We start from the raw sequence: 260826 nt of genomic DNA, 5'->3' as shown, positions 1-260826 counted from the left end.
TCAAAACAAAATGCATGATTCAGGTCGATGGGTGATACTGGTTATAGAAAAGAATTCTGAATTTTTTATTTTGGGGAATATTTACGCAAGTAATTTTACCACACAAAACAAAACTTTATTTTTGGATTTTGAAGACCAAATTGAAAAAACAGTGGAACAATATAGCAATGCGAAATTAGTACTTGGAGGGGATTTCAATACAATATGGGATTCTGAAAAGGATTGTTTTCCACCTCGTCTGAGTAACAGGTCTGTTCTTCCGGAATTGAATAGTATATGTTCTACTCTGGACTTGATTGATATATGGAGACATACGTATCCAGACAAAATTCAATTTACATGGTGTAAAGGAAACCTTTCTCAACAGTCACGCATAGACTATTGGTTAATTTCAAGGAATCTATTGGATTATGTTAATGAGGTCTCTATAGAGCCTTCTGTTCTTACAGATCACAAAGCTATTTTTCTCTCATTAAATACAACTAAATCCAAAGATACTAAAAATTTTACATACTGGAAAATGAACCAGAATATATTGACAGATGTGCAGTTTAGAGATAAAGCAAAAGAGATTATAATAGATTTTTGGAAGGAGGCAAATGTAACGAATTTATTTGGGGTAAATTGGGAATTAATGAAGTATAAGATTAGAACTTTAGCCATAAGGAGAGGAAAAGAAATAGCCAAATATAGAAGAGAAAACGAAGAAAAAATTATACAGGAAATTATAAGACTTTCTGGAAAGTGTAATATAGATCAAGAAAATAAAAATAAATTACTACAACTACAATTAGATTTAGATAAAATATATGAATATAAAGCAAAGGGTGCCTTCATAAGATCAAGGAAGAAATGGTTAGAGGAAGGAGAAAAAAATACAAAATACTTTTTTAATATGGAAAAAAGGAAGGTAGAACTTGCATCTATGGTCAAATTGAATATTAATGGACAGTTAACAGAAAATTTTAAAGAAATATCAAGATATGTGGCTGAATTTTATGAGAAATTGTATTCTTATGATAACAAACTGAGTAATGCACAGTCATTCTTAGATTCTATTAAAGATGACATTCAAAAGATAAGTGAGTCTTCTATTGAAATGTGCGACCAAGAGATTTCTTTAAATGAAATATCTCACTGTATTAATAAACTCAAAGACAATAAGTCACCCGGAAATGATGGTTTAATTAGTGAATTTTATAAATATTTTCAAAATGAATTATCCCCGTTTTTGTTAGCTGTATTTAGAGAAGCGATACAACAAGGTTATTTACCCAATTCACTGAGACAAGGTTTGATAACTTTATTACCAAAGCCCAATAAGGACATTTTATTTGTAGAGAATTGGCGTCCCATTACGCTAATCAATAATGATGCAAAAATTTTTGCACAAATATTTGCAGAAAGATTGAAGAACTGTCTTGATCCCATAATTGATGAATGTCAATCAGGGTTTATGAAAGGTCGTCACATTTGTAATAATATTAGGCTCATTTTGGATTTAATCGACTACAATGAATTTATTACAGATAATAGTTTTGTTTTATTTGTTGATTTCTTTAAAGCGTTTGATACTATCGATCATAACTTTATGTTGGAGACCTTAAATTATTTTGGTTTTGGAGTATACTTTAAAAAAGCTATTAAAACACTGTACAATGACTGTAACAGCTCAGTTAAGTTATCATATGGAACGTCATCAAGGTTTAAAATTAATAGAGGTATACGACAAGGCTGTCCCATTTCACCGTTTCTTTTCTTACTGGTAACACAAACCATGGCCATACATATTAAAAGAGATACATTTTGTGGTATTAGATTTTTGGAGAAAGAGTTAAAATGCTCTCAATTAGCGGACGACACTGCTATTTTTTTAAAAAGTGAAACTGAAGTTAAAAAAGCTATTGAGTGCCTTAATGTTTTCTCTTCTGTATCTGGTTTATGTTTAAACATTAAAAAATGTGTGTTATTCCCCTTGAAAACATGTAATCATAATAACATTTTTGGTATTCCAGTAAAGGAGTTAGTAGATTATTTAGGTATTAAGATCTGTAAAGACCAAAAAGAGAGAAATAATTTAAATTTTACACCAATTATAAGGAAAATTAAACAAAAATTTAATTCATGGTTAATGAGAGATCTCTCATTAAAAGGAAGAATATTATTATCCAAAACTGAAGGATTGTCATGCTTGGTATATACAGCTCTTGCATTAGATGTTCCACAATCAATTATAAAAGAGGTGGATACTGTTTTGTTCAATTTCATTTGGAAGAACAGACCTCATTATTTAAAAAAAACTGTTTTATGCAATCCAATTGAGGATGGTGGTCTAAATGTACTTGACTTTAATACTGCTAATTGCGTATTTAAAAATAAGTGGATAAAGAACTACTTTAACTCTAAAGGCAAAATTTGGAATATCATCCCTGAGTTCATTTTTGATAAGCTGGGGGGCTTAGAATTTTTTTTGAGGTGTAATTTTGACGTAAATAAGATTCCGATAAAGCTTTCTTCTTTTCATAAACAGGTTTTTCTATTATGGATGCTCATTTTTAAGCATAATTTTTCTCCACACAAATCTGTGATTTGGAACAACAAATATATTACATTTAAAAATAAATCTTTATTTTACAGAAATTGGTACAATAACGATATAATTTTGGTCAGACAGTTATTTAAGAATAATGGACATCTTTTTAATTACTGTGAATTCCTTGACTATTATAAGATCCCTGTAGCGGCTAAGGAGTTTGCAGTGGTTTTTGATGCCATTCCTAGTGGCCTTATTCAACTTTTATCAGGCAATATATCTTCCGAAGCTATCCCCATATATACTACTAATCAGTTAAGTATTGATGGCGTGAAAATTATAGATAAAAAGTTTAATAACTTTTATATTAGAGAATTATGTAGGATTACGTTATTGCCTAAATGCAAACCTTTTTGGAACTCAATGTATTATCAGATTGATTGGAAAGAGGTCTGGAACTTACCCAGTAAATACTGTCTGACCAATAAAGTTAAAGAAATTACATATAAGATTATTCACTTGATTTATCCAGTGAGACAAGTAGTCTCAAGATTTTTTAGAGACATGGAAACTACATGTAACTTTTGTAATACAGAAGAAGAATCAATAAAACACTTATTCTTTGAATGTGTATTTACCCAACTGTTTTGGATTGATGTTGAATATCTGATATTTAAATTCACAAAATTAAAAATTCAACTATCTGGTAAAGATATATTTTTGTTGTACAAAAATAAGAGTGTGGAACAAAATTTTGTTGTTAACTTAATAATTATGTATGGAAAATACCATATACATAAGCAGAAATGGACAAATAATAAACCTAACATTATATTATTTAAAATTGAGCTTAAACATTATATTGAAGCCCTAAAAGATGTTAGAAATAAAAAAGCGAAACAGATGTATACAATTTTTGAATCCTTTTCTTTGTAATTTTTTTATTTTTTCCCGTGTTATTTTTTTATTTTATTTTAATTTTATTGTTTCTTTGATGCTATTATGATTGTAATAGATAATAATACATTATGTTTCCTCTGTATATGTATATTGTTATGCAATAAAAAAAAAAAAAAAAAAAAAAATTGTTTCATCAGGTGTGGTCCGCCGAATCAGCGTTTGATTGGAACGGTCGGGAACAGACCACACAATCGCACATCTGTATAAAAGTGAAATAAACGCATTTTGACCTCGTGGGTTTTTGTGAGAGTAGTTTGACTTTGAGATAGCGGATTTTTGGTGATATAGTGACATAGTGCGATTTGATTAGTTATAGGCAATTTAGACTTACATTTAAATTTACACAACACATTGACTGAGAGGCTAGAGACAGACAGAGTATACATATAGTGACACATTAATAGATACATAGATATAAATATATATAGACAGCTAGATTAATAGATAGATACATATATAGATAGATTACAGATACATATATAAATACATATATTATAGATAGATTATAGATACATATATAAATACATATATTATAGATAGATACATATATAGATACATAGATTATAGATACATATCTAGATACATAGATCGATTCATATATAGATAGATAGATTTGGATAGATAGATAAAATGGAAGCTCCCCAGAAGAGATGCCGTACATCTGTGGTGTGGGAGCATTTCCATTTAGAAACCCCAAATAAAGTGAGATGTGTGTATTGTGATCGGCAGCTAGCCTACTGCAACAATACATCATCCATGATGCGCCATTTGAGGAGCACTCATCCTGCCATTTTGCAGGGTGCAGAGGATGGCATTCCCCCTGTACCTAGGCCTGCTACTGACACTGCTGGGCCATCTAAGCAAGGTATGCAATGTTTGGGATATAATTATAATTGAAATATAATTACAACCTTTTGGGACACTGTTTATAAAGTTTATAAGTTATATAAAGCACTGATTATAAACACTGGAAGGTTTCCAAATAATGAACCAGTAGGCTATACTTTTAATAGATGTGCACTAATTGAAGATGTATTTTTCCAATGTATTTGTCTGAAAGTATGTTTTGTCTTCTCTTTTAAAAGTCAGACAGAGGGAATTGGATGAGGCTCTTATAAACATGGTGGTGAAGGATCTGCAACCCTTCACCATCGTGGACGATGAGGGATTCAGGGCATTTGTGAACAAGCTTGATCCAAGCTATGTCCTCCCATCCCGGAAGGTGCTTAAAATAATGGTCAGCGAAAAGTACAACAAAGCCAAGGAGAAGACAATGGAGGACCTACAAAAGGCCGAATTTGTTAGCCTTACAGCTGACATGTGGTCCTCCATTAATATGGATGGATATCTTGGTGTGACTTGCCATTACATAACACCAGAGGCAAAAATGGCAACTGTTGTACTGGGTGTAAGGAGGTTTTACCAAACCCACACAGCCCAGCATCTCATGGAGGCTAAAGCCTTGCTAATGGCTGAGTGGGGAATAACCTCCAAAGTTCAGTGCATGGTGACTGACAATGCATCTAACATGATCCTAAGTGCCCAGCTACTCCACCTTCGCCATGTCCCATGTTTTGCTCATACTTTAAATTTGATTGTGAAAAAGGCACTAGATCAAACCCCAGTCATCAATGAAATACGCCAGAAGGCCAGAAAGATAGTGGGGTTGTTCAGATCCAGCTGCAAAGCAAATGACAAGCTTGTGGAGATGCAGAGCTTGATGGGAAGACCAACTCTGAAACTGATACAGGAGGTTGACACGAGATGAAACAGCACATTTGACATGCTACAGCGCTTGTATGACCAACGTGAACCAGTGGCTGCTGCACTTTCCAACTTAAACAATGATACTGCTCCCCTGACAAGTATTGATTATGACATTATTGAACAATCATTGTCAATACTGCAACCATTCAAACTCGCAACAACAGAGATGTCAGAGGAAAAGAGAGTGTCTGCTTCAAAGCTTATACCACTGTACAGGATGTTGCAGCACAAGCTTGCACAGAAAAAAGAAAATGCAACGCAGGAATCAACTGTTCAATTAGGTAGGCCACAATGACCATACTACCCATGTGATTGGCCATAACTGTCATATTATTGTCATTATTATAAATATGTGTTTCTCCTGTTTTGGCTCATAGGCTCACATCTGCAAGAAGGTCTGCACTCCAGATGTGGAGGTTATGAGAGTTTTAGAGCCTTGGCACTGGCTACACTGCTGGACCCAAGGTTAAAAAATGTGGCATTTGGAAATGCTGCCAAAGCCCAGGAAGCTGAAAAGCATATCACACTGGAGTGTGCTTCACTGATGCGTTTAAACACAAATCCTGGTGAGCAGTTTCAGTCTGTGTTATGTTATGTAATCTGAATCATGTAATATAATATATCCTTCATATATGCCATCAGTTTAGGATTTGTTACTAATTGCTGTTTTCCTTTTTATTCAGACCCAGAAATGTCAACATCACACCCATCATCATCATCATCACCATCACCATCACCATCAACATCAACACCAGTAGAAACACAGGACAGTTTATGGGAACTTTTTGATACTCGCATCCATCAAACCAAGATGATACACAATGCTACAGCTGATGCCACAGTGGAAGTGAAAAAATACATCAACGATGCGTATTTGCCCAGAACTCATGATCCACTAACTTACTGGAAAGAGAGAGCAGTAATCTTTCCTCATTTGTATGTCCTTGCAAAAAAATATCTTTGTATGCCAGCAACAAGTGTCCCTTGTGAGAGGATTTTTTCAAAGGCTGGAGAAATTATCTGTAAAAAAAGAAGTAGGCTAAGTCCTTCCACAGCAGATAAATTAATATTTTTGAATAAAAATCTCTAAAAAAGTGAGACATTGTGGCTTGATTTCTTTTATTAATATTCATTTTTCATGACCAAAATAACATTATGCACAGTGAGGAGCCTATAGGTTACAAGCTTCACATATTAGAACATTATAATCAGAGGTGGAAAGTAACGAATTACATTTACTCGCGTTACTGTAATTGAGTAGCTTTTTTGTGTACTAATACTTTTTAAAGTAATTTTTTTAATCTGTAATTTTACTTTTACTTAAGTATATTTTGTTTGAAGTATTGTACTTCGCTACATTTTAAAACACATTAATTACTGAGTAAAAAAATAAATAAATCGCTCCCTGGAAACTACGTCAGTAAATAATGGGCAGGAGGGCAAACTGGCGCTAAAATCAAGGGAAAGATGCAGACGGACAAAACAGGCGTTAGTGGTGCAGACACCGCTGAAAACGAAACCCCGTCATATTCTGAAGTTGAACTCGAAGGAAATGAAGTGAACCCATGGCCATATGTATGCTCTATTATGCAGTGTAAGCTGTACTTGCCTAGGAAGACCAAACTAGCAGCTTATAAAATCTCGACAAGATATCAACCCTTCGCAAGAAGAGGTAAGCTAAATAATTGCATCGTTGCATTGGTGGTTAAAATGAAGCTTTGACATTTTAACAAGAGGTTTTGCACAAATTAGCTAAAAAGACCGTGGTGAGGAGTGTGCTATTTTTGTTTTAATGATGTGCGCGCGCATTTATAGTGCGTTCTTTCACTGTGTGATTCAGTCTCCTAAAATGCATTTAGAATGATCACAGAATTGAAGATATAGGGGCAGAAAATTCACATATTTATATAATTTCATATATTAAATCAAAATCACACAAAGAATGCCATCTTTTCCTCCAAAAATCATCATGAATATATACATACATATATATAACAGTTCAGTAAACAAGTTAATTAAGAGACTTGCGTTTTAGACACCATATTGCCTTTTTAGCTCTATTTCTACAACAGAAAATAATTCCAAACACAGCCACCAAAGCACAGTTTTGCGTCTCTGAGCAACGTGACAGTGTTTCGTTCCTGAATGAATCAACCGTTTAAATGATTCGGTTCAATCGCAATGACTCACTTATTAACAGTGACTTGCTGACACATACTGGCCATTTTAATTTCACATTTAAAGATTTTTTTTTTATAATTAATTTCTTATCATTTCAAATGAGTATTCAACATTTCATGTCTTGTATATCAAAACATTATTCATGCATTTGTAACTGCAGGTTAAATGCATTCTTGTCCTGCACTAAACAGTGTAATACATCTAAATTCCACTTCCAATGAATCTTCTGCATTTCCTCTGCATTAAAAGATGAGTTTGTTGATAATGATTTGCCTGGTAACAGCCCAAATGTTTTATTATTCTAAATAACTGATTCCTTTAATTAAAAACAACTAGTTTGAGATTAATAGACCTATCCCAGGGGTGTCAAACTCAGTTCCTGGAGGGCCATAGCCCTGCAGAGTTTAGTTCTAACCCTGCTCCAGCACACATATCATGTAGTTTTCAAATAAACCTATATGATTAGATTAGCTGGATCAGGTGTGTTTAATTAAGGTTATATCTAAACTGTGCAGGACTGTGGCCCTCCAGGAACTGAGTTTGACACCCTTGGCCTGTCCCATTTTGACTCCCTCCCACTGTTAAAATGTAACTAAGTAATTTTTACTCTGAGTAAATTTTAAATGAGCTACTTTTTACTTTTACTTGAGTAGATTTTTAGACTGGTACTTTTACTTGTACTTAAGTAAAATTTCATTAATGTAATGGTACTTTTACTTGAGTAGAATATTTTTGTACTCTTTCCACCTCTGATTATAATAATAAAAAAACAACACATTTTTTTAATGGCTCGTCAAGGTTGTTTCAGATCAACACCTGCAAGTGACCACTAGGTTTCCCCGTGGATACGGGTGTCGGATTGATTCGAAGCCTCGAAACAATATGGCACATTTGGTTCAACTGTTTCATTGGTTCACGAGGCCTCGATTTTGCCATCACTAGCAGGAGGGGACTATCAGTAGCCTACATGTGAAGGTGAATGGCGAGTTTCTTTGTTGAATTCCTCGGATCTTATCTCAGCCATCGCTTTTACCAACCAAACGTTACTCTCTAAATACGACTTCATATAGTCTACTACACTAGATATATTTAGACGATTGCATATATGTATTTATGATGGCACGAAGCTTATTTATTATAGACTTATTTCATGTGCGCTTCGTAAATGTAGTGTGGTGTAATTCAGCACTTACATTCAGTGAAAAATGATGGCATAAACATCTCTGCTGTGAATACCATTCATAGTAGACTATTTTAATGTTTTTATGTAAATATTTTAAAGCCATTTTCTGTATGAACTAGCTATTATATTAAGTTATTATTTTGCCCTAATTCCCTAATAATTGCCCTAATATTTTTAGAGGCATTTTCATAAAATGAAAAGTGCGTGTCATGTCATCCAATGACGTCAAATAAATAACTCAAATACTAATACACAAATAATTCTCGATCTGTACAGTCATGGCTGTTAAAAAAAATGTTGTAGCTTTTGTATTGTACCACCACAATGAAAATTTTTTTTGTTTTGTTTTTTGATGTAGCTGTATGTAGGCTACATACATACATAGGCAGCCATACATTTTTAAAAGATCTTCAAAGTGCTCATTTTTACTCTATTTATAAAGGACACCAATAATAAAAACCCATATGGGGCCCTCATATGTTTCAATGCTAATACTCCATTAACTTATTACTCTGCATTAGGCCTACCTGACGCTCCCTATGAGGACTGGACACAGACATTCGGTGGTGTTGTGTCAATGGAAACTGCTGACACGGATTGTAATTTATGAGACAGTCTGACTCTACAGATCATAGACTACACACATGACATCTCTTATCAGCCAACAGCTTTCGATTATACTGATAAAGAAAAAAGTAGGCTAGCACAGATTGAAGACACCATTCTGAGGGACAGAAACTTTATTTTTTTGTTATGCATGTAACCTAAATATGCGTTAAATCTATACATAGTAGCCGAGATATATGTCAAAACCCAATCTGTTTTATTAAAAAATATAATAGGCTATTCATCAGACAACGCCCACTTCTTGCACACAATCTTAATGTTAGGAATGAGGAAGCAGTTTGTTGCAGGTCTCAGAAAAGTGTCCCCAGGGTTTAGCTTACTTAATTAATTTATTTGGACTATAGAGAGAACTGCCATAATCCAGCATCAATTGACCTTAAAAAAACAGCTAAATGAATTTTCTGCTGCTCCAATGTGATCTGATAAGTAGGGGTTATATTATGTTTGAGGTATTTAGCCTACTTAATAGTTTGTGGCATATTAAGACATATCCCAATCAAAAAAAAAAAAATAAATAATAATAATAAAAACTATTTTACTTTGTGTCACTATGTGGTTTAGAGTTTAATTCCTGCTCGCGTGTACTTTTGACAACCCTTTAAATAAACCTATTGTTGGCACCTGCTCTATATAAGTGCTTCCAGTCAGTTGTGAACGCGCAACACTGACCTCTGGTGGTCATATTGAAAGGGGTCATTTTTAAGCAAATGTGAAAACGTTCTTGGCAGATTTCTTGTTAAAACTATAATAATCAGTAGGATCATATAATTATGGAACGCATGCATTTATATCTTATGGCAGCCCTAGTAAAGAAAATAAAAAAGCTCGTAAAATCTTGTTTTTGTCTCATGTCAGTTTTGTTGTGAGTTGTTTGCCAACAAATGAAGTGCGGATAGAAATGGACACGTATTGTTGTTGCAGTCACTATTAAAAGTGAGTAAAATCAATGAACAAACAGCAAATGATTATTAATTAACGCATCGAACCATATGTGATTATAGAAGAACGGAAAATTAAAAAAATTAGTTATATTATATAATGGTTTCAAATAAGGAATTTTTGCTACAGCTGTTTAAGATTCTGGTTGAAGGAAAAGCTGTTCCAGAAGAGATGATGGTCAAGTTAATTGTTGACAGGTTCAAGTCACCTGACGTAGAATATTATGGTAAGAATATGACACTAACTAAAATTACATAAAATGAGTTAACCAAATAAACAAACATGTAAACCATGTTTGTTTGCAAACCAAAAAAAAGTATCTCTGACTGACTCAAAATTGTCTAACTCTGTGTAGTTCACTGGAGTTGTTATTATATATATATAAGAGTCATATTGTACTTTCTAAAAAAAATAATAATAATAATAATTACTATGCATTAAAGTGAGCATGAATAGATCCATGCAACTTTTAATTAAAATATCATATTAACTTGATCCTCCGATGGAATGACAGATTTCTCTCTGGTGATCAAATTTAGTCAGTTTAAAACCCACTTCTTTTGTTTTATTTTATTATTATTATTTTTTTTTTTTTTTTTTTTTACAATGGACTGTATACAGACATCCCTCCCACCTAATCAACAACCAATACATTGAACATTTTTTTATTTTAACTTCCATAATCTGTTTCATTACATTGCTTTAGGTGCTACACACAGCCATGAACAGCACAAGCTTTGATAAAAAAAAAAAAAATAAAGAGATTAATTTGACATGGCTCTTGAAGTCACAATGAAGAGGAAGTAGAACAAGGAAAGAATGTAGGCTGGGAACTTGGTTCTGCCCATGGGTTGTTGATTGAAAGGTTGAGCTCAAAATGCAAAACATGCACGGATGAATTGTTGGCAATAACGTAACATTTAGAAAATATGGTGAACTTTTCTTTTAATGTTGACTTTACAGATAAGCTAAAGTTTTTTTTTCTTTTTTGTCTAAAACTGCTGATATTTGCAGTCATGTCTTATCTTTCTTTGCTGTTCCTTGTTTTGTTGCAAGGTGGTGTATCCAAGCCTGTGTGATAACAACATACCAGAAGACTTTAGTTAACAAGGTCCTGTATGAGGCACGACACCTGAGACAGGAACGTGTGTGCTCCAGTGTCAGAGTCAGAGCGATGTGTGGGAACATGCAGCGTCTCAGGGAGGAACTGCAGGAGGATTCTGATGGAACGGTGTTAAACCTGCCTACCGATGAAGAGGTGGAAGAAAAAGATCATGTGAAAACCATATCAGGTGTAGCAAACAACATGGAGGAGGACTGGGAGGTTAAGGAAATGTATAACAGATCCAGAAAGCTCTGAAACCAGAATAAAAGAAAACGTCTCAGGTTACGACTGTAACCTATGTTCCCTGAGAACAGGGAACGAGACACTACGTCAGAATGACGCTTTGGGGAACGCCTCAGGCGTGACAGGTGTCTGAAATCACTATCAAATCACGGCAATCATAATGACCGGCGACAGCCCGTGAATCATTAACGTGAATGATTAACGTGCGACCTGCAAGTATAAAAGGGAGCCTTGCAAACATGACAAACATCCTATCGTCTGAAGGGACTGTTGCAGGCAGGCCCCGAGGCATGGCAGGAAGACGTAGTGTCTCGTTCCCTGTTCTCAGGGAACATAGGTTACAGTCGTAACCTGAGACGTTCCCTTTCGAAAGGGAACTCTACACTACGTCAGAATGACGCTTTGGGGAACGATATACCAACGCCACCATGCTAAGGGGAGTGCCTGCCAAGCGGCAGTGACAACTGACAGAACTAGCAAATTCAAATGAAACGCTAGAACCACTCACCCTCAGGTCACACTGGGCTGTCAGTGACAGCACTCCCTACGGTCATAGCCCAAGCTATATGATACCACAGAAAAACCTCCATAAACATAGTTTTAGTGAAAGGTCTACCTGGGCCTGCTCAAGGGCCTAGGACCACAACTTCAACTTCTTAGAAGGGGTCCCTTCTAGGGAATGTGGCTAGGGAACCTGAGGGAACCCCAGCCAGTCACTATTCAGGGGAACGTGCCACCTGAAATGCCACCAGGCAGGCCTGACCTGGTGTCACCATACAAGACACTATAGTCTGGCCACTTCCTGTCTGTCCAAAGACAGAGCCTCTGGACACTTGCCTTTAGGAAGGCATCCAACCCGAGGGACTGCGAAGCAGGCAGTGAACCACTCGGACCGGATCTCAGAGACGGTATATCCTGGAGAGTATGACTCAGCATAGTGCATTACAACCCTTGCCAGCGAGGGGAGTTTCTCTACTCGATCCACGGATCAACCCAGTGTTTGTGTTTCAAAACACTAAGGAGGCCTGTGAGGGCCTAAGGACTGATCTAACTGGGAGGCCTCATGAGAGGCCTACGACCGACTGATCAGACTCAGGAGACCACATACTCATACTGACCCTCAGTGAGGGGAGCATTAGATCTACCTGGTAGGCAACCAGGCTGTAGCAAGATAAAGAGGTTCCAGGAGGGAACCGTAGCAGAGAATAAAAACTTGAGTCGAGCCAGGGCGCAAGCTCACCTTTGGTAGCTGCCTGATAAGGTCTGCTAAACTGAAAGTAAGCGGCCACTAGCTTACAAAACCCAGCACCACTGTGAAACTACTCAGGGAGACCTGGAGAGGCCTACTACCTGACAACCACAGTATGTGGGAGCTCACCATCAGAGAGGCCTGGTGCAGCCTACTATCTGATAACCATAAAACGTGAGAGCTCACTTTCAGAGAGGCCTGGAGAGGCCTACTACCTGAAAAACCATGCTCAGTGGAACACACAGTAAGTGGGAGCTAACCTTCCAAGGAGGCCTGGAGAGGCCTACTACATGATAACCACAGTATGTGGGAGCTCAACTTCAGGGAGGCCTAGTGAGGCCTACTACCTGATAACCACAGCGCATGGGAGTTCACTTACAGAGAGGCCTGGAGAGGCCTACTACATGACAACCACAGTATGCGGGGGCTCAACTTCAGGGAGGCCTAGTGAGGCCTACTACCTGATAACCACAGCGCATGGGAGTTCACTTACAGAGAGGCCTGGAGAGGCCTGCTACATGACAACCACAAAACCTGGGAGCTCAACTTAAGGGGGGCCTAGTGAAGCCTACCACAGTACATAGGAGTTCGCTTACAGAGAGGCCTAGAGAGGCCTACTACCCATCACCAGAAAAACCACATTAAGTGGAAACTCAAAGTATGTTGGAACTCAACTCCAGGGAGGCCTGGAGAGGCCTACTACCTGAAAACCACAGCTGACAGTGGGCCAGACTGGCAGTCCAGTTGACTGTCTATGGGGCTTTGCCTTCAGGGAGGCCTTATGAGGCCTACTACCTGATAGTTCAACCTCAGGGCCACTTAGTACCACAGTATGAGGGATTCAGCCCTCAGGGAGGCCTAGTAAAGCCTACTACCTGATCTCCACAAAAAATGTGGGAGCCCATCTACTTCCTGAAACGGTCTAATCAGCTGGATGTGTACTGCTGCTGGGGACTCGCCTAACAGGGAGGCCCGGTCGAGCCTACTAGCTGATAGCGAGTCTTTCTGCTACTTTAATGAACACTGCTGGAACCATACTAATAAAAAACTTTCCTAAAGTTTTGACCTAGTGTATGCTCCACAATGTTGTGACCCACCTCCGAGGAGGCCTGTTAAGACCTACTACTCGGTAGTGAGTCTTCTGCCCAAACTACCAGGGCCAACCACCAAAGGTGAGCTGGCCTAGGAGCCCTATCTTAGGGGTTACCCAGTCAAGGAGGCCTGCTGGGGCCTACTACCTAACTGTGCAGCCTTCAAGGCAGAAAAACTGTTACTACAGCGCTTACAGCATCCTGGTACCTAATCACATTGCCAAAGGCAGTGTACTCAGCAAAAAGCAATACCCTCATAGCAGGGGAGTACAACATACGCCACTCTGCCTAGTGGAGGCCCCATTTTAAGGGCCTACCTACTAAATGCAAGGGCATCAGCTCATGGCAATGCTCTGGCTTCAAGGGAGCGGAGTTCAAATACCGGAATGAAATGTAGTTAGAACTCCCTGCTCAACCGGAGCCATCATGGTGTGAGGTAGATAATACAGAGCTGAGAATGGATTACTCAAAACTACCCTGCGTTAGCGGGGGAGTAACACCATATGCCCCTGAAATGTTAGACAGGGAGCGGGCCTGCAAGTGGCTCCAAAGGGTGACAGGGATTTGTCCTGTGCCCAGCCTGGGGGAGCGGAGCTTGCTTGCAAGCCAACCAACTTTCACCCATCGTCCGAGCGGTTCAGCTCAACGGGCTGAGTGGAGCCAGCTCTAGAGGCCTAAAAACAAGTAGCTCTGTTCGGCAGGGTCTGGCAAACTATCACATCGCAGAGCGAAAGACAGCCTGACCCGCCTGAAGGATCATACCTCAACTACCACCCTGCATTACTCTATCACCCCTGAATGCAGTGAAAGGGGCGGGCTTTGGCCAACAACTCCCATTTAAGGGAGGAGGCTGAAATCTCGGGGAGGAAGCCTACACATAATAAAATGCGGCAGCTATACTTAGCAAAACGCCTCCAACATCCCAAACATAGCCTAGGCCAGCTACAGAGGCGGCCCGGGTTAGGGCCGACCTACAAGCACAGATCTACCTGAGGGCTCGGAGGAGCCACAGCCTACTTGATTGAGAGGCTGTGAAACACTCAACCTACTGCCAGGGGAGCGAAGTACTCAGGATACCAATGTCACAAACCGAAAGGTAGGACATAAGATCTATCTGAAGCGCCAGCGTCAGTCTAAACCTAAAGTAAAAAAGTTTTTTTTTTTTTTTTTTTAGGAAGACCAACTACTCTACCCCTAGGCGGCTTAAAGCCCTGAGGCTAACATAGAAATGAGTGGTGGCCCACCACGCATAAAAATGTCATGACAGGAAGGCCATCACCTACTCACACGGGAGCCAAATCTTTTTTTTTGAGCTTCTCCCTAAATCGTTCTAGCCACAAGCTGGGGGGGGGGGCTTCAGGGCCCTGAAGTTCCAATACCTCACCTCATTGCTCCTCTAAGAATGACTCCCTAGGTCTATACAGGGAACAAGGTCTGTAGAGAAATACAAATCAGTGTTAGTATACACACAGAAATTATATTAAAAACCAACCAGTTCACCTGCGGCGTGCAGAGTGAAGACTCGCCAGAGAGTTCTCTATGAACCTGGGGGCCATCACTTTACATGCCTGAAAGAGGCGCTCTCACCAACCAAGCCGAGGCGGGCCATCAGAACCTCATAGACCCAGCCCCAGGCCTGGTGTAAGAAACGCCTGGGGAGTCGGGAAAAAGAGGAGAGGGCTAGGATAGTAACAGCCCTCCAGGAGATGATCCATCACTAACGCTGTGATCGTTTGTACTGGATCACCTCCCTCAGATCCTTCTTTTTCCTGCGGGAGTCACGCCTCCTCTGTGACCTGCTCCTACATGGAGGGGGTGCACGAGAGGCGACACTAGCTCTCTGGCCCTGTCTACGGCCCTCAGGTCGTGAAGGGCCAGGCTCTCCCGCCTGTCTGGGCTCGGATCCGGATCTCAGCGGTATACAGGTCTTAAACGCCGCTGAGCGCGCCTTCGCCTCCCTGAACTTTCCAACCACCGCCTCCACGGAGGTGCCAAAAAGTTCAGAGGGCGAAACCGGTGCATCAAGGAGAAAGGCCTTCTCTTTCTCCCCGATGCCAGCCAGGTTCAACCACAGATGCCTCTCCGTGGCCACCATTGCCGCCATCGATCGACCGATCGAAGCGGCAGTCTGTTTAGTGGCCCGGAGAGCAAGATCTGTGGTGCGGCGCAGCTCAGCCACCGCCTCAGGGGACAGCCCTGCCCCCTGGTCGAGATCCCCCAGCAGGTCGGCCTGGTACACCTGCAATACCGCCATAGTGTGCAGGGCAGCACCAGCCTGACCCGCTGCCGTGTATGCTCTGCCATTCAAACGCGCTGTGGTCTTGAGCGGTTTGGATGGCAGGGCTGGAGCACTCAGTGTCGACGCCCGCCCAGACACGAGATGGTTCGCAAACGTCTCGTCGATGGGCGGCATCGACACATACCCATACTCGCCGATCCCCTCAACATCAGCGAAACTAGCCCGCTGATGTCGGTGGATCCGAGCAGAGTATGGGTTCTTCCATGCCCTCTCAATCTCAGTATGGAGATCAGGAAGAAATGGAAGGCTCGCCTGAGCTGGTGGTCTATGGCCGGGGAGAAATCGATCGTCCAGCCTGCCACGAACAACTTCTCCCCTAATGCGCCGCCATGGCAGTTGCAACCTGTCAGTGGCGCGTTCCATTACATCCAGCAGCTCAGCATACACGGGGCAGGGTGGCTGAGAGGGTTCAGGGTCCACCTGAATGACCTCCTCATCATCCATCACCTGCCCGTCCTGAAGAGCATCTGTTGCAGGAACAGTAGGAGAAAAATCCTCTTCGTCATCCACCTGCAACTCACCCTCGTCATCCGCCGAATCATCTGAGAGGTTAACACCCCTCTCAAGACGATCGGCGAGATCCCTCTGGGAACCCCATGACGCGAGTCGCCGCTCTGCCTCAGCGCGAGCGGGACCTGAGCCACGAGGTACAGATGGTGAGCCCTCCTCACTCGAGAAGAAGGCTAGACGAGAGCGGAGCGTTTTCAAAGCAAAAACGCTCACAGTTTGCACAGACAGCTCCCTCAAGAGCCGCCTGTGCATGCTCTTTGCCCAGACAGAGAACGCACAGTTCGTGTGAATCACCCGGCGTCAAATACCTTGGGCACGGATCCGCACACTTCCTGAAGCTTTCAGCCTTCTCCGTGCGTTTCATTTCCTTTGCCGACTTTTCTAGCGATATCAAACAGACAGTCCCTGAAGACGAAAAGATGTTTGTCATGTTTGCAAGGCTCCCTTTTATACTTGCAGGTCGCACGTTAATCATTCACGTTAATGATTCACGGGCTGTCGCCGGTCATTATGATTGCCGTGATTTGATAGTGATTTCAGACACCTGTCACGCCTGAGGCGTTCCCCAAAGCGTCATTCTGACGTAGTGTAGAGTTCCCTTTCGAAAGGGAACAAGCTGCACTTAAGATGACTGTTACTGTAGTTTTTGACTTTATGTGTAGGATCATCAGAAAGACATATTTCAATTATATGGCCAAACCTGTGTGATCGATGGAGAAGACAACCATTAAACATGTCATTAAAAATGCAAATATGTGACACCACCTTTTGAAATGTGGTTTTATTTAACAGTGCATGGTACATACCTTACCAGCATCATAACAGAACACATGGCATGGAAGCCAAAAGTTAGAACACAACATTGCGATGTCACCTTTAAACATCAGACACAGTACAATTACTAAGACCAAAAACTTCACAGAAGAGATAAAGCCACCATGTTTTTACAACATGTAAAGTACCAGGACCTACTAGGACCAGGGGAGAATAAGTGAATCTTGACAATTTCAGTAACACTAAAGCTCAAATACATAAAAATAGACTTTCATTTTGGCAGTAGATCAATTAAAAAACTAAAAATCAAGTTTAAACTTGATGAAAAGTAATGAAGCTGAACTATTGCAGATAATATTATAATATAATAAATATACTGGTATTTGCAAACATTTGCAACGGAGCACTTAAAGGGACATAAGTGATGTAGAACAATATGAGATGGGAGAATAAAGTATATATAAATTATGCATTTTCTTACAAAGGTTCCCTCTGAGAAACAGTGCAATTGCTCACATAATGCTTGCATTTCCCACAATACATTTTTCTCCAAAAAAAATTGCATTCTCACAAGAAAATGTTGCGTTTTCTTGCAAAAATTGTTCCTTCCCACAAGAAACTTGTTTGCATGCAAAATCTTTTCATTCCCATGACAATCTTTCCACTCACTCTTTTCAAGTGAACAGAACATTTCTCTAAGCAATCCAAAACATTTGTGAGAGAACGCAAAAGCACTGATATTTAACTTTTCCTCCAATCTCTTATTTAGACATATCATCATGTCTCTTTAGGGGCTCTGTACATTCGCAGTGTTGAGCTTTGATATTTGTGCAGTAATTGCGAAAGATAAAATAAACCTGAGCTGTATGGGCTAGTTTTTTTGTGTGTTTTTTTAGTGTTTGGATTTCAACAGATCTGGATAAATCTGATGGAGATAGTAAAGACTACACAAAATGCTTTGGACACATCGAGTAGGTGTGACACCCATGCATTTCTACACTATAACTCTAGACAGTTATAATATAATCAAGTGGTACAAATAAATTGTACACACTCGAATCCTCACACATTTCAAATGAAAAACAAGTGAGTTTATATTAATAAAATAGCGAATGGATTCTGAGAAGATATGGGCATACGGTCACATAAAACTAGAGAAGCACTAATGTATGATTCTGAAATGCCCTATAGCTGATCTTACAGACAGATACTATGAAAATAGTCAATACTTTCATTTAAGTGATACATCAAGTAACTACAAAAACATGGATAAAAAGTTTTTGTAGTGTTATAGAGAGGATAAAAAGAGCTACATGTCTCTCAAGAGCCTTGTGCTAAATGTTTCAAGCGTTGCTGAAATCATTAAATGCTTTGTTCTGTGCTGCAATTTTACTAATTGTAGCTTGAGAACAGCTTGGCTCATTTTGTTTTTGCATGAAAGCCAATATATTTACGCGATATCATTAATGATGCCAGAGACATACTTATCAGATATTCACCTGCTTGGAATTTGGTAGCTAATATGTATATATATTGAACTGCAAAATTTCATATGTAGTCCCATTCAACATATAATGCAGCTGTAGGAGTTTCATCTACCTTTACGTTCTCAAGCTGAAAGTCATTTAGGACAATGAAAAAAGAAGAAATACACATTTTCCGTGAATGGGTTAACTTGATCAGCAGCTCAGCCTCAAAACTCCCTACAGTGTTGGAGATACACAGAAAGTCCTTCAATTCAAAGTGCTATTCAAATGGACATTTTTTTCAAGTCTGAAAACGGCTCCATCTGTCCAATGCATCATGACTTCTCACAAGCACAAAGTGAGAAGCTGTTGGTAAGTGAGGACGGTTTGATTTCCATACTGACAGTAATGAAATGACAAAAAAAAAATTAGCAAAGGGGTCATCTGCAGAGAGAGTATTCACCTCATGTGTACTGTAAAAGATGTATACAATCCATCAAATGTCACTGACACGGCTCACAAACATGTTAACATGGGTTAAAACAAACTAAAACAATAATATGACTTTTTTTTTTTTAAATCTGCAAGGAAAATAGAGAAAAACTTTGATTTTCAAAGCAGAAGTATAAGGAGACAAACTTGACTTCACAGTAAAACACAGACACCTATAATAGCAGCCTCTTACAGAGGAGCTTCATGTAGCCAGTAGAGGACACCATTCCATCAAAAGGATGAAACAGGTTCGTGATAAACACTCCTAATTTGAGAGGAGACCAACATGTCTGAATCTCTTCGTCCCTTTCTCCTCCCACGAAACAGACTTTGGTTTTTGACACTTCTCCTTCTGTCATCTCTCAACTCTAGCGTTTGATCACCACCTGTTCGTAGGCACCAGCTCCAACTCTGAAAAGAGAAGCAATCAGCATTTACATACAACCCGGTAAATGAGATGATTTACATTTTGTTTAGAGCGAGGAATACCACTGCTTACTGGCTGATTCTACTCTGTTATTTAAAGAGACAGTAACCCGAGCGTTAAAATAGTTATTTACTCACCCTTGTGTCATTCCAAACCTGTTTGTCTGTCTTACTTCGAAGAGATGCTCTATATTTCATGTTTTCATCATACAGACTATTGTATTGCTCTGAAACACTTTGAATATAGAATAAAACCATACATTTATGGTCCCTTCTGATAATGTTTTAAAGCTTAACAGACTCAATACCCCATTTAAAGAGCAACTTGGGTGTTCTACTAATTATCTAATTTTGTGTTACAAGAAAGAAAGACATATAGCTTTGGAATGACATTTTAGTGAGTAAATGATGACAGCATTTTCATTTTTTGCTGAAATATTCCTTCAAACTCACCTGGCAGGAAGGTGATGGCTACCAAGTGCTGTGCTCCCACCAGGACCCACAAACAAGCGCAGACCTTCCTCTGAAACACACACAAACTCACACTTGAAATAGATATCGCCTCCATTCTGCACGCACACGCACACAAGTCACATATCTTCTCTGGGGATACAAAAACCAAACTGGTCCATTTCTAATGAGAACCTGTCGCCAGGTCATCTAAAAATAATACAAAAACTAATAGGACACACACATCGAGGCATGCTTGATGTGAAAGAGACACATAACAGTAAATTAAGATGTTTGAGATTGTAAAAAGACTAATTTGATTACATGATTTGCAGTTCTTCATGACAGCTCAATGCTAAGCTCTTTTGGTGTGGATCTCATTTCTATAGTAAGAGCGACTTCTCTGATTGGTGGTTTCAAAGTGTTGCCTGCTTCATTAACTGTTCTTTACTGGGAATTTGGGCATTATACACGATTTATAAAAAATCTATTTAAAATGACAGTGTCGTCTATAAAAGCCTACATCAACACTTCCTCAGAAGTGCTTAACATTCATAAATTGTTGATCGTCAAACTAAATATAATATGACCTGTTTTATTTTTTATTTTATATAGGTATTTTACATCCCTTACACTACATTTGAAAAGTTTGTGGTCATTAGGATTTTTTTGTAAATGTTTTTGAAATAAGTTTTTGAGTGGCTCAATAGCACAATATGTGGTATTATCACTACATATATATATTAGTGGTGGGCATAGATTAATTTTTTTTTATCTAGATTAATCTCACTGTGATCTTGAAATGAATCTAGATTAATCTAGATTAAAATGGCTCAGTCGAATTCTGCTGAAGGCATTCAGAATATGTGTGTTACCCAAATAAAATTGACAAACAGTAAGTCTTTGAGAAGGGGTTTATCAAGCTAGGTGGTGCATTAGAAAAGAGGCTCATCTCCTGTTTCCAAAATGCATCACAAAGTGCTTGAAAAAGCTGTAAACTAATTCCACATTGCACAAGGTGCAAACAACTTTACGCCTGTTTCACACATACTCCGTCTGCAGTGCGTTGCATATTTTTTTACGCACCCATGTTAACGGATTCCAGTTGCGTTCCAGGAACGTTGCGTCTGCAGAAGTGCAGCGATCGTTTACGTACCGAGTAGCGGACTGCAAACGCGTCCTGTGTGAAAGCACATCGAGTCCGTGCTGCACCACATATGTAACGCATACGCACTGCAGACGGAGTATGTGTGAAACAGGGGTGAGCAGGGCCGTAGCTGGGGTCAGCAGGGACCCGGTGGAGCTTGTACCAGTGGGCCCTGTTTGAAATTGTTTAATTTGTATGTTCGTTTATTTTTATTTATGTGTGCTATTTACACAATGTTTAAGTTTTTTTTCAAGTTTGTAGGTGTCAAGGTACAGAAACCAAATAATTAAATGTAAAATAGCACTGGATAGTCTTCAATGTAAAAATGAAATTTACAATCAAACTTACATTTATTCAGAAACCTTCAACATTTCTCACATTATTACAGTTTTGCTATATATATCAAAAATTATATCTGGTGCCTGAATAATTTTTGGTTTGACTGTTAAAACTACAAAGTAATTCAGTCAAGAGCAGTGAGTGATTTTCATTTTCTTGGATTAACATTACAGCAGCCAGTAGCTAAATTAGGCGCGGTCACTTTAAGAGACGACGAACACATCCAATATAATACACATCCCATTTTTGACATATTTTGTATGTATTTGTCGGCACAAGAGCAAAAATAAGCAAATTCGATGTTCAAGTGTTTTGAGACGCCTTTCTCTGCATGAGCCCTGAACACCAGAACACCGCGAGTACTGAATTGGGCTCTTTCACATCTTTTTGTTTGTACAAACTGCGATTTGTATTTGTTCGTTCAGGTGCAGAAGGGACTTCGAGGAGAACTTCGCAGAAGAGAGCTCGGTTCAGTGTCGCTGTCCGTGATATACGGCTCTCTCTCTCGTGCGCACCGAACACAGCGCGCGAGTAACCAGCTACTCTGTTCAGCTTTTCTGCGTCTTGTTTTTGGATGCTTTAATGTTTAAATCGACAAGCGGTAAGCCTTAAAAACACGTGAAAAAGATAAGCTTTCGTGATGAAGCGCAGCAGTGGCCCGTCAACTGTCCTGATCATATTTTTAGGCTTTCCTCAGTCAGTCGGTCATATAAAATATCAAGGTGAAAGTCATCATAGCTTGCTTAGTATAGACCCAGCTCCCAACACAACTTTGAGAATAGATTAACGGCGATATTTTTTTTATTGCCCGATAAGAGTCTCACGTTAACGCAGCACGTTAACGCCGATAACGGCCCACCACTAATATATATATATATATATATATATATATATATATATATATATGAGTGTGTGTGTGTTACATGTAACAAGGTTATATTTAGAGACCAATTAAACCAAATTTAAATAGAGCGTTGAAAGAAAACAGAGAATGTCAAAATAAGGGCCCACGTAATCGAATATAAACAAAATATTCATTGTTAGCCTATATGTTTAACAGTTAGTTCTGATCCTCGAATCTAACTGGACAAGAGACTTTCTGCTGATATTTCACCTGTGCATTCTAGACGGGCTGTCAGTCAGTGCAGTTAACATTGTTGCATTGGACTGTCTTTAAGCGAGTCTTTAAACCATTCATTCATCTACATGTTCAAAAAAATGCTGGTTCATTCAAAGAGAGATGTAATGAAAAACACTGTTGAAATCATTTACATCTTGTTTAGGCTTGTTAAGTGAAAATCAGTGCGGTGTTGTGATATTCCGGTTATAGCACCAGCCTTAACTTCAAGCTATGTCTGTTAATAAACATAAAGAAGCCAATGTTACCTTCAGTGCTGGAGTCCAGCAGACTGTGGGTGAAATCCTGGCTTTGCAGAATCTTCTCAACTATGTCATCGGCATCCATCCGTGTGGCATCCACCCTTTTCAGCTGAGACTCCATTGAATCCTGTTTCACTGGATACCTTGTATATATGAGAAAATAAACCTGATAAATCTACATTTATTTCATCTCCTGGATCAAAAGCTTGATGAATATAGAGCAGGCAGCAGTAGCAGTGTCTGTCTGACCTGCTGGCAGCTCTGTCAGGGGTCGATGGGTGTTCAGGCACAGCAGCGCGGACCCCCGGTGTTGTAGGGGCCACTGTAGTTTGTATCTCACTCTCCTCACTGGGCTCAGGGATGCTGGCAATGCCGGTGGAAGCGCTGCCGATTGAAGTGTTCCTCCTGTGGGAGAACTCCGACAGACTGGAGGAACGTGAGTGACTTGTACTATAGCCTGAGAAATAACACATTACAATTTTTATTATTTATTTTTTAATTAAAGAAAAAAAAGTGATAAATGATGCTAGTATGGGCAGCTGCTGGAGGGGATATCCTCCTACAAATGTATACACACACAGCAACTCCAGTTTCCAGTCGGAGCCAGGTATGTGATGAACACTTCTGTTTGCAATGGGGGACTTTAAAACTAACTTTACACTTCGAGATAATCTAATGGAAAAGGTCAAAGTGAGCAATGAGTAACCCAATCTTAATGAAATAAGGACTGAGTGCTGTCTCCTCTCTGAAGTACTAGAGGAAGTAGTGTTATAAAATTAGATCTGGGACATTTAATCCAGCTACTGTGTGATGGCACTGAATCCTTCTAAATGCCTCATTTCTAATTATTTAATAAAGCAAGCATCACTTTCCATAAAAGGTAAACAGAATAGGGACTGGAGATCTTAAAAATGTAATATTTTACAATGTTCATGAAAATGGTCAAAGTAGGTGCTTAAATTGTTGATCATCAAACGAAGACGTCTTTAAATATTATATAAACTGTTTTGTATTATTTTATATGAGGTATTTTACATCACTACCATTCAAAAATTTGAGGTCAGTAAGATTTTTGTTTCATTGCTTAATGCTTTTATTCAACAAAGAAACATTAAATTTATCAGAAGTAAAGACATTTGTTACAAAAGATTTCTATTCAAATAAATATTGCTGTTTTGAACTTCTTATTCATCAGATAACCCGGATGTATGTATTACAGTTTCCACAAAAATTTTAAGCAGAACAACTGTTTTCTACATTGATAATAAATGAGAAATGTTTCTTGAGCAGAGCACCAAATCAGCATATTAGAATAAATAAATACTGAAGAAATGGCTGCTTAAAATGCAGCTTTGTCATCACACAAATAAATTACATTTTCAAATGTACCGAAATAGAAAACATTTCAAACTGTAATAATATTTCACAATATTACTGTTTTACTGTATTTTTGATCAATCAAATGCAGCCTTGGTGAGCTTAAGAAACTTCTTTCAAACACATAAAAAACCCTTACTGGCCCCAAACCTTTGAATGATAGAGTACATCAAAATTTAAATCGATAAAAATGACAATATTTCTAGGTCAATCAAAATAAATATAAACAAAATATAATGTGAGCTAATGGATTTGCGCACACATTCTTTCTCACTCTCTCATATGTGCACACTCATCTTCACTCCATGGCACAAAACAGAGACACATGACATGCAGCCTACGTGCAAAATCAGTTATTCATCATGCAATAACACTGCATCATATTGACTGACAATGACAATGTTACAGAAAATACTAATCAGGCATGCATTCAAATCCAGCAAGACAACAGAATCACACAGAGTTATGATTGAGCGATCAGTGAGAAAATAGTGGAAAGGGAAAGCCTACCTGATACTTTGGACTGCTGACTAGCGTAACTGGACGTTCGAGAGTGTCCGAACAGCCCGAGCTCATCAGGCAGAGAGCCACACTTCCCTGATGTCTCTGTGGACATAAGGGATGCTGTTCAGTCTTAATTAAGTCTGCTTAATCACTTTATGGGATTCAATGCCAATCAAACCTGTTCTTCTCCTAATTCAACCCTTAAAATACATTATACTGTGCATCTAATGTAGTCATGTAGTATACAGGCATTTAATGATTTAACTATTTAAATTAGGACTGTCAATATAGTGTTCAATATTGACTAGCTGGCGGAAGTCTAGTATAATTAAAGTGGATTAGATGTCCATTGTCCACTGGAAGCTGATCAGACATATAAGGGACATATAATTGGCAAGTGTAGTTCAATAGCTCATTTTAATAAATAATTTTATTAAATACTTTTATTTATTCGATATACACCATTGTTGTAACTTGAACCTTTAGTCCTTACAAAAAAATAAAATAAAAAACATTTTATTGATATTAATAGGATTTTTAAATTAGCCTTCAATTTACAACACATCATGATTTTGAATCATGATTTGCTAATTGCTAATTCTAGTTGACAGCAGGTGGTGCATTAGAAGGAGGGACTTTCACATTCTAATAAGAATTTTATTGGCTAGAGATTTGCACATACCACGATTAAAGGGGTCATATGATGCGAATTCAAGTTTCCCTTTCTCTTTGGAGTGTTACAAGCTGATTGTGCATAGATAAGATCCCTGAATTTGCAAAGACTAAAATCTCAAATCCAAAGAGATATTCTTCTTAAAAGTTAAGATTCTGCCTCGCCCCTCTAAAACGGCTCATTAAAACATGCCCCCAGATGTCAACGTCACTATGTGGGAATATTTGCATAATGCCCCCCAAATGTTCACGCAAAGAAAGAAAGCGTGGTTTCAGTAACCGCAGTTAGTGTTGAAGCAGCCATGTCAGGGAGATGCTGTGTGTATCTAGGAGAAAGCAAAAGCACTTTATTTGGCCTTCAGAAAGTAGATGCATTTAGGAATCGTTAAGATTACTTAGAACAGCAACGTACTTTATGGACGATCGTTCCGTAATCCTAGGAGAAGAGGTCAATCTGACTGCTATGACAATCTGGCGCTTCTGAATCAGCTACTGGAAGTATGTTTTGTTATTAGTTTAAGAATTTCCTACTGACTGTTCAAATGCAGAGTTTTGTGCGTTGTGTGTGTGTGCGTCTGCACACATGTGTGTGTGAGAAAGAGACAGGGTCACACAGTGGAGTCAGCTGTCTTAACCAACCGTGGCTTGTGTTCTGCAAACACATAGGAGCTTCATCACTGTGTCTGTCACACCACTCTGTTCCTCTTTTGGCTTGAACTGATGGTAAAACTAAGGACATTGTTAACTGACTTTATATTTATTTTGAAAGATGAAGACCGTGATTATGGAAAGGGGAATTAAAAGCATAATATGACCCCTTTAATAATTTTGTCATTCATTTTTTTTTCATTATTAATTTTGTTCCCATGAATTTTTTAAGTATGCCAACATAAGTGTTATTATTTTTAATTAAAACAATCTATTAGAAATTGTTCTCAAAAACTGCAAAAAAGCTCAAATAACAATAAACAAAAATGTAGAAATGCTGCCTTGGCAATTAACTGAAATTAAATAAGTTCAAGTTGAAGTACTAGAATTACTAAAATTATAAAAAATGTCAAAATCACATAAAAGCTTATACTAAAATGAAAATTTAAAATATAAAACTTATTCAAAATAATTAATAATAGTATATAAATAATAGTAAAATAACACTGGCTAGCACATGCATGGCCTTTAAACAAACAAATTAAAACCCTCAATACTCTAATATTAAAGCTGAAAAACAAATGATATTATCTACATTAAATAACTCTCACTAACAGACTTGCCAGATGCTGAAAGAGTAGCTGATCATCCTGAGCAATCTCTAAATTAATCTGCTTCATCAAAAGAGTAGCATTTCTCTGCCAAAATCTCATGCTAACTCATATTTAACTCATATAATTTGTTTTATTTAATTAATATTTCAGATTAAATGGCCTAATATGAATATTAAGGTGGCTTTATTATTGAAAATAAAAATCACAGTGGAAGCGGCACTGGGACTTAATCATATTTTATGAATTGTATGCCTGCCTTCATCATAAGCAGTCAGTCATACTGAATCACTCTGAAAACAGAGTCAAGAGCTGCACACGGCTAAATTATACATTAAAGACTGATGCTTTTGCCAGCCTCTGGACAGAAAAGGCACACAGCATGTATGAGTGCAAAGAAACGATAAAAGAGAGAGTGGAAGAGAGAGTGCTCTTTCAAGCTCCCGTTAGTTCAGCTGAATCAAATCAAACACACAGTCCTGTTCTTTCCTACAAGACTGGAAGCAGAATTAATAAGAAGCTTCTCAAAGGGAGTTTGATTTGGACAGTTAATTAGAGCACCCAACATAAAAATACAAGAAATGCAACCACTTTTAAGCACACATAAAAGACAAATGTTTTTAGTATTTCTCAAATTTTTATTCACTGCAAACTCTGCCTGGCTTGAGCAGTGCGTTTTGTGTGAGGTTTACCTGAGAGACTAAGAAAAGGTTTCTGTGTGTCTCCTCCTTTCCTGTCTTCCAGCAGGCTCTCTGCATCACCCTGAATGCCTATTACCGTTGCGGTGGATGGAGGCCTAATACATGGAGAACACGCAATCAAGAATATGGTTTACTGTAAATGGATTTGAATAAACAGACTGAAAAAAGAAAAGCTGAATTAAAGAACTAAAACATCTGAATCCACCCACTGACGGTGGTCTAAAAACAGCCCCTTGAATCCCCCAACTCCATACTTTCCCCACGCTCCAACCCACACAAATTCACGAACAAACAGTGTGTGTGTACATGTGTGGGTGGACAGTGCTGGTTCCCAGTATGCAAATCGGTGTTCAAAGCTCTGATTTCCACAGGACGCTCATTCACACTCCTTCCCGACATACACAAGCTATTTCAGAGGAAATACTATAATAGCAACTTCAAATGTTTAACAGGAAAAGGTCTCTGTGGTTCTTCAGCTAAACTAAATTTAAAAAAATGCATGGTGTAGAGGTAAAAATAGGGTCTTCTTACAACCAAACTTCAATTATTTCTCACATCAGTAGCATCTCCTACCAAATTCCAACACATTCAGAAGCATTTAAAAATAACACTCACGTTTTGAAACAGGGGTCCCCAGACATCAGCTGTGTGCTGATAATAACCTGCAGGCAAAGACAAATGACAAAAAGTAAGAAACTGGATGTGTATGACAGTTTATTTTTAGATTTTTTATTTTTCCTTTTCTTCTGAGAATGTGTCTGGCTCTTGATGATGCAAAATTCACATGCATGTTTTGGATGGTTAAATAAGAATTGTCCACTTTGATTTCATGGGGATTTTAACCATGAGTAAGATTAATAGTGACCAAAAGGACCACTAATAATAACTCAAATTACACAAAATTACATAAATCAAAGAATGCAATAAAGAAATAGCTGAGAAGACCCTGAAAGGAAGTCTGAGTGATTCTGTACCTTAAGGATGGAGTTGTCCTGTCTAGTGTTTTTGGTGTCATAACCCTCCAGTAGACACCTGCGTGTGGTGCTACCCGATCCAGCAAACTCCGCCAGGTTAAGATCAGCAAAACCCAGCTGTACAGAAAGCCAAAGCAGTACAAATTCAGGAAAGAAATGTATTTTTGCCCGAAAAAACCTAAATAATAAGGTTAATTCTTTTATGAACGGAAGTGCACTAGTATTCACACAAACACAGTGTTCCAGAGTGATCTATTTTCAGCTGTTCCTTTGCTATCAATATTTTATAATCCTCTACAGAACTGTCTACTTGATGAAATACCAATGCACTGTTTTAGCCTCATAAAGATTTTAGCCTGAAACACACGTGGATGGGAGTTAGTTTTGGGAGTTAGTTTTTTATATAGTTGATTTAAATAGTCCTGCAGAGTGACTAGTATTTAAATATTTATAAATATTCCACAGTCTCTCAGTTAACATCAGGTTGTATAAAAATAAAACACGTGCAAAATAATTGCTAAAGAATTAGTATACGCTTTTTAAAATAGTATTAGGTGACTCTGAGAATGTCACACATTGTTTTTTGTCAACTACACAAAAGCAAATTGAATAGTGTTGGTATGTTTAATTAAGAAAAGAAGTAGACATTACCTTTGCATAAGTCTTTCCACCTTTCAGTTCCTGTTACATAAAAAACAATAAAAAAAAACTATCAAATCATTCTCAGTATTTAAACTCCAAACGGTTTATTGTAAACCAAAAAAGGGTGCATGTGTGTTTCTACCTTTCTGACTGAAACTCGACACACACAGGGGTCAAGGACTCCGGTTCCAGCATTAGCGCTCATTTTACAGGGGAAGGAGAATCTCTTTTTCCAGTGTACACAGTTTGCCTGGACCGTCTCGCTGTGAAATGCAAACACACACCAGGTTGTTATAACAAAGTCACTGTAAAAGAAGAAACTTGGCTCAAGAGTTTACCACTCATCCACATCTGCATTTGCTAAATCCAACAGGGGAGGACAGTTCCTGCAGCATTGCTCCTCAGGGAGATTTTGAACTGATTGCACAACAGAATGAGTCACTCACAAGCCTCAAAGAGTTTTAATATTCACTACAAGTGGATTGCATTAAAAGAGTCTGACTCACATTCTGTGATTAATTAAAGCCTGGAGTCAGAAGGCCATACTGACAAAAAGAGGTTTCATTAATTTCCCATTTGTAAATGGACCTCCCTGTGCAGGTGCTCTACTTCTCAATTAGACAGATGTTTGTAGGCAGGGCAGATGACAAGCGAGGCCCAGAGGGCTATGAAATGAGCTTCAGGGAAATCGTGATGCTATGATACACATCTAAGAGAGTGAACACAACACTGCAAGCATAAAAATGTCAGGATGAAGTGTTTTGTCCCTGTTGGAAGTCAAAGGACAGTGCAAAGATGCATGTTGGAAATGCAAGGTAATGTCCTTAACTTTATTTTGCTTTGACCAAGCAGCATACTCCTAAGATTTTCATATTATCTAAATAGAATATCAGTGGTAAGGAGGAGAGGGTGTACCATATTAATAAATAAATCTTTCATTAAAAGCATAAGTTTACTGATGTTCAAAGGTTTGGGATTTTATAATTTAAAAAAAAGGTTTCTTATGCTCATCCAAAATAACAGTAAAACCAATACTGTAAAATATTTAACATTTTAACCATATTTTATATAAATGTAACTAATTGCTGTGATGATAGAACTGAATGTTTAGCAGGTATCACTCCAGTCTCTTCAGAAAGCATTTTAATACACAGATTAGGTCAAGAAACATTTCGTATTATTAAAAATGTTAAATATAGTTACGATGCTTAATATTTTTATGTATTTCAATATTCTTTGCTGAATTCCTGAATAAGAGTAATTTCTTTAAAAAGTAAAGAAAAAATGAATTTGCATTTGATGTATCATTAATATAATGTTAGGGAACAAACATCCAGAGCTCGTACACTTGCCCTTACATAAACAGAGTTCCTCCACTTTTTCTGTTACCTCCTAATGATCCACAATGACGTCTTTGGGAAACACAGCCAAAATAACACATAATTGGGCACCTCCCATCCAGCTGGGGAGAATCTCTACCATAAGGCTTGTGCTTCGTGCTGAGGGAGTCACTGGGTGAAAAAAACAGCCTCTAAAGCATGAACCAGAGTAAACCACAGCTGGAGGAAACCCTCGACACCTTGGATTCTGTCACCATAGCAGCAGAGGCCAATGACTTCACTAAACAAAGCAAGCATATCTCTCCTACCAACGAAAAACTGTTTTCCTAACACTGAACGTGGGTGGTTTCTGAGGAAATAAACAGTTTGATAGAGTTTCTTTCAAGCTAACAACACAATGACACATGCAAAAGCTTGTTCAGCTGAATCTACTCTACAATTGTTGTAGCGCTCAAAATACTGTATCACACTTTTTTTACTTACAAAAGCTGGGCAGAGGTAATAGAGACTTGCTGTGTTGACAGAGATCTTAGAGGACTTGAAGTGTTTTAGACTGAAAACCCTCAGACTTTGCTCACTCACTGTAAACAACCTATCTTTCACTTAAATTAGGCTCCTGACATGCATATAATAATAATAATAATAATAAAAAACACTGTCGACATTAAGAGATTAAAATCAATGTGAAACGCATTTCGAAATCCATTTTACTTCCGTAATGAGACATGTTTCAGAGTAAACAGGATAACTGTAGGCCGGAACTTGACATTAATATCTTGAATCGCCGTGATATCTTAATCACATGTAAATTAAATTACATTTTAACTAATGATAATTACACATTTTTATATTTTAATTTTAGAACTTGCAACAGTAGCCTATAAATAATGTCTAAACTGCTATTTGGTGGCTTGTTAACACTGTAACCAATGGCTCACACAGTGATGTCTGCCAAAAAGGCAAACCAAGATCAAATCATATTACACTATGATTTCATGTTGATTTTAACTGTTATTTCTCCTTAGTGCTCCATTATCAGTCCAAAGTTGCTGCCTCTTCTCACCAACACAAAGGTGGCACTGTAAATGATGATAAAAGGAGGACATGATAATGCCAGGTAATATGACTCCTTTCCTGACCGATATGATTATAGGCAAATTACTGGCAGTGAGACTATAAACGAAAAGCTGCAGACTCATAATTCAGACATACAACCCGAGCAAGGCCAGAGCTCCAATCGATACAGGACGCCTCCATCTTCATGATAACTGCACCACCGCAGGTCAAATTCAGACTTTTGCTTTCTAGCTATCACATAATGAATAATGTTTAGCCTCTGACTCTCTGATCTAATAAACTCCATTGGATGTGCACAGAGCTTACTGGAGCAATTTAGCATCACAATGACTCATTAATACCTTCCCTACAAACCACTAATGATGCCAAAATACAGAGGACATAATGAACTCAGTAGCATTAGGTACTAATGGTATGCATTACTACCAAAAATGAAAACAATCTACCATATTTGCACTCATTTTCTTCCTGGAAAAATGGCATAGTACTATTTGTTCATTGGTCCATCAGACACAATTAGTGCAGCATGCATGTGCTAGAGACATTAGCATCACTGCTCTCACTGGAAAAACGAGCTGTTAAACCAATGCTTATGCTAAGATGTGCAACAGGATTAATATTGTAATAAAGAACCATGACAAGCCATTGGTCTGATTTCTGTATTTGGAATATATGCTGTTGCTATGGCAAAGTCAGCTGAGCGAATGAGAGCAAGAGTGCTCAGGTTCAGTGTGCTCTTTCCTTAGGTTCTCCCACAGGATGTCTGCAATGAAACAGGACTTCTTCAAGAGGATCACCATAGGCGGATGAAGGCAAACTCAAGTCTGGAGGGAGAATAAACTCATGAACCTTAGATACTCCCTGCAAACTGCATAACTGAAAAGAGAAGCACTGATGTAACCCAAGCTTGATCTTCTAGCTGCTGTGGTTTTGGTCTACAGCTCTCTTTCTGTTTGGATGATTAAGCATTTTCGGGGAGTTGTTTGAAGGGAATTTGTCATGAAGTTTGACAGCCCACTTCCACTGCCTGACATATTAATTTTTAACTGTGGGAAGCCTTTGTATTGCGGAGAATGACAAACGTTACAGCAAGACACAGACAAAGGGTTTGTGATATCTCTACTGAGAGGGAAGAGTAGAGACATCCTTTGTTTAAAGTTTTTTAGGGCTTGGTTAATCTGTCAATCATTTAAAATTGGATATTCAACATTTTGATCACTGCACATTAAGTCTATATAATATATGCATTATATTGAAAGTGACGTAACATACAGCCAAGTATGGTGAACAATACTCAGAATTCGTGCTTTGCATTTAACCCATCCACAAGTGCACACACACAGCAGTGAAAACACACACACACACACCATGAACACACACCCGGAGCAGTGGGCAGCCATTTATGCTGCGGCGCCCAGGGAGCAGTTAGTCAGTAGGGGTAAAATCTTTGCGTGGCAGGGGCAGCTGCCACTGAGACCTGTCACTCGACCCGTCACCGCTAGTGGCAGCTGCCACTCGACCCGTCACGGCTATACGCGCCTGTCACTCGACCCGTCACGGCTATACGCGCCTGTCACTCGACCCGTCACTGCTATACGCGCCTGTCACTCGACCCGTCACTGCTATACGCGCCTGTCACTCGACCCGTCACTGCTATACGCGTCTGTCACTCGACCCGTCACTGCTATACGCGCCTGTCACTCGACCCGTCACTGCTATACGCGCCTGTCACTCGACCCGTCACTGCTATACGCGCCTGTCACTCGACCGGTCACTGTCACTCGATCCGTCACTGCTATACGCGCCTGTCACTCGACCGGTCACTGTCACTCGATCCGTCACTGCTATACGCGCCTGTCACTCGACCGGTCACTGTCACTCGATCCGTCACTGCTATACGCGCCTGTCACTCGACCGGTCACTGTCACTCGATCCGTCACTGCTATACGCGCCTGTCACTCGACCGGTCACGGCTATACGCGCCTGTCACTCGACCGGTCACTGTCACTCGATCCGTCACTGCTATACGCGCCTGTCACTCGACCGGTCACTGTCACTCGATCCGTCACTGCTATACGCGCCTGTCACTCGACCGGTCACTGTCACTCGATCCGTCACTGCTATACGCGCCTGTCACTCGACCGGTCACTGTCACTCGATCCGTCACTGCTATACGCGCCTGTCACTCGACCGGTCACTGTCACTCGATCCGTCACTGCTATACGCGCCTGTCACTCGACCGGTCACGGCTATACGCGCCTGTCACTCGATCCGTCACTGCTATACGCGCCTGTCACTCGACCGGTCACGGCTATACGCGCCTGTCACTCGACCCGTCACTGCTATACGCAACTGCCCCGCGACCTGCAACAGATAAACGCACCTGGCACTGGAACTGTCACTGCTGAATTCATCTGCCTTGCGCCTCTCTTACCACCGTATACCTGTCACGTAACCCGTTATAGTTATATTTTCTTAAGTAACTGCTTCGTAATAAAAGATGACTAGGAAAACTAATTCTTATTTTAAAGGCCTGTTTTGTTATTAAAGTCTAACAATGTTTGGGCAAGATTTGACAATATTGACAGTGTAAATTATGACACTCCAGGAGTCCAGGTTCATTAATCTGAAATACACACTGATGTAGCTTTAAAACCAGGTTATACAACAGTAACCTAAAATAAAATAATTATAATAAAATCACACAAAAATGCAATACATGTATATAAAAAGAATGTTTATTAAAGTTGAAGTATTTCACCAACAATTTGTTGTGCTAAAACTTCCAAAATGTGCACTATTGCAATTTGCAAGCATTTTAAGAAATAATTGTTATTTACATACATTTTATTAAAAAAAAAATATATATATATATATATATATATAATGTGCGTGTGTGTGTATAAATATTTACAGTACTGGTCAAAAGTTTACACGCATTGCTATTTGTAATGTTTTTAAAATAAGTATTTTATGCCCATTAAGCATGCATTTTTTTTTTATAAAAAATTCAAAGAAAAAAAAAACAGTACTATTGTCAAATATTATTACAATTTAAAATAATGGTTAGTGTAATAATGGGTTTATAGGTTTATATATATATATATATATACATACACACACACACACACACATAATACACTTTAAAGTGTAATTTATTACTGTGAACCAAGTCGAATTTTCAGCATCATTACTCCAGTCTTCAGTGTCACATGATCCTTCAGGAATCAATAAGCTGATTTATTATTAATGTTGAAAAATGTTGTGCTGCTTAACATAAATCAATTTGTCAGGATTCTTTTAATAAATAAAAAGTAAAAAATTACAGCATTTATTTAAAACGGAACTATTTTGTAACAATATACACTACTGTTCAAAAGTTGGGGTCAGTCATTTTTCCTTTATTTTTTTGAAAGAAAGTAATACCTTTATGCAGCAAAGATGTTTTAAATTGAGGAAAAAGTGACAGTTAACACTTACATTGTTAGAAAAGATTTATATTTTGTATAAACGCTCTTCTTTTTAACTTTCTATTAATAATTAAATCCTGAAAAAGTACTACTACTATACTATAGGCTAGCCAACTACTTCGATTTGCTATTTTGTATACATACTTAAGGAATTTGCTACAATAAAAAAAGCAGTAAGGCCTTCTGGCAATATCCAATTAGCATACATATTCAAAGCTGAAGGCAAGCCAAACACATTTATTGGTGACTTTGACAGAAGGTTTGATGGAACACGGGCCAAGTGACAGGTGGGTTACCCAGGTGAAAAAAAGTCAATTTATATTTTTAATTTTTAGTAGTCACGCTTTTTTCGGTATTCTAAAGGCTGTAGAATGTTTGTACATACAAGGCTGACTTTCTACAGGTTACATTTTGCTATATCTTCCTTACTGTATGTATAGTACACAAATTTATGAAATAAATTACTTTAATTCAACAAATGTTTTTTAGTACATTTGTACATTGTAGTACATTTCAGACTTATTACAGGTAAAATTTTGCCAACATCTCCTTTACTGTACATACAGTACATAATTATTCTAAGAAAACAATTACTGTAATTCAACAAATGGGTTTTTTATGTTCCAAATGTTATAGTACATTCCTAGTGTCCAGACGGAGTTAATACAGCTGAAATTTTGCAAATATAAACCTTACAGTACATACAGTACATAATTATTCTTAAAAAAAATTGCTGTAATTCACCACAAAGTTTTTTTTATGTTCTAAAAGGTTGTAATATGTTTCTAGTGGTGAGACTAACTCACTACAGTTTAAATTTAGCAAATATCAACCTTACTGTACATGCAGTACATAATTCATCTTTACAAAAACTGTAATTGACCTAAAGGATTTTCACATGTTCCAAAGGCTGTAATACATTTGTAGTTATGATGCTGACTTACTACAGGTGCGATTTTGCCAATATCTTCCTTACTGCACGTACAGTAGGCCTACATAATAATTCTTAGAAAAAAATACTGTGGTTCACCAAAAAGTTTTTTTTTTCAGTACATAAGGCTGTCATATGTTTGTAGTTAAGACTGATTTACTACAGGTGAAATTTTGCCAATATCTCCCTTACTGTACATGCAGTATGTCATTCATATTCAAAAACAACTACTGTAATTCAACAAATGGGTTTTTTGTTTTCCAAAGGTTTCAGTATGTTCGTAGTGAACAGACTGACTTTCTACAGGTGACATTTTTACAATAACACCCTTAATGTTTGTACAGCACACAACTATTTTATTTTATTAAAAACTAATTCACCTACAACCTTTTTTTCATGTTCTAAAAGTTGTAGTACTCTCCTAATGGCCTTGGATTTAATAGCAAATTATTAATATTCATTTATGTATGGATGTATGTGGGCGTGTGTGCACTTGTGTTTGTATGTATTGTGCATGCCTAATTATTAGACAAGTTGATATTCTGATCATAGTTTTTATTTTAACAAGCACATTTAACAAATTCCACAACACATTAATATTAATAACTACAATTAATTTTATATTTAATAATTTATTAGTGATATATAATTGTCCATGAAGCCTGGAAGTGAAAACATTCATATATCAAGGTGTGCATAATTATTAGGTAGATTTTCTTTTAACAATAAAATGAGGAAAAAAAGTTATTAAGATTGATGTGGTTTGGAATTTGTAAAATGTGCTTGGTTTAAAATTATGATCTGAATACCAACTTGCCTAAAATGTATGAATGCACTGTACACAGACACACACACACACACACACACTCTTGCATTTGTGGTTTGCGGGGACTCTCAATAGGTGTAATAGTTTTTATACTATATAAACTGTATTTTCTATCACCCTACACCTAAACCTACCCTTCACAGAAAACTAATGGCAACATTTGAATTTCAGAAAAAACTGTTTTGTTTGTTTTTTAAAAGGCTTAAAAAACAAACAAGTTTTTTTCTGAAATTCAAATGTTGCCATTAGATTTACTGGGGCACAGGAAGTGTCCTCATAAACCATGATTATGTTGTAGTACCCATGACATTATACACATTTGTGTCCTCATAAACCATATATAACACAAAAATAAAAAAATAAAAAAATTAACGAATATGAATATAAATAATCTGCTGTAGAACCAAAAGCCACTATGAGCGTACTACAACCTTAAGGACATGAAAAATGTGAATTAGGTGAATTTTGGTGAATTAGTTTTTAATGAAAATATGTGAGTGCCATACAAGCAGTAAGGCTGTTATTGTGAAAATGTAACCTGTAGTAAGACAGTCTGGTCACTAGGAATGTACAACAACCTTTGGGAAAAAAAAACACTTTTGGTGAATTTCAGTATTTTTTTCTAAGAATAATTAACCTTTGGAACATAAAAAACCCTTTTGGTCAAATACAGTATATGTATTCGATAATTAATTATGTACTATACAGTAAGGGTGATATTGGCAAACGTTCACCTGTAGTAACTCAGTCTCGCCACTAGGAATGTACTACAATCTTTAGAACATAAAAACCTTTTTTGATGAATTACAGTAATTGTTTTCTAACAATAATTATGTACTGTATGTACAGTAATGGAGATATTGGCAAAACTTCACCTGTAGGAAGTCTTGTAACTAAAAATGTCCTAAACTAGGGCCGGGACTTGAACGCGTTAGTTGAGATTAATTAATTACACAAAAAAGAATGCCTTAATTAAGATTAATTAATTACACAAAAAAAATTCCGAATTTTTAATAACTTATTCACTGGATGAGTTTCGGCGGACCGATTATACTGGAGCACCAACTAGCGTTCATGACTTCAGACAACAACAAACCACAACAGTGAACATGAATGAAGAAGCAGACAAGACCACTTTGGTTGGCCCCTTGGAGGGGATATTTTGTTATAAAAAACGAACGGACGGAAGCTAAAGAGCATGGTTGTGTGCAAGCTATGCAACAAGGAATTTGCATATCACCGCAGCACATGGAGCCTCTAAATTGTTTCTAAATATGCTATTGCTACACTTAATGGCAAAAATTGCACTGGTCTGCTAAACTTGGTTAGACAAAAATAAACAATATTTTGTTGCTTAAGCTTATTCAGTCATTATTCAATGGTATACTATAAATCCATGTTAAAAGAAAAATTACTTCTCACTGTTCTCAGGTCAAATATTTATATGCGATTAAAATGCGATTTAATTTTGATTAATTAATTACAAAGCCTCTAATTAATTAGATTAATTTTTTTAATCGAGTCCTGGCACAACCTTTGGAACATAAAAAAAAAAATACTTTGTATGTACTGTACATACAAAAAGGGAGATATTGTCTGTAGCGACATATTGGTTAAATATTTTCTGTAAGTTTGTCCACAAGAAATTTACTATTGCATTGTAAATATCATTTGTATTAATTATTGGACTTCGTTTAGTACTGAGAGGTAAATTTGCAGACGGTCCCTAAAGCAGCCTAGGCGAATATCCAGCGAATATCAAACCTAAAACTAACTTTACCACGCTTATGTAAAGAACGAAATTAGCGCGCGAAAACAGAGCAATTTAAATACATTATAGAAGTGTACTTTTTTCCCCCTGGGTATCCGTGACAGGCGCGTATAGCAGTGACAGGTGCGCGAATAGCAGTGACAGGTCGAGTGACAGGCGCGTATAGCAGTGACGGATCGAGTGACAGGCGTGTATAGCAGTTACGGATCGAGTGACCGGCGTGTATAGCCGTGACGGGTCGAGTGACAGGCGTGTATAGCCGTGACGGGTCGAGTGACAGGCGCGTATAGCAGTGACGGATCGAGTGACAGGCGCGTATAGCAGTGACGGATCGAGTGACCGGCGTGTATAGCCGTGACGGGTCGAGTGACAGGCGCGTATAGCAGTGACGGATCGAGTGACCGGCGTGTATAGCCGTGACGGGTCGAGTGACCGGCGCGTATAGCAGTGACGGATCGAGTGACAGGCGCGTATAGCAGTGACGGATCGAGTGACAGGCGCGTATAGCAGTGACGGGTCGAGTGACAGGCGCGTACAGTAGTGACGGGTCGAGTGACAGGCGCGTATAGCAGTGACGGGTCGAGTGACAGGCGCGTACAGCAGTGACGGGTCGAGTGACAGGCGCGTACAGCAGTGACGGGTCGAGTGACAGGCGCGTATAGCAGTGACGGGTCGAGTGACAGGCGCGTATAGCAGTGACGGATCGAGTGACAGGCGCGTATAGCAGTGACGGGTCGAGTGACAGGCGCGTATAGCAGTGACGGGTCGAGTGACAGGCGCGTATAGCAGTGACGGGTCGAGTGACAGGCGCGTACAGCAGTGACGGGTCGAGTGACAGGCGCGTATAGTGGTGACGGGTTGAGTGACAGGCGCACATAGCGGTGACAGGTCGAGTGGCAGCTGCCACTAGCGGTGACGGGTCGAGTGACAGGTCTCAGTGGCAGCTGCCCCTGCCACGCAAAGATTTTACCCCCTCTCCAGTTAGTTTGTTTCTCCACCTGAACATTTTTGTCTTTCTAGAAGAAAACTATCTAATTTGAGCGGTTAGGGGTTCAGAGCCTTGCTCAAGGGCACCTCAGTTGTGGTATTGCCGGCCCAAGACTCAAACCTACAACCCTAGGGTTAGGAGTCAAACTCTCTAACCATTAGGACTTCCCCAAACGTGTGCAAAAACTTTCTAAAACAATTACCAACCCACAAACCTGACTTAACAACAATGAAATTAGCAGTCAGTACTTTTCACTATTGATTTTTATCATTAATTAGTAGTTCCAGTAATTTTTTCCTCTCTGCTGGCTGGGTAATGTTCACCCATTATGTTCAATAAAAAACATATGGCCTTTTAAAAATTCAGTCCGCTTTTAGACTGAGATGCTAAAACAGGGATAGAAACAGGAGTGAGATAATACTCTTGAAGCTCAAACAGCATGATGCAAGGAATGCCAAGATCAAATGTTTAATTCTCAGGGAATGCATGAACTGATAAATTCCTTGAACATAGCGCTATGCAAGTCGCTTTGGATAAAAGCATCTGCCAAATGCATAAATAAATATAGAGTAATTTTGGAAGGTGCAGCAATTCACTGTCACATTTGCACCTCTGATGGCATCATACAAGACATTCACCATGCAGTAATAATCTGTAACACTGCACAGTTCTCTTCACTGCTCTACATTTAAATCCGCCCCCTCAGACTTGATGCATCAACATCCTGCATGCAGGTCAACCCGTGTGCAGGTCTGAGAACAACGCAGCTCATTTACACATCAAACACACACACACATACAGTTATAGCGTGTGACTCAGCACAAGAACTACTATAAAATAAAGTCAAACAGCACACAGGATATGCTTAATATATTGCAATTATTAATAAAAGATAAAAACAGCAAGGAAACTTAGACCAAATGTTAGACCACTTCTGTTTATTCTGGCTAAAAATGTATCTTAATCTATATGCTGTACACACTGACAAAATTAAAGACCAGTCCACTTACTTATGCTATGCATGCTACCCATGCTTGTTTTTAACCATGCCCTCTGACATATAATAAGTAACTACTCTTTTACACAAATGGCATGTTGGTTTTCTAGAGCACCAAGCCATTTCCTCTTAAGTAAAAATGTAGTATTGTAGGTCATATATGGTGAACTACTCATATGCTATGAAGTTCTAAACTGTCTTTATAAATGAAAATAATATACATGATGATATTCAAGTAGTTTGGGCAAAGTATTTGAACTCTGAAGTTCTGTTGAGGTTTTATTTTGCCAAGATATTTTTATGATACCCTAAAATACGAACATATGTATAATAACTCGATATGACGTCACATAGTGTGCAAGGTCTCCATTGAATTTGATCAATACTACAAAAACGCAAAAGTGCTGACTTCATCCTTGACTGAAATAATGTGCAATTTATACACCTTATTGACCATAAAAGACCAACTTTATCATCTATAAGAAACACCAGTTTAAGACCAGTTCATCTCACAGCTCTGTGTGCGCACCACAGCATGTGTCGTTTTGGTTATGCTTTATTAAAAATCAATAAAGAGTGAGCCCCCCAATATCACCCATAACCATAACAATAAAACATATCCATCCCTCCTTACCGCGATGACTCCTCCGAGAATCCGCCGTCAAGCAGGCGGACTTTACAGAACAGAACCCCGTTGACGAACGGAACCGACGACAGCTCGTCCAGCTCAAAATCAACTCTGAACTTAAACTTCTTTTTCTTCATCATCTTGACGTCGATTCCCACCAGTCCTGTTACCGCTCGATAATGCTTTTGGTCATTCGCTGTGGAGGAGCATTACTTTTATTTGCTCATCTTTGGTGAACCTGTTGTTAGAGCTGAGAGCCGTTAGCCAAGATTGGAATCCCCTTTGCTTAAAATAGAAAGCTAAGCTAACAATGATAATACAGTCCTAACGAAATTTTATGTCATTAACTACATCGTCACAAACAAAAATGGTGCTGAAAGTGGATATGCTCGTCAGTGGATATGCAGTCAGTGGGTAACTGACTGTTCCGCTCCGCGGAGGGAGGCTTGTGTTATGTAGTGCTGTTGCTGTATAATGTGTTGTCATGTAGTAGTGGAAACAGACGACGCTTCTTAAAGGGCCAGTCAACTCATAAAGCTGAAGTGAATTGGGGACAAAGGACAGTTCATAGTACATAGCCTAATACATGTAACAAGGGTTGTATATAATCTTGGGTAACACTTTATTCAAGGTGTCCTTGATACACATGTTACATGTACTTACTATTATAATAACAATTATGCATAATTAAATGGAAGTAACCCTTAGCCAAACCCTAACCTTATAAGTAGCCCACATGTAGTTAATTAATATTACTCAATACTTAAATTCATAGTTACACTGTAACAACGACACCTTAAAATAAAGTGTAACACAATATTGATAGTACACAAAAAGAGAAACCACATAATGTTCCCATTGAGAATCAGAGAAGCATGAGAATCAGCTGGAGTACTTTGAGAAATTGTTTTAATACTTAAATATTTTTAAATAATTTCCAATTTATAGTCATCTAAATTCATTATGTTGTATTATTATGCTAAATATTATTATTAATATGATTATAATATGCTATAGTATGTTTAGCTGTGCATTTATTGAATGAGCACTGTGCAATGTCCAAACTGATTGCACTATATTTTATGTATAATCAATTTTAAACCTTTTAAATAATTGTAAATCATTTTCAAAGTTTTTAAATTCCTTGTTTTATCGTTCTGATTTTTTCTTCTTCTGTTTTATGTAAAGCACTTTGAATTACCATTGTGTATGAAATGTGCTATAAATAAACTTGCCTTGCCTTGCCTATAAATAATATAGGCCTATATTTATAGGAAGTGGATGGGGAAATATGATGTTCACAGATACAAATGAGCACTTTTGTGAGACAAAAAATGCAATAATATTAATAATAACTTAAATAAATAAATATAAATTATTGTAACATTTAAGAATTAAATGTTTTGTTGTTGTTAAAATGAATTATTATGATTCATAATACAAATTTTATTTCTTTATTTTATTTTTCATAACATTGTAGACCTTCTTGTTTCTAAGAGTTAATTTGGTCAGTATGAACATAGTTTTTTCAAGATTCAAGATTGTATTTATCTCGTACAAGTAACAAGTTATATGGCATACAACAAGCAGTGAAATGTAGGAGATGGCGAGATTGAACCCAGGGTCTCATACAATTTATTAAAATTTGTTGAGACAAATATAACAAACTATTATAACATATTATTCTAATTTGTTGAGATAGTGAATTGGTGGTTCTTGTTAAATGTGAGCCAAAATCATCACAATTAAAAGAACCAAAGACTTAAACTACTTCAGTCTGTGTGCATTTTTAATTTATTTAATACATGAGTTTCACAATTTGAGTTGAATTACTGAAATAAATTAACTTTTTCACGACATTCTAATTTATTGAGATGCACCTGTACTATATAGTCTACTGCCACCGGTTCTGTGAATATAAAAGGGTAAACTTGACCACTAGGGGTCCGAGAGAGTGGGTAGATTCTATTTCACGCAGTAATAACAGTAATATGGAGTGGAGCAGCACTGACAGCTAGTGGTTAATAACAGTAGTGATACACTTGGGACTTGCATAAGAAAAGATGGAACTTGTCTTTACACACACTAGGTTGCGCTGTAACACTTTGATTGTCCTGCGTGATGTTTCTGATCTAGATATTCTTAAGAAAAAAAAGTTAACCCTCTGCACACATTATGAAATCAATGCTAAAACCCTCATTCACACTTTTTGCATTAAATGGACCCATCTACTTAAACGAATTTCGAAAAATAATATTTGAGCTATTGGGTAATTTTTAGGTCCATAAATTTTTATTAGGTAACAAACACATTTAAGAAATTCGACATAATTCCTAGAATTAGAAGTCAAAAGGAAGTGCCCATGAACATTGTCGGCTATGGATCCGTGCGCGCAACATTCAGCGCGCTCCATGCGTCTCTCCATCCAGCCCCCTCATTTCAGCTCAAATATCACATCACTCCTGCATCTTCTCAAACCAGTTTCATGCTGGGGACCAAGCACCTTGCCTCATCTGGACTTTACCTCTTCTGGACTTTTGCAAAACCTCATCCCGTTTCAGTTATTTCACCTGGAGGACAGTGCAAATGGAGATCTGTTTGACGTTTTATCGTTTTTGAAGAGGAAAACAGCCCGATTTGAACGCACAATCTAAAGTAGCATATGTTTGGAAGGATTATATCGCACACCTTGCACGATGACTGCGATGGGAATCTGGTGCGTTTTATGGCTCCTGACATTCGCTCTAACTTCAGCCGCTCCGAAATCACCCCAGCGCCTTCTGGAGAAGACGACTGAACAGAACGACACTTTGCAAGTTGAAAGAGACAACCAAGAAAAAATATTAAGTCATGTAAGAATATCTTCACCAGCGCATGATATGATAATTCCACTTAATATTATAGGTCTATCTGTGCAGCTTCTTTATAACCTTCAGTAGCCTATTGTGATAACTTTCATTAATAACTTAATAATGCATAACATATAAGTTTCTGATATATTTTACAGGCTATAAAATATGATAACATATAACGTTAGGCATATAGAAGAATTTTTATGACAGTTCTAAATTCTAACTATTTGAATGCAGGGTGCGAACTGGGGGGGGGGGGGGGTTCAAAAGTATGCTTGTAAATAACACATATTTACTTGTAAATAACACATAGATAAAACAGCGTCTAAACAGCATTTTCAAAGAAAATAAGTAGCTACTGACATTATTTATCGATTCACTGCTATTTTCATATCACATATCGTTAAGTTTTGTTTAAAATTGTGTTTTGTTTAAAAATATTTAAGATGGTTTTGCTAATGTGCCGGGAGCGACAAGTAGTTTCGCGAAACGAACGGAGAAAAAAAAAACTTTTCAAAAGTCTTTAAAAATATGAGCAATTCGCATTCTGTTTGAATGTAAGTTTGTTAATGTTATTAATGAAAGTTACTATAAAATTAACAGACTTTACAGCGCTGGTGGTAACATAAAAACAAAAATGCACATTAAAGGGTTAGTTCACCCAATAATCAAAATTGTGTCATTAATAACTTACCCTCATGTCGTTCCAAACCCGTGAGACCTCCGTTCATCTTCGGAACACAGTTTAAGATATTTTAGATTTAGTCCGAGAGCTCTCAGTCCCTCCATTGAAGCTGTGTGTACGGTATACTGTCCATGTCCAGAAAGGTAAGAAAAACATCAAAGTAGTCCATGTGACATCAGAGGGTCAGTTAGAATTTTTTGAAGCATAGAAAATACATTTTGGTCCAAAAATAGCAAAAACTACAACTTTATTCAGGATTGTCTTCTCTTCCGTGTCTGTTGTGAGCGGGTTCATTGCAGTGTATGATATCCGGTTCGCGAATGAATCATTCGATGTAACCAGATCTTCTTGAACCAATTCACCAAATCGAACTGAATCATTTAAAACGTTCATGTCTCCAATAAGCATTAATCCACAAATGACTTAAGCTGTTAACTTTTTTAATGTGGCTGACACTCCCTGTGAGTTAAAACAAACCAATATTAATTTACTCAAGCAGTACACTGACTGAACTGCTGTGAAGAGAGAACTGAAGATGAACACCGAGCCGAGCCAGATAACGAACAAAAGATTGACCCCTTTTCGAGTCAAGAACCGTTTCTGTCAGACGTGTCCGATTCGAGAACCGAGAAGCTGATGATACTGCACATGTGTGATTCAGCGTGAAGCAGAATGACACACAGAGAGTCTGAACCGAATTGATTCTTTCGATGATTGATTCTGAACTGATTCTGTGCTAATGTTATGAGCCCAGGTAAACCGAAGGATTGAATCAAGGGCAATCATCAGTGACGTCATTACGTCGAGCGCAAAAGAACCGCTGAACCATTTTCTTCAACCGGTTTATTGAATCTAATGGTCCGAAAGAACTACTGGTGATCCGAAAACCGATGCAAACCGAGAACGAGTAAATCTCAGTAAGGCTCATTGTTCATCTTCAGTTCTCTCTTCACAGCAGTTCAGTCAGTGTACTGTTTGAGTAAATGAATTACTCCGGGATATTGGTTTATTTTAACTCAGAGGGAGTGTCAGCCACATTAAAAAAGTTAGCAGCTTAAGTCATTTGTGGATAAATGCTTATTGGAGACACAAATCTTTTCAAAAGATTCAGTTCGATTTGGTGAACTGGTTCAAGAAGATCCGTTTACATCGATTTGTTCGCGAACTGGATATCACTAAACTGCAGTGTTTTGAAATCTCACAACAGACACGGAAGAGAAAACAATAAAATTCTAACTGACCCTCTGATGTTCTTACCTTTCTGGACATGGAAAGTATACTGTACACACAATTTCAATGGAGGGACTGAGAGCTCAAGGACTAAATCTAAAATATCTTAAACTGTGTTCTGAAGATAAACGGAGGTCTTACGGGTTTGGAACGACATGAGGGTGAGTTATTAATGACATAATTTTGATTACTGGGTGAACTAACCCTTTAAAATGCACATCCATATTAAAAAATCAACAGTCCACATGTATTACAATGCAACAAAGTACAGTGATTTTGCTGGCTGGAAAATGCATCCATCCTCTTTTCTTTATAGCTGCTGGGTGATTATGACAAAGTGAAAGCGCTTGCGGAAGGCTCTGACTGTGGCTGTAAATGTGTTGTCAGACCTCTGAGCGCGAGCGCCTGCCAGCGGATCCAGGATGGTCACGCGACGCCTCAAGATTTCTATACAGTGGAGACCATCACATCAGGACCTCACTGCAAATGCGCGTGCGTTGCACCTCCATCGGCTTTAAACCCCTGTGAGGGTGACTTCCGGTTGAAGAAGCTGCAGCAGGCTGGGAAAGATAATATTAAGGTGACCAGAACCTCTGCAGTTGGATCTCATAGACCAGAATAAGTTCAAAATATGGCAGGATATGAATGCATAACAAATAAAAACCAGCTCTTGCCATGACGGAATTTACTTCATCGTTACAGCTGTCAGCTATACTGGAATTGCTGGAGGGCTCCTTCTATGGCATGAATCTATTGAAATTGCATTCTGTCACTACAAAGCTTCTTGATCGCATGGACACTGCGGAAAAAGTATGTGGTGGTTCCTTTTCTTATACACACGTTGTCTTTTCTTATACATATTAAACACATTATTAATGTGTTTTATTATTGACAGATGGTCTTAAACAAACAGAACGAGGAGAAGTCGAACACAAGGAGCACCTCTCCAAATCCACAGCTCCCCACGTCTTCACCTGCAACTCTGCTTCCACAACTGCAGGAGAAGAACACGAGTCTGAAGGAGCAGAATGATGAGGCAGCTGCTTTTCAGCACATAGAGGTGAGAGGTGCTTTTTAAAACAAATGTTGCATTACATAAGTATTGCAATGGAACAGTCCAAACATTGTTAAGCCATGACGTAAAATGGCCCATCTGCTGTGAGCGTTTATTTATTTACTTAGGATCAGAGTCAAAAAGTGACCTCATGTTGTGACTTGAAACTCTCACTAATTTATTCCACTGTCAACTCTAACATAAGATGGCTTAAAAAGAGCCAAATGACTTGGACTACCAAAGATCCAAAGCCCGATCTACATAATAATCTGTAATCTAGTTCACCAAAAAAAGAAAATTCTGTCAGCATTTATTCATCTTCATAACACAAGTTGAGATATTTTTTATGAAATCTCAGAAATGTATGTCCTCCTATTGAAAGTCCAGGTACTCAAAACTTATTTACATAAGACACATACAGTATATATGAAAACACATACATGTATATGTGAAAAAAAGATCTAAATTAAATGTATTCATCTTATTAATCAATCTTATCTCTTCAAAAGACTTGAATTAAACCAGTTCATATGGATTCATTTTGTAGTGTCTTTATGATCTTTTTGGAAACTTTTGTTTACCTGGACTTTCAATGAAAGGACAAAAACCTCAGGTTTCATAAAAAAATATTTTTAGGTCTTATTAGTTTGGAATGATTTGAGGGTGAATATACGATTACAGAATAAACTTTTCTGGGTGAACTATCAATTTTTTGCATAATATCTTGAAGGCTACAGTATCACAGTGTCCTATGATGCACTTAACAGAGTAAATATGAGGAAAAGTTTGTGGGAGATCTTCTGAAGAGAAGCGGATCAGACCTAAACAAGGCCGTCGTAGCTTTGCAAGAACAAGAGCGCCAAGGAATTGAGAAGCAACCAAAAATAATTGTTAGGGGGATCACATACTATAAATCTGACCAAGTGGATGAGCCAGACACAGAGGAGAACTGTAAGTATAACTGTGATTTCGACATCTACTTTTACATTCAAAGTTCTAAGAAGAAAAAATGTGCCTATATAATCTTAATTTTTTTTAGTTCCTTATCAGTTACTGTAATTCCATGGATGAGCTTTAACAAATTGTACAAGTTTCTTTATATTGAAATAGTAATATAATAGTAAAATAGTATAATAGAAATAGTTCTTGGAATATTAAAATATTCTTTACACTATGAAAAAAAAGGTTTACTGAAAGATTCTTTGGGGAACCTAAAATGGTTCTTCTATGGCATTGCTGTGAAAGCTGATTTTTATTATTATTATTGTAGTCGCCTAGAATAATAGGCGATAAAAATATACAATTATATTTTGTTCTTCCTTCCAGTTGATGATCATCACAGTGGTGACAGCCCAATTGATCTCTTTGCCGATGAGCAGTTCCTTCATCACAAAGCTCGTCACTTCAGGCCGATCATGAAAGCATGGTCTGTCCGACCAAAACCGAAGAGTGAAGTTTCAAAAGGGGGAGATGCACGAAATGGTCTTCAAACTCAGATTACTGGACTGTTGGACTCTGCCTTGCCGATTAAAACACCTATTGAACCAGTATCCATTCAAACTCAAACCAGTCATTCCACCACAGACAGCTCTACAGGAGATGAAAGAACCACAGCGACACCTTCTGTGATGAATAATTTGAAGGTCACCATTCCCAAGGAACATACTAACCATCAAACCATCGTCAAAAAAATAGAGGCAAGCAACATGGATCCCTCAACTCCATCTGTAAAACAAGCTCAAAACATGTTGGTCAGGTCATCCAATCTGGGCCACATAAAAACAAATGAGTCAGCCACAGCAGCTGCTGCTAAAGTCGTGGCTGCACAGCAAACTCTAACAGAGATTACCACCAATGGGACTGTTGAAAAACAAACATCTGTATCTTCTCTGACTGAAAGTGGAATTGTTAACAAGGGAAATCTGAAAGAAAATGCTTCTTCACACAAACCATTACCAACTCTTTATTCGGACACTTTAACAGTCACAGAAAGCTCACTGGGATCAACTGCTCACACAGGAGTTGCTGCCAGTATTGGGACAACACCTCATGTCACTGAAAGCAAGGTGGACTCAATTACTTTACCCAAGATGACTCCTAAACAGACATTAACCTCAGTGTCATCTTTGATGACCACTAAAAAAACAACTACAACAACAACAACCACAAGCAAACCTGGCAAACGCAAATATAGCATAAGCTGGGATGAAGAGGAGGAGGAAGAGGTAGTGGTAGAGGAGGAAATGGAAGGAGTGAAAGCTGTAAAAACTATGGTGGAAGAGAGTGTGGAAGAGAAACCTCAAAGGAAGCCAGGTGTAGATTTATGATAATTTTGTTGTTTATTTTCCTTTTTTTTGGAAGTGCTGATTTCAAATTTATTCTATACAGTTTTAAAAAAATATACAGTACAGACCAAAAGTTTGGACACACCTTCTCATTCAAAGAGTTTTCTTTATTTTCATGACTATGAAAATTGTAGATTCACACTGAAGGCATCAAAACTATGAATTAACACATGTGGAATTATATATGGAATTATATACATGACACAAAAGTGTGAAACAACTGAAAATATGTTATATTTTAGGTTCTTCAAAGTAGCCACCTTTTGCTTTGATTACTGCTTTGCACACACTTGGCATTCTCTTGATGAGCTTCAAGAGGTAGTCACCTGAAATGGTCTTCCAACAGCCTTGAAGGAGTTCCCCGAGAGATGCTTAGCACTTGTTGGCCCTTTTGCCTTCAGTCTGCGGTCCAGCTCACCCCTAAACCATCTCGATTGGGTTCAGGTCCGGTGACTGTGGAGGCCAGGTCATCTGGCGCAGCACCCCATCACTCTCTTCCTTGGTCAAATAGCCCCTTGATGCCTTCAGTGTGACTCTACAATTTTCATAGTCATGAAAATAAAGAAAACTCTTTGAATGAGAAGGTGTGTCCAAACTTTTGGCCTGTACTGTATATTTAAAAATACAGTTACACACACACACATGTATAAAATTTTGAGTATTAATATTCTGAAATATTTTTTAAATGATTGTACCAATACATTTCTGAAAGTAAAAGTAATAATTACAATGATTAATTACATGTATATTCAGAATGGGATCTCTGCATTGAAGAATACTCTGCATTGTTTAGCACAAAACTGATTAAAAACACCAAGATAACCGTGGTTTTAATTCTGGTTTTGTTTGCAGGAATGTGTAAAGACACCTTGGCCACTATCTCAGAGCCTGTCACACACAATACATATGGTCGAAACGAGGGCGCTTGGATGAAGGATCCACTGGCTCGAGATGACAAGATCTATGTCACAAACTATTATTACGGAAACAACCTACTGGAATTCCGCAACATGGATGTCTTCAAACAAGGTATCGCTTAAAACCCCTTAACTTTCAACCCCATTTTTAAAAACAGGCATTAAAGTGCACTGTCCAAACTTATATAGACCTAAGGTTGGTATATTTTTAAAGAAGAAAATCAGTAGATTATTGCAAAAGTATCAAAAATGTATAGAAGTTCAAATTTACTCTAAATAAAATGTGCTATATTAATGGAATTTTATTTTATTTATTATAAATATTTTACATAACAGGTTTTACTCTAAAATTGTTATACAATTAAAGCCTTATGTCTAAATAAGTTATGTTCCAAATCTGAAGTTGATATGAAAAAAATGGAGGTTCCTGTGAGATTTTATTTATGGCATATGTGTAGAAATGTTTGTTGCCAAGATTATAAAACGTTTTGATTCTAAAAGACGTAATGCATTTTGTAATATGACACTTGACACTGCCCACTAAGGGGGAGGAGACCGCCATAAGTTTTTAAAGTAACATTTTTCTGTGGTAACGCAATGTCTGATTTTAAAATGGATTTGAAGAAGAACCTCGGGCTTCTAAGCTTTTAAATGATATATAATTTATGATGATTACCAAAAGATTTGATAGAAAAAAGGACAACAACAAAAAAAGAGCGGCAAGTGTCCCACAGGTGGGTTGTGACAGTTATGGTTAATTCAAATTAACAAACTCGGAACATTAAAGCAATTTTTCCAATTAATTTTACTTGTTTTGTTTTCTTTCTTTCATTCAAGGCCGCTTCACTAATTCCTACAAGCTGCCTTATAACTGGATCGGCACTGGCCACGTGGTCTACAATGGCGCTTTCTACTACAACCGCGCATTCTCTCGAGACATTATTAAGTATGACCTGCGGTTGCGTTACGTGGCTGCCTGGACCATGCTCCATGATGCGGTGTTTGATAATGATGATGTGTCTACGTGGAGATGGAGAGGAAACTCAGAAATGGATCTGGCCGTCGACGAAAGTGGGCTTTGGGTTATCTACCCAGCGCTGGACGACGAGGGCTTCTTGCAGGAAATGATCGTCTTGAGTCGCCTGAACCCTAATGATTTAAGCATGAAGCGTGAAACCACATGGAGGACCGGACTCCGACGCAATCGTTACGGTAATTGCTTCATCGTATGTGGCGTTCTTTACGCGACAGATAGCTACAATCAGCACGACACCAATTTGTCTTATGCCTTTGACACCCACACCAACACTCAGGTGATCCCTCACCTGCCTTTCAGCAACAACTACACTTACATCACACAGATTGATTACAACCCCAAAGAGAGGGTGTTGTACGCCTGGGATTATGGACATCAGGTCACTTATAATATTCAGTTTGCATATGTAGACCCACTGTAGACCCTAACAGCAGAGCAATTACATCCTTTGCACAAAATAGGAAAAACCGTAAATGTGTTCAAGTGGATTGGGGATCAGTTCACTCAGCTTGCCTTAACTTCATGTAGTTAAATGTAACATTCTTATTAATATGCTGTTATGTTTTCATAGTGTAAAAATGAACTTATATTGTTACATTTATGGCGGAAACAAAGCGAAGCAACTTTCTAAACTGAATATCTTAACACCCCATCACTGCAGCTATATGAGCTTTGCGGTTTGCATTGAAGGCCATTTCTTTAGGTATTGTCGCTTGCTTTTGCACTATGGATACAAACCTCTTTATGTGTATAGCTATACCTCTCGTACCATTAGCAGAATTATGAAAAAGTTTTGAGGTGTTGTATTCTTAAATCCATTAGAATACATTGTATATATTGTAATATAAAAGCTAAAACATGGGATTGATGAATGTAAAAAATACAATTTGTATTTTCATAAACATATCTCTTTTTTTTTTAACAAACGATCACTTGCTTATATTTTTAAAAAAGTTTGTATCATTTCAGTAAAACACGAGTAGACAGTGTTTTGGGCACATTTTCGTTGTGTTGTTTTTCCATATTTTATTTTCTACGAAATTGCAGTATTGTTTGTAATCTTTTTGTGCATACTTTTTTTGCAGTTTCATTTGAAACTCTTTTAGCACTTATGAAATTCAAATCTCTGTCAGACTGAAAATGGCTGCAATAAAATGAGTTGAAATAAAGCATATGGCACTGGTTTTTTCTTTCGTAGTGGATGTCAAGTGAGAGTGTGTAGATGAGAGCAAAATGTGACACTGTAAACCCCTTGATCCACTGAGCTAAATCTGGACAAACAAAACACATCTACCATAGTTTAACCCGAAAACATTGTTTACCCCAGCCTTTGAAATTACCTATAATCACCACTTTCTAGCACCTCAGACCCCACATTTACACAAACCTTCAATTTCAGAGAGAAAATTCAGACTGACATGAGACTCGGTCTGCGTCCTAAAAACAAAAGATGCACACAAATCACCCACAACCTTGTGTCCAGTGTTTATTTCTTCGCATTGTTACAAAACATCACCGTCACTGTGAGAAGAAACAATTTTTTTTTTTCAAAAAAATGCAGAAATTAAATATAATCAAAAAAAAATGTTGCTCAGAGGCAAAAATTGAATTTGATGAAAAAGAACTTTTATTTATAAACATTGAGAGACATTTTGATTTTAATGCTAAGGACGAAATGTGATATACTACTCTAATATATCATCCTCATTTTGAAAAGACCACCTGAGTTGTTTATAATCTGTGAAATTCAAATTGCATTTTCAAATTCAGTGCGTGAAGGGGAGTGACGACAGGTTGCAAAGAACAAGCTAATGATAACATTGCTTTCGAGTGAGAACTAAACGGGACAAGAAACAAGCAGAATGCAGAAAATAGGCCAGAATAATAGAGACAAACACACAATGAACAAGGACAGATGAGGTACAAATGAACATTAATATTTTGTGTCTCTTCCATGCATTCAAATTAACAACCAACCAGTATTATGTTTACAGCTGTAATTGTCAAGCACACCTCATTTAAAGCTCAATTAAGCCACTAAGAAAAACTTTAGGGCATGAAACATTAGAAAAAACTGACAGATGTTGCATAAAATGTCTATATCCCAAACTGCTATTCCAATTAGATTTAGTCTAAAATGATTAACCTTCAAAGAACAAGTATAAAGTATCATCTAGATATTTTAAAATATCTTCTTTTCGGATATATATTTACAGCACTGTTCTGAATCGTGCAAGTCAATTATACAAAATGTCTCCACTGAATAATACATTTTTCTACTTTTGTATTCAATAACAATGTCAAACAAAAAGCAAGGAAAAGAAAAAGAACGAAAGAAGAAAAAACACTTAAGCAAAAGTCACTGGCAATGCAGGTTGTTTGAGGATAGTGTTATTGAAGAATATATCGCTGAATAGAACAATTAAATATGTACCAAACAAGCTTGGTTCAAATAATAAATCTTCATTAATATACATTTTAATTTCAAATACAGAAAAAGCACAGTGCAAGCAAAATCAAAGACAGTTTCCTGACAGCTACCACATAAAACAGCAAACTGTTCAATATTCAAACTAGAACACACTTTGGTTTGGGAGATTGGACAATAAATGCTTCTGAAGTTCAGCTGGCAGAACACAAGCAAACTGAAAAGACGTGTATCCTGAATGTGCTTGAAGTCACTTTGTATAAAGTGTACATATGTATAAATGCCTCTGATGATGTATAAAAGTAATTTCTGAAAGCAATAGCCTGGAATAAAGACTATAATCTGTATTGAATGGCTTATCAGTATTAAATGGCTCTCGATGCATTTTAAAGAGGTGTCTTCATGAGAATTGTTTGACTATTGTTGATTATTTTGTGGATTTGGTAGTTGATTACCAAGATCCTGGTTTGCCACTCAAATAAGAAGAGTCACAAAAATGAAACAAAATGCTTATGTAACAAAAGATATTAGCAACTTTTGTGGTTAGAGGATAGCTGAGACTAAGAAGAACCCACGAGGACTCCAACGGGGGCCACAGGCTGGTTGTTGCTGGGGGCCGCGTGATAGAAAGAGTCTGTGTCCGTCTGATTGGCCCGCAAGATGGGTGGAATAGTAGAGGACTTGATGTGAAGGATCCTGGTATCCATGACCTCACAGTCGATCTGCATCATCACCTCAAACTCTTTGTCTTTCAGGATGTTCTCTGTAGTAAGACAGAAAAGTAATTGTATTAGCAAAGAAAATACAAATAATCGTATAAAATAGCACTCGGTGCTCAGCTCTGTGTGGGAGTATTGTTAAATATATTCAGGTGATGTGCCGGGTGGCCTGAGGAGGTTAAGAGGCATTTTAGGGGCTCCTTTTATACAAAGGGTTCATTGATGTCATGCTGACCTTTTTCACCTATTAGTAAACAACAGATGATGACTCCTACATGGGGTTAAGGAAAGGTACTCTACCGTTCAAAAGTGATCAGTAAAAACATTTATGATGTTCCAAAAGAATGATAATTGGTGTTCTTTGAACTTTCTATACATCAAAGAATCAGACTAAAGTATCACCGTTTCCATAAAAATATTAAGCAGCAGCCGTTTTCAACATTGATAATAATGAGAAATATTACTTAAGGCAACAATTCAGCATATTAGAATGATTTCTGAAGAATCATGTGACACTGAAGACTGGAGTAATTCTGAGAATTCATAGGAGTAAATTTCATTTTTAAATATATGAAAATAGAAGAAAGTTATTTTAAATTGTATTAATAGTTCACATTATGACTATTGTACTGCATTTGATTAAATAAATATAGTTTTGGTGAACTTTAGAAAAATCTTACCATCCCCATTTTAATTTCTGTGATTTTTCTAGGCCGTATCATATAAGAGTTAACAGGCAATAGCACATTTCCTCATCAAGTATTCAAGTACCAGATTGCTATCCGTTTCAATCAAACGAGGCTGTGTTCTAAAATACGCAAGCGATACAGATCAAGCTTTGGTTTTACTGACAGGGTGGGACGCCCCATCATTCTTAATCTCTTGAAGTGAAGGTCAGGCCGTGACTTTTTCTAATTGTTTTGACAAAATCATAAAAGTGCTCTTCAAACACAAGCAATTCAAATTTTGTAAGGAAGCATTAAAAGCCTGATGGTTTGCAGTCACTACAGATGTTCTATGGTCGATCTTCTATAAGGACAGCTCTTTATTCCAGAGAAGATGAGAGAGCGCTTTACATAAATGCACAGCATATGGGCAGCAGGAAAGTAACTTTTACAGCAGACAGATAAAAAGCTTTATAGGCTAAAGAGCATCACGGTAGGTCAATCTAAAGCACTTTTCCAGCCCCTACTGGTGAATACATTTACGCATTCTACACTCAATCGTTCTTGACGAGCACTTCAGCTGCATACCCATAATAATGATCTCAAAATGGGTGATTTACACTAAACCTAACTGTTCCTGAAACCAAAATCATTCCATCTATCTCTGATACCACCAGTGAACAGTCAATGTTATGGGATAAAGCCTCAATATCTCACAAAATGTATATTTTCACAGGTGCTTAAAACAAACTTAGCAGTGCTGCAGAAATCATCATAGATGATGGGCTACAGCAATCATCTCTATTATCTCAATCATTTCTCACTGCAAGCACTAAAATGACACTGAACTGCTGAGCTGTACACGTCATCGCATACTAAAATACAATCTTTTCCATCCTCCCTCTCTCTCTCTCTCTCTCTCTCTCTCTCTCTCTATATATACATACATACATACATACACACACAAAGTTTCCAATATGTCAGAAATGTCATTTTCCATTCTCACAGAAAGCTTTTCATTAGGTGAATTCCCTTTGGTACTATGCCTGACTTTCCAAACACCATTTAAAATACTGATTAAGGCAACATGTGGACTCAAGGGTAACATCCTGATGAGGTTGTGCTTGTGAACAGTTGAGATTCCAGCCGAACTCACTTTCCCCTATAACTGATAGTTTAAGATGAACCCCAAAAGCAAGACTAAACTCATCCAAAAAATGGATGAAATATAAATCGAGAACAGCTGAACTCTCTCTCGTTCTCGTTCTGTCCAATTCATGAACCAGATGAACCAATTCATTACTAAAAAGAACCGTCTTAAAACAATAAACTGTTCACTGATTTGTTTCTTAAATTTAACCTACTCAATGATCAGTGGTTCTTGAGTAAATGGCTCACTGGAGAAAAAATATTAGGAGTAAATTTCTATATTTTCAGACATTTCAGCAAAAAAAAAAAAAGCTGTACTACGACTTTAAAAGGCTTGGAATATTATACACAAGTACTATGTTGTTGTATGTCACTATGAACTGGACAATAAGTCTCTTTTTGTGTCCATTTGGGGCCAGTAAATGACAAAATTAAAATTTTGGCTGAACTTTCCTGAATTAGGCTTTTTTATTAGGACTGTGACTGCAGAGTAAAAATGTTCATGACTTCGAAATGTGTGAAGGGCACAAACAAACAAACAAAAAGAACAAACGATTATGATGCTGACTCAGAACTCCCACAGGGAAGATAGTGAGGAAGGACCAGATAATATATGTACTGACACTGCCAGGCACTGCAACAATAGTTTCCAAACCAAAAATGAAATTGATGGAGAAAAAAAAAACTTTTGTTTTGTTATTAGTGTTGTTTTCAAGACAGAAATTTACCAACTTGAAAACACTGATGAATAACAGAAAGGTTTCTCCTTCATCCCTGCATCCCATGGTGAAAAACACCCCGATCCAAACACACATGCTTGAGCGTGTAGAACAGAACAGAATCAGCTTGGGGCAATTTCACAAACTAGAAATCTGTTCAGAGTTGTCCAAAAGTTGTTCTCTATAAAACCATGTGAAACCCAACTTTGAACATGCATTTCTAAATCAACACAGGATGGAGGCAGAAAAAAAACTGATTTAGAGTACACCATGCTTGGCCATCCTCTCAACAGATTTGGTTTACATAAACAATTTAAGTCTATGATGATTAAAATACTGTATGGCAGGTTTCTTGTTTTCTTTGGAGCTGGTGTGCAAACTGCACAACTAATCACAGACTATGTGCGTCTATCTGAAGATCAAACTCTTCCCAGACATCACATTCTCTCACAAACTCATGCACATAGTAACTGGAATGTTTATTCTTGTCATTAAAAAAATATGAAACACATGCCCTCATTTTTTGAAGAGATTTTTTTTTAGCCCTGCTTCCCAAAACTTTTCTTTCGCACAATTTCATCGGCTGTGGCTCTCTAGCTCACAGTTCACACACCTGATGGCTGGTTGGAAAGATTAGTGATTAATTCTGTGATTAGTCTCATGATTGCTTACACTAAAAGAGACACTCCAATAAGTAACTGAGATAACTACTAAAAGTTTGTCCTGATATATGCACAAAGCTTTTCTCAAGCACACATGATGCACTAAAAACAAAACAAATCATAGTAGGAATGATACTGACTATACTTCTATCTCTTTCAAAATGGCTTAACAAAAAATCCTTCACAAAAGCCTGGCCACGCTTCAAGGTCAGTATATATCAGCTTTTTGGTCCGAAGCTGCCAACGCGAGGCAACAACGCCATCGGCTTTCGTCACCGCTAGTTCTTTGAAGTCGGCTTGGTGTGTCCCGGCCTTTAGAAGACCATTCATTAGAAAATAAGATTATTCACAATTCTTTTCTCTTACCATTGTAATTCATAGCTGGCAGGACCACGGACATCTTGGGGCGACTGCCTTTACTGTGGTTGTTGGCAGGAAGGAGGAGGTGATCCTGTAAGCAAAATAAGAACAGCCGTCAGCCAGCCACAAAAACACATGCATGAGGAAAGTCTGTTACATTGCTGAGGACATTGCTAAATTGCTCTGGTCACTGTTTAAAGAAGTCTGAAGCATCAATTTGGTTGCTGAAAAAAAGACTGATAGTGTTGGACAGTTGAATTTTCAGCAGCCATTACTCCAGTCTTGAGTGTCGCATGATTTTTCAAAATATGCTGATTTGGTGTTCAAGAAACATTTATTCTTAATATTGATAGTGAAAGCAGTTGTGCTGCTTAATATTTGTGCTTGAAAACCGTCATACATTTTTCATGTTCACGTTCTGATTCATATACACTTAACACTTGCTGAAGAACGCAGCCAGTTTCTTTCAGTGCGAGACAAATAACATTCAAAGACCTAGAGAGTGTCATGTAACACTTCTTTAATGAGTTCAGAAATGTGTCTATGTTAGTCTAACTCAGAACTAATTGGACACGTTCTCATGTCAGAACACACACCAGTTGAAGACAGAAACCATACGTTAAGGAAAGCCCACGAGCTGGAGACTGTAGTAACACTCATGTCTGTGTGATGGATGGGAAATGGGTCATGGATTTTTGAGGTTTGTGATTAATAGCATCTGTTGTCACTGAACTAAAGATGTGCAGGAAATTGAATTCACAATGGGACTCAAATAGTTTGCCTCAAAATAAAAATTCTGTTATTGATTATTCATCTTCATGTAAATCCAAATCCTTATTTTCCATTCTTTAATTGATTCCAATTCTTTTAGTTAAGTTCCCCATTCATTAAAATTGTCTTGTTAACTGTTTCGGAACAACATGATAATATGGAATTTTTAAGACCCTTTTGAGACCAAGAATAAACAACAACTAAAGGAGCAAATTGAAGGCAAAACAATACATTAACAAATTATTTAAATGTAGATGTCGAGAGCATACACAATGAGTTGTATTTGCAAAACTATGTTTGTCCATTACTTTTTAACTTAAGGTTTAATACTTGCTCCCAACCAGTAAAATAAATAATAAATACTTTTTACTGTACCTTCTGATAACGCTGCAAGAAAGTAATGTTTTTTCTTTAGTATTTTTGTCTTTTTTTACAGTATAAATGTATAAAGATTGTTAAATTGAAAATTTAGATTTGAGTTGTTTCCAGATATTTGTACTGGAACAACATCAAGAACGGAGGAAGAACGGAATGAACCCCAATTCATGATCTGATCGTTCATGATATTGAGCAGCAGAATTACACAAGAAGTCTTATTATCTGAGAATTTGATCAAAATTAAGTAAGTTTGATTAAAACAAGAACAGATAGGACTAAGAATGGGCTAAAAACCTAATTCAGTTTCAGAAATATTATTTTTTTTTAAAAATTTTGCAGTGTTTAATGCAGCATTTATTGGCATTCCTATGAATACAAGTTTTTTTTTTTTTTTTTTTAGCTCTGATTCAAGACAATTTTAAGGCCTTCATTTGTGGAAGGTTGAATAAGGATTTCTTGAGACTGCTTTTCACTTTTGGGTGTTGATTTCTGTTCCGGATCAAAAATATGTGCTTGTAATATCAAATACGTCATTAAATTTCACAAAGATAGTTACATTTGTGTTACACCTTCTTCTGGCTTAATTCTTCCTCTTCCCCAACCCTCTGTGGTTCTCTAGACTAGATTATGACAATGAGGTCTTTTAGGAAGAGCAGTGGAACAAGTTCTTTCTTTGTGTCCAGCAGGTGACCTGGAACATATCTAAAACCTCCATATCTAGTGCCATCGAGAGGAAAACTGGACGAGAGACAAAGCGTGAAAGGGCAAGTGACTGTGGAGAAAGGTATGAGTTATACCAATCTCATCAGACAGATATGAAATTCCAGCCAACTCTGAAGTGTGATAGGCTCAAAGGGAGCTACAATCAGAGGATATTACGATAGGCTTACATGAGGATGACAATGGAAATGGAGCTTGATTCAACGGTTGAGCGATCCATTTTTTCTATACATAGTTTTGTTTTGCGGTTTTAAAATATAATACCAATACTATAATATAAATAAATATATTGTACTCCTGCGGTTTTGTCCAATCATTTCTTTCTTCTTCAATAGAATACTTCATTGTGGACCCCAGGTCCACATTAGGGGAAAAGCAAAAACAAAACCCTTTTTGGGCCATTGCGGCCCACCAGCCATTCCCTTTGTGTCAAAAGAGATTAAGATTATTTTTCAAATATGTTGGCCAACATTATACGCATCATCCAAGTGAATAATTAAAAGCAGGTACTGAGGGTATGGGAAAAAATATCTTTAAACATAAAAAGAATAAGGAAGGAGCCGATGAACAATGATGTGCAATTAGACTGAAACAGAAATAAATGAACAGATTACTACAAATACAGTCTTGACTCCAAATTAATGACACTCAGCTTGAGATCATGTACATGTGAACAAATATTAGGCCTGAATAACTCTTCGCTGATTAAGTCTTTTATTTCAAAGATGAAAACTAGCTGAAAAAAAAGTTTTTTTCAGAGAACTAAAACAGCCACATCACAGCTCACTTTTTGTACGTGATATTAACGTTTTGAGTGAAACTGACATTGAAAACACTAATATAATAAATATTGTGCAACAAAGTGGTTACAGGATGTGTCCACAAAATGTTGCAAAGAACAAACAAAAAGTCTTGTTTAGTTGATCCATACAGCCTCAAACAAATCTTGAATAGATTTTGATAATTCTATCTATGCCATGAATCGATGGATCCAGTAGTGCCAATGAATCTTAAATGCCCCGGGAATACCAGACTGAGAGGGATGCTAGTTTAAATTTATTCGAAAATGTAATAGGGAAGGCACAATTGTAGCACATTTCACAGTCAAATTAATAACATGGCTGCAATACGTAAACAATTAAAATATATTGAAAATGATATTTCTTTTTTTTGTGTGTGTCGGCACAGGCTGATAAGAGTTATTTTAAACCAAAACTAAAAATAAGTCATTTCAAAATAAAGCATTAAGGCTTGTTCACACCGGGACGAATATCGTGCGCGATTATCGCTGAACGTTTAACGCCTCGTGATTAAACAAAGGGCAGCAATGCGAGTGTGCACACCGACACGCAAAAGGCAAGGCGTAAAAGCATCATTTTTTTTAAAATGCCTTGGACTTGTTTTTTGGATTGACGCGCCATTAAAAACTGTCCGACCAATGAGATTGGCACTTTTGTTCATGTACCTGGAGCGGTTACAGTAAAACACGACTTGGTGGCGTTCAAGCACAAAACGGTCTTGCGGAGCACACTTGATACCCAACAACGAAGAGGAATTAAGTAGACCAAGAAGATGCATCGAGGCAAGATGAATGTAGAGCTGCTGATCTCATTGGTGTCTGAACACAAAGGGCTTTATGACAAACGCAACAGCGACTACAAAAATATGTTGTTGTGGAGAAGAACTGCTGATCAAATAGGATTCGATGTGTACCGTTTTATTTCTGTTTTTCATTAAGTGCCATCTAATGTCAGGGAGTGAATTTGCAAGTGGGAGTGAATCTAACTATTTTATTGTATAATACTGTTGTAATATACTGCCATAATTTGTTACATCTAAATAAACAATTATTTTTATTTTTTTTATTTTACATGTCTGTTTCTTTGGACCAATTTCATGGATCCTTGCTGAATAAATTATTAATTTGTTATTGCCCCCACACCTTTGAATGCTAGTGTACAGCAAAATCATATTATAATATATTTTAGAATATAATTTAATTTGTATTAAAATGTATACATAAAAAAAAAAAAAAAAAAAACAGAACAGCTTACTAAATTGTATACATTCATTCCAATATCATGGACACATGGCAAATACTAGTGAGGTGGCATTACAAGAACCACAGTGTGCTTCATTTCAAACAAGAATGATTTTTTAAAAACTCCGAAAAGAAAAAAAAACAGTAGGTTCATAGATCTTGAAGACCTCCCACGATCTAGGGACACATGCTGGAAGATTCTCTGACATGCCATTAAGGTGGGAGAGTCTCAAGTGTCCCTTCACAATTAACCACATCCATGTGTGGCCACAGACCGACAGAAAGAAGACAGGCGGATGAACAGACGGACAAGCAAACAGATGGGGAGGTCAACTTACCCGGCGGAAAGAGATCACATAGAAAGTGTCCCCTCTTCTGTTGAGTTCATCAAAGAAGTCACTGTAGGTGCGGTGAGGGGCGTAATACACCTGCAGCTCACTGCTGGGAATCCTGCATACAGGATATAAAAACACTTTAAACTCTGATTTACATTTTGAGATAACAACTGCCTGTGGTTGTTTTAATGTTATTACTGCTGGTAAAACTTGAACTGAATAGGAAATGTTATACACTCCACTTAATTTCATTTCAAAGAACTTAATTTAGTTTACCTATTGTAATAAAATACCATGCTACTCAGAGCAAGCGAAAAGTCTAATTACGGTTCTCATGAATCTCTTGATAAGACACTTTCTTTCCTTTGTGAATGTGGCCTTCCCCCTGTTGTCAGTGTGAAGCAATGGAATGACAGCCATTTTGATTTTTGGTAGATTTATATGTATACATGTGTTTATATGTATATATAAACACATGTAGGAGGATATGTCTGTATGTTTTTTTCCATTAAGCCAGGATAGATTTTAAGTCAACAGAAATGGTATTCATAACTCATTGTATTATTATGTGCCATTTCCAAGTGACTTGATTTTATACATCTGGAACTGATAGCCCTGTGAAAAGTGCTCATTTCAATAGGCAGTTTGAAGTCCTTTGTGGAGGTCTCCTCTCTTAAAACACACCAGCATTCACTTGCAGGAAGGCTATTTAACTGGGATATGACTGGAATCAATTTCCCCCTCGAGAACATCTCGTAATTATTGAATTAACTACTGGCAAAATGTTATATTATAGAATACATGACCTGCAACAACAGCCTAAAACGATGCCTAAATAGCAATTTGGCTATGGGAACTTCCCCCCAAGCATTTCTACTGGGCTTGAATGGCAGAAATCTACCACCTACTTTGAAATGAACTTGGCTTCAAACTTCACTGTGTTGTCTTATAACACATAAATTCAAACTGTCCTCAGAACATCTCAAAATGCACATTAGTAAACATTACAGCATTTACACAAAGTTTTTGAGCAAATACCCTGTAAAAAAAAGCTATATAGCACTGAAACAACACTATACACTGAAGAACTGACAAATGACTCATGTAATACCACAATGACAGACACTAAATAGTTCAGTTTAGCCTGAATGATGTTGCAGGAAATTCTTCACACAACTTACTTTTCAGAGGAATCCGTGTACTGGATCTGTGTCATGATCTGTGGTACCTCAGCCCGTTTATATGCTGCTTTCTGTTAGACAAAAAAAATAAACACTTCACTTCCTTTTACCAAATTATAAAAGCAAATAGGAGCTCATGCAAATTTTCCTGTGTCTCACTGTGCGTGCTTTAATATCTCTGCCCCTGAGCTTCTGTTTTCGTGTGATATACTGATAAAGAGCGCCTCTATCAGACTGGGTTTAGTTCTGTGCTCTGTGCTGACAGTGTACAGAATCTGGGAAACTGCCATCTGTCAACACACCCATCCATCTTCAGTCACCCAACATCTCAGCATCCTGGATGATGACCGTATTTACAGAGTGGCTCAATCCTGGTGATGGAAAGCAAACACTGTGACGGTACCAGAGTACACATCTTTGCTGGTTATATTGGAAGAAATCTAGTTTTGTTTTCTTTGAGAAATTGTTGTTGTTTATGATGAGGCCATTATTTCTCTGTTGAGTCAGAAGTTCCTGTTTAAATACTTCCTGCACTGGAGATTTTTCCAGATCAGAAGGCCTTTAATGTGGTGGAAATGCATGGAAGGGTTCCAGATTGGGTTTCAAATTGCTATCAGATTGGGTTCCAAATTGCTATCAGTGGATATGTGTGCCCTTGTGTCTGTCAGGGCAGTTTCCCAACATAAGGCAGACCCTTCAAACACAAGAGTAGCCTTTCAAACAAATCAACTTGCTATACATTATGCTTCTCTAAATCATAAGCTGTCCATCCAACTGCTTTCACTATTAGTTATCTGATAAAAAATAAATGATCAGGAAGTAATACAAACTAGTACAGTCTGATTAATTCTGCCTGTATAAATTGTACAGCTTCACATTAAGCCAGAATGGGGCTAAAAGAAAGGTTTATGGAACTAGGTTGTTAATTTTTTATATAAAATTATTAATAAAGGTTTGAGGGGACAATCTGCAAACCCAAGCTGGCGAAATTTCTTAAACTTTTATGTGACGTTATGCCACAAAACGCAGTGATGATAATTTAACAGAAAAGACTCTCTAGAGTAACAGTGTGGTTTAGAGTCCTGCTCAAGTGCACAATGGTTATAGATTACGAATCACCACTTTTAGGATTTGAACCTCAGTTTCCAGCGCGAGATCTTAAACCACTAGGCTACTCCACCCTCATCCATGCAGCTAATCTCTGCTCTTATATGATCTCACTGATTTGTGGCTGTTGGTATAACTTGTAACCATTCCAGGAGTCAATATGTTGTATGGTTAGGAAATAAAATAAATATTACATTTTTGTATACATTTCAAGACAATTCTTCATTATTTTTACAACACCTTGTCTCCTTTCACTCCTTTCATGTGAGTTTAAGCTATTGCTTTGACTAACCCTTGACAAACATAAGTAGATAATTTCATTGTGCCGTTGTCATGGCATTAAGCACATTCTGTCCTCTGCGCACGAGACACACAGCAAAAGCACGAGACACACCATTCATCTTTTCCCACCATTGTGATTCCACTGTTAATACATATACACTACTGATCAAAAGTCTGAGGTCAGTAAAATTAACTAAAATTAAAACTTATATTCAGCATGGACACATTATATTGATTAAAAGTGACAGTAAATACATATATAATGTCACAGATGTTAAAGATTTCAAAGAAATGAACATTCTATTAATCCAAAAATCCAAATCATTGATAATAATAATGTGAAATGTTTCTTGAGCATCAAATCAGCATATCACAATGATTTCTGAAACATCATGTGACACTGAAGACTCGAGAAAGAGCTGCAAAATATTTTTGCTAAAATATATAACAAAATAAGCAGTTTTAAAAATTTTATAATTTTTCAGCGTATTATTATTGTTTTTACCTTATTTCTGATCAAACAAATACAGACTTGGTAAGCATAAGAGACTTAAAAAAAATGTTTTTTAATGTTTTACCAACCTCAGATTTTTTTTATGGTATTGTAATATTAACATTAATATATAATATGAATTGTGGAAACTGTTGACTTGAAGCTTAGAACCATGAGGGTTTATACACACATTCAAATCAAGTAAAGTTACTGACAGTGGGGTTGAAGACAATCAGACTCAGTTTAGCAATGACTGTATAAAAAAAAAAAAAAGTAGGAGTAGGAGGCTGTTTACTTTCCCAAGATTACTGGATTATACTAAGAGTAGGTTAAAAGGAGTGAAAGTGTTGACCAGAGTGAGAGGAGAGGGTGCAGAGAGAGGGGTCTCATCCCTAATGTAAACATTTAGAAGATCCATGTAAAGAAAATAAACGGCGTGATATCCTGGTGATTCTCAGCTGCCTGTATCTGGGTCGGAGGTATTCAACCCAGTGTCTGCACTTGAGCCACACCGAAACAGATGTCATGTTTAGATTGAAAGAGAAAGAAACAAGGCTCTTAAGTCAGTGAACTGGACAATGTCTGACAAATCTGATTTGGTTTTCAGATTCAGCTTTTAGGATGGATTATCTACAACATTAGAAAAAAGCAAAAAAAAAAAAAAAAAAAAAGGAATGATAAATTCAGAAAACTATTCAGCTTTAAAGGAGGAGAAACTAGAAGTTATTTAGTCGTACCGGGATGGTTCTGCCTCTGTGGTGAGTTTTGCTTATGCGGCGGGTTTTGGTCCTCTCAACCTCATGACGATGTACCCAGCCCCTCAGCTCATGCGCTATCCTATAGTTATGCAGAGCAGAAACATCACTTTAAATTTAATAAGATGTCAGGTGGTAATATGAAGAATTATATCATCCAAAACTGTGTAGTTTAGTATAAAAAAGGTATGGTCAACAAGAATGTATCATTGTGGTCTTATTCATTTCTTTATGGATGGCTGGACAATGGATTTGAAATTGCAACCAAACTACATAATAAATAAAAAGAACACAGGGAATAATAATAAATAAATAAATACAGTTTGGTGCTTATTAAAGCAAAAAGTTCAAAGAAGCTGTGGATACAGTCTCTTAGCTGTACTATGGTTACTACACACAGCAAAAAAAAAAGCATACATTTTTTAAAAGCAAAACAATATTTCAAATCATTTGCATGGTACTGTTTAATGAGGTCACAGGTGTGTGTTTATAGAGTTTTTATAACCGCTTCAGACATGGTTTAGCCAATCATAATCAAGGAGCAGAACTGTTTTATAAAAAGTCGGCCTAATGGATGTTGGCTGATCGAAAGACTGCTACAATTATCTTTTACTGTCATTACAACAGAGCTCAGATGTTTATGTACCAGAACTATTGTTTAGGGCTATTATAATAAAAATTCCTTTTCGGTTTGGGTGAGATTAGATCAGACTGGGCAAATCTGGGGCACTCAGGACCAGATGTTCTGTAATCTAAATCTGAGGAGAACTGGCTTGTCACAGAACTGCCAGATAGTACTAACACTATTAAATATACAATATGTGACCCTGGTCCACAAACCAGTCTGAAGTCGCTGGGGGTATATTTGAAGTAATAGCCAAAAATACATTGTATGGGTCAAAATTAAAAAGATAATAAAAAATAAATAAAATAAAGATAAATAAAAAATAAAATAAAAAATCATTAGGATAATACTTAAAGATCATGTTCCATGAAGATATTTTGTACATTTCCTAAGGTAAATTTATTAACACTTTTTTGATTAGTAATATGCATTGCTAAGAGCTTCATTTGGACAACTTTAAAGGCGATTTTTTTTGCACCCTCAGATTCCAGATATACAAATAGTTGTATCTCAGCCAAATATTGTCCCATCCAAACAAAGCTTATTTATTCAGCTTTCAGATGACGTACAAATCTCAATTTTGAAAAATTGTTTTGTGGTCCAGGGTCACATATATTAAACGGCACTGAATATCAAAGGGAGTGGGGTAATATCAACTGCTGTAAAGCATCCTCAGTACTGACTTCATGCACTTGGTCCTGTTGACAGGTGGCTGGCAGGGGGGTGGAGTTCTGAAATACAGAGGATCCTTCACCACCATCAGAGCCTTCTGCTCTGATATCACATCCTCTAACCTATGAGAAAGGGATAATATAAACAACATTAAAAACAGGAAAGTGTAACAAAGAAAAGAATGGAAAAAGGGGGTTCAGAATCTTTATAAGGATGTTTTAATTCCATGAAAACGTAAGGAATTTTACAAGGCTCTTGTTTTAATCATCTCTTGGTACACTGCTGGCTTAACATCTGAAAGAATACAATGTAGAAGTGTGCAAGTCAAGATAATGCTTTCTTATCTCGTCTATGGGAAAAGACAGACTCTGTAAAATCTATAAATGAACACTGCCAACAACTTGTGACAAGTTCACACTTGGCGCTGGTACAGTGAACCTGTAGTTAAAATAAAGCCAAGACATCATGAACAACAAAACACTAAATCTCCCTGATCATTTACAGTTCAATGTAATAGCCAAGGAAATATGTGGCCTCTGAAATGAAATCTCAAGAACTTCTGGCTAGGGATGAGTGACACTGAAACTCTGGGAAGCTGGATCTATGTCTCACAATCTTTGCTGACACAGAGAAGCTCATCCCATAGAAGAAATAGTGAGTGGGAAGTCTGGATTACTTTCTATGGGCTTAAGAAGGAAATATATTAAGAGACCAGACTAAACTGTTCTTAATATGTTTAATGCTCAACAATAAAATACTTTACATAGGACAAACCCTGGGCTATTAGAAACACTGTCTCTGAACAGATCCAAACTCAGACTGGGATGCAGGCGAATTGAGGATAAAACCTTTTAGGAATGTGATAAACATTATCCCGATGAATAATACAGGAGTAAGAGATTTCACAAGAGATTTTAAAACTCTTGCAGGTGTTTATGAACTGTGTTTATAAAAACCAACATCTGGATCATTTATGTCATTAATAATCTATATGCTTTCATTCATACTCCAGTTCTGAATTTCAGCTTTATTCTCCAGATAGCTAAAAAAAATAATGATCTCAAACAATCCAACCCTAGGATGTCTTTCAAAGAACCAATTACACAGTTTAAGCTAGAACATAAAACTTTAGTCCAGCGGAGGAACAGTTGTTAGTGGGAAAAAAACACAGCAGAAAAGGAAGCACCAGAGAGTGACTGACAAGACGAGGAAACAAAAATGAACCTAAAATTAAGCCTTGTGGAACACCACCTTTTTTAGCCCCAAACAATTCTCACAATCTTAGCAACGCTAGTGATCTTGCCTAACCCAGACCCATGGGAGTGAAGTAACTAAAATTTGACTAGACCCTGCTTGATGAATGTCTTTGAGATAACAGTCTTTTCATGTGGGTTTTTTGAACTCCAATAAGTTTCATGTTGTTGAAGCAATTTATTTGGACAAGAGAAACCAGTATTGCCTTTCAAAACACTGCTCTGGGTAGATAAAACAACAAATGTAGCTAACTGTCAAGTCTTAGTATGTAAAATTGTGTGTGGCGCAGAACAAGAGCCTTGTTCACTTACGCAGGCATTTGGAAAGAGTCACTCGGCACCTGTGCTTACGTGATTTCCAAAAAATAAATGGACTTTGCAAGATTCGATAAGGAAGGTTCTCAGGTGTTTCCAGCCAAAACACAGAATTTGAGCATGACTAGGCAAAACAGAATATTGTTACCCATTCATGGGGTTAGAGGGATCAGTCTGAGGCCTGTCTGACACAAGGTTTCTCCCAGACTCTGAGGAAAAGCCCAGCAGGTGTCTGCCACTGAATGCAGGGGCAGCAGGAAATGTAGACCCTCTGTTTCCTCCAAGCAGACTGGGTGGGACAGAAAAGGAAACAAAACAAGACAAGACAGGACATTAAATAAACCTTTTTATAACATTCCTTCTGGTTCATTCAAATTAGATGCATATGAGTTGTAGTTAGGAATCTTCAAATGGGACCACCAAGATTATACGCATTTAATTTGTTAAATGTGACTATTCATTTACCAATCTAAAAGTGCAGTCATTTTGCAATACATGATAAATTAAAATAGATGGATAAATTATTCACCTCATTGGACCCAAGTTGAAGACCAAGAAGACCAGGACTGCCATTACACACACAGCTCTCCGTTTTGGTGTGGTTGCTTTCATCACAGAGTTCTTAAAAGAAAAGGAATGACAGAGAATGTTAACGTCATCTTACCAGAAGAGTGATGAATTGTTCACAACAAGATCTATAACATGAATTTTTTTTTATATATTTATGGTGACTTTAAGAAGATCAGCTAATAATCTGAAATCTTTCTTGAAATTATAGCCTGCAAAGAGATCAAGGTAGATATTATAGATGCCAACCTCATTCATCAGGCCTTCCATTTGTCTTTTCAATGTGCCGTTTTCATTCTTCAGCTTCTCGTTCTCTGACAGTGCCACCTTCAGACGGGCCTCCAGCGTCAGCAAATACTCCTTTTTCTTCTTCCGGGAGAGAGAGGCAGACTCCCTGTTCTTTATCATGCGCTGCTGTCTCCGAGACGCACTTGACTGGAAGAAAAAAAAAATCAGGTCAAAACTAGTGAATACACTAGTCTATGCTCATAAGCTCTGACACACAGGCAAAGGCAGTTTGTTACTGAACATCCCCTCCACCACACAAATGAGATCTTTGTATCAAGCATTTGTACCAGACACATCCCAACAGTTCCAGCGATGACCGTTTTTCAAAATAGTGGAGTCATACTAAAGATTGTTTATAGTGCAAACATTAGAAAAGTGACTGCAGCTAGGATCTCCCAGGGAACTACACTAACTTTTTCCACTGGTGGCACTTGCACTTGCACAAAACATGATTTGGTCGCACAAATTTTTTATAGTAAGCCGCTCTGGATAATAATGAAACTGTATTGCATACAGATGTGCTTTTTATTTTACTTGCCATCTTTTAAACCACATGTCTTCTTGTTTTATTTCTTACAGTACACACAGTGCATTGCTCCGTCTTGGTACCTTAACCCAGGGCCGCAGCTGGGGTTAGTGGAGCCCTGGTGCAGGCTGTACAGTGGGCCCTGTCTGAAATTGTTTAATATTTACTGTATGTTTGTTCCATTTATTTTTTTGTGCTATTTACATAATTTTTACTTTTTTTTTTTTACGTTTGTAGGTGTCCAGAAACTAATTTAACATAGCACTACATAGTGTTCACTGTAAAATAAAATATACAGTCAAACCAAAATTTATTTAGACACCTTCAACATTTCTCACATTATCACAGTTTATTTGTTATAGTTTAGAAATTGGTAATAAAATATGACAAGAACTCAGAGTTAAACTGTATCAGAACAAATTCCTCTTGAGAATGTCAGATAACTTTGATAGAAAGATATGTAATGGAATCAACCAAAACTTCAGACAACTGTTAGTATGATAATATTTATACAACTATCAATACTTTGTAGAACAATTACCAAGCAAGCAATGCTTAATTTTGTTCAGTCTGTGGTGTGAAAAGGTTGCATTAGCAATTAAAGAAAAAAAGAAACACTTAAGCAAAACATGGTCAGGTCCCTATGTTTTTTTTTTTATTTATTTATTTTTTATTTCAATGGTAGTCTACAGTATGAAGAATTTTTGGGTATAATATTTCACAGTTCGCTGTATTTTGCTATACTCACTTACATAAATGAACTAGTGTCCTGCACCCACCAGTAAAACAATTTAATCATTTATATCTGATTTTTAGCTTGACTGTGGATAAATTCTTGTTAAAAGTACAAAGTAATTCAATCAAGAGCAGTGAGGGATTTACTTTCACTTTCTTGGATTAACATTAAAGACACTGACAGCAGAGCTAGTAAATTAGGCGCGGTCACTTTAAGAGACAGTGCATCCATTATAATGATACACATCCGATTTCTTTCCAACTCTTTACTTTCACTTAAGACATAACCACAGATTTTTCGAACACACTTTCCAAAACAGGTATTTTTACATATTTAATATGTAGGCCTATTTGTCGGTAAAAAAGCAAGTAGACTTTGAGACGCGGCTCTGCGTGCGCCCTGAACACCAGAACACCGCGGTGCTGAATTAAGCTCTTTTGCATCCTTTTCTGTTGGTTCAAACTGTGATATGTATTTGTTCGTTCAGGTGCAGGAAGACCTCTGAAGGAGAGCTCGGTTCAGTGTTGGTGTTCGTGAGACGCGGCTCTCTCAGGCGCACCGAACACAGCGCGAGTCACCAGCTGCTCAGTTCAGCTTTCCCGCATCGCGGGGCTGAAGCCAACTTGATGTGTTGAATACTTAGAGCACGTTATTGAACGTATTTTTAAAATACACATTTCTGTTTTAATAAATGCTCATAGTAAATCATTGCATATTGCCTAAAACATAAGGTAGGTACAAAAATAATCAGTGATACATTTGCGACCTCATAAAAATTAGGGTCGCAATGTCATTTCAAAAGGTTGCAGTGTAGTTCCCTGTCTCCAATTTGTGCACTAGTTGTACATTTTGTCAAGACAAACTGAGCGTGGCTGGCCATCCATATATACCCATGGCCCCTATCCACACACACTCCACCTAAAGATAATAGCAGACAAGACCATCTGGCATACTGTCCAGTATAGCGGAATGTGAAGACAGAGAAAGACCTAATTTCTATTTTCCATTCAAAGTCATAAGAATGTTTCTGTTGCTCATTACAGACTGGAATTATAAGTGGAAAAGAATTAGCAAAAATAATGATGTAAATAATGATAAAATCTGTGATAAGTTTTCATTTTATTTATTTTTGTTTAAAAAAAAATATATATACTATGACAAAATAAATTGATCAAAACATTTGAAATGTTACTAAATATTTCTATTTCAAATAAATTATGTTCTTTTAAACTTTAATTTTATTAAAATTACAACGTTAATAATAATAATAATAATCTTTTTCAAGAAATGCTGCTTAAGCACCAAATAAGAATATTAGAATGATTTCTGAAGGATCATGTGACACTGAAGACTGGAGAAGTTATAAGTGAATACATTTTAAAATATATTAAAATATATATATTTAAAATTTTTAAAAATATTTTACTATAATCACTGTTTTACTATGTTTTGATCAAATAAATACAGTTTAGACAAGCATAAGAGACTTATTTTTAAAACATTTTAAAATATTAATCCAAACTTTTGAACAGTAGTGTATATATTTTATTGGTGACGGGAAGTGTTACTTAAATAAGCTTTGGTTCTAGGAGATTTTAGATTTCTTCATTCAAGTATAAAAAAAAAAAAAAAAAAAAAGATAAATAAATAAATAAATAAAAAATAAAATAGATAAATAAATAAATAGATAAATATATATATATATATATATATATATATATATATATATATATATATATATATATATATATATATATATATATATATATATATATATATATAAATAAAAACTATTCTAGGCACAGACATAACAATGAGCCCATATTCTTACACACACACACACACACACACACACAAAAGCTTAAACTAAGTGATGAATTTATGTGTGCTCCATATTAAAAATGTTCTGGAGCAGGATTAAAACTCTTTCCCAATTAAACACAGTTAATTAAGCTTACATAAGCAAGGTCAATTAAACCTCCACCCACTCCTGACAAAACTCAGGGGTCAGATGCTTGCAACAGACAAGTTTGAGAACAGACCACACCCTAAAGAAAGAAGAAAGACGAAGTTTTACAAAAGAACTTTACTGCAAATGACTAAAGGGAAACCAAAACCACTAGTTGGGGGGGGGCAGTTCTCGCAGCCAGACTATTTTAAGACTGGGGCCTAATAATCCTGGTGATTAAACAGTTTGGATCTCTACGTGCCTGTTTATGCTCCCATCTCATGAGAAAGCGCTCCTAAAACCGGGAACCGGGCCACGGCCAGGGCCTGGGAATGAATAACATGTTTGGTTACAGTGTGTGGGGTGCCATCACCATAGCGATCAAATCGGGTGGGAAGAGAAGGATTGTTGGATGCTGGCACAGTTCACCAAAAAGAATCATTACTGAGGAATTGTGCAGAAACAATGCTGATGATGTTTCAGTCCCTTATAGGACTTAGGAAATATCCTTTAACCAAAACCTCAGTATATTCAAACCAAATGTCTATCACCCAGCATTCAGACTAATGCCATTTACAAATATGAGTGTACTGTACAACTCAAGGGAAACTTAATAGTGGAGCCAAGTAGGATCAAAACATGTCAAACCATCTTTTAACCAACCAAGTCTCTGATGCATTCTTGGTGAATTTATTTGTTAGCTCATGGTTATTACCCAAATCCACAAAGCTGATACAGCAGTATTCTACCAAAATGACAGCTGAAGCTGAGCTTGAAAGCTGCTTTGTTTGGCATCACCTTCAGAGATCCATCACAGTTTATTTTACCCTAAGGAATCTGCTTTAGAAAAGATGTGCTAAAGTGAGTTGCTCATAATGCTGAGGGTCGTGAGAATATGCTGAGTGTCGTGCAATACATTATCTTGTTGTGTCCCACTCACGAGAATTATCGAACTTCCCCTAGATCAAATAACCTCTAAATCTGCATTCTGGTGCAATGTCCTAGTTTCTGGATGGCATATGCGACCAAACTATAATTAAATTAACAATTTACCCAGGAATGAAATCATTGTCATTTTTAACTCACCCTCATGTGTTCCAAACCCATACATTTTATTTTTCAATGGAATACAAATGCAGAATTTTTACAGAATCTTCTCGGATTTCCTTTCCATACAATGATATACAATGCACCATAAAAGCAATCCATCTTTTTTTATGTTTTAGCTGGTATGCAACTATATATTTGTGGTAAGTAGGTGATATATAATTTTTATTGGGTTAACACTCTGACGATGGGGGTAATGATCTGATGATGAGGTAACCCAGAATTACAGAGTTGCTTAGATCATCCTCTTCCCCATTACTACGTACCTACTAGTTTACTCAAGACAGACTGTGATTAGGGTTGGGTACCGAAACCCGGTGCCAATATGAACAGGTATGCACCGAACCGAATAAGAATGCAGATTTCAGTGCCTCTTAAATGCCTGAGTGATCGATCAGAATCAGAATCAGAATGAGCTTTATTGCCAGGTATGTTCATACGAGGAATTTGTTTTCGTGACAGAGCTCCGCAGTGCAACATAACAGCGACAGAACAAAAAACACAATAAGGAATAAAAAATACAAAAAAATACAAATAGGTGGGTAAGGATTGACAATATACAAATTGACAATGTATGGCAGGTATATTAAAAAGAGCATTTATGTATGTACATGTATATTATGTGGAAAAATTGTAACTGTACGCTAAGTATGTGTGTTGGATAAATAAGTGTATGTGTATATAAATATAAATATAAGTAGTATAGTGTGTTCCATGTATGTACATGTATATTATGTGCAAAAGATTTACGTGTACGCTAAGTATGTGTGTTGGATAAAAAGTGTAGTGTATATAAATATAAATAGTGTAGTGTGTCCCACAGTTATTATCAGCTGTTCATAAGATGGATTGCCTGAGGGAAGAAACTGTTCCTGTGTCTGGTCGTTCTGGTGCTCAGTGCTCTGTAGCGTCGACCAGATGGCAACAGTTCAAAGAGGGAGTGTGCTGGATGTGAGGGGTCCAGAGTGATTTTAACAGCCCTTTTGCTCACTCTGGATAAGTACAGTTCTTGAATAGATGGGAGGGTTGTACCGATAATTCGCTCAGCAGTCCGGACTACCCTCTGTAGTCTTCTGAGGTCCGATTTAGAAGCTGAGCTGAACCAGACAGTTACTGAAGTGCAGAGGATGGATTCGATGATGGTGGAGTAGAACTGTTTCAGCAGATCCTGTGGCAGGTTAAACTTCCTCAGCTGGCGAAGGAAGTACAACCTCTGCTGGGCCTTTTTCACAATGGAGTCAATGTGAATGTCCCACTTCAGGTCCTGAGAGATAGTGGTGCCCAGGAACCTGAATGACTCCACTGCAGTCACAGTGCTGTTCATGATGGTGAGTGGGGGGAGTGCAGGGGGGTTTCTCCTGAAGTCCACGATCATCTCCACTGTTTTGAGCGTGTTAAGCTCCAGGTTGTTGAGACTGCACCAGACAGCCAGCTCTTTAACCTCCTGTCTGTAAGCAGACTCGTCACCGTCCTGAATGAGGCCGATGAGTGTGGTGTCATCTGCAAACTTCAGGAGCTTGACAGAGGGGTCCTTAGATGTGCAGTCATTAGTGTACAGGGAGAAAAGCAGTGGGGAGAGAACACAGCCCTGGGGAGCTCCGGTGCTGATTGTACGGGTGCTGGATGTGTATTTTCCCAGCCTCACTAGCTGCTGCCTGTCTGTCAGGAAGCTGTTGATCCACTGACAGACGGAGGTGGGCACGGAGAGCTGAGTTAGTTTGGGCAGGAGGAGGTTTGGGATGATCGTGTTGAAGGCAGAGCTGAAGTCCACAAACAGGATCCTCACATAAGTCCCCGGTCTGTCTAGGTGTTGCAGAACATAATGCAGTCCGATGTTTACTGCATCGTCCACAGACCTGTTTGCTCTGTAGGCAAACTGAAGAGGATCCAGCAAGGGTCCAGTGATGTCCTTCAGGTGGGCCAGCACCAGTTTTTCAAATGACTTCATGACTACAGACGTTAGAGCCACAGGCCTGTAGTCATTTAGTCCTGTAATTTTGGATTTCTTTGGGATGGGGATGATGGTGGAGCGTTTGAAGCATGAAGGGACTTCGCACAGCTCCAGCGATCTGTTGAAGATCTTTGTGAAGATGGGGGCCAGCTGGTCAGCACAGGATTTCAGACAGGCTGGTGTAACACAATCTGGGCCTGGTGCTTTTTTCCTTTTCTGCTTCCTGAAGACCTGGCGCACCGCATCCTCGCTGATCTGAATTGCAGGTGTGGGGGAGAGGGGGGATGCAGGAGGTGTGAATGGTGAGAGCGCTTGATTGGAGAGGTGATCAGGATGGGTTGCAGGAGCTGTTAATGGTGTGAACGGTTGTGTGGAGAGGCATTCAGGGTTGGTTGCAGGAGCTGTGAATGGTGTGAACGTTTGTTTGGAGAGGCATTCAGGGTTGGTTGCAGGAGTTGTTATTGGTGTGAACGGTTGTGTGGAGAGGTGTTCAGGGCAGGTGATGGGTGTTCTTTCAAACCTGCAGTAAAACTCGTTCAGATCGTCTGCCAGTCGTTGATTTTCCACAGTGCTGGGGGGTGGTGTCTTGTAATTGGTGATCTTCTTTAGGCTTTTCCACACTGATGCGGAGTCGTTCGAAGTGAACTGAGTCCTTATTTTTTCAGAATAATTCCTCTTTGCCACTTTGATCTCCTTTTCCAGTGTGTATTTAGCCTGTTTATACAAGACATTGTCCCCCTTCACGTAAGCATCTTCTTTGGCCTGACGGAGCTGTCTGAGTTTTGCAGTGAACCACGGTTTGTCATTGTTGTAATTTAGTTGAGTCTTGGTAGGAATACACATATCCTCACAGAAACTGATATATGATGTTACGGTCTCTGTGAGTTCGTCCAGATCGGTGGCAGCAGCTTCAAAAACACTCCAATCAGTGAGGTCAAAACAAGATTGTAAATCCTGCTCTGCTTCATTAGTCCATCTTTTTACAGTCCTTAATACAGGTTTAGCTGATTTTAGTTTCTGCCTGTAGGTCGGTATAAGATGAACCAGAAGGTGATCAGAATGTCCCAAAGCTGCTCGTGGAACAGAGTGAAATGCATCCTTTATTGTTGTGTAACAGTGATCCAATATATTACGGTCTCTTGTGGGACAAGTAACATGCTGTCTGTATTTTGGCAGTTCACGGGAGAGATTGGCTTTATTAAAGTCCCCAAGAATGATTAAAACAGAGTCTGGGTGTTGTTGTTCTGTCTCTGTGATCTGCTCAGCGAGTTTCTGTAAAGCTGAGCTCACGTGCGCTTGAGGAGGGATGTAAACACTAACCAGAATGAACGAATGAAACTCCCGCGGCGAATAGAACGGCTTGCAGTTAATGAAGAGCGTTTCGAGATTTGAGCAGCACGTCTTCTTTAACACAGTTACATCTGTACACCACCGTTCATTGATGTAAAAGCATGTCCCGCCGCCGCGCGATTTCCCCGTTGATTCTGCGTCGCGATCCGCTCTAAACAGCTGAAAGTCCGGCAGATGGAGCGCGCTGTCCGGTATGGTGTCATTCAGCCAAGTTTCCGTGAAACACAGAGCAGCAGAGTGGGAGAAATCTTTATTTGTCCGAGAGAGCAGAAGCAGTTCGTCCGTTTTGTTGGGTAGAGAGCGGAGATTTGCCAGATGGATGCTAGGCAACGGCGTTCGAAATCCGCGTTTTCTGAGTCTGACGAGCGCTCCCGCTCGCTTTCCCCGTCTGCGCGTCCTCTTGAAGCGTGTGATCAGGGCAGCCGCTCCGCCGACAAGAATGTCCAGCAAAACATCAGAATAGTCGAAAACCGGTGAAATATCGGGAGATGTGTGTTGCCGAATATCCAGCAATTCGTCCCTGGTGAAACTGATTGCAGGAATATAACTAAAGACAGGACAAACGTAACAAAAACACAAAAACAACTGCAGAGCACGTCACGGAGGCAGCCATCCTGTATCGGCGCCACTAAGGTCATCCTAGGTAATGTCCCTATTGAAATATTTGTCCTGGTTCTCCGAAATGTACACAAGAAGCATCGGAGTCGCTAGGCTTTTTAAGCGGGGCTATAGCATTTAGCTGCATAAACAGTGAACAAATTTGCAATCGCCTCAGAGTCAGTCCACTTAAATTTTACATGAAACTGGCGACAGACCGGCGTCAGACCGGTCTCCTCCCCGTCTTTCAGCACACTCTTCAATCCACAGACCGCGGCGGAGCAGCGCGAGCAGACTCAAACACAGGACACACACTGTGTGTTTATCGATAGATTGTTAGAATATCTGTATCTGTGCAGTTCTTTGTCATAAATACAGTTTACAAAAGATCATGAGAAAGCAATCGGTTTCTCGTGAACTGTAAAGTTTCCGCTCCGTTCACCGCTCATCACACCACAGCAGTTTCCTCCAGCGACAATCTAGCCCTTATCACATATGAAGACATACTTTAATTACACTTATTTAAATATACTTAATCTAATTATACGTACTTTATACAATAAACTGCTGTGCAAAAGTCTTAATCATAGGCAGTCTGTTGTCAGACTGCTTGTGCATTCAACAATCTCACTAGATTATTATTAAAATGAATGTTTGGAAATGTAAACTGATATTTCCTACTGACATACTACAGCAAAACATATATAAATAACTGTCTTAAAACCCTTTTTTGGGGTGAAAATACTAATGTGTCTAAGATTGTACTTTACAAACAACATTGTTGCTACTTTATGAAGATTGAGCATACAGTAATTCACAGGACTGAATAAATACAGTGACAGACAGCCCTCGTTTTTACTAAATATTAGAGTGATTGACAGAGATACAGTAGAAACATTATGTGTGGTTTTGTATTAAATAATGACCCAGATCGTGAAATACATTTATTAGCCTTAAAGTAAGGGAAGCTTGGGAAATGAGAGCATCCAAGGAGCGTGTGAATGCTATGATTTATTTTAAATCTTTTTAATGTTCTTTAATGATATCCTTTTTATAGAAGTATTGGTTCAGGTACCGTTTAGGCTCTGGTACCGTTTTAAAAGTATCTAAATGGCACCGGTATCGTACAAAACCCAATCGATACCCAACCCTAACTGTGATTATCGAATATCTATAAAGAAGAGTGTTCAATGTTAATAACATAATTTACTACATTTGTTACATTATAACTTTCTACATTTTCTTAAGACAAATGGCCATGGGAATTTTAAAAAAATTAATAGTTTCAGTCAGCAATAGTGCGTTAAACAGACTGAAACTGACATTAAAGACATGCATAATGTTATAAAATATTACCATTTTAAATAAATACTGATCTTTTGAACATTCTAGTCATCAAATAATCTTGAAAAGTGTACCACGGTTTCCTCAAAAACATTAGCCAGCACACCAAATAAGCAACTCCAACTTTGCCATCACATGAATAAATTACATTTTAAAATATATTAAAATAGAAATGTCATTTCAAATAGTAATTCTTTACATTATTACTGTTTTACTGTGTTTTTCTTTTCAATCAAATTTGTGCAGGCTAGTGAGCAATTACCAAATAGCGGTCAATTAATCAGCCAGGTAATATATTGATTTACTTATAGTGTGTAGCGCATGACTTTTTGCATAAGAAAAAGCCTAAAGAATCTCAGCCTAGTCCTCCAGGGCAGGGAACTGAAATCTGCTCGACGATGCACAAGCTGTCTTGCCAAAGATCATTAATCTTAAACTGCTTAAAAAACAAAGCATTACATACAACCTGCTACACCGTCATCAGCATTCAGCGGTTTCAAACATCCCACGCCGCAATAACTCACAAGCAGCCATACATAAACACACACTCTCAAAGACACCTGCCCCACCTGCTAGTTTTACTGTTGCACTGCAATTCCTTCTAAACCCCCTCAAACCCCAAATCTCCCCTGAGGCCAAACCACAAGCAGCCCTAGTTAAACCACAGCTGTGCTAACCCTCAACAAACACACATACTCAACAACTCTCTATGAGCTTTGACAGATTCAATGGCCTTCAGATTTTACCACTGCACAATCATGACATTAGCGCAGGGGGGAAAAAAAGACAGGAAAGACAAACATAGACTCTGACATATTTTTAATATACTCGAGTCTAAACTAATTTATTGCATCAAGTGATTGTGTTTGGGTTTGTTTTTTTGTTTTTTTTGAAAATACAATTTTCTCCCATAAAACCTGTTGGCTATTAATTGAGGGATACAATTCACTGAATAAATATTTCTACAGAACAGTTCAACAACAATCCTTACATCACTGTCTGTGACACGGGTGGGTTGGAATTATTATTTTAACTATCATAACAGTGCGCAAAAACAAACCCACAGAAATATGCAGAACCGTTTAGATTGTACAAATTTTTGCAAAGAAAAGTATAATAATAAAGAATTACATATATATATATATATATATATATATATATATATATACACACACACACACATAAAAAACATACACATGTATTAGTGTATGTGTTTCATAATGATACTAATGAGATTTTATATATATAAAGAATTTAAAAACTTTGAAAATGTTTGAAAAACTGATGTAATAGGTTTAAAAAAATAAAATAATTATATATATGTGTGTGTGTGTGTATTCACTCACATATCTGTATACACATATGAACTACACACACACACGTGTGTATATATATATATATATATATATATATATATATATATATATATATATATACATATACACATAACCATGCATATAAATTAATGTATTAATATATGTATATGTATGTATACATGATCCTACAAGCAGGGGGAAAAAATCCTCATCCTTGACCCCGATTACATAAGATGTATGAAATGTATAAAGGCATCTCTCCATTTTTCCCCTCTCTCATTGCTGCAGAGAGTAGCCTGCTTGAGTGTAAGGGTTCATGCATGAGCATATGTGTGTGTGTGTGTGTGTGTGTGTGTTTGCCACGTAGGAGTACAATACCCCAACCAAGTGTCTGGAGCTCAGAATGAAGGACAAAAACAGAAGCAGGAGAGAGAGTGAACATGTGGCTGTGCTCTGCTAAAAAGTTTTTTTTTTCTGAAAGCCAACAGACATTGAGGCTACAGAGGCGAGTCTTTTATATTCCCCTTAATGTCAGATCATTCTAGAGTCGTGGCTTACATACTAAACACATTAGATATTCTTTACACTTTAAAGTCAATTCACAACTCCAAAAACAGCATTTATGTCTACATTTGAAACTTATTTTGGAGAATTTGATATTTCTAAAATTACATCAGGCAACTGAGAATTACAGACTACAATAAAATCTGAAACCTGCGGAATTGCAACATGTAAAGAAGATGTGGATTTACAAGGAAACCACTGGTGTATATGGAAACAATAACTGTTGCTATAAATGTGTGAACTTTTTTTTGCTTCTCTTTCTGCCCAGACATTCACAACCGAGTCTAAATGACAGCTTGTGTGGACTGAATACATTCTGTACAAAAAAATCATACAAGCCATGAACTACCACATAAACATGCAGATGGGAATGAAATGCACATGCATGTGCTCTGCATTTTATCCATCCAAGTGCAAACACACAGCAGTCAGTAGTAAACACACACCCGTAGCAGTTGGTAGCCATTTTTGGAGAGCATTTGGGGGTTCGGTGCCTTGCTCAAGGGTCTCATCTCAGTCATGGTATTGAGGGTGGAAGAGAACACTGGTTATTCACTCCCAAAACCCAAACCTGTGACCTTTGGGTTACAAGTCAGACGCTCTAACTCTCTATATATTAGACCATGACTGCGCCCTATAATCTCACACTATAGTCAAAGTCATTACTGTTGCAAAGGCTCTTAGACAATGTATCGCCCACATAGGTGGGACAAAGAATTTCCATGTATCAGGGCTCTGAACTGGTTCAAGGAATGGTTCGGAAATTAACTAAATTTTGACAGGAACAGAACCAGAAACAAAATCAAATCTTATAGTTCCGAACAGAATCGAAAATTTGCAATGGCCATTAACCGGTTAATAACGTTATTTTATCGTTCCATTGAATATTTGAAATTTGTTGTCAATCAATCACAAATTCCAGTAGTACGTCCTATGCAAATGTGACGCTGAAGCCAACGACTGAAATGTCCGCTCAGCTGTGGAGTCCTAGTCAAGTCGCAATGCACCGCCCTTAAGAGTTTATCTGAGGATAATGTGAGAAGAATTCAACAGATCATACGCACCTGCAGCGCTTCGGTGAATGTCGAAAACAGGAAAATTATAGGATTACATAAGGAATATAGGTATATAGACTAAATATATTTCACTTATATCGACAGATTAACGAAACGAAAGAAAAAATTTGCTAAATTACAGTTCATTGTGACACGTTCCAAAGTTTTCGGAAAGGAAAATGAAAAAGCAGAGAGTAGTTTTCTTTATTTTGCAAAAGCTTGACAGCTTTGAATAATGTCTTGCTTCTGTATAACCAACCAGCATTGGTATGACCATCGCGCACACAACATCATTTTGCTAAAACAAAATAGAGTTAAAGAAACAAATAAAAAGTTACACTGCTCCGTTGTACAGAATGTGTTGCGTTCAGCGTGACCGCTCACTGTGCAGATAAAGCCGATTTGAAGGATGATGTTTTATGTCGATGAAAGTACAAACACTATATAATAAATCATATTTTAGCATCCAGATACATCGGGAACATGGAAACATTTGGATTTCTGCCGAATGAGAGAGGAAGACATCAGCTTCACCGTAATTTTTTTGGATTGACATTTTTATAGCCTAAAACTTCATATGATTTGTTTTAGAGAGAAACTAATAGCTGTTTTTATGTTTGCAAACATTTTGCTTTAGACTACAGGCATTTTAGCCTTCATTATTTCGGAAAGTAACAGAGTAAAGTAAAACTAATTAAATGCGACGTGAGCCTTGACCTAAAGTTTTTTTTTTTTTTTTCTCCACTCTCAAAGTACAATCTTATACAAGTGTTTTTTTTACAATGCAGCAAACTTTTTTATATATATTTTTTTTTTTAGTAGCCTACATTTGGCTAAAATCTAGAAAAGATTATGTTTTGGCTGTGACTATACCGCAGCGGGTTATTGACTAACGTTAGATCTCTATTTTTTCCTTTTCTTTTTGAGTAAAGAAAACGCTGTATTTTATTATCATTATATTACTATTATTGTAGGGAGTGAAATTTAAGGTTAAAATTAATGTTCTATAACTTTAAATAAGCTCTAAAGGAAATATCGCGAGAACAGAGACCCACGATTAGAATCGCGGGAGAGAATAGTCTGCGCGCAGTTGTGCCGAGCTTCCTGTCGGTGTCCTCCTTCCATCAAACCCAAGATCCCACGAGCTAGCGCGCAGTAAGAACTGTAAAGCCTGCATATACAAACGACGCGCATTATAGGCAAATTATAAAGAAGTTTTTTACAAATTACGTTATTAACCGGTATTTCTTCCACCTAAACTGGTTTCGGAACGGTAATAATATCAGAGGAAAGCAGGAACAGAAACGTTAAAATATCGATTCTGCTCGGAGTGAACCGATTGAATTTTTTTTCCGTTTTCAAGCCCTGCCATGTATTGACCCGTCAATGATAATGAAGATGAATTATGATTATAATTAAAATGCACCATTATAATACTTAAATTATTTAAATTAAAACATTCTTTTGTCAAAAATCAATGATGAGGAAAAAATAAAACTACAGGGACACAACACAAAAAATATCTGAATACTAATGTTGCCAATGTACAAATACCATTACAACACTATATATACAATCTACATTTTCATGTGCTAAATAGTCTTAAAAAACTTGTAAAATCTATATGCTAAAAGCTAAAATGCAAAGAAAGACAAATTCACAAAAGTCTTAAAAGTAAATACTTCAGTATACTCATTTTAGGATATCAGTTTTCATGCTGTATAAAATGATTACAATCAAATGTTAATACATTGACTAAATCTTTTTAAAAATTTTGTATTTTAGTCACTAAAAGAAGCATTATATTCGTTGACTAAATTTAGTATATGACATTTGTCAAATAATATTGCATGATGACTGACTAAATTTAAGGCACATTCATCAACAGAAAAAAATTAGTAAAACTGTAAAAAACTATGCTGTTGTTATAAACATAAATCACAAACTGTGATTTCTCACACAGCTAAAGTTAAAAAGTCTGATGTGAAGCAGTAATTTCTGACATTACCCAGCTTTGTTTACAACGCAGCCTGTGTTTATCAGTACTTCTATGGAGGTCCGCTCCTTCACCATTCTCTCCCAATCAATGCCAGCCAACCTACAAATGAACCAAACTTATGTACACAGGTGCGTTTTTTTTTTTTTTTCAATTCAGAGAACTTGGTAATTGAAAGGGACTGGTAATGAAAGCAGTAATAACCCCAAAAGTGGAAAGGACAGCATGAAATGGACAAGAATTTGAGACTAATCCTGTACTCTATTTAATTAAATCTAAGCTCAGTTGAATTTACAGTATTTTCGGAACAAATACTTCAATGGAAAATGATGAGAGCATGAGTTCACTGTTGGTCTGTTGCTAAGGACACTGGGATTATACAAAGAGTAAAAACAATAATATTGTGAAATATTACTACAATTTAAAATAACTGCTTTCTGTTTTCATATATTTTAAAACATAATATATTCCTGTGATGGCGAAGCTGCAGGTCACATGATTCTTCAGAAATCTACAATTACTATCATTGCCAAATCCTAAAGAAAATGGGTTTTCAACAAGAGCTTCATGACCCCTAGGGAGTCCACAGCAGTACTGCAGGGGTTTACCAATTACTGTTTAATCTCAAATTATTTTTTGTAAAAAATAAATAAAATAAAAAAACATTAAAAAACGTGACAATACAATAAACACCTTCATATGGTATATTAAGACAATTTAAGATGCTTTGCCTCTTTATCCAGCGTTATCCTTGCCCTATGTCCTGTTCTCACCTAGAGGTCCTAATGTGTCTCTCTCCTATTTCTACCAGAACACCCCCTCCTCTTATCTCAACTATAAATAATCTTATTTTTCACATCTGCGTAGGGCTTTTTGCTGATGTCAGGACAGCACATCTGGATGAACATAAGCTTTTGATTAAGAAACCATTTGATGAGTAGATACTATCAAAGTAAGACCAGATCCATGGTAATTCAGGATCCCTTTCCAGCTTTCCTTTTCTCAATATTTATTTAAAGTCACCGTGTGTAATTCACACAACTAGTAGCACTATTAAATAATAAATATTATTATCAAACAGGTTTCCAAATCACCCCATTCTACTGTACAGAAAAACAAGAAGTCCAACAGCAAAATCATGCTATTGGTTGAGCCAATGTTCCCATAGAGACCCAAAACAAACAAAGCAATGTGGAAAGTACTGCACAGTCACACTTTTTGGGAATCTCAATCAATTTAAACTTTGGGGAGAGGAAATAACACATCAGCTATAAGTCCCTGAGCAAATACAATAGAATTAGAAACTGATGCTACAGGAAGTATTTTTGTTGTTGTTTTTACTCCATACTGAAATTACACACATCTGCACATAAAATGGCTAAACCTAAAATACACTAGTGTTCAAACTTTCAGGGTCAGTAACTTTTGAATTTTTTTGTATGTGGGCCCAAAGTGAATTATCATGCCAAAAATGTTCTGTAACAAGGTACTCCAGATAAGAGCACGTTTTTGTAGCAACAACTTCACTGATAGCTGATATTTAAAATTCCTCTTGAAGATTATTAAAGATAATTCACAATGAGGCCAAGCTAAATTATTGCTATAAAATTTAAATATTTGCAAAAACTTCAGTGAATGTTTGTGCAGAGATTATTATGACTGCAAACCCATCAAATCTACAAGGCAAATCATGTTGGCTTGTACATCAGTCCATTGCCAACAAAATTGTTGCTCTTCTGGTATCTGTATTTCACAGGTTATTCAACACCAAAGACTAATTGTGGAATACTGGAATTCTGAATGTGTGAAATACCACCAAGTCTTTTACTTTCACCTCAAACATCTGGCTTTCTGAAAAACTAGCAGCTCTTGTTTTGGTGCAGATATGGAAGTTGGAGAAGTGCATACTAAACAGGGATGTGCAAAACTACCAGTACACTACCATAAAAAATTTTTTGACTGCTTAAAGGTGCACTAAGCGATTTTTGCCAAATGATGTTGATATTTGAAAGCATCAAAACAAACATGCCCATACCACAACAGGAAATCGCCCCTATTTTGCTAACTACCGCCCACACATCTGTACACAACCTTGGCGGAATCTGCCATCTATGCCTGCAGCATATTCAAGAAAAAGCCAACACAGCCCCTAACTGCTGATTGGCTGAAAGTTTGTTCTGGGACTCAATCCGACACAGTGGTCAAAAGTGTTTTTCAAAAATCACTCAGTGCAACTTTAACAAAAATACAACATTTATTCAACAACATTTCCTGTATTTTTGAACAAACCGAAGCAGACTTGGTGAGCATTTCAAGAGATTTCTCTAAATTTAAACAATCGCACCAAATGCAAATTTTTGAACTGTAGTGTACATTCTTTTTTTAAAAAACAACTAGTTGGGTGAGTTGACATAAATGACTTGGCTTAGCAATCTTACACAAATCTCAGAGATGGTGCAGTCCAAATTGAAGAAATGCAAGATGTCAGCACATTAGCACTGCTGCCAAAATATCAAAACTAAGCCGGTTGAACTCTGTTGGAATTAGCTGAATGACAGCTGACTGGAACCATATGCAGTGATGATTTAGAAATCACAAACTACATCAAAAGCTCCCTTAACCAATTTAATACCAAATGAAAGGTTCATCTTGACAAAGGGTGGATCTCAATCAGCACCCAAGCTCATGAATCAGTATATCGTGTGCATGAATCTGGTCACTGGTAAGTATTCACTGCACATTGGGACAGTGATTACTCAATTTCCAGCAACATCTCTACATTAGACAGAATTGTACAGTAGAATGTCACTGTTGGAATTACTCAACAGCTGGAAGGACCAATCTCTTTTTGATATTATTTTATATTCTCTTTAACACTTTGTTCTGTTACATGTTACAATTTATATTAATAAAATATTTCAGCCCGAATATTAATTATAAATGTTTAAGGGAGCATAGTGAGCATCAATGTGTCCTAGTTTTGCAGTGGATTGAGCGATTTTTCAGGGAGGGAACGTTCCAGTGCGCTAGAAGGATTTCACGAATGAGTCCCTGATCAGTGACTGAGACAAAGTGTTTTTGCATTTGTGTAGAAACTTACATCATCCTCAGGGGTGGAATTCTGCATTGTCATGGCGACCACAGGAGATGCTGTTACCGAGCCAACAACAGAGATGGATCTGTCCTGAGTCAGTGTGGGCATGGTGACTACATGCGTGGGCACCACCTGAGGTGTCTGAAGTTGGACAACCTGAGTAGGCTGAGATAGCAACATTCGCTGACCTGCAAGAGAAAACAGAGTTTAAACACTTCACCATTCAAATTAAGTAAAAAATGTGTTGAGTCCAACTTGTTGCTATATTTCATCACTTTTTCAGACTTAACATATCATTAATTCCAAGACTCTGCAAGTAAAGTTTTCACAGCACAAACTGGTTTAATAACAATAAGGAGAGAAAAACAGTTTGAATCACAAAGGAAACTGTTAGCAGCATCCTTCACCCAGAGCCAAACACGTCACCTCCACATAACACAGACAAACAAAATTTGTCAGGCATGATGGGTTGCTGTTGGTGTTGAGTTAAATGAGAGGAATTTGTGGTGACTCCCCGGCAGGGGTCATCAACCTCACATCAAAACTCTGCGGTTAGCCAGAAAATAATTACTGTAGCAGAACGCAATCAGTTTAAAGTGCACTTCCACAATGTTTCACACAGTTGGATTCAGTACATATAAGCAGCTTGTGGCACTTCTCTCTTTTCACAAAAGGCTCCTAAGAAAACAAAAAATATAGTGTAGTGCTTTGTGTGACGTAACATTTACAAACCAAACTGTACTGACCCTTATTCTGAGAAACGGGTCACACAGTTGTCAAAATATTAAGTGGGAAGTGATGGTTTGGACACACAGTAAAATCATGTCTCTCATGTTTCAGATAAGTGTACAGGATAAGATTTGAATTCAGGCTGCTTTTGCCTTCTGCTCCATTTGTGTTTTCAGGTGAATGAGGTAAGTGTTTATATTACACACTAGGAAACGGATACTGAAGCTTGCTGATTCCTGTTCAGAACATTAAACACTCAACATTAAACAGACTCACCCATTTCATCAGAAAGCTTTTTCCTACTGTGTTCAATCACAAATCAAGACTGACTACAGCAAGAATGAATGCACTAATTTAAATACAAATAGAGTGTTATTTTATATTTTTACATACATACATTTATACATATACACACACACACACATAAATATATATATATATATATATATATATATATATATATATACATACACATTTTTTTATTAAACTATTTTTATAAATCTTATTAGCATTTTGTTATTAAGGTACTATGTCTATGCACATAATATTAAAGACAATATTTCTCATTTATTAAAGCAAACACAAATGTGTTGCTAGTGCCATCTGCTGTTTTTTTGTAACAATGAAGAGAGAGCTGCAATACAACCTAAAACACACCACTCATTTCACCGTGCAACTGAATAAAATGTGATTCATAAAAATATCAAATATACCAATACTTTTTTTTACATACCAGAATTTATCAGACTAAAGTGTGGCAGAATGGGGTTCTTCATTACCTGTATAGGGTGCTGGTTGAATGGTGACTTGTGGAGGTTTCACTACAGGCAGAACGGTAGTCTGGAGAGGCTGGATGATGATGGTCTTAGTCTGAAGGGGGGATGCAGCATGGGAGATGGGCCCAGAGGTAAAAAGTGGTTTAGGCTGAATGGAAACCTTGGGGCTAAACTGAATGAGTTTCTTCACTGGCTGGAGAGGCTTTGCTATGTGAACAAATATATCATCTTATTACACAGAAGAAGACTAGAAAAATTATTCAAATGAGGAAATTAATGTACTACACCTACCTTTTGACTGACTGGTCCTCTTGGAAGGCTTCCTCTCAGCAGGTGCCTCAGCAAAGCTGCTGGAGTAAGAGCAGACAGACAGCGGAGAGGGCTGAGAATTCCAGGATACTGGAGACAGTGCCTCATCCTTAAAAAGAACATAGCAAATATGAAAAAAGCATAAATGGGGAAAATCATGAAAAGCCTTCAGAGCCCTTACATAGAAAAATAAACTGAAAGAGCACTCAAGCATGGGAATACTGGGGTGGGAATCCAGATGGTCTTCTCTAGAAGTCTACATACAGTATCATTATTTAACTGTTTGAACATATAAAATGACAGAACACAGCTACAGAACACCTATGATACCACCCAGTACTGCCTTTTGTTTTAATGCATATTCATTAAATCATTGGTTATAATCGGTCACGTTTCTTTAAACATGTTAAAAATAGTTCATCTTTTAAAATGCATCTAGTCCCTTGCATTTAGTTTCATTCGCCCATCCCTCTACTTTCAGAAAGCATGAATGTGCTTCCTGTACATCCCTTCCTGTATGCATGTATGACATCCCTTTACAGGTTGTTGCATCATTGAGAACAACATACGTTAAAATTCAATATGTGTTATGCAAACTATAACAATATTTGGCATGTTAAACAACACACTGACTTCAGTGCCACTGAGATTCAAGTGTTTAAGTTTTTGCTAAAAGTTTGACTCACATGTGTGGAGCACGGTGAGTTGGGCTCCACTGACGCTGGGGAGGACACTGAACTGAGCGTGTGGTTTGGTGATAGTGAGTCCATGGTTACATCACCATCTGTGAGAGCAGAAAAGGATAGAAATGCTTTCATACATTTAATTTTGGTAATACTTGAAATGTGTCTCATGAATAGCAAATTACTCTGAATTCATTCCTGCTATAGAAATTCAGTGTCCAGTCCACTGAAAACTTAAAATTAGTACCTGAGCGTGGGCTACCGTTTTCCCTCCAGCCATCTGAGTTCCACGCTGGGATATCAATGTCAAAGTTCAGGTCAGGGACAGAGGTGCCCTAATAGAGGGTAGATCCAAAATGCTTTTGATATATGCTTAAATTGCTACAAATATCTGGTTAAAGCTATAATCAAACCAAAAAAAAAAGCATTCAACAAACTTGTCAATCTTTGAAAGATGCAATTCGATTTTCAAAATGCAATTTGAAAAATAAAAAATGTAACCTATATGTGATAAGTAACAGATTTTGCCAGCTTGTCTTTGCAGGGGTTTGACTCACATAGCCTACACTCTCCACCAGAGCCTCCAGAAGCTCGTCAGCATTCCCAAGATCCTCCAGCTCATCAAACAAACTGATATCTACACAAGTAAAAGACATTGTTGTGAACTACAGCCGAAGGCAGTGATGCACAACGAAGTAAAACCAACAAACAAAGTCCTGAAAGCATGAGAGCAGTACAGGGAGTCAAAAAAGTATCAATTTCATAATCTTCTTTTGAGTTGTGGGGTCCTAACCAGGTCAAACTACCTGCAACCATTCACCCTTAGATGTGATGTAACAAATAATTTGGTTTCAATTCTGGTTGCTTTTATATGTTAACCAAAACCTAACTGACACACTGTAATTTAATAGTTTAACTAGACCTGCGTTATTCACAACAATGAATGTTTAATGACAACGTTAAATAAGCGAAGTTGTATTTGTTATATTCTATTAATGTTTCACATTTAAAAAAAATTTCTAATTTTGTTTAAACTGCATTTTAAAATTGAAGCCACAAAAACACGGATGAGAGACAGGTTCACCAGTCAGTTAGTCCGCTTCATAAATAACCTCATACTAGCCTATAAAGACACATTACTGAAAGTAAATATAGAAGTTGGTGTTTATCGCGAGCAGCACGCGCTGTCATGGATATTTCAAGAAAATGTATCTTACCCCACTCTCCATCCTGATCGATGGAAATATCCTCCGCTTCCTTATTCATCATCGATGAATTCACGAAATCTAACACCAAATCTGAAGACATTATGATACGAACACATTAGAACGGATTAAAAAGGAGTCGGATGAGGATTATCGATGAGTTTTGTGTAGAGTTGTAAACACACGCATTTCCCGATTCTGATGAAACTACACAACAACAATGTAGCAAGTACACGTCTAGTTTGACGGTAACTCTACGGGTGCCGCAGTGGGTCATACACAGGCCTTCTTGTTTGTGTTTCATCTTTACGCCACATGGTGGTAGCAAAGCCTTCCAAGCAATTTCGCGCTCAAGAAGTTAGTCGCTCTTTGGAAATCAGTTATTTTGAAGGTTTCATTTTATAGAGCCGGTTGAAAAACTCTTAAGTGCCATTCGTGGTCCATGTCTAGCAGCATGTTTATATTTCCTGAAACGTCTCGGTAAAGCCATGCTATATGTCGGCACAAATTGCAGTTTTCAACGTTTTTTAAGTTCAGTTTTATTATATTGTAATATTGTATAATTCATGTGTCCCAGGTACGTTTGAGACAGGCCTGATATAAAAATACAGCATTTCCAGTGCGTTTTATTTGTAACTTTTGCTCACTTGTCGTCTCATCAGCCAAATCGTCGGTTCACTCCAAACATAGCTCACTCATCAGTTCTTATGTCAATTAATACGAATTGGTTACCGTATATTCGATTCAATGACTCGGACCAATTCTGTCCGACTCGTCATTCAATCGTTCAGGGGTGCGTTTCCCAAAAGCATCGTTAGCCAACTATGGTCGCAAGTTCCGTCGTTACCTACGTAGTTCAACGATTCGGTGTTTCCCGAAACCATAGTTCAAACGAACATTCGCAAACTGCATCGCAAACTTGTGTCGTTAGAACGACAGCTCTCCACCTGTGGTTAGAGGCATAGTTCGTCGTTAGTTTGTCGACGTCATTGATTGCGCCGCACCTGGGCTGTGTTCAATTCAGTTATCGACCCTATGCCCTATTCCTTTAGAAGATTTCACCATCCACTTTGAGTGATTTAAAAGAGTTAAAGTTGTGGTTTAATTATGTAATAAGTTTATTACATAATTCGACTTTTTATTATTATTACAAATTCAGTTTGAAACTATATAGCAGCGTGGCCCTCGCGATTATTTCTCCCTTCGAAGTGCCCTCTGAAAGCATTAATCTTGCCGATTAGAACGCAGTCATTGTTTCGTTTGTGGAAGAAACGATGAGTTTGGCAAGTGTTATCTTTGTAAAAACATTCCAAAATACATATGTCTCATATAACAATATTGGTAAAACAGTGTGTTAGAGGTTTTCCCTTATATAAAATGTTAACACTCAAATTACATTTTAAATGAATGTACCTAAATAAAGTATAAAAAAATGTATTAATAAGTGAGTGATTTTGTTGTTTTTACAGAATTAGAATATAGAATACTCTCTACAAATGTGTTTGTGTGTGATTACATATATACAGAGAGAGAGAGAGAGAGACGGTATACACTGTTTGCAAAAGTTTTTTTAAGTGTTCATTTAATGCATATCGGCAAAGAAACCAAATATTTAACAGAAATTATGTCAGATTAAACAAATGGTTTAAACTGCAGTGGTGGCTGGATGCTGCACAGGTGACAGGACGTATGGGCGAAGAGGATATGTCTCCAGCAGCCAGCTATCACCAAAGCCATGCACCCTCTTCAGCCACCTGCAAACTGCAGAAGTGGCCCACACAAAAGAGTCATGTGTGCTTCCATCACTCACCCATTATGCCATCACCCACCACCTCCATCAATTTCCAACAGCATAATAATGCAGTGTAGCTAACAACTGAATTTAAAGCATTGTTTCTTCTTATTGCCCTCTGAAGATGTGAAACCTGATGTTGAAGGGCCAGACTGGACAGGGCCTGATATTGGAGGCCTGGACTTTGAAGGCAAAGGACTGGTTGATGCACATGTATCTATATCTCCAAGGATCCTTCCATTGCAACAGGCCCCAGGATGGCCAAAACTGTCTCTTCCTCTGTAGGGACAGGAGGAACTGAACTGATACCCCATCAGTCTTGTTTGCTTCCCTCTTACGTGTCACAGCCCTCTGTTTTGTCACACTTGCTAAGTCCCTCCACTTATTCCTGACTTCGTCTGGGCTTTGTCCATATCCATAGCTAGCATTGTTTATTTTTTGAGTGATTTCTGCCCAGATTATTTTTGTCAGCATTTGTAATGCTATTTTTCAGCTTTGAAATAGCTGGACTTTACTATTTTCCACCTCCTCGAAAAGAACTGCAATTTCAAGCATTGAAAATTGGGGATTTTCGTGTCATTTTCATTAACACGTCAGAATGGCAAGAAGACATAAATAGGAAAGATTGAGCAAAATAAGCAATCCACAACAGTACATCACATTTTTTCAAAACCCATCTTTTTTCAATTGTGGTTATGTAGCCTATCAATATTACATAAGAAATAGTATTTATCTGAAATTGTGAAATTATTGACATTGGGATCAGAAAAGAGCACATTTTTAACTCCGTGTGTGTATAATGTATTGCAGAACAAACGAATGATTGGTTATTACTCGACTCCTACGTAACGTCATTTCAAAAGCGTAATTCGAGTCGAAGAAAAGAGAAAGTAAAACCAAATTACTGTAGGTGGCGGTATGTTCTCATGTCTCCAGTCAGCCATTAGATCGAAGAAGAAGAACGACGGCTCAAACCAACGTAGTTTGAACTGAGTTTGAACCATGGATCTGCGACACAGGTACCATGGTTTCGGGAAACAGTCGTGACTAGCTAGTTCGTTTTCATAACGATGCATCGTACTATGGTGGTTAATCTGCGAGCTACGTCGTTGTACGGGAAACGCACCCCAGACCGGTTTGTGGAACGTTATAAGTCCCTTTTTTTATAGCTGATCAGTTGCAAAGATCTGCCTTAGAAGAACGATTGATTAGCCAATCATACACTCTTCGTTTACATTTGACAGCTAAGATATGATGAAATATTGACATTGCGTTGAAGATTCATATTTTTTCATGCTCGATTAATTTTTTTATATCATATCCCTTTCAGTTAAATGACTCGTTTGAATAGGAAAAACAGTGAGCATGGGAATTTTATCACCGTAGCCTATTAAAGATAGTGTGGGCCATTTGCAAATATAGACATGTTGTTACTACTTGAAAGCTGACACTTTCATTTTGGCATGTGTTAGGCTACTAAGTCAAACTTGGCCACTGGGTATCCTATTTAAAGCATCAATGGTAGATTTTTCATCAATGTTTTGACCCTATTCTCACAGTAAGAATAATTGTAATTCTTTATTAGAGTGACAGCAGAATCTAATAAAACAATTAGCTGGCACAGGAGCTACTAATTATGTTTTGTAAAAACCAACCATCTCATCTGTCAGGTAGAACAGGCTGGTTATTCATAGGCTCTTCATATTCCTTTTTAAGTTAGTAAATGTCAGAGCAGCGGGTCACACTGGCTGGTTTGAAGATCTGTAACAGGTGTTCTATAATCTTGTTGGTCTTCTCAGGACATTGTCAGCTTAACCTGAGGTGGTCTACAACAATCTCAGCTGGATCTGACCCTCTTACATGCTTTACACATGGCTCATTCTTGTGTTTCCAAAAACCTAAACCTACATTTTTTTTTAATTTACCCATCTCTTACTGAAAATGAAACATAACGTTCATAGATTGAGAATGTATGGTTCAACAAGTCGGATTAAAACAATATTAGCTTTTCCCTTTACTCACCGGTTTATGTTAACATAAGTTTTATTTTATTTTAAGCAGAAAACAGCCATGTTAAGCACTATAAAAGGCATTCATTCTGAGCTTTTTTAGATAAAAGCATCCAATGACAAACTTATTTGAGTGAGATGTTTTTGAGTTTTTTTCTGTTTCAGCCAATCATGAAACACTGTGGTTGGTTTATTCAAGTTCATTGTGTATAAACCCACCAGCCCCCTCCTACAAACAGTCTGAGGATTAACAGGTTATTAAAGTAACACACGTCAAGAACATCCATTTGGAATGGATTACAACTTTGACCACCATGTCTTTACGTTGCCACAGGAACTTGTCGATTCAAAATCCTGCTTACTGTGCCAAACTTAGTTTTTGTTCAAAGGTAAATTGACAAGCAGGCAAAAAAAGGATAATGCAACTAAAACTTACTTTGAGAGATCTTATATTTGAAAAAAGCAACAAGTAATGCAATCACAATTCCATAAAATCACTCCCACTCCTTGGTTTCTGCTCCAATTGCACTTGCATCTCTGTGGATGTTTTCACTCAAGAGAAAGCAGAGGTTTAAATGAAAATGGAGGTAAAAGAACAGAAGAAAGTAAGCAAACAGACATTTCACAAACATAGCCCTCTGCTCACTTCATCTTTTGTTTGTGTGATTGATGTCCTCTGAGATTGATGATGTTGAACACAGTTGTTGAGCATTGTCTCCTCCAAGTGACAACAGAAGAGGATCACTTATCATCTCAGCCTGTGTGAGGGGGATTTGTGGAGGATTTGGAGAATACACGAGTGGAGTGTAGAGAAGAAAAATACTGGAGGGAGAGTATTTGCACACAGGTTACCAGTTTCCTAATAGATATAAAATTCATAACATGCACAAGTGTCAGAGAGAGATGTTACAGTAAATCACACACTGACACAAACTAGCTGGTCTTCATCCTTTGGTTTGTGTTTGCATGAATGGTGAAGAGTTTGCAGGTGGCCTAGGTCTGGTGTGCTGGGGGTGGGACATCGCTGGGACACATTGTTTGTCTGGATGGGTTTGGGAATACAAAGGGATTACTGCATATGGTTTGGCTCACTGACAGCTCTGATTGTGTGAGTGTGTTTGTTAGTGTGTTAGAAAGAGTGTGGCTGATTATCTTTGAGATAAGGTGGCAAAAGAAACATCATGAAGGTTAAAACAGGCAGACAAAAAAAACAATTTAAATTAGAGTGATTGTCCATCCAAAAATGAAAATTCTATCATTTACTCACTTTTATGTCATTCCCTATATGACTTGCTTTCTTCTGTGGAACATAAAATAATATATTTTGAAGATGGTTGGTGACCGAAGAGTTTCGGTTCCAATTTGACTTCCATTACATGGACAAAATATTCAGAATATTAGAATATTCAAACAGGAACTGAAACTCTTTGGTTACTAATTTTTTTTTTTAAATATATTTTTTTGTTTTTCAATAGAAAAAAGAAAGTCATACAGGTTTGGAATGACATGAGGATAAGTAAATGACAGATTTTACATTTTAGGGTGTACTATCCCGTTAATAACACCGAACAGATTGAGCAAAGCTTGCTTTGAAATTGACAGAAAATCCAGAGCTGTTTCTACATCACCTGGTAGCTTAAATATGTAATTGATTAATTGACAAATGTTTAACATGATATTTTTCTTCACATATAGCATTTTTTAAATGTATCATCAGCAGACAGTTATGCCACAAGAAACTGGGTGTAACTTGATTTCTTTTGAGTTTATCCCAAAAATCGCTTAAAAAGAAAAGAACAATAAGAGCAAAAAGGAGAGGATAACAAATTACAGGCCTTACACCATGTGCCACCATTAAGCCCACACAAAGACAGCAATGATAAATGACCTTTTTAATTCTTTGGTTCGACTTTAATAAATTAACATGATCTAACAGACTTAAGAAAGGGGGTTCAAACAGAAAGCCTTGATTAGTGTGAGATGTGTTGAAAAAAAGCCATTCATCTTGTTTACCATGGTGTTGTGTTCTTTAATAGGTCATTTGCAATGAGGGGACAGAGTATGTGGGGGTTGTTGGATGGGATGGGCTTATCCTCAAACCTAGAGGGAGGGCCCTTGTGAAGTAACTGGTCATCTTGAGCACTAACCCCACACTAGTTCAAGACTGGTGAATGCTGGTGACTCCTGAATAACCTTCGGAGGTAGTGAGGGCTCACCCTTGTATGACCCCACACTCTGAGAAACAGTCTGGGGGGAATCACAAGGAGTCTTTGAGAGTCTTTGAAAATAAATGCTTGTAAACAGGCAAACAGACATATCTCAATCACAAAAGTTTGTTAGTTCTTAATCTTGACATAATACAGGTTTGCATTAACAGTTAGACAGTCAATTATCCTTTTTTTATTATCTGCTTTTCACTACAAATAACATTGCACAAATTCATATGAATTTTCCACCTTGTATAATAGTTGTTTTCTTAGATCGGGTTGGTAAATTGCCTACCCTTTGCCTGACTGAAACAATGATATTTGTTTTGGCTCACACTGTAAAAAAATTAACTGTTCAGTTGTTACCTTGAGAAGGAATTTGTACTTGATTTGGGCTGCATTTCCCACAATCAGCGCATCAAGCCTAGTAAAAACTAATAGCACATATGGTTAAGTATAGCCATTTGAAACTAAGGCTTACAATGCTTTAAGAAAAAACAGCCCTGATTCTTTGAACTTTGATGTAACTACTTAGTCAAGTCTGACATTTTAAAGTTTTTTGAGTCCATCTTGATACTGTTAATTTTCATGGTTGAATGGTTTAATAGCCACTGAAACCAAGATTTTTGGTTCAGTTACAAGGAAATAATAAAAAAAATGCAATGTAAGATGCTTTCTATAAAAGCATATACAAAAGTGTTGCACACATGTGCTGAAGTCATCTGCCTGTGTCTTCTTATCTGATTGTTGTCGTTGGTGAAACCCCTCCTCCCGCCTCCCCCTGAGCGGGGCCCCGAGCCAGCCAGCAGCGCCAGACTGTAGTTCACTCGGCCTGGGGAGAGGAATCGAGAGTAGTGGCGTGCTTCTCCAGGACAAGACCATACAGTAAACCGATTCGGAATGGATACTCACGACACATATTTACATCTTCGTAAGTCGCCGTCTTTCTTCATTTCCTGTTGCTGCTCTTCTGTGTCATATTTTCACAATTGGCCGTTCTGTTTGACTAAAACGCGCATGCCGCGAAAGCGTTTAAACAACTTCGCTTATGCACTTCAGACAGATAATAGTCCCATCAGCCTGCGTGCGTTGACATCGGTCAGGTGATCGCGCCGCGATTTACAATGGTTGTTACTTTAATTGCGTTTATCTAATCGATCGCCTTTAAAGCACGCCTGTTGTGTCGGGATTATTATTTATTGAGTTTGAGATGGTTTCCAGTCTTGTATAGAATGTACACTTCTCATAGGAATGAGTGTGTGTATAGGCTTGTATTTCAGCGCAAACTTTGTATTTCCACGCTCGCGGCTTGTTTCAGGAGTGAGTGCGAATGACATGTTATTTTAGGCAAAGTCAAGGACAACTCCAACAAGTTGTGGTGTGACAGTGTTGAGTGTAAGTCATAAGACTCATTCATATAAAGAGTTGCCAATTTGTCACACCTAATCAAAGTGCTTGATGCTGTTAATCCAACTGACTTGACATTTTGAAGTCAAGATGTAATGAATTTAGTTATAATTATTATTTATATTAAAAACTTAACTGCAATACAATAGATTAGCACGTGTTATTGAATTATACACTGTTGGAAAATACAATTTAAGATATTTTCTTACAAGCTGGTTGACCAGCTTTCAAAGACCCCAAAAACCGTCTTAAGCTTGCATAACCACCTCGTAGCTGGTTCAAGATGGTTTACCAGCTTACACCATCTAACTGTGCGTTCACACCGCCGGCGTCGAGAGCGTCAAAAATCGCTCTTGCCGCTCTGCTCATGACGCTGCAGAAAGATTCGTGAGTGCACAGACGTTTTGACGTAGCTTATTTTGTATTTAAAGCGGCCGCAAGGCAAACAAGCTTGTGTTGGACTAACCACAAGGAGGGTAACGTTCTAAGTTAACCTCATTAAATATTGTTGTGGACGAAATATTAAGGTCCTTTACTTAAAATGAATAATCTCAGAGACCTTGGTCCACGTATCACTTTTAATTTATTTTTTATGTCCCTGTACGCAAACAGGGACACATCATAGATTATTGCAAACCCGAAACAGCAATAAACAACCTGTCCTCCATTGTGCTTGTGAACTAATGTGGTCGGAGCTGCGTTCTCTGGAACTTCTACGTTCCGATTGGTTGCTGCCCAACCGCGTCATAGCTCATTACCATAAAGTTGTCTTGATTTCAACTCTCCTCAACGCTCTCAACGGCCAAGTTGCGCCGCGCCGCTCCTCGCCGCTGTTCCCCAAGTATAGGTCTCTGCAGGAAAGTAATGGGAGTTACCAGATCAGGGTGTTTTTACACCATGATACCTGATTGGTTGACGTCATAGTGACGTTAGGTTTAGGGGTGGGTTTGGGATAGGGGGATCATTCAGATTGCATGATCTAGAAACACCCAGCAGTTTGAAAACACCCACAAGGTGATAAACGCCCACTTTTGCTCTGCAGAGACCCAAGTCTCGCTGGTCGACACCGGTTTACATTGAAAATGAATGACTTCCGGCCACTTTGACGCTCTCGACGCCGGCGGTGTGAACGCACAGTAATGAACAGCCGGAAACGGAATATTTGCATAATGCCGCCCAAATGTTCACGCAAAGAAAGAAGGCGTAACTTTTACACTCACTGTAGTATTGTTGGTGCTGCCCCTGCCATGTCGTGGAGATGCTGTGTTTCGTTGTGAAAGTGAAACTAATTTGTTTGGCTTTCCAAAAGAGGACACAACCAGAAATCAGTGGTTAAGTTGTATTTACAACACTGTTCCAGAACAGTTCAACCCAAATATTCAGATGTGTGCAGCGCATTTTACGGAGAACTGCTTCTTGAACCTGGGAGAGTAGCCTACAGTGCTGGGTGTGCACAAAGGTTGTTTCTATAACAAGTAAGTTTTTGTATTTAATAATTTGCCACTGACAATTTAAACATGAGTTTTGAGCAGTGTTGTTTGTTGTTTGTCGTTTCTCGTTTCTCCAATCACAAATGCAGATGTTTACGACGCACGATACACAACACAATGTGTGAAAAGACAGTTTGAGGCATTATAATCCATAATTATGTCCCCACTGGATGTAACAAATGGCTCGTTTATAATGGGCTTTATTGGTTTTGTCTCGTTGTGCTGGGAGATGGCATCACAGTATGATAAAGAGCATAATATTTCAGTCACATGCTTGAGCTAATCAGCCAATCACAACGCACTGGATAGCTGGCCAATCAGCGTACACCCTGCTTTTCAGAACGATGAGCTTTGTAAAAATTTACAGAAAGACGGGGCATAGAGGAGCAACAATAATGTACAGTATGTGGAAAATAATGTTTTTTTTTAAACCTTAAACCACATTTCATTACACCAAATAAACAAAATAATGTTCTTTTTAGCAATGTCATATGACCACTGTAAGCTGGATTTTCCTGCTGAGCAAGAATTCAGCCTACTGTATATATGCTTTAAAGGTAATATCAGATGTATTACACATTGTTGATGTATTTTTACTCCGGGCCAGGGTTTTGTAGTGCAAACACAAAAATAGTATATTATATTAAAAAATAGTGTAAAAGCTGTATTCAAGCATGATGAAATAAAAATGGGAAATAAGTGAATAAATATAGAGTTATACTGTAAACATATGATTTAGTCATGCGCCACCATAATTTTTTAATGTAAATGAAGGAATCATTGAGCCTTCACTCTCAGCTCTTTCTTGTTGTCATAGGTCTTCTGAGAAGTGCCTATAGCTGACAACATTCCACCGCCTTTAACAATGCAAACCCACTCTGCAAGTCCAAAGACACAGAAACAACATATACTGCAGTTGTTAGGCAGGAGTGGCTCGGAGGCTTTTGTTATTGTCAGCTGTACACATGCTTTCAAACTGCTCACAGTGGTTTTTGTAGATTTCCTATATGTGCTTTAAGCTTTCAACATACAGGTGGATCTTTATAAATTAGAATGTTGTAGAAAAGTTAATTTATTTCAGTAATTCAATTCAACTCTTGTATTAAATAAATTCAGTCCACACAGACTGAAGTAGAAAGTCTTTGTTTCTTTTAATTGTGATGATTTTGGCTTACATTTAACAAAAACCCACCAATTCTCAACGAATTAGAATGTGGTGACATGCCAATCAGCTAATCAACTCAAAACACCTGCAAAGGTTTCCTGAGCCTTCCGAATGGTCTCTCAGGCCCTGTCCACACGGACACGGGTATTTTTATACCCGTGACTTTTTTTACGCGGTCCGGCCTTTCGTCCACATGAAAACGCAGTTTCAGGGCACCGAAACCGAACATTTTTGACAACTACGGCCAGGGTGAGCATTTGTGTTGTCGTGTGGACAGTATAACCGGGGTTTTTGCCTTGCGACGTCAGAATGTGCGCCGTTATCCGCTGTGTTTGACGTCAGATTGTGTGCTGCTGACTGCTTTGGGTTATATCACCGCCTGCTGGTGTGGCATGCTCTTGACAGCGCTTGATAGCATGTTTTTGCGTTTTTATGTGGACGGGATTTTTTTTTTTTTAACGCAGGAGGAAAAACTACGGTTATAAAAATACCCGTGTCCGTGTGGACTAGGCCTCAGTTTGGATAACTAGGCTACACAATCATGGGGAAGACTGATAATCTGAAGACAATCATTGACACCCTTCACAAGGAGGGTAAGCCACAATCATTTATTACAAAAGAAGCTGGCTGTTCACAGAGTGCTGTATACAACTAGTGTTGCCAAAAGACCCAGTACTTCGGTACCAAGTCGGTACTAAAAAAATGAAAATGTCACGGTACCAGGATTCTTTAAGTACCGGTGGTACCGAGTACCTGGTCAACCCGGTTCTTGACGCATACAGTGCTATGATTTCAGAAAACGTGGTCGGAATCTCAAAATCCAGTCATGAAAATTAAACTTACATTTTAAAATGGACACTGCTACTGTGATACTGCTACTACTGTTGAAAAAATTAATAAAACTTTTTAAAGAAATAAATCGCACAATATTTCTTCCATGTTTTAATTTTAATAGCAAATCCCCTTTATTTACCAAAAAATAAAATGTGTTTAAATATCATTAATTAAAAGGCAAATTAAATTTGGGGGAAACTTGTTTATTGTTTTTCGTAATTATATTACTTGTATAAACACAATTGTAAATAAGTATAAAGAATGGCATTGGTTTAAGTTTTAGTGATAAAAAGTGTGGGGTTTTTTTTATTAGCATATTTTTGTGTTTTGCTTTGGGACTGAAATTTGTACCGAGAACCGTGGATTTTCACTGGTATCGGTACCGAATACTGAAATTTTGGTACCGTGACAACACTATATCCAACCATGTTAACATAAAGTTGAGTGGAAGGAAAAAGTGTGGAAGAAAAAGATGCACAACCAACTGAGAGAACCACAGCCTTATGAGGACTGTCAAGCAAAATCAATTAAAGAATTTGAGTGAAATTCACAAGGAATGGACCGAGGCTGGGGTCAAGGCATCAAGAGCCACCACACACAGATGTGTCGAGAAATTTGCTGAACGACAGACAGACAACGTCAGAGGCATCTTACCTGGGCTAAGGAGAAGAAGAACTGGACTGTTGCCCAGTGGTCCAAAGTCCTCTTTTCAGATGAGAGCAAGTTTTGTATTTCATTTGGTAACCAAGGTCCTAGAGTTTGGAGGAAGGGTGGAGAAGCTGATAGCCCAAGTTGCTTGAAGTCCAGTGTTAAGTTTCCACAGTCTGTGATGATCTGGGGTGCAATGTCATCTGCTGGTGTTGGTCCATTGTGTTTTTTGAAAACCAAAGTCACTGCTCCTGTTAACCAAGAAATTTTGGAGCACTTCATGCTTCCTCCTGCTGACCAGGTTTTTGAAGATGCTGATTTCATTTTGCAGCAGGATTTGGCACCTGCCCACACTGCCAAAAAGCACCAAAAGTTGGTTAAATGACCATGGTGTTGATGTGCTTGACTGGCCAGCAAACTCACCAGACCTGAACCCCATAGAGAATCTATGGGCTATTGTCAAGAGGAAAATGAGTAACAAGAGACCAAAAAATGTCATAGAAACCTGGGCTTCCATACCACCTCAGCAGTGCCACAAACTGATCACCTTCATGCCATGCCAAATTGAGGCAGTAATTAAAGGAGCCCCTAGTACCAAGTATTGAGTACAGTAAATGAACATACTTTCCAGAAGGCCAACAATTCACTAAAAATGTTTTTTTAATTGGTCTTATGAAGTATTCTAATTTGTTGAGATAGTGAATTGGTGGGTTTTTGTTAAATGTGAGCCAAAATCATAACAATTAAAAGAACCAAATACTTCAGTGTACATTGATTTTGTTTTAATACCCAAGTTTCACAATTTGAATTACTGAAATTAATTAACTTTTCCACAACATTCTAATTTATTGTGATGCACCTGTATGACTTACTGAGCACAATTGCCCTTTACATTCTTGGCTTGGAGAGTCAAAGAAGCCTAGCCAGGGGAAACAGAAGATATGTAGTCGATTGGTAAAAGAACATATTGGAAGGGTGAGTGTATGTATTCTTTTTGAAAATGTTTGCAAAAAGTGTCCTCATCATAACACTATTGGGGTGTAGGCCTATGTATTCTATCAATTAAAATTAAATGATTATTGACATTAGTCCCTTTTCACAGCAGTTTAACAATTCTTATGCACCGTCATAACCCTTGTGGTGCAGCTACTATAGCTGCTGTAGATAAAGTAACAGAGATGCTATTTTGTCCCTTAGCTCCTTGTTCTGGATTTATAGACATTCTAGGTTAAAGTAGACTAGGGCAAGGGTGGAAATCTATTTTGACCTACGGACGTGTTCATGTCCTGATTGCTTCTCAGAGGACATGGTGCTTTGAAATGTTAGATGTGGACCCACATCGTAGTAGCGGGTGAACTGTGTTCATGTGCTTGTCAACACGGGCGGAGAGTTGCGTCTTTGACCCTCAAAGTCAGCTGTTACACTAACATTCAGAAGAATCTTTACTGTCACTTCTGATCAGTTAATTGCATGTTTGCTGAAAAATATAAATTTCTTTAAAATAAATAAAATCTTACTGCCTTACTGAATCCTGAAAAAGGCACAAGTCAGTGTTTTCCAAATATTTTTCAATACAGAGAGCATTTCAAGATATAAACACACCTTAAAAACACCTTAAAATGTGGCATATTGGAGATTACACTTGTGGATATGGTATTTACCTACGAGAATTAATACATTTATAATACAAAATTCTTTATCAATATTTTTATCTGTATCAACAAACCTAAACCACACATCTTTTCAAAACAAAGAAAACTGAAAGAGAACTCTCCAAAGTTTCGAAAAGTTTTTTTTAGAATATGGCCCTGTATGTTGTCATAAAGGGAGGGATTCATTGTATGAACACTTCTCCAGGAAGATTCCGCACACATCAGCAAGCGTGAGAGCAATAGCTCGGCCATCAATGTGCTTCATTCGGGTTACGGAAGTCTTCTGGATCGAATTTATATTGCTGGATCTAATTTTTAGCCATATCTAATTTAAGTCAATAAAGTTTTTTTCTTGGTTTATTTATGTCAGTGTCACAGCTTGCAGGCGAGCGCAACACAAGAGCTTTGCATGTTCGTGACTCTTGCTCAGCCCATGGCTCAGCTACAACCGTATCGGTCTTTTATAAATCTGATCAAACTAAAGACACATCAGAAATGTGAAGGATGCAGTACTACTATATAGGTACTCAAGATTAACATGAGATGAAACTGTGTGTGTTATGTCCGCTTTAATGTGTAAGTTTATCAGAAGGATAAGTTACTTTAAAATATATTTCAGTGGCTGATCGTTTTTTTAGCAAAAGAAATGCACGAAGATAGAAAATCTAATACAGTTGTTTTGGTGATGAGGCTCCTAATATCTCTTTAGGCAGCTCCAATTGTGTCAATCTTCTGTGTGATCGTAATGCTCATCTCATTCAGAGACATCCATGTGGGGCATTGCTTTTATAGGATGACATATTAAAGAGGCTTTTTTAGATTCACCCTGAAGGCATTCTGTCATGAAGGCAGTCCTCTCCACTGTCTTTCAGTGAAACTGTAATGGCATCAGCATTGATGTATTGTAGGCTTTAGTAGAAAGTCTTCATCAATGCATCACTGTATTGAAATCTCTCAAAGCTTCTTTTTAATCTTTTTCTGCACAATTAATTTGGCTCAAAATTCCATTGACACTGACATGACCCACGCTGATATCTCAGTCAGTAAATAAAAAGTTGTAGTTATTTATCTTCATTATTTATTTGTTTTTCACTGCTGTTCAAAAGTTTGAGGTTTGTTGATTTTTTTTTTATCTCACCAAGGCTGCATTTATTTGATCAAAAATAGAGTAAAAACTGTAATATGTTGAAATATTAATTAAACTTTTAAATAACTGTTGATGGCAAAGCTGAATTTTCAACAGCCATTATGCCAGTGTTCAATGTCATATGATTCTTCAGAAATCATTCTAAAATGCTGATTTGCTGCTCAAGAAACATTTCTCATTATTACCAATGTTGAAAACTGCTTAATATTTTGGTGGAAACTGTGTGATACATTTTTTCAGATTTTTTTATGAATAAAAAGTTAAAAAGAACAGCATTTATTTGTCTCTTTTGATCAATTAAATGCATTCCTTTCAGAATAAATTGTATTAATTAAAAAACTCTAAATTTCTGAACATTATCTAAATATATATATTTTTTTCAGCATTTTTCTTTTTAGGTAAATTGTCTTTAAACTGTTCTTTGCTAATGTAGTACATTATGCAGCATGGCACAAACACAGGCAGTGTCTAAAGTTACAAGTGCATTAGATAATGAACACACAAGCAGGTGTGTGAGAGTGAGAGGAGGCTGCCAGGCTTGGCTGTGAACTGTGCGTGCATGTGTGAGAGAGCACGGCCATTGCCACTTCACTGCTGTAATAGTCTTATTGTGATATTATGGTAAATTATAGAATGTTATTGAAAATCAGATATACTGTAAATTTACAATTATATTAAAATCTAAAACACACACACTCAAGCTCACTTCATCTCTGGCCGTGCAACAGGTGGCCGGTTGGGCTGATAGATATGACTTTCTGAGCCTCTTTCCAGGCAGACTGCAGTCTGTGCAGAAGGAGTTTTGTCAAAGCTTGGAGAGAGGCTGATCTTTGTGGCAGTAAATGGTTCCTGCTGGATTCAATCGTTGATAATCCAAGTAATCCCTTTAACTAGCAGACTCCTCCCTGTGGATCCTCCTACTACAGCCGTCCTGTTTCACTCATATCCCATCTGTTCCATCAGCAGAGTGAGTCTTTGTTCGGACAGGTGCTCTACTGTGCCTGGTGAGATTTGGTCAAGTGGTGCTCGCAGTCATGTGGCATCCGGCAGCGTTGCCTCTTCACGGTCAGAGTCACAGCAGAGAGGGCGATCACTACAACAATCGTGAGTATCTGATAATAAGATACTCCTGTAATACTTAAGTTCCCAGGAATAACGTGGCTGATGCGTCCTAGGGGAAGATGAGAGAATCATGCTGTTGGAAACAACTGGAAGCAAGGTGTTGTTATTTTTAAGCAAGGGAATACACAGCTTACATTCATAACTGAAATTGGTTTGTTTTAACATTGCCAAATGAAAAAAAAAAATATTATTATTTTCAAACAGGTTTCCGGTTCTCTTTGTCTGCCATTTGTTGGAAAAATGGATAGTCCCACCCCAAAGTTGGAGACATGAGTATATTTTAACGTTGAAAAAATTATAATAGTCAGGTTGATTATGTCATATTTAATAATATATTTTGCTTAAATCTAGTTATGAATTTTATATATTTTTATATATGTGCTTTTTTTTTTACATTGCACATGGTGAAAGTTTGCTTAGGTTTAGATTTTTATTTTGTTTTATTGTATTAAACACTACAGTGTTTTTTGAAGTCTTATAATCACCAAGACTGCATTTAAAATTTATTTGATCAAAAGTACAGCAAACAATAATATTGTAAAATATTATTGTAATTTAAACTTGCCGCTTTTTTAAATATTTAAAAACCTAATTTATTCTTGTGATGTTAAAGCTGAATTGTAAACAGCAATTACTCCAATCTTCATTGTCACATGATCCTTCAGAATTTAATATCCTGTATGGTGCTTAATAAACATTTTTATTATTATTTATTATTACTGACAGCTTAATATTTCTTTGATGAATAGAAAGCTTAAAACTACTATATATTATGTGTGTATGTATATATATATATATATATATATATATATATATATATATATATATATATATATGTATATATATATGTGTGTGTGTGTGTGTGTGTGTGTGTGTGTGTGTGTGTGTGTGTGTTGAATTTACACTATTGATTAGACAGTTGCTTGGCATGTCATCATGGCTTGTGTGTAATTAATCTGTTACCTCTGCTCTCAGCCATTGGCAGTGAGAGTACTTGGCAAAGCTATGTTCTCTAATGCTGTTCAGCTGTTATAGATCAGGGTAAGGTAGCACTGGAGTATTGTGGATATTTTAGGAAGGTCTGGTTGGATCAGTCTATTTCAGTATATCCCTATATATCTCACACACTCACTGTACTTCACCCCCTAGCTGCTTTGCTTTTCTTCTGTTTCTCTCTAACAATAGTTCTGTTGAGCAGGGAACTACACTGCGACCAAAATGGTCGCATATGCGAACTTTTAAAATGCCATTGCGACCCTAATTTTTATGGGGTCGCTAATGTATCACTGATTATTTTTGTACCTTGTGTGTTATGCTCTGATTTAATATGAGCATTTATTTAAACAGAAATGTGTATTTTTAAGAATACGTTTTATAACGTGCTCAGAGCATTCAACACATCGAGTTGGCTTGCCAATTTAAACATTCAAAAGAGTTTAAAGCATTCAAACACAAGATGCGGGAAAGCTGAACTGAGTATCTGGTTACTCGCGCACTGTGCTCAGTGCGCACGAGAGAGCCACATCTCACGGACAGCAACACTGAACCGAGCTCTCGTTCAGGACGTTCACGTCCTCCTGCACCTGAATGAACAAATACAAATCGCAGTTTAAACAAACAGAAAAAAAAATTGCGAAAGAGCTCAATTCAGCACCGCGGTTTTCTGGTGTTCAGGGCGCATGCAGAGACACAGCTCAAAGTCTTCTTGCTTTTGTACCGACAACATATACATACAAAGTATGTCAAAATACCCGTCTTTGAAAGTGTGTTCGAAAAAGTCTGTGGTATGTCTTAAGTTAAAGTAAAGAGTTGAGAAAGAAATCGGATGTGTATCATTGGATGCGTTCTTTGTCTCCTAAAGTGACCGCGCCTAATTTACTAGCTCTGCTGTCAGTGTCTTTAATGTATGAAAATGAAAGTAAATCACTCACTGCTCTTGACTGAATTACTGTGAAGACTGATCTGTGAAATATTGTACACAAAAATTCTTCATACTGTAGACTACCAGTGAAATTGATTTTCATTTTGGTTTGACTGTGTATTTTATTTTACAGTGAAGACTATGCAGTGCTATTTTAAATTAGTTTTTGGACACCTACAAACTTAAAAAACGTAAACATTGTTTAAATAACACAAATAAATAAATAGAATGAACATACAGTACAAATTAAACAATTTCAAACAGGGCCCACTGTACAACCTGCACCAGGGCCCCTCTAACCCCAGCTGCGGCCCTGGGTTAAGGTACCAAGACGGAGCAATGCACTGTGTGTACTGTAAGAAATAAAACAAGAAGACATGTGGTTTAAAAGATGTCAAGTAAAATAAAAAGCACATCTGTATGCAATAGTTTCATTATTGTTCATTATTATCCAGAGTGGCTTCCTATAAATAATTTGTGCGACCAAATCATGTTTTGCGCCAGTAACTGAAAAAGTTAGTAGCGCAAGTGCCACCAGTGGAAAAGGTTAATGTAGTTCCCTGACTGTTGAGGGTCATTTTTTTGTGGTTGGGTATGTGTAAATACTTGGACTGACAAGGACAAACTCCTATTTGATCACACAATAGTAATCGCTGACAGAAGTTGTTGTCACCGATTTACGGTCGCTCCTGTTGTTCTTTCTGTTTCCATCTTTCTTTTGAGAGGCGTCAGTGTTGACAAAACAAATAAAACGTGCACAATACAGACATTTGGAAGTGAGCCTGCATGAAATTTTGCATGTATGTCTCTTTCTTCAAATTAATATTACGTAAAAGATTACATTTACACTGGAGTACATCTAGGGGTCTTTAATATAACATATATATGATGTTTTGGAAAGTACAGCTGAAACATACATTACAAGTATGTGGACATGCCTTAACAGATATGCCTAGGCATCTTAATTCTAGTGATGACAAATCTTAAAGGGATAGTTCACCTAAAAATGTAATTTCTGTCATCATTTTCTCAACCTAATGTCTGTCTAAAGTTGTATAGCTTTCTTTTTTCTTTGGAACACAGAAGAAACTGTATTTGACCATACTCTATTTATTGCACCAAAATTCGTTAATACTTTACCATATTTAAGGATGGATTAATTTGATCAGTTTATTATTCATGCAACAATACATAACTAAAATAACTTTGTCTAGTGCTCTTATGAAAGTTTATAGCATGATTTGTGAAAATGTAACTATACTGAAAGACATAGCAAAGACTTCTTCATGGCTAGTTTTTTCGTATTTCCTTCCATTCTGTAAACTGCTTTTTTTGATTGCTGTCTTTTGTGCTGGCAAAGCAGTGTTGCCAGATATTGCTACTGAATCAAACAGCGATAGTTTTTATACCAGGGACACTTGCAAACTTAATTATACGTGTCATGCAGGCATTCTTATGAGAAGTTTAACAGCAAATTAGTCATTCAGAGAACAAAATTTATTCCAGACCTTGGTGGTCTGCTTGCAGGCACGAGCATGTTGTTAGGCAATATGGCGGATGTAAACAGTGGCGATGGTATTGGAGCAAACTGCATTATTGTGTGTGCTTGTGTAATATTTTGTTCCAGAAAATTGCATTTAGAAAGTTGTTATTGTTGTACTGCCTATATAGTTTTAATTGCACCTGGAAACTATGTGTTTTGAAGTTATGCAAAAATGTAACTGAAAACATCTTTTGAAGGTCTTTGTTCATTGATGAGATTATTTTTAGACAGTTTTTCAAAATTGTACAATATGTTTGATATAAACACTACAGACAGAGCCTCCCCCCTCTTTATTCATTTATTTATAAAAAAAAAAAATCTCCCTCTTTTGTTGAGGTTACTCATGGTTATGTGGTTATGTGGGTTCTCACATGCAGCTGCTGTTAGATCCCATTTGTAACCTAAAATCTAATCTCATTTGGTAACACTTTTTTGTGTGCAGTTGTTGCCTTAAGGAACTTAAGTAAAAGTGCTTTCTTGTATCACATTCAACTAGTTTAAAACGCTGAGTTAAGATGAAAGGATCAATTTTCTTTTTATGTTTTGATTAAGACAGCTGATTTCAAATATTCCAAAATTATGTGAAAGTGGTGTATTCTGAAAGTGGCGTTTACATGTATTGGGGTGGATTTTTGTGACTTTTTCTGTTTCTAATTCTCTCTTGCCTCTCTTGGAAGAAACTTTACATTGATCCTCCGTTAAACCTTCAAGCTCAGTTTCAGGAGTTTTGGAACATAACTTGTTGTCTCTTTTAATTTGCAGGATTGTTAAGCTAGCTAGTAGTGTGACCCTTAATCAGAATTTTTTTTACAGAATCTTGTTTTCTTTTCTTTCTTTTTTTGCAACAGGAGAGAATATTATTCTATGCACCACTGTTCAAAAGTTTGGGTTTAGTAAGATAGTTTTTTATGAAATTGTTCATTTTATTTAGCAAAGATATATTAGGTTGATCAAAAGTTACACTTTTACATTTCCAGACCTGCTAACCTGTTCACATTTTTCGTAGCGGGTACATATTTTGACTTAAAAAGTACGCTGGTACGATTTGTCACTCTAAACTATGCAAAAACCTGGTTACGCCTTGTACACGCACAGTACTTAAATCATCTGCTGTGGTTTATTTGTTTTCATATAGTCCTAATATTAGGGCTTTTAGTCAAAAAGTGTGTGCACTTGGATATTGTTTAGTAAATATATTTAAATTATATATAAAAATTGATATATTTGCACTAGAGCTGCATGATAAATCGTTAGAAGATCGCAACCTCGATTCAAGAATCATTAAAAAAAAACGATGATTCATTTAGTAATGAAACAAGTGAAGTATTCATGAATGGCATTAAATCATTAATTCAAACCACTTTTTTGTAATTTTAATATTAACAATTGGTGTACTATATATATTTTAAATGCATATAAATTATGTATTTGATATTATGCAGCACCTGAAAATAGTCTTATTGGAAGTTACCTAGCTGGGACTATTTTCAGGCGCTGCGTAATATCACTGCATCTGCTGCACCCATGGTACGGCAGCAAAGTTCCTTGATTATTACGCTGGAATGAGAGTATAGTTCCTAGCCATATCAGCCTAGAAAATCACAATTTAGTACATGATGTAACTACAGAAGAGTCAAGTTATAAACAGGACAAAATATACAAAGACTTTGGTCATTTTTGAGTGAGATGCTAACGGTCTAATCAGATTCAATGATCTATGCTAAGCTAAGCTAAAAGTGCTCCCACCAGATCTGGAGATCGTCTGAATGGATTCAAAAACAGTAAAACAGTAGGGGAGTTGAAAAATGAGCCTATTTTTAAAACAAAGTAGTGTTCCTTTAAAGTGTTTTAGAATCTGTAACCGTTCAGTTCATTTTAATAAACGAGGTCTGGTGGAACACAGTTACTTCAAAACTCTTGTGCAATGTTCATTGGAACAGTCCCTGCTGATCGTTACATTGTGACATTAACAGGGGTCATCAAATGTAAGATGTCACAAACATTACTCAGGTTTTTTTTAAACCAGTTCACTTCAGTGCCACAGAATATCAGCTGTCATATGATCACGATATGATAGGATGTTTTGCAGCTTAACATTTCCTGTCAAGTTTGTTTCCAAATTTCAACATATCGACCCAGTCAGCATTTTTCTGATGTCCAGTTTCAGACAGTAATATTTAGTGTACAGTATTAGATGTCTATATGTTTATCTGTCTGTCTGTCCTTATTTTACTTCACTTTTTTGTGTGAATATAAAGCAGTTGTCAGCATAAGTTATTTTATGTGTGTGTGATGCACGTGACAAAATGTGCTTGTTTTGAACAGAGTGAAACAGAGGTTACTACAGGACACACTCAGAGTGCATGCCTGGTTCACTGAATGATGTCTCTTCACTTGATAGTCCTCTATTATTCTTTAGTATTCATTCTCTCTTACCTTTTCAAACACTGACTTTGTCATCCACTTAAAGCAGTTATAGGCCTTAGATTTTTTTTTTTGCACCAGAACACACACTCAAACACATGAGTCCTTCAAAAACAGAAAAACCCCTTTCAATAGTTACAGTGTAAGACAGATGTCAATACTGCCATACAAAAGTAAACATATCCCAGACCTCCTGCGGCCTGCATGAGTCCAGCTCATTTTTACCTTTGTCAGCGATTCTGGGGACATGCATTATTTCAGCAGTTCTGATAAGAAAAACATGAGCTTGTGTGTCTTTTTACATTTGTGTGTGTGTGTAGCATGTAATTAATGTTTATTCATTTAACGAATGGTGAATGAGATGTTTAGGTGGTAAAGATAAGATTATTACCAGCTATAAAGTTTACTTTGCTTGTGTAGGTTAATTATTCACATAGAAACACAGCATGTGCTGATAAAGTAGTTTATGATATGGCTGATTAAGTGGTGTTTGTAAGGATTATGGGCATATGGCATTAATAAGGGTTGATTTAATGTCAGGGTGCTCTCTGTGGCAGACTGGGATAGAGTGGGACAGTGTTCATCACTTCTACCCCCTTCCAATCTTTTTGTGTCTGTTGCCCTTCCCACAACCCCTGTCTTTTTGACAGGTTGGTTGAAAATATTTGTCAGTGATGAGAAGAGGGTTTAGTGATAAATTATCAGATTTCAACTTCGTTTAGGATGGAAATAAGTGATTCAAGAGATTATGATTTTCACGCATTGTGTGTTTGTCTGCGTGTGTATGTGTGTTTGTCTGTGTTGTTCCAGCCAATAATATGCTCCTAAATCTGAAAAGCTAAATCTCAAAACTTACTTTTGGGGGTGTTGTGTTATTTAGTATTATACAATAAACAATAAAATCTAGTTTATTGCAAGTTTATGTATTTTGACTTTTGGAGTCACATTCAATATTGTTAAATGCAAATTTTTTCTTAGCAATTAGAGTTAAAATGAATGAATTCTAAAAAAATATATATTATAATAAAATAATAATTGTGTCCTTTTCTTTTGTAAATTTTAAATGGCACACACTCTTTATGTTCTTCATGTCACTTTCCAATCTGTTATTATTCAAGCTTTGTATTACTAATTGCAGAATAATTTCCATCTTCTGTTCATTGAAACTGAACACATCTATAACAGTTTATGTCTGTGATTGTGTCCGCACTGACCTGTGGGATTTCATGTGGTCTCTGCTGAATTTGATAGCAGTCTACCAAAGGCTGCACTTTGCTCCCAGACAGCTGTACAAAGGTCATGTTCACTGCCGAGAGTCATTGTGAAATCCTGATGAATGTCTGGCACAAGGACCATCTCTGAAGAATAAGATCTGAATTATCCACTAAATGTTGATGCATCTAAACAACTTTTATTTTAGACCTAATGAAATGCAAATCTTTTTGTTTTGTTTAAAATTTTAAAGTCAAAATAAAACTGAAACTTTGGAGTAAAAGGTTAGAGGCATATATTCTGGGGGAGCCTTAATGTCCTTCTGTATGTTGGTATTGATTTGATCGTGAACATTATTTTTTCGATATTAGGAATAATTTTTTTCACTGTCAAATTAAGCTCTGTATAAAGATGCAGTACCAAATCCATAAAGATTCTGTGTAACGGCCTTGTTTCAGCCTTAGGCAGTCTGTCTTAAGCATTGAACTTGTGTGGTCTGTTTTAAATGCAATGGATCAGGTGGGCCATTTGAGGATAGGCAGACACGTGGACCACTGTATGACCATATTTCTGCCCCACCAAAGGCATCTTGGCCATCTGCCACAAAAATCCCCTTTCTGCCCAGAGTCTGGGACACACACACATGTACCAGCTTGGAAGAATACAGCCATTGCCAACTGTTTGTTTATAACATACTACAGTGTTTAAGTGCTGAAATTCATGTATAGGCCCGTTAATAAACAGTAAATCCTGGATTTGTTTAATTTTAAGTAAAAGAAACGGCAGGATAGGGAATTATATTACAAAAGAAGCTAGTTTCAGACACTTATAGGGTGTGTCTCCCTACACACAGAAAAAAAACTGGGGCAGTACCCATTAAAAAGGTACTAATATGTACACTTTAGGTTCTTATATGTACTTTTAAAGTACTAAAATTTAACTTTAAGGTAATATGTACTATTTTGGAGTAAATAGGTGCTAAGATGTACCTTTAGGGTACTGGCCCATTGACAGCCCTGTACCTTTTTTCCTCAGTGTATACAAACTTCTCATTTGGCAGGTTTATGTGGTTCATGCTACATTTCCCATCATTCTCAGCACGAGAATGATAAAAAATGTAGATGACTTAAGAGATAAATTTAAAAATCCTTATTTTTGCATATTATGTATTTTAGTGTTTAGCTTTATAGTCATTTAGTAATATATGAGAGTTTAAAAAATATATATGAATGCACTATTTTGACTGCTAAACTGAAATTGATGATTGTCCATTGTCTTGTAGCACTCTGCGGTCTCTTTCTTTTCATTTGCTAAAATAATTTCAGCTCAATGTAACATTATGTCCTTTTATTTATTTGGTAAGCAGCCATATATTTACGTTGGACTCAAATCCCCTCCTCTTTATGTTGAGTTCTTGATCACCCTGTCTGGGTTTATTTTGCAATAATACATTAGCAGTATATTGAAATAACCTGCAAGAGATTAACAGTTACAGTCACCAGAATATCTGATCAAATCACTGCTTTTTGTGTTGCACATTTTAATAAAGCAACCTCTTGAAGCTTTATTCATGTTAATTTAATCATTTAATTTGATCTTCATTTTGATGAATGATGAAATGAGATAAAGGATTGCAACACTATCAATATTGGCAAAAAAGTGCAACCTTTGCTCTGTGTGTGTCCTTGTACTACGTTAGATAGATTATATGTGTTTGTGCTGGTACAAACTACCATTACCAGGTACTTGTATGTAGCACTCCATCAGCTGCTGACTGAATGGTAAAAGCAGCAGGGCTTAATGCATTCTCTAAGTGAAGTGCCCTCTTACATTTACTCAAAAAACATATTTTTCATTACACATTTTAGGCCTTAATAAAGGAGGTAATTGATGTTCTGCAAAGGCACACGTTTCCACAGTTACAAGATGTTCCTGTGCGCACATACCTACCCTGTTCTCTGACGTCTGTACATGCTAAATAAAAACACAGGTTGTCATGACAAATTCATATAGACCTGTCACACTGACCTTTCTGATTGATTTTATACATTACAGGTCATAGGTTTGGAATAATTTCGAATAATTCAGTAAATTTTGTGAAGCATCCATGTGTCAATGATCCCTGATGTCACCAGCAGTCATTTTAGTATTACATTTTAATTGGTATTATCTTGTCTCATATTTATCTTTCTTTTTGTCTATTCACAGACACTAGTGTTCTTAATTCGCCTCCCTCTCAGCCGCCACCCCTAAGCTCCATGGTGGGTCATCCGTCCGTCATCAGTTCGTCCCGCCCACTACAGCCTCCCATGAGCACCCTGGGCTCATCCATGAATGGCCTGGCCTCACCCTACTCAGTCATTGCCCCGTCTCTGGGCTCACCATCCATGTCCTTGCCCTCTACACCAAGTATGGGCTTTAACACTCTCAGTAGCCCGCAGGTAAGAAGTTTCCCATAATTCAGTGCTCTCTTGGACTGACACCAACTGAAAGCAAAGTCTGTCCTGCAAACTGAAATGTTGAGCTTTCTCATAAATAAAAATTTTCCTATTGACAATACCCTTTAAAAGGTTACTAATATGTGACCCTAGAGCACAAAACCAGTCTTAAGTCGCTGGGGTATGTTTGTAGCAATACCCAAATATACATTGAATGGGTCAAAATTATAGATTTTAGATGGCCAAAAACCATTAGGATATTAAGTAAAGATCATGTTCCTTGGAGATATTTTGTAAATTTCTTACTGTAAATATATTAAAACTTAATTTTTGATTAGTAAAATGCATTGCTAAGAACTTCATCTGAACAACTTTAAAGGTCATTTTCTCACAATTTAGATTTTTTTGCACCCTCAGATTCCAGATATTCAAATAGTTGTATCTCAGCCAAAACTTGTCCTATCCTAACCATACATCAACGGAAAGCCTATTTATTAAGCATTCAGATAATTTACAAATCTCAATTTCAAAAATGTTTACACTTTTGACTGGTTTAGTGGTCCTGGGTCACATATGTACCTTTTAAGTACTAATATGTACCATTTTTACAGGGAAGTGAGGTACAAAGATGTACTTTTTAGCTTTTGTACTTTAGGGAACCGACCCAGTGACAGCTTTGTTTTCCTTTATTTTTTAAGGGTGTAAGGGTTGCCCTGGTGTTAAAAGAGGTCATCTTATGTGTGTCTGTATGTGTGTCTCATTTCTCCCTGGAGGCCAGAGAAAGCCATTGACTCAGACAAATGTTTCAGGCTTTTATTCCAATGAAAGGACATCAATAACTATGAGCTTACAGTATATGGGCATATGGGGCAAGTAAGTGTGTGTGTGTGTGTGTGTGTGTGTGTGTTCTGACATACAGGGTCTACTTGAAATTATATTGAAATGAAAGGAAAATGTGTTAAATCTTGTAATGCTGGTAGCATGCACCTTTAGCCGTGCCTGGTGTTTCTTTTTCTGAAATCCTTTACATGGGTGTTTCTTTTTTTGATCCCGAGTTGATGTAATGTTCCCAAAATAAAGGAAAAAAGACTCAAATTAAAATAAAATAACATGTATTAAAATATATTAGACTTTTTAAAACACACTATTGTGTGAAAATGGGTTTTTACTTGTTACAGTAACAGAATTTAAAGAAAATTCAAGGTAAATATCAGAAAGTTTTGTTTTGTTATGTTTTTATGTTTTTATTTCTATAAAACTTTGGTTTTTCATCATTTTAATATTAAACGTGTGTGAGTTAGTTGCCAAAGCAAATTTTCTTATTTTCATTTAGGTTTCTAATTTTAATTTTTGGTTTTTCCTCTTAAATTTGTACTAGCAGGATTATTATTCAGCTTTATTTCATTGTAGAAGTATAGTTTTAATTAACAATAAAACTCTATCAAACATTTGAGATATGATGGAATTTATGTTGTGAAAGGTGAGTGGAGTTTATTTTTTTAAACTCCACAAAAGAAGCAGCCAAATACAAACCCAAATCAACAGACAAACATATATGCCAGTAATTCACTCAAAATAAGGCTCACTGAAACACATTCCGGATTTGACATGCTTGCTTTATGCCTGAGGTATGACCATGTACTGCCCCCTTCAGGCTTAATGGAGTAGTGCAGAAAACAGTATGTGATGGAAAATTGTGAATTGTTCTGAGAGGGAAAGAGACACAAATATCCCCTCCCATTTGTCTACAAAAGTCTACTCCTGGTTGCACTGTTTGATAAGCTGTTTCCGTCTCTCCTCACATCATCTTCACATCTCCTCACATCTCTCAATTGCTCTGCATCTGACCGCAAAGAACTCCAGAGGGTGGTGAAAACTGCTCAATGGATCACCGGCACCCAGTTAACTTCCATTGAGAACATTTATCATGAGCGCTGTCTGGGCAGGGCAAGAAACATCATCAAGGATTCCTCTCACCCTAACCATGGATGGACTTTTCCCCCTCCTTCCTTCCGGCAGACATTAAAGGAGCCTACGCTCTCGCACTAGTGGGCTCAGAAAGAGCTTCTTTCCCGAGGCTGTGACACTTCTGAACGCCACACCACCAATCTAACCTGCACCTGCTCTTTTACTGCACTGGTCACAGTACTTTACATACATGTATTTGCACTACTCATATTTTGCACAGACTGCACACTATCCTAGCTATTACTGGAAACTGTCTAAAGTTGTTACTGTACAAAGCACAGTAAACCATTTCTATAAAAATATCATTGAACTACTGTTATTTTGCATATAATACATTGTTAAACAATACTTTTGCACACTCCTCCAACTGTATTTATTACCAGTGTTCTCACGTTGCTGCTGTTCATAATGTGTATATAATCCTACTTTGCTCTGTTCATAATGTACATACAATCCCTACATTGCATTCCTATTAATATTCTGTTTATACTCTGCTCAATACTGTATATAGCAACTCCACTGTACATTCTGTATATCATAGCTTCACTTACTCTGCACTTTTATGTATACAAAACACTATATCCTTGCACTTCTGGTTAGATGCTAAGTGCATTTCATTAGCTCTGTACTTGTACTCTGCATAATGACAATAAAGTTGAATCTAATCTCTTCCTTTCGTACAGATGAACTCTTTAAATGTGAATAACTCAGAAGACATCAAGCCTCCACCAGGATTGGCTCCGCTGAGCAACATGAGCAGCTATCAGTGCACCAGCCCTGGATCCCTCTCCAAACACCTCTGTGCCATCTGTGGCGACCGATCTTCAGGTACAACAACACAGGGATGGTGTTATGTTAGGTGTTGCATTCGGTTTTAGTTTGGAAGTTAATGCAAGATACATCTCCATCTCGTCTGAGGTTCAGTATGGTTGTGTTTGCAGGGAAGCACTATGGTGTCTACAGTTGTGAAGGTTGCAAAGGCTTCTTTAAGAGGACCATCCGAAAAGACTTGACCTACACATGTCGAGACTGTAAAGAGTGTTTGATCGACAAACGCCAGCGCAACCGTTGCCAGTATTGTCGCTACCAGAAGTGCCTAGCAATGGGCATGAAACGGGAAGGTTTGTATTTGCATGTTCTGTATCCATAATTCAATGATTTTTTAATTGCCTTTGATCTGCTGATGGGTTTTGTTTTTTGCTGCCTTTGTGGTCAGAAGATATTTTAAGCGTTCTAACATTATGCTTTAATATTACTCTAAATAAAATTATATATAATATACATTATATGATATAGTATTTCTATATAACCTTATATAACTGCTTTATAATAGAATACATTATATTGTACAAGTGTTTTCTTACAGTATCTAAAATATACTTTTAAATAAAGTAAAATAGATTTTAATATAACAGATAAAGGTAATATAAAAAATATGAGATTTCTTAAATATTGTTTAAATGTGCCATAAGTCATTACAATGATTTATAATGTACTCATTTACTCTGCTCTGCTGGACCCCATAGCGGTGCAGGAAGAGAGGCAGCGTGGGAGGGAAAAAGGTGATAATGATGTGGAATCGACGAGCAGTTTTAATGAAGACATGCCTGTGGATAAGATTCTGGATGCAGAACTTGCAGTCGAACCTAAGACTGAGACATACACAGAGAACAGTCCTGGCAACTCAGTAAGACAAAGATATTAAGATTATTCAAATACAATTTACACAGTACATACATGCTGAATCTTTGAGAAAGTAACAACTTAAATAATCTCTCTCGTTCTTTCACTTTCCTCTTTTTCATTGGGTCTCCTTCTCCAGACAAATGACCCAGTCACTAATATCTGCCACGCAGCTGACAAGCAGCTGTTTACTCTTGTGGAGTGGGCCAAGAGAATACCTAATTTCTCAGATCTGCCTCTGGATGATCAGGTCATTTTGCTTCGAGCAGGTATAAGACACTCATAAGTCTATACACATGTGTAAACATATATAGATATAGACCGGGGTGGCCGACGTCCTGGAGAGCCACAGTCCTGCAGACTTCAGCTCCAACCCTCATCAAACACACCTGAACAAGCTAATAAAGGTCTAAGGATTACTAGAAAGCAGCAGACAGGTGAGATTTTATTAAGGTTGGAGCACAACTCTTCAGGACTGTGGCTCTCCAGAACCACTGATATAGACAAATAATAATAATAATAATAATTTTTGAAGACTGATTTTATCTGTTGAAATGGCTGACTTTGTCTTACAAAGCACAGCTATACTAAAATTATAAAACCTATGATTAAACAGGAACCAGTTTCATCAGCATAATCGTCCATGCTAGGCCTCTGTGAAGTGATATGATATAATAATGCGATACTGATAAAATACATATTTTGCCTTTATTTTGAAATCATAACTAAAGTAGTAACATAAAAATAAATAAATATATATATATATATATATATATATATATATATATATAGAGAGAGAGAGAGAGAGAGAGAGAGAGAGAGAGAGAGAGAGAGAGAGAGAGAGATTTATATATAACTTTTAGTTTTAGTGATTAAAATACATAAACATCTTCATTTCAGTTAGCTGCCAAGGCAACAATTATTTTTAAAGTATTAAAGTATTTTAACGTTAGAGTTTTCATCTATCATTGGCATTTTTTTTTATTTGATTTCAGGTTTATTTGATTTCAATTTCTAAAATCTTTTTAATAGTTTTAGTTTTGGCCAGTCACTCCATGTTAAAGGGTCAGGCAGAACTGTGTTGATAATGTAAGTGGGAATGCTGACCTCTGCTGGTCAAACTTTTCACATGCACTCTGCAGAACATCATAAAGACTTGCTAATAAAGATTACTGTGTTGAATTAAGACACGGGGAGAGATAGTCATGTAATTTATGTAATTAATGTCATTTTTCTTCTAACAGGATGGAACGAGCTCCTCATTGCTTCCTTCTCTCATCGCTCAATCACAGTTAAAGATGGCATCTTGCTGGGCACAGGCCTCCATGTCCACAGGAGCAGTGCTCACAGTGCAGGTGTGGGCTCCATCTTTAACAGGTGAGTCTTTCTACCTGCAACACCTGTGAATTAATAAACAGCTCGTGTGTTTAGAGAAAGATCAGAAAATATGTGTCATCTTTATTTTTATTACAACTATTGTGTTCAAGGGAAAGCTTTGTTGTGTGTGTTTGTGTGGCAGGGTTTTGACTGAGCTGGTGTCTAAAATGAAGGATATGCAGATGGATAAGACCGAACTAGGCTGCCTTAGAGCCATCGTCCTCTTCAATCCTGGTGTGTTGAGCACTTACATTTTTATATGCTTGTCTGCAGCATAGATAAACTAAGTTATTTTGTTTCATTTAAAGTTTTGTAATATAATATAATTAAAGGAATCGTTCCACCATTATTTACAAACCAATTTTTATTTTTATTTTTTCCTGGCATGCTCCTGGCGTGATGATAAATTGTGAAGACCTTTATTGGTTTTATCTTATAAAGCACATCTAATATTATATAATTAAAAACCCAAGTTAAAGAGAAAACCTGTATTTTGTAATATAATATAATATATGTAGTAGTTAAAGAATGCCTTTAAATGCCTTTATGAACCGCAAAATGGAAGGTTAATAGATTAGAAGTAAAGATATGTTAGATGTTTTGATATGCTGAGTACGGTATATTTATAATCATGCAGATTGTCTCTTCTCGTAGATTCTAAAGGCTTGTCCAACCCAGCGGATGTAGAGGCACTGAGGGAGAAAGTTTACGCCTCACTGGAGACCTATACTAAACACAAGTACCCTGACCAGCCTGGCAGGTACAGTCATGTACATGTTTATTCGTTAAATACTGATCAAATCTGTGGCACATACTCAAGTTCACCTGCTATCCTGCTCCCTGCCTGCTTTACAGGTTTGCTAAACTTCTGTTGCGTCTTCCTGCCCTACGATCCATTGGACTTAAGTGTTTGGAGCACCTGTTTTTCTTCAAGCTGATTGGAGACACACCCATAGACACTTTCTTGATGGAGATGCTCGAAGCACCCCATCAGATCACGTGACATGACTTCCAACGGACCATTTTTTGTACATATTCTCATGTAACTAATATAATAACGAACTTGATGGAAGGTATTGCAGTTTTCTGCATATTTTAAACCATGCACAAATTATAATTCTTTAAGAAAGAAAAAAGTCTGGAAGGGAAAAAAGAGGAGCAAGTCTGAACATATGCAGATTAAATTTGTATTGGTATGGTTTTGAAAAATGTTGTGAATGTAAATAGCTAATATTAGGTATCTACTGTTTTAAAGAAAAAAAATATTTTATCCAAGGAATGTTTATCAAATCCAAACAATAATTTCTAAAATGAAGTTTAGAATTCTGTTCAAATAAATATTTAAATATTTAAATACTATGTTTTGTTTGTTTGTTTTTTTGAATAAAAAAATGGAGCAAGTTGTCATTTTCTGTCTTTATTTCAATGAGCCCCCAACCAAAATCTGTCATGCTCACCCTTAAAAGGAAAACCAGCACAACAGTGTTTAAGAGACTGTTGTTTAATGCCAGAAATACAATAGTTCATGATTTTTAATATCACACATTCTCCAGCTCACACTGTTGTTGTGGTTTTGTTTGTTTGTTTGTTTGTTTGTACAGCAACAATGAACAACACAGTCCATAGAACAAAACATGACAGATTATTGACTTTCATTTATTGACTATTTCATATTTGCACAAACAAAGCTAGTTTCTAAAAAGAAAAAGTTTGAGTCAGACTCAGTTTAGAGAGGGCCCTCTAGTGGTGTGAGTTCTGCTTCAAATGCTGGATTCACTGTTTCTGGTCGAGTTCTGCAAGAAAACATGGAGGAATAAGATTTCTGTGACCTGTCCATCTACAATACAATAAATGAAACTGGCTAGAAAACTTAATTTAACAATTAAATTTTTTTACCTCACTGCCTTTTTACCTACAAAAAATAAACAAGATATATATATATATATAGAGAGAGAGAGACCTATATCTTTGCAATTAATTGTTTGATATTTGATACACTCTTCAAAGATCCACAGTATACTCACTCCTTCTGCAGTTGGAGCAACAAAATAAACAGCCACAAAACACAGAGATGACAACAGATGCTAAAAGAGCAATTAGAAAATGGACATAACCTGAGGAAAGATATAACAACATATAAAAAAATAAATTTTCTTGACAAAATATTTACATTTAAAATGATAATATTGCTATGTCTATGTTGTTTTGTATAAACTGCTTTTTCTTATCCTGTACAATTCTCCCATTTAAAAATAGCCTAATAAATAAATTGATTTATTTTTAAATTTAACCATGGGGTTCAAATATGGATAATGCTCCTCAATATGTTCAATCACAGACATTATATTCTATTCTAAATATATGCATTTGTTAAATATGACAGCATACTCCGATGGAGTTCAAATAACATAGCAGCTTAGTGGTATATAGTAACATTATAAATATTATAGTTCCCAGAATATGTATTGTATATGGTTTCTAAAAAATGAACCAAATTCAAATTAAAATATTTTTTTATTATTTAAACAAATCTAAATAATACAAATGAAACACCCTCATTATTACCCACTATTATTATACAGTATGCTGCTCTCATTATATTCAATATCTGTCGCACACAACTAAAAAAGCAAACTCCTCACTTGCACACATTAGTGGAAAGGAAGACTCCCATGTGCCATCAGCTCTGCAGGTGAACTCAGCAAAACCCAGCAGCAGGTGACCAGGTGGACACTGTACTCTACAGGCAGATCTGATGCTGTCATGTCCTTCAGTGCAGTTCAGCAATCCACCACCAAACAAAAGAATGGGAAAACACTCTGCTACAACAGAAAAACGTTAAAACTTAATCTTCCATGCATATATTTACATAATAAAAGACATTTTGATGTAAACACAGAATCATAACTTTGACATACATATTGCACCTGCACATGAAGGTGGTGGTGCGTTCCATGCACCGGAGGAATTGCATTTGAGCTCAGCTTTACCATTCAGTTTATAACCACCAGCACAAGAAAATGTACAATTTGAGTTGAGGGAATGATTCCCATACAGACCGGAGCATTGCATCCAGCCGTGTGGTGGTGCAGAGAGTGGTTCACATGAAACGACTGGAGAGAGAGAAAAAGACTGCATGATCAAGAAACGTCTTAAAGGAGTAGTTCACCCAATATTGAAAAATTTGCTGAAGATTTACTCATCCGATGAAGATCCAAATTTACTCATCTGATGAAGAAACGGTTCATCCACATCTTGGATCGTCTGAGGGTGAGTACATTTACAGCAAATGTTCATTTTTTGGGTGAAATATTATTTTAAGTAAAGATTATCATTAAATAATACAGTACATCCAGGATTATATATAACTTTGTCCATTAAACATCGTTTTTTCCCTGACCCTATCAGAACAGACCCGGGTCGTGAGCCACCGGCTGAGAACTGCTATTAAATTATAATATATTTAACTTCTGTTGAAGTGTTTATTCTGACCTGTTTCACACACTGGCCCAGAGAAACCTGTTTTACACACACAGGTGAAGTCGTTGACTTGTTCTACGCAGTACTGTCTATCAGTGCAATTGTTTGGACACTGTGCTGCAGGAAAGAATTTACACAGATTTATAAAACAGCCTTTATAACATCCTTTCTGGACTATTTAAAACACACAAATGTTCTCTCTCAGAAACATCTCTATTAGATTAAAATATGTGTTCTATCTGAAAATTATTAAACTAATTGAACACGTAGAACGTCTTTCATCTCCATCTTCTTACCTTTTTGGCATATAGGATGCTTTTTATGTTCACAGCTGTCATCATTCCACTTTCCTTTATTGTTTGTGTTGGTGTATAATTCCACACAGTTCTCATCTGCCTTGTTGTTGTTGGGTTCATTGGGTGCCCAGTTTCCATAGTCCACACTCTGTCCATTGGCAGCCCACGTCCAAATGTCATTGATTTTTTTCATTCCAATCCAGTAGTAAGGAGACGAAGATTTTTCAGGCAAATTTTTTTCAAGGAAACGTGTTACATTTTCATTGTGGACCATCACAACGTCTGTGTATTCTGTTTGACACCACTTCCTTGTCTCATTCCAGGTCATTGTCTCGCTCTCGTTCCAGTGATACGTCCATCCTTCAACACTCACTAAAATGTTGGACATCAAAAGTTAAATGTATTTCTCAAATTTATTCTATTCTGGAAGGATGATGAATGTAGTATTCACTTACCCAATATCAACCAAAGATGTATCAAAACATCTGTATACACAACACATCTAGTCTAAACAATAAAAACAGCCACTTAATTGCCCATATAAACAGATACTATTATTATTTATATAATGGCAGTATATTTTTAAAAGGTTTGTATTGAACCTAAAATGTTCAATGCAATGCAAAGTTACTTAATAGATGCATACCATGCTTCTTTTTTGTCTCCTTTCGACTAAATCACTTGCCGTTAGTAGAATATTCATCGCAGTTGTAGTAGCATTTCAACAGTCTGTTCTCACGCCTCTTTTGCTCTGAAAACTGTGGTCAAAGTTGGGTTTTCCACCATATATATCAGTCAGTAGCATTTAATTGCAGGATGTTTCTTCACAGGTTCCAAAAAAAATAAACATTATGTAACAAAATTGGGAAAGAATGCCACTTTTTGGAAATTGCTTATCTTTCATATGTTCTTTTAACTTTTGGTGAGATTCTGTCTTGCACAAATAGAATGGTGCTGAGATGCATATAATGATTAGATGATTTATGGTATCATACACCAACCACACCACACTTATCAAATACTAAAAAAAAGAATACAAATAATAAAATGTGTCTAATAAATGGAAAGGATCATTCAAAAGACACTCTAACCTCTGAATGGTATTTCTGAAAATTATAACCCACTAAAAATCTATAAAAAAAATGTAAACTACCTTATACGCAGCTTCAGGGAATGACACAGTCACAGGATACGTCCAGATGAACATGACCTGGGTTATTTAAACAAAACCTTTCACTGCATTCACAATGCTAATGGCTTTATGCACTTAAAGGTGATGAAAGATAAAGGAAGAGAACAGTGACTTCATTCCCAGCTTTTAGATGTTAAGACTCAAACATACTGCTCATCATTCTACAAATGGAAAGATAAGTTACACTGACTATTTATTTATACATTGTTGTTGAAAATGATACGTTTATGCTTTTTAAGTTTTAGGCACTCATGAAAATGGAAAATGCGTTGAAACACCCATGACATAGTTAAAGTCAGACTTTACTGGTTCAATTCTACTTAATTAAAGTAGTTTTATGGAGTAAAATGAAAAATTCCTGATTATTTACTCATCCCCAGGCCATCCAAGATCTTTCTTTCTTTAGCCAAAGAGAAATTAAGGTTTTGAAGGAAAACATTCACTCTGTGCTCACCCTGGGCCATTTTTGATGGTCTAAAATTAATATTTAGGCAACTTCAATGCAATCAACCCCAGCCAACAAATAAAGGTGTTCTCTAGGGAAACGTTCAGCCACTTTCACATTTTAAAAAGTAAAATGGTCTTATCTGGAATAAACTATCCACCTTTTTCCTCAACATGGAAGTAAGTCTATGGGTGAGACTTCCATTTCATTAGCCGGTAAATAGTGAGAAGAATAACAACGTGCAGATGAGATACTCTTCTCTCTATGAAACTGTCAAACTTCTTATAAACCTGTGTTGGATCATAACTTTCTCAAAGGAATATTTACACAGATGGCCATATGAGAAATCTTTATGAGAATGAGTGCACATGATCTAGTGATTTTGTCCGCCTGTTCACATTTTACAACTGAAAAACAAAAAACGGCACCATGATTAAATCCATTTACTTAGCTTCAGATACCAAAGAGCCGATCTAAACTACATTCATAACAGCTTTTCTAAGTCAATCCTGACTATGGTTATTATTGTTAACTGAAAATATTTAAAAACATTTGCTAATTCAAATAAATCTGATATATAATAAAATAGAAATAGTAGGCGAAAATCAAAAACTAAACAAAAATGAGAAACAATGTCTTAGCAGCTGCATTCAGTACTGTAAAAGTTGAAGCACTAAAATTACTAACTGGAAACAACTGAAAATAAAACAGATAAATAAAAACAATTTTGCTTTGAAAAGTGAAAACTTAGCAGAGTGGGGGTTCCCACCATTGATATCAGTCATAAGCATTCAATAGAACATCTCAGTTACGTATGTAACCTTGGTTCCCTGAATAGGGAACGAGATGCTGCGGTGACGTCACCACGTATGGGAACACCTTCGGTGTGACGAATGTCTGAAGCCCTATACCATCCCGCCAATCTTATTGGCCAAATAGCTCGTGGCACCACCCAGCATGCGTAAGCATATATATACCTGGTGCCGCGCGCCATTTACCTCAGATTTCAAGAAGAAGAAGAAAGCTATCAAGGTATGGCACGGCCAGAACCGCAGCATCTCGTTCCCTATTCAGGGAACCAAGGTTACATACGTAACCGAGATGTTCCCTTTCATAGGTCACTTCGATGCTGCGGTGACGTCACCACGTATGGGAACGCTATACCATCACGCCTGACGTACCTGATAGCTTGGATCCAAGGAAGCATCTGCTCAAGCGGAGAGAACCCGGGAGCCAGGAGCAATCCTCACATCCAGACTGTAAGACCTGATAAAAGTGCTCGGTGAGGACCAGCCTGCCGCAGCACAGATATCATCCATAGAAGATCCACTGAGAAAGGCTTGAGAATAAGCCACTGCTCTTGTGGAATGACCTTTTACTCCTAAGGGCGAAGCGAGCCCGCGCACCTCATAGGCCAAGGAAATAGCCTCCACCAGCCAATGGGGCATGCACTGTTTCGTAACTGCATGGCCTTATTCTTATGTCCAAAACAGACAAACAGCTGGTCAGACTCACGCCATGGGGCAGTACGATCCACAAGTGTCTTTAACGCTCTCACAGGGCAAAGACTTAGATCCCCAGACTCCGCCGCAGCAGGAGAAAAAGCCTCCAGGACCACCTGCTGAAAGCGAAAGGGATAGATGCGACCTAGGGACATAATTAGGCCTTGGTCGCAACAACACTTCCACAGAATCTGTGCTATAAAAGTCAGGATTTATCCGGAACAAATTCCAAGGGCTCAACAGATGCCCTGATAAACCATGCAACACAATGGAAAAACCATGAAGGAACCCGCACGGGGCGGAAAGGCCTAAGCCGTCGCACACCCTGTATGAACGAGAAACAGTGGATGACGGCCCACTGAGGCACCATTTATATATTCGTGGTAAGCTGAATAGCTGCCACGTAAACCTTAGGGTAGCTGGTGTCACTCCATCCGAAAAACGTTTCTGAAGGAACTCCAGTACTGACGCCACTGGGCAGTAAACTGGATCCATATTATGAGTTTCACACCAGGCCGTAAACAGTCTCCACTTGAAAGCATATAAGCTTCTCGTAGAAGCTGCTCTAGAATTCAGTATAGTCTCGGTAGTTTCAGCAGAAAGACCGGGACATATGAACTCACTCCGCTCAGAGGCCACGCCCACAGATTCCATAGATCTGGCCTCGGGTGCCAAATCAGTCCCTGTGCTTGTGATAATAAATCCTGTCTGAGGGGGAATCTCCCATGGAGAGCCCGCTAACAGATTGATCAGATCCACAAACCACGGCTGTGTGTGTGCCACCGCGGAGCCACCAGCAGCAGCTGTTCCACCCTGTCCACCCGTATTCTGCATAATACCCCCGAAATCAGACAGATTGGGGAAAAACGCATACAAACTGGTCCTGGGCCAGTTGTGGGCTAATGCATCCAAGCCCAGGGGTGCTGGAGGGCATAGGGAGAACCAAAGCGGGTAATGCGTAGTCGTGTTTGACGCAAACAATTCCACTTCGCTTCCCCGAAAATCTGCCATAGGAGACTCACCGTTTGGGGGTGCAATCCCCACTCCGCTTGCTCCAGAGTCTGCCTGGATAGCAAATTCGCTCCAAAGTCCAACGTCCGGGGACATGAACAGCTCGGATCGATAGAATTTAGTTCTGAAATCAAAGAACATGTTTCGCCAGCCTGCACAGGGGGCGAGAGCATAATCCTCTCTGATGATTCAGGTATGACACAACCGCTGTGTTGTCTGATCTGAGCAGCCCATGACGGCCGATCAGCAGATTCGAGAAATACTGGAGAGCCAGAAAAACAGCCAGTAATTCCAACCTGTTTATGTGCCAACTCCCTTGACAAACAGCTCCCCAGTCGGTCAAAGACGCATCCGTCATGACAGTCTCTCGGGAAGCGCAAATCCCCAGCCGGACTCCGGTCAGGAGAATTCGGTTGACATACATAGTTTTAGCGACATCACACATCGCCGTGTCACCGGAATCGTCCGATGCGGAGACAACGGGGTGAAACATTCCATGCGTAAGCCCAGGCTGTTAAATGATTCAGCACAAGATCCCCATGAGAGTGTGCTTGAGTCTGCGATTGCGCTAAACACCAGCCAATCGCCTAAAATAGTTCAAACACGAACGCCCTAGGGCCGCAACGGGGCCAGAGATCCATCCATGCACTTTGAGAAGTACTGATACGCTTTGCTCTCTAAAGCGAATCTGAGGAACTTCCTGAGTCTCCTGATGATCATTAAAATCTTGAATTTCCTCAGCCTGAGTGCAAGATTCAGATGGTGTAAATCCAGAATGGGTCGTAATCTGCCGTGTTTTTTTTTTTTTTTTTTTACCACAAAATGACGGCTGTAAAAAACCCCCCCGCCTCCATCTGAGAGGGGTGTACTTCCACTATAGCCCCTTTGCTCAGCAGAGTTGACATCTCCTGTCGCAGCACCGCTATTTCCATCGGCTTCGCCACCGTGGAAAGAATTCTGCGGGAAGGAGGCGGGCCTTATTGAAACTGAATGGTGTATCCGTGACAAATCGTGCATAACACCCATAGAGAAATGTCGGGCAAGCGTTCACACACGGCCCGAGACCATACTAGCAGTCTCAAAATTTCCGCTTCCTTGCAACGCTGTCATACATGTTAAAATGTACGGGCACGAAAAGCCCGTGGCGTTCGTGCACAGGGGAAGTGTATGTATAAGAGCCGTTGCGTCTCATTGTGTATAATCCTGAAACGTGTCCACGACAGGAATTAGGCCAACAGATTGAACATCGGGCTTTGCCGCTAGCGAAAAACGGCGGCTGTGCCAGCCGTCATAAATGGGTCGTCTGTGCAGGACCCTTGAATCGCCCCTCGAATTCTGAAAGCTGGATTGCGCAGAGTGTCTGAGGGAACGTTTGGCATTACAGCTCAATCCAATGCTGCTCGAAGCACCGTCTGCTGCGAGGCAGACAATGTAGAGTGTGGGGACTGCAGTGAGAGGGTTAGATGTGCATAGCAATCCAACAGCACTCTCTGGTGGAGGGCACAGTCCCTGGCAAACATTAAGGAAAACGCAAGCGTCAAACTCGCTGCGTTTCATTGTGTATAATCCTGAAGCGTATCCACGGCAGGATTTAATCCAACAAGATAAACATTGGGCCACGCTGCTAGCGAGAACGCGGCAGCTGTGTGAACCGTCATACGCTGGCCATCTTTGCCAGCCTCCGCGCCGTCCCTCAAACTCTGAAGGCTGGATTATGCAGAGTGTCTGAGGGGGCGCGCGAATGAGAGCTTAGTTCAATGGCGCTCGAGGTGCCTTTGCTGCGAGACAGTCAATGTTAGAGAACATGAAGGAAAACGCATGCATCAAACTCGCTGCGTTTCGTTGTGTATAATCCTGAAGCGTATCCACGGCAGGATATAATCCAACAAGATAAACATCGGGCCACGCCGCTAGCGAGAACCCGGCGGCTGTGTGAACCGTCATACGCTGGCCATCTTTGCCAGCCTCCGCACCGTCCCTCAAACTCTGAAGGCTGGATTATGCAGAGTGTCTGAGGGGGCGCGCGAATGAGAGCTTAGTTCAATGACGCTCGAGGTGCCTTTGCTGCGAGACAGTCTATGTTAGAGAACATGAAGGAAACGCATGCATCAAACTCAAAGGCGTTTCGTTGTGTATAATCCTGAAGCGTATCCACGGCAGGATTTAATACAACAAGATAAACATCGGGCCACGCCGCTAGCGAGAACGCAGCGGCTGTGTGAACCGTCATACGCTGGCCATCTTTGCCAGCCTCCGCGCCATCCCTGAAACTCTGAAGACTGGATTGGGCAGAGTGTCTGAGGGGGCGCGCGAATGATAGCTCAGTTCAATGACGCTCGAGGTGCCCTTGCTGCGAGACAGTCAAAGTTAGAGTATGGGGACTGCAGTGAGAGGGTAGATGTGCATTAGCAGTCTAACAGCACTCTCAGTGAAGGGCATAGTCCCTGGCATATTAACATGAAGAAAAGCGTGTGCGTCAAACTCGCTGCGTTTCGTTGTATATAATCCTGAAGCGTATCCACGGCAGGATTCAATCCAACAAGATAACATCGGGCCAAGCCGCTAGCGAAAACGCGGCGGCTGTGTGAGCCGTAATCCACCATTTGAAGAGCAAAACTGTTGATTAACGCGCTCGAGTGGGGGAGAGCGAGCACATGGAACTCCAGTGCATCACTGTATTCATAGTCAAGCCGCACATATCGCCCCTAACCAACACCTCGTGCGGGGCCTCGGCGACCGCAGAAGCGAAAAGGTGGGGGTTAGACACGAGGCGACTTAAGAAATACACTCCAGAGCGCGGATACTTCCTATTGGCGTTAGTGCACAGGGAAAGTGTATGCATATTTTACTCTAGCCATAGGCTATCAAGGAGAGAACCTGTAGAGAGGCTGCAACGAACCTCTCATAAGTGCCTCCTCGTGATAACCCATCATACGGCTCCTACCTTTCGTTGACTCATCGCGTCCGCGAAGAGGAGTATACTGTTCGTAGATGATCGCTGAGAACGCGAGATAATAGGACACAGAAGATTCGCTTCGTACTGAAGGAAGGAAATCTGAGGTAAATGGCGCGCGGCACCAGGTATATATATGCTTACGCATGCTGGGCGGTGCCACGCGCTATTTGGCCAATAAGATTGGCGGGTTGGTATAGGGCTTCAGACATTCGTCACACCGAAGGTGTTCCCATATGTGGTGACGTCACCGCAGCATCGAAGTGACCTATGAAAGGGAAGCATGTTTCTACACAGCATTGACATAATAAACATTGTAACAACCTCCTCGGCAAGAATGACACTATTTGGAAATTGCTGGTTAACGATTATGTTCTTTTATAATTTCATGAAATCACCTCTTGCATAAAGAGAATGGTGCTGAGAGGCATATAATGAATAGATGATTTTGATATTCAAACAACATCAGACCACACTCAATATAATTTTAAGAAAGAATATGAGTGTAATTTATGGCATTAATTATTCAAAAGACGTTATAATCTCTGAAAGGTGTTTCTGAAAAAGCTAACTCCCTGATTACGTGCAGCTTCAAGGATGGACAATCACCGGATACTGTGTTATTAATGGACATTCACCGGATACTAGGTTATTGATGGGTTATTTAAACAAAACCTTTCACTGCAATAAAAATGCTAATAGATTTTACAAGTGAGGAAAGACTTCACTTCCAGCTTTTATTTAGGGGTTAAGGTTCAAATTTAGAGCTAATGATTCTACAAATGGAATGACCAGTTACAGTAAATGTTCATTTATGCTTTGATGTTGAAAAATATATGCTTTTTTTTTAAGTTTCAGATGCTCATCTGAAAGTGGAAAATGCATTCAAACACCAAGTCATGATGTCATAAATGTCACACTTTATTGGTTTACATGTTAAAATAGTTTAATAGGACCAATAGGGTTTAGGAACAATAAATAGTACAAGAAATGTGTATATTAATAACATAAAAATAGGACATTTAAATAGTAGGCTACAGAACAATATGTTCAGTCAAGTAAATAATTAACGCTTCCGTTGGGAAGTAGAAATTACATTCAGTTACTGTTGCCTAGTAACTGATAATGCCCCTCAAAGTTTAAAAATATCCAAGTGTCTCAAATCATTTGTGATGACATACATTTTTATTTCAACGAGGCAGTTGTGAGTCCTGTGAAAAATAAAGTTTAATTCAGTTTTTCAATGAATTGTTCCATTATTCCAGATAAATTACATTGCCATCATTACACACACACTGGCCTGTCTGTGTGCATGAGGAATATATGCTCACCGTATATACTGTCTGCTATTTGATGGTATTTTGTTCTATATGAGACTGTCAACACTGTTCTTATAAAACTGTGGTGGATCCTCAGTATCCGAGGTACTAAAAATTAAATAGATAAAAGGAGAGTTAAACAAGATATAGTCTTGTCTTGTATATATAAACCTAAAAGTGATAAATAATGACAGTAATTATTTGAGAAACACATAACTGCAAAATAAGACATATCTTACCTGTTTAGGTCAAAATTGCTAGCTGAAAAAACAACAACATAATTTAGCATTTTAATTCATTTCAATACATTATTCAAGAATTTTATGGAAGAACGTATTCACAAAATCAGTAGACTGTTTGGTTCACCTTTTCTCCTCAGTCTCTTCAGTATCCAGAGAACTAAGCCCAGACTGGAGCCACCGATAGCACCTGCAACCCCAAGAGTCACTTCTGTCACTTCGAAGAGCGATGGAGAGGGATCAGGAGAAGCTGAAAATGCAAATAAAAGGAAATGAGCTGTAGACGGCTTTTCTCATTTCATCAACAAAATTACATCTGTATCCCACAAACACTGTATCAGCTGTTTACCTTGACACACTGCCACTTCCCCTGACCAGCTCCCATTGTAGTTGCACATCACGATCTTGTTACTGTGGTCTTTGAGTTGGTGGCCTTCATGACAGCTGAAGATGCAGACGGTGCCAAAGGTGGGCTCTTCAGATGAGCAGTTCATATGCCCATTAATAGGCTCATGAAGTTGTGGGCAGACCATTGCTATGGATTTGAAAAAAAAACAAAAACAAAGGTAAAATTAGCTGTACTTATTTTTCGAAATACAAAAACTCACATTAAATTAACCTGTAAATCCATAAATGTGGTAAAAGTTTGTTGATTACCCTCACAGCGAGATGGTTCCTGACTCCACTTTGCTGTTTTTGAACAGCTGATCTCTGAAGCTCCCAGGAGCTGGAATCCTTCAACACAGCTAAAGCTGCATTTGCTCCCGTAATTAAAGCTGGAGGTGCAGTTCAGCTCTCCATTGACAGGACTGTCAAGGGCTGGGCAGTGAATAACTGGGAGGAAACGGGAAAATTTGTGAACAGATCAGAGAGTTTTCATAAGAGTTTTTCCAAGGAGCAATTGTAATCAGATGTCTTTTTGTTTGCACAAAATAAATGCTACTCACATTCACAGGTTGGTGGTTTGTTTGACCACTCTGTGCTAGAAGTGCATCTTGTTGTACTGGAACCCTTTAGTTCATAACCCTCCTCACAGGAGTATACACATTCAGAGTCATATGAGAAGTCTTTATGAGGATGAGAGCACTGGACCCTAGCATGATCTGGTGCGGGGATGTCCTCTTGTTTGCATTTTACAACTGAAAAACAGAATAGGGGGATAATCATGACACTCCAAGAACAGATATGTTAAAGAGTCATGAACAGAACTACTGTTGAATTACTGTAATAGAAGTTTTTATAAGTAAATTCAGACACGTCTTACTTTCACAAGAGGGTTGTGTATCATTCCAGTGTCCCGTTGCCCCACAGAACAGGGTTGAAGAGCTGGAGTCTCGTAGCATGTGTCCTTCTTTACACATAAACTCACAGGTAGATTGGTAGCTGAACTGGCCCATGGGATGGTAACACTGTATTTGGCCTTCCTGTGGTTTGGTCAGATCTGGACATTTAACAACTGCAAAAAATGTCAAAGTGTTTTTAAAGTGCATCTGGTCAAATGTGTCATGTTCATTTTACAATGTAAATTCATCTCACGTTCACATCTTGGTGGTTTGTTTGACCACTCTGTGCTAGAAGTGCATCTTGTTGTATTGGAACCCTTTAGTTCATAACCCTCCTCACAGGAGTATACACATTGAGAGTCATATGAGAAGTCTTTATGAGGATGGGAGCACTGGACGCTAGCATGATCTGGTGGGGTGATGTCCTCTTGTTTGCATTTTACAACTGAAAAACAGAAAAGGGGATATTCATAAAACTCCAAGAGCAGAGATTTTAAAGAGTAAAGAGCAGAACTTTTGCTGAAATACTTTCAAAAGTATTTTCCTTAGTAAATCCTGATTCTTCTTACTTTCACAAGTGGGTTGTGAATCATTCCAGTGTCCCGTTGCCCCACAGAACAGTGTTGAAGAGCTGGAGTTTCGCAGCGTGTGTCCCTCATTACACATAAACTCACAGGTAGATTGGTAGCTGAACTGGCATATGGGATCTTGGCACTGCATTATGCCTTCCTGTGGTTTGGTCAGCTCTGGACATTGAACAACTACAAAACAATTTACAGACATGTCAAAGGAACGCATGAATAATTTAAGCAGATTTGAACAGCATCTATAAACATTTCTCAGAATAAATTTAACTCACGTTCACATGTTGGTGGTTTGTTTGACCACTCTGTGCTAGAAGTGCATCTTGTCGTATTGGAACCCTTTAGTTCATAACCCTCTTCACAGAAATATTCACATTCAGAGTCATATGGGAAGCCTTCATGAGGATGGGAGCACTGGACGCTAGCATGATCTGGTGCGGTGATGTCCTCTTGTTTGCATTTTACAACTGAAAAACAGAATAGGGGGATAATCATGACACTCCAAGAACAGATATGTTAAAGAGTCATGAACAGAACTACTGTTGAATTACTGTAATAGAAGTTTTTATAAGTAAATTCAGACACGTCTTACTTTCACAAGAGGGTTGTGTATCATTCCAGTGTCCCGTTGCCCCACAGAACAGGGTTGAAGAGCTGGAGTCTCGTAGCATGTGTCCTTCTTTACACATAAACTCACAGGTAGATTGGTAGCTGAACTGGCCCATGGGATGGTAACACTGTATTTGGCCTTCCTGTGGTTTGGTCAGCTCTGGACACTGGACAGCTGCAAAAAAATATCAAAGTGTTTTAAAAAACATCTGGTCAAATGTATCATGTTCAGTTTACAATGGACTGTAAATTCAACTCACGTTCACATGTTGGTGATTTGTTTGACCACTCTGTGCTAGAAGTGCATCTTGTCGTTCTGGAACCCTTTAATTCATAACCCTCCTCACAGAAATATTCACATTGAGAGTCATATGGGAAGCCTTCATGAGGATGGGAGCACTGGACGCTAGCATGATCTGGTGGGGTGATGTCCTCTTGTTTGCATTTTACAACTGAAAAACAGAAAAGGGGATAATCATAAAACTCCAAGAGCAGAGATTTTAAAGAGTAAAGAGCAGAACTTTTGCTGAAATACTTTCAAAAGTGTTTTCCTCAGTAAATCCTGATTCTACTTACTTTCACAAGTGGGTTGTGAATCATTCCAGTGTCCCGTTGCCCCACAGAACAGTGTTGAAGAGCTGGAGTTTCGCAGCGTGTGTCCCTCATTACACATAAACTCACAGGTAGATTGGTAGCTGAACTGGCCCATGGGATCTTGGCACTGCATTATGCCTTCCTGTGGTTTGGTCAGCTCTGGACATTGAACAACTGCAAAACAATTTACAGACATGTCAAAGGAACGCATGAATAATTTAAGCAGATTTGAACAGCATCTATAAACATTTCTCAGAATAAATTTAACTCACGTTCACATGTTGGTGGTTTGTTTGACCACTCTGTGCTAAAAGTGCATCTTGTCGTTCTGGAACCCTTTAATTCATAACCCTCATCACAGAAATATTCACATTGAGAGTCATATGAGAAGTCTTTATAAGGATGGGAGCACTGGACGCTAGCATGATCTGGTGGGGTGATGTCCTCTTGTTTGCATTTTATAACTGAAAAACAGAAAAGGGGATAATCATAAAACTCCAAGAGCAGAGATTTTAAAGAGTAAAGAGCAGAACTTTTGCTGAAATACTTTCAAAAGTGTTTTCCTCAGTAAATCCTGATTCTACTTACTTTCACAAGTGGGTTGTGTATCATTCCAGTGTCCCGTTGCCCCACAGAACAGTGTTGAAGAGCTGGAGTTTCGCAGCGTGTGTCCCTCATTACACATAAACTCACAGGTAGATTGGTAGCTGAACTGGCCCATGGGATCTTGGCACTGCATTATGCCTTCCTGTGGTTTGGTCAGCTCTGGACATTTAACAACTGCAAAAAAAATGTCAAAGTGTTTTTAAAAAGCATCTGGTCAAATGTGTCATGTTCATTTTACAATGTAAATTCAACTCACGTTCACATGCTGGTGGTTTCTTTGACCACTCTGTGCTAGAAGTGCATCTTGTCGTATTGGAACCCTGTAGTTCATAACCATCCTCACAGGAGTATACACATTCAGAGTCATATGGGAAGCCTTCATGAGGATGGGAGCACTGGACGCTAGCATGATCTGGTGCGGTGATGTCCTCTTGTTTGCATTTTACAACTGAAAAACAGAATAGGGGGATAATCATGACACTCCAAGAACAGATATGTTAAAGAGTCATGAACAGAACTACTGTTGAATTACTGTAATAGAAGTTTTTATAAGTAAATTCAGACACGTCTTACTTTCACAAGAGGGTTGTGTATCATTCCAGTGTCCCGTTGCCCCACAGAACAGGGTTGAAGAGCTGGAGTCTCGTAGCATGTGTCCTTCTTTACACATAAACTCACAGGTAGATTGGTAGCTGAACTGGCCCATGGGATGGTAACACTGTATTTGGCCTTCCTGTGGTTTGGTCAGCTCTGGACACTGGACAGCTGCAAAAAAATATCAAAGTGTTTTAAAAAACATCTGGTCAAATGTATCATGTTCAGTTTACAATGGACTGTAAATTCAACTCACGTTCACATGTTGGTGATTTGTTTGACCACTCTGTGCTAGAAGTGCATCTTGTCGTTCTGGAACCCTTTAATTCATAACCCTCCTCACAGAAATATTCACATTGAGAGTCATATGGGAAGCCTTCATGAGGATGGGAGCACTGGACGCTAGCATGATCTGGTGGGGTGATGTCCTCTTGTTTGCATTTTACAACTGAAAAACAGAAAAGGGGATAATCATAAAACTCCAAGAGCAGAGATTTTAAAGAGTAAAGAGCAGAACTTTTGCTGAAATACTTTTAAAAGTGTTTTCCTTAGTAAATCCTGATTCTACTTACTTTCACAAGTGGGTTGTGAATCATTCCAGTGTCCCGTTGCCCCACAGAACAGTGTTGAAGAGATGGAGTTTCGCAGCGTGTGTCCTTCTTTACACATAAACTCACAGGTAGATTGGTAGCTGAACTGGCCCATGGGATGGTGGCATTGCATTTGGCCTCCCTGTGGTTTGGTCAGCTCTGGACATTGAACAACTGCAAAAAAAATGTCATAGTGTTTTTAAAAAGCATCTGGTCAAATGTGTCATGTTCATTTTACAATGTAAATTCAACTCACGTTCACAGGTTGGTGGTTTATTTGACCACTCTGTGCTAGAAGTGCATCTTGTTGTATTGGAACCCTTTAGTTCATAACCCTCCTCACAGGAGTATACACATTCAGAGTCATATGAGAAGTCTTTATGAGGATGAGAGCAGTTAATGCTAGCATTATCTGGTGCGGGGATGTCCTCTGATTTGCATTTTACAACTGAAAATCAGAAAACAGCTAAAATGGTTATATTTCACACCTTTCATTGTCAACATATATATATTAACAATATCTAGAGAAACACTGCCCACCATGTTCACATCGGTCTCCATAGAAACCCCCAAGGCATGCACATTTATGGCTGTTTATGGTTTCAACACACTCTCCTTGGCCACTGACACAGGAGTTGTCTTTGCAGGATGCTGAATAAGAAAAAATTTATAATTGCTGATTGATGAATTCATTTTTCATTCACCTTACAACAGGGGCTGTCAAAGTGGGGTCCGCTAAACATAGCCAGGGGGTCTGCAAAATAATGTGTACTTTCCCCAATGGGGAAAATGTGGTCATAAAAATGGAATTGACTGTGATGCAGAATGTCACGGAATTTGGCAAACCTTGAATAAATAAATGAAAAGTAGAAGGATATTAAAAGTAAAGCTCTGTACCACTCTGTTTGGTATAAATGTAAACGATGAGTTATTAAATAAAAGTTAATGAATTGTTGTTAAATTGTATGTTTTTGTGATTTCAGTTAATGAAATCATATAATGTAAGACATGCGTTTTGATTTTTTAATTTAACCATTAAAACTGAAAAATCAAAAGAGATCTGGAATTTACTTGGCATCTGAGAATACAAATTGTAGTAAGCATTATTCTTAATCACTGTTATAATTATGAGATGGTCCTTGGAAAGTTTTTCTCCCCTGTATAGGGGTCCCTTGCCACATAAAGAAAACCTACCTGTGTAGCACAGTGCAGTCTTCTTCTTTAAGCAGGATTCATCATTCCATTTGCCTTCATCTTTCCCTCTTTTAATGTATATTTCCACACAATCTTCATTATTCCTTCCATTATTGGGCTCCTTCTCCGCCCAGTTCTCAGCTTCCTTGGTAAGCATCTTATTAGTTCCCACCCAGGTCCAAATGCCATTAATTTTGCGAATGCCAATCCAGTAATATCCATTGACTTTTGGAAGGATACTGTTGAGGTGATAAATTTCATCTTTGTTCTGGATGGCTACCATGTCGGTGTAATTCTGCTTGCACCAGCGTCTGGCAGATTCCCAGTTCATAGTTAATGTTGAGGAATGGTATGACCAGCCTTCAGCGCCTCTCCATATGTTTAACACTGCAGAATTAAACCATTACAACTTTGAGTGAACTATGTTTACAGGTTGCATTTACTCAGTATAGTTTATACACTATTATGGATCTTACCTGAAGAAATAAGGACAAGGGAAACAGAAAATTGCAATGGTACTTTGTAGAAGATGCCCTGCAAAATTAAAGAATTATATCAATTGAATGAACATAATATTTATTGATACTAAAATTATAGAAATGCATATTTTAAATACTTTACGTACCATTGTTAATGATGTACAGATATGAAATGGTCCTGTTAATGGTCGTCTCTATACTCTATACTCTAATATGATGGTTCTGATTTAAGAAACTGGTCAGATAATCACAGTTTTGGGCATTTATATAGGAGCTCAGCTATGGTCTAGGACTTCCTTTCCTGGATTCACTTGTGACATCAGCCAGTAAAAGCAATGGAATTCTCTGGAAATACCCCTCTCTAACACTAATCAAGGAGGAAACATCTTTTTTTTTACACTCTGAAGTCATTAGTTTGTAAGGAAGGAACCTCTCAGGAAATATTATAGAGCTTTTGGTGCTGATATGGCCATATCATGACGTCAGGATATTTTTAAAGTATATTCAGAAATAGAAATAAGAAGTTCATGAAATTAGTTACAATTTATTTCAAGAGGGGAATCATTAGGAATTGTTGCCAGCAATTATTCCATTGGCGTCTTTACTGTATCTTTCCAATTACATTGAAATACAATTAATGATGACTTTTGCTACTCTTTATAGTAAATGCCATTAAAAAATACACTGTACAAATTTAAGACAATGAATTAATTCCACAAACTGATATTATACAAAAGTAATAATAATAATAACTTATTATAAAGTGTTACAAGGAACACCCACCCCCGAAAGGAAGCATTGTATGAACCAGTTTGTTCAATAATAAAACTATCTGGCCTTTTTCATTAGTTTTAAAGCTGTTTTTGTACTTAAGATCCCCAGAGGTTTCTCGTTTTGAATTTTGAGTTTTTGCAGCTTGATTTCTGTATGACCTTGACCCTTTTTTGATGCCACTCCGTTTAATATGTTTACACAGAGTTGTACCAGCTTCCGTGTTATGAAAATAGCTGCCATGAGGGCTCCGGAAAATTAGGGAGCAAAGAAGAGAATAGAATAATAATAAATGTGTGTATAAATAAAATCATATCCATTTAGAAACAAATCTGTTATACGTAAACATCTCCAGTGAAGGATGATTAGTTTCTATTCTTTTGTTTGTTATTATTATTATTATTATTCACCTAAATGATCAGAGTGAATCAATTTATCACATGCATATTAAACTGAGCTTGAAGCAGAATAAATGAATTAAAATCGGACATATGGAAATGATGATGATGGAAATAACATTTGAAGAATGTTTGAAAAAAGGTTCACTTTCTATGTTTCAGAAAAGGTACAAAATAAGAATTTTTCTATATGTGATATTTACCTTGATGGTTTTTTTTTTTTACTTGGGGAAAATGGATCTGATAGAAATTATGTCAGATGTCAGAAGTGATGAAGGACAATCGCAAGTAAAAACAAAACGTTTTCACACCATAAAAATTTAAATGGTTACTGATTGTGCTTTGGATTTTCTTTGTGTTATGAAGCGTTATTTCCATATATATATAAACTTTTTTACAATTATATTAGGCACGTGATAGATTTCAGTTTATGATTGAAAGTCTGGGATAAGGGTTAAACGATAAAATCTATACATTTTATCTATACATGGAAAAGTAGCAATAGTTGATAAATTTATCAAATCAAAGATTAAAAACCTTCATATATAATAAAGAAGGCACACAAAACAAACACAAACAACTATTTTATAGTCCACAGCATTACTCCTAATCGATCCTCTTTCTTTCATCTTTCATGGCATTAATTAGATTTTTTGACTTTAGATGAAATTTGCTATAACAAGTAGTACAGCAATTATTATTTTAATAATTCATTACAGTAGCTAGCTATTCTGTGGTGGACTGAAAGGGAAAGTCCGCAGGTCTGTAGAAAGGAAGGCGTGCTGAGAGGGAGATAACGGGCACAATGACACAATAATGTTAGTTTTTTTCAAGTTTGACATAAACTGTATAAAGAACCATATAATAATAATAATAATAATAATAATAATAATAATAACAACAACAAATAATATCTGAATTTTTATTTTGTTCTAATTAATTTTCTCAAATTTTACTCAAAGTTTCTCCACCTTTATCCAAAGCATTTTTCTTTACTTTAAGTTTTTTACCAATATTTATTCATTTATTCATTATAATTTCCGTTTATATATTTTCTTCGTGTTCTTTTTTTATTACGTGTTTCCGGTTTGTAGCGTCTGTTGATCCTGATATCGCATACTGGCGGCGTGCGTGATGATGATGACTGTATAAGGTCTGGTTCCTGTAGCTGCCACAGAAAATGGCAGACGCTCTTAGCAAAGTCCCCGACGTCGACATTGATCCAGAGGGAAAGTTTAAATACATATTAGTGAACATAAAGGTTAAAGGTGGAACGGAGCAAAAAGTGATCGTGAGAGGAACTAAAACAGCGGAGTACCACAGTAAGTGTGCACGCTTGCAAGTGCAATAACGTGACTGTCTGTCTCTGCAAGCCAGCGAGTTATATTTATCATTAACTTCAGTTTAGTAGTATTTATAAATCAACTGGTAACGTCCATGCTGTTCCTCACTGTTTATAGGCATTGAGGGAAAAAAATCTTGTAGGAAAGTAACGTGTCAACAAAAACGTTGGTAAAAATGATTGACAGTTATCATTGCATTGATTTTGTGGCTTGATTGAGATACTAAAATGTGAAGATTTAGTACTAGCTGTATGTATATATAGTAATGTTTAGTTGGAATACAAAATCTTGACAAGACTGAAACTCAAAATAAATATTATCATGGGTATTTATGGAGTGGTTCATTTTTCCACATTTATCCTTCTCACTAAATCACTTTTTTATTCAGATCACATATTTGAAAAATTGAATCCTGCTATGGAGGCCTTGGGACTGGAGTGTAGTTGTCTTGGTGGCGGCAAGATTGAGCACAACAACACAGAAAAGAAACTTAGGGTGTTTGGAGAGTCTACGGTAACACCCTTAACCTTTATTAAAACCACTTAATATTGTAACAAAATAAGGTTTTAGCAGGAGTTACATTAACAGCTGCAACAAATACGGTTTCATAGAGGCACAAAAGATAGAAGTGGGCCAGCTATACAGATACAAACTCGATTCCAAAAAAGTTGGGACACTGTACAAATTGTGAATAAAAACAATGCAGTGATGTGGAAGTTTCAAATTTCATTATTTTATTCAGAATACAACAGATGACGTCAACCATTTAAACGCAGAAAAATGTATCGTTGTGAGGGAAAAATAAGTTGAATTTAAAACTTCATGGCATAAACACATCTTAAAAAAGTCTGAATCCTTCTAAGCATATGTTGTTCTAGAACTTGGATACACCTTTCAGCATTGATGGTGCCTTTCCAGATGTGTAAGCTGCCCATGCCACACACACCATCAAAGATACAGGGTTCTGAACGAGCGCTGATAACAACTTGGGTTATCCTTGTCCTCTTTAGTCCAGATGACATGGTGTCCCAGTTTTCCAAAAATAACTTCAAATTGGCTCAGAGATAAACGCCTGCGTTTCGGGATTGTTTAGATATGGCTTTTTTGACCTATAGAGTTTTAGCCGGCAACTGGCACAGTGGATTGTGTTCACCGACTGTGTTTTTTGGAAGTATTCCTGAGACCATGTTGTGATTTCCATTACAGTAACATTCCTGTATGGGATGCAGTGCCTTTTAAGGGCACCAGATTCTCTGAATCTTTGGATAATATTATGCACTGTAGATGATAACTTCAAACTCTTTGCATTTTTACTCTGAGGTACTCCTTTCTGATATTGCTCCACTATTTTTCACCACAGCATTGGAGGAATTGATGATCTTCTGCCCATCTTGACTTCTTGGAGACAATGCCACTCTGAGAGGTTCTTTTTATACACAATCATGTTGCCAATGACCTAATGAGTTGCAAATTGGTCCTCCAGCTGTTCCTTATATGTACATTTAACTTTTCCGCCCCTTATTGCTACCTGTCCCAACTTTTTTAGAATGTGTAACTCTCATGAAATCCAAAATGAGCCAATATTTGGCATGCCATTTCAAAATGTCTCACTTTTAACATTTGATATGTTATCTATATTCTATTGTAAATAAAATATAAGTTTATGAGATTTGTAAATTTATTCCATTCCTTTTTTTGTTACTCACATTTTGTACAGTGTCCCAACTTATTTGGAATCGGGTTTGTAGTTATCTTTCTTTAAATCAATAATAATTACATAAGAGATCAGATCACATCTCTTAATTATAAGGAAGGCCTTCAATATGTTTAAAATAGACTTGGTATGTAAAGAGAACAGCATTAAAATAAGTGCACAATTTTGAGCATGAATATTTGTGTGTTAAGAAATAAATGTTAGGGATGTTCTTGGTGGTTTCAGTCAAAGTTTGCTTTTAAAGAGACTTATCTTTTCTTTTTCTAGGGATACGGGAAGGCTGACCATGCTGTCACAGTGGAAAAGCTCAAATCTGTCTTCAAAGACTATGAAATCATTATGGAATAAAATACTAATGTGATCACTTTAAATAAAATTATAGGACATTAATATTTTGTGAAAGTAAACAATTTGATAACACTTCAGCTATCCCTTATTTTCATTTGGATAAAAAATTAGGCTGATGAGATGGTAAATAAATGTTCTCTGATCTGTCAGCAGTGTCAAAGTTGAGGTTAGATGGCTGACCTTGATAGCGACACACTTGCACAGGAACTCTGCGTGTGTTTTACAGAGTGATAAACAATTCCAGTTTCCTGTCTCCATCATGGAATGTGTCTGTGTTAGAGATCAGGAACAGATAACAGAGTGTCTGTATGATTAATGGTATGTATAATAAACATGATAATGGACTTCATTAAGAAATTTGCCATTGAGATTCAAACATACACATTTTTATGGATCCATATTTGGTAAGAAAACATTTAACTGAACCAGTCACTATGTTTTCACTATTACAATTAAATTGAAAAGGCTTATTATTGTGTAAAGGTTTACATTTATATAATTATAGTGAATATGCAAAATTTAATGTTATTTAAATAGCTAACTTAATATGGATCTTATTTTACAGATGGCTTGTGTTTTGAACTTAAGTGATTTTTCCATCCTGTTTCTTAAGTTAAAGCCTTTACCAGTTTCCTCTAGCCTACCGTAAGACCCTGAATATGACCCTCATTGTCTATTTCCATTAAGAGGTTAAATGAGAGAGCTTACACAGCAAAAGATACTATTTTTACAATAAGTACTGTATTCATTGTTCAAATAAAATTATCCTGAAAGGTGCCAGTGCCAAGTGTCTTGATTTTTAGCATAGGCCTTCTCAAAAAGGAAAAAAGGTTTGATAGCATTATACAGTGGCAATGCCACAGCTTTAGTAGTAATTAATTTGAATTCAAGGTAAGCATTATTTTTATTTATAAAAAAAAAACAATGTAGTAAGGCTGAACAATGAAAAGTGCTGTTATTTTTTGCGTTTTAATTTCCCTGTGAAATTCCTGTCTCTCGTGATACATTTATAGTGTCTATTTGAACATAATGGGGATGTATTTGGAAGTTCCTGTTGATGTTATCCCCATCATAGCCTTCTGTTAATAGGCTTTCGTTTTCCTTAAAATGTGTTTGGCACATGCATTTGCACTTACCGTCAAGGATGTTAAAAGAAAAAACAACTGATAATTTCACTTTGAATTCGAGAGGTGTGGCGTATAGTTGAACACAATATTGGCAGCCAGCGTATGTTTCCAGATAGTATTCTGGTAATGACTTTGATGAGTGTAGGAAAGTGTAGTCCCTGTTCCTGCACTCACTTACAGTAACCACTGGAGTATTTTCATTCATCTAAATGTATACTGTAGTCAATCAGTCTTCATCACAATTTAAGATGACGTTGAAGATGTGTAGCCATTCAAAATCTTTTTTTTTTTTTTTTTGTGGTGAAGCGAGCATATCAGATACTAACAATGTAAGAAATATTCTTAATATCACTGTCCCCAACATAAAACTTAGGCCAAATACTTTATATCTTAAAACAGAAAAAAACTTAAACGTTTCCCTTGTTTTTTTTTTTTTTGTTTTTTTTTTATAATTTACTTTTGTTTTTTTTGCGGAGCTCAATGAGAGTGAACTTTGCATTTGAGCCATTGATTCTGTGATTAGGATGGTCCACATAGAAATTAAGCTTGTTTGGGGGTGGGCGGGGACAGTATTCATGACACTATAAAATAGTGCTACAACACCTTACTGCAGTGTGGCAGTGGTAATTTGGTGGCTGTAATAATGGGGCTTATGAACTGTGTGCTTGGGCTTTTAGTGCTGGTTGCATTTGATCATGTGTACAGTGCCAGGCCAATGGCTCGAGTGTTTCAGCCTCGGGTGCTGAGTCAAGATCCTCAAAGTGATGATTTTCCACTTGGGGAGCAATTGAATCCAATCCAAAGTTCTAATGGCGTTCAATCTCTGAAGCCCCAGCTAGCCCCAGTTACTTCAAATCTGGCCCCTTTGAGTATTCAGTCCAAACAAGAATTGCTTGGCCCAGTCAGGGAGCTGGCTTGGAAGTTCCCAAAGGTCCAAGAAGAGCCAGTACAGCCAGATTTTAACTTTGAGTTGCAGCAGCCTAGGCCTTCTGACAGTGTAGCAGTCCAGTGTTGGGAAAATAGGGTGCATGTGGAAGTGAAGCAGGACTTCTTTTGTAATGGGCAGCTGCTTGAGCCCTCTCTTTTATCTCTAGGGGGCTGTGGTGTGGAGAGTGTGGATGCAACTGCCAGAGTCCTGATCTTTCACTCTGCACTTCAGGAGTGTGGTAGTCAGCTTTTGGTCTGTCTTCTGGCTTCTTAAATTTGCTCCTTGCCGAAGTCCTGCATATTAAGCAGCTTCTAAATGTATTCTCTTGCAGGTGACTGAGAATGAGCTTGTCTATACCTTTACCCTTGATTATAGACCAGCTGCACTACAAGGCACCCCAATTTTAAGGTCCAGTGGTGCTACAGTTGGTATTAAATGCCACTACCCAAGGTCAATTCTTTATTTGTGTTACTAGTGTAACTTCACAATTCAAGCCTTCTGGACATGAGTATTTCATTACAGGAGACACAATGTGAGTAATGAAGTGCAGCCAGCTTGGATCCCATATGCATCTACCCAGATTGCAGAGGACATTCTGGTTTTCTCCCTGAAGATCATGACCGGTTTGTTTCCTTTTATGTATCGAAGTATTTTCATCAGTACTTTTGGTTAAATTTTTTGTGTGTTTGGGCTGTGTCTTAAGATGACTGGATGTTTGAAAGGCCTTCCGCCGTTTTCTTCCTGGGAGATGTCTTAAATATTCAGGCATCTGTGAAGCAGTACAACCACATTCCCCTTCGTATATTTGTGTACAGTTGTGTTGCCACTAAAGGCCCTGATGTGAAATCTGTTTGAAAGTATTCTTTTATTGAAAACCATGGGTAAGAACGTTTACATTGAGAGTTCATATAAGTGTGGGAATCAAGATCCTCATGAGACTTATTGGCGTTTCAGTTGCCTCACTGATGCAAAGTATACAGGCTCCATCTCCAAATTTCTGCCCAGAGTGCATGATGACAAACTCCAGTTTCAACTGGAGGCCTTTAGGTTCCAACAAGAAAGCAGTGGTGCTGTATGTTTTGTTTGCTTTTTCTGTTTGTGGTTCAATTACTATAAATCTTGTTGCATGTAGTAAGTGTAGTAAGTCTTTGCAGATTTACATCACCTGTCTTCTAAAAGCAAGTGCCGCTTCGGTGCAGGTTAACGAAAATCACAAGGCTTGTTCTTTTAGTGCAGATGGGTGAGTATGGGTGAGTCTGGGTGGATGATGTGACTATTTTGTATAAAATTCATCCACTAGACAAGTTTATTTGGTTTTAAGATGGGTGTCTTCTGATGGAAGTGATGAGGTATGTCGCTGCTGTGACACAAGCTGTGGATTGACGACTGATAGCGTTTTAACCGAAGTTCCAGGTATGTTTTGCATGTGACTGAGTCCCAAATCTGTAGGTTTTATCCTGGCTTTAACGGTGTTGGGTTTATTTTATTTATTTATTTTTTACCACAGGCTTCCAGTGGGAAGCAAGAGCCCAGGTTGGCCCTCTCCAGGTCCGGGAAAACCATATTCAAGCCAAAAATGTGATTTAATTATTTTTTTTAAATAAAGCTTTAAGTACGAATGAACTGTTTTGTATGGTTTTTGTGGGTCAGAAATATGAAATCGTTTTCGGTTTTAAAGTTTACACGATTTAGCAAATCAGATGAATAAATCAGTAAATCCTGCGCAGGTTTTTTTTTTTCTTTAATTTGTGGGGCTCCGAAAGGACCAAACATTTACTGAACGAAACGTTTCTGAAATAAAAGTATTTGTGTGTGTGTGTGTGTGTGTGTGTGTGTGTGTGTGTGGTCATTATACAGGTTTTATCTTTTCACCGCCTCGTACATCGATTCAGCAACATTTCGTTTGTGATTGGGTCACACAAGAAGTATAGAATATACTGACCAATCACCGTAGACTGCGGTGTGACTAAGATGAATTAAACTACATTTCGCCATAGAGAAAACGGCGCGAAGTTGGGAGCGATACCAATTCACTTTTAGAGGGGAGTTCTTAAGCACTTTACTGTTACTGACGTAACAGGGAAGTAAGCTAGATGTACACTCGGAAAAACGAATACAAACGCAATGAGGAAATATACTGTAAGTAGCGTTAAATAAGCACACATAGCGCTTTAAGACAATTAACAGGTTTCGTTTTCTTAATGAAACCCTATGCCGTGCTGACGAATGATATCGCCCAGAAGGAAATGTGGAGAACTCAAACAGAAGACCTAAATTTGTATAAAGGATCTCATTATTGTCCATAATTATCACTTAAACGCGTTTATTAATCGCAGTTATTATCATCTGAATAAGTCGGTAAGTTTTAAGTAGATAATATACAAAAAACTTGAGTTGAGTTAGTTTTACCTTCAAATTGAACGAACAAAGTAACAGTTAAGTTACATTTTACTACGAAAACATGTTGGGACGTAGATTAATCGGTGATGTACTTGTTTCGTAAACATATAAAACCGAATTAAGTTACAACTTTGCTGTCAGAGCAGGTGTGTTTTGAAAAAGGTGTCCACAATGTCTCAAGTGACCCTTTTGGATGAAGTCTCTCGATGGGACCAGGAGACCTGTCAACAAGAACTCAAAACCGTCCTGCCCAAACTAATTATATCCTTTCCTGACTTACTTCACAGATTCATTTCACTTGTAGTCTAAGGCAGTGTATGAATGTACACATGTTTCATTGTTTAGGACTACCATAGTATAATATGTAACAATATGATTAAGATTTGCCTTGACACATGAACGCCATGCATCATGACACTGACAGCTGGGAAGAGCACACAAGTAAGTCTGAGCTGTCATCAATACTGTATTTAATTGTTTTAGACTTGGCATATCTCGGGTGGACCTCTAAACATAAACATTACTTTGTATGATGCATGTTCTTGTTTTATTTTGAGACATATCTAAGCAAGCAAGTAAGTTGAAGCTGAAGTGTCAAATAAGTGTCCTCATTTAATTCAACTATCTTCAACAGGCTTATGTTTTTAAATCATGGAAGCTTTCGTTGCTTTTCTCAAATATTTTATTTGTATAACCTACTTGGATTTAGATTTTCTACACTTTATACCATCTCTACAGATATTCTTCAGACGATCACAAGCAGGTTCCTCCCTCATCTTTCTTTATCTGATTTGGAGAAGGAATGTTTTTCCACAGTTTTACCCAAGGTTAGAGAATGAAATTCCCACAAAATGTTGGCTTTGGTGTTGGGAAGAGCATTTTTTTTGTTTAAAGCAACAGATGAAAGCAATATGATTGTTTCAAACAACACAGTTGTAATGAATTATGTCACACCTTGCATGAGATGAAAAGTGAATTAACAATGGCAAAAATGAAATGCTTTGGTAGGGGATTAATTAACTCATCAATATATGATTTATTCATATACAGTATATCAGAGTGATACTAGACATCATTGTGCACTTCAGATCCTTAGTTTCACTTTAGTTCTCTGGTCTGGACAGCATGTTGTCGGAATGATTCGCAGTCAGACAAGTTACCTCCCAAAATGCTGTCATAGCCAATCAGGAAAAAAAATTTAAGTCATTTTTTCATGATTATTGCTGTCACTTTTGAGTACTCGGTAACTTGTGCCAATCCAATTCTATAGCCTGAAATATTCAACACGAAGCATGTTTTTATGTGTTGTCATGTGCGATCCACAGGTGGTAAAAGTGTTTGCCAGTCTTTTGGAAGAAATCAGCAAGCAAATTGGAGGCCTTTCTAGTCAGAACACAGAGCTGCATGTGTTTTTGAGAAATATCTTGAAGGTTTGAATATGCCATATTAAAATTGAAATAAAAATGTCTTCATTTGCTGGTCATAGTGATTTCTGCTGTCGTGTTTTTGCCAGATGATGGTCCAGACCCTAGAGTCTCTCTCTGCCTGTGTACGTCATGTCTGTTCCTTCGAAGAGTCTGTTTCCTTTGATACCATTCGCTCTCTGCCCTCTTGCATCCTCAGAGTCCTAAAGGACACCTTCCAGCACTGCAAGGTACAAGATTTATTTTTATATAATTCACTGGACATATTTTTAAAACCAGGATTTTATTTTCTGCTAATTTCAGTATGATGTTGATGTGTTTATAGAACAGTGAGGTCATGTACAGTGGAAGGCTGTCATTGGTGGGTGATCTGCTTCAGGGCCTGTTTAAAGAGGCCTATTCTTTGCAGAAGGGCCTGATGGAACTGTTGGACAAAATTAACTTGGAGGACACTGCTTCTGAGGAGGAAGTGTCAGATATTGTCACAGGTTTGTGGTATCTGTGTGAGAAATCTCCAGTGAAGAGATGGATGTGCTTTTCTATAGTTTTGAATTTTGTGTTTGGCTTGCAGTGATTCACAGTCTGCTGGACATATGCTTGATCATATCTGGACTGGACATTGCGCTACATGCCAACACATGGAAATTTATCATAAAGTGAGTAGTGTTGTCACTGTACCAAAATTTTCAGTATTCGTTACTGATACCAGTGAAAATCCTCGGTTCTCTTTACCAAAGCAAAACACAAAAATATGCTAATAAAAAAAAAGTTTTATCACTAAAAATAAAACGGTAAAATGCTTGTGAAGTGACTCAGAACAGTTCTGGTGATGTTGTTTATGTATATATGTCCTTATTGAGATGGCAGATGCTGAAATTACTGCAAGTGTCACGCGCTTCAGTCTATGTAGTAAACAAACCCGCACGTCTCTGCCATTCATTCATTCACACAGAGACGCGCAGAAGATGCAGGATTCATATTTCAACCAACTTTTGCCGCTTAACATTTACAGATACTGGTCCGTATGGAGGTTTGATCTTATTAATTTATGCTAACTTTGATAAATTCCGTGACTGTCCATATTAAAATGTAAGTTTCATTTTCTTGACTGGATTTTGAGATTCCGGCCGCGTTTTCTGCTTCGCGGAAATCATAGCACTGTATGCGTTGAAGAACCGGGTTGACCGGGTACTCGGTACCACCGGTACTTAAAGGGTTAGTTCACCCAATAATCAAAATTATGTCATTAGTAACTCACCCTCATGTCGTTCCAAACCCGTAAGACCTCCGTTTATCTTCGGAACACAGTTTAAGATATTTTAGATTTAGTCCGAGTGCTCTCAGTCCCTCCATTGAAACTGTGTGTATGGTATACTGTCCATGTCCAGAAAGGTAAGAAAAACATAATCAAAGTAGTCCATGTGACATCAGAGGGTCAGAATTTTTTGAAGCATCTAAAATACATTTTGGTCCAAAAATACAGAAAACTACGACTTTATTCAGCATTGTCTTCTCTTCCGTGTCTGTTGTGAGAGAGTTCAAAACAAAGCAGTTTGTGATATCCGGTTCGCCAACGAATCATTCGATGTAACCGGATCTTTTTGAACCAGTTCACCAAATCGAACTGAATCGTTTTAAACGGTTCGCGTCTTCAATACGCATTAATCCACAAATGACTTAAGCTGTTAACTTTTTTAATGTGGCTGACACTCCCACTGAGTTCAAACAAACCAATATCCCGGAGTAATTAATCTACTCAAACAGTACACTGACTGAACTGATGTGAAGAGAGAACTGAAGATGAACGCCGAGCCAGCTAACGAACAAAAGATTGACTTGTTCTCGAGTCAAGAACCGTTACTATCAGATGCGTCCGATTCGAGAACCGAGGAGCTGATGATACTGCGCATGCGTGATTCAGCGTGAAGCAGACTGACACACAGAGCGTCTGAACCGAACTGATTCTTTTGGTGATTGATTCTGAACTGATTCTGTGCTAATGTTATGATCGCGGGTAAACCGAAGGCTTGAATGAAGGGCAATCATCGCAAATGAAGTCATTAGGTCGAGCGCAAAAGAACCGGTGAACCGTTTTCTTCAACCGGTTTATTGAATCGAACTGTCCGAAAGAACTCCTGGTGATCCGAAAACCGATGCAACTGGTTCTTGACTCATGAACGAGTCATTATCTGGCTCGGCTCGGTGTTCATCTTCAGTTCTCTCTTCACAGCAGTTCAGTCAGTGTACTGTTTGAGTAAATGAATTACTCCGAGATATTGGTTTGTTTGAACTCAGAGGGAGTGTCAACCACATTAAACAAGTTAACAGCTTAAGTCATTTGTGGATTAATGCGTATTGGAGACGCGAACAGTTTAAAACGATTCAGTTCGATTTGGTGAACTGGTTCAAAATATCCGGTTACATCGAATGATTCGTTCGCGAACCGGATATGACAAACTGCTTTGTTTTGAACTGTCTTACAACAGACACGGCAGAGAAGACAATGCTGAATAAAGTCGTAGTTTTTGCTAATTTTGGACCAAAATGTATTTTCGATGCTTCAAAATATTCTAACTGACTCTCTGATGTCACATGTACTACTTTGATGATGTTTTTCTTACCTTTCTGGACATGGACAGTATACCGTACACACAGTTTCAATGGAGGGACTGAGAGCTCTCGGACTAAATCTAAAATATCTTAAACTGTGTTCCAAAGATAAAAGGTTTTACTGGTTTGGATCGACATGAGGGTGAGTTATTAATGACATAATTTAGATTTTTGGGTGAACTATCCCTTTAAATCTGCCTTTATTAGAAATAGATTTCTTATGGCCATGTTGCATACAAAGAGTGTCATGTCCTGAAGTAAAAAGGAAAGCTTCACTCTTGCTGCATGATTTAAATGCCGGTAACATGAGTCCAGTTTTTTTATATTGTTTTATACTTGATAAATGTTGCACAGCCAAAAAAACGTCTTGTCCCAAACTTTAGAATTGATCAGACATTGTAAATTGCACACAATACTTTATTTTTCAATCTAAAATCTCTATGCAAAAATAAATAATGCTAATTATACTGCTCCGGGTGTGTGTTCACGGTGTATGTGTTCTCTACTCACTGCTGTGTGTGTGTACTTGGATGGGTTAAATGCAGAGCACCAATTCCGAGCATGGGTTACCATACTTGGCAAAATGTCACAACTTTATATACTGAGAGTCTGTGTTCGATTTCAGACAGAGCGTGAAGTACCAGTCTCTTGTAGAAGATCGGCTTCGCCACACTGACATAGCCTTCTCTTTGTGTGAAGACCTGTATACATCTGTCCAGAACTGTATTGAGCTGGCCCAGCAGATCCAGCAGGCAGGCCTACAGGTAGACTTATCATCAATAAAATTTTGAACAGATTGCATTTTTTAACAGACATGGTGAATGCTATTTATTGGTTGCTGTGGTATTTTTAATTGCAATAATGGTGACCTTGAAACACTCACCAGGGACTTTTTTTATTGGACAAGTCTAAAGTGTCACATAAAAGGTCAGCTCATATCTCACTTCCACCTTTTGTTTTTCACAGGAAATTGTGCACTGTCCAGAATACAAGCTTTTCCAAAAAGCAACAAAAATGTGTAGGTTTTTTGCCAACACATTAGTCCACTACACAAAGGTAACTGAGGGCAAAGTTAAAGTTATTCAATAAAACCTGTTAAAATGATTTTAACAGTCAGAAATAGTTATAGTTTTCTGGGGATTTTTTTTCATGTGATAGGAATTTAAAGAATTTCTTGCCAAGTCATGCCGTCGATTTCACCAGTTGTATCTACAAATCCACAGGTAAATCAATTATATATTGCTTAAGGTCAACACACTTAACATTTTAAGCAACATGATTTTAATTTTAATTTTCAAAGTTTCATTTTTCCTCTCTCTGTTTTGTCTATATCTTATTAAGCTTGTTGTTTTTTTCCCTCCTCAGCAAGTTCCCTCCCTCTTTGTGTGCCCCGTTTGTGCCCTCTGCCCTCAGTGAGGAGTTGAGAGTGGCGGTTCTGGTTCCCATGGATGTCATGCTGACACAGCTGCTCTCCTTCCATCCCTTTGCAGAATCTGTCCTGGACCCAGATCACCGTGAGCTTCTTCTTGTAATCTACTATAAAAACTTCCAGGGTCCTCTTGAACTCTGGAACACTCCTTTAACATTTCCTCCAAAAAATCTTTGGCTTGTTTATTGAAAGCACATACATTACTAAACCTGGTCATTCAAGTTTTTGTTCTGTTTGTAATATGAGTGATAGGTCACTGTCTGCAAAGTCTTAAGAGAGTGAAATGAACTGGTGAGGAATTTCTTTCATTTCAAGGACATAGTTACATAAAAAAAAAGGAATAGAGACTGACTGTCCATGACACATTGCTGAGTGCATATCCTGTACATTTCCAGGTCACTTGAATTAGTGCCCATGCCCTTTCATTATTACAGGGCAGTTCTTCCATCTTTCCAACATGTGGAGTTGCACTCTCTGTCTGACAGTTTATGGATTATTGCCAAGATAAAAACAACTATTTGTTCCCACAACACATTCATTTTTTTCCCTTTTCATTGGTAAATCATGGCCATGTTGTTCTAATTCTTTCGGTTGTTTTAGTAAAATCGTTAACTAAATTAAAACGAGGGAACAATGTAATACATGACCTCACTTTACCTAAAACTAATAACTTATGGGAAGAAATTTTGTTAATTGTAGGTTTCTTAAACATTTTTAAAAAATTACCAATTAGTTTTTTCTGTTGTTTGTGTATCTTAGAGTCCAGTACAGAATTGACCCTACCACAGTGTCTGCTACTGGTGAATGTACTGGGTAAACTCTCCTCCCAGCCAGAAGAGGCGATGCGACTGTGGAGTGATGGCAGTCAGTTTTCGGAGGAAACTCCCAGGTACTTTACACTTGTGTATTTTTGCAGGACTAAATTGGCAAACTAGTCAGTTGAGTATCATTGTGGGTTTAAGCATCAATAATTATGCTGAATTAGCTTGGCGTTTATTGATAATGTTTTAATGCTGCAATAAAATGACCTTTCATTGTACAATACTGTTAAAAAGTTTGGGGCCAGCAAGATTTTGTAACATTTTTTAAAGAAGTATTGTATGCTCACCAAAGCTGCATTTATTTCATAATTTAAAAAAAAAAAAAAAAAAAAACAGTAATATTTTGAAATTGTTACAATTTGTTTTTGAGTGTCATTTGATCCTTCGGAAATCTCAAGAATTTGTTTTTCAGGAATCTTTGATGAATAAAAGAATAACGTTTATTTGAAATTAGTTTTTTTGTAACAATGTAAAAGTTTGCTTTAACTTTTGATCAACTTAATAAATCCTTGGTGAAAAAAAAGGTTACTTTACATCATCTTTGTCATTTATCCCTCTGTTGTTTACAACTGCATTTCAATCCTGGAAATGTAAAAATTGTGCCTACTTAAATCGAGATTTGTTTTCTCTAGGTCCAGGCAATTTTTTTGGCTCAATTGCATAATACCATCAAAAAGTCTTTCTTTCCACAGATGGTCTGTGTTTGAGGCAGTGTTGCATAGTTTTCGGCAGTGTATGTTGGAGCATGCTGTGCCGGTGTGGTTGCCGGGAGTAATGCTGCGAGGGCAGGCTCAGGGTAGAGTCAGTCTGCACCAGCATGTGTGTGTGCATATGTGTGCTTGTGTGGCTGTTCTGCCCACTCAACACTTCGCACCATTGGTCAGTCATCTTTTTCTATTGAATTCTGTTCAAGTGTTATATAACTAAGCTTGGTCTTCCTCTCTGGATGATGTGACAAATAAAATGAACTTAAAACCTTTTGTTTTTAAAAGACAAGTCACATTTTAGCTATAAGTCTTGAAATAATTACATTCTTATGGTGTTCTTGTAATTACTTTGATAATAATGCTGAAATTATTTTCAACTGGCTAAGTGACAAATAGCTGGTCCTTAATACATTTCATCAGAAAAGAAAGGAAAACCATCATAAAATCTTATTTTCCTCTGTTTTCTTCTTTCAGGAGCGGTCACTTTTAGCTGCCGTATTGCAGGCAGACATGCAGACGGCTGTCTTGGCAACAGATGTCTGGTGCTTCCTGGCACGGTATGTATAGATACACACCCATCGGACTTCTATGACTACTACTTTCCAGAGCTGCTACAGAGAATGCCAAGCATGAACAATCAGAGATATTCCTGTATTTAGTCTTTTTAGAAGTGTCAATTTCTGAAGTTTTGTCATTGTTTTTTATGAGTCATTCAATACTTTCTAAAAACCCCTAATAATATTAAATTCAATTAAATTCAAGTTTATTTGTATAGCAATTTTTACGATACAAATTGCAAAGCAACTTTACAGAAAATTAAGTTTCTACAATATTTAGTAGTAGCTTATAAGTGGTGATCAGTTTATGTGCAAATGACAGGAATTTTCAGAAAAATGTATACAAGACATAGTCAACCAGACGATGAACACTATTAACAGCAATTATAATGTGATAGTAACTAATAGTATAGTATTATAATAGTAAGTAGCAATATTTTTTATTTATCATGGTTATCAATAAATAATATTGATAACCATGCTCTACTAGCACCTGTGTCTATACAAGTTGGAAAACATCTACTGCTCTAAAGAATGCAAGAAAAAAAATGTTTATATACAATATCAGAGTTCAAGTTCTTTCTGTCTCTCTTCAGGTATGGCACGGCTGAGTTATGTTTTCATCATGTTCTCCTTATTGCTCACCTGGTGAGTGAGGAGTGTACTGGGAATGGGAATTTTTGAGCAATTTAATGAATCCTTGTTGAAAAAAGTAGCAATTTCTTTAAAAAAAACATTCTAAAGATTTTTTTAATGTATGTGTGTTCTTTACATTTGACAACTAGAGAAATTTGTCTGTTTTAAACCATACTTCTATTAAACCTTGTACTTGTCCTATCTTCATAATTAATTTGTTTTCTAAATCAATTGACCATTTTAAAGATGACTACATACTCTTTTGGATGACTGTAATTTAATTTTTGGAGAGTGTTTAGACATTTTTTTTTCTTTAAGTTCTCTTGGTTTGAACATTGTCTGAGCTAATTCTCCGGTTTTGGTAGTCCACTAAGAACTTCCATGGCATGTATTGTTGTTGTACTGTCTAGCTAAGGTCATGTCCTGGAGCGGGTTATCAGATGTTTCACTTGGCCCTGCTGCTTAGACGTCTGCTATTTCTCATGACACCCAAGCACCAGGTTAATTTCTTTTTCTATTGTCCAGATTAAGAATATGAACACAACTTTGCAGAAAAACTTCCTCAGAACATTGATGAGTTTGTAATATACTGTAGTTTTTTTTCTGTTTTCTGTCTTTGTTTTGTAGGTAGCTAAATGGTACATTCATAAATATGATGAAGTGCTTTTTTTGTGACAGGTGGAGTTTGTAAAGCGCTTCCCTCCCGCTCAGGAGGAGAACCTGTGTGTGTGGCGCCACACTCTGCTAAGGTGTCTGTGTACAGAGGCACGAATGCGGGTGGAGGAAGAGGTGCTTGCCGGGGCTTCTGTTGTGCTGCAGGGATTGGAGAATAGCGGCTACAGGATGGGAGATATACCAAGACTTGTGAGAGAAATAAAGCAACAAGGGTGCTATTGAATACATAAACTTTATACTTCACAAGATATTTGCCATCATTTTGAATTACATAAGGCCTTGATTTTAAACCCACGAAAAATGCTTGCATTTAAAAATATACAGGACAAAATTGTTTTTTAGTCATCTGTCAGTAGAGGAAACCGACAATCTTAGATCCAGATTCAAGTTCTAAGCCAATAAATGTGTTTTATGCCAGAGTCTAACCCTGAACAAATTCTGGTAAGGTCTGTTGTAGATTCAAGTTTTGGTTATGGACACAAAACAAAATCCTGCACGAATGCAGTTTAGTCGTGGGGAAACTTGGGGATTTCTATTGTTATTTCAACACTTTTATCTCTCTCAACATTTAAGTCGAAGTGAAAGTGATGTGACATACAGCCAAGTATGGTGACCCATACTTGGAATTCGTGCTCTTCATTTAACCCTTCTAAAGTGCACACACACACACCATGAACACACACCCGGAGCAGTTGGGGCACCTCAGTCGTGGTATTGAGGGTGGAGAGAGCACTGTACATTCACTTTCTACACCTACAATTCCTACAAATCTGACATCCTGCCCTTAAAAACCAGACTGACCTTTAAGGTAAAATATATTTCCCAGGGCTTGGTTTTAAATTAGTTTCTCTCTGTGATTCAGAACCAGATTCTAGGCTGTGTGCTGATGTTGATGGGAGGGAGCGACCTACAGGCTGATTGTGTGGGGTCTTCTGTGAAGATCATCTCTCAGCTGTGGAGTCGCATGAGTAGCAATCAGGTGATCAGATTACACATATACTGTATATGACTGTTCTAAATTTTGGGGTCAGTAAGATTTTGTCTTTCTTGTAATGAAATTAATACTTTCTATTCAGCAAGGGTGCAATACATTTCAAATAAAATGCTGTTTCTATTCATCAAATGATGAAGTGCTTTTTTTGTGACAGGTGGAGTTTGTAAAGCGAAAGAAATGTCACAGTTTCCACAAAAACATTCCGCATAGCCTTTTTTGACAACGATAATAATAAGTATTTTTGAGCAACATATGTCGGCATATTAGAAGGATTTCTGAAGGATCATGTGATACTGAAGACTAGAGTTATGGCTGATCAGCTTTGCCAGCTCAGGAATACATTTTAAAATGCACAAAACTTAAAAACGTTATTTTGAGTTAAATATTATTTCACAATATTACGGTTTTTACTTTTATTTTGATCAAATAAATGCAACCTTGGCAAGCATAAGATTCTTTTTTAAAACATTTAAAATAAATCTTAGGGTGTGTTTGATTTTGATCAAAACTGGTGTGATTTGTTCTGTTAGTGCTGTTCATTTGAGTATGTGCGATTCCTGCCTTCCGAACCCTGGTGCAAACCTAACAAGTGGACAGAGACTTCTAAACAGATGTGTCTCCATCTCATTCCAAACAAACTCTGGTGTGGTTTGAATGAAATATGTATGCAACAATGAATAAATACTTCTAACCGAACCTAAAACAGGATGCAATGACAAGATGCAATGCTCTGCGGTGTGATTTCACGATGCAAAACAAGTTTTTTGTTACATTTTTTGTTTTCGTTAAGTTCTGCCATGAAATCTATGTCATCCAACCTGATCAGTCAGGATGTGAATGTATCACTATGCCTTTAGGTTCACTGTTTTTTCTTCACTGTTCATCTACTATCAGGTGCAGGTTCATCCACCTCTCCAGTGCACTGTGAAGTTACTCCTGTCAATATCAGCTGTCGTGATCAAAAGTGTAGAGGAACATGTCATTGTTCAGGTGATCTTTTAACATTTCCTGTTTTCTTGGGGCCTTCATAGTTATGTTTATTTTATAGCTTTTTAGATCTTTAATTTTGATGCAAGGTTTTTTGTCTTTGCCCATAACACCCCCCCCCCCCCCCCCCCAAAGGCTGTTTCCTGTTTGAGTGGGTTGACTATCCAGAAATGCCCAGATGACCTGCTTTTAGCTGCTTTGGAGTTCCTTGCTTCACTGGGAAAAGTGTTTATTTCTCCCAATATTCAGGTATACATGGAATATGAGATCAAAAAACTAACAAATTCTGACCAGGAATGATTTCTTCCACTTGGTCATTTCATTGTTTGTGCAGTACTTATATGTATGTGTGTGACTGCAGTGCCAAGTTTTGCCTAGAATCAGTGGTCTGTTCAATGGTCTCCTGACTCACCCATCCTGGCTGATACTCCATCATGTGCTCGAGGCCTTTGGCCTCTTTGCAGAGGTCAGAATTTCCCCATTATATAACCATTTATATAACAGACAATGTCCTCAATTGTTAAATTTGTATATTTGAGAAAGTGAATGTATAATGAAACATTTTTGAAAGATGACACAAACATGAATTGGGTATAACTACATAAAGGGTGCATTTACTTGAACTAGTATAGGTACATTATGTAACTTAAAACTAAGTGATCATTTACGCTCAAGAACTTGAGTTTTTATTTAATTATTTATTTATTAAAAAAAAAAAAATCTCAAATCACATCCTTGTTTAACTATTTTGTAATCTAGCTCGCGTCTCTCTTTTTTAACTTTTAAGATAACCAACCATGAGAAAGTGATTTCTCAAACATTGACATCAGAGGAGATCAAAACCAAAGTGTTAAACTACCTCAGTAAGGTATGAAATGAGAGATACACAGACTAACAAAAAGTGTAATTTTGTCTTCTTGGAGTGCTCCTTATATACAGTAGATTAATGCATCATTCTCTACAGACCGTCTCACACCAGGAGTCTGAGGAAGCAAGACTTGGACGTCTGAAGGAGTGGAGGAGTGTAATAGAAAAACACTGTGAGCGAATGGAGTGTGAGGACAAATCACCTGTACACACGCCACTTACTGAAGAGGTGAGTGAGTGAGGATGACTAGCTTTCTAGTCTGACATACTTCTGGAACAAATCTTTACTAATTCTGTGATTCTTTGCCTGTTCCAGCCATGTCCGAAGAGGGCAAGACAAGAGACCAAAGTAGAAGAGGAGTTTGAGAGATACCTCCAGACAGCAGAAAGTGCCTTGAAAGCCCTGCAGGCAATAGTGGGGCCAGGCCACAACCCATCCCCTCCACAGTGGGTCAGGACCAGACTTGAGGTCTTACAGACACTGATAACTCAAATCAACACCACTACAGTAGAGGAGCACTGATTCAACCACAACAACACCTCTACCTCTGGCTGCTTTTAACCTAACGCTGCCTTTTTGTTCCATGCCACTACATTTGCTGAAGTCACCCAAGATATTTGTATAGAAGTTGTATTTTTTTTTTATAAATGGAAAAGTGTCACTCCAGAGACCAAAAAACTGTTTATTAAATAAACTTCATTAAAATTTGTTTTGTTGACTTTTCTAGTCAGTGGTTTGATAGTGAGTTATTTACATTAAATACTGAAGTCTAAAACTCTTAGTTTTAATGATGCATTCACACTGTCAGAATTGTTGTAATTTAAAGATTGACTTTGTAAAAAAGTCTTCACATCCTCATAATTACAGCTCTGAATTTTCTAAAGCCTCCAAGTTTAATTGTAATTGTAGTTATTTCAAAACAACTTGAACATAATATATTAATTAATCACTCTTTGGGGTCAAAATGACCCCAATGGACTTTTCCTTCATTTTTTAAAAGCGTTACCTTCATCGCAGGGGCATGAAACTCTGTGACATTTCCTAAATAATCTATCTAAACATGCACAAAAACTGGGCTTGATTTGGTTGTTCTAAAGGTGTGTAAAAAAATTTTTACCTTTTAAGGTCTTTGGGGTCAAAATGACCCCACATTGAAAATGAATGGGAAAATGCAAAAAATGACTTTTTAAAATTTTGTTTGTCAAAAAAATAAAACTAAATCCATTATAAATCTGAAAATTTCTACAAATAAACCAAGATCTGGTCCTAGAGCATAAATAAAAAGTAGAACGAACTTTGTATCTCATACACACACACACACACACACAAACACACACATGTATGTGACTGCAACAGAGAGCATTTTTACAGAAATTGGCAAATAAAATTAACTAAACTGGCATAAATCTAAATATTTTTACATTTAATTCAAGGTCTGGTCCTAGAGCATAAACCCAAAGTGGAACAAACTTTCTATCTCATACACACACACACACACACACACACACAAACATACGTATGCCACTGCAACAGAGAGCATTTTTATAGAAATTGGCAAATAAAATTAACTAAACTGGCATAAATCTAAAATTTTTTACATTTAATTCGAGGTCTGGTCCTAGAGCATAAACCCAAAGTGGAACAAACTTTCTATCTCATACACACACACACACACACACACACACACACACACAAACATACGTATGCCACTGCAACAGAGAGCATTTTTATAGAAATTGTCAAATAAAATCAACTAAACTGGCACAAATCTGAAAAATGTCACATATGCAACATGGAACAAGCTTGTCCCCCCCCCCCCCCACACACACACAGATAGAGAGAGAGAAAGAGAGGGAAAGGGCAGATACAAGAAAGATGAACTTTTGCACTCTGAGAAAGTTTACAGTTAGATGAAAGAGCAGCAGCAGCATTTTGAAAACATCCCAGTTAGAGTATAAAAGTGGCAGTCTGGTTCCCGCACACAGGTCATTCTGTGACAGCATTATGGCCAAAAGGTCTTTAGTTCATCCATCCACAAAAAGAAAGCGCTTTGAGGTGTGTCCACGCAGCAGAGACGTGGAGTTCAGATGGGACTGCACAAACTGGAAGAACATCTGCACTGCTCATACTGTCAACATCTGCCAGATGTGCATCGACTTTAGTTCATGATATAAAGTACCATTATCAGTGTTTTGCACTCTGCTTGTTCTTTCACATGTTTATTAGCCATGTGATTTATAAAAAAAGTTGTTCTGTGTACCCTTCACTCCTGTTCATTACAGTTTATTGGTGCTGTTGTTTTGTATTATATTGGTTTATTTACTTTTAAAATTCATCTTGTTCTAAAATCTCTTGTTCTAAAAAAATAAATAGTTGTTGATAAATAATTTTCTGAAATAAATAGTGTGTGATTACAATCATGTCATAGTGGTGACTTGTAATGTTTTTTTCAAATGTATAATAATTTGCAAAAGCAGATAATTCAAAATATATTAGAAAACAACAACAAATTCTAACTCTGACAAAACTACAGATTTTTTATGTATTTCAAAATGTTTAAATAAATATTCACAAAATATATATCATAAAGTTGTGAGGAGAAGTTGAAGCATCAAGAAAAATGAAGTGAAAATGAATGAGTCTCTATAGCACTCTAGTGGATACATGTGGCCATTGCACTTTAATTCCTAACCCATAAGAAATAAAGTTTTTTGACTAACCTTTAGATGGCAGTATTCTATCCCTAACACATAGAGCAATGTCCAGAAACTATTTAGATTTAATTAAGATCATCATTTAAGTGATTTTTTCTTTAAAAAATCATTTTTCATGAGCCAATTTATGGCCTAGTTATGTAATTGTGCAGTAAATAGGTAAAAAACTTCAAAATTTCCACAAAAACACAGCATAAATGTATAGTTGAGAAGTAAAAAAAAAAATGATATATAGTTTTCCATATAAAAAAATGTATATTTCCTTATGCAATCGCTTTTTAAAAGTTTGGGGTCAAAATGACCCCAAAGACCTTAAGTGTTGTCCTTTTTTTGGAATGATTAAAGGTTAATGCCGCCATCCTATTATGACAATTAATAGCATTTGTAAAAAAAAATTTTTTTGGGGGGGGTGGGGGTATTTGCTTTAAAATGAAAAAGTAGGCTGGGGATTTGGATCTGTCCTTCAGTTGCTTTTGAGATGTGGGTGTAAATGTAAAAAACAACACACATTAACATTATCACAATAAGATCTATAAATTGCATTTAAAAAAACATTTACGCCGACTTAGATGTAATACAAAAAAAAGACACATTTTCATTTGGTAAGCAAATAAATGCAATAAAAAAGACTAATTGTATTAGAGCATTTAATATTACAATGACATCAAAGCTTTCAGTTGTGAATATTCTAAAGGATAATTCACACTGCACCAATAAACACCAGCAGTTACCAGATTACATGAGTTTGTTAGAAAATACCTTACGGTCCAGACATTCCTGACCTGACAAATACTGACTGAATGTTCACTCGGTAAAAACACCGACCACTGGCAACAGACGACAAGGCCTACACGCTGATCTGAAGTCCATCCATCAAACATGTTTGTTGGCTTCAAGTTGGTGTCTGTCGATGCAGTGTGACCTAACCCTAAATCAGTGGGAGATTTTTTACTTTATTTTTATTTTTTTTTAAAGCCAAATTCAGTATTCAAGTAAATCAGTATTGCATCAAAATTTCACCAGATTTATTTAAACTTAAAACCGAACATGTCAAAATTTAATCAAAGCAGATCAAATACCATAAAACCCTTTTATTTAATAAGCAGCTGATAATACAAATAAATTAGGTTGGGCTCAACAAATCTAATGAACACAAATTAGAGTCTATATATTTCTTCTCAAGTTGAGGCTGTGTGTCCTCTAAGGCTCACTGAACCAAAAAGAAAAAAGCTGTATGGCACAAATAAACCTGACTTTAGAAGTGTATGCATTTCCAGGTTAGATACCCCTCCACAGTGCAACATGACTGAAGGACTCCTAAAAGGATCTGGCATGTTTAGGTCCATCAGGCTATCTTGAAAAAGCCTTTTTCTGTAGCTGAACAATTTCTATGGCAACAAAAGATTGAATATCATATCGTATAGGGTGGGGGAATCTTACAATACACACTTCTCTCTTAAATCGTAGTTACTACATCTTTTTTATGTTGGTCTTTAGTGATAATGTCATGATGGCATATGTTGCAGTTTTCTTGAATGTAAATCTCTCATATGGCTTTCTGTAGAAGACCACACTGATCACCAGGCATTCTCATCTTCCCAGTTGAGGTCATCGCCCCATCCTTCTGCCTCAGTCTGTGAAAGCAACACAAAAGTTAATTGCATCAGTTCGTCATCATACTGTAGTTTAAATAATTGAAATAGATGTCGATAGCTAAACTTACCTCAGTCAAGTCAGCTGCAGCAAACTTGGTGGTGAGGCTCAGTGTATCTATTGATGGGTCTGATGTTGTGTGTCCCGTGTTGGGTTCTCTGACTGAGCTCTCCACAGGGAGCAGAAGAGATGAGGAAGACAGCTTTATATCTGGGACCATGTCTGCAAAGAAGTCTAGCTCTGGATCTGGCTCTGGCTTCTTCTTCACTGCAATTGTGAACTCCTCACCAAGACATCCAGCTTCAGAGCTTTTGATTGTGCTTTTTGGCTTGGGCTCTAATGCTAAACTTGTGTTGCTGGGTTTGAGGGTGTCAGTTGTCTGGTTCCAACCGGTGTCCCATAATGAGGTATGGTTATGATCTGGATTGCTTCTGACGCTAGAGTTCAGTTTGAGTGCTTTTGACTGCCTTGGAGGTCCGGCACTAGATTCAAACAGAGATATTGCAGTGCTTTTTGTTGATGTCTTAGGTACAGAGACTGGTAAAGGAGTCAAGTGTGACCTGTCTGAGGTCACTTCTGAGTCCTCAAAATCATCCCAGGGTTCCTCACTTTCATCTTCATTGTCAGCTGATAAAGCGGAGTTGCTCTGACTAGGGATGCCTGCTGACCGAATGTTAATTTGGACTGACTGGGTCTTGTCCTTTTCTGCCTCCTCTGTGTCACTCCAGTTAGGCCAATCTTCATCGGATCTCACCGTGCTGTTAGTTTTCGTGTTGTCAGCAGATTTTGTGCCCATTCTGCACCCATTCATTTTGCTGCTAAATGCTAGAGAGATCACTTAATTCACAAGGGTTGTCATTTCAAACACCAAGTAGGTTCAAGATAACTTCAGCCTTTCTTTTCAAATAATTGCTTGACAATAAGCAGTTCAGAAATGTTACCTCTTTAAGTATCAGTTGTGGCATACCTGCTCTCTCTGATGTGGTGTGCTGGGCAGTGGTCTTTTCAGTTGCTTTGAAGGAATACATATTGTCTAAAACCATTTTTTTGTCCTCTGAGCTCTTAGGGGACAGATTCAGGACCTTTGGTGGTTGTGAGATGTGGGGATGTGAGGGGCCAACAATATGCACGGGTGATGCTGCGGAGGAAAAGAGGTTTGGGATCAGTAAGATAATGGTTGGTGTTAATGGTAATTAGAAAAAAAATTGTGAAATATTTTTTTATAAGTAATTTTGTGAAATATTATTACAATTAAAAATTACGGTTTTCTATTTTAATGTATTTTAAAATGTAATTTATTCCTGTGATACCAAGGCTGAATTTTTAGCAGCTATTACTCCAGTCTTCAGTGTCACATGATTCTTCAGAAATCACTCTAATAAGCTGATTTGATGCTCAAGAAAATGTCTTATTATCAAATGCTGAAAACAGTTTTGCTGCTTAATATTTTTGTGAAACTTATATATATATATTTTTTTTATGAATAGAAAGTTCAAAGAACAGCATTTAATTTAAACAGAATCTAAATATTATAAATGTCTTCACATAAGTAGATGATTTATAAACTGAAATACTTATTTGAGTTTAATCAAGTTCAAGTTCAGTTTATTTATAAAGCACAAATAAAAACGGCCACAGGCCGACCAAAGTGCTGTACAAGTTAGGAAAAATAAAAGGTTAAGTACTCTAAAGTCAGCAAGAGAGTTTAAAACAGAACACTTATAAAGTACACAAATAGTAGCAAACAATTTATGATAGAACACTCTTATAAGTTAAAAGCAACTGAGAATAGATTTGTTAGAGATTTGTTAGAATAGATAAGAGTTTTGAGACATGATTTGAACTCAGACAAAGTGTAGGCAGATCTAATATGGAGTGGGAACTTATTCCACAGTGTTGGGCCGGCCACTTCAAAGGCTCGGTTACCCCTCGATTTTAGCTGGGTTGTGGGAATCTGAAGGAGGAGCTTATCTTTGGATCTAAGGCCTCTAGTGGGAAGGTAGGGATGGAGTAGATCGGACAAATAAGAAGGTGCTAAATGATTTAATGATTTAAAAACCAGTAGTAAAATTTTGAAATCAATTCTAAAATTAATCGGAGGCCAGTGAAGGGATCTTAGGAGGGGGGTGGCATGATCAAATTTCCTCTTTCCCTTCAGAAATCTCGTCGCTGCGTTTTGAACGACCTGTAGGCTTGACGCTTGGGACTTAGATATACCAAAGTATAGGGAATTGCAATAGTCCAGGCGAGAGGTAATAAGAGCATGGATAGCAGTCTCCATGGAGCGCTTAGGGAGAAAAGATTAGATTTTTGTTAAAGAGCGAAGAGAGAAGAAGCTGGACCCAATGACTGTGCTTATCTGCTTGTCAAATTTGAGGCACCTATCTATCATCACACCTAGATTCCTTGGGGAGAGATGAACTGATTTAGAGATTCAAGGTCAGGGTGATTACTTAGCCTGGAGTCTGAGAAGTTAAAAACAATGACTTCTGTTTTGTCTGAGTTCAGAAAAAGAAAATTATTGGCAAGCCAAGCTTTCACATCCTCAAGACATGCTGTAAAGTTGCCTAGAGAACTGTTATTTTTCCTAGACACGGGCATATCGATTTGCATATCGTCTGCATAGCAGTGGAATGAGACATTATGTGTCCTGAGAATGGAACCCAAAGGGAGAAGATAAAGAGAAAAAAGGATGGGAGCTAAAACAGAGCCTTGTGGCACACCACAGGAAAGATTACTAGGAGAAGAAGATAAATTTCCTATTTTTACTTGAAAAAATCTATTGGTAAGAAAAGATTTAAACCATCTTAAAACAGCCCCCCCTAACCCAACGCAGTGTTCCAGCCGAGGGATAAGAATTGAGTGATCGACGGTGTCAAAAGCAGAGGATAGGTCTAACATTATTAAAATGACAGAGTCCCCCGAATCTGTAGCCATATAAATATCATTGAGAACTTTTACAAGAGCGGTTTCTGTGCTGTGCAGTGATTTAAACCCAGACTGGAACTTCTCAAGAACCTGATTATCAGTCAGGATGGTCTGGAGCTGTAAAAACAATTTTTTTTCCAGTATCTTAGAAATAAATGGCAAAATGGAAATCGGACGAACATTTAATCAGTCCAAATGTTTTAAAATGTTTATATTATATACATTAGTATATATTTATTTTCTTTCCCTAAAAGAGGAACTGAATGCACTAATAGAAAGGAAATATCTATGACATATAAAGTGTTGCAGCAGCGTCCTCCAGTGGCCTCAAAGCAATATTAGTACCATCCATATGTTTCATACTTCATATCTTAGTTTCATTTTTAAATACATTAGCCATTAAGAAGACCTTTACTGCTAAATCTGGCTGAAGGATATTTGATATTTACTTTATCTTATTCCAACCAGTCTTGAGAGATTGAAAAAAAAAAAAAAAAAAAAAAAAAAACAGTAAAACAACATTTACATTCAATATAGGTAAATATAATAACTATAATAACTTCAGCATTATAAATGTTTATAATGGGACAAATACATATCAGATAAATCAAAACAGAAATGAATTGGGGTGATTAACCTGTTTAGTAAAATAAGCAGGGAATTAGACTAAACTCCCTCTCATTATAAAAGTGCATCAACAGACGTGTCTTACTCTCTGGGGTGACCTCTGTGGACTTGGTGAAGTTTGGCGTAGTCCGTTTAAAGACTTTAGTCCTCTCCCCACCAACAACCACTTGGGCACCCAGCAACGGGACAAGCACAGCCAAACTCTGTAGTGTCATAGCGACAAGTGAGTCATTCGTATCTCTCATTCCCAGCAAAACCTGAGAGATAAAGTGAGGGAAATAACTGAAACAATCCCAGTATCAACTTAAAAACATCCTGAATTACTCATTTTTCGAAAGAATTCAGTATCATTAAGCTATTGATACAAACACATACATTTTCACAGTACCTGAGGAAGAATCAGATTTTTCAGTTCTTCGTGAGGAAAGAACTCAGCATAGATGTGAATGTGGGAGAGAAGCACAATCCTGACGTGCTCCTCATTCACCTTATAGAGCTTAAGGAGCTGAGGAACCACGTATCTCCGATACAAAGACAAAGACAGAAGACACTCCTCACCGGTGCTCACACTCGAGTCTGTAGAAAACAGACGTCAACTTCATAACTAAGACTAATGCTACTAAACAAGTGTACAAAAAGCATCTCCTAAAGGTTTCCTGACTGATTCTACCTTGCTTAGGCCGTAAGAGGTGAGGAAGAAAGCTTTTGACAGCCATGGGCTCAGCAAACACCAAAGAATTGAGCAATTTAGGAGCCAGGCGTGTAGCTATTAACTCCTCTGGGAGGTTCTGAACCCGGTCCAAGAGAAACCTGCAGAAACACACTTCGTTATCCAAGCACAACACTTCACCCTTCTAGAGTAATAAAATCATGCCTTTGAAAGGGAAGCTTACTTGAAGAATTCATTCTTCTCCTCCTCATTTTTCAGGGTCAAACTCTTCATAAAATTCATGATATCTAAGAAGTCATTTCTATAAGAATTAAATATGGCAACGTTTAGTTATTTAAATCATTTAATTATCATATAATAATCCTACGTCAATACAGGCGAAATTAACATTTAAATGGATTCAAAAGACCTCAATTGATCAGAATTGAATCAGAGCGAACCTGAAGAACTTGTGAGTCAGCAAACTGCTGAGAGATGGGCGAGACATGGGGTCAGGGGTCAAGAGGCTGGCCTGCAGCATGTTCTTTAGACTCTCCAACAAATTATCTGAGACTGAGACCGAAAGTATGTTTGGGTGGACGAGCAAATTGAGGTTACAAAAATGGGGAACAGACATGGAAAGATAAATAAAAACATGCATGAAAGAGGGAATGGAAAAACACCACAATTTAGTGAATGAGACTAAAAGAGAAAAAAAAGAGCACAAAAACAACAGAGCATGTTTTCAGTGTGGCCCTGCTCCAAAAAACATAAAACATAAAAGCCAAAAGGTTGCATCACCATTACAGTGCTCCTGTCGATCATTTTGTTCATTGAACATTAAGTCATCATAACCTGCCCTGAATTAAAAACTTGTACCCCGCATGTAAAATAGTTTTGTCAGTCCATTAACAATTATGTCACAATGTCTATACAGTAAAGGCTTAGAAACTGCCACAGCAGGATGAACCTTAGACATGCTCAGCCTGCTTTACATGCGTCTGTTGAATTAAGAGTGTTACTAACCATGTCCGGTCAGAAGTGGAAGAAGTGCCTTCACCATTACCCCGAATGAAAAAGCGTCTCGGGAGTGGGCGTGATTGTCGGGAAGAGTTCTGAATCCTTCAAGCTACAAATAGATTATTAAAAAAACATTATTATATTGCTGAGTCACAACAATCAGGACTGTTGTCAGATTTTAATTTGTCCCAGGCCTTGTAAATTCTGGGAACAAATCAGAATAGGATTACATATTCTACCATTCAAATATTTGGGGTTGGAAGGATTTTTAAAATGATTTTGAAAGAAGTCTGCTCACCAGGGCTGCATTTATTTTAAACGCAGTAAAAAACGTGATATTGTGAAATATTATTACAATTTAAAAACAGCTGTTTTCTATTTTAATATTTTAGAAAATGGAATTTATTCCTACAACGGCAAAGCTGAATTTTTATTCTAATATGTTGATTTGGTGTATAAGTATTATTATTATTGTATTATTCTATATACAGTTTTTTTGGTTGTAAATTTGTTTTTCTCTGATACTTCGATAAGTAGAAAATTTAAAAGAATAGCATTTACTTGAAATAGAAATCTTTGTAACATAACTATATTACTGTCAATACATCCTTGCATAGTCAAAGTTTTTATTTCTTTATAATATAAATACAAATATGGTCCCAACCTTCTCCTCAGGAGGAATGGCACTATTTTCCCTAACATTCTGGATACTTCTGAGAAACTGGGGAGGAAGTCACACATAGAAAGAGTTACAGTACTGCCTATATTTGTTATTAAAGGTATTTAACCAATTGTAACAGAACCATGCCATTAAATTTCATTTAATTTCCCTTAATCTTTTGAAACAAGAACTTAAGTAGTTACGGATGTCACCTCTGGTGTTGCCTCTGAAAACTTGCAGACAGTTTCCATCCCCCCGAGTTTCCAATGGCCATCTTCACTGACAAACACTGAGGATATGCACACACTGTTGTGACTTGATTTACCCTAAGAGATGAGAGAAAGAGAAATTATTTAGTTAAAGTGTCTAAATAAAAAAAAAAACGTAATAAATATTTTAAAAATAATAAATAAAACAACAATAAAATGCATCTTACCCTGTCATGCAGAAAGACTAGTGCTTGCAACAGGTCATAGAGGCCTGCACAGATCTCCTCTGGAGTAAGATTGTCTAGTAGACGTTTTAATGGTTGAACTGGTTCTGTCACTAAATGTATGCCTCCATCCTGCACTGAGCATGACAGGAAGTGAAGAAGACATGGATGCCTTAATGTCTTCAGATGCTGTAAAGGAAGATGTATTAATCGGGTACATTTATTAGACTGAAATAGCTAAGAGATTTAGAGATTTATGTTACACTTGTTGTATATATATGTATGTATATAAATATATATATATATATATATATAATTTGTATTACGTGACTACTATTATTCTAAGATGTGGAAAAAATTAATTATAAAGAATGTGCGAGTAAGGTGTCCAAACTTTTGACAGATAATGTATGTCATTGGTGAGGTTACATAGCAGCTGTTTACATTTACCTTGGCAGCTTTACTGACTTTATCCTCATTGTCTTGCTTATGCACAAAAACCGAGGCAGACTTGCCATCCCGGAGGAGGGCAGAGTACATGGTAAGACCAGACGGCAGTGTCAGCAACGGCTCTTCCAGCACACAGCTTGGCAGCGCACTGCTCTCAGCACCCATCCTTACACTGAGGTGGTATCGTCTGCCTATCACGCTGTCCTTGAAAAAAATTAATGAATACCTGTACTACAAAGAACGTGCACATAAATACATCCTTGATATGTATGGCGATAATAACAGATTTGCTTATAACAAACAGATTTTGGCTTCAGAGGCTTTTAATTGATATACTGGAGTAGTGTGATGACAGACTGTCAAAATCAAGGCAATACAATAACCTTTTATTTTTGGGTAACTGAGTATTCATGGACATGCAATAATAAACAGCATGCGAGATGTCAAAAGGCAGCAGAATGTTGGTTACAATATGTATTCAACGCTCTAACCTGGTTTTTGAGGACAATCTGAAAATAATATCCAGACTAAGTTATCACAGTGTTGACTGGCATATGGTTACAATGACATTCATCTTTTTCAGTCAACGTGTCATTTTAGGGATTCTGGGCAGAGCATATTTATACAGTATCAAGAATCACACTGGACAAGCTTTTAACGTCATAGACTGATTTGATTCGCTTGTTAACTGTTACTCTGTATTTAGGAAAGGTGTTTTTTTAGTGTTCTGATCTATTCCTTGCAGGACATCTGTACCTGTATGCCTGTGTCACCTCGCAGGAAGCGAATTGCCTAAGAAAACCTAAGTTTTCCTATCCAGCAGACACCATTATTGCAACAACAACAAAAATAGCAGCGTCTGCTTTCCGTTAACTTCGACCAAGTCTCTGAGCTGGAAAAAACACTTCAAATCCATGGGCTCTCCAACAAATCAGTCGATTTGCCAGACTGCATCGACTACGGAACGACGCACAACTTCCTGTTCGCAAACGATAAACACCGGTTCTTCCTGTTATAGATTTGGACGAAACCATCTTGTTGTACAGGGGTAGCGCTTAAAAAGGGAATACATCTTTCAAGGCTGTCATTTAGCTCAGCATTTTACTCAATTGGATTCATTTCTAAACAAGTTTTTGTTCCAGGCGCTTGCATATGAAGGTGTTTAAAGTCCACTGTATAGGTTTAGTTGACTCGTATCCACCGAAATATTGTCAGTGGTTTTCCCGTCGGTGGTGTGGTGGTTGGTTGACCAAACTGTAAAAGAGCTATTTCTTGGTGTTTTTTATTGAACTACTTATAAACGTATTTATAAGTGGTAGTAGTAGAAGTAATAGTACTATATTATTATTATTATTATCATTATTATTATTATTTTTATTATGCTAAAACTGGTCTGGAAGATAAGTTAAGAAAAAAATGAGTAATAAAATAAAAGTATGCGTGCAATATAAACAACACGATATATATATATATAGACACACACACACACATAGGAAAATATTTAAATGTAAGGAGAAATAATGTTAATTAATAACTGCAAACAATAACGTTCCATTTGTTAATTTATGCATTTAGCAGATGCTTTTTATCCAAAGCGACTTACAGTGCCTTCAGTATAACAGTTTTTACCTAACACGTGTTCCCTGGCTGGGAATCGAACTCACAACCTTGTGCCACAAACGCAATGCGCTACCACTTGAGCCACAGGAACATAAATAAATTAATGTTTATTTATTCATTAATGTTTATTTAATTAATACATTAATGTTTTAACTAACATGAACAAACAATACACATTTATTACAGTATTTATTAATCTTTGTTAATGATGAAAATACAGTTTATTGTTAGTTCATGTTAATTCACAGTGCATTAATGTTAACAAGTACAACTTTTGATTTTAATAATGCATTAGTAAATGCAGAAGTTAACATTAACTAGAAATAATAAATGCTGTAGAAATATTGTTCATGCTTAGTTCATGTTAACTAGTTAATGTTAACTAATAAACCTTATTGTAAAGTATTACCCTTCAAACTTAATAACTAGTCTCTAAGAGTCGTCAAATGTTTTGTTATTCATTCTGCCATTTAAAAAATTTTCTGGTTAATTTCTGTTTTGATATTTATTGCCAGACAGATCCGGACCAGCAAAGGGTAAAAAGTACACTCCAATCTTTCTCACCTGTTTATAACGTCATATTTTTAAGTCTAACCTTTTTCCCCCATCTGGAACATTTTAATGGGAATAGTCTGTGATGTCACCCAGCGAACTTTGTAAATGTTTTCTTCTTCAGGAGGGGTCTTCAAGTCTGTTTGTCCATGTGGATCACCGCACCCTTGAAAAACGAGACGATTACTAATTCATCACTGACTGTACAATTGGACAGACAGGGGAAAACCAACGCACCCTGTCTCTATATAAACGTGAAGATCAATGCAGTTGAAGAAACAGGCTCTCTTAGGTGATTCCAACATTGAGCAGCCGAGATGGCTACATATCTGTCCTTAGTGCTGCTGTTTTTATATGCCTCCACAAGCTCTTCAGATCAAAGTAAGTCAGGGTATCTATCTACTCTGCCAGTCAAATGTTTGAAATAAAGTTTATTTTGTTTTTGTTTTGTATAACATCATTACAAAAAAAAAACGTAATTATTAAAAATTTTGACTCTATCTATCTATCTATATGATGCGGGGAGCCTTTTTGTAGAGACAATCTTTGTCATTGCGATATTAATAGTGCTGCACTGATTATGAGAGCATGTGCTTGACTGTAAACTATAAAGAGTATGTGTGTGTAGAAGCTAATCAAACTGCAGCATATCTGAATCAAATAATATTTAAATAGATTGGTTGTAAATAGATTTGCAACAAATGATACTAATTGTATATTATTTGCAAAATGACTGATTACAAAAATATATAAACTGCATACATATTACTATACAGAAATATAAAACATTAGGGGTTGGGAAGATTTAAAGTTTTCAAAGTCACTAATGCTCACCATGGCTGCATGCATTTGCATGTATTTGATGTATCTGATCAAAAATACAGTAAATGCTTTAACATTATGAAATACTATTACAATTTAAAATCACTGTTTTCTTTTTTAATAAATGTAACATTTAAATTTTTTTGATTTATTCCTGTGATGGCAAAGCTAAATTTTCAACAGCCATTACTTTAGTCTTCAATGTTGATTTGTTGATTCAACCCTGAATCAACATACAGAACTAACAAATATTGCTACAAGTGTGATTGCATCATATAATAATTGCTGTTAATAATGTTCATCGTCTGGTTGACTACGTCTTGTAAACATTTTTCTGAAAAATCCAGTCATATGCACACAAACTGACAGTCACCACTTATAAGCTACAACTAAATATTGTAGAAACTTAATTTTCTGTAAAGTTGCTTTGTAATGATTTGTATCGTAAAAAGCGCTTTACAAATAAACTTGAATTGAATTCAGTGTGACATTATACTTCAGAAATCATTCTAATATGCTAATATTTACTGTATATATATCGTAATATTTCATGCTCAAGAAACATTTCTTACTATTATCATGTTTTTGCTGCTTAGTAGTCCTTTCTTTCTTTCTTTTTTTTCAAAATTCTCCAATGACTAAAGTTCAAAAGAACGGTATTTATAATTGTAACCTCTTAAATCTTTACTCTCACTTTTAATCAATTTAATTAATCTTTGGAGAATAAAAGTATTAGTTTCTTTAAAAATATATCTTACTGACCCCATACATTTGAATGGTAATATATATTTATTAATTCAAATAATTAACAACAGAAATTTGGAATTACAGATGCATCCATCCATTTGTTTAACACTGTAAAGCTGTGCTATATAAATAAAGGTGACTTGACTTGCATGCTTCTAATTTTGCCATGATTTTACTCTTATATCTCTGTGACTGTCACAGATACTACCTTAAAACCAAGAAACACTGCCACCACAGCTCAAAGGACCGATAACTTATGCCTAAACATAAAGAAAAAGTCTACAGGTATAAGTACTTTAGCTTTGTCACAAATAATTAACAAATACAAGTGTATTGATCTTTTGCTTCATGCAACTGTTGATTTTGTAGTAACAGTATTCTTAAAGTTTAGTTGTGAGGTCTTTTTTTGGTAGAAACCTCCAAAGAGGAGATGAAAAATGATGAAGGGATTGGAGATGAGTGTTTCTGTCACGCCTTACGCTGCTGGAAGGAACACGGAGCCGAGGGATAAACGAAACAAGGATTTATTAAATCAAACATAGGCAAGGTGAGTAGCAAATAACAGGTGGCAAGTGGCAAGTGGCAAGTAACAGGTAACAAGTGGACAAGTAGACAAGTTGACAAGTAACAAGTAGACGAGTAGACCCGACAAAACAGAACTGAAAGGACAAGGCTTTTGTACAAGGGATAATTGGGAAAACACAGGTGGATGGCATGACTTAATTAACCGGGACATGGAACACATGGGGAAATAGAATAGACACACCTGGGAACTAATCAAACCGAACACGGAAGACAGAAACTGGGTCACAGGGGCAAAAACACACAAAATGAGTCCAGGTATGTGACAGTACTCCCCCCCTCCCGGTAGGTGCGTCCTCGCACCGTAGAAACAACAAAGGGAGGCGTGGGTGGGAACTTGGGAGGAGGTTCCGGTGGAGGACAGCCTCCCAGGAGGGGGCCAGCAGACAGGGACTACAGAGGAAGGAGCCAGGCAGGAGATGACGGAGGGAGGAGCCAGGGAGGAGACAGGAAGGATCTGAAGCAGGAGGTACCCAGCAGGGCCCAGGCCACAGCCATAACGGCCCAAGGTGGGGCCGACGGTGGAAGGAGCCATGGAGGAGGAATGGTCACCGACTCCAGGGACTCGACCCACGGCAACGGAGCAAGTGGAGGAGGAGCCCGAGGCGGAGACGGAGAGCCGAAGAGCCAGGGTGACGGGGAGGAGCCGGAGGTCCTAGGCGGAACTGATGGCTCTGGCGACTGACGCGGCGATGTGGATCCGGAAGGCCGCGGTGAGGCCAGAGTGACCGAGGACTGAGGTGTAGCCGAGGGGATGAATTTTGGAGGAGCAGGCATTGGAGTAAGCTCTGGGGCTGGAGCCCTTCCTGGGCTTAACGGAGGATCAGGAGCCCGTCCTGGGCTTAACGGGGGTTCAGGAGCCCGTCCTGGGCTTAACGGTGGTTCAGGAGCCCGTCCTCGGCTTAACGGGGGATCAGGAGCCCGTCCTGGGCTTAAAGGAGGATCAGGAGCCCGTCCTGGGCTTAACGGAAGATCAGGAGCCCTTCCTGGGCTTAACGGGGGTTCAGGAGCCCGTCCTGGGCTTAACGGGGATTCAGGAGCCCGTCCTGGGCTTAACGGGGGTTCAGGAGCCCGTCCTGGGCTTAAAGGAGGATCAGGAGCCCGTCCTGGGCTTAACGGAAGATCAGGAGCCCTTCCTGGGCTTAACGGAAGATCAGGAGCCCGTCCTGGGCTTAACGGAAGATCAGGAGCCCGTCCTGGGCTTAACAGAGGATCTGGCATAGGTGAATTGGAAACCCCCTCATTTTGACCCATTTGGCGCTCCACATTTTGCTCCCTCGTGGTGGGCAGTGTCGCCGGCTCTCGCACCAGGTCTGACGGGTTGCTCTCTGGCTCTCCGTCATCGGTGGGCTCGGGCTTATGCCTCGTACCGTGGGGAGATTGTAGGCTGGGCTCTGGGTCCAGAGTGGACCTGGCGAGATCCTCCATTGGGCCGACCGTGAGAGGTGACCCATTTCTCACCAGATTCCACTCTATGAATGCGGCGAAATCCTCCCGAGGACCATCTTCGGGCGACAACGCTCTGCACCTGGAGTTCAGGCTGGCGTGATAAAAGGTGCAGAGCGCGTGGTCCGGGTAGCTGGTGGCATTAGCTATCAAGAGAAACCGTCTAGTATGGTCCTCGAGAGAAAGTCCCTCCTGCTCCAGCAGGAGGAGGAGGTATTCGGGGCGATAGAGGGGATCCATGACACACTACCGAAAGAAAAAAACGGAAAACAAAACGGAGGGAAAACACGCAGTTTTTTTTTACTTTTTGGGTCGGGTCTTCTGTCACGCCTTACGCTGCTGGAAGGAACACGGAGCCGAGGGATAAACGAAACAAGGATTTATTAAATCAAACATAGGCAAGGTGAGTAGCAAATAACAGGTGGCAAGTGGCAAGTGGCAAGTAACAGGTAACAAGTGGACAAGTAGACAAGTTGACAAGTAACAAGTAGACGAGTAGACCCGACAAAACAGAACTGAAAGGACAAGGCTTTTGTACAAGGGATAATTGGGAAAACACAGGTGGATGGCATGACTTAATTAACCGGGACATGGAACACATGGGGAAATAGAATAGACACACCTGGGAACTAATCAAACCGAACACGGAAGACAGAAACTGGGTCACAGGGGCAAAAATACACAAAATGAGTCCAGGTATGTGACAGTTTCTCTTTGTCACTCATCATCTTTTATTTTTTTTCCTGTGATGGCACTTGTTGAAAAAGGAATAATAAAATAGTTTACATTGACATTTGGTTATGACATTTGAAAAAGCAGATGACTATACAGCAGACAAAAAATTGTATACTGTTTATACTCAAAATTCCACAAAAAGCAACATTTGTTCACAAAAATATATTGCTGATTGCAAAATTAAACATTTAACTTGTATTTTATCAAACTGATGTCCCAGCAAAGACGATTTTTAATGTGCATGTCGACCATAATTATAATAGTTTTGTCCTCTCCAGATGCAAGCACCATGCTCCCTGCTGATGAGAACCCAAAAGAAGGTCCATCAAGCGTAGCACCAACAGAAGGTCTGACTAGCACAGCACTAACAGAAGGTCCTGCAAGCACAGTGGCAAAAGAAGGTCCTACTAGCACAGCACCAACAGAAGGTCCTGCAAGCACAGTGCCAACACAAGGTCCTTCAGGGATAGTGCCAACAGAAGGTCGTACTAGCACAGCACCAACAGAAGTTCCTGCAAGCACAGCGCTAACAGAAGGTCCTGCAAGCACAAAAGGGCCTGCAAGCACAGTGCCAACAGAAGGTCCTACAAGCACAGCACCAACAGAAGGTCCTGCAAGCACAGTGCCAACAGAAGGTCCTACTAGCAAAGGGCCAACTAAAGGTACTTCAGGGACAATGCCAACAGAAGGTCCTACTAGCATAGCACCAACAGAAGGTCTTGCAAGCACAGCGCTAACAGAAGGTCCTGCAAGCACAGTGCCAACAGAAGGTTCTACTAGCATAGCACCAACAGAAGGTCCTGCAAGCACAGTGCTAACAGAAGGTCCTACTAGCACAGCACCAACAGAAGGTCCTTCAAGCACAGTGCCAACAGAAGGTCCTACTAGCACAGCACCAACCGAAGGTCCTTCAGGTAAAGTGCCAACAGAAGGTCGTACTAGCACAGCATCAACAGAAGGTCCTGCAAGCACAGAAGGTCCTGCAAGCACAGTGCCAACAGAAAGTCCTACTAGCATAGCACCAACAGAAGGTCCTGCAAGCACAGTGCTAACAGAAGGTCGTACTAGCACAGCATCAACAGAAGGTCCTGCAAGCACAGTGTCAACAGAAGATCCTGCAAGCACAGAAGGTCCTGCAACCACAGTGCCAACAGAAGGTCCTACTAGCATAGCACCAACAGAAGGTCCTGCAAGCACAGTGCTAACAGAAGGTCCTACTAGCATAGCACCAACAGAAGGTCCTACTATCACAGCACCAACAGAAGGTCCTGAAAGCACAGTGCTAACAGAAGGTCCTACTAGCACAGGGCCAACCAAAGGTCCTTCAGAGACAGTCCCAAATGAAGGTCCTACTAGCACAGCACCAACAAAAGGTCCTTCAGGGACAGTGTCAAATGAAGGTCCTACTAGCACAGCACCAATAGAAGGTCCTACTAGCACAGCACCAACAGAAGGTCCTTCAAGCACAGTGCCAAAAGAAGGTCCTACTAGCATAGCACCAACAGAAGGTCTTGCAAGCACAGCGCTAACAGGAGGTCCTACTAGCACAGAAGGTCCTGCAAGCACAGTGCCAACAGAAGGTTCTACTAGCATAGCACCAACAGAAGGTCCTGCAAGCACAGTGCTAACAGAAGGTCCTACTAGCACAGCACCAACAGAAGGTCCTTCAAGCACAGTGCCAACAGAAGGTCCTACTAGCACAGCACCAACCGAAGGTCCTTCAGGTAAAGTGCCAACAGAAGGTCGTACTAGCACAGCATCAACAGAAGGTCCTGCAAGCACAGAAGGTCCTGCAAGCACAGTGCCAACAGAAAGTCCTACTAGCATAGCACCAACAGAAGGTCCTGCAAGCACAGTGCTAACAGAAGGTCGTACTAGCACAGCATCAACAGAAGGTCCTGCAAGCACAGTGTCAACAGAAGATCCTGCAAGCACAGAAGGTCCTGCAACCACAGTGCCAACAGAAGGTCCTACTAGCATAGCACCAACAGAAGGTCCTGCAAGCACAGTGCTAACAGAAGGTCCTACTAGCATAGCACCAACAGAAGGTCCTACTATCACAGCACCAACAGAAGGTCCTGAAAGCACAGTGCTAACAGAAGGTCCTACTAGCACAGGGCCAACCAAAGGTCCTTCAGAGACAGTCCCAAATGAAGGTCCTACTAGCACAGCACCAACAAAAGGTCCTTCAGGGACAGTGTCAAATGAAGGTCCTACTAGCACAGCACCAATAGAAGGTCCTACTAGCACAGCACCAACAGAAGGTCCTTCAAGCACAGTGCCAAAAGAAGGTCCTACTAGCACAGCACCAACCGAAGGTCCTTCAGGTAAAGTGCCAACAGAAGGTCGTACTAGCACAGCATCAACAGAAGGTCCTGCAAGCACAGCGCCAACAGAAGATCTTGCAAGCACAGAAGGTCCTGCAAGCACAGTGCCAACAGAAGGTCCTACTAGCAAAGCACCAACAGAAGGTCCTGCAAGCACAGTGCTAACAGAAGGTCATACTAGCACAGCATCAACAGAAAGTCCTGCAAGGACAGTGTCAACAGAAGATCCTGCAAGCACAGAAAGTCCTGCAAGCACAGTGCCAACAGAAGGTCCTACTAGCATAGCACCAACAGAAGGTCCTGCAAGCACAGTGCCAACAGAAGGTCCTACTATCACAGCACCAACAGAAGGTCCTGAAAGCACAGTGCTAACAGAAGGTCCTACTAGCACAGGGCCAACCAAAGGTCCTTCAGAGACAGTGCCAAATGAAGGTCCTACTAGCACAGCACCAACAAAAGGTCCTTCAGGGACAGTGTCAAATGAAGGTCCTACTAGCACAGCACCAATAGAAGGTCCTACAAGCACAGTGCCAACAGAAGGTCCTGCAAGCACAGTGCCAACAGAAGGTCCTACTAGCACGGTGCCAAAAGAAGGTCCTACTAGCACAGCGCCAACAGAAGGTCCTACTAGTACAGTACCAACAGAAGGTTCTGCAAGCATAGTGCTAACAGAAGGTCCTGCAAGCACAGTGCCAACAGAAGGTCCTGCAAGCACAGTGCCAACAGAAGTTCCTACTAGCACATCACCAACAGAAGGTCCTGCAAGCACATTGGTAACAGAAGGTCCTACAAGCACAGTGCCAAACGAAGGTCCTACTAGCACAGCGCCAACCGAATGTCCTTCAGTGACAGTACAAAATGAAGGTCCTAGCACAGCATCAAAAGAAGATCGTACTAGCACAGTGCCAACGGAAGGCCCTACAAGCACAGCACCAACTGAAGTTCCTACTAGCACAGCACCAGCAGAGGATCCTATAAGTACAGCACCAATTGAAGGTCCTACAAGCACAGCACCAGCAGAATATTCTGTCACTGAAATGACTACCAAGGCACAGAATGAAAACCCAAAGGAACTCTCATCTGTCAAGGTCCTTAGATCTACCCCTGTTCTAAATAAGACACCATCCTCTCCTGTTCCAGTGAAACCAACAAAAAATCCTACTCGACCTAGTATGGAGAAGAATGACAAATCTGAACCAAAGGAAACTCCCAATGATCCTAGTGGCATTGCTACAATTAGACCAGCAGAAAAACCTCTTAATGCTACCTCAGACATGAATGGCAAAACAGATAGTATTAAAGATTATCAAGCTGGTAAGATTTTTTACGTTTGATATTTATTGTGGCAAATTTTGTTTGCACCAAGAGCCTTCTAGCTTCCCATTTGAAAACTGTGTTGACACATTCATGCTAGAATGATTTCAATTATGAATTTTTTTTTAAGAAAGGATAATTGTATTACTTTGTTTTTTTATTTTTTTTTTATTTCCTTTTACAGATGATTATGACACTAACCTCTGCAGTGGTCGTCCAATCAGTGGTTTGACAACTCTCAGAAATGGTACCATTGTGGTGTTCAGAGGTCAGTACCAGGTGGTACAACATACTCACTTTATAATTACACTATTTGTTTTGGTTCAAAAAGCATTTATCTTTTCCATTTTACAAAGATTAATCAATCAATTTTTCAATTCCCATCAATTTTGAAGAAAAAAAAAGTTCCAAAGTGTAGGGAACTGTGAAACCAAATGTTAAGTGTGAAAAAAATGCCACTTTTGGTTTCTTCTCTGTAGGACATTATTTTTGGACACTGGACAAACATAGAAATCCTGATCCTCCGCAGTTAATTACAAGTGTGTGGGGAATCCCATCTCCCATCGACACGGTTTACACCAGCTGCAACTGCCAGGGCAAAACCTACTTCTTCAAGGTTGATAGATAGTCATTAGGATAAAACACTTAAATTCACTACAGGCTGAGAATCACAGAAAATTAGAACAGAAGTGGTGTCAAATTAAATGCTCAGTGACAGCTGATAGGTTCCGTTTGCACCTATTTCATAGGGAAAGAACTACTGGAGGTTTGAGAATGCTGTGATGGATCCTGGCTTTCCCCAACACATCAGCACAGGCTTCGGACAGATTGGTTATATCACAGCTGCTTTACCTATACCCAAGTACAGAAGCAGAAAAGAGTCTGTAATCTTCTTCAAAAGAGGTAAGAATCAAAAGAAAAAGGTACATGTATATTCTGTAAGCACACTTTGGGTTCTTGTTTTTATTAGGTGTGTCAAGTGTTGATTTTCAAATTGATTTCTGCAGGTGGGATGGCGCAAAAGTACACATATCAGATTACTCCAAATTGTGGGACAATGACAAGAATTCCTATGCCGACAGTGAGGACCAGAGCCAGACGACAAGCTGGTAAAGAATCACAAATTTGATTAGAAATTAATGCCATTTCAAACAACGCAGAATTACATTTCTATCATGTTTAAAATGACAAAATTATAAAAATTAGACGTAAAGGGAGAAGGGAAAGTTGTGTGTAGACAAGTATATGTGCAAACGTGTAAAAGTGAAAATACCATGTAAAGTACTTCCTGGAACAGATGTTTCACCAAGACTTCAAACACGAAATTTTGTTCCATGTGAGGCCTAACAGACCAGATAAATGACCTTAAACCTTTTAACTGAAACACAGCTTCAACACAGAAACACGGATTAATTTTAGGATATTTTCTTTTCCCAGCTGCAGCTCTGGGTCAAGTGATCAAGATCTCAAAGACCTGGAGGGGATTTCCAACCATGGTGACCTCAGCCGTGTCTGTACCCTCAAGGGTGAAAGAGGGATACAAGTATTATGTATTCACTCAAAGTGAGTGTTATGTCATTCATTAAAGCTGGTACTGGATTCTGTCCCAGCACTGTTTCAGTTTACAGCTAATGAATTTCTCAACCAGGGTGGAGATTTATGTCAGAACGCAGCTAAATTTGTCATGAAGGACAACTGAAAGCCAGACTAATATATCTCTCAGCCAGTATTTTAGTATTACTTATATACTTTTATAGTACTGATTAATATTTTTCATTAGCTTTTATCTTATATATATATTGTGCTTTTTTAAGTTGCCAAGGCAATTTTTCTAATTTAAGTTATTCATCTAATATTTATATTTACTAATAATTATTTTTTTAGAGTTTGTTTATCAACTAAAACGCTCTCAATTTCTGTTCCTGTTTTTCACAGACAATTATTACAGCATCAAAATGGAAAGAGAAAGACCAATGATCCTCAAACCTGCTACAGGTCCAAAGGAAAACTCTGCAACCAGCTTCTTTAAATGCCCAGAAACCCAGAAAAACTGAGTCCTTCGTCTCTTTCCCTCATGCCGTATGTGGTAAATGTATATTTCTAGTGATGCACTTGTCTTAGGTGCAGTGCAAAACAACCTTTGATACTAATGCTGCATCTTTGGAGATGGAATTAGGGACAAACAAAGACTTCCTTTGAAACATTTTATTGCACAGATATTAAATCATTAAAATATCATTGATGGATTGCTCAGAGCATTAAACGAACAAGCAAAAATTATAATACTGTACATTGACTGAAGTCTTAAAGTAGAACAAAGGTATGGCTGTGTTCTTCTGGTGCCATTCATTCAGAATGTGTTTCTTCAGAACTGCTTCACCTTGCAAAACTTCCCCTCACACCCGTAATGCCACCTGTAGCAAGAAAGAGGTCGAATCCACTTGATTATGTTAAATCTTACTGTGTTAATACAGGTGGGTTAAAAACTAAATGTCTGAAAAAATAAAAATAAAGATATTTGCCACAGTGGAGAAAATTGTTCATATTCTTACCTCTCTTTACAAAGCCCCTTGAACCACGACCACCACTTCATTGTCTCCCAGATCCCGGTCGAACTTTAGGAGGCTGAGAGCTGCTTGTGTCTGAAAGAGATATAATGCAGAGTTTGTGAATCGATATGAGATATTGGAGGTTTGCGTCATTTTAATATGCGTGAGTGTGTTTGAACCTGCAGAACTACATGCATGTTCATGGCTTGTGGAAGGCAGACTGGCCTAAACCTGAAGGATTGGCTGGTTCCTCCGCCTCAGTCTGTGACACAGCCTCAAGTGAAGCTTTAGCACTGCAGAAATATTTATCAGACAGTTATTTTAAGAAACACACATTCTACACCTCCATTACGGAGTACCTGATCTCTCAAATTTTACTTATGTCACAACAATGGAAGTAAACTGTGATGCCAGTGTCTCATGTGGGTAGATTTAAGGGCTCATGTTTACCCGTCTCCAGCATCCATGAACATGTTGTGTCTATCCTCCACTCCACTAGGGCCTGCAGAAGCACTAAGGCCGGGTGTGGAGGTGCTCACCATGGGCACAGACTAAGAAGCAAGCTCAACTGCTTCAAATGCCATAGTCTCTGATAAAACTGTCACTGAATGTATTAGAAAAAAGATAATGAGATAACTGACTGGAAAATGGTAGAGTGAAGAGAATTAGGTATATAATCGGATACTAAAAAACTATTTTGATATAGCTTTACATCCCTCTGTGTTTGCCATTTTGAAGGAGCGATTGAATTCTCAGTAAATTAAAAATGCACAAAAAGTGGCCACTGCATAATCCTGGACTTTTCCAAGATAATTAGAAAATTATTTTTACTATTAGGATGCATGGATTTGTAAATTCCAGGAGAGACCATCTGTAGTGGGGTGGTGGGCACACTGCATCCTCCTGATTCCTCCTCATGAGCTCCAAGGAAAACAGTACTCTCATACATGCCTAAGCCTGAAGAACACACAGAAGAGTGCATTAAAAGAATAACCAACCAACATCTAACAAAAAAAGAGCAGTTAAAGAACAGTCATTAGTCTGAAAGAATATAATGTAATGTGTGCCACCTTGTGAGGGCAGCTGGCCAAGGTCTGAATGAGAGGAGCTGGTCTGCGGGAGGTCATCTGACCGAATCGGAATTGTGGTACACCTGTGACCTGTGGAGAACTTCATACAACAGAAGAAATCAGTCATGTGGCTAAATAAAAAAATCCGCAAAAGGCAAAAATGCATACTCGATTGCTTCAGCAAATCCAACTGAGCGAGGAGGAAGAAGTGTAGGGATATTAGGAACCATCCTGTCATCATCCTCATAGAAATGCTGCTGTTGGAAAATCAAGAAAAAAGATAAATGACTGACAAACATTCAAGCTCAGATGCAAACACACCACACAACCAAACCAAGGAGCAACTCACTGCACTACTGGCTATTCCAGAAGTAAGCTGGAGGCCTCGTCCCATTGACGGCCATCGAACTGGGAGCCTCTGCAGACACAGGCAAGATATTTTTTGAAATGCAAATTCTAAGCAACACCATCAACAGGAAACTAAGAAAAAGCTCCTCAAGCTATGCCACACAGTACACTGAGACATTTGCAAACACCTGGACTTGGAAGGGGTCCCAACTCTTGAGCAGGTAGGGCAAAGATGTTTAGATGAGGTGAAAGAGGATGCTGAGGTCTCCTGGGTGATTGGGGGGTGAGGTTGAGGGGCAGAGCTGGTGACAGGTGCTTCAAAAGCATACAATGTGCTAGTTTCAACTATGCCACCACATACAGATGAAAGGAAAAGAGAAGGTGGTTTAAAACACCAACCAACACCAACTTCACGAAGCTTGAAAGACTTAACCCTATTCATTGTAAATACATGGAAAGATCGACATGATGGATGCTACCATGTCTTTTCAGACAGGTCAGGCTGACTTACAGCACTGAGAATCTGCCATGCATTGGGTGGAGTCTGTAGCTCCAAGACTTTCTTCTGTCTCAATGTCTGGATCTGTGGGATCAGGGCCCTTGGAAAGGATGGTGTGAGAGAGGTAGAGCGGGGGGGTGGGGGGGGGTGAGCAAGAATTAGTGGAAAGAACATTTCTAGTTAATTTCCTGGGTATTACTTTTTGATTTTTACATACACTGAGAACTTTGTCCTGAGCTCTTTGGAGCAGAATGGGTTTTTGATGACTTTATCATTAAAGATGTGTAAAGGGTGCATAGACAAAACTGAGCCTGTTGCGTGAGATATTCATAAATATATTGCAAAATGGCAAGCAGCGGTTGGATCATTAAAATGGCATGAAACAGCTCACATCGGAAACTTATTCTTAAATAAACATCCCTGCTGTTCAGTCCAAATGTAGGTGTTTGTTCTACACTAAAACCACTTGTTTACACTAGGGTTGGGCAAACTGAACTGAAGAACTAACTCACTTTCAATTCAACAACCGCATCCCAAAGAATGTTTCATTGGAATGATGGGAAAGGAAATTTACTGAACATCACTTCATAGATATCCATTCACATGAAGGAAGTATCATTATAATTAGAGGCAGAACACTACAAAAGAACACTTAAAAAGTATTTAAAGAAATAGTACTTTTATTAAATTCTTGATCAAAGGGACAGAAGAGATTTATGTTACAAAATTTTTCTGTTCTTTCAACTTTTTATTCAAAGAATGATAATTTCCACAAAAATCCAATTGATAAGAAATGTTTGAGTGCCAAATCAGCATATAAGAATGATTTCTGAAGAATCATGTAACACTGGAGACTGGAGTAACCACTGCAAAAAATTTGGAGTAACCACAACTTTGGCATCACAGAAATAAGTTACATATATTAAAATTTAAAACATTTTAAGTCGTAATATCTCACAATATTCCCATCTCCTGCAGTGGTTAAAACAACTCTGTATTTATTCAGTACACATGCGTACCAAACCGAAAGACCCGTACTGAAGATTTTCGATATGAATACGTGTACTGTTACACCCCTAGTCGAAATTGATAATTATCACTATGAATTTCAAACCTTTATTTAAAGTTTAAAGGCAAATTTTAGTAGTGAAAGTTGTAGAAATGAGACCATTAATTGTAGTTTTAAACTAATCTTTATAGTCAGAACATGACAAAAACTCCAAGTTTAAAAGAAATATCTTAATAGAAAAATGTATTTCTAAGTTTTCTGCAAGTTCTAATGGGTGATGTTGTTTCAAATCATGAAACAGGTTTGTGTTGCTTGACATTGGTGAGGTGTATTGTCAGCAAAGTTTGCAGTGCAGGCTGCAATAATATTAATATTAAATATATATATATATATGTGTGTGTTTTATAAATGCACATTTGACAGTAGCTTGAGTTGAGAGTAGCCCAATACCTTGAGTCATAATGCAGATATAAATGTATATTCATTATCAAAAACAGTAACATCTTTAAAAACTGTAGCAACCTCATTTTTATATGGTGTCATGTTAAAAGTAATTATTCTGAGTTTTTTTGACTATTGATCTTCCATAGTACCATAGACCAACATTTAGATCATGTAAACCAAAGTTAAAACCACACATAGAGCACCTCAATACCATGGTATAAATGTATAAATGCCTGGATTTTAATCTTCAGATCTGCTTCCCTACGAAGGCACTGGTTAAAGACTTTTTAGATGTGTTAGGTTCAACACATGAGCATGGTCAGCTCAGCGATGTCACATATTGAACTCGTCCACTGCTGCTCACTTCTCTGCTGCTTTTCAAAAATTTTCTGAAACTTATTTTACATCTCCCTTGTATTTTAATACTGGGCTACCCTCACCATTTAAATCCTCCTGTCAAAGTGCTTTGGATATTGTTGCAACTTGGACCTTTTAAAATTATGCATCCTAAGCTAAAACCAGAGCCCTGGTTGAATGAATATCACTCGTGGTGTCAGACGTGAGTGCAGGAGAATTTCTTGTAGTTCAAGAAATTATTAATAGCAGTTTGAACTTGGGTGTTGTTCCTTTAGATTTTAAACATGCTGTGGTTCAATCTCTTAAAAAACAACAACAACAAAAAAAACCCTAAGCTGGACACTATGGTTCTCTCTAATTATAGACCAATCTCTAAACTCCCCTTTCTTTCTAAAATATTAGTGAAAGAAAGTTGTCTGTGTACAGTTGCTGTCTTTCTTAGACATGCACAGAGTTTTAGAAGTATATCAGTTGGGTTTTAAAGCTTTTCATAGCACAGAAACGCCACTCTTATAGGTTTTTAATTACATTTTATTGGTCATTGACTCAGGAGATTCAGTCATTCTTAAGCTTTTAGATCTGACTTTTGCATTTGATCATAATATCCTACTTTCCTGGTTTAAACATGTTGTCTTGTATTAAGGGCACAGCTCTGGAGTGGTTTAGGTCCAAACAGGACTTTTTCTATCTGCCTTGCTGACTTCGTTTCTTCCTCAGCACCCCTTTCATTTGGAAGGCTGGCCCAATGCTGTTTTCCCTGTATATGCTCCCATTAGGGTCCATTCACAGGAAATAACATTTATGCAGTTATGCAGATGACACACAAATGTATCTGCTATTGAAACATGCCAGTCCTCGAAAACTCATTTGACTGCCTCAGAGACATTAAAGATTGGATGGCCCTATTTTTTTTTTACATTTTAATGAGACCAAAACTGAAATTCTGATATTTGGTCCAAACTGTGCTAATAAAGCCTCTAACATTGATCTGGGCTTTGAACATGGGTTGCCTCTAACTTCCCCAAGTTAAATCCACTGTTCAAAGTTTGGGTGCAATAATTGATATGGATTTTAAACTTGACAAAAAGATAAACAATGTAGTACAATTTTTTATCAGTGAAGGTTGTATCTAAAGTTGAGACTTTGTATTTTAATGATTTTGAAAGGCTTGTATGTTTTATTTAAATCTCATTTAGACTTTGTAATGCCCTCTGTGTTGGTCTCAACCAGGCCTCTCTCTCACGGTTGCAGTTAGTGCAGAATGCTGCAGCTCAACTTTTAACTTGAACGTGTAAACGGGAACATATTTCCCCTATCCTGGCTTCCCTACATTGGCTTCTGGGCCATTTTAGACTTGACCTTAAGGTTCTAGTGCTTACTCATAAATCCTTAAATGGCCTAGTCCCCAACCTACCTTTCTGATCTCATACAACTGCACGTTCCCATCCAGGTCCTTGTGTTGCTGGCCATCCCCAGAGTAGGACTGAAGCACAGGGGAGATTGTGCTTTTGCCATAGCTGCCCCTAAACTCTAGAATTTATTACCATTGTCTGTGAAGATGGCCCCAACATTGTCTGCTTTTAACACATTTCTATTCTTTGGAATTATATTAATTTTAAGAGCTGTTTTTTTCCCTTCTAGTCTTTGCCGTTTCACTTTACTTTTCTGATATATACTATGTACAGTACCTTATTATTATTGTTTTATGACCCATATGTACAGTACTTTGGTCAACTACCGTTGCATTTGAATGTGCATTAGAAATAAATTCAGTTTGAAACTTGACAAAACACCCTTCACTGAAGCGTGTGAATTTTTCTCCACACACATTCTTGTACAGACAGTGTCAATCACAGCAGATCCTAAAGCCTACACCATGAAGATTTCTGTGTTACACAGAGATTCATTTGAAAACAAAGTGATGTTACATTCTTCAACGTCATCTTTTAGTCCTTCATGTTTTGTCAGTCTTACATGTTCCTTTTTGTTTGGACAGTCCTTTCGCAAATTGCACATTTCGTTCTTTACCCATATTTATCAAGGGGGTTTGTGCCTAGAGCCAAGGTGTTTTTTTTATGGGTTGTTGTGTGGTGTTTGACTCATTTCTAGGGATGGGTGGATTGATCCTTAAGTATCCTCACATAAAAATATTTATTCTAAAGTGCATATAACCATTCGTTTTAAATTACTTATCAAGAAATCTGGTGCATAAAATACGCTTTTAAGTGGAAAAAGACAACCGAATAATTGTGTTGGATAGAACCATTTCTCCTGCTCATCGGAACATACGCAAATGCTGAAAGAGAGAACCAATCAATCACAGACAGCATTCGCTGCTGACACATGGCTCACAGTGCCTGTTCAAATAGGGCTGCATTTCCCAAAAGCTTCAGAAGTATAATAGATCTTAAGAAACCATTGCCACATTACTACATTAGCCTACATAACATTGATGCATTTTTCAGAATTTTATATATAGTAACACTGTTTCCACACAAATATGAAGCAGCAATAATAATAAAAATGTTTCTTGAACAGCAAATGATACTGGAATTATTTCTGAAGGATTTCTGAGGACTTGAGTATTGATGCTGAAAATTCAGCTTTAAATCACACATTTTAAAGTTACATTTTAAAATATTAAATAGAAAAGTTATTTTTAATTGTTATTTTTCACAATATTGACCCAATTTTGTATTTTTCAAATAAATCCAGCCTTGGTTAACGTGTACATGTAATATTTATTTTAAATCGGCTAGTTTGTGCAAGTACATTTAAAATGGTTGTTAAAATGTTCAAACGGATTTTGTTATTTTCTGTAATTGTGGTTAATAAATCTGTCATAAAAAAAAAATATGCCAAAGTTTCACCTTTAGGGGTACTACAGCCTGGCAGCCTTTTACAAAAATTAACCATGGTTTTATTACAGTAACCAGTTTACCACAGTATTTGTAGTAAAACTGCAGGAACCAATTTTACCATGATGATGATGATAAATACATTTTAGTAGTTCTGTAACACAAGGTTTATTTTTCATGACACACACTCAAAGGGTGCAAGCGCTAACTGTTTATCTTTAACAATAAGGCCGGCAGTATAGAGTAAACTGAAGGCTAGTATGGCATCTGGGAGCTCCACTTTGAACTTTTACGTAGCCTGTTATAATCGACATTCAAACTCTATGTATTCCACTGTAGAAACACCGCTTTCTTTAATGATTGGGTCATTAACTCCGTGTACGCCTCATACTGTCCATCTTTTTCTTATTTTAAAAACAGTCCAATTTTGCTATAAAAGTGTTTGCAATTCCAGCGACAGCATTCAATTCCTCAGCGGAAATTTCCAGTGCACTGTCCCTTGCTCTGCCTGTTAGTGACAAGGTAACCTCAGGTGGGGGATTTTTGTAATTACCAGCAGCAGCCATCCACTGCTACCAATGTTGATGCAATAACCACAACTGTTCTTAGAATTAACACTCTTTACTGCTCCATCACATTCAAGCACACCAGCTCAGTTTACATAGGACAAAAAAAAAAAACTCAGAAAACCCACAAAAACCCATTAACTGTGCTCTTCGCACATGAGCAGTAGATAAAACTGAACATGCACTACTCAATTTAAATTCAGGAATTGACATTCTCAACTGTATTCTGATTGGTGCTCATCTCTGGTGTGTACCTCTGTGTCGTCTCCCTCGTAGGCCTTATTGCCATCTCTGCTGCTGCTCACTTCATTGCTCTCTTCTCCTTCTTCCCCAATACCACCATCCTCCTCCTCATTATCATCATCTTCGTCTTCCTCCTCCTCTTCCCCATAATCCTAAAGTGGTTAAAAAAAGTGAATATAATCGAATTAAACATCCCTGAATGTCAGCTGCGGTGTGATTACATACCTGCTCTTCTTCCTCCTCAGATTCCTCTTCGTGGCCTCCCTCACTATCGGTGTCACTAACAATGACTATGACATGATGATCAGTCTCCCCCATTCCTCTGAGACCCATCGAAGCCTGGGGAAGAAGTTGATCTCCAGGGACAGACTGATACGGTCCTGGTTCCTCATCCATCTCCTACAAAGTAGAGTAGCTCTCAAACGCCTTCACAAAGGCATGGATATAAAACCTTTCTATACTTTTCACACTTCTGTCTGAATACAAACAGGATGTTTCTACACACATCCTCTTGCCATTAGCATTACCTGTCGAGCATCAGCAGCCTCCTGACTATCACCCGGTACAACACTCTCAGCCTCAGTGCTGTCTTCAGCCAACATCTCTTCCTGCAATGTGTAATTTTGTTGTATTGTTGCACACAGATTTAATTATTCATTTAAAGCAAGAAAATAAAATGATGTCACCTCGACTTATAATATGCTTCAGTTTTGAACCTTACCTCCAGACCTGCTCCATGAATGCGAACCCTCTTGCAAACGGGGGTGTCATTGGGCTCATCCTGGGACTGTGTGTCAGCAGACATGCTCTCTTGTTCCGCTTCATGGGGGCGTTTGCTCAAGGCACTACTAGGAGACACGGACACTACAGGAGGACACAAAAAAGCTCATGTGGAGAGTGAGATGCTGTAACAAACCTGTTCAGCTAATCTAGTAGAGTTTACAATTGACTTTACCTGCACTGACACTGCTTGTGCTAGCAGTGGCACTCCACATCCCTGTAGATGTAGAAAGAGGCCTGTCTAACTGTGGGTTTGGGAGCATTACAGCAGCGGGAGGTTCCTGGTTGGATGGTTCTGCAGGGGGTTGGGTTTGTTGCTGGGTGGGCTGTATGAACGCAGTGGCCTGGCTCTGCTGTTGAACATTCATCAGAGGTTGAGCAAGGGTAGTCTGAACATTAGGGCTGGTGGACCGAACTGAACCGCTGGCACTGCCATACACTGTCACATGTTCAAGCGGGCCCTCGGACGACTGAATGGCTGCAAGGTCAAGGGGGAAAGAAAATTCATTGGTTTGCACAGTGTTATTGTTAAGTAAAACAATTAAATGTCTTCGGTTGAATAAAATAAAGCCAAAACAAAATAAACATTAAGTGAAAAACAGTTTCACTTTTAGTAACTTAACATTTTCTGTTAATTACCAAGAAAACATTTCTAAACTAAAACTATAATAAAAATAAAAGCTAAACAATCAAACATTAAATGTTTAAAAAACAAGAACTGATAAAGATGACAAGCACATAAAAAAAAAAAAAAAAAAAAAAAAATTATATTAACTCTTTCCTCGCTATTGACAGAATTATCCAGCTTTCCACGTTTTCACTGGTGTATAGTAGGTGCTATTAATCATCTTCTGAAAGAGTATTGACCATCTGAATCAAAACATGACAAAGAAGCAGAAATGATCCTGGAAATGGTATAGGACCATACAAGCTTTGGATGTGTTGATGGAAGTGATCTTACCCACATTCAAGTGATGATTTAAAAAAAAAAAAAAAAAAAAAACAAGACTGCATCAAGTCAGACTAAAATGGGTTTCTTTTGTTTAAAAGCAGAGGCTTTGTTCTTTGTTTTGACACTTTGCATGCTCGGATATTCATACAAAAAATATTCTGTGTGCCATTAAACTTTTGTGCTAACGATTAAAAATGCTGGCAGAGGCTGGCAACTTAAAAAAAAAAAAAACACACACACACTGGCAAGGTAAGAGTTGATAGATACTATTTAGCATATATATTTTAGCATTTTTTTAATTTTAGAATCATGTTGATATTGTAGTTAAGTTACATTTTCCAAAATATTTTCTTTCAGTTTATTTCATTTAAAAAGGTTTATGGTTTCAGTATTAGTTATTGATAATAACCCTGACCAAAAACATAGTCCAACACTTACACTCTTGGCTCTCCACCTGCGTGGTGGGCATGACTGTTGCAGTGGGTGTAGGGGTGGGCACTGGGGCAGGAGTGATCATGGGTTTGATGCTGGCCCTTGGGGTGGATTTGTTTCCTGGAATGGCTGGAGGCTTGCTGGAGGTTGCTGCCATTGGTGTGGGCTTTATGTTAGCAGTTGGAGGCTCTGAAGTGCTTGCACTATAAAAAGCAACAATGTAGAAAGGCTTGACTTCTAGAGATGGTAGCCATTTTTTTTTTTTTTGATGATTAATGTGTACCACCCCCTTAAAAATTTACTGTACCTTCCTCTTTCTGCCACTGGTGTGGACTTCAGAGAGATCTGTTGCTGTTCTATTGTCCTTTGCGGTTCCTGGGTCTGAAGACAAAACAAAAGAGATTAAAAAAAAAAAAAAAAAATAAGGAGATAGAACCTTAAACATTTAAACTTGTACAGTTACAGGTTTGCAATTGCACAGCTACGGTGGTGTTACCTTGCTGGAGCCCTGTTCTGGAGGTTCATCTCTCTGTTCTCCAGGTCTCTCTTGCTGCTCGCGGAGGTCTCGCAGCTCCCTTTCCTGTCTGCTCAGACGCCCCTCATACTGTGACTTTAGTGCACTCAATCGCACTTCCATTTCCTCTTGTTGTTGCTTCAGCTCCTCATTTTCTTTCTGGAGCTGACCTTTTACACCTAGAGATGAAAGTGTCAAACATCAAAAGGAAAGATCTGACATGGACCAAATCTCAAGGTCCAACTAACTAGAAGAGAAAGACTATTAATTTAGAAAACAGGGTCTATTCTTACCAGTAAGCTGGCTGATCTTCTGCTTGGCCATTACTATAGCCTTCTTGGTCCTTCCCTCCTTTTCAGTCAGCTGCTGTTTGAGTCGCTCCTCCTGAGAGGATTTCTCTTGAAGCTCTTGCCTGAGTCGTGTTAGCTCTGCCTGTAGTTGAGAGGCCTGTTCCTGTGCACTGCATGCCTCTGCTTCCCGCTCACCTACAGTCTGCAAATGACAAAAGGAATCTCACACCATGAGTTTCAAAAAGGTACCCAATCATTTCAGTTTGATCTTAAAAGGTTGTGCAGCACATTTCAGTGCACACTGTTTTGTGACAGTGTAAGCCACTATGTAAGGCTGAATCTGCAAAGAGCCTGTTTTTAGACAGGAGAGCCACAGAGAAAAGATGGAAAATCATAAATTCCAAGTAAATAAAATGAACTAAATCAATTCATACAGGTTTAAATTAATATTAAATGTTTTAAATCAATAAACAACTGTAAGATGAAAAATGTTAATGGCAAACCTTTAAATCAGTGTACTTACTCTATTGAGATTCTCCAGATGGCCTTCCAGTTCTCTTGTCCTGTTCTCTGATTGGTTGAGGGACTCCTTGAGGGTCTGAAGTTCTTGAGCTGATGCCTGTTGGGACTCTTGATCCTGGACTGGTGCAGATGCCGCTGCAGCTACCAACTGCACAATAACCCAATTAAATCATACCTCCACCCCAAACACACATTTGCAATTTTAAACCACTTTCTCAATCATAAGCCCTGATGCACCTTGTCATATTCAATCCGGAGTTCCTCGTACTGGGATTTGTAATGTCGACCAATCTTTTTAACTTGTGCGATGGTTTTCAGTTTCTCTTGGATGTCCAGATTTTTGGCCTCCTGGTCTTTCTTCAGGCTATCCCTCTCCACCATCACCTTCCCCAAGTTCTCCCTTAGTTTCTGCAACTGGGATTGCAGCATAGTCAAACAGCCACAACTCCTGTAGAGAGCAAGCAAGAGTAGAGAAAAAGCATATATTTTATATATATATATATATATATATATATATATATATATATATATATATATATATATATATATATATATATATATATATATATATATATATATATATATATATCACACACACATACATACACACAGTCAGGTCCATAAATATTGGGACATCGACACAATTCTAATCTTTTTGGCTCGATACACCACCACAATGGACTTGAAATGAAACGAACAAGATGTGCTTTAACTGCAGACTTCCAGCTTTAATTTGAGGGTATGTGCATCCAAATCAGGTGAATGGTGTAGGAATTACAACAGTTTGTATATGTGCCTCCCACTTTTTAAGGGACCAAAAGTAATGGGACAGATTAACAAATATAAATCAAACTTTCACTTTTTAATACTTGGTTGCAGATCCTTTGCAGTCAATTACAGCCTGAAGTCTGGAACGCATGGACATCACCAGACACTGGGTTTCATCCCTGGTGATGCTCTGCTAGGCCTCTACTGCAACGGTCTTCAGTTCCTGCTTGTTCTTGGGGCAGTTTCCCTTCAGTTTTGTCTTCAGCAAGTGAAATGCATGCTCAATCGGATTCAGGTCAGGTGATTGACTTGGCCATTGCATAACATTCCACTTCTTTCCCTTAAAAAACTCTTTGGTTGCTTTCGCAGTATGCTTCGGGTCATTGTCCATCTGCACTGTGAAGCGCCGTCCAATGAGTTCTGAAGCATTTGGCTGAATAGGAGCAGATAATATTGCCCGAAACACTTCAGAATTCATCCTGCTGCTTTTGTCAGCAGACACATCATCAATAAATACAAGAGAACCAGTTCCATTGGCAGCCATACATGCCCACGCCATGACACTACAACCACCATGCTTCACTGATGAGGTGGTATGCTTTGGATCATGAGCAGTTCCTTTCCTTCTCCACACTCTTCTCTTCCCATCTCTCCGGTACAAGTTGATCTTGGTCTCATCTGTCCATAGGATGTTGTTCCAGAACTGTGAAGGCTTTTTTAGATGTTGTTTGGCAAACTCTAATCTGGCCTTCCTGTTTTTGAGGCTCACCAATGGTTTACATCTTGTGGTGAACCCTCTGTATTCACTCTGGTGAAGTCTTCTCTTGATTGTTGACTCTGACACACATACACGTACCTCCTGGAGAGTGTTCTTGATCTGGCCAACTGTTGTGAAGGGGGTTTTCTTCACCAGGGAAATAATTCTTCGGTCATCCACCACAGTTGTTTTCCGTGGTCTTCCGGGTCTTTTGGTGTTGCTGAGCTCACCGGTGCGTTCTTTCTTTTTAAGAATGTTCCAAACGGTTGATTTGGCCACAGCTAATGTTTTTGCTATCTCTCTGATGGGTTTGTTTTGTTTCTTCAGCCTAATGATGGCTTGCTTCACTGATAGTGACAGCTCTTTGGATCTCATATTGAGAATTGACAGCAACAGATTCCAAATGCAAATATCACATTTGAAATGAACTTTGGACCTTTAATCTGCTCCTGGTAAAAGGGAATAACACACACCTGGCCAAGGAACAGCTGAGCAGCCAATTGTCCCATTACTTTTGGTCCCTTAAAAAGTGGGAGGCACATATACAAACTGTTGTAATTCCTACACGGTTCACCTGATTTGGATGTACATACCCTCAAATTAAAGCTGGAAGTCTGCAGTTAAAGCACATCTTGGTCGTTTCATTTCAAGTCCATTGTGGTGGTGTATCGAGCCAAAAAGATTAGAATTGTGTCCATGTCCCAATATTTATGGACCTGACTGTGTGTGTGTGTGTATATATATATATATATATATATATATATATATATATATATATATATATATAAATTAGCCAAGAAAAGATAAAAAAATACTTTTTTAGCCAGCGAAACGTAAGCATCCAATGAAAGTAGAAAGCTTCTTTAACCTGGCAGCATCAGCTTTGAGACGATTAGTCTCTTCGACAAGCTGCTGGATGCGTTTGAGGTGCGCTTCCCTCTCAGAGTGCAGCTGCTTGTACTCCTCAGGGTCAGTGTCTTTCTGCTGGTTCACCAGGTGCTGGACACCCCAAGAAAATAGGAGGACCCAGTCATTTTCACCAAATGACAAATAGTTTTTGAAGGTAACATCTCAAAATACACAGTCTTACCTGAGTGCGAGCTTTCCAGCGTTTGATATCTTCTTCCAGAAGCTTTTTCTCTGCCTGTAGCATACAACTCTTCTCACTCAGCTCTGCATTGGACTCCTGAATGGGCAAGATGTTTAACTCCAGTTTATGCACCTGTGAAACAAAACAGTTCTGACATTATCATCATCATCCCGTTTAAGCAAATACATGTGATTTTTTATTAAATTTAAAGTATACATTTTTCATACAGTATGCAAAACATGCATAATTCTTCATATATATAAAAAACTTAAAGTCTTAAAGATCAATTAAATAAAAAAAAAAAAAAATGTACATTTAAAAAAAAAATAAAAATGAATAGATTGTTTTTATACTAATAAAAATCTCTCTTAATACAAAATCAGGTAAAGCAGTATTTCAACTAGCATATAAAATTGTTGACTATTTTTTAATAGGGATGGCTTGCCTTGTCTTGAGTATCCTGCAGCTCCTGTTCCAGTTTCTCTTTCTCCTCCCTCAGCATCTTATTGGTCTCCATTAGCACATTCATGGTCTCGGTCTTCTTCATCAGCTCATCATGCTGGGACAGAGTCTTTGCAGTCACCTTTAGTCAATAGTTAAACAAGCAAAAGGAAAATACAGGGCTGGTAACCAAGGCAGTTAACTACTACAGTTGATCAGGAATCAAACTGTATGTATCTGGTTTCTCCAAATCAACCTGCATCCTCTCTCGCTCCGCATTCAGACTCTCTTGCACATCCTTCAGCTCTCTCTCCAGATGTTCCACTCTTAGCCTGTGCCTCAGACTCTCACTCCGGATCACCTCCAACCGAGACTCTGCAATCTCCTTCTCCCGTCGCACAAACCTGCAAACCACGTAGGAATGAGAGACTGCTGTGAATAAAAGAAATGTAGATAATTCTCTAGTTTTTCCTTAATTTCTCCTTTTCGCAATTTCTCCTTTCTCGGTTTATCACTTTCCCTCTGAAAAATTTGAATCACTGAAATTCATAACATATGGGAGAAAACAAAAGACCTTAGGATCTCCATGAGCTGCTCCGGAGACTTGTCCTCCTCTGTCAGAGAGATGTTGAGTGGACTCTCACTGGTGGCTCGCTGCAGCTGACTGGCCATTTGTCCACTCAGAATCTGTATCTGCTCGTGAAGGAGTTTGTTCTGCCTCTGCAGATCCTCACAGCGAGACTCTAACTTAGACTGCTCCTCCTGATGTGGAGAGAAACAAAATGACTATGAAAATGCCATTACTACTTTCATAACAGTCATTTGTTTGGCAAATTTTTTACCTTGATTATCTTCTCTTGCTCCTCCCAAGAGACACGAGCCTCTAGTAGCTGTGCACTGGTGCTCTGAACTTTCTCCTCCAGCTGCTGTCTGAGATGATCTGCCTGCATAGCCTGTGCTTTGGCAGCCTGCAGTGCTTCCACGTCGGCCGCATGCAGCAATATCTCCCTCTCATACTTATCCTGCGCCTCAGCTGCCATCTTAGCCTGCTCCTGACTGTCCAGGATGGACCGCTGCTCTTGTGCAGCAGCAAAAGAAGCTCTCTCCAGGGCATTCTTGTGTTCCGCCTGCAGGCTGCTTAGAGATGTCCTCAGCTTGCTCAACTGAGATAAAGGATCAAAAAATAAGTCAAATTCTGCTTCTAAAATCAATGCTGATCTCTAAGAATGTATAAATTAACAATAAATCAATAAAAAACACCCATACCCAACCTGGTAAACAACACTGTGACCTACTGTGATGGCTGGACTCGGTTTACACCAATTTATACTGTGAAAAACTGAAAGTATATATTTTTTTTTCTACTCACTATAATACTTAACGATTTGATGCATTTACCATTCTCTATTTAAATCAAATTTATTTATTTTGATAATCGTATTTTAGTCAAATCTTATTTGTAGTTATTTTTTTTTTATTACATCCTTTTTGGCTTAAGTTTTTCATGGACCCCCTAAAACTCCCTTGTGGCTTAACATTTTCCCATGGATCCCCCTAAACTCCCTTGTGGCCACCCCCAAGACCCCAGTTTGAAAACCCAAACGGTTTTAGTGCAAGATACCTTGAATAACATTTGTGGACTTTTTTCCTAAAGTAAAAGGAAAAAGTGTAGAATGTGCTCTTTAAATCAGAAAAGTCAAAAATCCATTAAATAAAGATAGTGAGAAGAGGTGTGAATTAAATACCTCTTGCTCCACAGAAGCAACGGCTCTGCTTTTCTCTTCCAGCAAGCTCTGCTTCTCCTTGTTCACTTCCAGAAGTTTCTGCTCCAGATATTTATACCGTTCCTGAGCTGCCTCCACTTGGGTTTGCACAGATGATCGCACATGCTCAGTTACCTAAAAGTGGACGAGACAGGACTTTTTGTGTTTTTTTACAAAATAAAAATGAACCTCATTAATTAAAAATGTCCATTGTTCATGTTGTCTTGGTTTTTATGCAAGGTAAAGGGTGTTGGAGTGGAACACAGTATAATGATCTTTCATAACACCAACCTGTTTCTCTTTATTCAAGGACTCCTCTAAGTTAAGACTCATGGCCTTGTACTGTTCCATGCTGGCAGTAGTGATCTTCAATCGTTCGGCCAGCTCTTCTCCCTTGCTCTCAGCCTGCCTCAGCTGGGCACACAGAGCTTCCATGTCACTTTCACTGCTCTGCAGGCCTGGAGAGGAAAAACAGCAACAATGCTCTGTTCTAGTTTGGATGTTCAACCTCATTAGCTATAAAGAATAGGGGTGCGATGATAAATTGATTCGTGGTCCCATTCTGCGATTTTTTTGAAAACATCAGGATTCTCTCTGAAATCGATTCTGAGCTTTGTTTTTAACAGCAGAATTGATCCACAAATTGATTTATCGTTATAAAGACCAAATAACTTAAGGAATGTTAGGTAAACTAAGTAAAAATAAAAACGTTACAATATGGGCTTAGTCATGAGCACAGCTTCTCACCTGTATGTACCGAAGTGGACACCAGCCAGCTCTCCCTGCTACTCCTCTGCAGCTTTAGGTTGTTAAGCTCGATTTGGGCAGCACTAAGCCGTTCTCTTGTCCTGTGGTATTGTGAAGTCTGTGTTTCCAGCTTCTTCTTTACATCCATCAGCTGCATCTATGTTGCAAAGGAACGTCAAAGAGAAGCGAATGATCAACAGTTCCAAATGGTGGACATTATAGCGAGTGAGAGCGAAAGAGATGTGGCCCTTACGTTTTGATTGCGTGCCAGCAGGTGCTTCTGTTCCACCTCATTCTCAAGTCTCTTCAGGAGCTGAGTGATCTCTCGCTCCTGCTTCTCAATCTGAGAAGTCAGCCGCCGTTTGGTATCAGTCTCAGAGCGCTCCAGGGTTGCCTGGAAAATTCATTTACAGAAACATTACATTTTCAAAATATCCTTTGTGAGGTTTAGATTGTTTATTTCGTAAAAACACTTGTTACCTGTATTGACTTGAGATTGGTCAGCAGCACGTGCTGGCCAAGCTGTTGGGCCTGGAAGGACTCTTTCTCTTGTGTCAGTCTGATCTCCACCATCTTCAACATGTCCCTCTCTTTACGTAGGTTCTCTGCTTCAGACTGAAAGAGGCAGATGATTCATTCAATTTAGACTCAACTAATAGTGGTGAGAGACATCTGCACTTGTGTGAATGAACCAATAAGACACCTCAACTATTGAGAGTTTCTCAGTTGCTGCTCGCAGGTCCTGGTTGAGGCGGTGTATGGTCTGTTCACTCTGCTGGATTGCTGCAGCCTGTTTCTGAGTCTTCTCATTCAGAGAGGCAATCTCCTTGCGGTATCCCTCCACATTGTCCTGGAGCATCTCAAACCTGACATGTACACAATGTGAAATAAATTATGGATTCTATATTTTAGAAAAACCATGAGAAACAACAGAACTGTATGAGTGGATACCGTTTAGTGGTGAACTCCAGCTGTGTGGAGATCTTGGTGTTTTCAGAGCGCAGTTCAGTCACTTGATCCTGCAGTTTGTCACTTTGCTCAGTCCAGACTTTTTCAGACTCCGTTTTTTCCTTTTTATAGGCCACAAAGACTTCCTGAAGCTGATCAAACACAGAAATACTGTAACAAAATTACCATTTTAAAATATACATTCATATAGGCAACAGTAATTAAAGAAAAAAAATGCAATAATGTTTCACAATCTTGCTGTTTTTACAGCATTAAGCAAATGTATGCAGCCTTGGCAAACATAAAACTTATTTCTTAAACTTACAAAAAAAAAAAAGAAAAATTCTAACCAATCCTAAACTTTTGAATAATAGTTTATGCTCAATGTTATGTTATTATTAATAGTCCTAATATCATTGATGGGAAAAAATGCTATGTGTGGATAGCCTGCTCTAGCCAGCCTACCTGCTTCAGAGCAACCTTTGCCTCTATGGACTCTGTGGACTCCATTGCCGTGGCAAACAGTCCTGCAGGGGTGCCTGCAGTGGGTGTGATGGCTGGAGAACAGCGGGGGGTTGAGCTCAGCATAAGCTCCTCATTACCAGTACCTGTCACAGTAAAAGTTATGAAGTATAAAACTTCTTCATCGAACTCTTCTACCATCTCATACAGTCTTGAATAGTCACAATAATTGCACAGGCAAAACAAACTAGACTAACAGACTAATAATAATTACCCTGTGAGAAGGTGACTCCAGTTGCCTGGGTCAGAAACATGCGGAACATATCCCTTTGCCGTGCCACAGCATCAACCTTCTGTAGATCCTGAGTTCTCTTTTCCTTCAGCTGCTCCAACTCACGCTGGAGCTCCTCAAGATATTTCTCCACCTCACTGCGTCTGAACACACAATGAGCATTATGCTTTCTAAATCGATACTTAATCTGATATCAGATCGATAGATCTACTTAAATCTCACACACAGACACACTTACTTCATGGTGTCTCCCTCCAACTCAACCTTTTCCTCACTGAGGTCTCTTAGTGCCACTAGGAGACGCTGGTTCTGCTGCTGCAGCTCTTCAACGCTGCGGAAGGTGACCAGGTGCTGAGAAATAACCTCTGAAGTGCTGCTCACATCCGCTGAACACACCTCATCCTCCTCACGCATCACATAGTTACCACGTGCTTCCTCCAGCTCAATGAGGAGGACCCGCACCTGATATAGTCATGTTAAAACAAGATTTTTTTTTCTTCCCCTTAAGAGATTAATGCCTGAGCTGCTCCATCAGGTCTCACCTGTTGAGCCATGTCAGCTAGCTGCACCTCAAACCTCTGATTATCTCTCTCAAACACAGATGCACGTTTGTTGCCTTCATCTGCTTCTTTCTGCAAGCGGTGGATCTCCTGGAAGATCCAAGAATATTTTTTTTATTCGTTTCATAAGCGGTCATTAGGCAGAATGCATTTGGCAGTGTAAAATTCAAGAGCTTTATTTCTACATTCTCACCGTCACGGCTTGCTCAAGTTTAGCAGAGAGACTGCAAACAGACTTTTGCATGCGCTCATACTCCTCTCGCTGTCTCTTCAGGATGGGTGCCTTTGCTTCCATCTCCTGCACAATATCATCCAGGTACTTGTGTAGTCGTTTATTCTCTAGTTTCTCCCGTTGTAGTTGTTCTTGAGTCTCAGTGTAAGCTGTATATATCTATACAATATAGGAGAATGTATATTAAAACTGAAAAAGGCTTCTGTGAAAATGAACGGTGCACTTGCATCACAAATCAAACAAGGGGAGTACCTCTGTAAGTTTCATGCCTGGTTTGATGATTTTGCCAACTGCAGATGCTGTGAAGGACATTGTGGTCACATGCTCTGCTGTAAGAATTGAAGCAGTTCATGGAATGGCGACAAAAAAAAAAAACAACAACAACAACTTACAAACACTACTAGTTAAGAAAGCTAAGAAAATACTGTGGTGATGTGAACCTCTGTGTTTGGTGTCAGACAACAGCTCATTTGCATTGTCCAGCTCTTTCTCCTGGCTGCTTATTTTCTCTTTCAGTTCAGCAATTTCTTTGTCTTTACAACTCTCCAACTCTGCCATCTTCACTTCCAGAGATTTATGTGCTATTCAGAGTAGACAAGACATTGCCACAGACATGCAAATACACACAAACATCAGTTTTCGTCCTCATGGCTGTCAACATGTGTCTGACCGGTAAAGTCGCTTACCCTCTCCAGCCTCTTTAAGCAGCTTGTGAAGTTCATCAACAGCTCTGCTGAGCTCCTCACTCCTGGCCTCTGCATCAGCTGCAGCTCCCTTTGGATCAACAAAATTGGATCAACAGAAATTCTTAGAAATAACAAAAAATGTTTACTTTATTTTTATAATATGGATTCATGAATTCCTTTGAAGTATATGGTTAAACTTACCTTATACAAATTTGAGAGTTTGATGTTGGCATTGAGCTCATTCCTGAACTTCTCCTCCAAATTGGCTTGCTGTTCCTTTGCCTAAATTGTGTCTAATAGATTATGAAAAATTCTGGAACACCATTCAGCTGATAACTTCAGCGATGAATGACATTGTCTGACCTCTCTCATCTTGGTGATCATATCCTCAGCTTGCCTCTGAAGGTTCTCATTGGATGCCTTCAGGCTGGTCACCTGATCTTGGAGGCAGGCGATCTACACAGGTACGCAGAGATTAGCACATGGACTAAGATCTTAAATACCACATTTCAAAGCAGAACAATATTCATAACTTAAAATACAAATAATACATAAAATAGAAAAGGTTTGTGGAGTACTTCATCCTCCTTGTTATTAAGGTTGCATTGGAGCTCCAGGATCTCATTGCCTTTCTGCCGGGAAAGAGACAGCAGCTCTTCACTCTTGGCCTTAAACTCAGTATTTAGCCAGGTCACCTGCCCCTGGAGTAGATCTTTCTCCTGCTCCATTCGTTTCTCTTTAAACTGGAAGATGAACAGTGTCAGCATATCAAAAAATCACTTTTTAGGGGCCTGGGATAAAAATGCCAGTATGTTATAAACAAAAAAAACTATACATGACAAATACATTGATTGATTTAATTGAATTTTACCTTGATCGAGACCTCCGTGGCTTCGGACTCATCCAGCTTGAGCTGAAACTGCATCTTCTCTGCATTGACTTCCACCAATCTATCATTAAGACACTTCAGGTCCTCTAGATTAAATAAATAAAAGAAAAAGGAAGAAAATAAGTATATTACACACTACTGCGGGTTTAGTACTTTTTTCTTTTTAAAGAAATATGCTTCTATTCAGTAAAATACATTGAAATTATTACAAGTGACAGTAAATACAACATTACAAATGATTTACAATAATTAGAAGTTTTAACTTCATTTTCATCAGCAAACCCTAAAAAACTCTATGAAAATATTAAGCAGCAAAATGTTTCCTTAGCACCAAATCAGAACATTAGAATGATTTCTAAAGGATCATGTGACACTGGGGAAAAAAAAAGTTTTTCATTGATCATTAAAGATTGCTTATTACATCTATGCATTTAGCAGATGCTTTTATCCAAAGCAACTTACAGTGCATTCAGGCTATAGATTCATTTTACCAGTATGTTAAATATATTAAATACCGCTTTGTCGTTCCATCTCCTGGGACCTTCTTTCCAATGTACGTACAAGTTCTCGTTTTTCTGCCTCAAGCTCATCTTTGGCTTTTGAAAGTTCATTCTGCACAAAGGCGGCACAATTTCACCTCTTCAAAATCACAAAATTCAAGACAAGACACATACGTTCTACTCTATCAAAGTGTGAAGCTATATGGTCTCTCATTACCTGTTGTGATTCTAGTTTGGTGTATGAAGACACTTGCTCCTTATTTTTCTCTCGTAAGCATTTCAGCTCATCCTCTGTAAACAAAGATGAGTACAAATACAACATCAAGCCTGTTATTTATTTATTTTTATCAAAAAAGAGGGATTTGACTCTCACCTCCTTACCCAGTTTGTAGCACTCTTCTTTCAGTATCTGATGCTCTTGAGTCTGGGACACAAACTGAGCCTGACTCTCTACAAACGTCTTCTCAATGTCAAAATACTGTTGTTCTACAGGAGAGAAAAAAGAAGGAAAACCAAAACAAAATCAACATCCATACAAAAAAGTCTATGGTAATACATGCAAAAAGAAATAATTTTCTTTCAAAAATATATTCAATAATTGTAACATTATGCTCACTAAATAGTTTGCAGAACAATATGTACAATGGAAAGAATAATGTTTAAGACGATATTGAAAAACCCAGGCCTCGTTAGAAAGTTTGATGGTTTACAGCTTATTTATTAAAACAACATAACCTTACCATTATCCACGCGATATTGCTCCTGTTGTGCCTTCAAACAGTCAACTTCACATTGCTGTTCAGAAATGTACTTCTCTAACTTACTCAATACAGTTTTGGGGAGTTTTGATATCTCCGACCGCTCCAATATTTGCTGCAAGATAGCAGCCGCCATTTTTTCAAAGCAGTGACTCTTCCCCCTTTGCGTCAAACGTAAACATGCTTATTAAAATTTCCTAACAGGAAACACCCGTCCGCCATGTGACGCTGAGCGGCTCATTCCAATCAATTCGCCGTAAGTCATTTTGGAAATATATAATATATAATATTAACCCTAAATATATAATATTATCTCTACGCTATAACATTATAATCGTTTAAACGTCTACCGATTCCAAAGACAAGAAGTAGATTATATAAAATGTTTAATAAAACGCACCTTCTAGTAATAACAAATGACTGTGATTGGTAACGTATAACGTGAAATCCGCGTCTACGTCATAGAAGTTGGTCTGTCTGGGAGGTAATTTAAACAATGACACCCATAAAGTCACTGTATTAGTAAAAAAAAAAAAAAAAAAAAACAATTCTAAAATCGATAGCGAGGCCAATGATCAGCGATGATTACATTGGATTACTGACAAACCCCGGATTATGTACATTCATGGAAACAAAATAAAGCTGTAAAGTTTGACCAAGCAGCAGCTCGGTTCGTACAAATACATGAACACAAGAGGGAGATGTAGTATCATAAATGCACTGTCGACTAGCTATTCAAGGTCAGTCAGAGAAATAGAGTGAGATATGGATGGTGTGATAAAGTTTGACGTGCAACCTTAGTTTAACTTTTGTTTGTCAGATTTGTTACAATAGTCTAAATATCTGTAATGCAGTAAAATCTACATAAACGTGCTTTTAGTAGCTACAATTCTTTCTCTGTTTGAGTTACATTTTTATTATCTTTTTTATTCTTAATAATCTGCTCACTGTCCATAAATTTGGATAATAAATATCTTTAAACATAAAAGTAAAACGTTTTTCTTGTTGATTTATGGATTGTTTTAAGATGAAAGGAACAGGGCCACTGCTAGCCAAATGGGTGCCCTAAGCAGGATTGTATTGTTGTGCTCCCTTCCTCAAATATGATGATGGGGAAAAAAACACCTACTATAGGGGTGAAAGTAGAACTTTAATCAAATAAAAAAGTAAATTAATAAATTGTATTATTTACAAATTACAATTGTAGCTCTCGACATTTACCTATGGCTATAATTATGACTCTAATTTATTTTATAATCTCAAGCATTCAGAAATCATTTTGTATTTGCCTACATTATGTATTTTAACAGTGTTATTATTAACCAATCATTATTGCCTCATTGTTTTTTATATAATGCAAGTCATTTTAGGTCTGTTTTTATAGCAACAACAACAACAAAAATTACAACATATTAATACTTCTTTGTAAATTATTATAACCATAGTTAATTTGCAGTTACCATGGCTACAAGAACATGATTTGTGGTGTTATTGTTAAAACCATGGGTAATTTTCGTAAGGGAACCTGAAAAAAAAATACATGAAAGTGATAAACCTGCATTGTTTTTAAATGATTTATAATTTATTTTAATATATATAAAAAAATGTATAAGGTGTGGATTGTAGCTGACACCTAAATGAACACATTACAATTGTTTTATGACTGCAAGTCTTACTCCTCAAATGCTATTGAGCTTCAAATTTGCGTTTGAGCCCATGTGAAAAAGTAGCATAATTTACATATGATTAACAGTTTAATCAATTGTTCAATTGTGCATTATAGCTGACACCTAGATGAACAATTACTGTTGTTTTATGACTGAGTCTTTCTCCTCAAATGCTACTGGCCTTAGTAAAGTCTATACCAATGTCGCATGTAACTTTAGAGACAGTCCCTAAATTTGAGACTCTCGAACGTCCAACCTCAAGCCAACTTTATGCCTGTTTTTTGTTTTTTACTTTCTTTAGTTTTCTTTTCTTTGCGCCAGATTGCTGATGTCCTTTACCCGGGCATAGATGTCTATCCATCAATTATGAACATTCAGCCGCAAACATGAGTTGCGAGCGGTCGCGAGCTCGGATGGGAGAATGGCGCTTTTTTTTTTGAGCAACTGGGATGGTGCCCCCTCTGGGAGTTGGTGCCCTACGCAGACTGCGTACTCTGCGTGTAGGGAGCAGCGGTACTGTAAAGGAATAATGTGCACAGTTATAATGATTTATTATTTTATGTTGTTACAGTTTTTTGTGATTCATGTTTTAAATGGCCTTATGTTATAGATGCTGTTACAGAAATAAATAAATAAATAAATAATTGATAAGCGATAACTGAAACAGTTTTATGTGTTGGTTTTTACTGTTGTTTAATTTCTACTTGGCTCATCATATCTCATACAGTTTTGACATTCAGTTGATGAATAGCATTACCTGCCTTTGCCTTCTCTTTTTTGCTTTTATTCTCTAGCAGTTTTCCATTCCTTAGACCAGTTATAACACATATCAATGTGGCCACAGATGAATAATCAATATGGAATTTTCAAATGGAAGCAAAAAACATATAATAGTTTTTAATGCCGTTAGTTGCCCCTCGGGCACTGGATATTATTTACAATAAGACTGTCTGTATGGAGAGATAGTGTAACCTCGCCTCTCTTTGCTATGCAGCCTTAACCTTGAATCAGCCAAGCAATGCTCTCTCTTTCACCTCTTCCAAACGTCAACACACTGTAGAAAAAAAATACCCATGGGAATGTCTCAAGACCTCACAAACCTCATTTCATCTTTTGAAAATGCTGCCTTTTTGTTGCTTGCTTAGTCTATAGGGCCAATGCAATGATAATTACTGCATCAATAAAGAATTAACTTTATTGATTAAGTCTTGCTTTTTTATGGTCCAATGCGTCAGAGCCATTGGAGTCTAGTTTCCTGTTTTCAATGTCCAAAAAAGGCAAGTGGATTCTGGGTAAGTATGTTTGCTTAATGGAAATGTTTTATTTGTATGGAATTTATTTCCGTGATTTATTGTGTTTTTTTTATCCCCAAATCCTGTTTTCCATGGTGACATATGGGGAAAAAAAACTTCATTACTACTATACCTTTGCGTGACAAAGCTACATAAGATGTTGAGTAAGAAGAGGGTAGGAAGTTTTCAAGTATGTGTTTGTGTGTGTGGGTGGTGAATGGCGTTGTAATTTTCACACAAAGCAATGTTAAAAAGCCCTATGACCTCACTTCCCCTTCACGTCGACCCTCCAAACCCATCTCGGTCCAGTCCTTCACCCATGACCCCATTTACACCTGACATTAACATCCATCATGTCTGTCCACCCACTACCTCTCCTGTCCAACGTCAGAAGGCCTTTGCCACCATTACATTCAGAGCTCAGGAAAACTGTTACTCTTTTTCTTTTTAGTTATTTTCTTTTTTGACATTTTGGTTTGTTTGAAACATTATTTTACACTGTTTTGTCTTCTATAATTCATGACACATTTGTTTTCTTTCTGGCCCAATTCTAAAATGTTTTGTTTTATTGTGTTATTTATTCATAATCATTCACATGCATGATTCATTTTGTCAGAGGTGAATTCCTGTGGTTCTGTCTGGGTTAAATTATTACTTACCTCACACTCACAGGCTACTTACACAATGCTTTATTTTTTTAATTAGACCACAATGATGATAGGAATACTGCTATATATCATATGTTATCATGAGGACCCATCTATATGATTATTTTATTTTATTTTGTTATGTTTAATTTGATTACTATAATGTACCTTACTGTTTCCTACAAAATATCTTCACAGGTTTTCTGCGTTAAATGGAAGGAGTAAAATGTTTAGAAACATTCTGTAAATGTCAACCGGCCCTTTCAAATTAACATCAAGAAAAATAATCCTTGATCAGATTAAAAACAAAAATGGTTAGCATCTCTAAACATGTTGTTTTTATATTTTCAATACAGTTTCAGCCTTGGCTAACATAACAGATTCAAAACACATGAAAGCATATTAGGTAGTTTCTGATCATGTGTTTATTTTTATAGTACTAAACATGTTTTTATATTATCTTTCCTAAAGATCTCCAAACTTTAAGATCAGGCTTTTACATCAGCTAAATGAGAGAGGTCTTTATGTGGGACATTTCTCTGTGATGTTTCTTGTGAAAAAAGGAGGGAAATGAACAGAACTGAACTGTGACCTCAACCACTAACAACTTAGACACTGTCCAGCAGTGGTCAGTAAATATTTGTTTCAGATCTGTATGCACTGCAGTCTAAATTAAAGTGTATTAATTTAGATATTTGTCACAGAGCTACCCTCTGCTCTTGTGACCCCTTGTTAGCCCTTTCAACAAACACATGTACACACATTTGGTTTGTAAAAGACTCTTTATTTACCTTGAAGTACCAGCAACAGGAGAGATGGATTAGCCACAAAAATGTATACCTACAACTATACTGTTGTGTTTCAGACTGGCCACCTGAGCACTAACTCAGAGGACATTTAAAGTTTGCTACAAACTGTTGATTATCGCATGGATCAGCATATATGGGGGCGGCCATCTTGATTTGAGTAAAAGACTGGAATGGACTTTTCTCATGCTTTTTATACCTGTACTGTGTTGCATCATGGGGAATGGGAGATACCAAGTATGGTGGGAAAAGAGGGGGAATTGGTTTGATGTTATTGATGTTTATTTCCTCTAATTACTATTGAAGTTTATGTATGGAAGCTTGTACTGTTATTTAAATTTGTGTGGTGAAGGAACTGGTTACTTGATCACATACTATTGTGACTTGGAATGTATTACATGTTTATGGTCTTAATTACTTTCCCATGTGATTATTGCTGAGAAATGGTTGTACCCAGGTGTATAAATTCTCACAGAATTGAGTGATCAGGAGGGCTAAGACTGTTGGTAGTGAATGCAGTATCTGCTGAGTACTCTGATTGAAGGTACCGACCTGATACAAGGTTCTTGTGTTTTTATATTTTATAAGTTTTTTTTTTCCCTCTTTTTGAATTTTTCATGCCTTGGCACCTGTGAGCACCCTGCACTTTGCTGGCATGGGAGAACCTAAAATAAATACTTTAATGGCATTTAACGACCTCCATGCGTTATTCTGAAGAACAGTGAATGGTCCTTGTGACAATATTATTAAAATCCATATAAACTATGAGATGCTCTATATGTAAGTACTGTACATATACTGTAAGTTACATCTGAGGCCAGCTGCCTCTACACTCTGTTTCTTAAGAAACAGTTTAACCAACTAGTTAGCCAAGGGGTAATCAGTCTTATTTTTTGGATTCAACTTAGAGTAATTGTTGTTTTTATATAACCAAATGTAAAAAAAAAAAAAGAAAAGAAACTTGTATGTACAACTTGTAAGACTTTTATGCAACTGGACCCTGCTTTTTTAACGTTTTTATTATATTTTGTTTTTCTATTTACATTTTTAATATTACATAGGACAGTACATTAACTCAGGACAGTATAATAACTTTTCTCTTATATATATATAAAATGCATACTTTACTGTCTTATAATACAGTATCCATACTTTTTAAAAATCTTTTTAATCTTTCTAAGCTATGAACCCGTGACAACATGTCTTAGGAATTAAGTCCAGACGATGACTTGGCTGGTTTGGGCTACTCCTTCACGCATACGCAAATTTGGTGTCAGGTGTAGATGTTGTCAGAACATGTTCGTGTGAAGTGCAGAAGACCTCGTCGCACGATATAGCAAGAGCACGGCATGAGACACATAATGTTACCACAAAATCACCAAAGCCTGCAGGCCCTCAGTGGGTGTGTCTGCATGGCTTGGCCCTCAAGAGAAAATATGTTAGTCTCAAATTGGTTTGCATGTCTTTTTCAAATATGAACCAGACAAAACCCCACAAGCTGATGCAATACTGTTGCAATTGCTGTTAAATTTGTTTTAAACTATGGTGAGATTAAAAACCTAGTTTTAGGTAAGGTAACAATCAGGGCCAAATTATAGTATTCAAGCATATACAGTATAGCCTGCATTTGCATGTTCAAATTAAGTAGGTCATTTAAAATATTTATTCTACAATAGTTTTTTGAAAACACAAATTGTTGGAGTGAAAATATCCTGCATGATGACAAAGTTGGGGCAGCCTGTATTTTGACACTAATCAAAATAAGATCTTGGATTTAAATCCAGCAATAAGATTCCAGAATAAGCTGATCAAAAAAAAGATCACACAAACTTCTCATAAAAGCATGGCAATATGGACGTATAGCCACTTACTGCACTGATTAAGCTGACTGATAACATGATAGCGCTATATGTTTGTTTGCTGACTCCAGGTATTTCCAGCTAAACCAGCTATTTCCGGAAAACAGCAGATAACCCACTCTAAAAAGAGGATATCACTGAAAATCTGTGGCTTCTTTAGTAGTCATCAACAGTAGAATGTCTTTTTCTGGCTCACTTCTTCATAACCCGTGGCTCATCAGGAGTTCAGCTAAATCCTGATCATTGCCCTTACTATGCAACTCAACTCAAAGGAAGATTCCCATAAATGCATAATTAGAGCATGTCAAGTTATGGAAAAACGATTGGAAAATGCATAAATGTGCAATACGTATCTATTTTTTAATATACATTGGAACTTTTGAACCTGCAGGTCATGGTAAAGTCAGTTGCAGAGATTGTGTTTCAGCAAGTCTCGCTTGAGTCGCTTCTCAAACCAATTTATTGCTCTCTTGATTGATTATGTGGTTCAAATGCTTTCTTCAGGGGTGAGGTAATTTGTGTGCAAGTGGAAACTAAATCTACAGTGCAGTCAGAGGAAATGTTGAACGTTTCCATTTGTTTTTATTTACGTATGTTTAAAAATACAGTTTACATCAAAATCCCCTGGTTTATGCAAAATCCAGCCAAACCAATTTACAGTAAGTATGTTAAAACCATCCCCAACAGAGAATAAAATTTGACTTGGTTTACTGCTATTCTTGAACCTTACACAATTTCTGTACATCCCGAAAATCATGGTCAAGCATCGGTTAAATAAATATTTTTCATCAGTGGATCCTCCACAGTAAATGATTACTGTCAGAATGAGAGTCCAAACAGCTGACAAAAACATCACAATGATCCACAAGTAATGTGGTAACAAGTAACATGAAAAGAAGCAATTCACAGTTTGAAAGCCAATAGAATAATAATAATAATAATAATTAATTACATTTATATAGCGCTTTTCTAGGCACTCAAAGCGCTTACATAGTCAGGGGGGTATCTCCTCATCCGAAAATACAATGTTGTGCTGCTTTGAAAGAAAGAGCTCTAAAACCGATTATGGACCATTCTTATTTGCATCATATTTTGCTACATGCAATCACATTTACATAAATATGTGCATAAGCATGCCACATGACACTAATTAATTCTTCTCTAATCCATATTCATGCAATTGTCTATTTGCTTATATGAGAAAACATGATATATTTAATATCTCATTATCTTTCCTGACTTGATTCCATTTCTTGTACTGTACAAAACATTCAGTAGTTTTTTTCTCTACAATGCTCAAAGAGATCTTTACCCTGAGATGCATGTGCACACGGATGCATCTCATCATGTTAGCTGGAAGAATAATGAAACTTATTCTTGTCATATTCAGAAAAACATTCCTTCCATACATTTCATCCATTCCTACTCTCTGCCATCTTTCATTACTCCACATCTGCTTCATCCTCATCAGCTCCAGGGCCACATTCCTTCTCTGGCAGCAGTCCATATTCATTGAGGAAGGCTTCTACATCGGTAGCAAAGAACTCCTCGCTGAAATGCTGCGTAACAGCCAGGAAGTTCCCCAGAAGCTCTCCAGCCTTGTACACTAACAAGGCAGGCAGCACGTCATCTGGGAAACGCTCGCCAGCTCCAGTGGCAGCCGCGCTAATGCGGCAGAATTTAACACTTGAATATTCTGTGGCCAGACAATCCATGCAACTGTTAAGTGCCTCACACACCTGCACTCCATCTTTATAGATGTGCACCACCACCACTGTGAGACGGTGCTCCTTCTCAATGACCTCCAGAAAGTCCTCACCACTGTCAAGGTCGTACACGCCCTCAAATTTGGGCCCGAAGCTCAGGCGCTCATGCATCTCCTGCATGCATTGCTTGCGGTACTTACGCAGACTTTTCTCATCATCTTCCTTTATCAGCTCGTACTCCTGAGCGCTCATCTGGGAAGTGAAAAAGGAGGAAAATTAAAAGCTTTAAAGGCTAATGCAGAGTTTTGGAAACGACAACTGCAATATGTTGCTTCTGAAATTAAATAACTGGATTGTATGGTCATTGTAATGAAGCCAAAGTACAATTAAAAATTATTCAAATATTATCTTCAAATACTTAATTTCTATTAAGTCACTTTTTCTACCTATTACAGTAATGTTAGATGTATAAACTTAGCATAGTTATTTTTGACCAAAGTAATATTGTAAATGGAGACCATGCATTTTTTGAATGCATATTTTTGCAACCTAATTTAGATTAGCATTGATTTTCTTCAAAGAACATATTTTTATTTTCAAATTATGGTCAAAAGAGGCAACCTTGCGATTGAATCCACCCACACAGGAGTCTCTGGGCTTGTGGGGGGACGACATCTGTCTTATCAGCTCTCTCTTGCTGGGAGGCAGCGCCTCCTGGTCCATGCTCTCCAGTTTAAATTTACGCCAGTCATTGATGACACCCTTTGGTCCTAGAGATGGTTGCAAAATTAAATGCTATAAGTGAATGAATAGATGAGCGGATTACATCCATACATATCCTCTAAAATATTATTGCTTCGATTAGTTATCACAACTTAGAATTCAACATTAGAATAAGTAATAATGTGTTGTTCCAACTTTGGTCATGCAGATAAACAAATAAAATATTTAATCAATTTTATAAAGTGTAATTTTGATTGGATTTATTTTTATTTTATGATTTACTTAATATTTGGAAAACCTTTCTGTCCTCATTTTGCATGCTTTTAATACATTAGATCACTTTCCCTACCCATTCATTTTTACAGTCTCACAAACAATAAGAACCATACTGACCTGTGTGAGTGACAGCCACTGGTTCCTCATCTACGATTCTGTCAGACATTTTTATTTATTGATTATCTGTGGAAAAAAGTAAAATCTTCATCTCGCAAATATATGTTCAAATAAATACAATTTTCTTATTAGCTTCAACAAAAGCTGTATGTCTCTGAACAACTAGCTTTTAAACAGAGAAAACATCTTTTTTCATTACTTTTACAGGAAGTCAAGATACATTTAATCTTCAGTTCGTAGAAGCAATAGCATCAAACCTTAATTGAAATGTTGGCACGTGCACAGCGTCTTTATGTCACCGAAGCCGATCACTCTTTCTTGGAAGATATTAGGTTTATCAAGAGTAAGAAGATCAGATTACTCCTTGATCCAATTTGTTTGCACAAGTGGGTGTCGTCGATATGGTGTCATGGAATGACAAATGAACTGTCCTCAAACAGCTAATAATATGCATCAGTTCCCATTTCAACCCAGACACTTTAAAGTCAGTTTTATTGTCAATCTTTTGAATGCACATTTCTTTGATTCTGTTTGATTATATAAGCTATACATTGCCAATGCCAACATTAAAATCAACAATGCAGAACATATTTGGTTGTGTTCAGGTCTGTCATTAAGTTGATCTTTTTCATATGAGTTCGAGACTGAATCAGATAAAGCTCATGCACAAACGCATGGACATGACTGCAGCAGATTAGCAGCTAGATACTAGAGCTCAGAGTCTTCATTTTGCACCGCCAGCCTTTGACCTCAAACCCCCTCCAGCCCCTGTATCTTTCACTACTCTCAGTAATTCACTGATCCCTAATTGAGATTACAGCTATGATGCAATGCCTCAGCTCAGTTGGCAACCATTACAATCCAGTGACAGCTTTGGAGGTTGCTTCAGTTTTCTTTGTTATCTCTTTTCAAACTTAGATGATTTGTTTGGGCACACAGATTACTCTAGTCTTCCATTTCAGTTTGCTTCTTGGAAAGTGGTGTTTTAAGATTTGTATCTTTCCTAAAACGACAACAAAACAACACTATTTTCATATTTAAGCACTTTCATGATTATGGCTTTGCTTTAGTCTGTTTTTAGCCCCTTTAATTCTTTATTCTTTTATCAAAGTCTTCTTGAATGAATGTTGGCATGAATGTTTGCATAGTTTTCTGATATATATATATATATATATATATATATATACCATAGACTAAACTACCACTATCTGCTTTAGCTTCATAGAAAAATTATGCGGTCACTTTAGCATGCAAATCACATCAAAGTAGACTTTGTTTCACGCAACTCATTTGGCTGTAACATCACAGCACATCAAAATTATATTAAGGTCTATGATTGAAATAACACCAACTCACTTAAAGCTGCAACACACAACAAACAAGAAAAGATGTATCTAATCTAAATAAACCTTAGTTTGGCTTTAGTTGAATAAAACTGTGGGCTTTAGTTTAATAACACTGTGACTCACTTAAAGCCTTAAAACAGAACAAACAGTAAAATAAGCCTCTAAGCATTAAGTTGAATAGACCTTAAATATTCTGTAACTGCATGAGTAAATCAGTTTGATCCCACAGAAACCTACTAAATCAAATAGTTGCCTGCTCACCTTTTTTACCGTCCGAATACGTCCTTTCAGTGAGCTCTTAATGTGGTCACTATCACCATTAGCGTGTCCTTCATGCTTTTTTGTGTTTGCATGGGGAGGGTACAAAGAAGCTTTCTTAAGTCAAGATACGTTGGGCAGCTCCTATGCAGAAATAGCACAGGGCACCTAAGAGGATTTAAGTGCAGTAATTAGACTGTTTAGAACACAACCAAAGACAAAGGTATAATTGCTTTGAGAGGACTGAGTGGTATAAAATATATTAAGAACAATGTGGAGAAGAACAATGTGGCCATACATAAGTTTAATGTTCAGACTGTGAACCAGAGTGTCACAGAGTGCCAACTCAACAGTTGGTAAAATGAATATCATTGGCATCTGATGGATGCCATCAATTTTAAAATACATTAAAATAGAAAACAGTTATTTAAATTAATTTTTATTTATTTAGTTATTTTTACAAAATTACCGTTTTTACTGTATTTTGAGCAATGAATGCTGCCTTGGTGTGCAAAAGAGACTCTTTTCAAAAATATTTTACAAAAATCTTACTGACCCCTAAACTTTTGAATGGTGTATATATTTACATCTGTATATGTTTCCGTTTTGATTGATATAGTTACTAAATATTGGAGAGGTGGATAAATTAAGAGAGTCTGGGTATTAGGGAAAGAGAGACAGAGGAAGAGGAAGAACAAGAGAGAAGAGATAAAGCAGCGCTGACTGTTCTGGTTCAGCGAATGTAAACGTACAGATGGTACATAAATAGGATTGACCTCATTAGTGTGAAACGCTCATCTTTTCAGCCTAACTATTCTTCGCTATCCTTCCTGTACATATCAGATTGACATCATAAACAAAATCTAAAATTATTTACTTAAATTAACCCAGTCGATAATAAGACACACTTAATAAATTTGATCTTTTCATTATTTTTTTTATTATTATTATTTATTTATTTTCTGTCTGATGCAGCTTGAAAAACCTTCAAATGGGTGAAGAATAAATGATTTTTTTTTATTTATTGTAACCAAATTCTGATTTTCTAGGAAGTTAGAAGTGGAAGTTGTGGTTAGTTTTTTTGTGATAGTTGCATGGCATAGCCTGATGACTATACATAATATGACACAAGCTTTGTTTTTTATAACTTTCTTTCAATTTTATTTGAACCATATGGTTTGAAGAAATCCATACTGGAACTACAGTTAGAATTTCCTTTGCTTTCATTTCCTTTAGTTTTCTTATTAATGTAATTGCACAGAATGTAATGCTATGTTCCATGGAAATATATGACTTGGAATAACTGTACAACTGTACGTACACTCGTTAGTCAACAGAGCAACTAGGATTCTGTTTTAATCAAAGAATGGTGTGATTCAATGCTGATACTAATTTCCTTTCTGTATTTGCCATTAATGACCAAAAGAGTCATTAATCACTTAGATGTCATTAATCACAACTCTTTTTTTTTTTTGCCAAAGAGTGGTTTGACAGAACCTGAGGTGAGGGAGGTGAACTGTAAGTTATTAGTTGTGAGATAAAAGTGGATTTTTTTTTTCTGCTCATGGATACACCCCCAGTTTGGGATCACCAGCAGGTGTGTGCCTGCCACCCCTCTCTCAGTAGTTCAAAGGGATTGTCAACAGTGTGTGTTGCAAATGTAGGTAAACCCCATTTGGATTCCTATCATGGATTGCCATGGCACCATCATAACAACAGAGCTGTGACCACAGGTTTCAGGTGATACCGAGCGCCAACCTCCCGCTCTCTCTCGTGAGGCCAATAAGGAAGTGACTAAAACTGCAATTCATCGACTGGCCGCTTGAGGCTGGCTGCAAAAGGAAGTCAGTCCCATAGACTCCCCATGTTAAAATGCCCAACCTTACAGCAGGAAAAAACATGTTTACAGCCTGGTTCAAAAAATGATTTTGGTCTAAATAGCTCATTTTGCCCTTCATGACAACTGTGAGGGGGGTGAATTTTTTTATAACTCATCCGTTTAAATTATATTAAGACTTAAAGTTCTGCATAATTAAGGGCGTGGCCCCTTGAGTGACAGGGAGATTGCCGCTGCTGACACTGCCGTCGCGCTAGGTGGGCGTGGCTACAGCAACTAGCTCCCGCCTTTTTGCACATTTTTGATAGTCCGGGAGAGTCGCGCAGTGACGCGCTGCCAAGATGGCGACGGCCCGCTCTACACACTTTAGGCTTCAAAAACTCTCTTCAGTAGTCTACGGGTGACGTCACGGACACTACGTCCATATTTTTATACAGTCTATGGGTGATACGCATTATTCTAAACTATTCTAGGCTTCTGATTTTGAATTGCTTAAAACATTTTTTACCATATAATGTTTTTTTCCCTACACAGCACTGTATGGAATTTCTTATCAAATTTTTGAGAGATATCATTCCCAATTTCAATCAAATTTTTGGCCATTTCTTGTCTTAACAGATTCTGGTACAAGGACTATAAATTAAGCTCAAGGGACAGCATGCTTATTATACATACATATATACATACATACATACATACATATATATTTTTTGTGCTGTGCAACGGTAAAAAACTTCTTATTGTAATTATCACATTGTTTGTCTGCGGTTAATTGCAATTAATTACATGGTTATGCACAAAACTAATAATTCATTCAAAATTTACTCTGCAAACACTTTAAACAAATAAGTGGCTTTCTACAGCAGTGTTCCTTATAGCAGCAGTTAAAATATTTATTGTAGCCTAAATCTCAACATTAATGTAATTAAATTAAATATAAAACAAGCTATTTATCACTGCCAGGACATTAACGTTTTTATTGAAAATATTTTATAGTTTGTTCTAGGAAAACAATTTATGCTCAGAGTCCAGAGCCTCGATCATAATATTATAACAGGCACCTTCCTATTGGAGACCTGCATGAACGCGGCAGAGTGTGGCATGGACAACACTTGAATGAAGTAGAAAGTCTTTGGTTCTTTTAATTGTGATGATTTTGGCTCACATTTAACAAAAACCCACCAATTCACAACAAATTAGAATGTGGTTACATGCCAATCAGCTAATCAACTCAAAACACCTGCAAAGGTTTCCTGAGCCTTCAGAATGGTCTCTCAGTTTGGTTCACTAGGCTACACAATCATGGGGAAGACTGCTGATCGGACAGTTGTCCAGAAGACATTCATTGACACCCTTCATAAGGAGGGTAAGCTACAAACATTCATTGCCAAAGAAGCTGGCTGTTCACAGAGACTGTATCCAAGCATGTTAACAGAAAGTTGAGTGGAAGGAAAAAGTGTGGAAAAAAGATGCACAAACAACTGAGAGAACCACGGCCTTATGAGGATTGTCAAGCAAAATCACTTAAAGAATTTGAGTGAACTTCACAAGGAATGGACCGAGGCTGGGGTCAAGGCATCAAGAACCACCACACACAGACGTGTCAAGAGATTGACTGAACCACAGACAACATCAGAGGCGTCTTACTTGGGCTAAGGAGAAGAAGAACTGGACTGTTGCCCAGTGGTCCAAAGTCCTCTTTTCAGATGAGAGCAAGTTTTGCACTTCATTTGGAAACCAAGGTTCTAGAGTCTGGATGAAGGGTGGAGAAGCTCATAGCCCACGTTGCTTGAAGTCCAGTGTTAAGTTTCCACAGTCTGTGATGATTTGGGGTGCAATGTCATCTGCTGGTGTTGGTCCATTGTGTTTTTTGAAAACCAAAGTCACTGCTCCTGTTTACCAAGAAATTTTGGAGCACTTCATGCTTCCTCCTGCTGACCAGCTTTTTGAAGATGCTGATTTCATTTTCCAGCAGGATTTGGCACCTGCCCACACTGCCAAAAGCACCAAAAGTTGTCAAAATGACCATGGTGTTGGTGTGCTCGACTGGCCAGCAAACACACCAGACCTGAACCCCATAGAGAATCTATGGGCAATTGTCAAGAGGAAAATGAGAAACAAGAGACCAAAAAATGCAGATGAGCTCAAGGCCACTGTCAAAGAAACCTGGGCTTCCAAACCACCTCAGCAGTGCCACAAACTCTTATGAAGTATTCTAATTTGTTGAGATAGTGAATTGGTGGGTTTTTGTTAAATGTGAGCTAAAATCATTACATGTGCACTGAATTTATTTAATACACGAGTTTTACAATTTGAGTTGAATTTCTGAATTCTTTGAATGAACTTTTCCACGACATTCTAATTTATTGAGATGCACCTGTATAGATCAGTGAGTGTGATGCAGATCTTCTGATACGTGCTGCATAATTGCGTGAATGTTTCTGAGCAGCAAAAGCGATAGATTTGTAAAGCAATATAGGCTACTGTGAGAGAGACGCGTCCCGTACGACTCAAAATAATAAACCACAAAGTTAACAAAATGATTAACTGTTGAGCGAGAGCGCTTCTCTGCTGTCTTCACGTGCTGTCCACAGTCTATTGGAAACTTCTTATTTCAAATTAGTAAAGTTATACGATAATAACACGTTAACTTGCCCAGCCCTGTATATGTATATATATATATGTAACCCCTGTCTCCCGGGTATATAAATATATATTTATAAACCCCCCTAAACCTCACTCCCATCTGGGTCACGGCACCAATGTAACCCCTGTCTCCTGGGTCCTCTCTGATGCGCCTCGCGACGAGTGGGGCTTGAACCTGGGTCTCCGACATGGGAGGCGGATGCACTAACAAGGAGACTAACTGGCTACAGCCACTAGTGTCTGTCGCTAGTGCGTCTCTTGAGATCGGGGAGTGAGGTTTACCTGTACAGCACTACTCGCTGGCCTCCGTTACACTTGGAATAAATGGAATATATATTTATAAATGGAATATATTTATAAATGGAATTATATACATAACAAAAAAGTGTGAAACAACTGAAAATATGTCATATTCTAGGTTCTTCAAAGTAGCCACCTTTTGCTTTGATTACTGCTTTGCACACTCTTGGTGAGCTTCAAGAGGTAGTCACCTGAAATGGTCTTCCAACAGTCTTGAAGGAGTTCCCCGAGAGATGCTTAGCACTTGTTGGCCCTTTTGCCTTCTGTCTGCGGTCCAGCTCACCCCTAAACCATCTCGATTGGGTTCAGGACCTGGGACTGTGGAGGCCAGGTCATCTGGCGCAGCACCCCATCACTCTCCTTCTTGGTCAAATAGCCAATAACCAATTTTTTTTAAATTTAAAATGTAACATTTTCATATATATATATAGGGCTGGGCAAGTTATCACGTTATTATCGTAATCTTAACTACTGTCTTCACGTGCTGTCCACAGTCTATTGGAAACTTCTTATTTCAAATTAGTAAAGTTATACGATAATAACACGTTAACTTGCCCAGCCCTGTATATATATATATATATATATATATATATATATATATATATATGTAACCCCTGTCTCCCGGGTATATAAATATATATTTATAAACCTCACTCCCATCCAGGTCACGGCACCAATGTAACCCCTGTCTCCCGGGTCCTCTCTGATGCACCTCGCACTCGCGACGAGTGGGGCTTGAACCTGGGTCTCCGACATGGGAGGCGGATGCACTAACAAGGAGACTAACTGGCTACAGCCACTAGTGTCTGTCGCTAGTGCGTCTCTTGAGATCGGGGAGTGAGGTTTACCTGTACAGCACTACTCGCTGGCCTCCGTTACACTTGGAATAAATGGAATATATATTTATAAATGGAATATATTTATAAATGGAATTATATACATAACAAAAAAGTGTGAAACAACTGAAAATATGTCATATTCTAGGTTCTTCAAAGTAGCCACCTTTTGCTTTGATTACTGCTTTGCACACTCTTGGTATTCTCTTGATGAGCTTCAAGAGGTAGTCACCTGAAATGGTCTTCCAACAGTCTTGAAGGAGTTCCCCGAGAGATGCTTAGCACTTGTTGGCCCTTTTGCCTTCTGTCTGCGGTCCAGCTCACCCCTAAACCATCTCGATTGGGTTCAGGACCGGGCACTGTGGAGGCCAGGTCATCTGGCGCAGCACCCCATCACTCTTCTTCTTGGTCAAATAGCCAATAACCAATTTTATTTAAATTTAAAATGTAACATTTTCTTATATATATATATATATATATATATATATATATATATATATATATATATATAGGGCTGGGCAAGTTATCGCGTTATTATCGTAATCTTAACTACTGTCTTCACGTGCTGTCCACAGTCTATCGGAAACGTCTTATTTCAAATTAGTAAAGTTATACGATAATAACGCGTTAACGTGCCCAGCCCTATATATATATCGGGAGCATCCCCTCCTGTGACCCATGATTTGTCTGTGTATAGCCAGTGACAAATGGACTTTCATAATAATAAAAAAAACTGCGTTAACGCGCGATAAAATTTATCAATAAAGTTAATCAATTAATGCGTTAACGGATAATAACGAGTTAACTTTTACCTTTCATACGAATGAAGCTGCATCACAGTGACCCACAAAATACCTCTCTGTCTCATCATATTCCCATGTTTCCATTTACAGTGAAGTATCTAAAAGTCCGAGATTGCTTCAAATAAAAACTGCCGGAATTCCTCAAAAGCTTTCATTTCCGCTGGTCGGACTGAGCAAACATCTTTTTGAGAAATGTACAATAAGATGTCTGCCTATGTGATAGGCTACCTCGCAGTCCTCTCTAATAATAGACCTAGTATCAATACAATCTGTCCTCGGTTTTATAAATTTATTTAACGGAGGGGAGCAAGCCCAAACCACACCTCATAAATAAAACAAGCATATCAATTTTTTTTGTACAATTTTCAAGACTCAATAATTTTTTTTTAATTAGCTAATGAAATTTAAACACTTAAACACTTTTATTGCATTAGACAATGATTATATGACATTATAAGTGACCAACACCAGACCCATTCTGGCTGAAATCTGTTTTACCAGGAAATTATGTGCATTAACTTTCTTTTAGTTTTCTCATTGCTCATAGACAAGCAGACTTAAAATTTTGTATTTTATTTTCTGACTGGGTCTAATTCAGGCTCCTCTGCTAACTTCTGCATTACAACAAGAGGAGAATTTGCATAACACGAACTTCTCTTTCAAACACATATTCAACTGTAGCCTACACAGAACATATAGTAGACATGATTTCTTGTTTATGCCTTTAATTTTAGGCATTTATTCATTTTGTGCAGTTTTCAATATATTATATCTTGTTATTTCTATATTTCATCTTTATATTTGTTAGTGAAACAAATGAAAAAAAAAAACGTTTCTTAAGTTTTTTCTTTTAAGCAAAATAAAAAAGAGGTCTGTGATTACAAACATAGACTACAACAGTGTGTTGCACGGATGTGCATGTGCGTGCAATTGTGCAATCCAGCGAGCCTCAGTAGGACTGTGTTTACACAAGGAATCACTATCGCTCTCTCATTCCATTATTAATTTACTTTCATAGATTACTCATGCTCATTCATAAGGTTTTATTTTTCTTTATTTTTGACTGTGGTTCCCCTTCTCAGAATGCGAGAAAAACAATGACTCATGTAGGTTCTGCGCACAGCCACCAGGTGACAGTACATACACAGTAACCACTTCCTGTTTGCTCCTTAACTCAAAGGGATAGTTTACCCAAAATGAAAATTAACCCATAATTTACTCACCCTCAAGCCATCCTAGATGTATATGACTTTCTTCTTTCAGGCGAATACAATTTGAGTTATATTTAAAAAGCTATCCCAAGCTTTATAATGGCAATGACTATATTCAATAGTCCAAATGAAATAGAAAAAAAATTGTGCCAATCCATCATAAAAAGTGCACCACACTGGTCTCAAAACATGTCACATGTCTTTTTAAAAGACAGCTTAAGTCTTTTCAAGTACATTATAGGGGTTATGCACAGCAGACTTCCGTATTCTGTTAACCTGGTCTCCCCGCTTCCAGTTCAAGCGTTTTGCACATGCTTTGTTAAATAGGAAGCAGTTTTACTCAAGATGCCTTCAAAGCAGATACCAAATATTATCGTAACCAATGTCCATCATATATGTGGAATGATATCTAAAAGTTTTTTTATTATTATTCTTTTCACTAACATTTATATTTATAAAAAATTTATAAAACATCAAAAATTGCTAACAACAGCTAGCTAGTTCAACTGATTATCATAAAAGTCCATAGATATCACTATTATTTATTACAGCTGTTAGCACGTTCTCCTACAAGCAGAAGTGATGAGACCTGTTTTCCAGGTTTGGTCAGGTGTCGTTGGACATATACTGTAATGATAGGAGAGATGATTCTTTTAGAAATTCAGTTGCTTTGTACAATAATTTTTGCTAAGTTTAATCGTGCACAAATGCAATCTACAAAATCATTAAATACCATTTAAGTGTCTGTATAATTTAATCTGTATAATTTGTATTATGTCATTAATTTGTAGTGATTGTTTTATATTTTACCCTATCCACCCACCCACACAGGGGCGTTGCACAAGATCCCGGGCCCTATGCATAGGCAGTCCTGATGGGGCCCCATGGCCCCGCCCATGAAAATATCCAAGTAAAATAAAATATATTCCAAACTTTTCAAGGGCCCTCTCTTCCTTTGGGGCCCTGGTAATCAGTACTGGGTTTACCCCCAGTCCGACGCCCCTGCACCCACCACTGATATTGGCATGGTTTTGTATTGTCCATTTTTTCAGTTTTTTTATTTAAATTTTTTTTATTGTGTGTCAGGACCACAGGTATACGGCCCATCAAGGTTTTAAAGCCACCTGTCCACAGGTAAATTCTTTTAGTTTATTTTATTGACGGTGTACTGCTCCAGAAATAATTGCGAGAAATAATATTATTGTAATTTTAAGACATTTTTTGCCACTGACTATAGGGCTGTCAGTCATTGTTACACTAGCAGGTGACGGGCGGCAGTGGAGCAAGTCATCATTAAAAAACAGCGCTGATGCCAGTCATAACGCTGAAAGGATACTACGACAAAGATAACACTTTCATCTTCTGAAAACTGATGGCAAACTTGTTATTGTCAATAACAGTAAACCACTTTTATTGTTCTTTTATGGTCCTTTAAACATGAATACTGCTCATTCCCATTCATGGAATGAAAAAGAGCAAAAAAGTCAGACAGTTAACAAGATTTGTAACTATTCATGAGCTATAAGTGCTTAAGGGCACAATGGTAACACCTCATGTCTTATCCTGTGTAGGTTTCAAACCTACAGTGTTTTAGCATCCAGCCTAGATCATTAACCAATACCGCACATTACTGTATAGCATCACTGTCATGAAAGTATGACAACATTTCCAAAATGATGCACATGAAAAACAGTTGGGTTTTATGCCTGATTTACCCTCTTCCACCACACCCCCAATTCTTTAAAAAGTCAAACCATCCCTGTCATCCCCAGGCCCTTAATATTATAGAAAGGTCTAGCTAAAGGTCTAAAACTGACTAAACAAATAGCTGTAAGGAAAGAAGAGTAAAAAAAAAGATTTAAGATTTATCTTGAGCTAAGCTACACCTACTCACTTTCATTAGTTTATACTTAGTCTCTGATGATCTTAACATGATATGGAAAAAAATCGTATCACCAAACACAGTATGTCATACTTGGATGAGAGCTGTGTGACCTAGGTTCTTGTTTATGTGTACTTGTGTTTACATGAGCACAAATGTGTGTGTTGACCTTTAAGACACCTTCATGACTCATCAGAGTTGTTTTAGTGTTTTGTGCATATCTTTGGTTGTGTTTGCAATGATAAATAAACAAAATAAATCAAATACAGCAATTATTTGCTTCAACTCAAAATGTCTTCACGCCATCTGTTAAACATACTACTATCTCTCCATAAAGGATTAGTTTACTCCAGAATGAAAATTTGGCCATCTTCTACTCACCCTCAAAGCATCCTAGGTGTATGTGACTTTCTTCTTTCAGAATAATCCAATCTGAGTTATATTAAATATTGTACTTGTTCTTCCAAGCCTTTCAATGGGGGAAGCGGGTGCTTGTCAACAGTTCAGAAGACATGAAATAAAGTGCACGCATCTGTAATATAACGTCCCTGCGTTTTGTAAGATGAATATCCAGATTTCAAACGTAATAAACACTTTTTTTCCCCATGTCTGCTGAATGTGGGGAACCAGAAGACCAACATTTTTAATTAAAGTAAATATTAAATTAGTAGGCTAACTGAACATAATTGAGTAATATTAGGAGGAGAGCACAAATTTTAAATATTTAGTTTCCAGCATTTTGATAACCTGAAATGTTATGTAATTTTCCTACAGATAATGTTATTTTTTGCACTTAAACACCTGATATTTAGAGGGACAAGCCTGCTGTTGACATGAATTTTTATGTAGAAATACAAGCTATGACTATGGTAGGATGGTATGTTAACCTGTGTATCAGTGTTATGGAAACATACAAACAGAGTGCAGGAAGTATCAAGGATGCTTGAGCTTTCACTGGGTCTCAAACAAACCCTCTCTGTCTCAGGGTTTCCTTACATAAACAAGATATTGGATGTATCAGAGATGCAATCTGGGAAAACTCCAAAATTACTTGATTAATGTGACACTTTACAGAAAATAATACCAAATAATACCAAATGGAGGAGTCTGGCATGTGTCACCAGAGAGAAGTCTGTTGTTTCAACAAATGATCAAGCTGATATTCTGATTAAGAATACAAGATCAAAAACAGGATTTAAAATTGTAATTTGTTATACTCTGTAAATTTTCAAGAAATTAACAGACTTTTTAAAATTATGATTAGCACAATGGGTGCTTGAGACCAAATGTTGATTTGTACAGTTAAAGTTATATTCCCCATAAATAATTTTGGAAATAAACAAAAATTTTGTTTTAGCTGTAGTTTTTCGTAGCATGGTTTTGCTTGACTAATGTGGTCAACACAACATGGAGAGCTTATTGTATGTGTAAATATAAAATGAATGTGACATAGTTGTTCTCCCATTGTTTTTTTCTGTTTTTCTTTTTTTGATACTGAATGAATTGTGTTTCCTTCTCTTTGTTTTAGTTGATCAACATTTTCAGTTTCAGGTGGAAACAGTCACAATCAGTTCTGATTGTGTGTGTGTGTGTGTGTGTGTGTAATGGCTTGGACAAAAAAAGGCAGTTTTAAATTTCAATTAACAGAGATCAGCATATTAGAGATCAACAAGAACACTACTTTTAGCAATTCCAATTTTCCGTTATTAATTAGGCTTTTATCAGTGTGAGTTTATTGGCATTTTTGTTTTGTTATCACCTGAATTTGAAAACTGCGTCTGATCACTTAGAAAAGCAGTTTTCAATAAGCTTCACAATTTGAGGAATCATTCCTATCCATATCATGTACAACTAAGGCATATTCAAACATGTCAAGCTAAAGATATTAAAAAGCAATAAGCATAAAAGAGCTATTCAGATGACAAAGTCAGTAGAGACAAGAAAAAAAATTTCCCATGGAAGGGTATGAGGAAAAGGAGTATCAATGACAATGTTATCACTAATTGGAAAAGAAGCTAGACAGGAACTATCAAGTCAAGTTAAGAAGTATTTTGTTTTTTTAGTAATGTCTCATACAGGCCTAAAATACTGTAACACTTACACACACTCACTAATGAATAGACCACACACACTTAGTCATATTACAAGTATTTTAAAGTTACTGTGAGGACAAGAGGCCTATATTTCAAGATATTAATTCTTGGTAATATTTGGAAATCGGACAATAGAAAAAATACAGTTTTTGCCCTACAGCCAGGGTTCGTTTCAAAAGATATGATGTTTATTTAAGACTTCTCTAGAATTTATAATGCATTCCTTTAAAAAAGGTTCATAGTCAGTGGTGAAAGGTATTTTTGACTAATCAAGCAGTCATTCAATAACAGCTGTTCAGACAGAACATGCTAATAATTCAATACTTCTGTTAATATGTGTAATAACAAATGACGTCATTTCCTTTTACATGCAGACAGACAAGTAAGAAAATTCTACACATTTTAGCCTTTTTTGAACCTAGCCATTGTGACATTTCTTTTTCATACTATTAACAGATTTCCGGTGCACTTGTCTGAGAAGAATTTCATTAAGTGTTGTAAATTAACAAAGACTAAAAATGTGTTAACTTTTGTGTTTAGATTCAAATGTTTTAAGTTAATCCTGTGAGCCTTAATAGATTCATTAATTATGCTATAGACCTTCCTTATATTACTGGCATGTATGATCAAGAGATGGAAAGTAGTGATGTGAAGAAAAAAGTAGATGTTAATACAAATGGCAAGAATGGTTCCTCTACTGATGTTATTGGAAAGACTGTCTGGTCTAGAATTAGACACTGACAAGTTGCTCCAGAAGGAAATTTTGAATTGAGAGGTCCATCAGTAACCTTATATAGTTGTGGATGAACTTAGTGTTGAACTGGGAAGAGGGGGTCGTGATGCTGATGCATCCGGATGTCATACTTAAAGACTACACAGGCTTTATCATCAGAATATCTCCAAATGACTAATGGCATATGAAATCACAACCTGCATGAAAAAAAAATGTTCAACTAAGAATGGAGGAAGACTTTTACAAAGGAACCTCTCATTCATAGATTTTTTTTTAATGTCTTTTTTTTGGCTGGGTTTTTCCTGTCTGACTCTAATATCCTCATTCCTGGAGTTTCTGTCAAACTGAAACAAGCTTCAAATAGCACTGCAATCGAAATCTGTATAACTCATGTTCTTTATGCCAGTTCTTCCAAAGTCATATGGTAGCTTTGTGTGAGGAGCAGATTGAAATTTAATCCATTATTCCACTGAAATCTTGCAAATTGAAACTTGCCACTTCATGTTAAGTTAGGAAACAATGTTGTTTATTGATGTCAGTCCTCATTTCTTAATGCTGCAATCTATGTAAGCACATACAGAAGGCAAGATTTTCAGATTAAAATACAGAATTGTAAAATTTTTGTCTCAATAAAAAAAATAGAGGAAAGCACCAGAGAAAAAACTAAATTTGAAATGCAGATGAAATGCATATGTAATTCAGCTATGCAAAATGCCACTGCATTGTTTAATATATTAACATTTTTTATTGTTTAGTATGTGTTCTTTGTCTTTTGCTTATATATTCCACTTATATTGTCACGGCTTACGCTGCTGGAAGGAACACGGAGCCGAGGGATAAACGAAACAAGGATTTATTAAATAAAACATAGGCAAGGTAAGAAGTAAATAACAGGTGGCAAGTGGCAAGTAACAGGTAACAAGTGGACAAGTAGACAAGTAGACGAGTGACAAGTAACTAGTAACGAGTAGACCCGACAAAACAGAACTGAAAGGACAAGGCTTAAGTACAAACGATAATGGGGAAACACAGGTGGATGGCATGACTAAATTAACAGGGACATGGAACACATGCGGAAATGACTAGACACACCTGGGAACTAATCAAACCACATAGAGACAGAAACTGGGTCACAGGGGCAAAAAACACACAAAATGAGTCCAGGTGTGTGACAGTACTCCCCCCTCCCGGTAGGTGCGTCCTCGCACCGTAGAAACAACAAAGGGAGGCGTGGGTGGGAACTTGGGAGGAGGTTCCGGTGGAGGACAGCCTCCCAGGAGGGGGCCAGCAGACAGGGACCACAGAGGAAGGAGCCAGGGAGGAGATGACGGAGGGAGGAGCCAGGGAGGAGACAGGAAGGATCTGAAGCAGGAGGTACCCAGCAGGACCCAGGCCACAGCCATAACGGCCCAAGGTGGGGCCGACGGAGGAAGGAGCCATGGAGGAGGAATGGTCACCGACTCCAGGGACTCGACCCACGGCAACGGAGCAAGTGGAGGAGGAGCCCGAGGCGGAGACGGAGAGCCGAAGAGCCCGGGTGACGGGGAGGAGCCGGAGGTCCTAGGCGGAACTGATGGCTCTGGTGACTGACGCAGCGATGTGGATCCGGAAGGCCGCGGTGAGGCCAGAGTGACCGAGGACTGAGGTGTAGCCGAGGGGATGAAGGAGCCTGACGGAGCCGGAGGGACGGAGGGATGAGGCGAAGCCGGAGGAGTGGAGTCCCGAGGCATAGGATGGACGACGCCAGACCAAGGCGGAGCCGGAGGGACGAGGGAGCCAGGCAGAGCCTGCGGACTGCCGGGCCACGGCGGAGAGGAAGGAGCTAGGAGCCATGGTGGAGCCGACGGGTCAACGGGCCGAGGCGGAGTCCAGGCCTCAGAGGCTGGAGGCGGAGGTGAGGGAGACGCCGACCAAGGCGTCGCTGGAGGATGGCGGTCCCGCTGAGCTCGCACCACAATGATGGTAGGCTGAGGGCGAGCAGAGGGGCTGCCAGACGACAGCGGAGGAGGAGGCAGGAGTGGGTGGGAGGGTGGGAATTTCGGAGGAGCAAGCACTGGAGTGAGCTCTGGGGCTGGAGCCCGTCCTGGGCTTAACTGGGGTTCAGGAGCCCGTCCTGGGCTTAACGGAAGATCAGGAGCCCGTCCTGGGCTTAACGGGGGTTCAAGAGCCCGTCCTGGGCTTAACGGGGGTTCAGGAGCCCATCCTGGGCTTAACGGAGGATCAGGAGCCCGTCCTGGGCTTAAAGGAGGATCAGGAGCCCGTCCTGGGCTTAACGGAAGATCAGGAGCCCTTCCTGGGCTTAACGGGGGTTCAGGAGCCCGTCCTGGGCTTAACGGGGGTTCAGGAGCCCGTCCTGGGCTTAAAGGAGGATCAGGAGCCCGTCCTGGGCTTAACGGAAGATCAGGAGCCCTTCCTGGGCTTAACGGAAGATCAGGAGCCCTTCCTGGGCTTAACGGAAGATCAGGAGCCCGTCCTGGGCTTAACGGGGGAACAGGAGCCCGTCCTGGGCTTAACGGGGAATCAGGAGCCCGTCCTGGGCTTAACGGGGAATCAGGAGCCCGTCCTGGGCTTAACGGAGGATCAGGAGCCTGTCCTGGGCTTAAAGGAGGATCAGGAGCCCGTCCTGGGCTTACAGGAGGATCAGGAGCCCGTCCTGGGCTTAACGGAAGATCAGGAGCCCATCCTGGGCATAACGGGGGAACAGGAGCCCGTCCTGGGCTTAACGGGGGCACAGGAGCCCGTCCTGGGCTTAACGGGGAATCAGGAGCCCGTCCTGGGCTTAACGGGGAATCAGGAGCCCGTCCTGGGCTTAACGGAGGATCAGGAGCCCGTCCTGGGCTTAAAGGAGGATCAGGAGCCCGTCCTGGGCTTAAAGGAGAAACTGACATAGGTGAATTGGAAACCCGCTCATTTTGACCCATTTGGCACTCCACATTTTGCTCCCTCGTGGTGGGCAGTGTCGCCGGCTCTCGCACCTGGTCTGACGGGTTGCTCTCTGGCTCTCCGTCATCGGTGGGCTCGGGCTTATGCCTCGTACCGTGGAGAGATTGTAGGCTGGGCTCTGGGTCCAGAGTGGACCTGGCGAGATCCTCCATTGGGCCGACCGTGAGAGGTGACCCATTTCTCACCAGATTCCACTCTATGAATGCGGCGAAATCCTCCCGAGGACCATCTTCGGGCGACAACGCTCTGCACCTGGAGTTCAGGCTGGCGTGATAAAAGGTGCAGAGCGCGTGGTCCGGGTAGCTGGTGGCATTAGCTAGGAAGAGAAACCGTCTGGTATGGTCCTCGAGAGACAGTCCCTCCTGCTCCAGCAGGAGGAGGAGGTATTCGGGGCGATAGAGGGGATCCATGACACACTACGGAAAGAAAAAGACTGTGAAAAAACGGAAAACAAAACGGAGGGAAAACACGCAGTTTTTAACTTTTTAGGTCGGGTCTTCTGTCACGGCTTACGCTGCTGGAAGGAACACGGAGCCAAGGGATAAACGAAACAAGGATTTATTAAATCAAACATAGGCAAGGTAAGAAGTAAATAACAGGTGGCAAGTGGCAAGTAACAGGTAACAAGTGGACAAGTAGACAAGTAGACAAGTAGACAAGTAGACAAGTAGACAAGTAGACAAGTAGACAAGTAGACAAGTAGACAAGTAGACAAGTAGACAAGTAGACAAGTAGACAAGTAGACAAGTTGACAAGTAACTAGTAACGAGTAGACCCGACAAAACAGAACTGAAAGGACAAGGCTTAAGTACAAACTGTAATGGGGAAACACAGGTGGATGGCATGACTAAATTAACAGGGACATGGAACACATGCGGAAATGACTAGACACACCTGGGAACTAATCAAACCACATAGAGACAGAAACTGGGTCACAGGGGCAAAAAAACACACAAAATGAGTCCAGGTGTGTGACATATATATTGCTAAAATGCCAATAAAGCAGATTAAACTAAACGTTGCATTATTAGACTGCACATTTTCGGCAAAGCCTCTGGTTAAATGTGTTTTTGCTCATTATCTTTTGTTGAAAGGACCACACTGACAACAAGGTCTGGAATTTTGTTTCTGAGAGATAATAAGTTTTGAGGAAGTTCAGGGTGAAAGAAGGGTCTTCAGTTTATGTATTTTCAAAAATATAGAATTACACGTCTGTTTGTTTCTAAGAATAATATAATGAAATCTGTTACTGTTTAGGATACTTATTGAATGCCAACTTCCTCCCAATAATGTCTTTTTTTAGCTATGCTGGGAAGTTTAAAGGAAACTGGTAAGTTGTGATTTTTTTTCTTGGAGTGGGAACAAGCTTCCAAAAATTACAAACATCCGGACATCAAATGTATTATTAAGACATTATTCATCTTTCTGAATAATGTCTTCATCAGAAAACGACATAATTTACAATTTAGGAGATGTGCATGTGCAGACACGAGAACACTGTCCTATAAACACTTGCATACAAGGAGGTTCTTTCTTCGCTGTCCTTTTCATTTATAAACATATTACAAATGCAGAACAACAAAAGACAAGCAGTCATCTGACCCGATGAGGTACATGAGGCTGGTGGCAGATTCTCCTGAAGATGTTAAACATTAGTCTCTCCTTTTATAGCCTGAGAATGCTTACAACATTAGGGCCGCAGATGTGGCACAGTGTAGTTTCAGTATAGATGAGTTAACACTGTGTAATCTAGCTCCAGGACCCAACCGAAAGCTTTTTTGTAAGCATTATTTCATATGTGTCAAATGCTGCCATGAAACAGGTTAGGACAAGAGGCGACAGATTTATAGTTTTCTCCATCTACATTCAAATTCCTTTTCGCTACACTGTGTTCATACTGAATTTATAATAAGAAATGAATTGATGTCATAATATAAAGTAACTGTATTTGTATTCTTTCTACCATGAAGTTTCACAGTCATTTGGATGGCATGCTGACTTCTAATAAGGCTACTGGCTTCTGTTGCTTTCCCACACTCATCCGCGCAAGTGTCAGTTCTAACAGTGCTTGTCGGTTTTGAGTGGGGCAGAACAGAGCGAGCATTTTCAAATGTCTTGATCACTATGTGATTACAGTTGGAACGACTTGTTTCCAAAAGCCGAAGTAACAAAGATAATGTGTATACACTTTTGTGAACCCAGTATAATCACAATATAAAAAACATCCAAACTCCAATATTTAACATAGTTATATGACAGCTGCAAAGACTCCAATGTAAATAATAGGATTTACGGCATAATCCTGCAGAAACTCCAGCACAATCTGCATATTTCGAGAATTGTCAAAAAGCTCTCAAAAAGTTGTAGTATGTTATAAAACAAAAGATTGCTGGAAAAGTTTTACAAGAAAAGAATATTTCAGTCTTACAAAAAAACAAAAAATCATGTGTTACTTCTTGTTTAATTGTGAAACTGACTTGCCATTTCATCCTGAGTGAAACATTTTTCAGTGTAAGACTGTATTTCATGTTAACATGACTGCTGAACAGTGCTTTTTCCGCTGAATCTATTTCTCTCTGCCAAGTTCTCACACTGGGAAGTGACCAGGGATCGAGTCCAGCTGCCCCTCATTTTCATTACTTGTCAGATGGCACGTATCTCCTCTTGAAGCTCACTGTCACACAGGCTTTCCCGGTGGCATGTCGCCTGGCCGGACAAAACAAGCCTGCGTACACTATCAGTCACTGAGGAGACAGTCTGTGCTGGGGCAATGGAAACATGTGCTCCGCAATCTCCCCTTCTGGCCCACGGTGCCAATTTCATGCCAATTTATCACAGAGAAAGGGAGACTGTCCACCCACAGAAGTGAGCTATAGCTGGAGCTCATACAGTAAAGCTGTAGAAAATCAGAGCCCCTGCAGGGTCATTGATGACCAGAAGCACAAATGCAAAGTCCTAATCACTTCTCATCAAACGCAAAATGTCCTAAACACTTCTCATCAAAAGATTTGGTCATGGCCCTGATCTTTGTGATGCATTTCTTTATTTTGACGTGGTCAGTGGTTTCATCTACATCTACAGCTGTAAACATACTAAAGCATGGAACTAAAGTAATGAATATCTGCTAAAATGTTCTACTGTTTATGTTCATCATAAACAAATCATAAATTAAACTATCTTGACCTCATAGTGCTGCTGAAAATCTGCAGAAATTATCAAATTAGTCGGGTTTCTCTCTCTGTATTATTTTAATAAAATTTTGCCCTTCTTTTTGTATCCTTCAACATTTTTTGGTTAACTGAATTTATAATGTCTGGTTGTATTATCTGGTAGTTTTATGAATATATTTTAGAACAAAAAAGAACTTTAAATAGGATTACTACTATAAAATGTACAGTGCCCTCCATAGGTATTGGAAAAGGAAAGACAGATTTCAAAATTGCTTTCTCTGCTGTGGAGTCAAGACATTTGCAAATATGATTAAAAGATGAATATGCGACAAAACTACAGAATGTCACATTTTATTATTAGGTCTTTCGACTGTTTACCAAATAAAAAGGAAAAAATGTTAATGTGACGTGACATACAGCCAAGTATGGTGACCCATACTCAGAATTCGTGCTCTGCATTTAACCCATCCAAAGTGCACACACACCGTGAACACACACCCAGAGCAGTGGGCAGCCATTTACATGTACGCTGCGGCACCCGGGGAGCAGTTGGGGGTTCGGTGCCTTGCTCAAGGGCACCTCAGTCGTGGTATTGCTGGCCCGAGACTTGAACCCACAACCTAAGTGTTAGGAGTTAAACTTTCTAACCACTAAGCCACGACTTCCCCAATTTGAAGAGTTCATCCCACTGTTTGATGTGAGCATAAGTTTTGGAACAGTTGAATTTAAGGCAGATGTAAAAGATTCAAAGCTAATATTTAGTTCAGATCCCTTGCATGCAATCAGAGCAGTGAGTCTGCAACCCAAAGACATAAACAGACTCTTGGTCTTATGCTTTAAAATGCTTTTCCCCAGCCTTTAATGCAGCCAATTCCAACTGTTGCTTGTTTTAGGGAATTTCTGTCTTTGGTCTCCACTTCACCTGGTGAAATTAATGTTCAATCAACCTGGAGATTGATTTGGGCAATTTAAGACTATACATTTCTTTGCCCTGATAAAGTCCTTGACTGAACTGGCAGGGTGTTTGGGGTCATTGTCCTGATCCAGTATGAAGTGCTTTATAATGAGTATGGTGGCATTTTCTTGAATATTGGTAGCCAAGATGATTATGATGATTATACCCTTCCAAATTCATTCTGCTACTGCCATCATATATTAAGTCGTCATTAAAATGAAGAGGTCCTGTTCTAGAGACAGCCATACATGTCCATGCCATGACACCACCTCCACCAAGCTTTACAGATGAGGTTGGATGCTTCGGATCATTTGCAGTTCCCTTTTTTCTCCACACTTTTTCACAGCTTTTATGATTTGTCTGTCATCAACTACTGTTGTTGTTCTCAGCCAATCAGGTAGCCGTTGGTTGCTGATGTCATCGGTAGTTTCCAAACTCTTGATTTCTCCATGCCTTTTGTTTTTCCTGTAGTTCTAATTGACTTCATCTTTTCTTTTACCATCCAAATTGCTTGCTTTTCTTTCAAAGTCGGCTTCCTCGTCTTCATCCTGGTTTGTGTGTGTGATCATCAAATGCAAGACTTAGAATGCAGAAGCAATGCAGAACCATGCAGAAGCAATGGATATACCTGATAAGACACATTCCTTTAATGCAACAGGACACAGCTGAACACCTGTAACACTTGCTGAAAGACCTGTGAGGCAACTGTTCCAATACTTCTGCTCACATCAGATAGGGAGATGCAACTCTAAAAGTACTGGTCTTCTTAGCTGGTAAAGTATCTTTGTGTTGAATCACCCAATAATAAAATGTGACATCTGTAGGTTTGTCTCATATTCACCTCATATTCACCATATTCACCAGAGATGACATAACTGAATCCAATGATGAACTGCCTTTAACTATCATCTTTGCATTATTGACACTGTTTTCCTAATGAATGTTGTTCAGTTGCTTTGACGCAATGTATTTTGTTTAAAGCGCTATATAAATAAAGGTGACATTGACATTGACATTGACCTTTTAATCATATTTCCAGATTTCTTGACTCCACAGCAAACAGAACAATTTTGTCTTTACTGTTCTAATACTTATGGAGGACAATGTATTTATCAATTTGATTTCAAATTCAAAATCCAATAACATGATGTGATGAGAACTGATATTTCTTTATGTTTATACATGTGTTCTGATTTATAGGGTCTCTCATTTTTAGCAATATTTGCTCAACTGAAATCAATTGAGAAGAGTATCCATTAAAAATGGTACATAAACAACATGTATCTGACCTGTTGTGATCTGAGCTGTAATTTTTAATTGACTTGTCTAATTTGACTTGCAAATCACACAATATACTTTGAATTCTAACTATGTTGTAATACATTGAAGATATTTGCATTTTTCACTTCTTGAGCAAGTCAACACCCCCTCTGAATTTTGTTTCTACATGTTGGTTCCGACACATTTGTGTGTGTGAAGACATCACTTCAAATCCTAAAACATTCTTTGTAGACTAACAATAATATCAACTGTCATCATAAAGACTAGATTTATTGCCTTGGAATTTGTTATCTGAATATCTTCATTTTTATGTTTTAGGTGCTTACAATTTATACAAATAGGATAATGTATCTTAATGCACAAATATGACAAGCTTTTTTTATGAATGCACACACAGAAAACAATGTAAAAGTATTTGTCTCACTGTGATTTATTATTTTAAAAAGTCATATTTCAAGTATAAAAAAAGTATGAAAATATTCAAAAAGACAAGAAGAGTGAGATATTTTGTAAGAAAGAAAACTTTTCTTTTGTTTAGTATTCTGGGATCTTGAGATGTTTCATAATGGAAATTGAGAGAAACAAAGGAAGAAAAAAGGCAGATGGTAAACAAACAACACAAGTTAAACAATTTTAACATTGTAAACAACTAGAAACGTTATTCAAGTAAAACCATGACAGCTATTCAGCATTATAACAGTGCTAAAATCAATACATACAATGTACATATTAAATAAATAGCTATATATAAAGAAACAGATTTGTAAAAAAACTATGCATTAAAAATCTGAATTAAAAGATAATTTTCTCAGTGTAATAAATAACATAAATAACCTATAAATAAATAAATAATGACTTTCTTACAGAATACAACTATCAGAGTTCAGATGCTCGTTCTTTGAGTAAAACTGTTGGGTTGACGTTTTGATTCGAGTGGGAAGTACTTGCATTAATAGTGGTTGGTACTGAATCTTCTACATTAGGCACGTTGAAAGATGCCACAGGGCAGGGCCCTTTGACATTATTGCAAACCAATTTCTGCAGGGAGGCAGTGTTGACGATCTCAAAGCCCACTTTGCCACCAAAGGTGCTCGGTTTCCAGTACTCAGGGGAACAGATGGGATTTCCCATAAGTCCTTTGAGGGAGTAGGGGGCACCCATTTCCACCATGGTCTCCCCAAAGATGGCGTTGGTCCTGGGCTTCTCAACCAACAACCCAGTATAAAGCTCCACTGCATCCACATGCCCGTACAACTCTTCAAGTTCAGCAGCCATCTCCTTTTCTCCTGAAACATAAAACAAGCTCCGTCAACTCAAATTGTTGTCTAAAAATACCAAATACCATATAACTATAAAAACCTAAGAAATATTGTAGAAAACATCCATGTTCAGACCTGAAAAATGGAAAAGTATTAACCCTCACCTGTCATATCTTCGAATGATGTGTATGGCTTCATGTTAAAACGTTTCCTGTAGGCATTAATAGATTGGTAGCGCATTTTCCTGCTGTCTTCAATTGACTTCATGGCCACCATTAACACAGCTGGTGGAACATTACGCCCTCCAGCCACCTGAAGTAAAAGAGAAGATTTATAATCCACCAAACCCACACTACGAGCGGTACCTTGCAACAGTATCTACAACAGGCTAATCGAGTTAGTTTAGCTAAACTTTTTTTTCTTGTCTTTGAATACATAAAAGCTTACCCTTCCAGCTATCTGTTTGGTGAAGGATTCAACCAAGCCGTTGATGCCATGGTCTGTCACTATAGAGGTGTTGAAGAGAAACTGCTTATAACTGTAGACTTCATCCTGGACGTGAAATTCATCAGGCATTAGCGGATGCCAATGGTAAAGAGTGTTGAACTCAGAAGAGATCCTGTTCTGGTACTGGAAACGCTCGTTGAAGAGAAGTTCAGGATCAAACTTGAGCTTTAAGTGGTATCCGCTGAGATGTTGCACATAATCTTCAATAATGATTTTGATCGTCTCACCTATAGAGTCAGATTATACAAGGGTTAGAACCACTGGAGTTGTTGTAAGTGTATTCGGAGGTACAACTATGAGAGCCTGTCCTCCAATAAAAAACGACCATATAGGTCGTTTGTACAAGCACCTTTTTACGACCCATATTTACGTTTTAAAGTTAAGCGCCATCTAGCGGGCGTAAAAATAATGAAAGTATTGCGTTGCGTCTGTCGTCATGAAATGACATATCACGTCATTACCAATCAAAACGCACGTTTATTTAAATGCAATGTGTGGGCTTTTTACACCGATCTTACAGTATTTCCTACATATTTTACTAGGTTGCTTATTCATTCGAATGACCACACCTAACCCCACCCCTAAACCTAACCCTCACAGAAATCATGCTAAATTATTATTTATTGAGCATATACATTTTCGTGCACGTCCGTTCCCTGGGATCGAACCCATGACAGCATGATTACATATCAAGGTATAACGCAATAATCTACCAACTGAGCTACACGAAACACAAACCAGAGTGCAAATAAAAGAATACAAAACATTAATATGAAAACGACCTTTTGCCGATAGGGGTGCAATTGTAGTATACGCTCTGATGGGTCGTATTTCAGGGATTTGGACAAACGACCTATACGAGCGTATTGGTTGGAGGACAGGTTGAACTATGAATACATCCATTTACAACATTCTGAAAAATATCCAATTTACATATTCGCCTGTTTCTAAATATACTTGTCCGCTTGTAACCAATCTAAATTTCCTTTTCTATGGGACACTCACCAATAAGGATGAGCCGTGTGGTCTGAAACAGCCTCTCGTCATCCCAGTCAGGATGCTCCTTCTTTAATATATCACACACTCGGTTGTGTTCACGCAGCCAGATGGTAGCATACATCATGAGTCCTGGAACCAGTCCAAATGCCTCATGACCCACGGCAAAGCGACGAGACTCAGGTACGTGAGGAGGGTAGTGCATGTCTACTTGAACCTCGCTGACTGTTGGGGGATAAACCTCACCCTCCACAACCTGGTTAAGGCAATGAACATAAATTTAGTCCAATTTTCAGAAAACCATGCTTGCAATATGAAAGTGAAAAATAAGTAACAAGGGAGTAAAAATAGCAAAATTGCATAAAAGGGAGGGAGTATGAGGTGACAGAGTACAGTAAACTAGAGGTTATTTGAAATAAGTTTGGGTGGAGACATTCCTTACCTTATATCTCATCTTGCCGTCCTTGAAAAGTCTCAGCTTGTGTTGGCGTTCAAGGTCCTGTCCATATATGTGTCCCAAGTCAACCTAAAAACATCAGACAAAGTCAGTCAGATACTAATGTGAATGTGAAAGGACCTTTAATAAATTTAAAAAGTCTTATCTTTAAGATACGCACCCCATGATTTAGGGCTTTTGTGAAAGCTGGACCTTTCTTCATGTCGGTTTTGAAGAACTGGTGTGTAAAATGTTGGGCAAAGAAAGCGAACATAAGACTGGTGCGTTGAGGGTCCGGGATAAACTTCCTCCTGACAAGCAGTTTCTCAGCCAGAAGCTTTACGTCTGGCAGCTCTTTCTTACCTGGTAAAACAAAAGAATGAATAATGAGAAAAAGACATCCACCATATACAATATTTACATCTCCAATTCTGAGTGTTAAACATCAACCCAAATTTGTTACAATAAACCAAGAGTTCAAGCAATTATTCTAGCCTCTCTGACATTAATTGATGGAGATGAATCTATCAGCAATAATAAGGTCCTATATTTTTTAAGCTTTTCTCATCCACACACCCAAAACATGCAGGCAGGCTTACAGGTTGAGTCCACAAGCTTCCTGTCTAGCAGTGATGATAAAATGTGAATGGTCAGAAATGTGAGAAAACAGGTCTGAGGACAAAGAGACTCACCTGCGACTCCCATCGGTGTTGGGCAATCGTGTGGGACAGGAGGCAGTGTGCGAGTGTAGTAGGAGAGATTAGAGTAGGCTTCCCAGCTTTTGTAACCGTAGTCAGCATTGTATAAAGGGGGGCTATCAATCAGATGGGCACGTGCTGGTTTAGGAAGAAAAGAAATAGTTTTAATTTTGAAGCACATGTATAATTTACATCATTGCTGTAAAGAAACTTTTAAGGTTACAATTTAAATTTTTAATTCAAACTGTATGTTAGACGATATTTCAGGAAAGAAAAGAAACTCTTATAATAACTTACATGTTAGCACATATCTCATTAAGCCATTTCTTAAAAAGGACAAGTTATTGACAATATTCCACAAGCTTTTGAAGTGTGTGAGAATATAATGCACCGTGTTGGGAGAAGGCTTCAGAGAAACTTTCACCCATGTGAGAAACTCGGCTGTAAAAACGACACACCAAAGTAAAAGGTTAGTTGGGTATTGACAGAGAACAGGAAGCTAATTCTTTTACAGAAGTCTATGCTGTTTACTTACGTGCTGTGCAGTTTTGACCGTGATATCCAGTGCGTGTACAGTCACATTCATACGAGTCTGAGCCCAGTGCCGTACAGACGCCTCGATTCTGACATGGCTGAGAGCAACAGGGGTTGGCTGCATCACCAAAAATAGTCATCATTTTAGACGGCTTGACATCATTTACATAATACTGGACTAATTCATAAATAGTCATTATAGATGTGAATACTAAAATATCTATCAGTGAAGAAATTACTTACCTCCTTGACAAACCATGAAACCCAGGTGCAAAAGAATAAATAATACCAAACTATTCATTCCCGTGGCCGTATAGTGGTAGAAGAATTGGCTCGTTCCTCGCCAGTTCAGATCAGAGAATGAATTAACTTCCGAGTGAGTGAGGTGCAGTTTTATGAGCAGCGGAGTGACGCAACAGAGACTTTCGCTTGACGGAATCCAGCATGACTCATCATTCGCACGTCTACAGTAATGAAGGAGGATAAAGACATAAAGGATAAAAGGTATAATCGTTTGTTGGTATGGCGTAACGCTACTTGATTATCGGATGTCATAAACTATTATCCCGAAGGCTATCGGGAGATACGATAATAGCCTCATAGTTTATTAATGTCTTGTCAATTTATTAGATATTTCACTTACCAATATGAAACAAAAATTTTCTAATAAATTGTGATAAAAATAATAATAATTAATTATAATTTGATACACCCTCTGCTAAATAATACTGAATGTCTCATATTAGTTTATCACATTAGTTTATGAGGTGATATGATGGTCATTTCTCCGGCTCAAACTGAAAATATTTTTATTTAAATTAATTATATTATATATGGAATCGAATTCAAATTGATTTAAATTCAAATATTTTAATTATATGAAAATTATATTTATATATAAATGTAGGCTAAATTATTTATTATAAAAATTATTTATATAGGCTATATAAAAAATGTTATTATTATTATTATTATATTATTATTTTATTTTTTTGTAATGTGTACACCAATGTAGTGGTGTAGCCTAATCCGGAGAAAGGGGGAAAGTCTCATTCGATTAAATTATAGGAAAAAATGACGAAAGTTAAAAATATAAAAATTATTAGGCTACTTTAGTTATTAAAACACCAAAGCAATAGTGTTTTTGATGATAATAAAGCTATACTATTTTAAACATTCAAACAATATTAAATGAACTTCGTTAATAGCCTACATTAGCTTTTTGTAGAAAATGTTTAATAAACTTCTTACAAAGATGTATGAAACCAACATAAATACATGGCATAAGTTTGTTTTAAACGAGCCTTTTTCTTTATATATATATATAGCCTATATCTATATATCTATCTATCTATATATCTATTTTTTGTCATTAATCTTTATAGTCCTCGTTTTTTCTTTTTATTTTTTTTATCACCTGTTGAAGTTCATGTAGGGGCACTGCCACCTGGTGGCAGAAATGAATGACTCAACTGCGTAGTAATTCTTCTAGCAAGAAAACATGTTTTCCTTATCGTTTCTCCTGACTGTTACCTTGGGAAAACATCACTCTTTCTTTATGGTTTTTTTGCACGAAATTTCCAGTGCAAATCTTTCCCTCCAAAAGACATTTGCCTTTGTAACTTTTTGTGCTTTATTTTTACAGCCTATGTAACAAATTTACTCTATAATAAAGTGTAATCCGTCAGCAATATGAAAACACTGCACACAGAGCAGGACAAGGACGATGCTGATGGACGAAGATGAGGCTTTATCATCATATAGGAAGCCTGTCGTAGAACCTCCTCCTCTTCTTCTTCTTCTTTGTAAAATTATAGTCTGTTAGAAGCACACTCTCGGTATTGAAGACGATTGATCTTTCCCCCTAAAGATTTCTGGCTTGAGGTGCACTCCAGTCCAGGGTAAGATGAAAGGTCAATTACTCAGTCTGTTAGTTGTTTACTGCAGGTAAGCTGTCACTCATCATCGTAATGTAAAAATAGCGATTCGAAGCTCGAGGAAAACACCAGCTCTGTAAGTATAATCTACTGACAGTTCAAGGGCAATACATGTTTTAAAAAGTTTCAATTCGATTCAGAATATGCTGTTGAAATGTAAAAAAAAATTCATCTTAGTTTAAACTGCTGCATGAGTTTTGTGATATAACGGCACTGCTGACAGATGAAAGATCCGTTTCAGATCTTCAGTCTTGAAACCTTTTCTTAGCAAGAATTTTTTAATAATTTTAATAGGCTAAATAACAGATTTGGAGGCAGAGTTTCATTTCAATAAAGCTTTTTTTAGTATCTTACGTCAATAAAATAGATCAGTATGCAATATAATACTATAATATAGGCTAATATAATATAATATAATAGGCTAATATAATATAATGTGTGTTACTGTTAGCTAATGATGAGAGTTTCGAGGCACCATCCGATCGATTTGTCTTGTGTCTTGTCATGTCTACGTGACCATGTCCATTTTGCAGTGAAGTGAACGTGTTCTGGCTCAGCGTAAAGATTACACGCTCCGATAAGCATCAAAAGCGTCTTTTGTCACTCAAGTTCCAGTCAGGTCAATGACTGATGTGTAGTCTATTTGTGTTTTTGTGCCTTCGTTTTTATGGATGGATTGGATTGAGCCAATCAGAGAACCTGACATTCTCCGTTAGGCTGGTTATGATACACTCGGCAACTTTTTGAGCAATGTTGCCGGGAAATTTTGAGAAATGTTGACGTCAACGGGCAACCAGGTGAGACACAGGGCCCACGACCGATCTAAAATATACAGATATAAATGTGCTGCCCATTCTCAGTGGGAAAGTGCCCAAGCAACATTGCTCAGAAAAGTTCCCGCGTGTATCATCTTCCCGCAATTTTAGCTTCCGCTGGATTGCACAATATTCTGCGCATAATACTTGCAATTATAATACTGACTTCTAAGCATATGCTGACTGTCGTAGTCATTGCAGTTTACCAGTGTAGCTATATTCATGCTCAGTGAGTTTCGGTATGCGGCTTAGACTTTAACAACTTCATCCAACCACAGACACTGTCTCTGCCGACTCACTGCACACTTCCCGTTTTATTATTATTTTGACTTATTTTCAGTACATTTGACAAGCCTCTCTCTTTCACATACACAACATGCACACACTTGCACCAATGCCATGTTCATTTGGTTCTTAGTGCACGGTAAGGATTACATTTAAATATTATTTGTTGTTGTTGCTATTTAGAATTTGCAATTCTTCCACTTTCTTTACAATCCTAACCATGTCTTTAGTAAGGATATTGTTAGTTTTATTAGAAAAACGTATGACATGTACTACATGTTCTTTGTAACTATGTATATAACCCCAAACCTCTCTTTTCATCACATGTAATTTGTGTGTGTGTGTGTGTGTGTCCCTATTCACATCATGAAAATTGTGTTTGACATTTTTAATTTTTTGTGCATTTAGATGTCCAGTGGCATAGACACCTTGTCTGGGAGCAAAGTTCTTTGAGGAATTCCTGGGATAACCGGACACTTTGTCTAATTAGGTGGTGGAGGCACCATGTCACAAACAGATCATCACATCTTTGTAAGCAAGAGAAAAACCTCAGATTTATGCATAAGAATAGCTGTAAATACCTAAGCCAGTGAGTGGAGTGTGGCTTTCAAGGTGGTAAGCCAAAATATAAGACAGTTTGTCAGCACAGATGTTTTTTTGGGAAACTACTATGTTGGTTTTTCAAGAACTTCTTGTATTTTTGTTAAATTTACACATAGAATGCTGATGTGCATCAATGTGGATATCATGATATGTCATTCGTGGCCATTTTTTGGACAGGTTCATCGTGTATTTAAGGTAGATTGGCCAATGCTGGCTTATAAGTAAAAAGCTAAATTATGTGGACTCATTTTGTAGTCTTATATGTAAACAGAAACAGAGAAATCATATGCTACCAGCTGCACATCAAACTTTGTTTAATGTGGTCAGGCTCCACAAAAATTCTATTACTATCAAGTTTAAGAGAGACATTTTTAATCTTCTGGCTAACTTCCTCAAAATGATGATGTATTGGTGTGTAAAAGACATGTTAATCACCAGCTCACACAGTTAATCACACCAGCATACAGTTGTGGACATTTTTAGGTTGAACAGCAGATCTCACACAAACTCAAAGTGAAAGTGCTGCGGGCCGAAAATGTCACTAAGGGACCTCTTGGAGACTTGTGTGAGTACTTATATTTTATACTTTTTAAATATAAAGTTTAGGTACTTACACATCACACAGCATAATGCATTGCCTTCATTTATTATTTCACAGAATAAATCATTCATAATTGCTTCTAACACATTAACTAAACACATGCTTATAGTGGATACCCCCGACCCATATGTGGAGCTGTTCATCCCAACTTCCCCAGAGAGCAGAAAGAAAACACAACATATAGACAACAACATCAATCCAGAATGGAATGAGGCCTTTGAATTCATCCTCGACCCCAACCAAAACAATGTGCTTCAGGTAAAAAGAAACAAATTTAATTTCTGGACCAAATCTAAACTTAAATCAGCTCTTCTTCAATATCACTTGTCATTATATTAGTGTCATTTGATATCTACTCAGCAGAGGAAAATAAATTAATATTAAAGGTTTAAAAATGTGTAATTTCTGGCCCACTAGTTGGATCAGGTGGAAACTCAGAATGATTGTTTCCAAATAGGTTTGCCCTTGTTTACCATTGTTGAAAACATTAACCATAGCTTTAAACTCATGGTATGTCAGGTGGCAACCCCCCCAAAAAACAGACCAATGTTATAAAGTGCCACAGAAGTCAAAGTACATCAACCTCAAAATGAATCTGCATATTTAATTGGGATAGAAGAATGTTTTTTTAACAATGAAAAAATACACATTTCCCGATTGCAGTACACTGACATATCATTTTAAACAAAATGTCTTGGTTTTTCCAACTGCATGTAGTAATTTGAATCTTCCCTCAAATCTTCAAATGTTGATCAGTCTTTTGGAACGCACTGTTCTTAGTGTATGTGGAGTCAATGATATTGTTTCTGTCTCTTGTTTCCAGTTGACATTAATGGATGCTAACTATGTTGTGGATGAAATGTTGGGTACGGCTTCATATGACATCTCTAAACTAAAAGTTGGACAAACAGTACTGGTGTCATTTCTTATAGGAAAAGTAAGTTTTATCTGTTTGAGGAGCACTTTCTCTTCAAAAGCATGTGATGCATGAGTTGCTGATGTTTGCAGTTTTTAAAAAGAAAACCGATCCTATTATATTTACTTTTTATAGTACAATAGCTTATATATAGATTATTGTCAAAATGGAAGAAACTTCCTCTTCTGCTGATGTAATAATGTATGTAATAATAATGTAATAACAATGTCTGTCGTTTCACAGATGACCAATGTGTACTTAGAGCTTTCCTTGGAGGAGTGGTACGTATCACAATGAACAAAACTGGCTTCTGTGAGTTGTGTACAATAATATATAATTTTGAAGCACCATAAATCGGACCCCTTTTTTCACTGTCCTCAGCTCATCAATGGACTTGCGGATCGATCTAGATCTGTGCCCTAAAGAGATGCTCTACAGACAACATCGGCGTGATAGAGTCATGCTGGGCATCAAGAAATTGTTGCACATGGTGGAACCTTCCTCTCTCCCTTCATCTGCTCATGAGGTACTGCTTCCTCATGAAGGCTCATATTTAGAATCAGACTGATTCTGGTGCACTGTGATGATGTTCTATGTTAATGCCATTGTTCTTGTGAGCAAGAGGGGTGTGGTTGCATGAAACACAGTACAGTACCTGTTTAATGCAGATGTCACCTTACTGTCATTAAAATAGAAACACCTAATGAAATACAGTAGAAAGTCAAGACATTCATTACACAATACAATGAAAAGATGGACAATTGAGTAGTGCTGCTGACTCAGAATTCCCTCCAACAGCTCAGATTTCCACATAACGTTAGGAAAGTCATCATCTACCAGATAAGCTACGTATTTGGCAACATCAAGCAGCTTAGACAAAATACTCATTAAAGCTCTTAATAAAATAAGCACTTTGAAGACTGACTGACTGACAGTGTTTTGTCTTGGAGTTATCTCAGACTCCCTTCATTGTCAAGTTTCTGTTTTCTTTGTCACATTTCTTCCTTTGCTAGTTCAGTCTTGGCTCTGCATGTGAAAATTGGACATTTGAGTCCAAACAGGAAGTTTTAGATAAGACATGTGAGAACTCATAGGGCTTGTGTAATACAGGATGATTTCATAAAATAAATAAATAGACCACAGGCGGGAAAAGAAAAATGTTGAACTGCTTTTGTGCATTTAAATGGAATCAGTCACATAGTCAATACAGTTACATTGCTGTTAAAAATGTTAACATTATGGCATTATGCTTTGTCCACATCTTAATAATAATAATAATTATTATTCCTTACATTTATATAGTGCTTATCTGGGCACTCAAAACACCTTACATAGGAGGGGGTTAAACGTTGGGATATGTACCCCTTATTAGCATATTAAACATAAATATGATTTTCTGTCACTTGATTGTTAGCAACATGTAAATACAAAACATAAACTTTTGGAATCAACAGTAGGTCAATTGTACACATTTCTGTTTGATATGTAATCTATCAGTGCCAGTGTTGGCTGGCACGTTTTCCTTGTTCTTAAATACACAGTGTAACTCAATTAGCAACCTTCTATGCAGTGATGTACATGACATGAAACGGATCATTAAAAAGAAAAATATAGTGCGTCCCTCAGAGTTTGCAACCAATTGTAAGAAAGGGTTTGGGTTCAAGTGGGCAAAAGTTGTCGAGTTACAACTTATTTTAATCAAAAAGTGAAAACAAAGTAAAAAAACATGCATGGATAAATCGTTCATAATCAGATCTATAACATGCATTTAGATTATTACATTCATCTCAGATCATTAGAGGACACTCTTTGCAGTAAATTGCACGGTCAATTATTTTGACTGAATGTTTTTTTTAAAGGTACCCTATTGTTAGTATTTTGGTAGCAATTTTACTTTGTCATTAATATTTGTGTTGTCTTTTGTGCAGGTCCCAGTGATTGCTGTTCTGGGATCAGGGGGAGGTTTCAGGGCGATGGTCGGGTTTTCAGGGGTTATGAAGGCTTTGTATGAGTCTGGAGTTCTGGACTGTGTCACATATGTTGCTGGCCTCTCTGGATCCACCTGGTATGAGGACATTTAACAAAGTTTTTCTTTTTTTTATCTTTGTATATTGTATATTTTGTATATTTATCTTTTCAGTTCCTACTCAAATGCTCATTTGCTGTTGTGTGTTTCACAGGTACATGTCCACTTTGTACTCCCACCCAGAGTTCCCCACTAAGGGCCCAGAGCAGATCAACCAGGAGCTGATGAATCTTGTGAGCAGTAACCCTCTCCGACTACTCCTTCCCAAACATATCACTAACTACGTACATGCCCTGTGGAGCAAGAAGACCACAGGGCAGCCTGTTACCTTCACAGATATCTTTGGGATGTTGATAGGTGAAACGCTTATTCCCTCTGTAAGTATCTTATCTTTTGGAGAGAGTTTCTTTTCTTCCTGCCTTTTACTGATTCAGAAATACACAATACTCATCTGGCAATACAAAGGCTCCATTTCTCTTTCTGCTTTCTCAACAGAGGATGGACATCAAGTTAAGTGAGTTGCAGGAAAAGATAAATGAGGCTCAGGCTCCTCTGCCCTTGTTCACCTGCCTGCATGTAAAACCAGATGTCTCTGAGCTTAAGTTTGCAGGTAAAAGCGTGCATATTCCCATTACCATCCTTACTTGAAACTGCATGTCAATTAAAACATTATTGCAAAACTTTTCATTGCAAATCAAATTGTAACCATTTAACATGAATTTCAGAATGTCTTATTTAGTATCTGTGCATGCATATTTGTGTCAAAACATATGATTACAATATCAAGAATAGCTGATTATTTTCATCCTAAAAATAAATAAATAAATAAACAATTGTGGCAAATAAATGTGTAGGGTAGTAAAATCCCTTGGAAATATACAAAGACTATTATCAGGTACCTGAATGGAGGGGGGTGCTATTTATAGTAGTCTGACCTGTTGAACTGCCTGGTGAGAATCCAACTGCGTCAGCAGATTAGTGTAAGAATGTGAACAAGCATGTAAAATGTCTTTTTTTAGTTCAGAGCATACTTGTATTGTTCTTCTAAATCCCTAAGAAAGCCCTGAAGTGCCACACATTTTAGTCATTTAAAGGTTTGTCTGTCAGTCTGTAATTGACCTATCGGTAAGCCCCGCCCCCTTAGTTACTGTTGCTCCCTTGGACAAACAGTTGCAAAGTGTATTACAGTGACAGCTGTAAGTGTGAAAACCTTGTCCCTATATCTTTTTTGATCAATTTTGGACACGGAAGGAAATGGGAAAAATATTGTGGGTATTAATTTGCAAGCGAGGGATCACATATCGCAATGCAAGTGGGAGAAACCTCATGTTACGTTCCTCACAATCACAGATGACAACATCCCGGAACTACACTGTTCATGTATTGCAGGGTACAATTAAATTAATTTACATTTTTGAAGCATAAACCCCATAAAAATGATGCGAGCTTAGGATCTTCCAGTGTTTCTCTATGACGCTGAAACCTAAAGATGTCCGAGTTCTGCTCCCTGTGCAACTGATACTCAACTGTCATTGGCTCATCTGTGTTCGAAGGGAGGGGCTTACCGGTAGGTCAAATTGAATATAGGCCATATACATTTCTCCTATTTCTGTTGCAATTGACTGAGCAGGTCAAGCCTTGTGAGCTATTGGCAGCTCTTTCTGGTTTAAGAAGTAAAGAATGGAAAAGTGTACTATAGACCTCAAGTAAATAAATGAATCTTACCTAAGAACAGATTTACATCACATGTGAGTTGCATTTTAATGCACATAGCTGTTTTAATAGAACAAGTCATTTATAAAAAATACAAAAATATTCAGACATCACACCTGTCTCAGGTATTTTGTTTTTGTTATAAACATGCATCAGTGCAGGTTGTATAACTGCGGCTGAATGAAAGCAACTATTCAGATACTGAGACACTCAAGAGAATCACCCTCACGTCACAACTCATTGAGGTACGAAAATAATCCTAAGAGACAGAAAGACATCCGAACCACTCCTACCTCCACAATAGACTTAAACTGTGAAAACTGTCAAAACCTCCAACTTTGATTAATCATTTTTGTCTGAAAAAGCATCAGTCAATTTTCTGCAGGCCCACTCACACAAAAGCTATTTTCATTTGGTTGATTCATGCATCTACCTTTGTCAAAAGTAAAATACGTTATCAACATTCTCAGGAAACTGAAATCTGCTTTCGCACATTGACAGAAAATATTTGAAATATGCAATTTGTCATTCTGTATCCTGGAACCTAGTGTTGGTGTGATGTCCAAAATTATCATTCACCCATATATATAATTTGGCTTCCTGTTATTATTGTTATCGTTAGTTTTTATTTGTTGTCATGGGCATGTCTTGCAGATTCCTGTTGGTTGTGGATACATTTCTATTGCCGTTGTGTTTTGACTGGCGTGTTTTAACTGACAGATTGGGTGGAGTTCAGTCCATATGAGATCGGAATGGCTAAATATGGAACCTTCATGACCCCTGACCTTTTTGGAAGCAAGTTTTTCAGGGGTAACGTGGTCAAGAAGCATGAAGAGAACCCCCTTCACTTCCTTATGGGTAAAGAGTCTTTGTTTTCTGGATTTCACTTAGTAGTATGCAGAGAATAATAAGAAAGTGAAATTGTGGCATATTCACTGTCAGAGTCAAATATCACCTGATTTAAGGGTGTTGGTCCAGTCATTTACAATATTCCCATCCTTACTGTATTGTGATACAAGAAAAGTTAGTGCTGCACACACACACAAAATTCAGGACAGTCACTGTGAAAAAAATAAAGCCCATTTTAATACCATTAGGGTTTATTTATTATTATATTTTATTTTCATGTATTATTATTATTAATTAAAGCATAAAGTGAAGTTATAAAGCACAATGTGAAGTACAGTACACACCATGGTAGTTTTGAACTTAATTTTGGATTTCATTTTTTTTTTTTTTGATTTTGAGGTGAAATATGGTAAAATAATACAACATTATGTTTTAGTAAACGGGATACAGTGTGTTTGTAAATGTTGCACAGGTGTGTGGGGCAGTGCCTTCTCTATCCTGATCAACAGAATTCTGGGATTCAACGATGTGACCAATGGCAGTACCATGGAGGAAGAACTAGGTATGATCACCAGCTTAATTACAGATCCATGAAAAGTTTTCACATCGCCTACTTCTGTTTTGATCTGCATGCCACTCAAATTTCCACAGATTTGTGTAGAATGTGAACATCCTTCATTAAAAGTTATTTTCCCCTTGTCTGTTAAATGTATGTATTCATATTAATAATATTCTTGTTGTGTCAGAGTAGCAAAAGTGGAAGAATATGTTGCAGAATGATGGTGCCTTTAGTGTTTGCATGTCTGATGTATGATGGAACGAAACTGTGATGTTATCAGACAGCTACACCAATGTGTGATTACCAGTGAACTTGTGCTTAAATAAAGCAACATTTGTGAGGCCCACATCGCATGCAAACATCCTGGCACACACACTCATTCTGGGATGATCTAAGAGATTGTGCCACTCTCAGGAAGACGTCTGTCTCAGGAAGGCTCTCAGGAAGACGAGCTGGTTTACACTGTGGCTTTGATGCTCATTTGCATATTTCTTCTACAGAACAGATCAAACCGGAAGACATTATAGGAGAGGACAGTCCAGATAATGATGAAGTTTCACATAAAGGTAAGATTTTACAACATCTACACGACACATTAAGTAGCTTAGTGCAAACATTTCCAAACATTTCAATGCCACGGACCCCCAAAATCCCCTCCTTCCTAAATTATAAAGGCAGGTATATATTTGCATGTATATAGACCAAATGTATGCCAAAAAAAAAAAAAACATTTTAATTATGTGCAATATATTATTTGGAAAATATTACAATAATAATGTCAAATTTATTTTAATTTAACCATTGTATTCATTTATTTCACTCATTGTAAAAAAAAATAAAAATCTATGAGCTTTTTTTAGGGGATCCCACAGCACCCCCCCAGCAAAATATCAGTGCAATGCTTAAATATAATGATTTTGGTTTTGTCTTACACCTGCAGAGGACGAGTATCAGGCGAGCTGGATGCAGCGCATGGTTAGCTCTCTGTTCAGTGACTCGATTCTTTTTAAAACACGAGAAGGCAGAGCAGGAAAGGTACACAACTTCATGCTTGGCTTAAACCTCAACAACGATGTGCCATATTCCTCTTTCAATGAGGCCATCAGTCCCATGGAGGATGAAATCGATGCGGTCACAGGTAAGAGTTCATGTTTTTTTATGGTCATTTAAATTTACTGAATTTATCTCAAGTGTTCGCTTATTGTTCTTTTCTAATGTTGGATGCTTTCAGACCCATTTGAGTTTGACCGGATCTACGAGCCGTTAGACGTAAAGAGCATGAAGATTCACATGGTGGACAGTGGCTTGACCTTTAACCTGCCTTATCCTCTGATTCTAAGGCCTCAGAGAGGTGTTGACCTCATCATCTCCTTTGACTTTTCTGCCCGACCGAGCGACTCCAGTCTTCCATTTAAGGTGAGTACTTGGGCTAGCAATTCAACATGTTAATTTTGAATTGTAGTGTTCCTGTGGCTCAGTGGTAGAGCATTGTGTTAACAGCATAAAAGGTGGTGGGTTCAATTCCCAGGGAACACGTTAAGTAAAAAATGTTAGCTTGAATGCACTGTAAGTCGCTTTGGATAAAAGCGTCTGCTAAATGCATACATTTAATTTATTATAAACAAAGAAAGAAACAAGTAATTAAATGTATATCAATTAAGTAGTATAAATAACCCTGCCAATGTTAATATATGTGATTTACTTTTATTGATTATTCTGCATATGATGTAAAATAATGCTCATACATGCAGACAATTTGTACGACACATAAGTTTAGTAAATGATTGTTTCTTTGTAGGAACTTCTGCTAGCTGAGAAATGGGCACGAATGAACAAACTTCCATTTCCCAAGATCGACCCAAAGGTGTTTGATCGAGAGGGGATGAAAGAGTGTTATGTATTTAAACCTAAACCAGGAGAAAAGAACTGCCCCACTATCATCCATTTTGTCCTGGTCAATATCGAATTCAGGACGTTCAAAGCCCCAGGTCAGTGTTCTTTGTCTTCGCGTCTATGTTTTTAGGGAATTTTTTATGTAAAAGTCAGCTTTGCATACAGAAATGTCATTAAAAGATCAAACATCTCAAATTAGTCAAGAAAACTTGTAAAGAAAAAAAATCTAAATGTTTTAAAATGTTGAAGGTGTTCCACGTAAGACGGACAAAGAGAGAGAATTTGCAGACTTTGACATCTTCGATGACCCAGAGACGCCCTACTCAACCTTTAATTTTCAGTATTCCAATCAAGCCTTCACCCAGCTACAAGATCTAATGGAATTCAACACGCTTAATAACATAGAGGTCAGTTTAGCTCAGATACTGTAAATGCTGATTTACTGTATACGTTTTCTATAATAAAGGTAGGGTAGGTGATTTCATAGAGACAAGCATAAGATCCCACCCTCCCTACAAATCACTTTTTACAGCCATGCCTCCTCCAAAACACATGAACACGCACAGACAGACCAGAGGCTAACCAGCGACACGATGAGAGATGTCGTTGGTGGAGGCTTGAATGCAATGCTGTCAGATTACTTCATATTTCATTCAATGGTGAGAAAACATTAAAGTACATAATATTACAATAATAACGCCTTCCATTCTCGCTAAGTCTGCAATAGCGTAATGAAATACATATCATGTCTGTGCGATCAGGGTGCACGGAGGTATGCAAATACATACATGAATGGGCAGGTAGGACAGCTTATCGTAGCCCTCGGACCAAACATTTTTTATAAATACATATAAATACATTTAGACCACTTCACTTAGTGATTGCTATTGGGATGTGAAAAGACTTTCAACCAGCATAACAAAAAATGTTTTTGAACCAAACCACCTACCCTGCCTTTAACATTCAACTTAATATTACTTTGTTCTCGCAGTTTTAATGGGAAACAATATTTTAAAGAAAAATGTTTGCAATGCATTCCAGTTAGTTTAAATTCATGTTAAGGGTTGTTTATGCTAGTCACATTTTTTAAATCCTCTGTCACTGTTTATCTAGGTCATCAAAGAAGGCATAAAGGACAGCATCTTGTATAGGAAGGAGATTCCATCTCGCTTCTCTCCCTCTCTTTCTCTCAGTGAAGTACAAAACAAAAAAAAACTGAAGATGGTGTCCAAAGGGCAAACATGCCAATAATCAGGCGAAGTATGATGGCAATCTAGCCACAGGAAGTTTACAGATGTCACACATCTCACATCATGGAAACAATTGTTTGTTTGTTTGTTTGTTTTAACTGAAACATGACTCCACAAACTGTGAAACCAGATGATCTGGTTTGGTCCCCACACTCCACAGAACATTCTCATGTAGCCTTTTATTAATAAAAAGAGAAGTGGTGAGAGACACAATGAAAATAGCATTTACAGTCTAATTGTTTACATTTGGTTGTGTGGGTGTTTTAGTCATTCTAGAAAGTATTTTATGAACTTCTAACAAGATTTTTATTAAGATACATACTGTCTATTTAAGGTTTAGAGAGAGATTTACATAAAGTTCACCCAAAAATAAACTTTTGTCATAATTTTCTCACATCATATACCTCATGTCGCTCTAAACATGCACATTTAATTATTTCTTCAGAAGATAAAAGATATTTTGAAAAACACTGGGGTCCAAACAATATTGACATTCGTAGTGCAGACAAATAAAAACAATGAAACCTTTTTCTAAATATACAGTCGTGGCCAAAAGTTTTGAGAATTACATAAAAGTTTGCTGCTAAACTGCTTTTAGATCTTTGTTTCAGTTGTTTCTGTGATGTACTGAAATATAATTACAAGCACTTCATACGTTTCAAAGGCTTTTATCGACAATTACATGACATTTGTGCAGAGTCAGTATTTGCAGTGTTGGCCCTTCTTTTTCAGGACCTCTACAATTCGACTGGGCATGCTCTCAATCAACTTCTGGGCCAAATCCTGACTGATAGCAACCCATTCTTTCATAATCACTTCTTGGAGTTTGTCAGAATTAGTGGGTTTTTGTTTGTCCACCCGCCTCTTGAGGATTGACCACAAGTTCTCAATGGGATTAAGATCTGGGGAGTTTCCAGGCCATGGACCCAAAATTTCAACATTCTGGTCCCCGAGCCACTTAGTTATCACTTTTGCCTTATGGCACGGTGCTCCATCGTGCTGGAAAATGCATTGTTCTTCACCAAATTGTTGTTGGATTGTTGGAAGAAGTTGCTGTTGGAGGGTGTTTTGGTAACATTCTTTATTCATGGTGTGTTTTTGGGCAGAATTGTGAGTGAGCCCACTCCCTTGGATGAGAAGCAACACCACACATGAATGGTGTCAGGATGCTTTACTGTTGGCATGACACAGGTCTGATGGTAGCGCTCACCTTTTCTTCTCCGGACAAGCCTTTTTCCAGATGCCCCAAACAATCGGAAAGGGGCTTCATCGGAGAATATGACTTTGCCCCAGTCCTCAGAAGTCCATTCACTATACTTTCTGCAGAAGATCAATCTGTCCCTGATGTTTTTTTTTGGAGAGAAGTGGCTTCTTTGCTGCCCTTCTTGACACCAGGCAATCTTCCAAAAGTCTTGGCCTCACTGTGCGTGCAGATGCGCTCACACCTGCCTGCTGCCATTCCTGAGCAAGCTCTGCACTGGTGGCACTCCGATCCCGCAGCTGAATCCTCTTTAGGAGACGATCCTGGCGCTTGCTGGACTTCCTTGGACGCCCTGAAGCCTTCTTTACAAGAATTGAACCCCTTTCCTTGAAGTTCTTGATGATCCTATAATTTGTTGATTTAGGTGCAATCTTAGTAGCCACAATATCCTTGCCTGTGAAGCCATTTTTATGCAACGCAATGATGGCTGCACGCGTTTCTTTGCAGGTCACCATGGTTAACAATGGAAGAACAATGATTTCAAGCATCACCCTCCTTTTAACATGTCAAGTCTGCCATTCTAACCCAATCAGCCTGACATAATGATCTCCAGCCTTGTGCTCGTCAACATTCTCACCTGAGTTAACAAGACGATTACTGAAATGATCTCAGCAGGTCCTTTAATGACAGCAATGTAATGCAGTGGGAATGTTTTTTTGGGATTAAGTTAATTTTCATGGCAAAGAAGGACTACGCAATTCATCTGATCACTCTTCATAACATTCTGGAGTATATGCAAATTGCTATTATAAAAACTTAAGCAGCAACTTTTCCAATTTCCAATATTTATGTCATTCTCAAAACTTTTGGCCACGACTGTATATTTTTATGTTCCACATAAGTCATACAGGTCTGAAACAACATGAGGGTGAGGGAATGATAACAGAATTTTCATTTTTGGTTGAACTATCCCTTTTGATGCAAAATTATCCTTTGATTATAAGAATCGAAACAATCCCAAAGATGTGACCAAAAGTTCCTTTGGGCTTTTCGTATGTTTGTTAATGTTTTAATGGCAACTGCTAAAACAACATCACATGAGTCCTGATTTATGTTTTATGAACTGGGGGAGGGCCTCAACAAAAGAGCAACATCTAATCCAAAATCACTATCCTGCTTCAGTTTTTGCTTGGATTTCAGCTGCCTTTTATATATTAGAAAAACACCTGAATACTGAATACTAGCAGATGCAATTATTTTGACTAGACAGAGACAATTTACTGGCAGTACTGGTTAGGTTTTAACCTAGAATCCTAGTAAATATGCAATACGCAAAGGTAGTCATTCTCATTGCATAACTCTCATGGTTTCATTAAGTTATCATATGTTGTACAACTGAAACCACAGTATATCAATGCAACATCCATTTTCCTTTCTGGCCTTCCCAGAAAGGACTTCAGCACACTGTTACAGTGATAACATTATATATTACATACATTGGACATATGATGTTTTGGGGTTTCTCTTTGTGTTTATGTATGTCACAGGAGGTGAACGGTTTGTTATGCAAAGCATGAGACTCCCATTTTAAACATACAGCCTACACAGTTACTGCATCACATACATATTACGTCCTTGTGTAACCTGCACTGAATATAATAAAAAGACACAACACACACTGAATTGCTCATGTCTTCAAACTCTTTGTAAAGATTAACAGTCCTACGGAAGAGTCTTTTTAACCTATTGTGTGCTGTCCAACAGCGCAGATAGGATAATGATTTAACCCTTGGGTGAAGCAACTTTTCACCATTGTAATGTTGATAGAAGCCCACACTGCTTTGTGTCAATTACAGTGTGATTTGTGATGCCAGAATGTTGAGTTCTTTAGCAACAGAAAACCAATAATAAAACTGCCTCAGTGCTTCTCTCACTAAATATCCATTCTGTCTACAGCTCCAGAAATGTTTGCGCTGTTTAGCATTCAAATCTGAAACAGTTAAAACTGCCAATGAACTGCACTGTAAAAGAGGCATTATAATTATTCTTTTAAGTTTCATAAGACTTAATACTAGCCTACCAAAGTGAACTTGGTGATATTTTCAAACAGACCTGCAGTTTTTAAAAAAGGTCACATATGCCATTCAGATAACGTTAGTATGGAGCCTATTCATCCACTGAATATTACTGACTTAATGAATATGCAAATAAATAAGAACGTTAACCCAGAGTTTACGTTTACAGTGTGGAATCCCGAAACCAGGATTAATAATTTCTAATCGAGCAGCAGCAAAACACGAAACAAGATGACCTACAGTAAATTACCCCCGGTTTCGAATGGGTTAACATTCAAGCGTGATAAACACCAAACATTTAATGACTGAATGAAAGTGCTCTGTCGCCCTCTACCGTCTTGACCACCACTGCATATTAAAATAATCTTTATTAATCTAAAATCTTTGATTAACAGGCAGACCAACTTTTATACAAATATTAATTTTTAAGTAATATTATTATAATGTAAAAGTATAATGCATTTTAATATAATTATTTTAATATATGGACGGGCAGAACATTTTTTTTTATCTAAAAAGGCCCCTCGTTTAAAAAAATTGAAATGAAAAGTGCCAGTAGACACAACCATAATTAAATGTGTTATTCCAGAAATTACAAGAACTGTGTTTTATGAAAAGATGTTTGTGGGAAAATTTAAATAGGAATGACATTTAATTTACATGTTGGACACTGAGTTATTTTAGTTATAACTAACTTAGTTTAAACGATTTTAAATCGTTTGCTGAGGTCCCCTATTGGTTGAGAATCACTGGATTAGCTTCAGTTGACCAGTGTTCCCGATAGAGGGCGCGCTATGCGGAAGTGATGGAATCCACCACTGACTACCAGACAGACAGACAGTAGGCTGCAGGAGTCGCCAGGCTGGTTTAGCATAGAAGACTGTCAAGATTCCGTTCATGCAAAACATAGCGGTTAGCTGAACACCAGACGTGGAATAAATAGCCTTCATCATGTCAAAGAATACGGTGTCCGATCGTTTCCGTAAAGTGGATGTGGATGAATACGACGAGAACAAGTTTGTGGACGAGGAAGAGGGAGGTGAAAACCAGCAGGGTCCAGATGAGGCAGAGGTGGATTCTCTCATCAGACAATATCCTTCTTTACCCACCGGCCAACATGTACATGATCGGAAATAGTCTTACATTTTCTTTTTCTCTTACATATATATAATCTTTGTTTGCTTTATCTTTGAGTGGGTAATTATTATACCAGTAATGGATATAATAAGCTAATTAAATATTTCCTGGAAAAAATTTTTGCATAAATAATTGCAGCAAAAAAAAAAGTACAATAGAAGAAAAGTCGATTTAATTTTGTTTTCAGTAAGTTTTACGTCAACATTTATATGCACTGATTTGCTTTTCATAATTCATGAATTGCCTGATACACCAGCTGGCCTGCAGATTTCTGTACATCAAAACTCCACACAGACAGAACTGTGTTCTTTGCACAGTTGTACTCATTTACATTTATTTTACTGGACAGGCACGGATCAGACGACATGCAATATTAATAGCATTGTCTATACAGTAGAACAGTTTTTATCTTTATACTTGTCTAGTTTCAATGTCCTCTTGTGCTGCATTAGCTCATATTCACATCTCTGAAATGTCCAGGCATGCCTTAACATTCCAGACATTCTTTTTAACAAAAGTTTCTGGAAAAAAAATGCTGATAACTAAAACATATTAGTTTCAAACTGTGTGGAGGTTATAAATATTAGGT

The 260826-nt window shown here is 38.0% G+C and overlaps 14 protein-coding genes, 2 long non-coding RNA genes and 2 pseudogenes across 30 annotated transcripts in view; 9 read left to right on the top strand and 9 right to left on the bottom strand.

Moving 5' to 3' along the window:
- Window positions 1-17453: 17453 nt before the first annotated feature.
- On the bottom strand, window positions 17454-41782 carry LOC132092332 (EEIG family member 2-like). Its single transcript, XM_059498512.1, has 11 exons — window positions 41325-41782; window positions 29433-29553; window positions 29300-29329; window positions 28649-28765; window positions 28290-28336; window positions 27666-27769; window positions 25049-25144; window positions 23411-23618; window positions 23168-23304; window positions 20299-20368; window positions 17454-19830 (listed from the first exon to the last, which is right to left on the bottom strand). The coding sequence occupies exons 1-11, from the start codon at window positions 41456-41458 to the stop codon at window positions 19788-19790; spliced, it is 1107 nt and encodes a 368-aa protein (XP_059354495.1). The 5' UTR covers window positions 41459-41782; the 3' UTR covers window positions 17454-19787.
- A 1942-nt stretch (window positions 41783-43724) lies between these two features.
- On the top strand, window positions 43725-52353 carry LOC132092331 (olfactomedin-like protein 2B). Of its 2 annotated transcripts, none has more exons than XM_059498510.1 (8): window positions 43725-44170; window positions 46402-46665; window positions 46788-46895; window positions 46981-47145; window positions 47907-48090; window positions 48466-49452; window positions 50337-50513; window positions 51239-52353. In XM_059498510.1, the coding sequence occupies exons 1-8, from the start codon at window positions 44015-44017 to the stop codon at window positions 51856-51858; spliced, it is 2661 nt and encodes an 886-aa protein (XP_059354493.1). In that variant the 5' UTR covers window positions 43725-44014; the 3' UTR covers window positions 51859-52353. The 2 variants fall into 2 exon arrangements, with proteins under 2 accessions (XP_059354493.1, XP_059354494.1); XM_059498511.1 differs by having other exon boundaries at window positions 44043-44170; window positions 46473-46665.
- Window positions 52354-54184: 1831 nt separating this feature from the next.
- On the bottom strand, window positions 54185-91480 carry LOC132092330 (cyclic AMP-dependent transcription factor ATF-6 alpha-like). Its single transcript, XM_059498509.1, has 16 exons — window positions 91221-91480; window positions 90561-90640; window positions 90251-90338; window positions 90007-90104; window positions 89303-89429; window positions 89015-89218; window positions 87513-87694; window positions 69884-70069; window positions 69597-69688; window positions 69216-69356; window positions 67511-67621; window positions 66185-66284; window positions 63566-63636; window positions 62388-62499; window positions 58146-58230; window positions 54185-54628 (listed from the first exon to the last, which is right to left on the bottom strand). The coding sequence occupies exons 1-16, from the start codon at window positions 91309-91311 to the stop codon at window positions 54426-54428; spliced, it is 1971 nt and encodes a 656-aa protein (XP_059354492.1). The 5' UTR covers window positions 91312-91480; the 3' UTR covers window positions 54185-54425.
- Window positions 91481-97995: 6515 nt separating this feature from the next.
- LOC132092329 (retinoic acid receptor RXR-gamma-B) lies at window positions 97996-122603 on the top strand. Of its 2 annotated transcripts, none has more exons than XM_059498508.1 (10): window positions 97996-98147; window positions 115990-116222; window positions 118871-119015; window positions 119129-119308; window positions 119714-119874; window positions 120010-120139; window positions 121115-121247; window positions 121390-121481; window positions 121902-122007; window positions 122103-122603. In XM_059498508.1, the coding sequence occupies exons 1-10, from the start codon at window positions 98117-98119 to the stop codon at window positions 122248-122250; spliced, it is 1359 nt and encodes a 452-aa protein (XP_059354491.1). In that variant the 5' UTR covers window positions 97996-98116; the 3' UTR covers window positions 122251-122603. The 2 variants fall into 2 exon arrangements, with proteins under 2 accessions (XP_059354491.1, XP_059354490.1); XM_059498507.1 differs by lacking the exon at window positions 97996-98147 and adding an exon at window positions 106506-106663.
- A 370-nt stretch (window positions 122604-122973) lies between these two features.
- Window positions 122974-127432, bottom strand: LOC132091706 (L-selectin-like). Its single transcript, XM_059497840.1, has 8 exons — window positions 127370-127432; window positions 125024-125360; window positions 124740-124844; window positions 124166-124360; window positions 123890-124069; window positions 123272-123361; window positions 123144-123159; window positions 122974-123040 (listed from the first exon to the last, which is right to left on the bottom strand). The coding sequence occupies exons 1-8, from the start codon at window positions 127430-127432 to the stop codon at window positions 122974-122976; spliced, it is 1053 nt and encodes a 350-aa protein (XP_059353823.1).
- A 5417-nt stretch (window positions 127433-132849) lies between these two features.
- On the bottom strand, window positions 132850-140167 carry LOC132092327 (E-selectin-like). 4 transcript variants are annotated; one of them, XM_059498503.1, is made up of 22 exons: window positions 139739-140166; window positions 139085-139195; window positions 138801-138992; window positions 138527-138718; window positions 138211-138402; window positions 137934-138125; window positions 137617-137808; window positions 137343-137534; window positions 137027-137218; window positions 136737-136928; window positions 136421-136612; window positions 136144-136335; window positions 135827-136018; window positions 135537-135728; window positions 135221-135412; window positions 134949-135140; window positions 134632-134823; window positions 134342-134518; window positions 134034-134219; window positions 133812-133934; window positions 133685-133706; window positions 132850-133553 (listed from the first exon to the last, which is right to left on the bottom strand). In XM_059498503.1, the coding sequence occupies exons 1-22, from the start codon at window positions 140067-140069 to the stop codon at window positions 133493-133495; spliced, it is 3891 nt and encodes a 1296-aa protein (XP_059354486.1). In that variant the 5' UTR covers window positions 140070-140166; the 3' UTR covers window positions 132850-133492. The 4 variants fall into 4 exon arrangements, with proteins under 4 accessions (XP_059354486.1, XP_059354487.1, XP_059354488.1 ...); XM_059498504.1 differs by lacking the exons at window positions 134034-134219; window positions 134342-134518 and having other exon boundaries at window positions 139739-140167; XM_059498505.1 differs by lacking the exons at window positions 137617-137808; window positions 137934-138125 and having other exon boundaries at window positions 139739-140165.
- Window positions 140168-142492: 2325 nt separating this feature from the next.
- On the top strand, window positions 142493-145568 carry si:dkey-51e6.1. The gene is made up of 3 exons (XM_059498502.1): window positions 142493-142708; window positions 143118-143242; window positions 144711-145568. Exons 1-3 carry the CDS (start codon window positions 142567-142569, stop codon window positions 144789-144791), a joined length of 348 nt encoding a protein of 115 aa, XP_059354485.1. The 5' UTR covers window positions 142493-142566; the 3' UTR covers window positions 144792-145568.
- Window positions 145569-146453: 885 nt separating this feature from the next.
- LOC132092325 (zona pellucida sperm-binding protein 3-like) lies at window positions 146454-148465 on the top strand (annotated as a pseudogene).
- A 588-nt stretch (window positions 148466-149053) lies between these two features.
- firrm (fignl1 interacting regulator of recombination and mitosis) lies at window positions 149054-161672 on the top strand. Of its 3 annotated transcripts, none has more exons than XM_059498500.1 (25): window positions 149054-149204; window positions 149388-149501; window positions 149642-149687; window positions 149985-150073; window positions 150572-150676; window positions 150760-150900; window positions 150996-151158; window positions 151242-151326; window positions 153906-154044; window positions 154247-154336; window positions 154439-154503; window positions 154646-154794; window positions 155469-155598; window positions 156223-156409; window positions 156712-156794; window positions 157391-157442; window positions 157841-157930; window positions 158109-158294; window positions 158968-159084; window positions 159994-160089; window positions 160222-160335; window positions 160448-160552; window positions 160874-160954; window positions 161051-161182; window positions 161270-161672. In XM_059498500.1, exons 2-25 carry the CDS (start codon window positions 149418-149420, stop codon window positions 161474-161476), a joined length of 2736 nt encoding a protein of 911 aa, XP_059354483.1. In that variant the 5' UTR covers window positions 149054-149204; window positions 149388-149417; the 3' UTR covers window positions 161477-161672. The 3 variants fall into 3 exon arrangements, with proteins under 3 accessions (XP_059354483.1, XP_059354484.1, XP_059354482.1); XM_059498501.1 differs by having other exon boundaries at window positions 149064-149204; window positions 149393-149501; XM_059498499.1 differs by having other exon boundaries at window positions 149068-149200; window positions 149390-149501.
- A 3072-nt stretch (window positions 161673-164744) lies between these two features.
- LOC132092321 (protein-associating with the carboxyl-terminal domain of ezrin-like) lies at window positions 164745-173088 on the bottom strand. Of its 3 annotated transcripts, XM_059498497.1 has the most exons (15): window positions 172846-173088; window positions 172581-172694; window positions 172090-172293; window positions 171643-171828; window positions 171419-171532; window positions 171210-171266; window positions 170552-170654; window positions 169987-170098; window positions 169770-169847; window positions 169547-169686; window positions 169265-169452; window positions 168962-169133; window positions 166289-166459; window positions 165392-166146; window positions 164745-165302 (listed from the first exon to the last, which is right to left on the bottom strand). In XM_059498497.1, exons 3-15 carry the CDS (start codon window positions 172252-172254, stop codon window positions 165246-165248), a joined length of 2298 nt encoding a protein of 765 aa, XP_059354480.1. In that variant the 5' UTR covers window positions 172255-172293; window positions 172581-172694; window positions 172846-173088; the 3' UTR covers window positions 164745-165245. The 3 variants fall into 3 exon arrangements, with proteins under 3 accessions (XP_059354480.1, XP_059354479.1, XP_059354481.1); XM_059498496.1 differs by lacking the exon at window positions 172581-172694; XM_059498498.1 differs by lacking the exon at window positions 172581-172694 and having other exon boundaries at window positions 172090-172288.
- Window positions 173089-181716: 8628 nt separating this feature from the next.
- LOC132092318 (proteoglycan 4-like) lies at window positions 181717-184725 on the top strand. Its single transcript, XM_059498495.1, has 7 exons — window positions 181717-182234; window positions 182419-182502; window positions 182714-182850; window positions 182984-183137; window positions 183242-183343; window positions 183672-183797; window positions 184170-184725. Exons 1-7 carry the CDS (start codon window positions 181958-181960, stop codon window positions 184286-184288), a joined length of 999 nt encoding a protein of 332 aa, XP_059354478.1. The 5' UTR covers window positions 181717-181957; the 3' UTR covers window positions 184289-184725.
- On the bottom strand, window positions 184469-185912 carry LOC132092320 (uncharacterized). Of its 3 annotated transcripts, none has more exons than XR_009422216.1 (5): window positions 185854-185912; window positions 185234-185734; window positions 184963-185076; window positions 184787-184876; window positions 184469-184605 (listed from the first exon to the last, which is right to left on the bottom strand). It is a non-coding gene; the product is annotated as an uncharacterized LOC132092320 (long non-coding RNA). The 3 variants fall into 3 exon arrangements; XR_009422214.1 differs by having other exon boundaries at window positions 184471-184608; XR_009422215.1 differs by having other exon boundaries at window positions 184523-184648.
- Window positions 185913-185955: 43 nt separating this feature from the next.
- Window positions 185956-206697, bottom strand: LOC132092319 (nucleoprotein TPR-like; annotated as a pseudogene).
- A 7156-nt stretch (window positions 206698-213853) lies between these two features.
- LOC132092315 (phosducin-like) lies at window positions 213854-217395 on the bottom strand. The gene is made up of 4 exons (XM_059498494.1): window positions 217261-217395; window positions 215654-215719; window positions 215159-215307; window positions 213854-214789 (listed from the first exon to the last, which is right to left on the bottom strand). The coding sequence occupies exons 2-4, from the start codon at window positions 215700-215702 to the stop codon at window positions 214274-214276; spliced, it is 714 nt and encodes a 237-aa protein (XP_059354477.1). The 5' UTR covers window positions 215703-215719; window positions 217261-217395; the 3' UTR covers window positions 213854-214273.
- An 8323-nt stretch (window positions 217396-225718) lies between these two features.
- LOC132091853 (uncharacterized) lies at window positions 225719-226609 on the top strand. Its single transcript, XR_009422148.1, has 4 exons — window positions 225719-225800; window positions 225977-226024; window positions 226128-226154; window positions 226195-226609. It is a non-coding gene; the product is annotated as an uncharacterized LOC132091853 (long non-coding RNA).
- Window positions 226610-238359: 11750 nt separating this feature from the next.
- LOC132092314 (prostaglandin G/H synthase 2-like) lies at window positions 238360-242771 on the bottom strand. The gene is made up of 10 exons (XM_059498493.1): window positions 242621-242771; window positions 242379-242495; window positions 242141-242284; window positions 241838-241981; window positions 241327-241508; window positions 241152-241235; window positions 240719-240965; window positions 239654-239940; window positions 239371-239518; window positions 238360-239233 (listed from the first exon to the last, which is right to left on the bottom strand). The coding sequence occupies exons 1-10, from the start codon at window positions 242676-242678 to the stop codon at window positions 238824-238826; spliced, it is 1821 nt and encodes a 606-aa protein (XP_059354476.1). The 5' UTR covers window positions 242679-242771; the 3' UTR covers window positions 238360-238823.
- A 1418-nt stretch (window positions 242772-244189) lies between these two features.
- LOC132092312 (cytosolic phospholipase A2-like) lies at window positions 244190-256358 on the top strand. Of its 4 annotated transcripts, XR_009422212.1 has the most exons (19): window positions 245007-245553; window positions 245823-245945; window positions 246501-246582; window positions 246728-246876; window positions 247442-247555; window positions 247778-247815; window positions 247916-248060; window positions 249463-249599; window positions 249715-249937; window positions 250056-250170; window positions 251994-252131; window positions 252595-252684; window positions 253182-253247; window positions 253622-253819; window positions 253913-254097; window positions 254480-254669; window positions 254824-254981; window positions 255107-255233; window positions 255688-255794. XR_009422212.1 is itself a non-coding variant. In XM_059498490.1 (18 exons), the coding sequence occupies exons 2-18, from the start codon at window positions 245919-245921 to the stop codon at window positions 255823-255825; spliced, it is 2193 nt and encodes a 730-aa protein (XP_059354473.1). In that variant the 5' UTR covers window positions 244190-244278; window positions 245823-245918; the 3' UTR covers window positions 255826-256358. The 4 variants fall into 4 exon arrangements, 3 of the variants coding, with proteins under 3 accessions (XP_059354473.1, XP_059354474.1, XP_059354472.1); XM_059498490.1 differs by lacking the exons at window positions 245007-245553; window positions 255107-255233 and adding an exon at window positions 244190-244278 and having other exon boundaries at window positions 255688-256358; XM_059498491.1 differs by lacking the exons at window positions 245007-245553; window positions 255107-255233 and adding an exon at window positions 244293-244390 and having other exon boundaries at window positions 255688-256358.
- A 3556-nt stretch (window positions 256359-259914) lies between these two features.
- Window positions 259915-260826, top strand: part of LOC132092311 (actin-related protein 2/3 complex subunit 5-A-like) — a 2671-nt gene continuing 1759 nt past the window's right edge. Inside the window, exon 1 of the mRNA XM_059498488.1 lies at window positions 259915-260192. Coding sequence (XP_059354471.1) covers window positions 260052-260192 — 141 coding nt within the window. The 5' untranslated portion in view covers window positions 259915-260051. The remainder of the gene's footprint in view (window positions 260193-260826) is intronic.

This window comes from Carassius carassius, chromosome 18 (assembly GCF_963082965.1).
Source record: "Carassius carassius chromosome 18, fCarCar2.1, whole genome shotgun sequence".
Classification (NCBI taxonomy): domain Eukaryota; kingdom Metazoa; phylum Chordata; class Actinopteri; order Cypriniformes; family Cyprinidae; genus Carassius; species Carassius carassius.
The sequence above is the reverse complement of the archived record's forward strand: the minus strand, read 5'-3'. Positions and strand labels throughout refer to the sequence as shown.

What these genes read in the sequence shown, in the direction of transcription:
- LOC132092327 (XM_059498503.1), bottom strand. Translation starts at nt 140,069, where the DNA reads ATGAACTGGGAATCTGCCAGACGCTGGTGCAAGCAGAATTACACCGAC. An exon ending in TGGAGACCGATGTGAACATG is followed by an intron (nt 138,993 to 139,084) that starts GTGGGCAGTGTT and finishes TCTGATTTTCAG; the next exon opens with TTGTAAAATGCAAATCAGAG. An exon ending in GAAACCACCAGCATGTGAAC is followed by an intron (nt 137,535 to 137,616) that starts GTGAGTTGAATT and finishes TTTTTTTTGCAG; the next exon opens with TTGTTAAATGTCCAGAGCTG.
- LOC132091706 (XM_059497840.1), bottom strand. Translation starts at nt 127,432, where the DNA reads ATGGTGGGAACCCCCACTCTGCTAAGTTTTCACTTTTCAAAGCAAAAT. An exon ending in AAAATTGTTTTTATTTATCT is followed by an intron (nt 125,361 to 127,369) that starts GTTTTATTTTCA and finishes CACTGGAACGAG; the next exon opens with AGCGAGACAATGACCTGGAA. An exon ending in TGGGCCAGTGTGTGAAACAG is followed by an intron (nt 124,361 to 124,739) that starts GTCAGAATAAAC and finishes CTCTCTCTCCAG; the next exon opens with TCGTTTCATGTGAACCACTC.
- si:dkey-51e6.1 (XM_059498502.1), top strand. Translation starts at nt 142,567, where the DNA reads ATGGCAGACGCTCTTAGCAAAGTCCCCGACGTCGACATTGATCCAGAG. An exon ending in TAAAACAGCGGAGTACCACA is followed by an intron (nt 142,709 to 143,117) that starts GTAAGTGTGCAC and finishes TTTTTTATTCAG; the next exon opens with ATCACATATTTGAAAAATTG. An exon ending in GGGTGTTTGGAGAGTCTACG is followed by an intron (nt 143,243 to 144,710) that starts GTAACACCCTTA and finishes TTCTTTTTCTAG; the next exon opens with GGATACGGGAAGGCTGACCA.
- LOC132092321 (XM_059498497.1), bottom strand. Translation starts at nt 172,254, where the DNA reads ATGGGTGCTGAGAGCAGTGCGCTGCCAAGCTGTGTGCTGGAAGAGCCG. An exon ending in TAGTCTTTCTGCATGACAGG is followed by an intron (nt 171,533 to 171,642) that starts GTAAGATGCATT and finishes CTCATCTCTTAG; the next exon opens with GGTAAATCAAGTCACAACAG. An exon ending in CCTCTTACGGCCTAAGCAAG is followed by an intron (nt 169,453 to 169,546) that starts GTAGAATCAGTC and finishes TGTTTTCTACAG; the next exon opens with ACTCGAGTGTGAGCACCGGT.
- LOC132092318 (XM_059498495.1), top strand. Translation starts at nt 181,958, where the DNA reads ATGACTACCAAGGCACAGAATGAAAACCCAAAGGAACTCTCATCTGTC. An exon ending in CAGAGCCAGACGACAAGCTG is followed by an intron (nt 183,344 to 183,671) that starts GTAAAGAATCAC and finishes TTCTTTTCCCAG; the next exon opens with CTGCAGCTCTGGGTCAAGTG. An exon ending in GTATTATGTATTCACTCAAA is followed by an intron (nt 183,798 to 184,169) that starts GTGAGTGTTATG and finishes TGTTTTTCACAG; the next exon opens with ACAATTATTACAGCATCAAA.
- LOC132092329 (XM_059498507.1), top strand. Translation starts at nt 106,594, where the DNA reads ATGTGGCATCCGGCAGCGTTGCCTCTTCACGGTCAGAGTCACAGCAGA. An exon ending in AATGGGCATGAAACGGGAAG is followed by an intron (nt 119,309 to 119,713) that starts GTTTGTATTTGC and finishes TGGACCCCATAG; the next exon opens with CGGTGCAGGAAGAGAGGCAG. An exon ending in GTGGGCTCCATCTTTAACAG is followed by an intron (nt 121,248 to 121,389) that starts GTGAGTCTTTCT and finishes TTTGTGTGGCAG; the next exon opens with GGTTTTGACTGAGCTGGTGT.
- LOC132092330 (XM_059498509.1), bottom strand. Translation starts at nt 91,311, where the DNA reads ATGTCTTCAGATTTGGTGTTAGATTTCGTGAATTCATCGATGATGAAT. An exon ending in CGATCAGGATGGAGAGTGGG is followed by an intron (nt 90,641 to 91,220) that starts GTAAGATACATT and finishes TTACTTGTGTAG; the next exon opens with ATATCAGTTTGTTTGATGAG. An exon ending in AACAGGACCAAGTGCATGAA is followed by an intron (nt 66,285 to 67,510) that starts GTCAGTACTGAG and finishes GCATAACTATAG; the next exon opens with GATAGCGCATGAGCTGAGGG.
- LOC132092331 (XM_059498510.1), top strand. Translation starts at nt 44,015, where the DNA reads ATGACTGCGATGGGAATCTGGTGCGTTTTATGGCTCCTGACATTCGCT. An exon ending in CTGCTTTTCAGCACATAGAG is followed by an intron (nt 47,146 to 47,906) that starts GTGAGAGGTGCT and finishes TGCACTTAACAG; the next exon opens with AGTAAATATGAGGAAAAGTT. An exon ending in GCCAGACACAGAGGAGAACT is followed by an intron (nt 48,091 to 48,465) that starts GTAAGTATAACT and finishes TCTTCCTTCCAG; the next exon opens with TTGATGATCATCACAGTGGT.
- LOC132092312 (XM_059498490.1), top strand. Translation starts at nt 245,919, where the DNA reads ATGTCACAAACAGATCATCACATCTTT. An exon ending in ACCAAAACAATGTGCTTCAG is followed by an intron (nt 246,877 to 247,441) that starts GTAAAAAGAAAC and finishes TCTTGTTTCCAG; the next exon opens with TTGACATTAATGGATGCTAA. An exon ending in CAGGACGTTCAAAGCCCCAG is followed by an intron (nt 254,670 to 254,823) that starts GTCAGTGTTCTT and finishes AAAATGTTGAAG; the next exon opens with GTGTTCCACGTAAGACGGAC.
- LOC132092332 (XM_059498512.1), bottom strand. Translation starts at nt 41,458, where the DNA reads ATGATGAAGAAAAAGAAGTTTAAGTTCAGAGTTGATTTTGAGCTGGAC. An exon ending in GTCGAGTTTCAGTCAGAAAG is followed by an intron (nt 29,330 to 29,432) that starts GTAGAAACACAC and finishes TTTATGTAACAG; the next exon opens with GAACTGAAAGGTGGAAAGAC. An exon ending in AGGACAACTCCATCCTTAAG is followed by an intron (nt 28,337 to 28,648) that starts GTACAGAATCAC and finishes CTTTGCCTGCAG; the next exon opens with GTTATTATCAGCACACAGCT.
- LOC132092315 (XM_059498494.1), bottom strand. Translation starts at nt 215,702, where the DNA reads ATGTCTGACAGAATCGTAGATGAGGAACCAGTGGCTGTCACTCACACA. An exon ending in AGTGGCTGTCACTCACACAG is followed by an intron (nt 215,308 to 215,653) that starts GTCAGTATGGTT and finishes AACCATCTCTAG; the next exon opens with GACCAAAGGGTGTCATCAAT. An exon ending in TGGGTGGATTCAATCGCAAG is followed by an intron (nt 214,790 to 215,158) that starts GTTGCCTCTTTT and finishes TTCACTTCCCAG; the next exon opens with ATGAGCGCTCAGGAGTACGA.
- firrm (XM_059498500.1), top strand. Translation starts at nt 149,418, where the DNA reads ATGTCTCAAGTGACCCTTTTGGATGAAGTCTCTCGATGGGACCAGGAG. An exon ending in TTTTGAGAAATATCTTGAAG is followed by an intron (nt 150,677 to 150,759) that starts GTTTGAATATGC and finishes TGTTTTTGCCAG; the next exon opens with ATGATGGTCCAGACCCTAGA. An exon ending in CTCAACACTTCGCACCATTG is followed by an intron (nt 156,410 to 156,711) that starts GTCAGTCATCTT and finishes TTCTTCTTTCAG; the next exon opens with GAGCGGTCACTTTTAGCTGC.
- LOC132092314 (XM_059498493.1), bottom strand. Translation starts at nt 242,678, where the DNA reads ATGAATAGTTTGGTATTATTTATTCTTTTGCACCTGGGTTTCATGGTT. An exon ending in CAAAAGCCCTAAATCATGGG is followed by an intron (nt 241,236 to 241,326) that starts GTGCGTATCTTA and finishes TGATGTTTTTAG; the next exon opens with GTTGACTTGGGACACATATA. An exon ending in CACACGGCTCATCCTTATTG is followed by an intron (nt 239,941 to 240,718) that starts GTGAGTGTCCCA and finishes CTGACTCTATAG; the next exon opens with GTGAGACGATCAAAATCATT.